We start from the raw sequence: 214,570 nt of genomic DNA, 5'->3' as shown, positions 1-214,570 counted from the left end.
CCTTGCCATTGTTCATTCTCTTAACCCTGCTGTCTCCTTGCCCGGGAGTCAATTCTCTTTTCTTTGCCTTGATTTGTGCTGTGATATGTAGCCCCCTATTCCTGGAAACAGCGTTCAACAATCTGATCCTAGGGTCTGAAGGTACCTAAAAACTGATACAGTAATGTGGTTCCTAAAATTCAAGCCACTCACAGGAGCCTGCTGTTAAAATGAGCAATAAATGGCAGACCTTTTAGAATATTGTACACTAAAAGTTCCCATTTCTAAGATTGGACAGCATATGCATTGTTGAATAAATCAGATATGAAAGGGCTTCTTCCTGGTACTCAGGTGCAGGGTCAGTACCAGCAAACTATTACAGCCCCTCTTCCACCGAGATACTCCAATCTGTTCATAGCGTTTGCTGCCAAGTGGCAAAATTGTTTCAGTTCTCTTTATTTAGAACAGCTGAAAGTGACAGAGGGGGTGACTCTCTGGGATAATCACCTCATGTGGGTTGATACTGAACATCAAAAAATTTATTACTGCGATCCATGCATGGAGACTTTAAATAATATAGATTCCTAGACCCCCCCCCCCCCCCGATAATTCTAATTCAGTAAATCCGGTACGGGTTCCTGGAATCTGAATTCTTATAAGCTCTCCAAGTTCTCTTACGGATATATACACGTATACAGACATGCATATATACATATATCCCTTCGCGGCAGGCGCTGTATAGTGCCTTTAGACCGGGGGCACCAGTGCTGATACCATACAAAAGAGTCATCATGACAAGTCGGGTCTAAAGAAAAAAACGGAGGCGGCTACAAAACAAAACTGCAGCGGGGAACAAGGCCTCCATATCCTTTCAGCTCCCGCTCCCGCGGGCGGGGCGACGGCTCATTCAACCTCCGTCCGCCAGCGCCCGGGGCCCGCAGCCGACCGTTGACACGTTAGCCTCAACGCCACGGGCGGCCGTGCCCTGGGCCCGGGCTCAGATCAGAATCGCCTCGATAATCAGTGGCCCAGGACAAGCCCAGCCTCGTCTATCTGATCAATTCATCACTTCTGAGCGCCGGGCCCCGTAGGACCAGCTCCGGGACTCCGGGACCGCAGCGTTGCCACCGCCCAAGGGGCCTCGCTGCACAGCGCCCCGAAGAAGGGGCTTCGCAGGAGGGGAGCTTTTCATTTCGGGTTGGTCCGGCGGGGCTGGAGTCACAACCCGATCAAATAAGATCAAGGTGTAGGCCGGGGGAGGGGCACGGGGGCGGGCGCACGCACTCGCCTTGCACGCACCACGCGCGCACTCACACATTCACGCGTCCACTCACACACTCAGCCCGCAGGCGCCTTCCACACACCTCGCCACAGTTCTACCCAGCCTCACCCCACGCCGCTCTCCCTCCGGTGAAAGGGCGGAAGTGCGCAAGCTCCTTTAAAGCCCTCCGCCCCGCCTCCGCCCCGGAGGGTTCTGGGAGGAACAACCGAGCACAGGCCCTCGCCGAATGCGCACTTTCCCGCCCCCACGTGGCTCGGAGGGGAACCAAGGGCCCAGGTAAAGGCGGGACAAATTCCCACAATACTGAATCGTGATTGTCCTTGGATCTCTGTGCAGCTACACATTTATATCCATATCTGTAGTTTTTCTTTGATCTTTGATCCAAGTTCTGGATGTAAGATGATTTAATCTCAGGAGACCTCTAGGTGAATGATTTCTTTCCCAGGGAGAAGGCAAATTCTGGTCATTACCAACATCAGCTTCCCTAGGAGCTCCTTCTCCCATGGGAGAAGGCAAACATCATTTTACCAAAGGGAAAGGTGAGAATAGATTACTTAAGTCCAAGGACTAGGTAGTTAGAATATAGTAACTATATATACTACTAATATACTACCTAATATACTCTAGGTAGTAGTATAATAAGTAAAGGTTGGAAGACGTATCCCTGTCCCCACAGAGCCCTCTTGCTACCCAGAACTTGCTGTGGCAGTCATATTGCTGAATCTTCATTTACTTTCATATCTGCTAAAATAAATCTTTCAAGAATGAGTGTAAGAAAAAAAGAAAAAAAGGAACAATTATGTAAGTTAGAATTAGCTCCTTTCACATCACAAAGCACAATTTGAATGTCTCAGTTCCTTCTTTCTCCTTTTTCAAGAAATACATATGTGAGGGGGGAAGACAAATTAGAATTTTGTGAAGTTATCATTTGTACTTGTGCCAGTCCCACCATGTACTTGGAATAAACAAATTGGGGAAAAGTGTCCACTGTATGCACCAGAAGCCCAAGGATTTTCTAGGTATGTGGCTGGGTAACCCGATAACCTCATTTCACTGAAGAAGTTTATGGCTTGTAATGGCAGTTGATACTTTTAATAGCAGTAGTAGGTAAAATTATTGGGGAATGTTATCTACATTGTTTAATACACCTCAAAATGTATTTATATATATGCTTATATATATATATATATAAAATTAGTTCCCTCAAAGGAGAAAGCTATACCCTCATAGATTCTGAACTATATCATACATATATCATACATTCAGTGACCATCACAAGGGGTTAACAGGATTGATGATATTCACTAATGTAAACTAAAAAGGTATACTATGGGCAGAACCCAGGGGAGTATTGAACAAAGTTCAATAATTCAGCATGCATGTGACAAAATGGACAAAAACAGTAGGGAAAGAAACTTTATTTTCAAGGATTTGTGCAGACAATGGTGAATAAAAAGTCTTATTTCAACTATAAAAAGCTGACTTCATTCCACCCTGGCATACAGGGTTTATGGTGATGCCAGTTTGAATCTGAGGCAACACTGCTATCCCCCTTCTTCCACCCCTAAAAGACTCCCTTAGAGGAACAACTTCCTACAATTTTCAGTCAAAAATATATGACACATCAACCAAAGTAATGAATTAAACAAGTTTCTGCTTATCTAAAGTCAAGAAATGAAATAAGCTGTGTATTTGCTTCTTGCTGTAAATTACCTTCACTCTGTGTACTTTTTGGTACATTCTGGTATGAAAACATCTCAAAATATAACAGTTCAAGAGTTTAGGTCAAGATGACCCACCCAGGAGGCTGTAAAAATTGATCTGAACTGTGAAATGGGACTAGTTTAAAGTATGAAGAAGCTCTAAACACCAAGCTTAGAGATATTAGCCCTATTAGGAAACAAAAGTCATTAAAGCTACAAAATAACAAGTGCAAAACATGCTGAACCTGTATTTCCAGAGAGTGACATTCCCGTTGGCCAACAGGTTCCAAACTCACACCCACAAGGTGTAACTCTTCTTTCTGTTCCACTAGCTTTCCTTTCTCTTGTGTGAAAGATCCTCAGAAATGACAATGAAAAATATATGAATCATTGAAATTTACCCTGTGGACCAATTCCTGAAGAGATAACAGCCATAACTCTGAGATGATTAGACATGCAGTGTTTACTTGATGACTTTCTATACTTCTAGGAACCGTCAAAGCACTAAACTGCATGTTTCAGAACCTAAACTTCCTAGCAGCTTTTGTTCTTTTGGAATAAGACAAAAGACAATTTACTGCCACACTGGGGTCAACCACAGCCAACTTGTCCACAGTCAAGTTTTACTTTAGTGAACAATTCCACTGGTAGACCCATGTCTCTGCTTGCTCTTTACGATAATTTAATTTTAGACCAACTCTTTTTTTTTTTTAATAGAGAAGTTCTAGGCTTCATAAATGCAACAGTTGATCCTTTTGCAGATAAAAGGAGGAGGGAATGGAGAAGTCTTCCCTTCAAATGTAGAGTCATCGAAAATGATTTGCTCAGGAGTTCCCATACTCCATGGAAAAGCCCATCAATCCCAATTGCAAACCTCTGCTTTCCTTTACTTTAGAAAACACTCTCATTTTATTCATGGATTCTCTGAGCTGTCCAAACATGCCTATGAATGCCATCAACTTCTCTCATTCAAATTTCCCATGTTCTTATAATTTCCAAGAGACAGCTAAAGAATACTACAATATGAAGAAAATTAAAAGTGGGCCAAGAAACACAAGTAATCGACTGAAAATTGCCATAATAACCCAGAGTTAAACAAAGAATAAGTTTGTATCTTGGTTAATATGACAGAACTTCCATCTAACATCACAATAAATTCTAGATGACTTTACTAGTATATGAATTAATATACTAGATTTATTTATTTCTTCTACCCCAACTGCAAATTATTTCTTCAATAGTTTCTCTTTCCCCTAGTGGTGGCATTTAAAACTGAGTAACAGTATTTAGCACTCAGTAATTTAGAAAATATTTAAAAAGCTTTAGGAAAATAGCAACAGTTTCAATATACCATTTGAGGGGGTGAAGTTTCCTTTTGGGAATACTGGTGAATAGAACATTGTTTCTTGTCTAAGTTACTCCTTTCTGGTCTCATCACAGACAATTTCCAAATCTTACTTAGGCCCAGATTCTCTTGGCAAAACTCTCTGGCTACCAGCACACAGCACAGCTATTTCGTCTGTTCTCTTTTTGCAATGAGGATCATGCCTCTCTCTTATGTGCCCAGACGGGTATATGAAAGATAAATTTCCAAAGCCAAAATATTCCTTGGCATTGTTTAACTATTTCCCACCCAGCCTCCCCACCCCAGCCTCCCAGCCGCCTGCAATTTGCCAAATCCAAATCAAACACTAAAAAAAAAAGTCAAGTCTTGAAAATTATCTCTCCTTCCAAGAAGTCTGAATACAGCTTATATCCTCCCCTAATGAGCCTCAGTGTGAAAAGTTCCTGATGAGGGGCTGAAGAACAAAATAGGTGACAGATTTTTCAGCAGGAGGTATGTAATCGTATCACTGAGGGGTGTAATTTATCTGGACATTATAGGCTCTCTGCTGAGGACTGATTTACACACAGGTCAAAGGAAGCTGGCTTTCTGTAGTCCCCTGAAGCATAAATAAAGTTTGTAACCACGAGGAGTTTTCCCCACATAACGTAGGGGCAGATGCTGTGGTGTCATCCTGGGGACTTTGATGATTTTAGCTGAACTCTCCTACGCTGGGCCCAGGTTCCTGACAGGCTCTTCACCTTCGTCCCCTTGGTTGGCAGTTGATGAAATGGATGCTTTGGAATTCATTTTATAAACAGGACGTAGAAGGCCATTACAACGCAGGCGATTGCTACAGCAGCATGCAGCCTAGTTCCAATCACAGCAGCTAGCAGGAAAAAATAAAACGAGAAAAGAAATCAAACCCTGCCCTTCATATAAGTGCTCACTTTCAAGATTTGAAATCTCTAATCACAGATGAAGAGACCTATGAAGGGTCTCAAGAACCCACCCAGGAATGTATTTAAATACTACCCTTAAGCCCTAGGTTCTAGATGAATATACTGTTAGTTTATATTTTGCCTTATTTTGAAAAAAGATCTAGGTAAGTAGGATTCCAGATGAAGATGCCCAAAATAAAAAGTAAAAAAGCATCTGAGTTAATAAAATCAATACTTAAAAGAGACTCCAATATATTCTTTCCAGAAATTCAGAAAAAAACTTTTCACTGGGAAAATATTCCTTCCAACAACTCTAGTCCAGTCTGAAATTGTTTAATTTATATAGTTTTACTCCATGGAGAATACTAAAATTACCTTGGAGCTAAAATAAACAATTATGTAAAAGTTGAACCACAGACAATCTCAGCCTATCCCACCCCCACCTTGCAGCACCTCACTGTCCAGAGATGGCAATCTCCTCTCCCTGAACAGATATGATCTTACCTTTGTAAAACACACCCCAAACTCCCTTCTTCTCTGAGAGCAGCCAGCTTTTGAGACGAGGTACTTTCTTGAAGTAGGCACAGGTGCAAACAAAGAGCAAACCAAACACCAGAATCCCATCCAAGGAGTACACTGTTACAGAAAGAGAAGAAAACCTTTGGTGCTAATCCAACTTGGGACAGGTGATCCCCCTGGAGAACAGAGTGTGATATAATATCAAGATGATAACCTCAACTGCAGTGCCAGCCCTGACAAGAGGGAGCCAAGGTCCTGGGACTAACAAGGTTACCTTTCTGTTTCCCCAAATCACCTGTAGACAACCCCCTTACAAAGATTTCACTGCCCCCTTCCCTCTCCTTTCAAGAAGTATAAATTCTGAGAAGAGTGCATCACTTTATGTGGAATCAGCCTACCAGGAATGGCCAGTGTTGGCATTAGGTTGAGAGAGGCATAAGAATCCTTCGAGCCTGAGCTGAGAGAATGAAACATGTTCTTCCTATAAATCACTCATGTGATAAAGGAGAGGTAGATATTTGGCCAAGTCTCTCAGATCTGCATCTGTTGGTGAAGAATATGTTAAGGCAAAAGAAAAGCTTAATGGAAATTGCAAGAGTTAGAATCCGTATGACTACAATTTTCCTATGCTTATCTTACACTTCACGCATGATACTCTACTTACAAACCAAATTTCTGCCTGAGTAAACAGATTCTTGAAAACAAACAAGCAAAAAAAGATCTGAGGCTTCGACAAGGTGGAACAATTGTGAGGAAAAAAGCTTTGAACAATTAGTTCTATTTCTTACATTTGTAAACCAAGCTATGTCTTGTAAGCACAAAGAATCACCTAAGTGGAAAAAAAAAATCAGACCTGTGGAAAGGGGAAAGGGTGACTAAAACTTATTTATTAATTACTATGTGTCCAACTGCTCTCTTATTTCTCAGTTCAGAAGATTTCTTCCTCCGGGTGATGTCCGTTCTTGTACTGTGCCTACTAACCTCAGACCTCTGACTGCCCAGGAAGCTCCAAAAGGATATTTTACACAACTGGCATCTGCCAGTTCTGGGCCACTCCATCTCCCTCTCTCCCTCCAGTAAAACTATCTCACAACTAGATGTCACATAGGAAAGGGTCCAGTAAATTAATACATACACAAAGTTTTATGATGAACAATACGTGCTAGTCTTTTCTCCCGTAAGTTTTTGCAAAGCCAAAAGTCACAAGAAGGTGAAATTTGAAACTTTAGTACCAGGCTTATGGAGAAGGTACTTTTGAGAAATGCTTTCCTATGCCCTTCAAATCATACTGCCTAAGAGGTCTTGACATCTTTTTTCCTGTAAGATCGACTCCAAAGACCACAAAGTCATCGTTTCCTGCCCTTCCCTGAAATTCAGAAATCATGTCTATAAAATGTTTGAAGAGGCCTGGAAAATTAGGTCAGATAAACAGGTTGGCAACTGCCACATCATCTTTAGAAGAGGCAGTGTCTAAATTCGACCGCTGCAACACTAGCCACGGTCTCCAGATGGGATCGCCCAGGCAGGACTTTAGAATCAAATACGAGAAAGCTTCCTGACATTTTAACAAAACAAGGAGAACTTTTTTTTTTAGGATCTACATTCACCCCCGCCCCCCAAAAAGTACGGGGCTTAAAATCCTGTGTGATTTATCGGTCATCCCAACGAGCCTACTTTCCAAAAGTCTGAGAACACAGAGGGCTGTGAGGAGGATCCTCTTTTTCCTGCTGCTAAAGCAATAGTTCAACCGGGACTGGGCTCGCGAAGTGGCTTGTAAGGGTCAGAACGAACTTCTAGGAAGGGAGAAGGGCACAGTGTGGGAACCAAGGACTACGGGTGTGGGCACAAGAGGCACTGGGGGTTCTAGATGGGCACGGAACGGGGGAACCCCCGGAGGAGTATAAGGAACAGCAGTTGGGGCACCGAGAGACCAAAGGGGAACTGGGCTGGGAGGGGGCGGGGAGAACGGCCACGTCAGTCCCGGCTCCGCCCGCCAGGTTTCCACTCGTACTGCACTCCCATCCTCGGCTCTGGGTATTAGTTCTCACCGTTCGTCATGGCGGCTGGGCCCGGGCCTGGAGTTGGGGTCCGGGGGGTCAGCGGTGATAGCGGCAAAGGCGGGGGAACCCAGCTCCCGCTTGACACTTCCCGATCCGGGCCGCGACGACGGGCAGGCGCCGTAGTACGCAGGTGCAAGGGCAGAGAGGCGAGCGCCGAACGCAATCAGGCGTGGCTAGCAGATTGCCGAGCTAGGGACCTGCGTGGGTGGAGATCTCGTGAGTAGGTGTGTGTAAGAAGAAAGCTAAGAAAAGTATCCGGGAGGCTTCCTACGTGGCCATGGTAACCAATCTCTTCTGGGTGCCCCTGCAGAGTTAGTGTTGGGGCGTAACCTGACCTGCTCGAGTTGTGTTTGAAAAGGTAAAGGCTTGCAGTTTTTTTTGTTTTTTTGGTTTCTTTTAAAAATAAATTTATTTTATTTATTTATGGCTGGTTGGGTCTTCGTTGCTGTGCACAGGCTTTCTCTAGTTGTGGTGAATGGGGGCTACTCTTCGCTTCAGTGCGTGGGCTTCTCATTGCGGTGGCTTCTCTTGCTGTGGAGCACAGGCTCTAGGCACACGGGCTTCAGTAGTTGTGGCACACAGGCTCAGTAGTTGTGGCGCACGGGCTTAGTTGCTCTGCCCATGTGGGATCTTCCTGGACCAGGGATAGAACCTGTGTCCCCTGCATTGGCAGGCGGATTCTTAATCACTGTGCCACCAGGGAAGTCCAAGGCTTGCAGTTTTGCACTTTGTTTTCCACTATGGCGGCTGCTCTGTTTGTGTGTGTGCGTTTGGTGTGTCTGTAAGGAGCAGCCCACCTGCAACAGAGGCCTCCGTCTCAAGCTTACACGTAAGAGAACCCGGACAATAGGGGTCTAGAGGCCGTCCCTGCGGCCTCCGGAACTGCAGCGAATCTTTCTTACTCCTTATGGAAATCCGGATAGTGAGGCTGTGTCTGAACTTTCAAATGAAATTAGTAACATTGTAACAAAAACAAGTCGCGAATTTCATATGCTAAAGCTGCACGTTGTCGGGAAACGCTTAGGTAATTGCCTATTTGTATGAATTTTTCTTTAAACTATCAGGATAGTCTCGATTGTCTCCTGTATTTAGTTAAAGTGGGGTCACCTTGGCCACTTTAACCAGGAAACAGCGATATCTGGACAGCCCTTCTCACAACACTTTCACAACTTGACGATACCTTCAGTTTAATGGTGGCGCAGGATGGAGGAGACAAAGCCGCAGATCCCATTTTGTACACTGAAATTCTTAATTGCACACAGCTTGACCTGCTTTATTAGAGTCCGGGCGAAAGTGCAACTGAATCGTCCGAGGCTGAAACTGTAAAGTTACTAGTCCGCAGTTGTTGTCAGGTCTTAAAGGGACCCTCTGCCCCTCTTGCTATAGTGCCATCTGCTGGCTGCGGCCTGCTTGGTTACGCAGAAGAAAAGCTACCAAAGCCTCCTAGGAGCTGGAGTAGAAAGGCAAGCCAAAAAAAGTCTGATGCAGGACAGACTCCTTGTGAAAATGTGCTTACATGCAGAAACAAACAAACAAAAAACAGGGAAGACATACAGGACAAAATAAGACAAAGCAAATAAATGTGTGCAAATACATACACGAATCCCTCTGCCCAAAAGAACTGCTAAGGACTACTCAAAAACAAAACAAGACAATAAAAAATCCCTAATTGTCTTGGCTTTTGAACTTTTCATCAATAGTTATCTAAAACAGTATCAGCACTAGTATCATCACTGGCAACTGTTAGTTCCCTGCACCAAAGCTGGATAAAAGCCCCAAGCTACTCTAACCAGGTCCTAAACAAATTAATGTTCCCTAATTTAGACTGAATCATGTAGCTCATCTTCATCTAAAAAAATTCTCCTTTCTTACATACTATGGAACTGTGCTATCCTCCCTGACCCGCACTTCGTTGTTCTCTTTACCCAGGTTCTTTTTCCACGTAAACATAGACGTTCCTAAGATACCCTCACCCTCTTTTTCTCATTATTAACCCTTACTTGGTGACCTATTATGTTCCATGGCTTCAACTACCACCTCTACGAAGAGTTTTGTTTTGGTTTTGTTTTTGGCGAAGTGGCCGAGCCCTCCGCAGTGAAAGGGCGGAGTCCTAACCACTGGACCGGCAGGGAATTCCCCGTGCACAGGTCTTAAGTTGATGTCCTACCCAAGCTCCAGTCCTACATTTCTAGCAGATGTTCTTCTGACATCTGAAATGTTTAAAGCCATACTCACCCCCTTCTGATTTCCCTGTTTCTGTGGTTAATATTCCTTTTCCCCTAATCACTGAATTTAGAATTTGTAAATTATCTTCGAATCGATTAACTCCTTTTTTTCCAAAATGTTGTTCCAATTGCCCCCTTTTCGTTTCCACATCCATCACTTTAGTGATTTTACCATTTCAGTCTTCAAGCATCAATTAAATCCTCACAACAGTGAAAACTTATTTTTTTACACTGAATTATGCCTCAATTTGTTCATTTATTTATTTCTTCTATTTTTTGGCTGCATTGGGTATTCGTTGCTGCGTGGGGGCTTTTCTCTCTAGTTGCCGTTGGGGGGGGTGGCTACTCTTCGTTGCAGTACGCGGCCTTCTCATTGCGGTGGCTTCTCGTTGCAGAGCACGGGCTCTAGAGCGCAGGCTCAGTAGTTGTGGCTCACGGGCTTAGTTGCTCTGCAGCATGTGGTATCTTCCCAGACCAGGGATCGAACGGGTGTCCCCTGCATTGGCAGGTGGATTCTTAACCACTGCGCCACCAGGGAAGTCCAGTGAAAACTTACTTTTGTATAACATTTTTACTTTTTAAAGTGAACACACCTTGTCATAATACCTTATTTAATCCTTACAACTGCCTTATCACCCCTATTTTAGAGATAATCTAAGGTTTAGGGTAAGGACTAACCAGTATCAGACTTGAACAATAATTCTGGTCTTTTGAACTCAGAACTAGAACATTTTGCTTCAGACCACAACTGCTGTTTCCTTTAACAGCAGCGACTGCCTGCTGAACATATGTCTAGCTCCTTACCCTGCTATTCAAGGCCTTCCAGCAGAATTTTTCACTGTTCCCATAGGCAGACTTCAAGCTTCAGCTGTGAAAACACTGTTCAGTGCTCTTCAAATGTACTCTTTGCTTTCACATTTTGCTCATGCCATCCTCTTTTGGAGATAACTTTGTCTCCTCATCTTTTCACTGGATGGAAACCACTCCAATTGTGTCATGCTCTGAAAGATAAGTCTTTCATTCCCTGTCACTCTCGGAGTTTAAGAATAAAGAAATCACAGTTGAAGAACTGGGAAGAGTGATTAGTTGTCAACTTATTATTTCAAAGGGCAGTGATAGTCCACAGTATCTTACTGTTTCTTCTTTTTCCATGTGTCTGTCTTTCTTCTTCCTACTCTTTCTTCCCATTCTTACATTTATTTCCTTCCTTCTTTCTCCTTCCACCATATTTTTTCATTTCCAGGTTTTAAAAAGTATTTTACCAGGAATTCCCTGGCGGTCCAGTGGTTAGGACTCTGCGCTTTCACCGCCAAGGGCGAGGGAAGCCAGGTGCCGTGGCCAAAAATAAAAACTTTTTTTTTTACCTTTTTTATTGAGTAAAGTGAGTCTCACCAGATTTTTATTTCAAAATTAGTTATACCAAGAATTTCATATTTTAAAAAATTATATTCTGCTTTCTTTCTGTAAAATTGGGTCATAATGGTTGCTCCTTTCTAGGGTTGTTGAAGGATTAAATAAATTACTATTTACAACAATATCTGGCGTGAAGTAAGTGCTCCATAAATCTTAGCTATCACTGTTGTTGTTCATTTGTTTCAAAAATATTTACACACTTTGCTAAATTTTGCAGGCGTAGAGGCAAAAAACGAGTCCCTGTCCTCAGGGTACAAACTATATTGGGGAAGATAGATGAATAAACACATTTTAGTAGAGCACAGGCATTGTATGTGTAAAGACGTTATCTTTGATCTTCACAACTGTTTTGCAGAATAGTTTTTTGGTGAGAAATCTGAGGCTCAAAGAAGGCACATGGGTGACATCACAGAGCTAGTCTGTCTGACTTCAAAGCTCCCTTCCCCTTGTTATCACACTGCCTCAAATTAGGATGCTGTCCATTGATATTGATCTTTGACGATTTTGTTCCAAGCATTAGTGTTTCTGTTGTCCTGAAAAGCCCCAAAGCCTCACACCAAAGCCTGGGTCACTGTCTCTCGCAGCCCAAATGCAAGGGATAAATAGAGCCCCACTGCATGGGGACTCAATTCGGACAGTCCTTCCTCAGTTCATTTCAGCCTCCACTGGAGGACGGGCAGTTGTTGCCAAACGCCTGTCAGTCAAGAACAGTTGCCCGTTTGTTAGGGTTGTTGCAGTCCCTGTGGCAAACACTAATCAGTCATGGGGACCATGACTATGGGATTGTGGTTTAACCAAAGAGTAAGTTCAGTCCCAAAGGCACAGCTTGCAACAATAGCTTCATTGAATTACAACATATTTGAAAAGGGATGTCAAACAAGCATTAATTTATGCTACAAATATTTGTTCCGGGAGTCTGAGGAATGTGCTAGCCTTTGGGAGCTCAAAGGTGAATAAGAAACAGACCCTTTTCTTAGTAAGTTTTAAGATTTAGTGTACGAGACAAGCTGTGTGTATAAGTAATCAGAAAATACATTAGAAAGAAGTGTTGAAGGAAAATGAAAAGTAAGTGCTGGTGGGAGTGTAAGAGAGAAAGTGCTTTCAGCTGGAGCACTCAGGGAAGGCTTGATGGAGGAGCAGACATGTTAGCTGGGCCTGAAAGGCATGTAGCATTTCAACAGAAAAGAAAGGTATCCTAGTGGGAAAGGAGTAGTGTAACCATAGGCTTGAAGATGGTATAAGTTTGGGGCACAGCCCACTTTCCCCTTCCTCATTCACTGCCTAACTCCATTCATCTCTCAGTTCTCAGCTCAAATGTTATTTGCACAAGGAAGTCTTCTCTGACCTTCTTGGGTCCCCTTTCCCCATCATAATCTTCCAAAGCATACAATATCTATTTTATTCATGTCTCCCTGCTACCTTGTAAGGTTCATGAACCCTGAACTGTGTATTTATGTTATCATTTTATCAACAGTCCCATAGCAAGTGCTGTTCAGGTGCTTGATAAATATTTGTTGCATGAATAATTGAAAGTGGCCTTGTGGAACTGGATTATAGAGTTCATGAAGGTAATGCTGAAAAGTAATTTATTGTAGTAGGTATTTATTGAGAAAAATCCATATATAAGTGGACCTACACAGTTCAAACCTATGTTGTTCAAGAGTCAGCTGTATATTCTTCCCTTCCTCCTCCCTCACTTCCTCTTCATTTTTCTTCTTTTATCTTTTTCTGCCTCTTGGACCGTTTCTTCTCTCTCTGTCCCGTGATGTACTCTTTCTGAGGATCTGCCCGTTGCCTCCCTTCTCTCACTTTTGTTTCTGTGCAGTGTTTAAACTATTGCCCCCGCGTTGATGTCTCCCATGCCATTTTCTCTAGTCCTGATTTCTCTGGATTTCCAGACCTGCACCTCCATCTGTCTACAGGACACCTCTAGACTCTCACACTCACACTGAACTCATTTCCTTCCCTCCCCAGTTGCTTTTCCATTTTACTTTCCAATTCATATTAATAGCATTCCATCTGGATATAAACCTCTCTCTCCCTAGCTCTCAGATTCATCCAGACACAAAGTCCTGTGATTTCTGCTCCTAAAATTCCTTCGTCTTAATTCATGTTCTAATCAGCTCTCATCCTAGGTGGTCTCCCTGCTGAAGTGATCTTTTTTTTAAAGATGGGTCATGTGACTCTTCTGCTTAAAGACCTCCCAGGCACTCTGCACTTTGAATGAAGTTCAGTCTCTGAAGAGAATATTCAAGGCCTTTCACAAACTCAAACTCCAGTTTCATTCCAACCTCATTTTCTGCATCTCCACCCAACAAACTTGACTCTGGCAACCCACCTGAAACATCCTCTAGAAGCACACCATGACTTTTCACTCTCTGGGCTTTATTTCTGCTCTGCTCACAACACTGCATTTTTTTTTTTTCCCTTTACATTTTGGATCTCAGGCTCAGAATGTTGAATTATTCACACTCCACAGTTCATGCCATACTATTGTAACTGACCCTTCCCAAGTCCTTCACTTGTTATGTATCTTATGCATTCTCTTTATCCCTATTCTTATGTCTCCTACCCTGTAACCTTCCTAATGTATTTTATGTCTATGCTTTTTTTATATGTTCCTGTAAAATATGTATTTTTCGTGTGTATATGTGTTTAATATACATAAATGGTCTTTTGTTATAGATCTCATATTTCTTACTTTTTAAATTTAGCACTATGTTTCTAAGCTCTATCCATGTTGCTAGTCTATTGCTTCTGATTGTTGTATAGTACACCTTGGTATACATCCAGCACATTTTACCTATCCATTCCCCTGATAATGGACACTGTGAATATTTTATACCTGATTCCCTGGACAAGGCCAGTGTTTCATTACTACCTAACATAGCAGTTCTCAACCCTTTCAGACCCAACAAACCTCCTTAAATAACAAATATAATGTCTCCTTTATTATTCTGAAATGAAATTCACAAATAATATAACCTACTATGGTAGGCAGCCTCGCAGATAGCCCCCAATGATGTCTGCCTCCTGGTATTCTCATCCTTGTGTAATCCCCTCTTCTTGAGTGTGGGCTGCATTTATTGATTTCTAGTGAATAGCATAGGGCAAAAATGATGGGATGTCACTTCCAAGGTTAGGTTACAAAAAAAACTGTGTTCTTGGGTGTTCTTCCTGGTTCTTTCCCTCACCTGCTCTGAGAGAAGCCAGCTGCCCTAGGAAGTTGACATGGCAAGGAATGGAGGGAGCCCTCTGACAATAGCCAGTGAAGAACTGAGGCCCTTAATGTAACAACCTGAAGTAGCTGAATCCTGCTGACAACAACGTGAGTGATTTTGGAAGTGGATCCTTCCCCATCAATACTTCAGATCAGACTGAGGCCCAACCAACACCCCGACTGCAACATAAGGGACCCCGAGCCAGAGGCATCCAGCTAAACTGCGCCCAGATTCCTCACAGAAACTGTGTGATAAATGTTCATTGTTTTAAACCACTAAGTTTTGGGATAATTTGTTTCACAGTAATAAATAACTAACCTAACTACCCACGTAACTATAAAATATAATGTCCTAACTATAATGTAAAGTAAAATAAAGACAGTAAATTATAATAATATGTGTTTCAATGTGTAAATGCTCAGGTATGACTACACTAGGGGGTATAATGATTTCAGATGCTTGCTCCTATATGTAGAGTCACCATGAATGCAGGAGCTAAAATGCAGACTGACTCCAGTGAGTTTTGGCTATCCAAACTATTACAAGTGATACAGCCTTTCATGACATTGTTTCCTGAAATGTTTCACGGCTCTTGGTAAGTTGCAAATAAAACAAAGTACTATATCTCTCCAATTTCAGGGTAGTCACTGTTTGGAGGAAAACTCTCAGCTTTTTCCTTCCCATGTATCTTTCTCCTTTACTTTCACACTGAACACTTCACTTATGACACTTCTCATGACCAAATATGTGGGTCCCCCTCCCCCCCTCCACACCAAACAATTCTGTGACACCAGCTGGGTGTCCTGCAATTTAACTCAATACTGATGCTATTTACCTGGAGATAGCGTTAGATTTCACTGATCAAAGGCTCAGTCCCACAAGACTGCTCCCATCTTTAGATGCCAATCGAAAGTAGTAGGTCCCCAGGTTACCCACAACTTCTGTCTGACTTGGCTAAAAATCAGAGGTTTCCATGACCTCCTCCCCCTTGGATTTGGTTATTTCCTAGAACAACTCACAGAATGCAGGGAAACACGTTTACCAGTTTATTAAAGGGTATGGTAAAGGATACAGATGAAGAGACACATAGGGCAAGGTCTGAGAGGATCCTGAGCACACAGCTTCTGCCTCCATGAAGTTGGGGGTGCATCACCCTCCAGGTAAGCGGATGTGCCCCCCAACCTGAACGCTCTCTGAACCTCCTACTATTGGAATTAGTAGGCAATACAAGGCAATTGTTGTGCCTTGTATAGGCATGATTAATTACTAACTTCATTTCTAGTTCCTCTCCCCGCTCTGGAGAGGGCTGAAAATTCCAAGCTTCTAATCATGGCTTGGTTTTTCTGGTGACCAGCCCCCATCCAGGAGCCATCCAGAAGTCCACCTAGAGTTGCCTCATTAGAACAGGAGCTGCTTCTAGTGCTCTTATCACTTAGCAAATTACAAGGGTTTTAGGAGCTCTGTGCCAGGAAGAGGGGTAGGGTGGGTGAGCAGAGACCAATACATGTACTTTCTACTATCTCACAGTTGCATTCCTAGAAAATTCAATGTACCTTAAAAGCATAGGAAAATGCTTTGTGTTTATATGTTAACAAAGTTATGTTCTAGGCCCAGCTAATCATGAACAGATTTTTCACTCACAGGAATGTTTAGCAGGACATTCAGAAATAGTGTATTGTGGAACAATCTTTCCCTGTGTGACATCATCTCTTGCATTGCAGAACACCTTATATCCCTAGCTTTAGCCTTCTAATGTCCCTGGTTTTCCCAAGGACTGTTCTGATTAAAAAAACAACAAACAAACCCACAAAAATTAAATCCTCAGTCTAAGGGGAGATAACATTCCCTTGAGAACTGGTAGCGAAGTACAGTATCCCCAATAACCAATAAGCTTGGCAATAAATCATAGTGGAACTCTTAAGTTGTTGAAATTGTTTAAATACACCCCTGGCTAGCCCCTCAATGATCCAAAGCTTCGCAGTCCCGAATCAGGAAGCGGTGATCTGATAACGCAGAAGCAAGTTCAAGGTGACAGCGAGATACACGGCACCTAGCCAGTGATTTCCTTTTCGTTGCTAATTTTTAATTCCTTCTTGCCAAGACGTCACCCTTCCCTCGTTTAGTACTGTCGTGGTTCCACCGCTGGGCGGGACGCGCACGCCCCACTTCCGCAGGCGGGGTTCCAACTAGGCCCCGCCCTACCTCCTCGCGTCACCGGAAGTGAGGCCGCGGAAGTAGTAAAACCCGCTCTGTGGGAGGCGGGCGCGCCCTGGAGGTGGTGGGCTGCTGGGATGGCAGATGAAGAAGAAGACCCCACCGTGAGTGGCCGCTTCTGTTCCATCCCACTTTTTTATTCACTCCCTCGGGCACAGTAGCGGAGGCCGAGTAGAGAATCGGGTTTGTTTTCCTTAGTGAATTCAGCCGAGAGAATCGGGGACTTCACCCCGTGCTAGGCTTTTTGTTCCGATTAATCTTAGGACGCGGGGCAGGAAGAGTAGGAGGGTGGTCCCCTGCCCTTTGCTTTTGGTCCGTATTTGCCAGACACCCTTTGAAACACCTAGAGAATCATCAGAGGACAAAGCTAGTATTTGTTAGCCCTCATTATGAACCAACAATTCAACTGCTAACAAAACTATATACTTATTGTAAAGTAGTGGAAAAATAATGGACTCAAAGTCAGGGAACATGGGTTTCAAAATCTCTGTTCTCTGTGAGCAAAGTTATTTAACTTTGAGCCTCGCTTTTCATGTCATAAAATAGGCTTAAGTCTTACTTGAGGAAAGTTCTTAGCACTGTGTAAGCAGTGCTTAGTAAATACTAGTTTTGCTTACTTTGATTCAATATCAACTCTTTTAATAGTAAAACTGTCTAGAAATAGGCCAACTTTGTTGGTTAAAAAAAAGAATGTATGGTCGTTGGAACTGTTCCAGGAGAGGCAGTACAGTTGTTGGGGACATTGTAGAAGCCATTCCTGTATGAGTCTGAAGTTGGACAGGATAGTTGTAAGGCCCCTAAAATGCTAAGATTTTCATGGTTTTTTGCTGCTTGCTTTATTTAGGCTTTCTGGCATGATATCAGTGTTGAAGATGGAAAAAAATGTTAATTATTAAAAGTCAAAAGCAGTGCTTGACGTATCTATATATACATTTTAACTTCTAGTTTGAGGAAGAAAATGAAGAAATTGGAGGAGGTGCAGAAGGTGGACAGGGTAAAAGAAAGAGACTTTTTTCTAAAGAATGTAAGTAGTATTTGACAATGATTTTTTATAGATAAAAACTTTTGGGTATGTCGGTTCAAAGATTTATTGTTCTGAATGTGTTTCCTTGTAGGGACAATATTCTCAGACTTGCATATAAATTGTGTTTAACCTGTGAATCATAGATAGTAATAATCCTAACCCCAATTTATGTATTTATATATATGCGTGTATATACACACACACACACACACACACCCATACTTTTTTTTTTTAAGTAAAGAGATGTGATCAGTGTTTCAATTCAGGGCCTAAGAACATACCTCTGTTACTTTCCCTGTCCCTTACCTTTCAGCAGTAGGAACAGGGACTCCTTTGACTGTAAGCCGAAGGTTCTTTTTGGATCCTGGAACAGGTGCTGAGGGTAGGAGTTAAGTTGGGGCTTTGGACTAAGGCAATGGACAAGGCAGGAAGATGGTGAACAATGTGAGGCAGTCCAGTGGCATAGAGATTATAAGGTTTTGGTTGTCTAGTCTGTTCCCTCAGTAGACCTTTTGTGGCAGCAGCAAGGAGAGCTGCTGCTACTACTGATGATCGAGGACAGCCCCTGAAAGGCACCGTGAGAAAGTGCTCTCCATCTCCCAGTCCTGATGAGGCGACACATCACCTGGTTTATTTATGCTGGTTCCGATGTAAGCAGTTCCCAAATGCTCTTGAAACTACAGAGTCAGTATGTCTTTTTTTTTGCCATTCAAATCCCTTTCTATATCTCAATTTCTCACCTTAAGTTGACCACTCCTTATTCCATCTCTGATGTTATTTACTCCAGTTGTACGTGGTTTTACTTAAGTTGGCATAAGAAGGGGATTCCTACACCAGAGCATCCCAGAGTGATGACAAGAATTCGGAATCTTCACAGCCTTTTCCTTGTCTTACCTGAATCTTCCTATGCCTTACTGACCAAGATCTGTTCTCCTAGACCTTCTTTTTTAAAAAAATTTTTTGCTAATATAACACAAAATTTCAAAGCATTCACTTCTGTTTGTTTATGTCTTTACAGACCCTTTAACCAAATGCAGTTTACATACTTCCTGTCTAATATGTTTTTCCTTTTTCAGTGAAGTATATTTCCCTACTGATGAATTCTCCCCATCAGAATGTTAATGACAAGGTATCTTCCTCAAAATATTTAAGGAAAAATATTAAGTTTACAGTGGAGAATCCTGGCAGACATTACTTTAGCCAAGTGATCAAAGTTAAGATCACCAGTAATATATGTTGACATTACATACCCCTGATATGATGCATTAAGAGGTACATCATCACTGTGATTCCCTTTCTAGTAATGCATAACCACAACCTAATCATGAGAAAACATCAGACAAACCCAAATTGAGGGACATTCTACAAGATAACTGACCAGTATTCTTCAGAAGTGTCAAGGTTATAAAAGACAAGGAAGGGCTTCCCTGGTGGCACAGTGGTTAAGAATCCACCTGGTAATGCAGGGGACACGGGTTCGAGCCCTGGTCCAGGAAGATCGCACATGCCGCGGAGCAACTAAGACTGTGCGCCACAACTACTGAGCCTGTGCTCTAGAGCCTGCGAGCCACAACTACTGAAGCCCGCATGCCTAGAGCCCATGCTCCTCAACAAGAGAAGCGACTGCAATGAGAAGCCTGCGCACCGCAACGAACAGTGACCTCCACTCACCACAACTAGAGAAAGCCCGTGCGCAGCAACGAAGACCCGATGCAGCCAAAAATAAATTAAAAAAAAAAAAAAGACAAGGAAAGTCTGAGGAACTGTCACAGAACAGAGGAAACTAGGGAGGCATGACAACTAAATATTGTGGGATCCTGAAACAGAAAAGGTACACTAGTGGAAAAACTGGTACAATCTGAATAAGTTCTGTATTTGTACCAGTGTTAATTTCTTAGTTTTGAGAAATGTCTTTGGTTGTGTAAGATGTTAACATAAGGGGAAACTGGATATAGGGATTCGGGAACATTGTGCTATTTTTGCAACTCTTCTCTAAGTCTGAAATTATCTAAAAAAACAAACCAAAAAAAAAAAAATTTCAGAATCCAAAAAAGAGAGAGGGGAGAAAATATTGGCTCCTGTGTTTGTTTTCTCCCTCCTGTATCTGGACCTAAAGGCTCTTGCCAGAATAAACCCTAGGGGTACTTCTCTATCCTAGGCTGGCTTCCAGGTCACCCCTTTCTTTTCTTCCGCAGGCCTGGTCTACTGTCTTCTTAGTTCTGCCTGCTTTTGCTTCTCCTAAATAGAAATATTCTTAATGTACTCATTCCTACTTTTAGAAGTGTTCTAGGAGTTCTTTCCTTTTTTCTAAATGTAAAACTTACATACAGTAAATTGCACTAGTCTTCATTGAACAGCTTGATGAATTTTACATATATACATACACTTGTAACCACCAGTCAGATCAAGATGCAAAACATTTCTAACATATGACAGAGTTTCTCAGTATTTATATACCCCTTTGAGAATCTGCTGAGAGTTGATTCTTCTTCCCAGAAAAATGCACACACAAATAATGTATAAAATTTTTACATATAATTTCAGTAGGGTTCCAGGACTTCTCAAAGCTTGTCCATGGACTGATTGGGAGTTTATAGGCTATAGCATAAGAATCCATATGGATCCCATCTGCCCTAAATTACCAAGAAGTGTAATACTGTTGTGGGTAGGAGTATAGACTCTGGAGCCAGATCATCTGGGTTCAGATTCAAGTTCCATCTCACTATCTGTGTGACCCTGGGTAAATCACTTAAACTCTATGCCTCAATTTTCTCATCTATGTAGAATGGGGATAATAGTAGTTTCTACTTCAGAGGATTGTCCTGAGGATTAAATGAGCTTACAACAGTGCCTGGCATGTAGTAAAGGCTATATAAGTTTTAGCTATTAGCAGTTATTTTCATTACTCTGTAGACTTTTCTTCTCTTTTGCATTTTCTATGGTTCCTTCAGATGAAGACTGAAAGGGCTTTGCTGGCAGTTGCTTTGATCCAGGGAATAAAATGTCAAGATTCTGTATAGTAAACCCTTTGCTTTCTCCTTTTGATTAACCTGTTCTTCCTATAAGAAGGTAATTGGAGCACTTTCTCTCATGTCCTCTTCCTTATGGTAGTATCAGAAAGGATTTTGCCTTCTTTTTTCCAAGACCTCCCCCTCACCTGAAAACACTCCCAGTAAAGGCTAAACCATTGCTACTCATCCTGTTCCTGCTACGAAGTTTCCTACTTAAAGGTATTCTGGGGTTGTTGGTGAGTAGATAATAGAGATTAGGGAAGGAGTATTGATATCAGGGTTCAGTAGCTGGGAGGGAAGGGGAGTTCCTACCTAGGGAAGGCTAGGTAAGAACAGTTGGTTATGAACTAGTGGTTAATACCCTTTACACCAAAATCCAGACTTGGAGACAAGAACTGCAATGTAAATATACTTTTATACCAATATCTTCTATAGCTTGGTTCAGTTCTAATTTGAAAAAAGTATTGGTCAAGTTTGTTTAAACAAAAATGATTGTTCTTTTTACAGTACGGTGTATGATGTATGGGTTTGGGGATGACCAGAATCCTTATACTGAGTCAGTAGATATTCTTGAAGACCTTGTCATAGAGTTCATCACTGAAATGGTAAGTTTTTTTTTTGTAATTGATCTTAGTTAATTAAGGAATAGATTTGAAATTCTAACTTTTAGATAAGACTAGAACTATGGCATCCTTTTGAAATAAGCTTGAGTGCCATTTGAGTGCCTGTTTCGTGGAAGTTACTGGTTACTATTTATCATTAAGGATAGAGAGAGATGTAAGTGTGGGTGTATACACACACACAAACACCCACACACACACATACACACACAATATATTCTACCCCCTCCTCTGAATTTTATTTATAAGGACATAATTATCAGATCCTTGAATAAAATGTAAAATATTACCCATAATCCCATCATCCAACATAAATTTCCCTCTTCCAGTATTTATGTAAAGATACACAGTGTTTTACATAGTGTTGATCATAGTAAACATTCTTTTTACTCAAAGTTTTTAATATTTCCTATGTTCTAATCACAATTATTTTAGTAGCTGCATAAAATTCATTCAAATTATTTTCTAATATACTTAACCATTTCCCTATTGAAATTATTTACATATTATTTTTAACTGAGTAGATAAGTTTGAATGACCATACTCATGAAATTTCCCCCTTCTTTGGATATGTGTGCAGGGATGGGAATACTGAGTTTGTTTGTGTTCAGTTCTTATAAATTTTTACCCTGTGTTTTGGATTATTTCCTTTGTAAAGAATAATAGAAGTAAAATTATTGGGTCAGAGAGTGCATTTTTTAAAATCTTTTTCTGCTTATAAAAGTAATATTGATTAAATTTAGAAAGTATTAAAGAGTGCAGGGGAAAAAATAAAAATCTGTAATCCTTCTACCTAGAGATAACTAATGCTGAGATTTTGGTGAATATTCTTTTGTCTTTTTACACATATTTTTAAACTTTATAAAATTGAAATCATATAGTATATATAGTCATAGAACCTGCTTTTAAACTTAGGTCAGTCTACAACATTTTCCCTGTGTCATCGCATAATTAATATTTTTGATGGCTTCACAATATTAATTGACTAGATGTGCTCAAATTTGTTCAGTTTATTAAATATTTAGTTTCCCTTTTTCAGTCATTAGAAATAATGCTGTGATGAATTTTTGTTTTTGCAGTATGAATAGTAATGGTAGGGGATGAGATTTGATTTTAAGGAAACCCACCAATATTTATCAGCTACTGAGATGGACACAAAGTTTAAATGAAGTGGGTGGTTACAAAGAAATTATAAAATTATTTTATGCAAATGAAGACAAGCTACATATATCAAAACACACAAAAAGAAACATCAGTGTGAATGGATAAAGAAGATGTGGCACATATATACGATGGAATATTACTCAGCCATAAAAAGAAACGAAATTGAGTTATTTGTAGTGAGGTGGATGGACCTAGATTCTGAAATACAGAGTGAAGTAAATCAGAAAGAGAAAAACAAATACCATATGCTAACAGATATATATGGAATCTGAAAAAAAAAAAGGTTCTGATGAACGTAGGGGCAGGACAGGAATAAAGATGCAGACGTAGAGAATGGATTTGAGGACACGGGAGGGGCAGGGAAGGGTAAGCTGGGACGAAGTGAGAGTAGCATTGACATATATACACTACCAAATGTAAAATAGCTAGCTAGTGGGAAGCAGCTGCATGACACAGGGAGATCAGCTCAGTGCTTTGTGACCACCTAGAGGGGTGGGATAGGGAGAGTGGGAGGGAGATGCAAGAGGGAGGGGATATGGGGATATATGTATACGTATAGCTGATTCACTTTGTTATACAGCAGAAACTAACACAACATTGTAAAGCAATTACACTCCAATAAAGATGTAAAAAAAAATTTTTTTAAATCAATGAATTTGATAGTTTTAATGTCCTTAGTATTAAAATATGTCTATAAAGCATTGAAACATTGCTAATAACGGTAGAAAGTGGACAAAGGACATTAATAGAAAGATAATTCATAAGTGAATAGCTATAATAATTAGAAGAGAAAGTTTCAAACTCACCAGTATTAAATAGACACAAGTTAAAAGAATAAAATGTTAGATTTTTAAAAAATTAATTGGATTTAATATGTTTATTTGTAATAGACTCACAAGGCAATGTCAATTGGAAGACAAGGTCGGGTACAAGTTGAAGATATCGTCTTCTTGATTCGAAAGGACCCAAGAAAGTTTGCTAGGGTTAAAGACTTGCTTACTATGAATGAAGAATTGAAACGAGCTAGAAAAGCATTTGATGAAGCAAACTATGGATCTTGACACCTTTTGTACTTTCTGAAGCTTCATTATTTTCTGGGGAAACCATATTTAATAACTATATTTTCCACAGTAAGGTTCTGATATCTAGCCATGTCAATGAAAGATAGAGAACCACAAAGTTTTCAGTCTTTATTTTCATGTCTTCAATTTTAGAGTGTTATTTGAGCCTTTAATTGCCTGCCATCATATTACCATACTTTGAATTACTTACTGGATTTTAATGACCACATGTACGTCAAAGTACCTTGCAAACCATTCAGTTCCTTCTGATTTTTTGCCATTGTAGGCTGTACTGTGGCTGTTTAATATGTGAAATCTAAATGGTACCTTTGATAGCTAAGACATGTGTTTCATGTTTCTAAAGTTTTTAGATTACAGTAGTCTAAGTTATTAAAAGATAGTGAACTGGTTTGTGTTTCTTTTAAGGAGAAAAAGATAGAAAATACAGCCTTTTTAAAGAGTGTTTATTTGTCTTAAGATAATTTGTTTTAATACTCTTCTTTAGATAATGAGTGATTTTTTTGATTTTAATTTTTTTATTTTTTGAGAAACTAAAAGTTTCCTATGAATGCTTCTGTGTTGGAAGACCTATTTGATTTAAAATCTTTGGGGCTTATACTGTTTGTCAGGTTTTAAGAGAACTCATTTCCCCAGGTCAAATTAAAGCTTCTAAATATAAGTGTTTTCAGTAGCAGGAATGGCATTGCTGAAAAAGCTGATGGTAGGATAAGCATTTGGGGTAGTGTTTTATTAACATATTTGTTAGTACTTGTTCATTGTGGAAACGTGTACTTGACTAAGACCATGTGTGGCTATGGAAACCACTTTTGTAGTTCAGCATATACAGGTTTTGTGTGTATTTAGCTTACTGTATTATTCTTGCACTTAGCGTAAAGTAAGGATTTAAAATTGCATTTAAGGGGATCATTGGATATTACTGTTTGTGAAACTGAATGTTTTGTGTGCCGCTTATAAACATTATCTATGAATCAGTACTTAGGAAAATTTTACTTAACCTATCAATATAAGGAATAAAGTATGAAAAATTAAAAAGATTAATACTTGAATTTGACTGTGTGATTTATCAGATTTGACTATGTGATTTATCAGCTTTTCTCCCCCATGTAATTCTAGCTGCTTAATGTCACTAAAAACTTTTTTTCCATATTATTCTTGTAATGCTTCTGAATTGGTAATGAGATTCAAGATAGCTGGGGTGATCTTTTTATTTGAAAAAGTAAAAACCAGTTAAAAAGCAACTTTAGTCTAAACTGAAATCAAGACTGAGAGTGGAGTAACAAAAAATGAATATCACTGTTTTTGCTAGTCAGGGTCTACTTCACCCTGAAGAAGGACCTGGTAGTAACTGCCATTAGGCGAGTTATACTGGGTGCCTGTATTAGTCAGCTTGGGCTGCCATAACAAAATGTCAGACTGGGTGTCTTAAAAAATGGAAATTTATTTTTTCACAGTTCTGGAGACTGGAGGCCTGGGATAAGGTGCCAATATGGTCAGGTTCTGGTGAGGATTCTTCCTGGATTGCAGATAGCTGCCTTCTCACTGTGTCCTCACATGGCTGAGAGAGACCTCTGTTGTTTCTCCCTCTTATACGGCCACCAGTTCTGTGTGATAAGGGTTCCACCCTTATGACCTCATTTAACCTTAGCACCACCTTAAAAGTCCTTTCTCCAATATAGTCAGATGGGGGTTAGGGGGACACAGTTCAGCTTATAGCAGTGCCATTAGTCTTACTATTTTGCTAATGACCCTGGGATTAAGAAGTTTTTTATGGGACTTTGTATTAAAACTTTCTAAAGTTGGAATTGTTAGAACTTACTCAAAAATAGCATAAGCAAAAAAAAAAAAAAAAGAATTTTTTGGCTTCTCCAACTGAAAGAAGGGAAAGAAAGGATGGAGTTGACTCCACAGTTGACTGGATCTAAGAACTTGAAGAGAATCAAGACTCTGCCCATCTTTATCCTAATTTTGGTTTTACTCTCTTAGGAGTCTCATCATGTGTCAAGGGAACATGATGGCTAGCAGTTCTAGGGTTCCATCCATCCAACTCCTGATCAAGGGAGTTACTTTACTTCCTAATACAGAAGATTCCAAGCAAGGAGTGTGGTTGTCCTGGCTCTGGTCATTATTCTTGGGCCAGGAAGAAGTTGTACTGTAGCCTGGATCCCATGCCCCCCTCTTTGGTGAAGAAGGGCTTGGAGTGGGGCTGGGAGCTGGATACTACTATTAGCAAGAAAGGGAAAGAGAAGCTGGGCAGATAGAAATAACAGGTGTACACTGACTTGATTCATGAGCTTACTTATTAACTGAATTCTAACAGTAAGGCAGCATGGCTCTTTTCCAATATCTAGAGCTGCACTATGTAATATGGTAGCCACTAGCCATGTGGGGCTATTTAAATTTAGCCAATTAAAATGAAATTAAAATTCCTCAGTTACACTAGCTACATTTCAAGTTCTCAATAGCCCTGTGGCTAGTGGCTACTGCACTGAACAGTACCAATACATTTCCATTATAGAAAATTTCAGATAGTGCTGATCTATAGCATTCAGGTGTACTCTACTAAATTAATTTACTTTTTTTTTTTAACTTACTATGAAAAATCTCAAGTATATACAATAGTAAAATAGTATATTGAGCCCCCAGCTTCAACAGTTAACCAGCCTTTCGCTAATTTAGTATTTTACCTGCTGGGAGGGGCAGTATTATTTTAAAGCAAATCCCAGATACCACTGTATCATTTCATCTATAAATACTACAGTATGTATCTCTACAAGGATAAAAAAGCCCAAATACTACTACCATACCCTAGCAAAAATTAACCTTAATTCCTCAATATTCCATCTAATACCTAATCCCTGTTTAAATCTCCTGATTTGTCTCAAAATATCTTTGAGTTTGTGTATTAGTTTTCTACTGCTGCTGTAACAAGTTACTGCAAATATAGTGACAACACAAATTCATTCTTTCCAGCTTTTTAGGTCAGAAGTTTGACACGGTCTTCACTGGGCTAAAATCGAAGTACCAATATAGCTATGTTCCTTTCTGGATGTTTTAGAAGAGAATCTGTTTACTTGCCTTTTCCAGCTTCTAGAGGCTGCATTCCTTGACTCGTGGTCCCCTTCCATCTTCAAAGCTAGTAATGTTGCATCTCTCTGATGCTTATTCCATAGTCATAGCTCCCCCTAACCCCCAGCTGGGAAAGGTTCTCTGATTTTAAGGACCTATGTGATTATATTGGACCCACCTGGAGAGGCCAGGATACTCTCCCCATTTCAAGGTCCTTAACTTAATCACATCAGCAAAGTCTCTTTTACCATGTAAGGTAACATTCACAGGTTCTGAGGATTAGGACGTGGACATCTTTTGGGGGCTGTTATTCTGCCTACCATAGTTTGTAACAGGAACTAAACAAGGTGTCGCCCATTGCATTTGGTGAGTATGTCTAAATTTCTTTTTATCTCTAAGAACTCCCCTCCCCCATTTTGTTTAAAGTGAAGCTCTTTCTTTGAAAAAATTCATACCTTTTATTTTTTTTAGCTAGCATGTTTATTAGTTGCTCAAGCAGAGTGTCTAATAGCTACCTAAGACTCACTTGAAACTGTTTTTACTGTATTTAAGCTGGTTTTCTTAAGTAAAAACTGTAATATTAATTCCAAGTGTAGAAATTTTTAAATGAGGGAAATAGTTCACTTGGCCTCTCATCAGCGGAGAGAGGTGTTGTCTGGAGAGTCATTTGGCTGCTTCCCAAGAGGCCTCAGGAGGTTGAGTTACTTGGGAGAATGTACTGTAGTCCAGAGTTTGATTTGCAGCATTGCAGGCTCAGAAACCGATTTCATCAGCAAATGGAGAGCACATCCATCTCTTGGGGTGACTCAGACTCACAGAAACCAAGTTCGTAAGACCAATGTATGCAAATGGATGCCAATTTACAGATGCAAAGTAAAACTTGCATCGTGTGGCCAGCAAATTCTTCCCTTCTCCAGGCAGACATGTGGGAAACTGAAGCATTAATTATGAGGGTAAATCAGAATTTGGGGAGTTACATGAAGGCTTTACCTAGAGCATCAGGTAAGATAAGATTAGGGCTGTTACAGAAATGGGAAAAATGGCTCCCCAGGGCCTGAAGCAATACAGAGGGGTGTGTTTCCTGGGCATCTTCCTTCAAGACTGCCTTGTTACTGTCTCTAGAAACTTGGCTTGAGTTTTCACTTCCATTGACAATACCCATCCAAGCATTGTCTGTTTGTCAGCTTTAAAGTGACTTTGCGTGTTTCTACTGTAATTCATTTAAATGCTCATCTCAGAGGTAGTTCAAAGAGGGCAATTTTATTTCTAAGTTCTTCAGGGAAGCTTCATAGTTGCTCCTAAGAGCTGACAACACTGAGCATTGGGCCTGAAAATCAAGAACTTTTTAAGAGCGCTCCCTGTGTCCCAAAACATTCCCAGTTCTCTAGGCCTGATTTTCTTAGGGTCTCTATGCTTCCCTTCTTACCCCAAATAGAGACTGAGGGGTGGATGACCAGTGAGCAAGGTGTTAAATGCGTTGTTGAGGCTTCTGCTTTTCCTGAGTCCTGGTAAATGGCTGCATGAGCTAGTCAGACTGTTATGTTATGGGATAGGATCAAGGAAAGGGTTTTGATATATCAGACAAGTATTTATTAAGTACCTATTATGCTTGAGGCATAGCACAGATACTATTTTGCTATATGGTATCTGGATAATTGGGATTCTAAAGTTATAGAAATAAAGTAAGGAGCAGACTTCTTATATGTTACCAGTAGATTGATAAAGAGTTTCAGTTTGAACTTTTGTATAAAATCCCAATTCATATGTTATTTGTAGCTCTGAGACTTCTATGCACATGTTTGCTTCATTATACTTAACACAGAAAGCCTGGTAAACTGTTACGAAATCCTTGGGTGTATTCTTTTAGAACAGGAAGAACAATAGCTAAAACATAAATCGTTTTGTCATTTGCCTTTGCATGGCCACTTTTGATAAATAAATAAAAATTTATTAGGAAAGAACCTACTTAGTTACTGACCACACTCTAAAAGAAATACTAATACTATACTATACTTCTGAAATTGGGTTTTTTAAAGTATTTTGGGGACACATGAACTTATAATAAGACACCTACCTAGATTTTGGTGAATCTCTGTGCTTTTCTACCATTTTTTAAAAAATTTATTTATTTATTTTTGGCTGTGTTGGGCCTTCGTTTCTGTGCAAGGGCTTTCTCCAGTTGCGGAGAGCGGGGGCCACTCTTCATCGCGGGGCGCGGGGCTCTCACTGTCGCGGCCTCTCCCGTTGCGGAGCACAGACTACAGACGCGCAGGCTCAGTAGTTGTGGCTCACGGGCCTAGCCGCTCCGTGGCATGTGGGATCTTCCCGGACCGGGACACGAACCCGTGTCCCCTGCATTGGCAGACGGATTCCTAACCACTGCGCCACCAGGGAAGCCCCTACCATTTTTATAGCAAGTTTTACTAAACATGCTCTCACGCTTATTACTAGAAACTCACTAACTTTATCCTGAAACACCCATCTGAAATTATGCTGCTTAGTGTGCTTTATGTATTTGTAGGGGAGCAAAATTTGCCACCCTAACATGTATCTCTTTGGCATGAGGATTATTTTAGGCTGATTATTTTTAAGAAACAAAAGACTCAGGATGTCTTTCTTTTTAACTCCCCCTTAACTGCCTAGAGGAATTTAGATAAAGGGCCTGGTCCAGGAAGACCACTATCGCCAGAGATGTCTACACAGAATATGGGCTCAGCGTGGTAGCGGGAACTTTGCAGGGCCTGGAGACCCAAGTTCTCTTTGTGTCCCACTGTCTCCGCATGGCCCAGCAAACATTTGTTTACCAAACATTTCCCATCTTCCTATAAATTGTTTTCTTTCCCTTTGAAGTCCCAAACCCCTAACCCCTTCTCCTTTTCTCAGATGGCGTATAAGCCTCAATTGCCTAACTTGGTTTTGGGCCTCCTATTCTTATGGAGCCCCCATATGTAGTAATTACATTTGTTTTTTTTTTCTCCTGTTAATCTATCTTGTGTCAATTTAATTATTAGACCAGCCAAAAGAACTCAAGAAGGGTAGGGGGGAGATTTCCCCCTTCCCAACAGTTGGTGTAGTCAGGATAATCTTCACTGGCTGGAAACTTTCTCCCAAAACTGCTGCAGATGAGATCCTGGGACGTCTGATAAAAACCAGCAGAAGGTAAAATTTCTCACCATGTCAGCCGCCCAGATCTCTGTCTGCAGGGTCCAGTGAAATCAAAAGTGGTGAGAGTCCTTTTCCTCTCTTTCTAAATTTAGATTAGCAGGAGAAAATGTTTGTGGAACAAGTCCCTTGGGCACAACAACTCTGGTAAAAATTTGGTACACGCGTACTCTCAGTTTTTATTGATCCTTTTCCTCCCAGAGATGGTCACTGTTTTTCCTTGTCTCTGTCTGTTGTGTCGTTTGTCTTGTTCTATGTCTTAAGAGCTTAGCTTTATGACCAGTGAGAATATTCTCTCTGGTCTCCACCATCAGGAAGGTGCATGTAACAGCGTGCATTTGGCAATCAGTCAATCAAATAGACTGGGATTCTGAGCAGCTGTAGCCTGTTGGTCAGAAACCCAGGTAACAACCTAGCCTTGCAACTGGCTTCTCTTTTCCAACTGTGCCAGCTCTCAGGGGAATTTATCATAAGGGGTCCCAGTCCATAAGGGGCCTTTGTCTTCCCAACCTTCGTTGTTTTGTTAGTGCTGGAAAAGTCCAATTCCTGTAGTACCTGCCTGGTGTCACAGATTAGTGGGTCTTTGACTGGAGGCATTTCATGTTCTCATGAGAAACTGGAGACACTGCAGTACACCATTCTTACCACCTGTGACAACAAAGTCTTTGCTTTCTTTTTTTAAAAAATATTTATTTATTTATTTGGTTGCACCGGGTCTTAGTTGCAGCCGGTGGGCTCCTTAGTTGCGGCATGTGAACTCAGTTGCGGCATGCATGTGGGATCTAGTTCCCTGACCAGGGATCGAACCTGGGCCCCCTGCATTAGGAGTGTGGAGTCTTTTTTTTTTTTTTTTTCTTTTACCACGCTTTTATTTATTTATTTATTTGTTTGTTTATTTATTTATTTATATTTATTTTTCGCTGTGTTGGGTCTTCGTTTCTGTGCGAGGGCTTTCTCTAGTTGCGGCAAGCGGGGGCCACTCTTCATCGCGGTGCGCTGGCCTCTCACTATTGCGGCCTCTCTTGTCACGGAGCACAGCCTCCAGACGCGCAGGCTCAGTAATTGTGGCTCACGGGCCTAGTTGCTCTGCGGCATGTGGGATCTTCCCAGACAAGGACTCGAACCCGTGTCCTCTGCATTGGCAGGCAGATTCTCAACCACTGCGCCACCAGGGAAGCCCCAGGAGTGTGGAGTCTTATCCACTGTGCCACCAGGGAAGTCCTGGTCTTTGCTTTCTTGATGAATTCTGGGAATGAACTTTCTGGATCTTATGAGGGCTTCATCCTTCGTGCCTCTTGCATTTTTGGTTAAGCCATAAAAAGGCTTATTGATTTGAGTTGCTATTTGAGATTAATATTAGACCCTACTCATCAAAGGCCAGATGATGCATCCTTTGAATTGGCTATATTTAAAAGCGAAAATATAGAGAGCTCTCATCCAAGGACCAAATTTAAATGTGGGTTAAAAAAATATACATATGTAATGGCTAACTTTAGGGACTCTCTTAATAAGAGGGAAGGACAGAAATTAGAACAAAAATCAAAATCCACTCAGACCCCTTCCTATTTGCCTTCAGACATTTGCAGATATTGTAAAACATTAGGACATTGGAAGTTCAATTGTCCTGTACATAAGAAAAAGAAGGAAAAAAAAAAGGAAAAACTATATGGAAATTGGGGGGTGAAATATTAAATGACTATGAACTATAGCCCTGGAAGCTATAAATATCTATAAAAAAATAGCTGGACAAAAATATGGGTTGTACCCTATTTGCAGCTAGATATGGTTGGACAGAAAATGTAGGTTATGGAACTTTCCTGGCGGTCCAGTGGTTAAGATTCTGCGCTTCCAATGCGAGGGGCTCGGGTTCGATCCCTGGTTGGGGAACCAAGATCCCACATGCAGCACGGTGCGGCCAAGGAAATATTAAAAAAAAAAAAAAAAAGAAAGAAAATGTGGGTTACACTCCATTTGTGACTAGGGTCCTACCAAACTGCTGCCAGTTCTCAAGGAAATTACAACCTAGAATGACAATGGCCATTATGAGGAATGTTCCAGTTAGATAAGAGCATTTAAAAAGTGTACTTAAAAGCAAGGGCTGGGACTTCCCTGGTGGCGCAGTGGTTAAGAATCCGCCTGCCAATGCAGGGGACACAGGGTTCGAGCCCTGGTCTGGGAAGATCCCACATGCCGTGAAACAACTAAGCCCATCTCCACAGCTACTGTGCCTGCGCTCTAGAGCCCACGAACCACAACTACTGAGCCCGCGTGCCACAACTACTGAAGCCCATGTGCCTAGAGCCTCTACTCTGCAACAAGAGAAGCCACCTCAGTGAGAAGCCTGTGCACCACAACGAAGAGTAGCCCCCGCTCGCGGCAACTAGAGAAAGCCTGCACGCAGCAACGAAGACCAAATGCAGCCCAAAATTAAAAAAAAAAAAAAAAAAAAAGCAAGGGCTTCCAAATCAAACAAACAGAATTGGATACCTACTGTAATACGTATGCAGGAGCTGCCAAAAGGCCTCGAAATTTCAAAATAGCTTCATTGAAAGATTTGTTGTAAAAGGCAGAAAATAAGATGGGAGGCCACCGGTCTGACTGAACTTGTGACCATAACTCAAATTCAGAGCATAATAGGAAATTTTTTAGGCCTTCTCCCCTAAGCTAAATGTATCCGGATAGAAAGTAAAACATTCCAACATAAGTTGATGGGCATGTCATTCCTATGATAAGCAACTGACTTCACTGATCTATATCAAAAGGTGTGTAAGTATTCCAGCCTTAGGAAATCAACTCCTTCTTGGAAAACTTGCATTCCTTTCCTGTGCCTTTGGGATGTAAATGTTCCAGAAACTTAAGGGAGGTTTTCTGCTTTTTTTTCTTTTTTCTAATTGAAGTGTAGTTGATTTACAATGATGTGTTAGTTTCTGCTGTACAGCAAAGTAATTCAGTTCCATATATATATATACACACACACACATATATATATATATACATATACACATACACACACATATATATTCTTTTCCATTATGGTTTATTATAAGATATTGAATATAATTCCCTTTGCTATACAGTAGGACCTTGTTGTTTATCTATTTTATATATAGTTCTTCGTATCTGCAAATCCCAAACTCCTAATTTATCCCTCTCCCACCCCCTTTCCCCTTTGGTAACCATAGGTTTGTTTTCAACGTCTGTGAGTCTGTTTCTGTTTTGTAAATAAGTTCATTTGTATCATATTTTAGATTCCACATATAAGTGATATCATATAGTATATGTCTTTCTCTGATTTATTTCACTTAGTATGATAATCTCTAGGTCCATGCATGTTACTGCAAATGGCATTATTTCACTCTTTTTTTTTATGGCTGAGTAGTGTAGTATTGCATTGTGTGTGTGTGTGTACCACATCTTTATCCATTCATCTCTGTGTCTTGCCTATTGTAAATAGTACAGCTAAGAACATTGCATGTATCTTTTCGAATTAGAGTTTTCTCTGGATATATGTCCAGAAGTGGGATTGATGGATCATATGGTAACTCAATTTTTTAGTTATTTAAGAAACCTCCACACTGCTTTCTATAGTTGCTGCACCAATTTACATTCCCACCAACAGTGTAGGAGGGTTAAGGGAGGTCATTTTATCAGAAAAATAACAAAAAGAGGAAAAGGTCATTTGAAAATTTAAATGAATGAAAATTCATGTGTCTTCTCCACCAGTATTAGTAAAAAACCTTTAAGTTTACAGATAAACTTAACTTTTTCCAACTGCTGAAACAAAATTTGGATCCAAATGTTCTTCTGTAGACTAGTAAGTTTTGTACCATTGTGCCCATTTAATGACTAAAGTTTTTTTTTAAAATGAAAGCTATAAGATCGTTGTTTGTATCTGTCTATATGTTTGTATATGAGTCTATATATGTATGTTGTAGATGTGTGATATTTTTATACCAGTGGAACCCTATTCAATTGGCTTAAACAAGTGCTTATATAAAATTCTCAAAAATATAATAGAAACTCAACCAAATATTTTTCAGGTTCACATGATCTAGGATTAATCTTTAGAAAATAAAAGCAAGTTTAAGGTTATTGGTTTAACTAAAACAGGCATGTCTTTAGCATTATCAGCATTAAGTATAATAATTAAACCAAATTAAATAGATGCAAATAGGATAAAAAGTTTTTAGGTGAACTTGTTAACAATAATTATGTATCATGGTATGTGTACTTAAAAATACTTTTCAGAATTCTTTTGGTAACTTGAAACCTTAGAGTTTTGCTAAGTTAAATTAAATGATGGAAACTCATTGAATATCTAGGTCATTTCCAAATAAGATAAAGTAATACAATATTAGTTATGGAATATATGTCTATCTACTTTTATCTTCCTCTTGCAGAGAAAGTAAACATAAATTTTTGTCTATTAATAACCACGTCCTGTGCCACATTGAAAGATTGCACTATTTAAGAAGGTACAGGACTTCCCTGGTGGCACAGTGGTTAAGAATCTGCCTGCCAATGCAGGGGACATGGGTTTGATCCCTAGTCTGGGAAGATCCCACATGCTGAGGGGCAACTAAGCCCATACACCACAACTACTGAGCCCATGCGCCACAACTACTGAAGCCTGGGTGCCCTAGAGCCTGCTTGCCGCAACTACTGAGTCCGCACGCCTAGAGCCCGTGCTCTGCAACAGGAGAAGCCACCACAAAGAGAAGCCTGCACACCGCAATGAAGAGTAGCCCTCGCTCACCACAACTAGAGAAAGCCTGCACACAGCAACGAAGACCCAATGCAGCCAAAAAATAAAAATAAAAATAAAAATTAACTACCAAATGTAAAATAGATAGCTAGTGGGAAGCAGCCACATAGCACAGGGAGACCAGTTCGGTGCTTTGTGACCACCTAGAAGGGTGGGATAGGGAAGGTGGGAGGGAGACGGAAGAGGGAGGAGATATAGGGATATATGTATATGTATGGCTGAGTCACTTTGTTATAAAGCAGAAACTAACACACCGTTGTAGAGCCATTATACTCCAATAAAGATGTTAAAAAATAAATACAAGGGTACATGTTTCTATAAATTATAAAAGGTATTTATAAATTCACCAAGCCACAAAATGCTAATACCATTCACAATTGTTTACTTCTTTATTTTCACTAGAAATTAAGGTTTCTAATTAACATGTGTGACTAAGGCTGCTAGAAATAATAAGGAAAACAATTCTGTATGCAAGAAAAATAAGATGTATTTTTGGTTAAGAAAAGGTATGAGATATGGAGATGCATTTTTGTTGAGGGAAATGAAAGTGCCTTTGTCATAAAACTGATTATTTCTAAATGGGAAAGAGAACAATAGGCAAACTAAAATGGACATAGAAAGTTATAGAAGAATTGTGAAAAAATGAATCTTTGGGAAGAAATTTTATGTGTGGTCAGGACTGGTTAAGATTGGAATAAATTTATTTAAGTAAATGAATTTTAATACAAAAGTAAGCCTGTGCAAAATTAGAATTTGGTTTTCTCTCTGATAAAACAACAAAGTTTTATTGGACTATTGGTCTTCTCTTGATAAGAAATTCTAAAAGGCTTTGGAGATATGGGGATATATGTATACGTATAGCTGATTCACTTTGTTATACAGCAGAAACTAACACACCATTGTAAAGCAATTATACTCCAATAAAGGTGTTAAAAAAAAGAAAATAATCTGCCTAAATTAAAAATAATTACATTAAATTAAAAATAATCACATTAAATTAAAAATAATCTGTGTTTTTCCAAAAAATTTCCTGTGTTTTCTGTGTTCATCAGGTCTTGGTTACTTAACTAAACTGAGTTTTCTTGAAACTAAAAGAACTAAGTTTTGTTCAGAACTGTGTAATTTTCTATATCTGCCTGCAAAATCTTTGTCACTATGGTTAAATGGATAACTAAGTATTGTTTCACAGTGACCTGTAATCCTACTTGACCAAATGTTTTAAAACCTTTTGGTATTCTTGACAAACTTCCTGAAATCAAATTCTAAATGAAGTCTTTTTGACCTTAGTCTAACTTTGAAATATTCCAGAGGCACCCTGGACATTTCAAAAGATTTGTCCTCTCTCCTTGTAAAAAGGGAGATGTTAAATTAATTAGTCTCATTTGATATGTTAAATTGCATGGGAAGCATTGTCAAATAAGTAACATTAACCCTTCTTTTTGTTGTGTCTGTACAGTTATATATTATGTGTTCCAGAAATTATGTGATATTCCTAAAAATATGATATGTCCTGGTATAATGTTGTCATCATAATTTTGGTTGTTATCTTAAATGTTGTACATCATAAAAAAACCTACACTGCCTTATCAAATGAACTCTAACAATGGGCATTTTGAAGTCTTTTATCATTTACAGACAGTTATTGTTTTCCTCAGGTGATTTTACAAAACCTTCCTGCAAATGTGTTTCACCTTCAGAGAAATTCATGGGAAGGAATCTAACAAGTATTCTAGAATCAAATTTCTGATAACTTTCAAATCATACCACTGACTGGATAAGAATTTATAGGGCCCTAATGGAGAAAATGATGGCTTCATAAAATGTCTTACAAAAGATCAACAGAACCAGAATTAATTACATGGGACTGAATAAACTTATTATTATAATTTTTATGACTTTTTATTTGAAATATTGCTGGTTCTTTAATCTTTTCTTTTCCAGATACAAAGAAACCTTTCTTCTTAAGCTACCTATGACTTAGAGCAACTTGGTAAGTTATACCTTTGTAAGCAGAATTGAAACATTTAACTTTTTCTCCCTACTTGACCCCTCCAGGATTCAGAAACTCTCAGTGAGTATTCTTATTTTCATGGCGATGTGTCAATAGTTATTTTCATAAGTTCAGTAAGAATCTGTTTTTATTGTAACAGGACACACCTAGACACATAGGTCATATTACCAAGTCTATGATTGGATTGTCATATTTGAGAGAGACATGCATAGACTCAGAAATATGACCAGAACACTTTAAGGAACTAAGGTTGACTTTATGCAGCCAATAAAATCCCTTGGAGAAACAGACTGGTACCTTGCTTACAGGGTTCCCAGCAACCTTACCAGGTGAGTAAGGAAGGTCAATTCCTGACAGGTGCAGGAACCTCAGGATATTTGGGGGACCTTGAGAAGAGAGGAATTCACCCCAATATATAGGTATTACAGACAATTGTGATGGTAAGTCCTTGGCTTGACTTCCTGGCTTCAAGAGGCATTTAAAAGTCCAATCTGAAAAAAAAAAGTCCAGTCTGAAATTCCTTATGAAAGGTTCCAACAAAGCAGATTAGGAGGGCCTACATGGTCAGTTGCAATTCTTGCTGTATTTTAAGTAGATGGGCCAAGTTTATTGAAACTAAACTTATTTTGCAAACAAATTTGTCTTAAGTTGACTACCTTTGGTAAAAAATTAGGGTGATGGGACTTCCCTGGTGGCACAGTGGTTAAGAATCTGCCTGCCAATGCAGGGGACATGGGTTCGAGTCCTGGTCCAGGAAGATCCCACATGTCGCGGAGCAACTAAGCCCATGCGCCACAACTACTGAGCCTGCGCTCTGGAGCCCTCGAGCCACAGCTATTGAGCCCACGTGCCACAACTAGTGAAGCGTGCGTGCCTAGAGCCCATGCTCCATAACAAGAGAAGCCACCGCAATGAGAAGCTCGTGCACCGCAATGAAGAGTAGCCCCCGCTCGCCACAACTAGAGAAAGCCCTCACACAACAACGAAGACCCAACGCAGCCAAAATAAATAAACTTATAAAAACATGATTTTAGGGAGAAAATTTATGTTTCAGTAATACACTGTGGATATTAGCTTCTAATACTGTCCATTGTCTTTGAGGTTTGTTTTCTACATATAAACTGGACTAGATCCTCAATTCTTCTAGTTTCCTCATATCTAGCTACAACTCTCTGAACTAATGTCTGCTTTTTCCCATCCTTTTGATTTGGAATTATTGAGAATTGCCTTTTCTCCTGAGGCCCTGCAAACTAAAACTAGAAAACTTGATACAAACTTCAGAGAAATCACCACAGTTGCTCATGTTTTAGACAATCTTTTTTGTGCCTCTTGCTATGTGGGCCACTCAGAAAGTTTACTGGTATACCTGATGACATCACCAAAGACATTCAAGTGACAAACCAGGAAAATCTGTCAAATTGTCACTGCCTGCCCTATTCCATCTGAATATGCTTTAAGCCGGATGTCTAGAAATCTCCACTGGCTGCCTTCAGATCCCAGGAACTGGGATTATGTGTCTGCTCCAGTCATTAACCATTGTTTTATTTTGTCCCCATAGAAATGCCTCATTAAATGCCTGTTTGCTTGCACCACAGCCCTATTTTGGGGAGCCCACCTGAATCACCTCCTCCTAAAATGAGTCTAACTGAACTAATCTATTGTCAGGACTAAGAGACTGGTTCAGTGAGATAAAACAATCTTCCATCTCAGCTTCCGGACTATGAAATTTCTTGGGGGAAGTTTTAAAGGTGGGACGGAAGGGGAGCAAAATTTGCCTCCCTAAAATGTTTCTGTTTGGCATGAGCATTATTTTATGCTGATTATTTTTAAGAAACAAAAGACTCAGGAAGTCTTTCTTTTTACCTCCCCCTTAACTGCCTAAAAGAATTTAGATAAAGGGCCTGGTCCAGGAAGAGCACCATCGTGGGAGATACCTACACAGAATATGGGCTAAGAGTGGTAGGGGGAACTCTTCAGGGCCTGGAGACAAGTGTCTTCTTTGTGTCCCATTGTCTCTGCATAGCCCAGCAAACATTTGTTTACCAAACATTTCCCCATCTTCCTGTAAAGTGTTTTCCTCCCCTTTGGAGTCCCAAATCCCTAACCCCTTCTCCTTTTCTCAGATGGCATGTAAGCCTCAATTGCCTAACTTGGTTTAGGGCCTCATATTCTTATGGACTCCCACACATAGGTAATTAAATTCATTTTTTTCTCCCGTTAATCTGTCTGGTGTCAATTTAATCATTAGACCAGCCAACAAAAACTCAAGAAGGATAGGGGGGAGATTTCCCCCTTACCAACATATTATTAACATTTCCTAACACATAATTTCTAGTTTTTAAAAATTGTTGAACTATTTCAATGACTTAATTTAAATAGGTTGAGTATTTCTTTCCAAAACAAGTATTTTATTTTATTTTTTTTTAAATGGTTCATCAGCTGATTTTTTTTTTAATTAATTAATTTATTTATTTATGGCTGTGTTGGATCTTCGTTTCTGTGCGAGGGCTTTCTCCAGTTGTGGCAAGCGGGGCCCACTCTTTATCGCGGTGCGCGGGCCCCTCACCGCCGCGGCCTCTCTCGTTGCGGAGCACAGGCTCCAGACGCGCAGGCTCAGTAATTGTGGCTCACGGGCCCATTTGCTCCGCGGCATGTGGGATCCTCACAGACCAGGGCTCGAACCCGTGTCCCCTGCACCGGCAGGCAGACTCTCAACCACTGCGCCACCAGGGAAGCCCCCAAGTATTTTATTTTATTTACTTTTGTTTTCAATATAACATCCAGATATTTACTTAATATAAATAAAAGCATACCTTTTTTATGTTGAAACAAGAAGGTATGTTTCTTTACTAGGTTCAACCATCCGCATAGAATTTAAGCTTTTATTTAGGGGTGTGGAGAAGAGCTCTGGTAGACCCAGTATTCTACCTTCATAATCCTTGAACCTGTTTGAAGGAGAAGCAGCCGTGGTAGTACTTTGTTTTCCCAGAGCCAGAGCACTGCTGGCTCTGAAGCACACAGCTCTTTGGTGTGTATATTTCTGAGTATGCATTCTAATGAGAGTGGAGCTTTTAAAACAAATTCCCTTATACCCATTGATCTTCCCCTGAACAACTTGAGGCAAGATTTCCTTACTTAGGTTTGTACTCAGCTTCCTTCCTACTTTTGGGGAAACACCAAAAACGTTTATTCTCCCTTTTAGAAGTGAGATTTGAGAATCAGATTAAAAGGGGTCCACCTTAGCCTATAGGCTTATTTGAGTCACGAGGCACCATGAATCATTCCGTCAAGTTAGAACCCGCATTTTCAAATGATACCTAGCCTAGTTACTGATCCAGAGGAGGCACTCTAAATATTTGGTGAGTGATTGAGGCAGTACCTCAGGATGTGAGGACAGCCCTTCATCTAAGAAAGCCTTGTCCTTTCTGAACAATTCGCTGCTTTGCAGCAACTAGAGTGAAAGACAAGAAGATCTAATCTTAACCAGTGTGGCTGAGTGTAGAAGGAAAGGTGATATCTTAGGCTAACAGCTATTAAGGTTGTAGTGTAAAACTTGATGTTACATTAGGAAGCAAATACATAGTCAATGCATTTATCAGTGTACAAGTGATAAGATGTACCAGATGTCTTGTATTTCAGTACCTGGTTCTTTTCCTCCTCCCATTCCCCTTTTCTGGAAATATAATGGTTGTGCATCTGCTTCCAATAATTCTGATTACTATTTACTGAAAACTTAGATGCAAATAACACTATGCCCTAGGGCATGAGGGATATAAACATGAATAAGACCTGTTATTCCCTCTGCCTTGTCAGAATAAAGTCCATTTTCTTCAAGCTAAAATTTCCAGTTATTACACAGTGAGGTGGAGTAGATAAAGAAGGTTTTAAGATTCAGAATGGTTAGAATCTTGGCTCTGCTACCTATCAGCTGTTTGACCTTGGGTGATTTATTTCCCTTAATCTCTAAAATGGTAATAATTAACAGGCACTTTAAGGGAGATTGTGAGGCTTAAATGAGAATATAGGCAAAGCATTTTGTTTTGTAGTTAGTGAACACCAAAACCAATCTAGTGCCAGAAGGTCAGGTTCTTCCTTTTTATAGCACCCTGCCCCTATTAGGTGGTCAAATGTTTTTCAGATTGTTCCTGATTAGTAACTGTTTCTAGATTTAGTTTAAGATTTAAGTGATGCTGGTTCTTGTAACTGCTATTACTTGAGAATCAAGATTGAGAAGCGAGTTGTCAGGTAAACTATAGTGGTAAAATAATCAACAGACTATTTATTCCCAAGATATATTTGCCCACTTTTTCATTTCATACGTCCTGTAAAGTTTTTGTTGTTGTTGCTGTTGTTTTGAACCTCAAGACCCTGGGTAACATTAACTTGTGTTTACATTTATTTTTCTGTCACTTATCACTGAGAGCATTCTTAATGAAGACTTTCTTCCAGGAGTTAATCAGGGCTAGGCAATTGAAGTTTTGCAGTTAAGCGTCTGTGCTTAAATTGTTTTCCATCAATTTGTAAATATTTTTCTTAGAACCTTTTCCTCAAGCTATAGCTTCTTTTATCTTGAATTGGGTCAAATTCTTCCTTTCCAGAAATGTTTCTGATGTTTATTACCAGTCCCTTTTGCCACATTTCCCTCACTTTGGGAGGCCCCGCTTACTGTTGGCTTTTAGCCTTTGTGAGGACCGAGTTCTTACAGGTTTGTGTCCTGTATTCTTTCGTTAGCTCTCCATGGTTTTACCCCTGAATGCTTAATTCAGCTCGGTTGAGCATCAGGTATATTTGTGGAATGCTGCTGCACCGATAGGGTGGGAACTAGTGAGGTTTGCTGTCATGGGGCTTACAATCAAAACGGGTGATGGAAAACAGTGAATGTGTTAAGTGTTAAATAACAAAAATACTTCAAGCATCAAGAAGGGGGAATTAACCTGCTGGAGCCTTCAGGAAGTGGGACCTGGAAAAGCAGAGAGAGGAGAAGGCGGCGAGATTTATTTCGTTATCCCTTATTAATAGATCAACTGGGAGGAGTCTTAAGAGTCACTTCTAATGCGCAGACGACTCTCGATTCGGAGGAGACAACCCCCTCCGCCCTATTTCGGGACGCCGGGTCACCAGCCACCAAAGGGTCTGCGTGCCGGCTGCTGGTCTCTCACGCAGTCGCCGCGCCGGCTTTTCCTTCGAGTCCAGCTGGTCCTTGGAGCCCTAGCGGGGAGCCGGTCCACCAGACCAGTCCCCACCGTGCCCCGGGCTGGCGCCCGCCCAGCCGACTCTCCCTTCGACGCAGGCACCTGCCTGGCCGCCCCTCTCGGCGGGGTCCTGAGGCGCCTCGGGGAAGCGCGGCGATTGGCTGCGGCTCGGGGCTGGTGCTCGGCTGCAGCGCCGCTTGACAACCGCAGTGTGTGAGAGGCTGAGCGGACGGTCGCCGGCCCGGGAGGGGGAGACGGGAGGAAGGACAGACTGAAGAGCTGATGGATTGACGCGCGGGCGGCTGGAGGCAGGACTGACGCCGAGCCCAGACCGCCGCCCTCACACTCCCTTTCCAGCCCAGAGCCCGCCGCTTGGGGGCCCCGTCCTCCGGCCTCCGCGCCGCTTTCTCCTCCGCGGTTTCTCCGGGCTCGTCCCGGAGCCCTCAGGTTAGCGACTTCGGGAGGCGGAGGCGGGGTCGGGCCGCGCTGCACACCTCGGGTTGCCATGGTCACCCGTCACCGCCTGTCACCACTTGACAGGGCTGCGACCATGGCGACCCCCAAGGGCGGCGTTCGCAGCCCCGGAGAAGGGTCTTGGGTAGGCTTGGGTGCTGACTGGGTGGCGACTGGGGTCGTGGGTGAGGCCCCGGCGCCGACGGATGGGGGCCAGGCCCCGACGGGAAGCCGCCGCTCCTGAACCACACCTTTCTCTCGCTGCCAACCCGGCTCCGGGGGCCGAGCGACGGCCCTCGCCCTGGCACCGCCCGCCCCTGAGCAGTAAGCCAGCGCAGGGTTGGTGCCCACCTCGCTGCTGCTGCGGGGCGGGAGGGCGGCTGACTGCGCTGATTCTTCCTTCCTCGCCCCTCTGCCGAGCCCGAGCGACAGCCGAGGGACGCGCTCGCGTCCCTTTCTGGGCACGCCTTGGCCGGGAGGAGGGGAGAGTGCTGCGGGGCTGGGGCAGCCCCGCGGGGGCCGGGTTTGGCCTTTCTGACGTCAGTGGTCAGTGGCAGCAGGGCTTTGGGGGTCTGGGCGGGGTCGGGGAGGGGGACAGCGACTAGATTTGGAACTCGGGTTGGACCGGTGTCCCGGGGGCGTCTGCGTAGGAGACACGGGAACGGGAGCTTGTAGAACTCTTAGGGTTAAGCCGCTTTCTTATGTAGGGGAGAAAGAGATTGGGGCTGCAGCTCTGGGGCGAGGCCTTGAGCGAAAGGGGCGGGGGCAGGCAGGGGCGGCCTTTGACCAGCATTTGATTTTTTTCTTTTCTGTACCCAGAGGTGCAGTCAGTAACCACGCATGGTATCTGAGCAGAGCATTTTTGGCAACTTGGTTCCCTCTGCATAATGAAGGGAGAAGTCTTTGTTCCACCCACATTCATAGGTTGTGATCCTAACATTTATTTCCCTCCCTTTGCTGTGGACTTCTTAGAATGCTTCAAGAAGTTAATGGCACAGAGATTAACATGTAGGCTTTAATATGCTATAAACCTTTACTTCATAGTAAATCCAAGTAGAATTTTGTCTCCAGTGTTGGCATGTGTTGCCTTGAAATTTTACTAGAAAGGAGAAACGCCTAAGAGCCCATTTTCCCTTATATGACATATTCTTTGGTCTCGCTTAGGAGGAAAATGTAATGAACAGTTTTATCTTAGGTTTCAGTGGGTAGATTGCTTCCACACAGGAAAGAAAAATTTTAGTGACCAACCAATTAAGCCATAACAGTATATTGTTAGGGGAAAAACACGCACACACAAACACTTGAATTTGATGCCATTATGGATATGTAATTTTTTTGTGAAGGAATTTTAACCTGTTTTCTTCCCACCCTCCTACTTCCTAATTCTTGTCTTTTTCTTTTCTTTTTCTTTTTTAAAGCCAGTACTAGGAATGTATCATAAGAGAGCAGGGGTACTATCTTATGTTCCTAGTTACATAATTGTGTTCAGCCTCTTTTTCTGTTTGTGAAATCGAGTTTATCAGTTAGTTACTTACTAAATAGTGTGTGATATGCTTTGAAATATGCTGCAAAGTAAGTATGAAAAGATGCAGTTTTCCTCAGTAGCTCAGTAAGCTGGAAATCAGATTTCTAGGATTTAAGTTTCCCTTTGCTACTGATTGCAGTCTTGGAAGAGCTACTTACCCTACTATTGACTTAATTTCCAGATGATAGTACTTGCTATTGTATTAGTCTGGGAATGAGCTCTGAAGTAGAACAAAATAAAGTATTTGAAAGCACTTTGGAAAAAAATTTAAGGCATCTGTTGATTACCTTTTAACAGAATGGCGCACTGACATGGCTAATTAAAATTTTCTTTATGATCTATTTAGCATTTCTAGGTCCAGGACCTTATTTCTTACAGTGGCCTTAAAAGGGCTCATGGAAACTATTAAGATGTGTCTTTACTCCTTGGCAGAGGTTCTTTATTACTGTGGTGACATGGAGAAAAGGGTGTTTCCTCCCTATATGTGGGTCAGGATTGCTTTCCTGCTTTCAGTAGGGTGTTCTCATATTTTAGAAAATAAGGCTATGGCCAATAACTCTTACTTGAGTTTCATTTGGTGTTAAATAATCCTCAGTGTGCATCATTGGTTCTTGAATAAACAAGAAATAGCTTACTTTATCCCCCCGGCCTTTGCTTTTGAAATAGGAGTATTAGCGATAAGCTGCAGTGTGCCAAGAGATAAATCTGTTGTCACAGAACATAGCACACACTAATGGAGCTGTCATCAATTTCACTTGAAGAGTTGGATAAAAAATAGTGTTTTTATATTAAACAGAAGATATATGGAGAATGTAATATTCACACTAATTTCTAGGTAAAATTCAAAGACTTCAAAGAAATTGTATGCTTATGGGCTCTGTGGGGATGGGTTCAGTTTCTTCTGTCCTTATGGAGAAAAGTTTAAGAAGCATTGCCTTAGACTTACTCAGCTAATAAATGACAAATCACTACATAGGACAGGAAATAAGTTGAATTCCGTTTTCTAAAACTTTGACATTAGCCTCAAGATTACTTGAATCCTAACTATCTTCTCTTTGTTTTCACCCCTGTATGTGTTAGAATGTTATAGTGGAAAGGTCACAGGATTTTAGACCCGGTCATCCCATTCTTGCTTCTGCACTTTTTGCAGTGTGACCTTAGACAAGTAACTAACGTCTCAGAGTATTAGTGTAATCATCTGTAAAATGAAACTGGAGAGTTGTGAGTGTTATATAGGTGATGGATGGGAGTATTTAGCACAGGATCTGGCATAGTGGATGCACAATAAATGTTAGTACCTTTTCCCTTCCCATCTCTGCATGTTAGGATACTAACAATCCTTCAGACCCATTCATAGCAAGATACCTCAGAACTTCCATGGCATTTTATTTGTAATTTTTTATGATACTCTTTACTTTATATTTTATGTATATTATTTTTATACAGAAGACTTTAATCCAGGTCTTCAGGTTATAAATCCAGTGCTGACCCATGTCTGAGAATACTTTTTTTTTTGCCATTTAATTTTGAGACCATTACATTGAATAGCCAAAGCTTACATATTTCAGCTGATTTTTCTTCCTTTTTATTTTGAGTTTGTTTTTGTTTGTGTGAAAAGATACCTTACAAAACACCACACCCTCCCTTAGAAGCCCTTGTTTTGTGTTTTATCTTCTTGTTCACCATAGTAACTCAACCATTGTATCCCAGGGATGCAGCATCGTACCAGCACATAATAGACACAAGTATTTTTAAATGAATACTTACTTCAAACGTGTTACCACAAGTAGGAGTCTCTCCATGTGGCATCTTTAACATAATTGATCTAATCAGGATTCCCAGTGTTTCAAAATTACACCTAAAATTTTTTTAAAAAACAAAGTAAACTTTTTCCAGAGTAAATTTTTATACTTTACCTGTAGCACAGTAGCTCTTCCATAGCATGTTATTAGCAACCCTAAGGACAATGCCCTTACCTTATGAGTTCTAAAGGGGATAAATTTATATTGCACCAATCACATGCTTGCCACTCTACTAGGAGGTTGATCTCATTTCACAAGTCAACACTATTTTATAGAGAAACAGTACTACATGAAAAAGGACATAAAATTTTTATACTATTTACAGTTGATATATTTGATTTAAATAATGAATTCTGTGAAATGAATGCATTTCTATGATTAAGTGCCATGTTTTGTGACTTTTGTTGATTTATTGAAAAAGAAAATGGAACTTACATAAAATCTGTGAGAAAGCTTTATAGAACTCAGCTAAAATTGGTGCCTTAATGTCCATTTTGGTTTAACATTTTTTCCTGTTTATTTATTTATCTATTTTCTTCCAGTTTTATTGAGATACCATTGACATATAGCACTGGGTAAGTTTAAGGTGTACAGCATAATAATTTGACTTACATGCATTATGAAATAATTATCACAACAAGTTTAGTAAACATCCATCATCTCATATAGATACAAAATTTAAAAAATAGAAAAAATATTTTCCCTTGTGATGAGAACTCTTAGGATTTAATCTCAACAACTTTCCTGTATAATATACAGCAGTGTTAATTATTTTTATCATGTAGTGCATTACATTCCTAGTACTTGTTTATCTTATAACTGGAAGTTTGTACCTTTTGACAGCCTTCATCCAGTTCTCCCTTCCCCTGCTCCTTACCTCTGGTAACCACAAATCTGGTCTCTTTTTTCTATGAGTTTGTTTGTTTGTTTTTGAAGTATAATTGAAGTATAATTATTGAAGACTGTGTTAGTTCCTGTTATATAACATAGTGATTTGACATTTCTATACATTTCAAAATGATCACCACGATAAGTCTAGTTACAATATGTCACCCTACAAAGATACTACATAGTTATTGACTATATTCCCCACACTATACATTTTATACCCATGACTCATTTATTTCAGAACTGGAAATTTACCTCTTAATTTCCCTTACCTATTTCTTTTCTCCCCCAACACCCTTCCCCTCTGGCAACCACCTGTTTGTTCTCTATGTATAACTGTTTCTGTTTTTTAGATTCCACATATAAGTGAAATCATACAGTATTTACCTCTCTCTGTCTGACTTATTTCACTTAGCATAATATCCTGTAGGTCCATCCATGACAAGACTTCATTCTTTTTTTATGGCTGAGTAATATTCCATTGTGCATATATATATGTGTGTGTGTGTGTATATAAAAAAAAAATATACACACACACACACACACCCCCCCCCCCCCCCACATCTTCTTTCTCAGTTCATCTACTGATGGGCACTTAGGTTGCTTCCATATCTTGGCTTTTGTAAATAATGCTGCAGTGAACATAGGGGTGCATATATCTTTTCTAATTAATGTCTTCGTTTTCTTCAGATAAATATCCAGGAGTGGAATTACTGGGTCCTATGGTAGTTCTATTTTTAATTTTTTGAGGACTCTCTGTACTGTTTTCCATAGTGGCTGCACCAATTTACATTCTCACCTACAGTCCGTGAGGGTTCCGTGTTCTCCACATCCTCACCAGTACTTGTTATTTGTTGTCTTTTTCAATAATAGCCATTCTGACATGTGTGAGGTAATATCTCATTGTGGTTTTGATTTGTATTTCCCTGATGATTAGTGATGTTGAACATCTTTTCATGTGCCTGTTGGCCATCTGTATGTCTTTGGAAAAATGTCTGTTCAGATTCTCTGCCCATTTTTTAATCAGGAATCAGGTTGTTTGTTTTTTGATGTTGAGATGTATGAGTTCTTTGCATATTTTGGATATTAACACCTTACTGTATATATTGTTTGCAAATTTTTGTAAATTTTGCTTTTTTGTTGTTTACATTATTTTGAGAGCTTGGAAATAGAATTGGGTTGGTCTTCTTTCCAACTTTAGGAAAAGCTTTTGAAATGAAATTCTGGGAAGTGCAAAAAACAGTATCTCACAACTAGATGATGTAAAGCAACTTTAGGTGTCTAGGTGTGTTCACTGTATAGTACCCACATAATGGGAATTGTTAATTTCACTGTGTACAGTTGTTGACCAGACCATACCTGGAGTATTGTGTTCTATTTCAGATGCTTTAAAGAGAGAGATTAACAAATGTTCAGAGGAGAATGACTAGAATTGTAGCGGATCTGGAAGGTATGTGAAGAATGGTTGAAGGAAGTAGGGAAACAGACCTGATGATTGTCAGATTCAAATGTGTAAAAGTTTTTAACGTAACAGATTTTTATTATGCTGACCCAAAGACATACTTAGATGAAAGTAGATTTTAATTCAATATTGGAAAACAAAACAAAATGCCTTTTTATACTTGAGAAAAAATTAAAGGAATTCTGTATTATCTATTGCTGTGTAACAAATTACCCCAAAACTAAGTGGCTTAAAATAGCAAATATTTATCTCACTGTTTCTGAGGGTCCCAACATCCCAGCTGGGAGCCTCTGATTTTAGGTCTCTCTTGAGGTTGCAGTCAAGTTTTTTACAGGGGCTGTGGTCTCACCTGAAAACTCGACTTGGGGATGATGTCCTTCCAATCTCAGTGACCTGGACCTCTGTTCCTTGTTGGACTGAGGGCTTCCACTCTTCACAGGCTGTTGACTGAAGGCTTCCCTCAGTTCTTTGTTACTTGGACCTTTCCACAAGGTTGCCTCATGACATGACAGCTGGCTTCCCCCAGAGTGAGCAGTCTGAGAGAGGGCACATGCCTGCCCTCAGGATGGATGCTACCATCTCTTTATAAATCTTGGAAATGACATCCCAGGACTTCCACTCTGCACTTGGGTACAAGTGAGTCAGTAAATCCAGTCCACACTCAAGGGCCAGGGACTACAAAATGATGTAAAAACACTAGTAGTCTTATTGGTGACCGCCTTAGAGACTGTCTTCCATAGGTGCCTTGGGGGTTATAGAAATTTTCTGTTATTGGAGGCATTTATGTAGAGGTTGGCAGACCATCTCTCAGAGTTAAGTGTTCAGATATTCTGTACTAAATTAGAGAGTGGACAGAGGTACCTTCCAACTCAATTCTATGATAAGTTTATAAATGCTAAGGAAGTAGAAAAGCTAAGGATGGAAAACTTTAATGGGTAATTATATAGTATGTACTCTGTTGTACTTCCTTCTATAGTTAATACTTGTATAATTTGTGTTATTTTTAGTTCATTTTCAAGTTTTTGTGACTCTTGGTTCAGTACATTTTCTTATGTTTCTGAATGTACCTCTATATAATAAATATAGTCCTATACTTACCAACAAACCATTTTTTATGTAGTTCAGTTTTGAAGCATACTCAAATATCTTAAGTTCTACTTTTCTCGTTGAAAACAAAAAAGCGTGGGAGTAAAAAAAGAACATAAAGGATAATTTTAATCTATTTTACAAAGCACTGTTTTGGTACCTTGGCTTTAGGTGTGACAGAAAACTATACTAGCGATTTCATCATATAATGAAAGGTTAAATTGTGTTCTTAGATAAAGCATACCTTTTACCACAGATAAGGTAAAAACACACAAACAAATAAGCAAATAAATAAAGAATACTATATGAATTTATATGAATATTCACTTTGATCTTAGTTGATGTAGCATTAACTTGTGATTAGAGTCTAAAATTAAAATTTTTGGTACAAATATTAATCTTAAAACAATTCTACATTTCTTATTTACATGTGTTTTTATAGGTTGAAATTTTGCTTAATAAACATTTGAATGTTTACCATAAGCTGCTGTGATAATTTAAGGAATAAACTATTTAAAACTCCTTTGGGACTTACCTGGTGGCACAGTGGTTAAGAATCCACCTGCCAGTGCAGGGGACAAGGGTTCGAGCCCTGGTCAGGGAAGATCCCACATGCCATGGAGCAACTGAGCCTGTGCGCCACAACTACTGAGCCTGCAGTCTAGAGCCCGCGAGCCACAACTCCTGAAGCCCGCATGCCTAGAGCCCGTGCTCCGCAACCAGAGAAGCCACCGCAATGAGAAACCCGCGCACCACAACAAAGAGTAGCCCCCACTTGCCGCAACTAGAGAAAGACCACGCGCAACAACGAAGACCCAATGCAGCCAATAAATAAATAAATAAATAAATAAATAAAAGAGCATCCTTTATCTTAAAAAAAAAAATTAAGTGTGGTTTATCAAGTAGGGTTAGGAAGTATATTTTATTGGACCTGGAGAGATCTTTTAAAATAAAAAATAATCTTTAATTTCATTTTAGTTTCTGACACAGTTGAGCTAATAATTTTGTCTCTCTAGCTAAAACGGTATGTTTAAAAGTCTGGTTAGATTGTTATTAATGTAGACTTCTAGCTTGTTTACCCACCCTATTAACATTGTTTAATAGAAAAATAATTTGAAGAATCATAGAACTATGGACCTCTGTTGGAATAATTTTTATATATTATTTCAGTAAAATGAAGGTTTTTCATTTTAGCATATTTAGATGACTCTATCCATTTTATGTTTTTCCTTGTTTTTGTAAAGTATTGATGCCCTTCCCTTTCTTGGGAATCAGTGTGATACAGTAGGAAGAGCTTTAGAATCTGGTCAACTTATGGTTCCAATCTTGTTCTAGGGTTTTAACCTTTGTCTACTGTATTTTCTTCCTTCCTTCCTTCCTTCTGTCCCTTCCTATTTCTATCTCTCTGTCTCTCTTTGCCTCTCCTCTATGTCTGTTATTTCTTTTACTCTTTCACAGTCAGAAATTCTAATTTTCATTGTTACAAAGCTTAGGATATGAATTGGGGAGGAGGAGGCAATTTCTTGCCTGTCTATCAAGATAAGACAGCCCAGATGTTTAAGGAACTAATGAAAAATTGATCTAAAAGTTAATCTAAATATATATATTTTTTCCTCCTCTTTGCCCCTTTGTTTTGTTACACAATTAAATAGGTTCCCTCAGGTACTTTTAAGAGATTTCCTGGATGGTGTTGACAGGGATGTTGATATCAGGATTTATGTCCTGACACACTTCTGAAAGAAGTATTCAGCTGCTAGTGAGATGTTCAGCCTTAATATAAATACTAGGCTAATTTCTTAACCTTACAAAGCTTAGTATCTTCATCTGTAAAATGGGGATGAAATTGCCAATCTCGTAAGATTGTTATAAAGATCAATTAAACAATATAAGTAAAGATCCTAGAATAGTTTTTGTACCCAATAGTTTTTGCATTGTAAATGTAGCAGTTAATCCTATCTTTGGGATTCTATTCTACCTGGTACCTTGATATAGAAGAGAACTTTTGAGATCTAATTCTATAATTTTTTTTCATTTTCACAGTTTTTTCTGTGTAAAATTAAAAATTCTATTTATATAAGAAATGTATGTATAAATGTACAAGTAATGCATGAATATATATTGGTTGTAAACCATTCAGGTAATACAGATGATAAAGAGTAAAAAAACTGCCTTCAACGCCTTTCCCTTCCTAGTTCCCTGCCCTCTATCCAATCTCATTCCTCTCTTCAGAGGTAACCACTCTGAACAGTTTGATATGTATCCCTCCAGTTCTCTCTTTGTCATTTATTTAGACACAGAGATATTATGCCCTCCCTTTTAAAAAAGATAAATAGGCCTATTTATATTCATCCATTCAGCAAATATTTATTGATAGCTGTATTGTTCTGTGATGTGCCTTTTTATTGCTAAGGTACAGTAGATCTACATCACTGCATTAGTATTCTATAGTATGAATTTACCACAATTTAACAATTCTATTGATGAGAGCTCAGTTTATTTCTAGTTTTTGTCTATTACGAGCAAATCTTAAGGAACATCTTTGTATATGTATCTTTGTATATATTTGCAAGTATTTTTGCAGAATAGGTTCCTAGAAATAGAATTGGAATCGGTGAGTCAAAGAGTATATGCATTTAAAATTTTCATAGATGAAAATTTCATGCTGTCAAATTCTCTTTCAAAAAGTCTGTCCCAGGACTTCGCTGTTGGCACAGTGGTTAAGAATCTGCCTGCCAGTGCAGGGGACATGGGTTTAATCCCTGGTCTGGGGAGATCCCACATGCTGCCAAGCAACTAAGCCCGTGTGCCACAACTACTGAGCCTGTGCTCTAGAGCCTGCGAGCCATAACTGCTGAGCCTGCATGCCCCAACTGCTGAGCCCACGTGCTGCAACTACTGAAGTCTGTGTGCCTAGAGCCTGTGCTCTGCAATAAGAGAAGCCACCGCGATGAGAAGCCTGCGCACCACAATGAAGAGTAGCCCCCGCTCGCTGCATCTAGAGAAAGCCTGTGTGCAGCAACAAAGACCCAACTCAGGCAAAAAAAAAAAAAAAAAAAAGTCTGTCCCAATTTATATTCTTAACACAGCATATGAAGGGGCATTTACACTCTTGCCAACACTATATATTATCAGGTCTTTTTAATTTTTCCATAAATGGCATCTTTAATATTACTAGTGAAGTTGAACATCGTCTCATAAATTCTTTGGTTATTTGTAGTTCTGTGAATTGTCTGGAGTTTTTGCTTATTGTTCAACTGGAATTTTGGGGGAGATACTGATTTGAAGATGCTATTTTTATGTTCTAGATGGTAATCACTTAGCTGTTTATATGTATTGTATTTGGTCCTTGTTTGACCCTTGTCTTTTAACTTTATGGCAACTTCTGTTAAATGGAAGATTTACATTTTACATTTTTAGTGCCAAATTTAGCAATTTTTAAATTTTTCTGTTTTTTAAAAAAATTATTTATTTATTTTTATTTTTGGCTGTTTTGGGTCTTTGTTGCTGCACACGGGCTTTGTCTAGTTGTCGCGAGCGGGGGCTACTCTTCGTTGTGGTGCACAGGCTTCTCATTGTGGTGGCTTCTCTCGTTGTGGAGCGCAGGCTCTAGGCGCACTGGCTCTGTAGTTGTGGCGCATGGGCTTAGTTGCTCCGGGGCATGTGGGATCTTCCCGGACCAGGGCTCGCACCTGTTTGTTTCCCCTGCATTGGCAGGCGGATTCTTAACCACTGCGCCACCAGGGAAGTCCACCTTTTCTGGTTTTTATGTGACTCAATTACACAGCCTGTGTCTGCCTGTCTTGTACATTTTTAGTACTTTAGTAATTAAATATGTTTTTAAAATACTTGTGGGTTCGAATATGCAAATAATTCAAATACTTTAATCTCATAAAGAAAGATTGAAATAATATTTGAATCCGATCTGAGAAGAGGTCTCAGGTTATAAAAGAAATACAAATCACTCTGAAATGTTATTGCTTCATTATATACATAATGAATACATTATATTCATTATATTTCTAGTTCTTTCCAGTTTTTTGCAATTGGAAATTCATTACTTATGTTTCATGTATAGTATTTCAATTTTTTTGAATAGGTAATAATTGTACATGGTACAAAATTGACAAGGTACAAAAGGGTATATAGTGAAAAGTCTTCCATTTCTATTCTTTATTATCCAGTTTTCCCTCTTGGAGACAACCATTTTTATCAATTTCTTGTGTCTTTTTCTAGAGATATTTTATGTATATACACAACATATTGTTTATGTTAATTGATTCTTTTCTTTTTATAGCTATATAAAGCTGCACCTGCTTTAAACAATTTGTTCTTCACACCAAAAATCATTCACAGTTCCAGAAGGTAAATTAAAATAATTGATGAATAGAGAACAGCTGTCAGCAGTAAGAAGGGACACACACTGCATCCATATTAGCCGATTAGCAGACGTGACAGAGCCTTGCAGTTAGAAGGGCTTTTCTTTTGTTTGTTTACTTAAATGATCTAAAACAAATCTCTTTTCTTTCTTCTTATTAAACTGACCTAAGGACAGAGACTTCTGATTATTCCAGACTTGCTATTTCCCCCTAAGAATATATGCTTCCTGTTACTGAAATGTGAGTTAAAACAAATTATAAAAGTTGAAGGGAAATCATAGAAATTAGCTAAACTAACCCTCTTATTTTATGTATGAAGAAATTGAGGCCCATAGAAATTGTGACTTGCAATGTCACATTTATATTCCTGAAGGACCAGACATTTACAATTAAATGATCTGGCAGCAACATAAATTTTTGGAATGCTATTTTATTAAAGAGATAGCAAGTTTTTTCTCACTCTTTTTTTTTCTTTTTTTTAAGGAAAAATTACCATAGTCTTATGTTGCAGTTTGATATTTTATGAAAAAGCTTCATAGTACTTCATTTCTTTATCTGCATTTTTGCCTGTAAACTGGAATGGTAAAGGACTATTGTTCAGCGTTAGGCACTCTGTAATTCTTGGAAGGTTAAAGAAAGTGGTGTTTATTGTTTAGGATGGAGATGGGGATTAATGGAGCCTTTTTATGCACTTTTTTCTTGACTATAAAATATTTAGTGGCTGTGCCTTAATTCTCTTAATCTTATACTTCTGAATCGTTCTCAGCCTTATGCTTCTGAATCATTCTTAGCCTTGTGCATTTTTCTTCCTTTCTAATCTGTATTATAAGTAAGTAGAAGAAGAACCTCATTGCAAAGGAACATTTAAATATCTATTTATATTTGGCTAGAAAGCTACCACTGATATATTTTTCATGAAACTTTTTCCGTATCTATGTATAGAAATATACATAGAAGTCAATATATTTCTATTACCATTCTTTTTTTTCTTATCTATTGTTAACATTTTACCTTTAATCTTAGATTTCTAAAAATAATTTTATTTCTTGCCCTCTAATACATTCTTCTAATCTTGATTCACTAAGATAGTAATCAGCAGGAGTCCATATAGAGACGCCATCTGGAATTTAGTTTCTGTAGGTGTTAATTGTATATTAGTACTAAAATACTAACCACTTTCCAGCTGGTTTCCAGATATATTTATTTTTAAAGAAAACTCTTGTTTTCTTACCTCACTTAGTCCAGATATTGAATATAAGTAAACATTTATTTCTTAAAGGAAAATTCATAGTGTTCATGTTTCTGTGATTTTTTTCCTACAGTAAATCTATCATTTCATATGGAAATACTGAAACACTCTGATTCCTCCTCCCCCATTTTGTTTTCTGTTTTTAGTGGAATACACTTTATTGTTCGTCCTATATAAATTGTGCCTGATGAGTAATTGTTCACATGTACCATGGGCTGGCAGGTCTACCTAAGATGTTATCAAGGCTGATTTTGGCTAAATAGTCAGGTTAAAGGGCCAGAGCTTTATCCTTTTGAATGGCTTTTTTTTTTTTTTTTTGGCTGCATCACGTGGCTTGTGGGATCTTAGTTCCCTGACCAGGGATCGAACCCATGTCTTCATCAGTGAAAGCACAGTGTCCTAACCACTGGACTGCCAGGGAATTCCCTTGAATAGCTTTTAGAACAGTTGCAAACAAAAGCATCTACTCTGTACTTTTTTAGAGACATTTCTTCATTGATTTTTTTGCTTCTTAAGTTAATAAGTGTTAATTTATGAACACTTATTATATACTGTACATCTCATTAAAAAATAATTTTAGTGGTTCCTAAGCTAGTTAAATCTTACTGATTTGTAGTCCCCCTGAGGGGAGGGGAAGAGGCATTTATTATTGAATTCTACTCCTCTGAATTAGCAAAAAATTCTAGCTTTGTAGTGATTAAATAGTTCAAGGAGATTAAAGAATGTTCATGAATCATGCTTTTATGTTATGTTTAAAAATATATACATATCTAATTTCTAAATTACATAGCTAGGATTTGGGGAGCCTCTACAAATGTTTCAGTAACACAGGGTGGGTTAGAAAAGAAGAATTCTAAGATATAGTCATTATGTTATGTGTCTATGTTTTATGTTGTATCCAGCAACAGTAAAGTTGATAAGAGTTAAAATTCTGGGTTGGGTGATTAAAATATCATACTTTTCTACTGGGAATTCTACAGTATAGAATTAAAACTTATCTTTTTAAATGAATTTTTTAAAACCCTGAATAATTCTAGGGTAATTAAGATACATTTTTTGTATCTATTCAAAATCTAGATATAAAGTCAGTGTAAAATATGTATTTGTAAGAATATACTACTCATTTTTCTCTTAGGCTTTATTGATCAGAAATGATGGCGGCATGAAACTTGTGGGACTATTGCCATAGATTCGTAGTAACTCCAGAGTTACTTAGTATTAGACTGAATGTTGAATAATATGAGGCCTATAAAATGTTTAATATCATTGGATGTATTGAACATTAGAAAATTATAGAACATTAGAAAATTATGTATTGAACATTGGATGTATTGAATCATTAGAAAATTAGTCTCAGTTCTGTATTAAGTTGTGTGATTGGTATATGGTGATTTAAGTGAAGTGCCCTCTAAGATTCGAGGGGAGTTTACAATTATTTTTTCTGAGAGTTAAATTAGCAAAAGCCATTCTTTTCTAGTAAGAATTATCTGAAGATTTGGGGAATGCTCAAATTGCTAATCTCAGAGACAGTTCTGAAATATGATCAGAATTTATTGAATGGAAATATCATTAATTTTATTGTACAAAGTCTTTTGGACAAAGTCTATGAACAGAAGGGTGGTCAGCTCAGAAGATAGCAAAGGGAAACCCAAAGCATGAGGAATTGGGTGGCTGGCCTGTTGGGGGAGACAGATTTGTGAGTTTGTTTCCTGAGGTAGGCATGTCCTTATTGTGGAGATGGATGTATGAGATTAGCTTAGTCTGATGTCATTAAATATTTGAATCATAATTATTTTTCCATGCTCTGTCCCTTGTTTACTCTATCACCTCCACCTAAGAGAGAAAATGTGTTCATCTGATGAACATTCTAGTCTGCTAGATGTTTGTACTTCTCATTATGAAGAAATATATTGTCAAAATGGTAGACAAAAAATAAACCCATGTGCATACATGCATATGTTTATGTTTCTGTGAATTTGGTTAAAGATAGGTCCTGTGAGAAGATAATTGATCCTGTGAGAAAGATACGCTTACAATCTGTTTCATCTGATGAGGTTTGTTTGCAGCTAGTCTGCTTAGCTTGGTAGTCATTTGTACTGCTCTGAGCGTGAACATTTGAAAACTGCAACAACTTAGGCCATTTAACTTGTGTGGCCTCATCTTTAAAATGAGAATGTTGATCTAATGATCTTCAGAATTCCTCCTGGTTCTAATTCTTGATGAATTAACCTGTGTGCTCAGTTGTATCACTGCAGACTTACAGGTGAGAGAAGGGATTTGAGAGAGCTGAAATATCACTGATGTTTGGGTTGGTAGTACCAATATGACTTAAAGTTGCACATTTTAACCAACCTTGTTTTGTTTGGTTCCAAAGTATAGGGTACAACATTTTACGTGTTGCTGCTACACTCTATAAGTTTCTTAAGGACAGAGCCAGTGTGTCCTGACTATGGGACAGTGTCTATCACAGAGAAAAGACAGTAACTGCTTATTGAATGAGTGTATAGGGCATAACTAAACATGGTTTGGTTATTAGTGACTTTTTAAAATATTCTTTATTATGGCAAATTTTAAACATATGTAGGAGTAGAGAAAATAATATTGTCTTAGTTCGTTTGGGTTGCTATAACGGAATACCATAGACTAGGTGGTTTATTTATAGCAGAAATTTATTGCTCACAGTTCTGCAATAGATGCTGTAAGTCTGAGATAAGGGTGCTAGCATAGTTCCGTTCTGGTGAGAGCCCTCTTCCCGGTTGCAGACTGCTGACTTCACATTTTATCCTCACAGACAGGGTTGAACTAGCTTTCTGGGGTCTCTTTTATTTTTTATGATTATATTATTTTCTTTCTTTCTTTTTTTTTTTTTTAGTAAGAGCGCAAGGGCCGCGAGCGGCCGGTAACCCCGGCCCACCCCCCGCGCCGAGGGTGGCGAAGGACCCGGCCGCGGACGCGTTGGGCGGCACACGTGTGCCGCCGCCGTTCCAGCCCCCACGGCCACCCGGGAAAGGGGCCCACGGGGCCGCCCTGCGACGTCCGCCGCCTCTCGGTCCGCACCCGCCTCCCCTTTTCCCCGTCCCAGCCCGTGGGCGAGGCCCACGGCGGGGTGGGGAGGAGGCGCGGCGCGCCGAGGCCGGGGGGCGCCACGAGGGGCGTCCCCTTCCCTCTCGCCCCCCTTTTCCTCCGGCGGGGCTGGCGCCTCCCCCGACCGACCGGGACGGGCGGTCCGGGAACATGCGCGCCGAGACCCGCCGCCGCTCCCATCGCGCGGACGGTGGGCAGCCACCGAGGGTGGGCCGAGGACGCCGCCCGCGGGGTGCTGTGTGGGGGAGTCCGGAGAGCGAGAGAGAGAGGAAGGAAGAAACGGACGCCGAGCACCCCCGGGCCCCGCCGCCGCCGCCGCCGCAGTGGCGGCGGCGGGAGCGACAAACCCTTGTGTCGAGGGCTGACTTTCAATAGATCGCAGTGTATGATTATTATTAAAATTTTTTTTTTTTACTTGGCCAAGCTGCGCGGCATGTGAGATCTTAGTTCCCCGACCCAGGGATCAAACCTGTGCCCCCTGCAGTGGAAGCACAGCGTCTTAACCACTGGACTGCTAGGGAAGTCCCTGTGGTCTCTTTTGTACGGGCACTAATCCCAATCATGAGGGCTCTGCCCTCATTACCTAATCACCTCCCAAAGCCCCCACCTCCTAATACCATCACTTTAGGGGTTAGGATTTCAACATAGGAATTTTGGGAGGACACCAACATTTAGACCATAGCAAATATAATGAACCTCCATTTACTCATTATCCTACTTTAATGGTCGTGATTATTGTTTTATCTTTACTTCCTCCCACATGCTGCTTCTTTTGTATTATTTTGAAGCAAATCACAAACTTCATATCAATCTGTAATTCCAGTGTGTATCTCTCAAAGATTAGGACTTAAAATCATAGCCATTCCTATATCAAACCTTGAAGAATGACTTGGTTTTGACAAATATTACATTAGTTTCACTTAGAATAACTGTATTAAATATTTTCAAGAAACTTGTTATGTGTAGTTTCCAGATAGTTAATAATGGTTAGAAATAATAGAACTAATTTTTGTTTTTGTTTTGTTTAATATTTAGGTTATCAACATGACGGCTGAAGAAACAGTGAATGTAAAAGAGGTTGAAGTCATTAAGCTAATTTTAGACTTCTTAAATTCAAAGAAGCTTCACATTAGTATGTTGGCCCTTGAGAAGGAAAGTGGAGTCATAAATGGCCTATTTTCAGATGATATGCTTTTCCTGAGGTATGATTTCATTAGCACTGTGAGGTTTGTAGCTCATTCCAAGAAATGTTAAGTATTAATAATAGGTACAGTATAGATAGACCTTTGTAATCATGAAAAGACAAAGTATAGTTTTTTAAATGTTTATTTTTATAAAGAACGTTTACAAAACAAAGTTTTCTGTAGAATGTTTTCAGGAGTAAGATCCAGAGATTCATTAAAAAGAGTCACAACTCTCTTGTGTTTGTGGCATCATCATAAAAGATATTTGATTAAGAAATCAGAGACTCTGTAAAGTTAAAAAAAATATTTCTGAAATACCTTTTTTTATGCTATAGAAGTAAAACATACTCGTTATATAAACATACTCTTTGTAGAAAATATAGAAAAATAAAGAAGAAAAATCAGCCCACCATCCACACATACTACTGATAATTTTCTGTGCATATTGAAAAAAAACCAATTTCGTCGCATTTAGAATTTTGTATCCTGCTTTATCCATTAACATTATAGGAATTCTCTATGTGATTACAAATTTATGCTTTGAAAATTTTCGATTTACTTAATTTCCTAATGATTCCCCTATTTTTAGACAATTAAATTGTTTGCAATTTTTCTAAATACATGTTCTACTGAGCATCTTTCATACATGTGACTATTTCTGTATCTTGAATTATTTCCTTAAAACAAGATTCTTGGAAGTGGAATTACAGAGCAAAAAGGAGTTAACATGTTTGCCAAAATGGAAGCTAAATATATCCTTCCTTGAATTGGATGGAAAAAGAAAAACCCAAATTTCCATGCAGAAATGTATTCTGTGCTTATGTGATACCAAATGTCCTTGATAAGGAGTACAGATTCTTGGATATGTAGCATTTTGTGACTAGGAAAGCCTTAAGAAATGAAATGTTTCTAACTCATGAAGAAGGAACTTTTTAAAAAGCTTTATTATATTAGGAGAGTTTATTTAAACTCATTGCACTTCCCTGTATTTGATATTATGAATGTCATTCAGCCCCAGGGAGCTTTGTCAACGATATAGTCAGGAACCAGTACTGAGGCAGTATTCTTTGGGCTCTGTCATTGCTACTTCTGGAATTTAGCAGTGGCTCTCAGATATCCCCCTGCAGAAACCTGATGGTTTGTTATGAAGTTTTACTGGTCTTAGGTGAAATTACAGGATAGTAAGTTTCTCATTAAACTAAATGTATTCATCTTAAAGGGCTGCTGGCCTTTGAAATTGTGTCCTTCCTACTTTTGAGATATTAAAATGTCCCTTTAGGGCTTCCCTGGTGGCGCAGTGGTTAAGAATCCGCCTGCCAATGCAGGGGACACGGGTTCCAGCCCTGGTCCGGGAAGATCCCACATGCCGCGGAGCAACTAAGCCCGTGCGCCACAACTACTGAGCCTGCGCTCCAGAGCCCGTGAGCCACAACTCCTGAAGCCTGTGCGCTTAGAGCCCGTGCTCTGCAACAAGAGAAGCCACCGCAATGAGAAGCCTGCGCACCGCAACAAAAGAGTAGGCCCCGCTCACCGTAACTAGAGAAAGCCTGTGCACAGCAACAAAGACACAATGCAGCCAAAAATCAATAAATAAAATAAATAAATTTTTAAAAAACCTTTAAAAAACAAAATAAAATGTCCCTTTATAAAATGATTATGATACATGTTGTGATTGCTTTTTATTAATATTCATTCTTTGTGGAATCAAAAGTTGGCAATCCTATGTAGATCTTCCTGCCTATTTTTAAATTTTCTGTTGTAAAAAAGCATAGATAGGGAAATTACTTTTATAAAAGAAGAACAGTAATCTGAATGCCTTATAACTTTTAGAAGTTCCCATAGACTACTTAAGTAGGATGAAATATGATATTATTCATTACTATTTTCATTCTCAGAATATAAACTCTAGTGTTAAATGCCTCAAAGATGTTGAATTCACAGTTTAGAGCAGGGTTTTCAACCTCAGTACTGTTAACATTTTGGGCCAGATGGTTCTTTGTTGTGAGTGTGGGGGTTTTCCTGTGCATTGTAGGGTGTTTAGCAGCACTTCTGACCTATACCCTGAAGATGCCAGTTGCACCCTAGTTGTGACAACCAAAAATGTCCCCAGACAGTGCCAGATTTCTCCAGGGGGCAAAACTGCACCCAGTTGAGAACCAATGACTTAGTGAGACTGGAACATACCAACACACTGGCCCCTAAATAATACAGAATAACTTTAAACTATAAGATTAGTGGGGAAATAAAGAAACTTTTAGACTTAGTTCAATGTTTTTACATAGGTAAAAAAAACATATTTGAGAATGAGGAGTGGGTGCAGATTCACAAATTCTTCTCAAATAGTATATGTTGTTACAAATAAGTTGTGAAAAAGTTTATTATAGTGGTTGAGAAACCAAGTAAAATGTTATTCTCAATACCTGCTTTGTGAAGTTCTAATGCTATCTTGTCATCTCTTCTGCTTTTAATTAGTGTAACACAAATCTGATAGCATGTGTGGATTTTTCTTTATGTAGGCAGCTAATCCTTGATGGTCAATGGGATGAAGTTCTTCAGTTCATTCAGCCTCTAGAATGTATGGAAAAATTTGACAAAAAAAGGTAAGATTTCATCTGAAATTTTTAGTGTCTTATCATTGGTAGAAGTTGAGCAAAACAAAACAATAAACAAAAATTTAAAAACAAGACTTTTAGCTTTCCTAGCAAATAGTACACTCAATCCCATTGAGTTGGAGCACTTCTCGAGGACAGCTTGCGTGTACTTCAATTAGTTGAACATCTGATATATAAACCCCTTAGTCAACAGTGTGTATATATAAAACATCACAAGGGCCATGTCTGAAGCAGTTGTTTCTTCATGATAGTACAAAGAATTTAAAGATGTCATTCCATTGTTTCCTGGCCTCCATTATTTCTGACAAACAATTATCCTTAATTCTCTTGTATGTAATGTTTCTTTTTTTCTTTTTATTCTTCTTCTACTGGCTGCCTTCAAGATTTTCTCCTTGTCATTGGTTTTCAGCAGTTTGATTTTGATGTGCCTAAGTGATTTATTTGTATTTTTTCCTGCTTGGGGTTTGCTGAGCTTTTTGGATCTATAAGTTTATGTCTTTCATCAAGTTTGGGAAGTTTTTGGCAGTTATATCTTCAAACATTTTTTCTGCCCCTTTTTCTTCTTCTAAGTATACAACATTAGACAGATTGATATTGTTCCACAGTTTTGAGGCTTTGTTCCTTTTTTAAAAAAACATTTTTTCTGTGTATTCTTCAGTCTGGATTATTTCTGTTGATTTAACTTCAATGTTTATTGACACTTTCTTCAGTTATTAGCAATCTGCTCATAAACAATGAATTTTTCATTTCAGATATTGTACTTTTTAGTTGCAGAATTTACTTTTATTTATAATTTTTCTCTGAGATATTCCTATCTGTTTGTTCATTGTGACTGTACTTCCCAATAAGCCCTTGAACATATTTTTAGTAACTGCTTGTTCACTAATAGTCCTTATTTGCTAATTCCAACTTTTAGGTTATATCAGGCTCAGTTTCTATTGATTGAGTTTTCTCTTAACTATGAGTCACTCTTTTTTCACATCTAGTCATTTTTTAATGTATTTTGCACATTGGGATTCATTGTTGAAACTCTGGATTTCTGTTATCTTCCTTTGGAAGGTATTGATTTTTATTCATGCAGGGAGTTTACTTTGTTGTACTTCAGAATGCAAACTCTGTCCCTCACCTATTGGACACCAGATGAAATCTCTGCTCAGTTATTTAGCCTTCAATCTGTTGCTTTCCCTGGGCTCTTTGGAGTCTCCCTTGCATCTTCAGTTTTAGGGATGACCAAGGATTTAGGCACAGTTTATACAGTAGATTTTGGTGTATTTTTCATTGTGGTTTCCTCTTTTTTTGGATCCTCCTACCCTGCCCACCACTTTTCAGCTGTTCTGCCAGCTGAACTTCTCAAAAGCCTGACTTCTCCAAAGCCTGTAAAACTGCAGCTTTCTGCCTGAGTTCTAGCTCACACTGTGTGGACTGGGGATTGCCCTCAGCTGGAAGGCCTTATACCCTTCAGCCTCACCCCCTAAAGTTCCCTTTTTCAAGGATTGACTTCCCTCTAGCTATGCCAGTTTGTTTTTTTTTTTCCTTCAGTGCTTTCAAATATTTTTTATATTTAATCTAGGGTTTAATTGTTATTTGCAGAAAGGTTAGCCAGATACAAGTTACTCCACCATTATCAGAAGTGGAACCTCATATTAGTTTCTGATTCTCCATAAACCATGCTATTTGATACCTATTTGCTTTTATACATTCTTCATTTATCTGGGATACTGTTTCTTACATCATCTCCTGCCTTTACATAGCACATTCTTGATCATCTTCCAAGAGTCAGTTCTTGTAAGACCCTCACTATTTCTGGTAGACCTGGTTTCATACTCCTTTGAAATCTTGCTGAATCCTATACATATTTCATGCAATTTATTAGATGACCCTCTTCTTTTTTTAAAAAAATTGAAGTACAGTTGATTTATAATATTGTGTTAGTTTCAGGTATACAGCATATTGTTTCAGTATTTTTTCAGATTACATTCCATTATAGGTTGTTACAAGATATTGGGTATAATTCTCTGTGCTATACAGTTAATCCTTGTTGCTTACCTATTTTATGTATAGTAGTTTGCCTTTGTTAATCTCATACCCCTAACTTATCCCTCCCCACCCCCCCATTTTGGTAACCACAGTTTGTTTTCTGTGTCTGTGAGTCTGTTTCTGTTTTGTATATATATTCATTTGTATTACTTTTTAGATTCTACATATAAGTGTTATCATGTAGTATTTGTCTTTCTTTGTCTGACTTATTTCAGTAAACACAATATTCTCTAGGTTCATCAATGTTTTTGCAGATGGCAATATTTCATTCTTTTTCTGCTTCCTTGTGTGACTTTTAAAAAAATTTTTATTGAAGTATAGTTGATTTACAATGTTGTGTTAGTTTCAGGTGTACGGCAAAGTGATTCAGTTATACATATATCCACTCTTTTTTAGATTATTTTCCCATATAGGCCATTACAGAGTATTGAGTAGAGTTCCCTGTGCTATACAGTAGGTCTTTATTAGTTATTTATTTTATATAGAGTAGTGTGTATATGTCAATCCCAATCTCCCAATTTATCCCTCCTCCCCTTCCCCCCTGTTAACCATAAGTTTGTTTTCCACATCTGTAACTCTATTTCTATTTTGTAAATAAGTTCATTTGTACCATTTTTTTAGATTCCACATATAAGCGATATCATATGATATTTGTCCTTTTCTGTCTGACTTACTTCACTCAGTATGACAATCTCTAAGTCCATCCATGTTGCTGCAAATGGCATTATTTTGTTCTTTTTTATGGCTGAGTAATAGTTCGTTGTGTGTGTATGTGTGTACACATGCACGCACACACCACAGCTTCTTAATCCGATCATCTGTTGATGGGTACTTGGGTTGCTTCCATTAGATGACCCTCTTCCTGAAGGCAGGGATTTTGTTTTATTGGACACATATTTGCTGTTACAACAGTGGTTGAAAGAATGACTGTGAAGTTCATTATTATTTTCTTTCAGCCCTTAGAAACACTTTTCTTTAAAGTGCTTAAGGCATTCAACATTTTTTGATTCATAGAGAAGTCAGGTAGACACTCCCTTCCCCTCTCTGAAAAATCCCTTTTAAAAAGTTTTAAGTCTACAGTTATCTTATGGTTTTTTAGCAATGTTGTTCATTCCTTCCTATCCTTTCAGCTCTATTTTTATTAGACCTTTCTCATGTTTGAAAAGAAAAGAGGACATATTTTGGGAAATAAAATATTTGGAACATAAAGGATTTTGATTTCATATTAGGTGACATTTGACATCTTGCATAAAAACTTGATTGCTTAGAATTAATATTGCAAATAGAAATCCTTCCTTTGAGTATTAAATTGTGATTACTTGCTACTGAAATTATTTTAATTATGGCTTCAATTTGATCAGCTTTGTAAAATAATTAAAGAATTTTCTGAAAGCAGAGGTACTTACAGTAACTTTATAAGTACATTTGATTTATGAGACATTGGGAAATTAATTTTTTAAAGTCTTTTTTTAAAGAAATAATTAGTCCAATAAGAAAAACTTGGCCTGTTTTGCTTTAGGAACTTGAGTTTCATTTCTAGTCTTCGACATTGCTATAATTCAGATTTTAATCATTTTAATGTTTCATATTTTATTTTTCACAGGTTTCGTTATATTATCCTGAAGCAGAAGTTTTTAGAAGCTTTATGTGTTAACAACGCAATGTCAGCAGAAGATGAGCCCCAGCATGTAAGATTTTTATTCCTAAAGGTTTGCGCCACAGTCTTGTTTCAGTCACAAGTATTCTATTCACTAAAACAAAAGATTAGTATCATGAGTTTTCAAAGTTTTTATGAGCGGCTGTGGGGCAAGATCTGCTCTTTTGCAGATGTAGTACTTTCAGTCTGTAGTGCTTCTGAATTTGTTCTGTGATTTAGGCAAAGATGATAAATGAGTGGCTATCTGGTTGGAGAGTGTGTGCTCCCCTCTTGTTTAAGGTGATATAGATAGCAAAAGATGTTTGACTTGATGACTCTACATCATTGCTTCTTTTCTTATCCCAGAAGTGGATTATGTTTACTTCCTCTTTCTGTCTTTTCAGTACTTTCTTTGATCCAGAGGTGTGTTTTTTAACTTTTTTTTTTTTTTTTGGCTGCACAGTGCAGCTTGTAGAATCTTAGTTCCCTGACCAGGGATTGAACCCGGGCCCTCAGCAGTGAAAGCACAGAGCCCTAACCACTGGACCGCCAGGGAATTCCCCAAAGGTGTTTTTTTAATACAATGTGTATTTTTAATAACAATTTAGATTTAATGATATTAAATTCTTTTTGATTAGAGAGATACTTTTAAAGTTTTAATATTAGTATTGTTGTATCCAAAACCAAAGAAACTTTTATTAAGTGCCAGTAAGTAATCATTGAAAAAATAGAGCAATGTTTGCAGATAATGATGTTTAAAAGTGGAAAGAAGGACTTCCCTGGTAGTCCAGTGGCTAAGACTCCATGCTTCCACTGCAAGGGGCATGGGTTTGATCCCTGGTCGGGGAACTGAGATTCTGCGTGCTGCATGGTGTGGCCAAAAAAAAGAAAAAAGTGGAAAGAACACTGGAATATTAGTCAATAAGAATTTTTATTCTGTCTTCGTCACTAACCAACTGAATTACTTAGGTTAAATCTGCACCCTAACTTTTCCCACAGGGAAGATATAGAAGCTGTGCTATGCAAGCTCTAAGTTTCCTTACATCATCAAAAGCTTATGATCTGGGGCTTCCCTGGTGGCGCAGTGGGTAAGAATCCGCCTGCCAATGCAGGGGACGCGGGTTCGAGCCCTGGTCTGGGAAGATCCCACATGCCGCGGAGCAACTAAGCCCGTGAGCCACAACTACTAAGCCTGCGCTCTAGAGCCTGCAAGCCACAGCTACTGAGCCCACGTGCCACAGCTGCTGAGGCCTGCGCATCTAGAGCCCGTGCTCTGCAACAGAGAAACCACCGCAATGAGAAGCCCACGCACCGCAATGAAGAGTGGCCCCCGCTCGCCGCAACTAGAGAAAGCCCGCATGCAGCAACGAAGACCCAACGCAGCCAAAAATAAATAAATAAATAAATAAATTTATTAAAAAAAATCTTTAAAAAAAAAAAAAGCTTATGATCCTAAGATAATATTCACTATACAAATTATTGTAATTTGTTATTCAGTTAAGCTTCCTTTTGTTCTGTCTCTGCACTGTTTTTGTAGAAGTGAACTGTAGGTGTTCCCTTTCTTGATTTGCTTTCTTTCCCCACACACATTTGTCCTAAGGTAAGTTTGAGAATGGCTCTTTTGCTTTTTGAGTAAGCTGGAGTGATAGCAAGCTATAATAAATAATTGAATTTTGGCATGCTTCAGTTTCATTGCTAGAAAACTTAATTATCCTTACTCTTAAAAAATTATACATTTGAAAATGGTATTAAGTCTGAATTACAACACTTTTTTTATAGGTAAAAGTTTAATGTGCTAATAACCAAATTTTAAAATCTTTATTTTAGGAGTAAAAAACATTTTGGTTCCTGACTTGAAAGTTGTTAAATAGCCCACAATTATATGAGTATTCTGTGACATGAGTTTATCCTTTTGCAATTGAACAGTTTGTGAAAGTTTGTAAAGTGTCTTTATATTTGAATAAAATACTCTCATTGTTTTCATATCTCATAGCATCTCTCTTTATAGCAATCACTTATGTTTTTCTTACAGCTGGAATTTACCATGCAAGAAGCTGTGCAATGTTTACATGCCCTAGAAGAGTACTGTCCTTCTAAAGATGATTACAGCAAGCTCTGTTTGCTTTTGACTTTGCCTCGTCTGACCAATCATGCTGAATTTAAGGACTGGAATCCCAGCACTGCACGAGTTCACTGTTTTGAAGAGGCTTGTGTCATGGTTGCAGAATTCATCCCTGCTGATAGGAAGCTAAGTGAGGCTGGTTTTAAAGCAAGTAACAATCGTTTATTTCAGCTTGTAATGAAGGGCCTACTTTATGAATGCTGTGTAGAATTTTGTCAAAGTAAAGCAACTGGAGAAGAAATTACAGAAAGTGAAGTACTACTTGGCATCGACCTCTTATGTGGTAATGGTTGTGATGATTTGGATCTGAGTTTATTGTCATGGCTTCAGAATCTCCCATCTTCGGTCTTCTCTTGTGCTTTTGAACAGAAAATGCTTAATATTCATGTTGACAAACTTCTGAAACCCACAAAAGCTGCATATGCTGATCTTTTGACTCCTCTTATCAGCAAACTTTCTCCCTATCCATCATCTCCAATGAGAAGGCCTCAATCAGCTGATGCCTATATGACCCGCTCTCTGAATCCTGCTTTAGATGGCCTCACTTGTGGACTAACCAGTCACGATAAGAGAATTTCAGACCTTGGGAACAAAACTTCTCCAATGTCACACTCCTTTGCTAACTTCCATTATCCAGGGGTACAAAACCTCAGTAGAAGTCTCATGCTTGAGAATACAGAATGTCACAGTATTTATGAAGAATCCCCTGAACGGTAAGTATTTGCTCATGAAAATTGGGAGATCTCCCCAAGTGTGAGATAATCTAATTGGTGTGTGTGTGTGTGTGTGTGTGTGTTTTCTAAATGTTCAAGTCCATTTAGTTGAAAGTTAGTCTTTAAAACTTTATTTATAAGGCATTTTAAAAATTTTGATAATTACAATTATCAGGGAAAACCTTTATTTTTATATCCCGTATTATCATTTTGTTGGTTATAAAGGCAGTACATGTGCATTGAAGAAATTTTGGAAAATATGGAAGGGTATCAATAAGAGAATTAAAATCCCATACAATCTTGCACTTAGATGACCAACATTTTTCCTATGAATACATTTTTAAAAATTGAGAAGGTGCTATATATATTTTCATATAATTTGCTTTTTTCACTTGATAAATCATGACTTTTTCCCATATTTTTAAACATTTATTGAGGTCAATGATTAATGGTGTGTGCAGTATTCCATTGTATGACTGGATCATAATTTTACCTAGTTCCTTATTGTAGGAGAGTAGACTGTTTCCTGTAAATATCACTGTATTGAACATATATATATAAAAATCTCTGATTATTTCCACTTATCTTTTTTTAGTAATTCTTTATATACATACATGAGGAAATTAAGTATTAAAACTACCACTCAGTTTTTCCTTCAAACCTGGCTTGAAATAATAATTTCCTGATTAGCAGTTCTTTATTTCAAGGGTTAGGAAACTTCCTGCCTCCATTTTCCAGGAAACCCACTGGGGACACATCTTGGTTTCCTATACTCGGAGTTGATGCTATGAAGTATTACTATCGACTGCAATAAGTTCATTAAAAGCACAAAAACTAAACCTAAACCTTTTACTATGCATATAGGATAGTTGGAGGCATTCTTTATTGAAGAAGCAGCACTGGACTTGTAATTTCTGTTTCTAATTAAAACAGGAGGAGATCTTTAGTTAAGGGTTAAGGCACAAGAATTACAGGATAAATATTTATGGAAGCATTTTCTGTTAAGTTGCTGTGAGATTGTTGGGGTGGGTGGGTGTGATTTTTCTTTAATGTTCTTTAAAGAGAGGAAAGGATTCTGGGATCAGTTAAGTGAGGGACTTCCCAAAGCCTAGGGTGACTTCCTAAGGCATCTTATTGCTCTGTATTTTATATTTGAAAGATAAAGATGATATCTAGTGATACAAATGAATGAATATAATTTAATATAGGAGCATCCTATTATCTAAATCCTAAAGAAGTAGAGAATCTTGAGCATTGGTAGAGACTATCTTAAAGTTTTCTTGGACTTTCTGATCCCCTTAGAGAAAATTCTCATTGTCTGGGATGCTGGGCTTCAATTCTGGGGGAACTGCTGATATTCTTCTGAGTACATGAGATGATAGGATCTTCTTGGTTGATATAATGAATAGCATGTTTTGAATTGTGCACCAGTGGGATTGCCTTTATAAAGAAAAAAGACACACAAAAATCCAGCCAAATTTGACTCTACATGTGGTATTCCCTATGTAAAGAAAGTATTATAAATTGAGGAATGACTGAATAAAGATGGAAAGAAGTGGAATATAAGTTATTAGACCATTATAGAATAAGCAGTGGGGTAAAACATGACATGTCAAGAGGTAAGTAATGTATGTGTTATTAGCTGAGCAGTAGTAATAACCCAGAAAACATCTGTCGTGTCTCTGAAATTGGAAAACTTACGAGACAAAGCAGTGTAGAACAATGAATAGAACATGGTCTTTGGAGTTAGACTTGGGTTTGAACTGTAGCCTTGCCATTTTCTAGCTGTGTGATCTTGGGATGGTTACTTAATCTCTCTGAGCCTCAGTGACCTCCTCTATAAAATAGAGTGTTGACTTGCACAGTGCTAAGCATGTGCTTAGTGCTTAATAAATATAAATTTCCCCTGTTCAGGGTCCATACCCTTGGAAAGTACAATGTGTCAAAAGGGCTACTAATAACATACTATGGGAGAGCTATTGTGCTGTGGATAAAGTATAAAAATTTACTTTGGAAAAAAGTTTACCTGGTTTTAAAGAATATTTTAGGTGTAATTAAAAAATATTGGAAAGCTCAGTTAGATCAATTATGTTAAAATGCAATATAAAGAGACTCCTGCTTATGGTAATTTGAAGTCAGTATTCATTTAAAAATATTTGATTGTCTACTCTGTGCTAGCACTGTGCTGCATCCCCAGGATATGACTGAGTTACTATGGTGAAGAAGAAGATAAAACACAGAAGAAAAGTTTATAAAAGAGTGTGTGGTATTTTGAAGGATATCTTTTCACTCGAACAGAAACCAACTCAGAATAAAAAAGGAATAAAAATCAGCTGAAATACACAAGCTGTGACTATACAATATAATAGTCTCAAAATTAAATGGCAGGAAAAAAGATCTATTCTCAGACATGTGCCAGCATTGAATTTGGAGTCTGAAGACCTGGATTCAAGTCCTAGCTTTATTTACTGTGTATTTTTGGGAAAATGACTTTTTTGAGTCTGTTTCCTCATGTGTGAAATGGGAGTTTTAACCTGTTTTACAGGTTATTTTGCAAGTTAACTGAGATAATGCATGTGGAAGTGCTGTGTAAATTGCAAAATTAAATCAAATGTTACTTTATAAAGGTTGTTTTATTCTATCTCTATACAGTTAATAACTCTTACAAATTCTAATTTATGGACTAAAATGGGGTTTCCTATGGTCATTAGCAGCTTACAGCACAGTCTGGTAGCTGAAAACTCTTCCCAGGTCTTTCTACTTCCTCCTCAGGGTGCATGTGTGTGTATGTATGTTTAGGTACTTAAGACTACTAGGCTCCTAACTAATGGTGCCTTTGTGAAGATGACTGTCTAGCTCTGCTTTCCTAAACCCTAGACCTATATTTTGATATGTCTTACATACTTCTGCCTGGAGAGGCCATTAGGAAGTCATCTCCTAATCAAATTCATTGAAGACAAAAATCACTTTACTTTTGTACTTGTTCCTATGGTGCCTTTTACTGATAGGTAATCTATGTGAATGTGGTATTTGTCATCTTTGGATAATCTTAGTTATTAAAAACTTTGAACAGCATAACTATGAAAAGTAGAAATTGCTAGTATTTTAGAAGACCGTTAGGAACAACCTGACATAAGATATCAAGCTTACTAATTAGTATACATTAAAAGTATTTGGGGACTTCCCCAGTGGTGCAGTGGTTAAGAATCCGCCTGCCAGTGCAGGGGACATGGTTCAAGCCCTGGTTTGGGAAGATCCCACATGCCGTGGAGCAGCTAAGCCAGTGCGCCACAACTACTGAGCCTGCGCTCTAGAGCCTACGAGCCACAACTAGTGAGCCCGTGTGCCACAACTACTGAAGCCTGCACGCCTAGAGCCTGTGCTCCGCAACAAGAGAAGCCACTGCAATGAGAAGGCCACACACTGCAATGAAGAGCAGCCCTTGCTTGCCGCAACTAGAGAAAGCCTGCGCGCAGCAACAAAGACTCAATGCAGCCAAAAATAAAATAAATTTTAAATAAATTTTAAATAAATAAAAATAATTAGTATAAAAATTTTTTTTTAAATTTGAAAGAGGTATGTTTAGCTTTTGCGTTAAGTGCAAAGAAAGCCTTTTAATAAAATCTCAACTATTCTTAAAATTTTATTGAAATATATTAGAGGAAAGAAAATTGATGTTTGGATAACAAAATAACAGATTAAGAGTTCTTTAAGAGAATGTAGGCATTAGGTCATCTAACCTATTAATTTGTAGGTGAAGCTGAGCCACAGAGAATGTAAGTGATTTTCCCAAGGCCACACACATTATTTTAGATGGGAACCCCTACCCTCCTTGCTTAATAATCGTGTGCTCTTCCATTATAAGCATATTCTATTTTTAAAAATCCCTTACATAGTGTACTTAAGAGAAGAAAGTAAAATTTAAAAATCTGTTTTTGTGCATTTGATAAACACTTAGGCTAAATACTCACTTTTTAAATTAAAATTTCTCTAACTACAATATGTTTTTCTTTACCCCTACCTCTTCCTTTTTGTTTTTTGCCCTGAAGTGATACACCTGTTGAGGCACAGCGGCCTATCAGCAGTGAAATCCTGGGCCAGAGTTCAGTTTCAGAAAAAGAGCCTGCAAATGGAGCACAGAATCCAGGACCAGCTAAGCAAGAAAAAAATGAGGTAATATTTACTACACCTCGAGTCTTTTAGAGTTATTCTCTTTGTAAGAAGTGATACTATTTGCTTGGATAGAACTTAAAAATAATTTTCTGATATTTGAGAGTAGGAGAGCGAATATCTAGATTTTCTTATTTATTAGATCATTTTCTCCCCTCTTCCTTAAGAATTTATAGTATTTTTAGTTATCACTATATTTTGGAGCATTTTTAATGGATGGATTTATTAACAATTTAAAATATCACAGTTGACATTGCTCCTACATGTTTGAGCACTCACGTAATTGAACTTGCATTAAATGTGGACAGCTTGTATTTTAAAGATATATGCTCTATATTTTGCTAATTAGATTTAATGAGCAAGAAATTATGACATTTATAATATAGAATAATATTTTATCTAAGCCTTTAGAGTTCCAGATTATTTTTCTGTGGTGCTTTGGGAAGGAAATTGTACTGTGAAATAGGGTGTAAATTTTATCTTATATATATTATCCCACTTATAAGGGGTGAGTAGGTAGGTGTAATAAGTTGAGTAAGTTTTCTTGGTTTTGACTAAATATTTAGAATGAAGTAGAAAAATTATTCTTAAAAGTACATATGGATATGCACAAAACAACAGAATCCCGAAATATATGAGGCAAACATTGGCAGAGCTGAAGGGAGAAATAGACAGTTCTGCAATAATAGTTGGAGACATCAATACCCCACTTGCAGTAATGGATAGAACATTTAACAGAAGATCAGTAAGGATATAGAGGACTTGAACAACACTGTAAACCAATTGGACATAATAGACATCTATAGGACACTCAACAGTAGAATACACATTCTTCTCCAGTGCACGTGCAGTGTTCTTCAGGATAGACCATGTGCTGGGACGCAAAACAAGTCTCAATAACTTTTAAAAGATTTGAAATCATGTAAAGTATCTCCTCTGACCACAGTGGAATGAAGCTAGAAATTGATAACAGAAGGAAAATTTTTAAATCCAAAATTTGTAAAAATTAATCAACACACTCTTAAACAACCACTGGATCCAAGAAGAAATCACAAGGGAAATTAGAAAATACTTAGAGACTAATGAAAATGAGTACAACATACCAAATATACAACAAAATTATGGAATGCAGCAAAAGCAGTGCTCAGGGAAAAATTTATAGCTGCAAATGCTTACATTAAAAAAGAAGAAAGGGCTTCCCTGGTGGCGCAGTGGTTGAGAATCTGCCTGCCAGTGCAGGGGACACGGGTTCGAGCCCTGGTCTGGGAAGATCCCACATGCCGCGGAGCAACTAAGCCCGTGAGCCACAACTACTGAGCCTGCGCATCTGGAGTCTGTGCTCCGCAACAAGAGAGGCTGCCACAGTGAGAGGCCCGCGCACCGCGATGAAGAGTGGCCCCCGCTTGCCGCAACTAGAGAAAGCCCTCGCACAGAAACGAAGACCCAACACAGCCATAAATAAATAAATAAATAAATAAATAAAAATTAAAAAAAAAAAAAAAAAAAAGATCTCAAATCAATAACCTAATTTTATGCCTTGAAGAGCTAGGAAAAGGAAGAGCAAGCTAGACCCAAAGCTAGCAGAAGGAAGGAAATAATAAAGATTAGAAGAGAGAGAAATAAAATAGAGAAAAGGAAAACAACAGAGGGAATCAACAAAACCAAAAGTTGCTTCTTTGAAAAGATCAATAAAATTGACAAGCCCTTAGCTAGACTGACAAAGAAAAAGAAAACACAAATTACTAAAATCAAAAATAAAACTATCAACCTTACAATAATGAAAAAGATTATAAGAGAATACTGTGACCAGTTGTAAGCCAACAAATTAAATAACTTAGATGAAATGGACAAATTCCTTAGAAACACAAATTACTAAACTGACTCAGAAAGAAATAGAAAATCTCAACAGATCTATAATGAGTAAAGAGATTGAATGAGTAATGAAAAAACTTCTCAACAAAGAAAAGACTGGGATAAGATGGCTTTACTGGTGAACTCTACAAACATTTAGGAAGCGTTAGCAATCCTCAAAATTTTCCAAGAAATATAAGAGGAGGAAACACTTCCTAACTCATTCTGTGAGGCCAGCATTACCCTGATAGCAAAACCAACTGAAAATATTACAGGAAAAGAAAACTACAGACCAATACCTCTTATAAACATAGAAGCAAAAATCAACAAAATACTGGTAAACCAAATCCATCAGCATATTAAAAGGATTGTGCATTCTGACCCAGTGGATTGATTGCAGGATGCAAGGTGGTTCAACATAAAAAAACAATCAGTTTAATACACATCACATTAATACAATGAAGGAAAAAAAGAAACAACATGCAATCATCTCAGAAAAGACATTTGACAAAATCAAACACTTTGCTGATCAAGGCTCTCAGAGAACTAAGAATAGAATGGAACTTCCTCAGCATGGTGAAGATCATTTATGTAAAACCAACCTAACATCATACTCAATAGTTAATGACTAAAAGCTTTCTCCCTAAGATCAGGAACAAAGATAAGGATGCCTGCTTTCATTGCTGCTATTCAACATTTATTAGAAGTTCTAGCCAGAGCAGTTAGACCAGAAAAAGAAATAAATTGGAAAGGAAGAAGTAAAGCTATCTCTATTCACAGGTGACACGAATATTATATGTATAATCAATAATTCACAAGACAGCTACTAGAGCTTATAAACAGGTTCAGCAGAGTTGCAGGGTACAAGATCAACACATAAAAATCAGTTGTGTTTCTATACACCAACAATGAACAATCAGAAAAGGAAATTAAGAAAGTGATTTCATTTACAGTGGCATATAAAAGGATAAAATATCTGGGAATAAATTAAGGAGTTGAAAGACTTGTACACTAAAATCTACAAAGCATTGCTGAAAGAAGTTAAAGAAGATCTAAATAATTGAAGACATTCTGTGTTAATGGATCGGAAGATTTAATACTGTTAAGATGTCAGTACTACCCCAGTATTATTTACAGATTCCATGCAATTCCTATAAAAATTCCACCGCCTCTTTTGCAGTAATGGAAAAGCCAATACTCAATTCATATGGAATTGCAAGGGACCTTGAATAGCCAAAACAATTTTGAAAAAAGAAGAACAAAGTTGTAGGACTCACACTTCATAATTTCAAAACTTACTACAAAGCTACAGTAATCCAAACTGTGTGGTACTTGTATAAGGATAGGTATATAGACCAATGGAATAAATTGAGAGACCAGAAATAATTCCGTATATCTATGGCCAACTGATTATTGGCAAGGGTGCCAAGTCCATTCAGTGGGAGAAAAAATAGTCTTTTCAACAGATGATGCTAGATCAACTGGATTTCCACATGCAAAAGAATGAAGTTGGACCTCTACCTCACACCATATATAAAAATTAACTAAAAGTAGATCAACAACTTAAGTATAGGACCTAAAAGTATAAAACTCTTAGAAGAAAACAAAGGGATAAATCTTCACAACCTTAGATTTTGTAATGCGTTCTTATGTATGATACCAAAGCTTAAGCAACAAATGTAAAAATTGATAAATTGGACTTCATCAAAATTAAAAACTTTTGGATTTCCCTGGTGGTCCAGTGGGTAAGACTCCATGCGCCCAATGCAAGGGGCCTGGGTTCGATCCCTGGTTGGGGAACTAGGTCCCACACATGTGCCACAACTAAGAAGTCTGCATGCTGCAACTAAGAGCCCACATGCTGCAATTAAAGATCCCACATGCCACAACTAAGACCCAGGGCAGCCAAAATAAATAAACAAATATTTTAAAAAAAACCTTTTGTGCATCAAAGGACATTATCAAGAAAGTGAAAGGACAGCCTACAGAATGGGAAAAATATTTGCAAATCATTTATCTGGCAAGAGTTTAATATCTAGAATATGTAAAGAACTACTACAACTCAACAACAAAAAAATCCAATGTAAAAAAGGACTTGAATAGACACTTCTGCAAATTGGCTAAATGTCTATAAATGGGCAAAAAGTACATGAAGAAGATGCCTAACATCACTTGTCATTAGGGAAACGTAAATCAAAACCACAATGAAATATAACTTCACAACTACTAAAATGGCTAAAATCAAAGCAATGGAAAGTAACACGTGTTGATGAGGAAATAGAGAAATTTGAGCCCTCATACGTTGCTGGTTGGTATGTAAAATGGTGCTGTCACTGTGGTTTCATAGTACCTCAAAAAGCTAAATATAGAATTACTGTATGACCCAGTCATTGCACTTCTAGGTATATACCCAAAGGCGTTGAAAGCAAGGGTTCAAACATATCTGTACATCCATGTTCATAGCAGCATTATTTATAGTGGCCAAAAGGTAGAAATAACCCATGTCCATCCACAAGTTAATGGATAAACAAAAGTGATATATCCATACAATGGGATATTATTCAGCCATAAAAAGAAATATGCTACAACTTGGATGAACCTTTAAAACATCGTGTTAAGTGAAATAAGCCAGACACAAAAGGACAAATATTGTATGATTCCATTTATATGAAATATCTAGGATAGGCAAATTTATAGAGACAGAAAGTAGAAGTTAGCAGGGGTTAGGGGGAGAGGGAAATGGGGAGTTATTGCTTAAAGGTTATGGAATTTCTGTTTGGGGTGATGAAAATTTTTGGAAATAGATAATAGTGATGGTTGTACAACACTATGAATCTAATGCCACTGAATTGTACACTGAAAAATGGTTAAAATTACAATATTTGTATTTATTTTACCACAAAAAATTTTTTTAAAGGACATACAGATAATTTTGTCTCAGAGTTATTGCTATGTTATGAAATAAAGGGGGACTGTTACTATTTTCTGGAAAAGGGAGACAGTTTTAGCTTTAGTTAGCGGTACAAGACTCTTAGATAAGCTTATTATCAGCGTTGGCCAAGTTTAGAGATGACTGATTTGTTCCAATTCACGTGACCTGTGTAATGTGACCAGACTCCGGCTTGGCAGGAGTCTTTCTTTGCCAATATTTGAATTCACTATGATATCTAAGTCCTTTAAGTTGGCTTCTAGAAGAGTGAGGAAGGAATGTTGAGACTGCTAAGTTTAACACCCATTTATTCTACTTTCTTGTGAAAGGCTGTTTGAATTAAAGTATTGTTTTTGAGGGAAATTTTATAAGCTTCCCTCCAGAGTAACCTATTAAGCCACTTACATGCTTAAATTAAGTGTGTTGGATAAGATTAATATTGTGCTTATTAAATATTAATGTAGTCCCTCAGTAAGTATTTTTTTTTCTAGTAATATAGATAGATTTGTGTTTGTCTTTATCTACATTTGTATTCTCTATGTCTCCCTTGTGACAACTGTAACTTGTATTTTTATTTGGTGTTAGGGATCCAGGATGACCATTCATTTTGGTCAATTTCTTGCTGTGGAATTCAGCAAATTAACTGATCTGATCTACTTGACTGTTAAGACTCATGGATACTATGTTATTTTTCAAAGAGCCTATGTATTAAGTATTTTCTGATTGTTATTTATAGCTATCTGTATGTTTTATTCAGCACTTATAGAAGTTACTGTTGAGTGGTGACATATTCAATTGTAGTCTGCTCAAATATATTATTTTTTCTAATATTTTTAAGCTTCGAGATTCAACAGAACAATTTCAAGAATATTATAGGCAAAGATTACGCTATCAACAGCATTTAGAACAGAAGGAGCAACAGCGACAGATATACCAACAGATGCTGCTTGAAGGAGGTGTGAATCAGGAGGATGGTCCTGATCAGCAGCAGAATCTTACCGAACAATTCCTCAATAGGTTGGTCTTTTTAGTCACTTTTTTAAATATAAGGAATTATTTAAAAGCTATTAAGAGCATGCAGTAACTGCTACTTGCCATGTATAGTTTGAAATTTTAAGGCTTTTTAAGTGTTTCAAGTAGTGTGGAATTACTTAATCTCTTCCAGTCACAGCATTCTGAGGGCTCATCTAGTTTTGTCCTTCTTCCCTTTAAATGGCCTTTCACATCTAAGCAAAGGGAGCAGTGAGAGTGGTGGTTTCAGCACACAGCCTGGAAGTAGACTACTTCTGGATCCAGCCCTGTCCCAGGATAGCTGAGGACCTAGGGGATGTTACTACCTTCTATTTGCTTGTTTCCTCATCTATTTCACAGGGTTGCCATGAAGATTAAACGCGTTAATCCACGTGAAGTGCTTAAAACAGTACCTGGCATAGAGTAAGCACTATATTAAGTGTTACCTGTTATTTTTATTGTTATTTTGAGAGCTTAAACTTTCAGATTCTATTGAATTCAGTATATTAAAATGATTCTTTCTTGTAATTTCTGCCAAGACAGTATGAACTTATATTATTTTTAACTATAGGAGGTAAATATATGGTAACATTTTTTTTTTTTAGAAATCAGTAAACCAGAATATGTTTGTTTATTTATTATTTATTTATAAAAATTAATTTATTTATTTTTGGCCACGTTGGGTCTTCATTGCGGCGAGCCGGGGCTACTCTTCATTGCGGTGCGCGGGCTTCTCATTGTGGTGGATTCTCTTGTTGCGGAGCATGGGCTCTAGAAGCGTTGGCTTCAGTAGTTGTGGCACATGGGCTCAGTAGTTGTGGCTAGCGGGCTCTAGAGCACAGGCTCAGTAGTTGTGGTGCACGGGCTTAGTTGCTCCATGGCATGTGGGATCTTCCTGGACCAGGGCTCGAACCCGTGTCCCCTGCATTGGCAGGCGGATTCCTAACCACTGCACCACCAGGGAAGCCTGAATATGTATATTTAAATGAGCAAGGGTTGTTGGAAGGTTGAATTAACATACATAAAAAATTACTTAGAATAATTTCTAGCATATAGGAGGTATGCCATAAATGTTGGCTATCATCATGATTATAATATGGCAATGCAGTGGCGACTGTCTTTACTTGGTTCAGTAATATTGAAAGTAATCTGCTTGACACTCTGCGTGTTATGCAAGTCAGTGAGCCTGAAACTGATCCTGTCTTCAAACCTTCACACAAGGAACTTGTATAGTGGTAATCTATAGAGTCTAGGTAGGCCTCTGAACATTCAGTTTGAGGGTCGTTTTCTTATCACCTCTGATCAAGTCAGTGGCTTATGAGGATTATCGTAATTTGATGAATTGCTACTTCTAGTTCTTGGATGTCGTCTTCATACCAGTAAAAGTCATGGTTGCAGTTTGACTTCCTGACTGTTTTGCTTTTCAGTGAAAGCAGATACCTAGCATTAAGTCAGAACATGAAGTGGCAAGGTTCTGTGATTCTGGTAGTAGTAAGGATGTCCTTTCTCAGAAAAAAAGTTAAACTATTCAAGATGGTTTATTCTTCCTTTAAAGACAATTATGTATAGAATTCAAATTATTTCTTATAATTTAGGATCAGTTTAGAGCATATTTATTATTTAACAACTCAATTTCTTTAGAGATTAGAATTTCTTTAGAGATTAGAATTTTAAATTGTACTAATTGTACTAAAGGTAAGTATGTTATAAAAATCCATAGGATAACCAGGTCTATTATAAATAAATATGAATGGGTGTTTATCCTAAGTTTTCATAAATTAGTTTCATATAAATTCTCTGTTGCTGTCTTTTTTTTTTTTGGCTGCATTGGGTTTTCATTGCCACGCCCGGGCTTTCTCTAGTTGTGGCGAGCGGGGGCTACTCTTCGTTCCGGTGCACGGGCTTCTCCTTGCGGTGGCTTCTCTTGTTGTGGAGCATGGGCTCTAGGCACGTGAGCTTCAGTAGTTGTGGCAGGACTCAGTAGTTGTGGCTCGCGGGCTCTAGAGCGCAGGCTCAGTAGTTGTGGTGCATGGGCTTAGTTGCTCCACTGCATGTGGGATCTTCCTGGACCAGGGCTTGAACCTGTGTCCCCTGCATTGGCAGGTAGATTCTTAACCACTGTGCCACCAGGGAAGCCCTCTGTTGTTGTCTTAACCTTTTCTTATCTATTCTGTTTTCTAACTCTTTAAAATAATAGTTCAATCCTTTTTTTCTAGACCTTATATATCTGAGCCTGTACCAGGACATTAAAGTACCTGACTAATACCAAGGACAAATTGAATAGAGATAGAATCTAGAAATTAAAATATACTTTTTTCCCCTTAATGTTTTAGTCTTCCAAATCATTCTAGCAGCAGAGCACAGTTTCCAGAATTAAATTTTGTTTCTTCCTTCCCAGAGGCATAGAAAGAGGCAGAGAAATAAGAGCCATGTTCTATAATAGAACTTACTGAAAAAATTCAACTAAAGCATGATAGGATTATTATTAACAGTAGTGTATCACTACTTTATACCTCTTGATATTTTGTTTCTGTTACTAATAATTGGCACTTACTATAGGCATATTCTGCCCCTTCCCCATCCTCCCCACTTTGAGAGAATCAATATGATATTTGCATTTTAGATTCTTTATACTTAGCATTTCCCACATTTATTTGACCTCAGGCTCTTTTTTTATGGGGAGCATTTCACAGGATTAGTGTTTCATAGAAGATTAGAAGTACTGTCTAGTTAAACATTTTAACTGATAAATATTTAGTAATGGCTGCCAACTCCTTTAATAATATTAAACTGCTCTTTTAAAGTCTTTTTTAAGCCCTAAACGTACACATGCACGCATGCACAAGCACACACACGAACACAAATGTTTAATGTAGAAAAATTAGAAAATACGGTGAGCCACAATACCCCTTGGTAGTTACATCCCTTATGTAGTCCTCTCTCATACTAAATCTAGGCTGGAGAAAGTGATTCTGGGCCAGTTCTGGTCTAAATCTTAAGAGAGCCTGGCAGCTTCCTCTGTGCCCTTTGGAGCCCTGAGTCCAGCATAAGGAGTCAGGCTACCCTGACGTAGGGAGACTTGCGGTGAGGGAAAGACCCCAAGGTCACCTTGTTTTGCTCCCTGTTTTATCTCACTAGTGCCTAGATCAGAGCCTGGCAAATAGTTTTTGTAGAATGAATAAATGAATGAATGAGTGAATGTGCGGATAATAGGGATGCCACTTGACTTTGTCCCATCATGACCTGTTCTAGTCATCCATTTCTCAGTTAATATGACATTACTAGACAGATGAAATGAAAATGGCTTGTTTTGTTTTGTTGGTGAGAAATTTGATAGTGGTGATATTTTTATTATTTTGGGAAATTAATTTTCATGTTGAAAATTGAACCAAAGTTATACTGGAGAAGAAACAGATTTTTTTTTCTGTTTTTTATGGTAAAAGGTGCTTTAAAAAAAAATCAATGATACCCATTATGCCTATCTCCTTTACAGTGGTATACTATAGGAAAATTTGGATCTTCTTTCAGTTACTTGGTTATGTCTTAAACTGATGATGGTAATTTTTAGTACTAAACTTGTCATATATTATATGTTATATGTGCATGTATTTACCCTCTCAAATTTTCAGTTTTCTATATGTTAGGAGTATGACTAAGTTTTAATTTTAATATAATTACGTTGTTTTATTTTATAGGTCCATTCAAAAGCTAGGTGAATTAAATATTGGAATGGATAGCCTTGGTAATGAGGTGCCAGCACTCAACCAGCAATGTAATGGGAACAAAGGCAATGGATCTAATAATTCTTCCATCACTAGTTTTTCTACACCATCCCAAGACTCTAGTCAGAGATTAACACATGATGCTCCAGATATTCACACAAGCACTCCTAGTAATCCTGGATCAATAAATCACATACCTTTTCTTGAGGAATCACCTTCTTGTGGAAACCAAATGTAAGTGCTTTACTTTGTTAGACCTGGAAATGTTAACTTCATACTAATAAATAAACTTGGAGAGTTGAACTTCTCTTTGGAGCCTTACAAATGAAAGTTTTTACAGTTTATTACCTACCAAATTGTTTTTTCTGATCTGCCTTCATTTATCTATATTCTCTTCTACTAACTTCTGTGTCTCTTAATAGTCTTTATTCTCCTATTTTTCTTTTTGCTTTCTTACCACCACCAAGGCAATTCTGTTTTTTTTATAAGCCATCTTACTCACAGGTCATACAGTTTTAGGCTTTATTCCTCCCCAGTTTTTTCCCTTGCCATTGGTACCTTTCAACAAATAATCTTTTAATCCACAGACATCCAGGGCACAAGAAGATGTTTTCTGACATGGTGGAATGATTGCAGCAAGACAGTCTTGGCAGCTCTGGTAGTTACAGCAATTGAGACTTCTTGCATATTTATGTTTTCAGTAGTCAGAGAAAAATTTTCATCTTGTTATCAGTAGACAAGTGTTAATTTATGCAATGGGAATAGTTGAGCATTTTCTTCCTCTATTATAACATTAAACACCTTTGGGAGTAGTTCGTTTTAAAATGCATAACTTGCTTTTGGCATTTGGATGTTTACAGGAATTAGCTTTATACATTTAGTATCAAAAACTCTAGTTTTATACTTAAGAATATAAGTTTATCTAATATTTGCTTCTTTATTACAGTTCCTATAACACTTGTTTTGTGTACCCCCCAAACTAGAACTCAAATTTTAAAATTGGTTTTTATTTTTATCAAAGTAATATACATACATGGTTTAAAAGGACAAATAGCACTTCAAGGCTTAAAACAAAACAGAATCCCCTCTCTTACCCATCTTTGTCCATGACTTCTGTTTCCAGTAGGCTGCCATTTTCAACCTAGTTAGCTGTTTCTTTTGCTATGTATCTCCACATTTCTGAATAATCTGCTTCTATTGCTGTTTTTATTATCCCTTGATTCCCTGCCAATTAGATTTAGCTACCATACCTTAGCCACAACACATTAATTTTGTCTACACCTTCTTCTAATATACATCAATTTTTGTTTAAATCGGTATTCCATGTTAACATTACTATGGCCATGTAAATGTTATTTACAACTGAGTCATATAATATGAATATATTTCCTTTCACAAAACTTTTTTGTTTTTCATGGGGGGAGTAATTGCCTCATTTTTGGTGTGCATGTGTATGTGTATACATGCTTAGTTTTCTTGGTACTAAACTATCTGCAGATGCTGTGAGAGAACTGTAAAATCATAAAACTCCTCATTACAGTAAAAAATATTAGGTACTTTCTCTTTCCATTTTTTTTTTCCCCCTGGGAGACACCCCTCCAAGATCACTCCTGGTTCACTTTATATTCATTGCTTCTAAGTCATTTTATTCAGGCCTAGAGAGTCCTGGGACTTTCCTTCACCATTCTCCTGGGAGTTTCCTTTGCCTGTTCCCTGTATTGGATCCCCTGTTTTAGGATCTCATGTAGTTTTCTGAAAACGGGTACATCAGAGTAGAAGTTTCTGAGATCTTGCGTGTCTAAATATTTCACATTTGACTTGTTAGTATAGCTGAGTATAGAATTCTAGAATGGAAATCATTCCTCAGAGTTTCGGAGTCATTGCTACATGCTCACGTACATATTGAAAAGTCTGATGCCATTGTGATATGATCCTTTGTATGAGGACTGCTGCTTTTTCCACTCTGGGATTTTTTAGGACTTTGTCTTCCCTGATGTTCTAACACTTCATGATGATACACATCAGAGTAGGTCTATTTTACTTCATTTTGCTGGATACTTCGTGGGCTCTTTTAAGCTGGAAACTTAAGTGCTAGAATATTGAAAACATTTATGTAGCAATTTTCTTACCTCCATTTTCTATTGATTAATTTTTTCTGGTATCATTTTTATTTTCTAAGCTCTTTCTTATTCTCTAATTTTCCTTATATTTTTTAATAGATATTTTTCTTGTTTCCTGGATTCATTATTTCCCCTTATATTTCTTAGGATTTTAATTATATTTTTGTAGCTTTTGTTTCCTTAATTGTCTTCCTTCTTCCAAATACCTTTAGTCTCCGTTTTTTTTGTTTTGTTTTGTTTTGTTTTTGGCTGCGTTTCACGGTTTGCAGGATCGTAGTTCCCCGACCAGGGGTGGAACCTGTGCCCCCGCAGTGGAAGCATGGAGTCCTAACCACTGCACCACCAGGGAATACCCTAGTCTCTGGTTTTTATTTAGGAGGCTTTCTTCAAGCATTTGACTATTGGGAGTGAGGCGTTTTTTAAAAAAGCTGATTGGAAGGAAGGGCCACATGTATGGATGCATGTGTTTACCTGTTGGCCTCACCAAAAAGTGATTAGATGGAAACATTGTTTTATTGTGGGACCCTGAACTGTCCGGTTTCTGTTAGTCTTTTCTCATGGGCCAGATAATTTTTCTAAAGAGCAATCCAGGTTCCTGCCTGGGTTAGGATTTAAGCATAGCAACCAGGATTCTGGAACTAAGCAAGGAAAAGGTAGTTGGCATCTGACTATAAAATTTGTGAACTTTGACTTAATCTCTTCTAGAATGGCTTCTCATTCCTTCCTTACAACTAACTATGCTTTGTGTTATGGAGTCCAGAGCCTCTTAACAAATGGCTCCAGAGAGTAACTATGACTGGAGTCAGTGGGTGTCATTTGCCAAAAAAATAAATATTAGAGATTGAAAGGATAAATTAGTTTCTGTTTTGATATTCAGAGTAAACTGTACTTGAATTTCTATTCACACAGCTCATCAGAACATTCGGTCATTAAGCCACCTCTTGGAGATTCTGCAGGGAATCTGTCAAGATCAAGAGGGGAAGAGGTAATACTTAGGGGAAGGAAGGTTCATTATTTTTATATTTACTTGCAAATTTTGTCAAGGAATTCTCAATTTAAAGAAAGAACAATAGTTCTTTGTTCATTATTATAGTGATAATATAATGACTATGACTAGGAATAGTCATTATTGTTAATGCTGGTAGTTACCTCAGGGTAGTTGAGCTTTCACTGAGTGAAGTGAAGGGGTTGCCTGGCAAATCACATTTTGAGAGTATTCATATTAATTGTCCAGTGGTGATCTTGGCGCATGAGTTAGGGCTGTGTCACTACTCTCTGAACCCTGTGGTTAATTAGTTAAGGTATTATTATATCTTTACTCCTTTGGACTTCTCATCAATGCATTTGTTTTTTGCTTTGGAACCAGATATCCTTCCCTAACCAGTGTACACCTTCACTCTATCTTATTTTCTCTAGTTCAAATTTTTACCCCATAAACAATAATTATTTCAGATGCTTATGGGGCCAAACAGGTAACATAAGTGAATAAAGTTGACTTTTTTTGTGATAAGTACATAGGAATATTTGTCCCTTGCACAAAGAAATATGCTGGCCTAGTGTTTCTAGTTCTTTTGATTTTCAAGAAAAGCTAGAAAGTTAGATTTTTATGTGAAATCTATTTTTTCAATGGCAACAAATTAAAAAAAAATTTAAATACACTGGAGAAGAGCAGGTAAAGTTAATTTTGGCTCTGCCACTTCTGCTGTAAAGCAACCCTTAGTAATTATTATTAATGTGCTATCGGCCATTTAATCAATTAGTCATTCCCCTCCATTTTTCTCTTATCTACCCATGCTATTCATTTGGTAAATAGTCACCTTTCTTGTATATGGATTAATGGAAAATGTAGTATTTCTAGTCAAATTGATATGAATAATACAAGCATTCAATTCAGTTACGTAAGACAAACAGAGTGTAATATATTAGGTTTAACTCCTACTCCCCCATGAGGATGTATTGCTGAATACATTAAAGTTTGGGTAGGGAGATGCATAGTCTCTTCATTGATATAATCACTATGGATTCTAGAGCTCTCAGCATACAACCAGAGCTGAAGTGATTTGCCTTTGGAACATATGAATGTCAGGTGCATACGCAAAGACAGAATTTGGTTGGGTCTGTGCACCACACCCAGCCTGGAGGGCTCTGTTCCAGGTCCAGGGTCCAGTCCTGGTCAGGGTAGCAGGGTGGTTTCAAATGATACCAATAATAGCAGTCACCAAAGCTTTGATACAGAGCTGTTTCAACTTGCCTTCCTCAGAAGACGGCTGTGGACAGACAGGTTGACAGTTTAAAATAGAAATGAGGCTGAAATTAAATGTTCTGATTAAAATCATTTTTACAGTTTTAAAAGGGTATTTTACAATTTGAGTTTGAAATATTAAAGTATTCATTGCTGGAGATAATGGCAAACTTTTTTTTTTTAACCCTAAAATGATTAAATAATAGTATTTTATATTTCCTACCTTTAGCAACATGAACAGTTTTCTGTTTTTGTAAGAACTATGCATGTGGACTATTTTTTTCCTTGACAGTTAAAGAGAACTTAATATGGGAATGCATATTCTTATATTTTGTCATAGTAAGCGAAGAAAAACTTGAATATCTGTGATCTGTGTGAGCTTAGATTAGCAATGAGTAGCAAAAATAGAAAAATTGGGCTTAATTTGGATTTGCCATTCAAAAGAATGTATGATTGTAGATAATGAACATTAAAGTGATGAAGTGAATAATACAGTTCAGATGAATTTAAAATGAGATAAAGACAAATTCTTTCAAATTCATGTTTTTATAGAATGACTTTCATATTCATTCTTTCCATAGGATGACAAATCAAAAAAGCAGTTTGTTTGTATTAATACCCTAGAAGACACACAAGCTGTTAGAGCAGTGGCTTTTCATCCAGGTGGTGGTCTGTATGCTGTCGGTTCAAATTCAAAAACTCTGAGAGTATGTGCCTATCCAGAAGTAATTGATCCAAGGTAAGGATAGATGATTATTGGCACATTATTGTGCCATTCTTACTTTAGTTTTTAATTTAGCTATATGGTCCCTTTTTTAAGAATTGCCATTCAGTAGTGTTTAATTTTTATTTCTTTTCCTTTTATTAAGCTTTTACATTTTTGTTTTCAATACTTAGGAAATATACATAAGAATCATCCATTAACTTTTTTTTTTTTAATTAATTAATTAATTTATTTTTAGCTGTGTTGGGTCTTTGTTTCTGTGCGAGGGCTTTCTCTATTTGCGGCGAGTGGGGCCACTCTTCATTGCGATGCGCGGGCCTCTCACTATCACGGCCTCTCTTGTTGCGGAGCACAGGCTCCAGACGCGCAGGCTCAGTAGTTGTGGCTCACGGGCCTAGTTGCTCCGCGGCATGTGGGATCTTCCCAGACCAGGGCTCGAACCCGTGTCCCTTGCATTAGCAGGCAGACTCTCAACCACTGCGCCACCAGGGAAGTCCCCCATCCATTAACTTTATAAGTTGTTTTTCATAAAATGTTTTTCATTAGGCCATTGTTCACTCAGTAGTCTAGTTTTCTTTATTTTCATGGTTTTTGTTAATTTTTAAAAAAATCTGCAAGATCCTTCTATTCTAGCTTAATTACATAAAGACAAAGTATTGCTGGTTGTAGACTTGGAGAAAATTTAAAATGTCTTACACTACAAAGAAGTATTAGGTTGAACTATATGAAATCGCTGATATTTGACCATTTTGACCTAGAAAGATTCAATTTTCATTCAGTCAACCTAATTATGATTTTAGTCTCTTGTTTTAACAGATTATGGGATTTGAAAATAAGAGAGATGTCTCTAAAGGCGTATGTCGCAAAAAACCAGGCACATGACCTTATGTATTAGGTGTACAACTAATTCTTTAAAGTTACTGAGAAAGCATATACCTTAGATATAATCTCACAGAAAACCAAATTTGAACTCTTTTTGTCAATTTATTTGTCAAGGCTTTTACTATCAAAATAAATAGGCATTATAAAGGTCAAGAACTATTTGGTAGATTTTGTGGTTAGAGAAATGGCCACAAATGGAATAGTTTTCATACCAGTAGACAAAAACACTCAAACAAAACAAGCTACACATCTTTAAAAATTTAAAAATAAAAAGCAGTACATGTCATAATATGTTTTGGAAACTTTTTACAACCCTTAGGCTTTTTTATTATAACCCCAGAGAACAGAGGGGTGAGATTATTTATTTATTTGCATTTTTTGGTATATCTCTGTATCTGAAACTAGAAATTTAGGCTTTTGGACTGCAGTAGCATTTAAAGGTTGGGAAGGGGAATAGGGATCATGTTAGATGATAGTAATATAATTTATTGGTGCTCATTGTGTTAGTTAAGTAGGATTATATGAGAGAGAATAGGCAGAATTCCGGATCAGGGTGTGGAAAAGAGCAACAGTTATGTAGGCAGAGCCAAAGACTTTGTATATTTAAGGTTAATCTGATCTTAAATTGACTTTCCTCTTTTGTATTTCTCATGCTGGCACAGATGTTTCATAGACTCCCTTGAAGAAACTGATTTTTATGAAAATAAATTCATCTATTTAACAAATATATTTTGAGCTCCTTCTATGTGCTAGGCTTTGGGGATAGTTGTGAGTAAAACAAACATGTTCATTGACCTATGGAACTTCTGTTTCAGTGGAGAAGATGGATATTATGGAGATAGGCACACTAATAAATGTAATTATACATTGTGGTAGGTGCTATGAAGAGAAAGTACAAGGTGCCGTAACATAGTAAAACGGGAGATGAGGAAACTGGGGAGTCAGGGTAGGACCTCTTTGAAGGAGAGGTGTTAAAGCTGAGATCTGAGGGTGAGTAGAACCTAGCCATGTGAAGAGAAGGGAGAAGATAGTAATTAGAGGGAACATGAAGTGAGAAAGAGCTTGGCTTTTTAAGGAACCAAAACAAGTTCGGATCGGCTGGAGTATTGTGAGCTGTAGTGTGATGAGGCTACAGAGATAGATGTGAACTATATTATGCAGTTTTGTATACATTTTGGATTTTATGGTGAGTGCAGTGGGAAGCTGCTGAAAGTTTTCAGCAGAACAGTATTGTGATGTAAACTCTGGGTCAGATGGCAATAAGATTGGATGCTAGGAGAAAGGTAGGAGGCTGTTGTCAATGGCTGGTGTGATGGCAGTGGAAAATGGATGGAGGTAAAATCCATTTAAAGAAAGAATATGGCTGGTGTGATGGCAGTGGAAAATGGATGGAGGTAAAATCCATTTAAAGAAAGAATTGGTTGGCCCTGGCAATGAACTGGATGTCCAGCTGAAAAGAGAATCTTGATCTGATTTATTTTCTCTATCACTATTAAGTACCTTGTAAGTGTTGAAGATTTATCAATATTCTTATTTTTTAAAAATTTCTTAATTATGAAAATTTTAAGCATACACAGAAGTAGAGATTAGTACACTGAAACGCATTTGTCAAGATTTTTGTCATATTTCTTCATCCTTTTTGTTTACTAAAGTATTTTAAGGTAAATCCTAGATATGTCATTTCACCCTTTAGGATGAATTTCCAAAAACATGTACATTTTCTTACATAGACTTGATGTTATCATTATACCTATAGTATCTTAATATTAGTCTATGTTTTAAAGTACAGATAAGATGCTACTACTCCACTAAACCAATGTTATACTCCCATTAAAGGCCAAGCTATCGAGGAGCATGGCATTTAGGACCTTCCCCAGCTGTGCTTGCTGCTCCTCACCCATCATGTCTGTCCCACTCAGTCTCTGGAATGCCCCAGGCTTCTCCCCGCCAGTCCCACAGACTTCTTCCCATGCTGCATGCTGGGCTGGTCTCCCCACTATATATTTTTTTTTTTTTTCCCCACTATATTTTATCTTCACTGAAGCAGTTTTCCTGCCTTCATCTTTTTCTGTAATAATTCTCCCTGTCCTTTAAGACCTAGTACCTTGTATTGGACTATAATATTTATACTTGCTTTACTGTATGTGGGTAGTCATGAAACATCTCCCCCTGCCAGATATTAAACTCAGGACAGAGCTCTTGCCGCTTTTATTTTTTCTCTGTCCTTTTCTCTATCCTTTGCCTTCCCCTAGCCCCAGGCAATTGCTCATATTATATGTTTAATAAATGTTTATTGAACTTTTTGAATTAGAAGCATCATTAGCTCTTTTTAAAATTCTTTTGGGAATTGAAAGATATATGAAAATATGTGAAATGAAGACTTAGAAAATATCCTCTTCCCTATGTGGTCTGAAATAAGACTTAAGATTAGTATAATAATGGTTAATAATTTTACTTTTGGATTTTAAATATGCTTTAAATTTATTTCATCTAAGAGTTTGAAAATTGTTAACATATTGTCTGATAGTTTTTTTGCTCCCTCCCTCAAGAACAACCATAATGCAGAACTTCACATTCACTTCACATTCACTAACCTTAGTAAGCAAGAAATTGAAATATCTTTTTGCGATTTTTCTTTCTAGTGCACATGACATCCCTAAGCAGCCAGTGGTACGTTTTAAAAGGAATAAACATCACAAAGGATCCATTTACTGTGTGGCCTGGAGTCCTTGTGGACAGTTATTAGCGACAGGATCAAATGACAAATACGTCAAAGTGCTGCCCTTCAATGCAGAGACTTGTAATGCAACAGGTAGGGGCCGAGTATGTAAGCAGTAGCTTGCCAGTGTGTTCTTTATGTTTCCCCATGTGTGTCTCTGATATAGCTCTGTATTATTTTTAGTAAAATCTAAGAATATACCATTAAGAATTTTTTTACATTCTAATTGCTTGCGTTCATGAGGCATTATCCTTTTTTAACCAGTTCTTACAAGGTGGCCAGGTGGTGTCTAATCCTCAGAAAATTTTTGTCATCAGAAAAATAACTTTTAAATAACTTCCAGAATTGTATTAGTGAATATTTTCCAGAGAGTATCTGTTTTTTCTTTCATTTTCTTTGGGATAAAAGCCAAGAAGGTAACTCTACATATAGCTCTGTTTTAGTGATGATGATAACCTAGTCGGTATTTTGATTTCTTGAAGTTTTTTACTCAGTAAAATGAAATTGATTATTATATCAATTCCAAAATGAAAATATAAACCATACCATTCTACCGTTCTACTACTCTTGGTCAGTTTGGAGGCAGTTTAGCAATCTCAAATTATCACAGTAAGTTGAGCAGCGTCTTTTTTTAAAATTCTTATTGCTGTTTCAGGACCAGATCTGGAATTTAGTATGCATGATGGGACAATCAGAGACTTGGCATTTATGGAAGGCCCAGAAAGTGGTGGAGCTATTTTGATAAGTGCTGGAGCAGGGGATTGTAACATTTATACAACCGATTGTCAAAGAGGACAGGGCCTCCATGCTCTGAGTGGGCATACCGGTACGTGATATCAGTCTCAGATGCTACTCTTCTTTTTGTTCATCCCATGCTTTTTCCCCCTACGCATTTTCATTAATGGGGGTATATTGCATCAAAAGGGATTTCTTCAGGACAGGAAATTTTTATTTCAAAAATCTAAATTGTGAACTTTGGATAACAACACAGTAATGATAGCTCACATTTTCCTTTACTTAGACACATAATTCCTTAATTTAATCCTCACAACAATCTTATAAGGCCAGAAGTTCTATCTCCATCTTATACGTGGAAAAGGCAAAACTTGAAAAAGGCAAAATGACTTGCTCATTATCTTACTGCCAAACATGGCAGAACAGGTCTGTCCCTTCCAAAGCTGGTGATCTAATCCCACAATCCTGTGCTTCCTCTTTGGAAAATTTGCCCTAATTTCAAATGATAATATTTTTTCAGTACTAATTATGATGTCCTGAAATATTTGACTCACCAAAAAAGGTTAAGTTTATAAAGCATGGTTTTGATGTGCCTTTTACTGAATTTAATTTTTTGAAAATTGCCAATATATTTGATATATTATATATGGAAAATCCCTGCCACACAGTATATTTGATTAACTAGATTAGACGTGCTCAACAGTTAAGGAGTACTTAGCTTTGAATGTGTTATAGAAAAATACTGTTCCACAGTACTCACTGATTATATGATCTTTTATAGGGCATATTTTAGCGCTTTACACTTGGAGTGGCTGGATGATTGCGTCTGGTTCCCAAGATAAGACTGTTAGGTTCTGGGATCTCCGTGTACCAAGCTGTGTTCGCGTTGTTGGCACAACATTCCATGGAACTGGTAGGTTTTTTGGAATTTAAATAAATTTATACGAGAAAGAAACTTTATAGATTGCACTTACTTCTTCTCCCCTGCAAAACATGTTAAAAAAAAAATAGGAACAATAGAAACTAACTACTTGGCATTTTATTGATTACCTTAAATTCTTACAAACTGCTTTCATCTGTTACTTTATTTGTAAAAATAATATTCAGCTAAGGAAACCAAGGCCTGAGGAGATTAAGTATCATGCCCTAATTATTCTGTTAGCAGGGTCGTTTTAGAACTCAGACCTTTTTAAAAAAACATTTTTTAATTGCATACACGTGGCAAAAATTGAGCAAAAGGGTGTAAAACATTTTCTTCCCACTCCTGTTTCTTGGTGTCTTTCCCTAAGGGACCAGTTTCTTATTTATTCTTCTAGGAATATTCTGTAAGTATATAAGCAAGTAACTCCAGTCAAACTAAGCTACCTATCCTTAAACATTTTTATTCCTTTCCTTTAAACGTTTTCTCATGTAATTCCTCCTGATAGCCTCTTCTTTTCTCTATCAAAAATTCAAGCAAAGATTATTTCTAATTACATATATGTGTAATACATGTAAACACATTCTCTCTTATTTATACTGTTTACTATTCTTCAAGCTCTAACTTATGTCCCTTTTTTCTGTTAAGTCTTCGCAGGCCACTTTGGTCTAGAGTAGTGCTCTTCAATCTTATTTTCATTATCGCTTCCCCTAAGGAGAAAAACAAAATTAAATTTTTTCCTAACAAAAGAAATTAAATACTAAGGAATGAGATTTTGGTTTGGTAGGGCTGAACTTCGAAGGGCTACAAACCATTGTTAATATTTAGGATTTTTTTGTCCTCTGAGAGCCATTTTGCACCCCCATGGAGGCATTATTCCGTGGCCTAGAGTCAAGGGTCCAACCTGTAGACTCAGAGCTCATTTTTGGTTCAGTTCCTGTTGGCAGTTAATCATGTGTTGCTTAGAGATATTTCCCACACTGTGTCCTAAAACATATTTTGTTATGTAATCTTTTGTTCCCCCAACTAGACTCTGAGCTGGGTATGGGAGAATTTCTGGACGCTTACCCAGCAGTGAAAACGCTGCATTAGGAAAAGTGGCTCGTCTATTGCACTATAGGTAATGCTGCTTCAGGGGGTTCTCCCAAAGGACAAAAAAAAGGAGCTTTCTCACTTCTCACAGAATCTTGCTTCATATATCCTCTAAAAAAAGGATGCAAGTATTTATTGGTTGACAGTTTGGATTCTTCCATAAGTGAGCAGTATTGATAAGCTACATTAAATCTTTAGTGTATGGTTCAGTGAACATAAGTAGCTGTTGCAGTTTAGCTCTATTGATTTTTGCATATCGAACCTTCCATTCCTCCTGCTATACAGGCAGTGCAGTGGCATCTGTAGCGGTAGATCCCAGTGGCCGTCTCTTAGCCACAGGACAAGAAGATTCCAGCTGCATGTTATATGACATAAGAGGAGGAAGAATGGTACAAAGTTACCACCCTCATTCCAGTGATGTTCGCTCTGTTCGATTCTCTCCTGGAGCTCACTACTTGCTAACAGGATCCTATGATATGAAAATAAAGGTGACAGACCTACAAGGTGATGGAAATTGACCTCTTTCCTTTTTTTTAGTCTTTCCTATTCTATTTGGAATCTTTCTTTTATGTTAATCTAGTGTGATTGGCTATACAACATTTTCTTTCAACTTTTAGTTTTATAGCTTTTACTGAGCAAATTACTTGGTAAATGTATTGAGAAGAATTGTAACAAATTATTAAATTGAGCGAATAGTCTTATTTTTATTGTTAAATAGTTTTTAAAATATTTAAAAGAAGCAACATTTTTCATACTGAATCATTTTGAGTTCAGTGATGGTAGATGTTAAAATATACATTTATGTATCAATACTCCTGCTGCTACTTTAAAATAATGTAGCGTATAATCGCTATAATTATATCTTCAGTATCTAGTTTTGTTTTTAAACATACATTAAGCAAATATTTACTGTGTACCAACTATGGACAGACAGAGAGATGAATAAGACAGGTAACTTTCTTCCTGATGGAGCTTACATTTTAGAGGTCAGTAAAAAGCAAACCAGTAAACTGTAACTTTAGGTATTGGCAAGTGCTGCTAAACGATTAGCAAGGCAGGAGAGAGTGACAGGGTGGCTAGGGGAAGACTGTGCTGGGCAGGCTAGAGTAGGTCTCACCAGGGAGGTGCCATTTGCACAGAGACCTGGTGAGAAGAACAAGCTGTGCCAGGACCTTAGGAACAGACCATAGCACGGTCAAGGTGCTGAGAGGCAGGAATGGATTTGGCTTGCTCATGACACTGCAAGAAACCAGTGTGGCTGGAACTTAGTGAACCGAGGGAGAGAGAGGCAGGAGAATAAATCAGAGGCAGGGTTTTGTAGGCATTTTAAAAAGCATAATAGGAATCCTTCGGAAGATTTAAAATAGGGAGTGATATGGTCTGAAAATTTTAAAAATAATTTTGAATTATAGGGAGAGTGTGTAAGTATAAATATCTGTGAGGAGGCAATTGGACCAATTCAGGTGGAAGATGATGGTGGCTTGGACTAGGGTTGTAAAGGTGGAGGTAGTAAGAAGTGACTGAATTACGGATGTATTTTAGTTTGTTTCTGTTAAGTTTGCGGAGTGAGGGAAAAAGGAATCAGTGCTGATTCCTAGGTTTTGGGCATGAGCAAGCAGGTGATACCATTGAGATGAGGAAGACAGGTAGGGAGAGGAACAGGTTTAGGCAAGAAAATCAAGAGTTTGTTTTAAACAAGTTACACTTAAGGTGACTGTCAAGGCAGTCAAGTGAGATGTCAAATAGCTGTTTGTCTACTAGTCGAGCTCAGGTGAGAAGTCAAGGTTGGAGATGAAATGTGCATGAATCTTAAGTATATAAATGGCTGTGGTAGTATGGTACTAGGTGAAATTTCATAGGAGATGAGGTATACAGGGAACAAGAAATTTGAAGGCTGACTGTTGGGATTCACCAAACTTTAACTCAGGAAGAAGAGGACAAACATCAAAGGAGGCTGAGGTGTAGTGGCACTGAAGTCAGGGAGATATCAAGGGGAGAGAGTTTCAAGGAGAGAGTGGCAGCCGTGTCATGTTGCTGTGTATATGTTACCAAATACTGCTCACATAATTAGGTCTTCAGTAATTTAAACTGTTTAAACTTTTCAATGTACTATATTAATGTATTAGGCTTTTATATACTGTAATGTCTTAAAGTAATAGGAAGTCTATGAAATCTGTATATATTTTGTACTGTAAGTCAAATCTCTTTTCTTTAATTTAGGAGACCTCACTAAACAGCTTCCTATCATGGTGGTGGGGGAACACAAGGACAAAGTCATTCAGTGCAGGTGGCACACCCAGGATCTTTCCTTCCTGTCGTCCTCTGCAGACAGAACTGTAACCCTCTGGACGTACAGTGGATAGAGTACAGCCAATGTCAGTCTATGCAGTGAGGGCACAGACTTAAGACTACTGAGTTGTGAACATTACAGATTTGAAGAACACAGACTGACCTGGAAGGTGGCTTAGCACGAGGAGGCCCCTTATTACCACGTATCCCTGTGATAGGAGCTGTTGGGTGGTGTTATTCTGCAGTGCTTTCAGTCTTCCACGTGAGCTCGTGCTGCTGTGACCTGCTATATGTAGTCTTGTTGCCAAAGTCTGCGGAAGAGCTCTTATGTTGTCAGTGTGCACTCTTAAGTCAAGGTGGCTGATGTGTTTACAGTTTAGTATTAAATGCATTCCTTGGTCTTCGCCTAAATGACAGTTTTATATACACATTGAAACTGAACTATACTTTAAGCATATTATTACATGTAATGCAACCAAGTTCTACACAGATTAAACATAGATATTCAGAAATTACTTTTGCTTTTCTCACAATCCCATGATATTGTATCACTTGTCAGCTAGAGATCAGAATTTTATATGTCTCCCCAGAGTTAACATTGTTGTTTTAACTAAGGATCACTATGGAGTTTAAAAGTGGGTGGAAAACTGCTTCTTAGTTCATTATGTGGTATAGGCCTTTTCTTTTTCCTTAAACCCAGGGATAGAATTACTCTTTTGTCACATTATTTTGGGCTTAAAAGGTAAATGTGTTTGCTTCAGAAACTTGTTAATTTCAATTTTTTGGATGCAACAAGATACCTCCCTTCTAAACTGTACTGTAGGCAGAGCAGCAGCGTTATGTGATGCAACACTTGATGGTACAGTCAGTTTACCGGCTAGCATTTTTCCTCTTCAAAATTAAAAACTTTGCCATAGACTATAGCATGGCTTGAAATGCTATGCCTGCATGATAATTTAAAATGGAAAATTTAAACTTTGCACTCCAAAAGCTTATTCGGATTCTTTTCTTGCACTGTTTTGTGTAATGCAGAATAATTATTTTATTTCTGTGGCATTGTAGATCCTAACATTTATGTATCTTTATTTTCATAATGTACAGTAATTTTACTTTAAATTATTAAATAGCCTATTTTATTTATTTCAAATGAAGTTGAGTTGGTTCTAATTATTGAACTGTCTGTGCACTGTATGTAGCAAGCATTTTTCATCTATTGTATACAAGTGGAAAGGGTATTAGAAGTGTAACTGTGCTATTATTTCAATAAAGACCTCTTGACACCTTAAACTATTCCTGTTCCTCAGTGTCGGTGGTTTTCAGTTTAGAGTGTTGTTTTTTCCAGTGTACTTGGAAGTAGTGTGGTCCAGTGGATGAACCCCACAATCACCTTCTTAAGTTTCTTTTTAAATTTCTCATAGTAACTTACTTTTAAATCCTTCACAACTGTATTACTTTTGTGTGTCTTCTCTTTTATTCACTATATAGAGAACTTTATATACTGAATGTATTGTAAAAGTTAATAGAAGCTGGGCAAAATATATAAATTCTAACTTTGACTACAAATACGTTGAATTGAGTACTTTAGAAATAAAATATGATTAGCTTGTGGATATTCAGTAGTACAGTTTTCCTACCTCTCAGGCATGCAGAAGGGAATTCTGCTAAAAACAGGCCACAGGCTCCTTTAGTTTACTTTTTCATACTTAGTTTTACACATTTTAGATACTATAGCAGGCCATTAGTGTTAATTTAAAACTAGAAAAAAAGGGCAATTTCTTGATGTAGACCAGATCAACTTCATGGTAAAAAGTGTTCATAAAATTATGTATTCTACCTCCATCACTGTCAAGGAGAAAACTTTAAGATCCTCCCATATGTTGGGTATTTTTACTTTGCAGTGCATTAGATATAAGCACTAGAAATTATCTTACTTATTTCAGTAACTGTCTGGTTACATATGTCCTTTTTCCTGTGCCTCCACACTGTCTTCTGCATGGAGGTGAATAGATAGATTCTTGGAGGTTCATGTGAAAGAGAAAATATGAGAACTGAGGTATCTCTAGTCTCTGAATCCTCTGTTGGGGGTTCAGGGAAGGAGAGTGGGGATGGGAGGGTGGTGTAGAAGTTCTTGACTTCTCCCTGGCAGAAGCTTCAGAGGTCTGATTCAAATTTCACTTTTTAAAAAAATGTTATTTTTAGTTTTATTTTTAATTTTTTTGGCCATGCTGCACAGCTTTCAGGATCTTAGTTCCCTGACCAAGGATTGAACCCGGGCCACGGCAGTGGAAATGCCAAGTCCTAACCACTGGACAGCCGGGGAATTCCCCAAATTTCATTTTTTTAATGTTTAATTATTTTTTTAAAAATTGTGATAAGCCAAAGGACATAACAGTGAAAGGGCAACCCATGAAATCAGAGAAAATACTTGCAAATCATGTCTGATAAAGGATTAATATCCAGAATATATAAAGAACTTCTACAGCTCAACAACAACCAAAAAAAAAAAAAAAGTCTGATTAAAAAATGGGCAAAGGTCTGGAGCCTGTGCTCCGCAACAAGAGAGGCCACGGTAGTGAGAGGCCCGCGCACCGCGATGAAGAGTGGCCCCCGCTTGCCGCAACTAGAGAAAGCCCTAGCACAGAAACGAAGACCCAACATAGCAATCAATCAATCAATCAATCAATCAATAAATCTTTAAAAAAAAATGGGCAAAGGACTTGAATAGACATTTCTCCAAAGAAGATAGACAAATGGCCAATAAGCACATGAAAAGATACTCAATATCATTAATCATTAGGGAAATGCAATTGAAAACCACTGCACACCCAATAGGATGGCCGCTATCAAAAGAACTAAGTGTTGGCATGCATGTGGAGAAATTGGAACTCTTGTGCATCGTTGGTGGGAATAAAAAATGGTGCAGCTGCTGTGGAAAACAGTATGGTGGTCCCTCAAACTAAAAATAGAATTACCGTTTGATCCAGTAATCCCACTTCTAGGTATATATGCTCAAAATAATTGAAATCAGTGTCGCAAAAAGATATTGTACACTGATGTTCATAGCAGCATTACTCACAAGAGCCAAAACGTGCAAGAAACTGGAGTCCAACAGATAAATGGATAAACTGTGGTATACAATACAATGGAATATTATTCAGCCTTTAAAAAGGAAGGAAATTTTGATATATGTTGCAACATGGATGATCCTTGAGGATATTACGTTAAGTGAAATAAGCCAGTCACAAAAAGACAAATATTGTATGATTCCACTTGTATGAGGTACCTAGAGCAGTCAGAGCTATAGAGATACAAAGTATCTTTGGTGTGCAGGTGGCTGGGGGCAGGGAGGAAATGATGAATTGTTTAAGGTGTACAGTGTTTCACTTTTGCAGGATGAAAAGATTCATGGAGATGGATGGTGGTGATGGTTGCACAACTATGAATGTACTTAATGACACATCTGTACACTTAAAAATGGTTAAGATGGTAAATTTTATGTCAGGTGTATTTTTTAAAAAGTATTTATTTATTTTGGTTGCTCTGGGTCTTAGTTGTGGCATGCGGGATCTTTTAGCTATGGCCTGCGGACTTTCTTAGTTGCAGCATGCTGACTCTCAGTTGCAGCACGCATGCCGGATCTAGTTCCCCGACCAGAGATCCAATCTGGCCCCCCTGCATTGGGAGCACGGAGTCTTACCCACTGGACCACCAGGGAAGTCCCTGTCCGGTGTATTTTAATTTAAAAAAAACTGTGATAAGCAACACGCACACTCAAGTGTACTACATGATATACCAAATTTTAACTCACTTTTAAACTTGCTGCCAATCACTTTTGCGTACACCTTCCATTTCTTCCAAGTGTGTAAAACTCATTATTTCCTCTTTGGAGAATTTTTCTGAGCTTGCAAGGCCAGTAAGGGATAAAATCAAAAGAAAACTTACTATTTCCAACTACCACATAGCGTGCACTCCCCCACCCCTCCCCAGTACCCAATACTTTAGAACTACTGTTTGTCATTCATTATGCCCCATTTAAAAAATTATACTCAAAACAGATTCCCGGGTTTTACTGCAAATGTTACACATTCGAGAACTTATAAAATAAATCGATACTAAGAAAATACGCTTCGTATCCGTTTTATATATTCGGCTTCCACGTAAGCCTTCACTTGCAGACTTCGGCTGATGAGGGTAAAAAAAAAACTCTGGCCTAAAAACAAGCCGACGGGGGCCGGCCCCGCCCCCTCGGCGGGCCAATCAGCCGCGCAGCCGGGAAGGACGTACAGCTGCCGGCCGAGCGAGTCGATAAGGACGGGCGAGAGGCAGGTTCCTGCTGAAGCGCTCGGAGGTTCGGGGGGCGGCTGGCCATCTTCTCCAGCCGCTCGGGTAGGTGTTTGCCTTCCCGGAGAGGTAGGCTGGCGACCAGAGACGTGAGTCCGCTCGGTCGTGTGTGTTTTGTGCGGCGGGCGAGGCTGCGGTTCGGCCTGGGCGGGTCCCGCGGGCGGCGACGCAGGGGAGGCCAGGGCCTCTGTCCGGGCGGGGGCCGAGTTCGCCGGGGCCTGCGGGGGACTTCGGAGCGCGGCGCCGACCGGGATGAGCGAGAAACCTGCCCCCTTATCTCCCCGGCCAGTTGGCTGTCTTAACTCTGGGTGCCACGCGGTTGTCTTACTTTACGCGGTTCAGAGAGCGGCCTAGGGAAAAGGGGCAAGAAGGGCAGAGCGAGACGCGAGCGAACGCTGACTTTTGTTGGCTTCAGTTATCTCTGAAAACTTTAGGTACAATCTGAACAAATACCATTAGCAGAATGGCTCGGATTTGGTTGCAGTTGTTTTCAAAAACTCCAAATTAATTTGAATGTTAAAAGTTAGAGATGCATATTTATGAGTGGGTGGTGAAGAACAATGACGATTTTCACTATGCTGGTGGTTATGAAGGTGTGGTCCCCAGACTAGCTTAATCACCATTACTGGCATCATCATCGTAGTCATCGAGGAATCGTTAGAAATGCATATTCTTAAGTTTGAGAACCACGGTTCCGGGAAACTACACAAACGCACACGAACTAAATTGCAAGACCCTGACTTTTATGCCAGGTTACTTCTAGGTTAATACAGAAGTTGACTCTAATACCCAAGTTAGCTTTGTCTTACTCATTTCACGTGTAAATTCATTGAAATCAGATGTGTCGCCTTTGTGCCGATTTCCACTCAGTGGCTGGCATCTCCTTGGAGATCTCTGCCTTTGTTGGTAGCTGTCCAGTCTAGTAGCTCCTGTTAAAGCCCACTCTTCGTATTTCCTGCTTTGTGGAGGTGGGGATCCCGCAGTTCCTCCTCTCCATCTTCTCAGAATAGCCCCACAGGGCCACTAGCATCTTGCCCTGGAGAGGCAGTTTTAGGTAGAGCCAGTCTGGGTTTGACCACCTAATAGCTGAGTGGCCTTGGGCAAGTTACTTGTTTTTCTAATCTATAAAATGAAGATAATAATAGTACTACTTCTAAGAGTTCTTGTGAGGATTAAATGAATGAATGCACGTAACAGGGTTTCGCACATAGTAATCAAATACTAGTTACTATTATTATATAATAATTTTGACATTATTAGTGTCAAAGACACACAGATGAAAAAATTATTAAAAAATAGAACTAAGGGAGAGAGACTATTACTGACAAATGGTAAAATAACAGGTGCCACCACTGAATTACACCAACATAGGATGGTTACTTTTCCTTAACATTTTGCTACTCAGAGTGTGGTCTGTGGGCCAGTGTTTCTGCCATCACTAGGAGCTTGTTAGAAATGCAGAATCTCAGGCCCACCTCAGATTTACTCAATCAGAATCTGTTTCTTAACAAAATCTCCACCAGGTTTAGATGTGGCTTTGTTTGGAGGAAGTGTGAGATTATCTGAAGGATTTCTCAAGGAGAAATCAGTGACCACAGGGATTTGGCAGGAGGCCTTGACTTTGCAGCTGATTTCACTATTCTGCATCACCTCCTGGTCTTCCATCATTTCTGCATTGCTAAACCCTACCCCTGGATCTGCTGATCATTATTGGAGAAAATAGCGTAGTTGCCAATAGCATGACTTTGTGGGGGTCATAGTCAAAACTCAGCTGCTTGACAGGCTTTTGATTCATCTCCCTTTGTGGAATGCTTCCTTTAGTGCTGTTTTTCCACATCTCCATTCTCCATCCCAGCCTCTGCATGCACAGGGACACTCTGTGCTTTCCAATGGACTTTTTCAGTATCCTCTTGATATCAAACAGTAATGTGAACTTTGAGCTTCTCTTCTTTTTGCTTTAGAACCTTTATTTCCATCCTTCCTCATTCATTTCTATTGATGAAGTCATGTAAAACCTTGTTGCCTATGAAAAGCCTTAACTGTAGCCTTGATTTTAGACACTGCCATCTTTTCCTAGTCTCTGCTCAGTTCAGGCACTCCCCTTGTCACCTATTTAGTTCTTTTTTTTTTTGGCCACGCCATGTGGCTTACAGGATCTTAGTTCCTGACCGGGGATTGAACCCGGGCCCACACAGTGAAAGAGTGCAGAGTCCTAACCACTGGACAGCCAGGGAATTCCTTAGTTCTTTTTTTTTTTTCATTGGAGTATAGTTGATTTACAATGTTGTGTTGATTTCTGCTGTACAGCAGAGTGATTCAGTTATACATATATATACATTCTTTTTTTATATTCTTTACCGTCATGGTTTATCATAGGATACTTAATACAGTTCTCTGTGCTATAGAGTAGGACCTTGGTGTTTATCCATTCCATGTATAATAGCTTACATCTGCTAACCCCACCATCCCACTCCATCCCTCCCCCAAGCCCCTCCCCCTTGGCAACCACAAGTCTGTTCTCTATTCACCTTCTTAGTTCTTAACTGCTTAGAATTAGGCTTCTCCCTGTCATTCTGTGAAAGTCAATTCACAGATGACCAACTAATTAACCAATCCAGTGGCTTTTTTCAAACTTTATTTTTCTCAGTTTCTCTGAAGTATTTAATATAGTTGACTAATACCTCCTTCTTCAAATTAAGCCCCTCTTGCATAAAACACTTTGCATGTTTTCAGCTTGCCTTCTATTACTCTCATTAGTCTTTACTCTCTTCTTTTGTATTTGGGTCTTCTCAAGGCTTTATTCCTTAGCTTAACTCTTTTTTTTTCCCCGGTAAGGTATACAGTTATCCAGTATTTCTAAGCATCTCTGGAGCATGACAGGGATTTTAGGATGCCTTTCCCATCATTATTGTTATCTAGTATTTTGGCTTTACATTTTTAAACATAGAAAGTTAGGTTTTTAAAAAAAAACTATCAGTTGTTTACTAAATTTATCAATATGCTTGATCAATTCCCATGCTCGTTGTTGTTTCTTTTATTTACACCTTTCCTCATTGAGGTTAAACTTCTTAAACATATCAAGAGTCTATGGGTTGTAGACTTTATTAGTTTTTTTTATGTCTAAAGAAATTTGTATCAGTTTGCTAGGGCTACCTTGACAAAGTACCACAGACTGGGCAGCTTAGACAACAGAAATTAATTTTCTCACAGTTCTGGAGGCTGGAAGTCCAAGATCAAGGTGTCAACAGGGTGGGTTTCTTCTGTGACCTCTCTCTGTGGCTTGCAGGTGGCCGTCTTCTCCCTGTGTCTTCACATCATCTTCCCTCTGACCTGTGTCCAAATTTCTGCTTATAAGGACATAAGTCATATTGGATTAGGGCTCATGACCTCATTTTTAACTTAATTATCTGTTTAGAGATCCTGCCTTTAAATACAGTATTCTGAAGAACTGGGGGTTAGGACTTCAACATATGAGTTTGGTGGAGGGATGCAGTTTAGACTGTAAAAATACTTTTTTAAAATTAATTTTCATTGGAGTATAGTTGCTTTACAATGTTGTGTTAGTTTCTGCTGTACAGCAAAGCGTATCAGTTATACGTATACATATATCCCCTCTCTTTTCGATTTCCTTCCCGTTTAGGTCACCACAGAGCACTGAGTAGAGTTCCCTGTGCTATACGGTAGGTTCTTGTTAGTTATCTGTTTTATACATAGTAGCGTATATATGTCCCAATCTCCCAATTCATCCTACCCCTGTTTCCCCCCCCTTGGTATCCATAAGTTCTCTACATCTGTGTCTCTATTTCTGCCTTGCAAATAAGCATAACTATATCTTAATTAGTCTTTCCCATGGGGGGAAAAAAACCTTTTGTAAAATGTGAAATATACATACAGAAAAGTGTGTAAAATACAAATGTTCACCTTAGCAAATTATTAAAGAGCAAGCACCTATGTAACTACCATCCAGGTTAAGGAGTAGAACATTGCCATCGTCCCAGAAGCCCTCCAGCACCTTCTCCCTTGTCTCATGCTTGATCTCAGAGGGAAGGGTTTCAATATTTACCACCAAGTGTGATGCTTGCTGTAGTACTCTGACAAAGTTTTCTTTTATTCCTGGTTAGCTAAGTGTTTTGTTTTAATCATGAATGAATTTATCCTGTTTCATTCTTTTTTTTTTTTTTTTTAAATTTTTATTATTTATTTATTTATTTGGCTGTGTTGGGTCTTCATTTCTGTGCGAGGGCTTTCTCCAGCTGCAGCGAGCGGGGGCCACTCTTCATCGCGGTGCGCGGGCCTCTCACTGTCACGGCCTCTCTTGTTGGGGAGCACAGGCTCCAGGTGCGCAGGCTCAGTAGTTGTGGCTCACGGGCCCAGTTGCTCCGCGGCATGTGGGATCCCCCCAGACCAGGGCTCGAACCCGTGTCCCCTGCATTGGCAGGCAGATTCTCAACCACTGCGCCACCAGGGAAGCCTTGTTTCATTCTTGATATTGGTTTTGGGGGCCTTTTCTTTTTCTTCATTAATCTTACTATAGGTTTATCAATTTTATTCATCATTTCAAAGAACCAAGTTTTGGTTTTGTTATCTTCTCTATTACATGTTTTCTAATTTATTAATTTTTACTCTTTGTTTTTGAACTGAATCTTTTCCATGTGCTTTCTCAGGCCTCAGGTACTTTCCTCCTATGTGTGCACTGATCAGTGTGGTGCTGAATATTCAAGGGAGTCTGTTCTCATACCAATTCCTCTGATACAGACTGTGTCCTCCAATTCAGTTCAGTTCTGACCCTAACTATCCAGTTACTGCACACCCCACAAGTTAAGGGCAAAGTCCTTTACAAGACTTTCTGCACATCAGACGCATGTCTTGGGGGCCACCGGTACTTCTGACCAACTGGCTGTAGATTGGGGGGTTCCCATGACCCCATCAGATTGGGTAATTCACTAGAACCACTCACTGAAAGTTCTACAGTTAATGGTTTTATTATAAAGGCCATAGATGAAGATCAGCCAAATGAAGAGACACATAGGGCAAAGTCTGTGGGGGAGAACGCAGAGCTTTTGTGTCCTCATGGAATCCAGGTGTGTCACCATCTCAGCACATCACTGTGTCACCAGCCAGGAAGCTCCTCTGAGCCTCAGTGTCCAGAGTTTTTATCAGGGTTTCAGTCCATAGGCATGATTGATTCATTGGCCACATGATTGAATTCAATCTCCAGCTGCCCTCTCATCCCCAGAGGTTGGATGGCTGAAAGTTCCAACCCTCTAATCATGTGCTTGGTCTTTTGGATGACCGTTTCCCAACCTGAAGCTATCTAGGAGCCCACCATGAGGCACCTCGTTAGCATAACAGACAGTCCTATCACTCAGGAAATTTCAAGGGTTTTTGAAGGAGCTGGGGCCAAGATGGAGTAATAGGGACCCTCTGCAGACCTCTGCAGGTCTGTCTCTATGCAAATTTCCCTTCTGAACTCCAGCTGCCTTGATTTCTGCAGACTCAACTCCATCTCCTCAAGGATCCCAGCTCCTGGGCTCTCCCTGAATTTCCCCTCTGGGTGCCCATGGTTACTTAAGACAGTAGCCTGGGGCAGTGGAAGGGCTGTCCATGTTTGTTTCCCGTCTTTCAAGGACCACCATTCTTTCTTGCCTGGTGTCCAGTTTCTTGAAAACCATCTCATATATTTTATGCAGGGTTCTTTCTTGGTTGTTCAGGCAGGAAGGTAAATCTGGTCCCTGTTACTCCATCTTGGCCAGAAGTAGGAGTCTGGGGAGTGCTTTGGAGCTTGGAGTTACTATGTCATCTTAACCCCAAACCTTTACCTGAATTCTTCCTTTATTCCTGTCAGGCTCTTGTCCCTAACACTTTGTTAAAAACTGCTGTACCAAATCCAGTGGTCAGTTTGCTGCCCTCTGATCACCTGATCTTTCAGCAGCATTTGATATAGTTATCTGTTCCCTTCTTTCTTCACGTGGCTTCTGGAATACCAGCCTCTCCTGGTTTTCTTCCTGCCTTACTAGTACTCACTGACAGTGTCTCGTCAGTTCCCCCTCTTCTTTCTGACCTCCAAGTGTTGGCATGCCCTAGGACTCAGTCTTTTATCTTCATAAAGGATCTTCTGGTGATCTTATCCAGTCTGTGGCTTTAAACCTCATCTACATCCTGATGGCTCCCAACTGTGTTTCTGTAGCCCCACTCCTCTCCTTAGCTCCGTACTGTGTATTAGACATCTCCACTTTGATATTAGTAGGCATCTGAAATATACTGTGTCTAAAACAGAACTCTTGATATGTCAGAACTTGCTATCTGCTCACCTGAGTGTCCCTCAGTCTTTCCCATTCTCCCAGTTGCCCTGGTCACAAACCTTGATGTCATCCTGAATCTTTTCTTGTCCTTACTTCTTACATCCAATTTACCAGCAATTTCTGCAGTGTATTTCTGTATTAGTTAGGGTAGCACAAGATGGTGTTAAAAAAACAAACTCCCAAATCTCAGGGCTTACCATAAAAGAAATGTATTTTTGTTCACATGAAAGTCAAAAAACATGTTCCCACTTAGTAGGTGGCCTTGCATGTGGTCAGTTAGGGTCCCAGCTCCTTTAGTTTGGCTGCCCTCCTCTAGGGCTCAGTGTCCTCCCCATTCCCTGACGGTCGAGGGGGCCAGCTGGTGGAGGGTCGCGCGTGGGAGGCTTTCATGGATGTGGTGCATATCCCTTCCACTGCTGTTGCGCTGGCCAGGACTTAATTGTCACATACTTAACTGGAGGACAGGCTGGGATGTGTAGTTACCATGTGTCCAGAAGGAAGAAGAAGGAATGTGCTTGGTGACCTGTTAGCTAGTCTTTGCCACATGTGGTAATATCTACCTTAAGTTTTAAAAATCTTATCATTTATCATCGCTTTTGTTGCTGTCTTAGTTCATGCCACCTTCATCTCTCAACTGGACTACTGCAAATCCTCCTTTCTAGTCTCTTGCTTTTGCTCTTCTCTTCCAGCCTCCACATAGCAGCCCCAGTGATTTTAGAATGTAACCCAGATCCTATCACGTCTGTGCTCAAACTCTCTAGTGGAGACACAGATGTAGAGACCAAACGTATGGACACCAAGGGGGGAAAGCGACGGGAGGTGGGTGGGGTGGTGTGATGAATTATGAGATTGGGATTGACATGTATACACTAATATGTATAAAATGGATAACTAATAAGAACCTGCTGTATAAAAAAATAAATAAAATAAAATTCAAAAATTCAAAAAAAAAAAAAACTCTATAGTGGGTGGCTTCTTATTACACTTAGAGTAAAAACCACACTCATTACTGTGGCCAATTCCCCTTCTCCCCTCCAACTCATTCCCAGGACCCAGTTGTTCTGGCCTTCTTGCCAGTTCTTTGAATGCTTCAAACATAATCCCTACTTGGGCCTTTATGCTTGCTATGCCCTCTCTCTGGGTTTTCTTTTCCTAAATCTTCCTAAGGTTAGCTTATCATTTTTCTGTTTAAATGTTGTGGTTATCTACCACTGTGTAACAAACCACCCCAAAGTTTAGGGGCTTTCAACAACCATTTTATCATCTCTCATGATTCCGTGGCTTGTGGGGCTTTGACTGAGCTCAGCTGGGTAGTTATTTTTTTCCACATGATGTTGGCAGGATCACCAAGTCAGTTACCAAGGGATTGGACTGGAATCACCTAGAAGGCTCACCCACATGGCTGGTCATTGATGTTGGCTGCCAACTGGGAGCTCAGTGTGCCCCTGCACGTGGTCTCTCCAGGTGACTTGGCATTCTCAAAGCGTGGTGGCTGAGTTCCAAGAGGGTGTCCCAAAAGCAGGTGTTCCAGAGTGATAAAGCAGAAGCAGCTGATCTTGGTATAGGTTAGGCCAGGCCCAGAACCAACACAGCATTACTTCTACCCCAGTATTTTGGCTGGTTACATGGCCAGCCCAGATTTAGGAGGAAAGGAAATAAACTCCATCTCTCAGTGCGGGAAATGATAAAGAATTTGAGGCCATGTTTCATCTCCTCAGAGGCCTTCTCTAAAATACCCAGCATTACCTAATGCATCTACACCACTGTCTTGTTTTATTTTCCTTATATGACTTATCACTATCTGAAATTTTTTTTTTTGCCAATTCATTGTCATCCCCCACTAGAGTGTAAGTTTCTTGAAGAAGACCTGGCTGGCCTAGTTTCCTGGTAGCCCTGTCACTTACGACAGTGCCCAGTATCCAGCAGGTATTTTGTAAACGTTGAACACAAGAGCGCTGAACGTTCTCCCAAAACCTTATTCTCGTTCTGAATTTCCTTTTTAAGTTAATGATAGCACCATTTTTGTTGTTGGTAGGCCTTAAAATCTTGGAGTCATGTCTGCCATCGTTCTCTTTCTTTCCTTCTACGTGCATTCAGTTGCTGAGGTCTATAGAATTAATCTTTAAAACATGTCCGATGGGTTCTCTCTGTTCTCATCGACGTCACTGTTTCAGACCAACATCCTTTTTCTTCTCAAGCCTCCTTGTTGAACTCTCTGAGTGTATATTTAATGCTAGTTTCATCTTCCCAAAATGTAGTTCCCATCACCCTTGAAAGCTATTGTCAGCCCGTGAAGTTAGTCATAAGCCCTTTTTACCTTTGCAGAGTCATCACAGCCACCTCTCCGCCTCTGTGTTCCACCACGTCCATCCTCGTGTTTCCAGTTTCTGAGGAGTACATTTTGCTCTCTGTCTCTGCCTCCCTCATCTCGTACTCTTAGAATGTTGCCCATACTTCAAAGTCCGTTTCCCATGCCCATTCCGCCATGAAATCTTCCCAGTTTCTCCCAGTCAGATGTGCTTCTTCATCCTGTGAGCCCCTAAAACCCTTTGAATCCCTGCTGAGGCTTTGATCATTTGCATTTGCGGCTTAACAAACATTTGCTGAATGTCTTTCACTTGCTGGCCACTGGGCTGAGTGTTGGGCTTGGAGAGGTGGAGGGGGCAAGATGGAGAGGGCATTGGGAAGGTGAATTTAGACTTGAGTAAGATGTTACCTTCCCTGGAAAAGTTCACGTTGCAGTGCAGTGATTTTCTACCTTCATTGTGTGATGGAACCAGGTGGGGAGCTTTAAAAATCCCAATGCCTGGGTCCCTCGCCTAGAGATTCTGATTCAGTTGGCTTGGGATATGGCCAGAAGATAGGAGGATTAAGAAGCTTCCCAGGTGATTCTAATGCACGGCCAAGACTGAGAGCCACGGTGCTAAGGGATGAGACTGACCAGTAAGTGGTTAATTTCAGCGTGTGATACTCTAGAAGAAGAAACAGAACACACCAGGAATACAAAAGAGTGTTTAGTTTAGCCTGGAGTTACTTTTATTCCTGCAGCTAGAGTGTAAGCCATTTATGGGCAGGGCCCAGGGCATTCTCATCTTGGAAATCCCTTACCTGATCCTTATTCAGAGTAGGTATAAGAGAGGCTGTCTGACAGAACATTGTGCAGTGATGGAAGTGTTCTGTATCTGCGCTGTCCAGTTTGGTAGCCACTAGCCATATGTGACAACTGAGCACTTGAAATGCAGCTAGTGAGAATGAGGAACTGATTTTCAATGTAACTTAATTTTAATTAATTTAAATTTCAGTAGCCACATGTGGCTAATGACTACTGTGTTGGACACTGTTGAATAGAGGAGATACTGTGTTGAAACGATTTGACGGTGTTTATGCAGAGGCCTAGATGAAGCAAGCTGTTTTCTCTGACTGTTAGAGAGTTCAGTCACATCATTTGAATCTTAATTTTGCACCTTTTAAATTTCCCATTTGTTAAAAAAAAATGGGGGATGAGTAGGGTTTGGTTCAAATACCTGTTTTCTTTAAAACAGTTTTACTGAGAAATGATTCACATACTGTACAATTCACCCATTTATATTGTACAATTCAGCAGTTTTTAGTATATTCACAGATATGTACAACCATTACCACAGTTAATTTTAGATCGTTTTTCATCACGATCTAAAACTTTTCATCAGAGTTTTTCATCAAAAACTCTGTACCGGGGACTTCCCTGGTGGCAGAGTGGTTAAGAATCTGCCTGCCAATGCACGGGATGTGGGTTCGAGCCCTGGTCTGAGAAGATCCCACATGCTGTGGATCAGCTAAGCCTGTGCGCCACAACTACTGAGCCTGCGCTCTAGAGCCCGTGAGCCACAACTGCTGAGCCTGCGTGCCACAGCTACTAAAGCCCGCACGCCTAGAGCCCGTGCTCCACAACAAGAGAAGCCACCACAATGAGAAGGCCGCACACCGCAATGAAGAGTAGCCCCCGCTCGCCGCAACTGGAGAAAGCCCGCGCGCAGCAACGAAGACCCAATGTAGCCAAAAGTAAAATAAATAAATTAAATAAATAAAATTGAAAAAAAACCCCAAAAAAGTCTGTACCGACTCACAGACATAGAGAACAGACTTGTGGTTGCCAAGGGGTGGGGCAGGGATGGATTGGGAGTTTGGGGTTAGCAGACACAAACTATTATATATAGAACGGATAAATAACAAGGTCCTACTGTATAGCACAGGGAACTATATTCAATATCCTGTGATAAACCATAATGGAAAAGAATATAAAAAGGAATGTATACATATGTATAACTGAATCACTTTGCTGTACAGCAGAAACTAACACAACATTGTAAATCAACTATACTTCAATCAAAAAAAAAGAAACCCTGTACCATTTAACTACCACCCCTCTGTCCCTTATTATATCCTCAGACTTATACACCTACCAATCTCCATAGATTTGCCTATTCTGGACATTTTGTATCAATGGAATCATATAATATATGGTTTTTGGTGACTGTTTTTTTTCACATGGTATGATGTTTTCAAGATTCATCCATGTCGTAGCATGTATCAATACTTCATTCCTTTTTATGGCCTAATAATATTCCACTGTATGGTACTCATTCATCAGTTTAGGGACATTTGGGTTGTTTCTCCTTTTTGGCTATTGTGAATAATGCAACTATAAATGTTTATGTACAAGTTTTTGTGTTGACGTATATTTTCATTTCTCTTGGATATATACCTAGAAGTGGAATTGCTGAAACACTTAGAAAATCTTATGTATACTTTTTGTCTCAGTGAGAATATGTGTGCATGTGTGTATGTGTTTTTATGCGAATACCACTTTACAGAGTATTTTTATTTCAGTTATTATTAAGAAAGCATTATCTTAACACTAGAAGGAAGTAGATTGTTTTTATTAAAACAGGTTCCTCCAAAAGTAATCATACTTCACTGTATCTATTAATTTTTGTAGCCTTCATGCAGGATGCTGTGTTCTGTGCTCTTTTGTGAATGTCTGTGGCTGATAACTGCTTATGCTCATGATGATGACTGGATTGACCCCACAGACATGCTTAACTATGATGCTGCTTCAGGAACAATGAGAAAATCTCAGGTATTTAAAAAATGCATGTGTGTATAACACCTTATCAGTCCTGTGATGGAAATAGTCTACTTTTGTTATTGTTTTTCACAGAGCTATGAGAGTCCTATATCAATGATTAGCAGTCATGCAGAATGTCTTCTTGCCTCCTAGTCTAAGATGATTTCAACCCCACCTGTTTATTTCTGTTTCAAATTTGAATGTAAAGTCCGTCGAGAAGCAAACTAATTTGATTTTAGTTCTTAGCTAGGATATAAATTTGAGGCTCTTACTTTTTTGGTGGTTTAATACAGTTGAGGAATATAACGAGCAAAGCCATAAAATGATGAAGTAAAAATTTTAGTCTCATTAACTGTAGGTTATTTTTACAACTGAACTATAAAGAAAGAAAATCTCTCTCTCCTTTGCTTTAGGTGAAGTATGGTATATCAGAGAAAGAAGAGGTCAGTCCTGACTCATCACATGCTGATGAATTGTCAGAATGTTACAGCAGACTTGATTCTTTAACTTATAAGGTTAGGTTTTTTTATTCATGATTTTTGTATTATTTATAGTATGTTAAATTGCTCTCTGTTTTCCTGTCTTTGCTAACATTATTTGTGTTTCTATCTAAACTACAATTTACATATATATGGTTTTTTTTCTTTAGTTACTCTGGCCTTTGATTTTCGAAATAGTACTTTTATTTTGCTGTAATAACATCTCACTATGCTGTCATTATTTCTTTACCAGACTGAAAACTTCTTGGGACAAGGAATGGGACGAGGTGATGCTCTATCACCTGTTGCAATGCTGGGCCGTAGTAACTCACAGCAAATGCAGCAAATGAAGAAATGGCTCTACTGCTAGTTTCTAAGCATAAGAGCTGCTCTTACAAATATAAGGGATTATTATAATTTAGTGTGTGGTAGCTATTCATTTATTCAGTCCTTTTATTTATGTGGCTGAAGTAGAGTTTATGAGAAAGGAAGCAAGTCAAGATTGCTGGGGAGTTTGAACACAGGTTATGCTGCGGGAACCCACCTCAGTTGGTTGTGAGGCAGGGTGCTGGTGGCATTGTGGAGGGGGCTGGGATGGGGGGGATGGCAGAGGTCCAGCGACACTGGAGGCTCACACTGAGGCAGTGATGGGGTGAAGAGAAGAGGAAAGCGTGCAACTTTTCCGTGGTAGAATAAGCAAGTTGTGATGGTTGAGGGAGGAGGGGAAAAGGATAGGGAAGGCTAGCGTGAATGAGGGAGGTTTCCAGCTTGAGAGACTGGGAGGGCTTTTTTTTTTTTTTTTTTTTTTTTTTGAGTTTTTTTTTAAATTTTATGGCTGTGTTGGGTCTTCATTTCTGCGCGAGGGCTTTCTCTAGTTGTGGCAAGTGGGGGCCACTCTTCATCGCGGTGCGCGGGCCTCTCACTATCACGGCCTCTCTTGTTGCGGAGCACAGGCTCCAGACGCGCAGGCTCAGTAATTGTGGCTCACGGGCCCAGCTGTTCCGCGGCATGTGGGATCTTCCCAGACCAGGGCTCGAACCCGTGTCCCCTGCATTGGCAGGCAGATTCTCAACCACTGCGCCACCAGGGAAGCCCCTGGGAGGGCTTTTTAATTGAGATCCAGATATATCCCAATTTGAGATCTATAAGCAGCTGCTTGTGTTTCTTATCAAATGTGAATGTTTTCTCACCTGAGTGCTAGCAAAGAAATGCTTGGATAAAATTTGCTTCAGTCTTAACTGCATTTTGTGGTGTAGTGAATTAATTTGGCTGGATGTTAGGAAATGGAGAAACGCCTTTTTACTGACATTTTTCATTCCATTGTTTGTGCCTTTGGTTCAAACGTTGTAACAACATGATTGGTAAAATGGAGTCTTTAGTCTTTGTTTTTAAAAAATTGTTTCTCTTAAAAAGAAACTAAAAATTTTTAGGGTTTGTAAACCTTGCCTGAAAGCAGAGGAGACTGCCCTGTGACTTCTTGAGTGTCTTTCTGTCCTGAGTCTGTGTGTGCTGCTCAGTTATTGTATGTTTATCATCTGAAGCCCACTTCAGTGCTCCATGCAACTTGTGGTCCACACTCAAGTAAAAAGTACTTTTCACAGGTTCTGAATGTCTGTAAGATGTGCACTACCCTCCCTCAGAGACTAGGCCACTGTGGTGTTTGTAGAGCTAATTTCAGAGGAAGTCTGTTCTAATGAAGGACTCTGTGCAGAGGGGGTGCCATGTGTAGGACACTCGGGAGAAGCCATGGTTCCTGACATATGGTAGGGGGTGATCGATAGTTGGCAGGAAAAATTAATAAAAGGCCAAAAGTAATACGCACATTCAGGAAAATCTTTGCTCTGTCCTTCATTTTCCGGCTTCATGCTATCCCTGTTTCTCTTTGTCCTCTCTTTCTGGGTTTCTTTTTCCCCCCTTTTTCCTTTCATTCCTTTCTTTGTTAAACCATTACTTTGGAATTAGGAAGAGGCAGATTGGTCCAGATGTTCTGCTTATCCACATCTCTGCTTCCTTGTTTCATGATCTTCAGTTTTAAAATTGCCGAAAGTCAGCAAGAAAACTGCCAGTCAGGGCGCAGTGTGGGACATGTGTTCCTTATTTGTTGCCTACTTGCCCTTTGCAAAGAGAACCCATAGGAAGCAGGAGAGATCTACATTTTAATGCAAGCTTGATAAAAAATAACGAGCTCCTTACTTTGATCTCGATGGGGCCACTAGGCTAGAAACTTGACCCTTATTACATTAAACTTTGACGCTAACGTTGTATTTATTTTGTGGTTACAGATTGATGAGTGTGAAAAGCAGAAGAGAAAAGACTATGAAAGTCAAAGCAATCCTGTTTTTAGGAGATACTTAAATAAGATTTTAATTGAAACCAGAAAGCTTGGCCTTGTGAGTATTTGGTGGTGTGATACTAATCAGTGTAGTGGATATTTTCGTTATTTATTAATTTCACATTATATCAAGCAGTGGCAAAGCATCATTATGCTTCAACAGAGGATACCTGACTCACCCTTTTACCAAAACCTATTCATGCAGGATTGAAGGTAGCTGCCTGCTTTACAGTGGTTTGGTGGAAGGCAAGTGAGCAGTGCAGATCCCTCCTCTTTTTCCTGTAGTTCATGGGGATTTACTTACTCTGTGCACTGCCCTACCACTTAATTGGGTTGGAGGGAGAGGGAGATTTTTTTTTTTTTTTTTTAAATTTTGGCTGCACTGCACGACATGTGGAATCTTAGTTCCTCAACCAGGGATTGAACGCACGCCTCCCTGTATTGGAAGGTGAAGGGGAAGTCCAGAGGGAGATTGTTTTAAATTTGCTATTTGAACTTTCCTGAACAGTTAGAAACTTAATGAACTCATGACTTGGTAAGGAAATTCTATCCCAGTCCTTACTTCTTGTTTTCTACCACTTCCACACTTTCTTATTCAGATGGTGTAATATCATTACATATTGAGAAAAAGAAAAGTGTGTTTTAAGTAGTTTTTTCCCCCTAGCTGTTTACTGTGGCAAGGCTGCTTTATAGAAATTACATATCAGGCACATATTGTTCATGATTAATGTTAAGATTCCATCTTTTAGAGTCATTGTTTTCACTTTGAGGAGTCGAAACATCAAGAAAACTTAAAAACAGGGGGTGTTAGATGAATAGTAATCCCACCTTATTTTGGAGATGTAAAAGCAGATGTACTCACATGTACACCCTTCAGTTTGAGTCTTATAACTGAGTGCAAGGTGGAAAAGAGTCTATTTTATAGATGAGGAAACAGGTAGAGTCAGAAAATACTCAAGATGGAGAAGCTTGGAATATTTCGTTCCTGGTTTTTTAGAAGTATTAATCAATGGCCGCTTTTTTACACTTACTGATGATTTGTGATATTACATGACACTTTGGTTTTTCTCATTTTATATTTACTTTTTAATATAAATATCAGTATTTACTATTAGAAAAGATAATGTTTATAATGATTTTGCTAACCTGAACTCTCAGTAATATAGTTGTGACTGTCATGCATATTTATGGAAACCCAGATTTTGCTGCTTTTTGAGATCCTTTTTGTTTTTCTTATTTGTACTACTGCAAATTTTAGGCTATTTGAAAACTGTGTCAGCAAATGGAAAGTCATAAATGGAATCATAAAATAATGATAGTTTATCCTCATTATTTGTGGATTCCATATTTTTAAATATTTCAAACATTAAACTTTATTTGTAACCTCAGAATCAGTACTCCTGCTTTTGTGGTCACTTTCAGACATGCGCGGAGTGACAAAACGTTTGAGTTGCTCAGTGAGCCCATTCTCAGCTGAGGTGAAACAAGGCCATTTTTTGCCTTCTTGTTTTCAGCTCTCATGTTATAAACAAGTACTTTTCTGTGGTCTGTTTATGTTTTTGGGCTTTCATTTTTTAATTTTAAAAATTTTGCTGTTTAAAAATCTCCCAAATGTTATGCTCTCTAGTGTTCCTAAGCACAAGAAGGCTGAGATGTGCCTTAAAGAAAATTCCCTTGTTAGTTAAGCTTAGTTCAGTCATGAGTCATAGTGCTGTTGGCTATGAGCTCAGTGTTAATGGATCCACAGTATATATATTAAGGTGTCTATTTATTTTTAAAATTTCTTTCTTTCCTTTTTTTCCTTCAATATTTATTTATTTATTTATTTTGGCTGCGCTGGGTCTTAGTTGTGGCATGCGGGATTTTTTTTTTTTTTTTAGTTGCAGCACACGGGCTTCTTAGTTGCGGCATGCATGTGGGATCTAGTTCCCAGACCAGGGATTGAACCCGGGCCCCCTGCATTGGGAGCGCGGAGTCTTACCCACTGGATCAGCAGGGAAGTCCCTATATTAAGGTGTCTTTAAACAGTAACATAAAAAGGTTATGAAGTGATTGGTTGATGAAAATGTGCTTGCAGGAACCTAACCCTGTATTTCCTGTAGGAGCCATGGTTCAGTATTTGCTAACTAGTGTTCAGGGTGACTTTATAGAATGTAAGTACTGCAGATAGCAGGAATCGACTGTAATTTAGTAAAATGTACTGTATGTTACTTGCATAGAGTTTTATAATTTTTGAAGTGTTTTTCACGTGTATTATCTTTGGTTTTCATGTTGGCCTGTGAGACAGACAGGTAGATATTATTACTCTTATTTTATACCTGTGAAATATTTGTGAACTAATTATATATTTAGTTCCAAATTAGCTTTTGTCGTAAAATATTTCATTGAGTAATATAATGATAAAATTCTCCTTTTCTGTTTTATTTTTTTTTGGCAAATTTAATTCAGCCTGATGAAAACAAAGTTGATATGCATTATGATGCCGAGATTATCCTTAAAAGACAAACCTTGTTAGAAATACAAAAGTTTCTCAGTGGAGAGGATTGGAAGCCAGGAGCCTTGGATGATGCACTAAGTGATATTTTAATTAATTTTAAGTTTCATAATTTTGAAACATGGAAGTGGCAATTTGAAGATTCCTTTGGAGTGGATCCATATAATATATTGATGGTAAGATGGGATGAGGGGGACATGATTAACATGTTTTTATTTTTAACATGTTTTTATTTTTTAAAACACTTTAAAAACCCCACCATAATTATGTTGAGAACTCATACTAAGTCACTGATACTGGGTTGACGAACATGCAGCAAAATGGTACAAATGATTTTGCGTATTCAAGTCCAGTTCTTTTGTTTTTGCTGACCATCAGTGTTTTTTGTTGGGAAGGATAGCTTGGCGGTGACTCTTCTTTCTGTTCTGTTTCTGTTTTTGAGATGCTTCTGTGTCTGCTCTGCATCGTGATGTTAGTAGCTACTGAGCTGTGGACGTATGTTCGTTGGTACACCCAGTTGAGACGTGTTTTATTCATCAGTTTTCTCATCAGCTTGGGATGGAATTGGATGTATTTATATAAGGTATTGTATAGATAGAAGGTTTTTAAGTTTTCAAATGTTATTTCATAATGAAAGACTGTAATCCATTTAGAGCTAGTATATAATCTTGTCTCAGATGAGGGCAGGAGGCGGTGATCGGAGATTGTGATGATGAGGAAATTGGCAGCTGCTCAGGTGTCCCTGGTGTTTTGGGTCCTTGACCAGTTAGTGGGGAAAAATATGCAGTCCTGATTTTCATAACCCAATTCCTGATGACGGGTGGCATCTGGACAGCTAAATCAGACTAGAATTATGTAGACACACTTGAAAAATTCTCATGTAGGTAATTTGGGGTATGTCTTTTTATTTGCTAGAAGTGATACCAAAATACTGTTTTTTAAAGTTAGGTTATTTTCTGAATATAAAAGTGGTATATTTATGGTAGAGAAGATAGGAAAGATAGAAAGATACAGAGAAATTTAATTCTTAAAAATTGTCTAGGGAATTTCCTGGCAGTCCAGTGGTTAGAACTCGGTGCTTTCACTGCCGGGGGCCCGGGTTCGATCCCTGGTCGGGGAACTAAGATCCCGCAAGCTGCGTGCAATGGCCAAAAAATAAAATAAAACTGTCTATAATCTTACCACCTAGAGATAATCACTGTTGATATTTTGAGGTATTTCTTTATAAACTTTTTCCAAATTTTTAATTCTTTAAAAATCAGGACCACGTTATATATAGAAATTTGAAGAAGCATTATTGTTCCTGTCAAAATAACATAATCATTTAAGGAAAATTTTAGACCTTTTTAGCAGGGTGAGTCAAGTAGCCAACTATTTTCAGTGAATTCATCTGATTAAATCATTGTGATATTTCCTTAGCTCTAAGTTCTATAGCTTCTAGAACTAAGTATTTACAAATTGGAGGAAAGAAGGTAGTTTGGTTGAAAATTGTTCTCTCAATGATTTCCCCCAGGGCTTTTATTTATAAAAGACATATTGGTCATTTGTGCTAAAAATCATCCAAAGCCAAACACCATTTTGTCATGAATTGTATAAGAGAATGAGTAGTCGTTTAATATGTATAGCTATATTTGGGGGTATGATATCAGCTATATTTGAACTAATTTTTAAAACAATCTTTTTAGTAAAAAGGTTTTCCTTCCTCCTCATAATTACAAAGAAGGCAATTGTAGTCAGTTCTTTACCTGTTGCATTAAGACTGTTTTGCCATGAGCTGAAAAGAGCCGCTTTTTAAAAATAATATGTATTTTTTTCTGTGAAAAATGTTTAAATAATCTGGTTTGGGTGAGTGGTGAAGACACACTTAGAACTAAGGTTTTTAGGATGTGTAGGCGTAACCTTCATTGTTAGCAGCCTTTCATGGTTCCCTTTGGTGTTGGTCAGCTAGCCTTTGCCCAGCATCAGGCTGAAGTTGCCAAGATGGAGCCATTAAACAATGTGTGTGCTGAGAACATGGATTGGACTGGAAGTCTCTTGGGTAAGGTGTTGGTTCCCTTGGCCTTATTTTGAGTAGAATTTCTGAGAATGAAAAAGCATATTAATAATTACAAAGAAATGATAACATGCCAGAAGGAGGCTTTCCATGACTGAATCTTTAGTATCAGAACAGGCAAGAAGAGTCTTAGGTTTCAGACCAGTGACTTCTGTGTTCATGTAATGTGACAGGAAAGGGGTAGAAAGTGTGTATATTGCTGGCTCTGATATTATCTGTCTCCCTGCATTAGACTCACTTTTGTTCATCTAGTCCTTAGCACAGTGTCTAGCACATTCTGGGTCCTCAGCAGAAGTTTATTAGAGAAGTGAATCAATGTATATATGAATTCATTTCCATCTTCGATTTAATCTCCTTATATTGACTTGTGAAATCTTATTGTAGCTTTACTATACTGTTTTTTTTTATTAGGAATTATTTTACTTTTTCTTACAAATTTTATGAACATTCTCACTAGTGTTGACTGCCTTTAGTTATAGGTATCTAACAGTGGGAATGGTTTTAATGATCAAAGTCTCTCTATAAATGCAAGTCCGTAATGACTGACCCAGAATAGAATCTCAGCAACAAATCAAGGTGTCCAAAAAATTACTTTTCTTGAAAAGATATGGGAGCCAAACCAACCCAGCCTTGCTTCCTGGCTTCAGGGAACAACAACTAAATGCCTCCTGTAGCTCATGCTAGTACATAATGTACGTGAGTCTGATTTAGAAAAAGTTAAGAGAACTAATGTTCTACTTTATTTTGTAAAATAAGTAAAGAACTGACTTTTTTAATTGAAATTTTTTGGACATAGTTGTAGATTCACAGGTAGCTGTAAGAATACAGAGAGATCCTGTGTACCCTTTACCCACTTCCCCCACTGGTAACATCTTGCATACTTGCAATAGTGCAGTATCACAACCAGGATATCGACTTTGATACAAGCCACCAATCCTACTCAGATTTCCCCAGTTTTACTTGGATTCCTTTGTGTGTGTAAAGAACTGTTTTTAATTGTTTACCTTTTAGAAATCTTAATAAAATATATTTTACCTGTATAAGACTTGTATAATTTGAGTGGATTTTTAAAATAAACATTTCGGACATAAGATGAAATTTTAAAAAATCACTGTTACTGGGAGTCTGTTTGCAAAACAATTTAAAATTGATTGGGGGTTGTGGGGAGAGGGACAGTTAAAACTAAAATACTGTCTTATTTGGGAATGAAATGCGGCTTTTTAAAACAATGACTCTGTTTTTGTCTGTTTCTCTAAATAGAATGGCTTAGAAGTTCATGGACCTATAAGGATGACTCATGCCAAAAATACTATGAGCTCTTATTAGTCAACCCTATTTGGTTGGTCCCACCAACAAAGGTTAGAATATATTTTGTGAAAATTACTTACATAAAGCAAGTAAAAAGTCTCTGTATTTATTAAAAATTGTTAGTGTTTTTTACCATCATTTTGCTAAAAATAAACCTTTGTTCTAGAAAAAAATACTTCCATTACACAGTGATTTTCACATGAAAAGTATATGATAACATTTAAATGTATGGAATTTCATAATTTCAGCCTCAGTACAGTTGATTTTGGCTTGTTCTATATGCCTCAATCCTTCGAGGAAAAAAATTAAGTTGTTTTTATCTTTTGTTGTAGGCACTAGCAGTTACATTCACCAACTTTGTCACGGAGCCATTGAAGCATATTGGAAAAGGAGTTGGTGAATTTATTAAAGCACTCATGAAGGAGATCCCAGTGTTACTACACATTCCAGTGCTGATAATTATGGCATTAGCTGTCCTGGTTAGTATATAGCACTGTTAACAATGAACAGGATTTACAGAAAAAAGGCAATTCTGAAATTATTAGGTTTCTTTTATGTTGTAAATCAGGTTAAGTCATGCTTAATGGTATGAAAAGATGATTTTTAAGTGATAAATGTTTGTTTATACTTACTTGCACATTCCTCTAAGCAAGAAAACGGTTCTCAAGTTTGATTGTAGATGTCAAAGCGGTAGGATAATACCCTCTTTTAACATTTGTTCTTTAAACTTCATGAATTAATACACATGATATCAGTTATGTCCTCTTTGAGAAAGGGGACCTTATTTCAGTCTGAATTTTTGCCACACTGAGAACAGAAGAACATTGGGTTTAACATAGAATCAGAAAGGGATGTAGAAAGAGGTGGGTGTACTAAGAAACAACTTGGGGGATCCAGGAGCAGACATTTATTAAGGAATATTACAATATTACTTGTCAGTCATCCATCAGATGACTGAAGAGTCATCTCTTCAGCACTTTTTTTGGTTGATTTTCAGCCCTTACCCTAATAAAGCAGTTGCCTCATAAAACAAAATGCAAAGAACTCAGATGTGCCAGGGGAAATTATTAAAGAATTGTCTTCCCTTAAGGATACAAAATTCACTATGATCTATTTACTTAAAAATTATTCTTGTTTTGTTTTTTGGCTTGTGATTAGGATTCATTGGTTTAGGGATATGGTTTTGTTAGGTGACATTAGTTGTATAGTAGTAGTTTAGTCTCTAAGACTGAAATTATAAGCAAAACCCCTTCATCGCTTGTTGCTTCATCTGCCGCCTAAGAAAAGGCCTTTTGCTGCTCTGTCTTCAAAGAGTAGTATCTCTAGTACAGTGGTTTTCAAACTTTTTGTTCTCAGGACCCTTCTGTATTCTTCAGAATTGAACACCACAAAGAGCACTTGTTTGTGGGAGGTTTATTTATTGATATTTACCAGAAATTTTAAAAATACAAGTATACACAAGCACACAGTGCATGAGCCATCAGAGTGAGGCAGTCACTCTAGCCCCACAAGACTCTGCTGTACAAGAGGAGAGTGAAGAAGACTGATGTCTTTGTATTATGAAAACTTTTGACCTCACAGATTCCTGAGAGTCTCAGAGATCCCCTGAGGGGTCCCTGGGCCACACTTCGAGAACTGCTGCCTAGTTTTTTCCCTTGGAGTGTGACTCAAAACCTGTTGAATTTTAGCTGTAGCTAAAGCGAGTTTGTAAAAAATAAATAAACCTACAGGAGAATATTTACATAATGGTGTACAACTTTAATTTTCAGCATTTACCTTATGTGATGCGTGTGAATGTAGACAACACATGAGCAATGATCAGACAATTAATACCTTTTAAATTTCTAGGCTTTAGCCTAACTGCTGTTATAATTCAATAAAAATGTGTCCAGCTGATTGAAATGTCTACTTAATACTTGGCGATTTCTCAAATTTTATTGGCTACTCTGGCCCTGTGTTAATCTAGAGAAAACCCAGTGAAATTAAGATGTTTATGTCTATAAATGCCATAAGTTATGAAATTTTGTTGGCACCGTGGAAAGCACCTCAAAATTTCGTTGTAAGTCAGCCATTAAGTACTCAGGAATATGTATTTCTTTTCCTTCTAGAGTTTCTGCTATGGTGCTGGAAAATCAGTTAATATGCTGAGACATGTGGGTGGTCCTGAAAGAGAACCACCCCAGGCACTTCAGCCAGGTGAAAGAAGATGGCAGCAGGAAATTGATTATAGACCCCATGGTGGAGCAGGTGATGCAGATTTCTATTATAGGGGCCAAATTGGCCCCATTGAGCACGGCCCTAATGACAAAACATGTGAGGGTAGAAGAGAGGTTTTGAGAGAGAGAGATGTTGACTTGAGATTTCAGACTGGCAACAAGAGCCTTGAAGTGCTTCCGGCATTTGATTTACCAGACGCAGAGGCGAGAGAGCATCCCAAGGTGGTACCCAGCGTAAGTCAGCAACTGTTTATTTCGCTGTCCCTAAATACTAGGTGTAAGTGCTTCCTATAGTGCTTTTGGTTAAGTGTTTTTACTCTTACTTTTCGTGGTTAATTATATCACCAGTGATAATAATTATTCACTCTCTCCCCCCCTTTCTGGTCGAAAGTTAGTCCAGCCTCCTCAGAAGAAATGAGATTTAATTTTTATGTTAAATAGTATTTAACAGTAATTTTGTTGGAACAGATGGTAATTCATAATGACATTTCATAGGAAACCAACAAGTGAGCATGACTGAAATTTCTACCTTCGAAGAGATCAGAGAGAAGTCCTCACTGAAGGCCTGGAGCCTTAGGGAGCCAACCTGCAGGAGAGCCCTGAAGCCTTAGTTAGATGGAAGAGTGAGCTGGGAAAGGACCAAAAACCTCGCTTTCGCAAATCTTTTATATCGTTGGCTGGCTAGACTATACTTTTTACCTGTGGAATGGTGAGGCCTCTTTTCCACCATTATTGGCCATTTAAAGGGACATTTCCATTTCTGTTTGAGAGAGGACTTTGTATTGTCATTTGCAAAGTTTAGTTTGCAGACGCAAACCTTTGAGAAATAGTAACAAGCGCAGTAGAATCTAGGAAATTGTAGAATCCCTTCCCGTGGAGTTCCTTAGAAGAAACATATCTGCCTGCGTCTAGAAAATTAAGATGTTCCTTTCAGCTTTAATAGTTAATGGTTATCTGTCACTCACCTCAAAAATCCTCCAGTGAGTTCCGGGCTCTCTTGAAGGGAAAGCCGAAGATATCAAGATGGCCTAGGGCTTCCCACCTCTGTTACCACACTGATCTCTCCTCCTGCGCCCCCTCCACCCTCATTCTCCTTCAGCCACAAGGGCCTCCTGCCTATTCCTTGAACTCAAGCCTTTGTACTTGCTGTTCACTATCTAGAATGCTGTTCCCCATATATTCATAAGGTTCATTTCTTCAAGCCTTTGCTCATGTCATCTTTTCAGACCGCCCTAATTTAAAGAGCTATCCAACCCTCCCACCCACAGCATGATACTTTGATAATTTATTGCCTGATTCTCTCCCCAACTTAAATGTAAATTCCAGGGAGGGCAGGGGTTTTTGTCTGTTTGTTGTCTTGTATCCCCAGCACCTAGAACTTAATGTATGCTCAGTACATATTTGTTGAATGAATTATTCTCACTAGCAAGAGGAGTTAGCAGTACTTGGTCACCAGTCTTCCTGACCCTTCCTTAAGCTGCATCACTGGACCACCTAGCATATCCTGAGTTTCCCACTCCTCCATGTACAGTTCTGTGAGGCTTAATAACATTTATATAATTACAATCCAGCACTGGAACCAGGACCTGAAAGAGTTCAGCGTTTGCTGTAACAGATTTGTGTGGGAACTTGTTGAACATGTTTATTACAAACCTTCACATTATGTTAACTAAACAATTAAAACACTGTAATTCTCTACGTTGTAGCATAAATCACCTGTTTTGGATACAAAGCCCAAAGAAGTTGGTGGAATCTCAGGAGAAAGCACACTGACTGAAAGCAGCCAGTCTGCTAAGCCGGTCTCTGGCCAAAAGATACCAGAGAGTGTGGAAGGTTCCCCTGCAGTGGAAAAGGCCCAGCTCAGGACTGACGCCACGGGCGGCCCGGAGGAAGGCAGCACGTCCAGCCCAGCAAGCACTGCAGTGAGGGTGTGTGGAAGGGATCCAGACTGCAGCCCATGTGGCTAGAGGGACACAGACATGGACCACAGCTCTGAGGTCATCTTTGAGTTTTGTAAAGTATACTCTTCCCAGCTATTTCTTCTTCTCTACAAATATTCTGTTATTTACTACACAGATGCCAACTTAAACATCAGTATTTTTACTGACAATCAGGATTAACAAGCACGCATGTATCTCTATTTAATTTCATCTTTCTTTGATACTAAGATGCATCCTATAAAGTTTTGAAGTGTTAATTCTGGACCAGGATCTCATAGATGACATATGGCAAGCATTAATGATTTTGAATAATCAAAGAGGCCAGTTTGAATTAGGGGACATTGAAAAAGAAGTTCTGTTGTTTACAGGCATATATAGGAACCAACTCACCAAAGTGTGTGTTGCCTCGTGGAAGTCCTGTGATACCTACTTTAGTTAACAGAATTATTTGTTGTGCACTGGACTCAGAATATTTCAAGTCGTAGGTACTCAAAAACAACATTTAAGGAAAGTCACTGTAGTCATGCTTCCCCTCTTCATTCACTTCAGCATTTTAGTGCAGCCACGGAGTCTGCGTCACCAGTGTCAGTCTGCCTCGTGTAGGCTGCCTGCAGATCAGCCTTCGTCTCTAAACTCTTACCGCTATTACTCGGCCTGCTTCCTTATCACCCCTTTTACTTTATCCTTAGCTGAGACAGAACTGAAGATTGTCAGGGGAATTTAGATTACATAGCTTGTTAAATCAGTAATCTCAGTTTTACATACTTTGAGAATGGCTTTATTTCCCCAGCAAATGAAGTACACAGGCTTTATAAGACCTGTTTTCCTTGCTACTCAGAATCCCAGCAGCTGCGATTGTCTAATTTATATTACAGTAAACCATATTGTCCAAGCCATATGAAGTCCTAATTTTTAGAGATCTATACAAAGAGAGGAATAAATACCACAGTAAGGAAAACAGAGTAGGGTGGTTTTTTTTAACCCTAGACAGGTGATACAATCAACATTTCAAATTAGTTATTCTGATTTTTAAACTATTCTTCATTTTAAACTTTCTAAAAAAGGGATTTATAAATTTTGCACGAGATCTAACTAGGAAGCACATATATTACACATATTTGGTTATCCTTTATTTTAACCTTCACACTACAATTTATATTCAGCTGCTTATTAAAAATGATAACCAGTCAGGAATAGTCCTAACATTTTCATGCAGGCATTTCTTTCAGAAAAAAAAGATGTATTTAAAGCATTTGCTTTTTGATATGTTTTTTATGTGAAATGCAGAAATACCCCTTTTTGGCTCCCAGAAGCATCACTTAGATGCCTGTAACAATTTAATTTTATGTGTTAATATTATTTTCTAGCTTAGTACTGCAAACATTAGTATTTCATCAGAAAGGTAATTTTTTCCAAGAAATGCAAAAGGATTTTATATAAAACTTTATAACATAGTAGGCATGTAGGGATGCCGGCAGTTTGGGATAGATTTGTGAACATTGATGAATATAAAGTAGTCCTCTGGGGGCTAGGCCTGTTCGCACTGATTGTATGCTCCGAAGGTGCTAATTATCCTCTGAGCTGTGAAATGAATGCCTCAGTTGATAGACTGTAACTGTGAGAGTACAGTTAATGTTGTTTTGCACTTCTGACTGCTTTTTATCAATCCAAAAATGAATCTTTAAAAGAAAATTTAAGAAAAATTTCATCTTTGTATTCTTTCATTACAGATAACCATTTGGGGATGAAATCTACTTTGACAGCAAGGCAGCAAGGTACTGCTGTTGAAAGGTGACAGCAATTCAGGGAAGACTTATTAAAGCAAATTGAACATATCAAGGCCAGTTTATAACTAGAAGAAACAGGCTTGTTTATTGTCTAGCCAATATTTTATCATTAAAACCAAGGATTATAGTAACGAGCTTTTAGGAAAATCAGAGTGGGGCAGATAGCTTTTCAAAAGCAGTTTTTAAGTGGAATGGATAACGCTGAATGTTTACAGGGTCTGAGAACTACCATATACACAAAATAAACACTTACTTTTACATTATTGTGGTCTGGCATGCTGCCTTTGCCCAGTAAATATGCTTGTAAGAAAAAGCCCAATGGAATTTAAGTGCAGGTTTTAAAAGGATGCTAATCGAGGACATTATACCCTATATATAATACATAAAACATAATATAATCCAGGTGTTAGTACTTTTGACAAAATTTGTGTCTGATCTCAGAACCAAGAGTAATCTTTTTTTTTTTCCTCTGAGCCCTTAATGTGAGTCCAGATTGTGTAACTATCTTTCTTCTCATTTTTTAAAACATTGGCTATTTGTAGAAGTGCTTTTCACTGCCCATAAAAATCGCCTGGAGGATTTTTAGAAAGAACAAAGAAAGGCCCAGATCCCTAGATCCCATCCCAGCTGTGTAGAATCAGAAGCAACCAGAGGTGAATGAGTTGCCAACTTGTTCCAGGCATGGGCATTTGTATTATGCAATTCAGCCTTAGTCCAGGCCCAGCTCTGTCCCATCCTTGTTGACTTGCTTTTGCTAAACTTAATTTATGTCGTATTATGTCCCCTTGTAAACCACCTTCAGTTTCTGGGAAGAGGAGGGAAGGGGCTTAATGACAACTGAGGGCTTAACCTACGTCTTTCGTACTTAATTTTTGTGACCCAGGTTCTTGACAGAGTCACATGAGGGTTTTGGATTTTCTGACATTAGGTCCTAAAAAGTTTTACAACAGTATTTTGCAACAGAACATGCAATTTTAAACCATTTTATATAGATATATATACACACACACACACACACAAAATGTACATATATACATATCTGTACTTACATATGTATATATATAAAAATCATTTAAAATTACACAGAGGCCAAAACACGCTAAAGAAGTTTATTTTTAAGAGTTTCTTTTATAATGGTTTTGGCCTAAAATTATATTGAAAATAGAAATTTTTCTGAGTGGAAAAAAATCTAGATTTTTTAATAGACTATAATTTTTTACACATTGGTCAAGTATATTATTTTTATGAAATAATAGCATAATTTCTCACTACATTGGTATAAAAAGGAGCCATTGTCAATTAAGAGTAAAAAAAAAAAAAATCTACCTCAGCAAGAGGATTAAATCCTAGGCTAGATTCGTTTAACTTCCTACTTTACAAATACTAGGTAAAGGAATCTAACAAGTTGCTGAAGAACATAATCCCAAGCAGTAATCACAAAAGTTGATGATGCAGCACCTTTTAAGACACTTCTACCCTGAAACGAGTGTGCAGAGGAATGTTAATTAATACTACGCTATCAAAGGTTAAATATTTACATCATGCCAAAAACATTTTAAGCTTCAGTACAGTGCTATAATTTCTCCTTTGAAGGAAAAAAGTAATAGACTGAATTTTCCTGCAGTGTTCTGAAAGGAAATAAGGTCGCTTTAAAAAAGATATTCATAGTATACTAGTGGTTTGCTTATTTTTTTCCTGAATTTTCAAGTTCCAACAGAGCATTACTCTGCAAAAGGTCCTTCGGCCCAAATTCAGTGTCTCTGTTTTGATCTCTCTGTAAAAGAACTCTCTGTTCATCCATTCTTTTTGCTTGAGACCGTAAAATAAGGCTAAAAAAGTCCTCATCTGGTACTGTTGGTCCCTTTGTGGCAGCAGGGGGTGGAGCACATCTTTGATCATCTAATCTGGATCCCTAAAAATTTACAAGAGAGAGATTAAAATACAAATACTGCAGGGAAGGAGAACACCAAGGTATGTTATGTCTGACATTCACAACAAGAAAATGTAGCTTTAAACATTTACTGCCTCTTAGAAATTTACTCAATCTTTAGACCTGAAACCTAGTAAGATCTTTTCTTTGAAATGACTTATATAATCAGAGCATAACAAGTATTGTGTATAACAAGTATTATGAAGCCATAGCTTCATGGCTTTGGTAAGATTAGTTAAGATGCAAGGTCACCTATGTCCAAGATAACAGTTCAAGATTATAATCTTACTGTGATAGGCATCGCCAAATACAACGTACCAAATCCTTGGGAATATCATGTGAGGTACAGAAACCCTACATCACTACCTTATAAATACTGTCTTCGGCCAAGGGTCAGCAAACTATAACCCACTGCCCACTGTTTTTGTAAACAGTACTTTCATTTCAATACCACGCTTGTTTGTTTATGAACTGTGTATGGCTGTTTGCCTGCTACAAGGGCAGAGTTGAGCAGTTGCAACAAAGGCCATAGGGCCCCGAAAAGCCTAAAATATTTTCTCGCTGGCCCTTCACAGAAAAAGTTTGCCTACCCTCGTCTTAGGCAATAAAATCTGTTAGGGGAATAAATAACCCAGAGTGAATTTTTCCTTCAAGTTCTGACTTACAATTCTTATATTAGAAGTACGTTAGAAATGTTTTTGATCAAATGAAAGCACTTAAAAGTCTACAGGACAGTGTCTGGTATTGTAACTCAAGAATACGAGTAGGAATGTGATGGCTGACATCGGAGTGCCCCGTGTTGCTAGGCGCTGTGCACTAACACGCCCGAGCGTTTAACCCCGCCGCCCCGTGAGGGTGCCGGGGCTGCCCGGATTCCTAGTCAGCGCCATCCCACCCTCCACACACACCTGGTTCACTCTTCATCATCTCTCCCGTCACGATTCGTGGTCATTTCACTGTCCCCTAAGTTTATCCAACGCTCAGGCGCTTCAGTTCCTAGACCTCCCCTCCTCTGGTGTTTCATCCTTGCCCTCTGCCTTATCCATTAGCTCCCATGGTCAGAGGCCAGACACAGTCATTCTCAATAACTGCACAGTCTTTGAAATCATGATTTTAAAATATCTCATGTTGACCATGGACTCCTGTTTTTCCAGATCAGGCTCCCCAGTACTACCCCCAGTAAATCATTTTTTTAAAAGACTGAGGTAAAATAAATATAAAATTTACCATTTTAACCATTTTTAAGTGTACAGTTCAGTATCAGGTACATTCATATTGTTGTGCAATCATTACCACCATCCATCTCCAGAACTTTTTTCATCTTGCAAGACAAACTCTAAACCTATTAAACAACAACTCCCCACTCTCCCCTCTCTCCAGCCTCTGCAACCACCGTTCTACCTTGTCACTGTTAATTGGACCGCTCTAACTAGCTCACATGAGTGGCATCAGAGTATTTGTCCTCTTGTGACTGCATATTTCTCAGCATCCATGTTGCATTAAGGCTGAAAATATTCTACTGTGTATGTACACCATATTTTGTTTATGCATTCATCTGCTGATGGACACTTGGGTTGCTTCCACCTTTTGGCTGTTGTGAATAATGCTGCTATGAATATGGGTGTACAAATATCTGTTCACGTCCCTGCTTTCAATCATACCCAGAAGTGGGACTGCGTATGATAATTCTGTTTTTAACTTTTTGAGGAACTGCCATACTGTTTTCCATAGCAGCTGCACCATTTTATATTCCCACCTGCAGTGCACAAGGGTTCCAATTTCTCCATATCCACACCAGCATTTGCTATTTTCTGCATTTTTTGGTTTGTTTTGATAGCCATCTTAATGGGCGTGAGGTGGTGTCTCACTGTGGGTTTTTTTTTTTTTTTTTTTTAATTCGGTTGCACCAGGTCTTAGTCGTGGCATGTGAACTCTTAGTTGCGGCATGCATGGGGGATCTAGTTCCCTGACCAGGGATCGAACCGGGCCCCCTGCATTGGGAGCATGGAGTCTTATCCGCTGCGCCACCAGGGAAGTCCTTCATTGTGGTTTTGATCTGCATTTCTCTAATGATTTGTGACGTCAAGCGTCATTTCCTATAATTATTGGCCATTTGTATATCTTCTTTGGAGGAATATCTATTTGGGTTCTTTGCCCACTTCTGAATCAGGTTTTTTTGTTGTTGAGCTTTTGGAGTTCTCTATATTCTAGATTAATCTTTATGTTACATGATTTGCACATATTTTCTGTGGGTTGCCTTTTTGCTTTGTTGATGGTGTCCTTTGATCCATAAAAGTTTTAAGTTTTCATGAAGTCCAATTTGTCTTTTTTTTCTTTTGTTGCCTGTGCCTTTGGTGTCGTAACCCAGAAACCATAGCCAAATCCAAAGTCATGAAGCTTTCCCCTTACGTTTTCTTCTAAGAGCTTTATAGTTTTTTAGCACTTATATTTAGGTCTTTGATCCACTTTGAGTTAATTTTTGTATATGGTATTAGGTAAAGGTCCAACTTAATTCTTTTGTATGTGGATATCCTGTTTTCCCAGCATCAACTGTTGATAAGACTTCCACATTGAATGGTCTTGTCACCCTTGTTGAAAATTGTTTGACAGTATCTGAGAGTGTTTATTTCTGGGCTGTCTATTCAATTCCATTGGGTCTCATTATGCTGGTATCACACTTTTGATTACTGTAGCTTTGTGATAAATTTTGAAATCAGGAAGTGTGACTCCTCCAACTTTGTTCTTCTTGTTCAAGATTGTTTTGGCTATTTGGGTTTCCTTGAGATTCCATATGAATTTTAGGATGGATTTTTAACTTTTTGTAAAAAAGCATCACTGAAATTTTTGATAGGGATTGCATTAAATATGTAGATCACACTCTGGGTGGTACTGACTTTTAAAAAAAAATTTTCATTTTATTAAATAACTGTCAGACCAGTATACTGGTCTGACCATTCCTTCACACTATCCCACAAATGAGGAGTGATGGGATTATGTCAGGTGTCAAAACAGTATTGACTTTTTAACAATCTTAAGTCTTCCAGTGGGAGGGACTTATGTCATATTTAATTTCTTTCAGAAATATTTTGTAGTTTTCACTGTACAAGTCTTTCACCTTCTTGGTTAATTCCTAAGTATTTTATTCTCTTTGATGCTATTGTAAGTGGAACTGTTTTCTTAATTTCCTTTATGGACTGTTCATTATTAGTGTATAGAAATGCAACTGATTTTGGATGTTGATCTTGTAACTTTCCTTCTTAGTTCTAATAGATTTGTGGTGAAATCTTTAGGATTTTCTACATATAAGACCCTGTCATCTCCAAACAGATCATTTTACTTCTTTTCCAATTTGGCTGCCTTCTGTTTCTTTTCCTTGCCAAACTGGCTAGAACTTCCAGTACTATGTTGACTATAAGTGGCAAAGTGGGCATCCATGTCTTGTTCCTGATCTTAAAAGCTTTCAGTCTTTTACCACTGAGTATGATGATAGCTGTGTATGTGGTTCATAAATGATTTTTATTATGTCATGGTAGTTTCCTACTATTCCTGGTTTGCTTTTTATCATGAAGATGTGTTGAATTTTGTCAAGTGACTTTTCTGCATCAACTGAGATGATTGTGCTTTTTTCCTTCATTCTATTAATGTGGTACATTACATTGATTGATTTCCACATGTTGAACCATCTTTGCATTCCAGGAATAAATCCCATCAGGTTATGGCATATAATCCTTTTAATATGCCACTGGCTTCTGGTTGCTAGTATTTTGTTGCTAATTTTTGCATCTATATTCAAAAAGGATATTGGTCTGTAGTTTTCTTATAAAGTCTTAACTGGCTTTGGTATCAGGGCAATATTTGCCTCATAGAATGACTGAGGAATAGGAAATGTTCCCTTTTTTTCAATTTTTGGAATTGGTGTTCTTTAAATATTTGGTAGAATTCACCCGTGAAGCCATCAAGTCCAGGGCTTTTCTTTTGTCAGGAGGTTTTTAATTACTGATACAATCTCCTTATGAATTATGGGTCTATCTTCTATTTCTTCATGGTTCATTCTTGGTTTTATGTTTCTAGTTATTTGCCCATTTCATCTAGATTATCCAGCTTGTTGGCATACAGTCATTCATAGCATTCTCCTATAATTCTTTTTATTTCTGTAGAATCAGTAGTAATGTCCCTGCTTTCATTTCTAATTTTAGTAATTTGAACCTTCTCTTTTTCTTAGTATAGCTAAAAGTTTGTCAATTTTGTTAATCTTTTCAAAGAACCACCTTTTGATTTTGTTGATTTTCTCTGTTTTTTCCTGTTCTCTGTTGTATCTGTCTCTGCTCTAATCTTTATTATTCCTTCCTTCTGCTAGTTTTAAGCTTAGTTTGTTGTTCTTTTTCTAGTTCCTTAAGTTGTAAAGTTAGGCTGTTGATCTGAGATCTTTCTTTTTTAATGTAAGCATTTACAGCTATAAATTTTCCTGGGCACCACCTTCACTGCATCCCGTAAGTTTTGGTAAATTGTGTTTTCATTTTCATTAGTCTCTAGGTTTTTTGTTTTTGTTTTTTTTAATATTTATTTATTTAGGCTGCACTGCGTCTTAGTTGCGGCACACAGGATCTTCCTCGTGGCATGCGGGATCTTTAGTTGTATCATGTGGACACTTGGTTGTGTGCTGGTGGGCTCTTAGTTGTGGCATGCGGACTTCTTAGTTGCATCACGTGGACACTTAGTTGCAGCATGCATGGGGGGATCTAGTTCCCTGATCAGAGATCGAACCCAGGCCCCCTGCATTGCGAGTGTGGAGTTTTACCCACTGGATCACTAGGGAAGTCCCTAGGTATTTTCTAATTTCCCTTTTAATTTCTTCTTTGACCCACTGGTTGTTTAACTTCTACAAATTTGTGAATTTTCCAATTTTTCCTTCTGTTGCTTCTAACTTCATCCTATTTTGGTTGGAGAAGATACTTTGTATGATATCTTAAGATATCTGTTGAGACTTAATTTGTGGCCTAACGTATGGTCTGTCCTGGAGAGTGTCTCATATACATGTAAGAATGTGTATTCTGTTCTGTTGTGTATTATTCCAATCTGTTAGATGTAGTTGGTTTATCGTGTTGTTGTCCTCTGTTTTCTTTCTTATCTTCTGCTTGGTTGTCCTACCCAATAATGAGAGTGGGGATTGAAGTCTTCAACTATTATTGTAAAAACTCCATTTCTCCCTTCAGTTCTGTCAATTTTTGCTTTATATATGTTGATGGTGTGTTATTAGGTTAAGTAACTTCAGCATTTCTTGAATCCACTGAGACCATTGCCACTTTTCACTTTCACACCTTCCCTTACGTCCCTTCTTAGACACAGTCCAGGTTCCAAAATCTGTTACTAAAAGCACTTCCTGACATTGCTCTCCCCCTCTATCCTATTCTCCTGGCAATACAAAGCTTGATTAAATCTCTCTCTCTGCCTCCTTAAGCAGCTGGTTATGACTGGAGAAAATATACAACTGCACTGACCAGCCTTAGTTCCATGACTGTGAACCTCAGCACAGCTCAGCAACCCTATTTTCCCTGGTCAGCATGCTTTTAGTTTCTCCAAGTCAACTATACGCCACTTCCTTTTTTTTTTTTCATAATTACTGTGCTCCAACCTCAATCTCTGCTAAATGGCTCTATTTTTCATTCATTCACTCATTCATTCATTCATTTATTCATTTATTTATTCTTTTGGCTGCGTCAGGTCTTAGTTGCAGCACACAGGATCTTTTGTTGCAGTGTGCAGGCTTCTCTCTAGTTGTGGCAGCGTGTGGGCACTGTAGTTGCACATGGGCTCTCTAGTTCTGGCATGTGGGCTTAGTTGCCCCTTGGCATGTGGGATCTTTGTTCCCTGACCAGGGATCGAACCCGCATCCCCTGCATTGGAAGGCAGATTCTTAACCACTGGACCACCAAGGAAGTCCCTCTATTTCTTTTTTTTTTTTTTTTTTTTAAATTAAGTATACTTGATTTACAATGTTGTGTTAGTTTCTGGTGTACAGCAAAGTGATTCAGTTATACATATTTTCTTTTTCATATTTTTTTCCATTATGGTTTATTACAATATACTGAATACAGTTCACTGCTATACAGTAGAACCTTGTTGGTTATCTATTTTATATATAGTAGTGTGTATATGTTAATTCCAAATTCCTAATTTATCCCTCCCCCTGTCCCCTTTCCTCCCCTTGGTAACCATAAGTTTGTTTTCTATGTCTGTGAGTCTGTTTCTGTTTCATAGATAAGTTCATTTGTATCACGTTTTAGATTCCACATATAAGTGATATCATATGGTATTTGTCTTTCTCTGACTTACTTCACTTAGTATGATAATCTCCAGGTCCATCCATGTTGCTTCAAATGGCATTATTCCATTCTTTTTTATGGCTGAGTAGTATTCCATTGTATTTATGTACCACATCTTCTTTATCCATTCATCTGTCAGTCAATGGACATTTAGGTTGTTTCCATGTCTTGGCTGTTGTAAATGGTGCTGCTATGAACGTAGGGGTGCATGTATCTTTTCAAATTAGAGTTTTCTCCAGATATATGCCCAGGAGTGGAATTGCAGGATAATAGGGTAACTCTATTTTTAGTTTTTAGTTTTTTGTTTGTTTTAATTGAAGTATAGTTGGTTTACAGTGTTGTGCCTCTTTGCCCATTTTTGAATTGAATTGTCTTTTTTTTTTTTTTTTTTGGCTGTGTCAGGTCTTCGTTGCTGCATCGGGCTTTCTCTAGTTGTGGCGAGTGGGGGCTAACGCTTCGTTGTGGTGCGTGGGCTTCTCATTGTGGTGGCTTCTCTTATTGAGGACCATGGGTTCTAGGTGCGCAGGCTTCAGTAGTCGCAGCACGTGGGCTCTAGTAGCTGTGCTACTAGTTGCAGCACGCAGGCTTCATTAGCTGTGGCGTGTGGGCTCAGTAGTTGTGGCTCATGGGCTCTAGAGCGCAGGCTCAGTAGTTGTGGCACACGGGCTTAGTTGCTCTGCGGCATGTGGGATCTTCATGGACCAGGGATCGAACCCGTGTCCCCTGCATTGACAGGCGGATTCTTAACCACTGTGCCACCAGGGAAGTCCTATTTTCAGTTTTTTAAGGAAACTCCATACTGTTCTCCATAGTGGCTTTACCAATTTACATTCCTACTAACAGCGTAGGAGGGTTCCCTTTTCTCCACACCCTCTCTAGTATTTATTATTTGTAGACTCTTTCTTTGATGATGGGATTCTGACCTGTGTGAGGCAATACCTCACTGTAGTTTTGATTTGCATTTCTCTAATAATTAGCCATGTTGAGTATCTTTTCTTGTGCCTCTTGGCCTCTGTATGTCTTCTTTGGAGAAATGTCTGTTTAGGTCTTCTGCCTTAAATAGCTCTACTTCTTACTTTGCTAAGAAAATAAAAGCAACCAGAGATAATTCCTACTTGCTTCTACCTCCAAATCTGTACACATATACTCTGTTTTCCTTCTCACCTATGCAAAAACTGTTCTTTATCCTATACTCTTCTGCATCACTGGTTCCCCTCTCTATGTGATCATTCCATCAGCAAACATGCTGTATATTAACTCTCAAAATAAGAAAAAAACCCACCTATATCCTATAACCCCCTCCAACTAATGATTCATTTCTTTGCCTTCCTTTTTTTCTGTGTACTATCTATCTCCCCTTTTACATTTCCAATTTTCTCAACCCACTCAGTCCTTTGCCCCGTCATGCCACTAAAACAGTATCTTTCACAATTATAAATGTTGCTGTATCTAGTAGGCTCAGCCATCATCTTACTTAGCTTCTTAACAGCATCTGACACAGACGAACATTCCTTAAACACTTTCTTCACCTGGCTTCTACCACACTCTCCAAGTTTTCTTCCAAATCTCTGGCTGATTTCCTGCTTCAGTGGTTCATCTTCCTTTATCCAATTAGTGGTTTTCCAGTGCCCAGGGCTTAGTCTTCCTATTTCCTTATCTATTCTTTAGGTAATCTCTTTCCCAGGGCTTTAATACCAGCTATATGCTGATGACTCCTAAAGTTACTTCCCTCTGGGGCTCCAGGTTTTTTTTTTAATAGTGCCTATTCCACTTGAATGTCTAATTAGGTTTCCCACATTTACATATCTAAAGTAAAACTCTTGCTTTCCTCCCCAAACCTGTCTCTCCTCTGGTCTTCTCCATTTCAGTAAATGGTACCATCCATTTACTCAGTTATTCAAGCCAAGAAGGTAGGAATCATCCTTGATTCTCTTTCTCATACCCTCCATCCAGTTTATTAACAGGTCTTGCCAACCAACCATAATTTCAAGTTATATCCCTATTCTGACCACTTATCATCACTGCTCTCACCATGCTAGTCCAAGTCACCAATAGTTTTTGCCTTATTTACCACATTAGTTTCCTAGCTGGTTTTCCTACTAACAAACACCCTTTGCCACTACATTCTTTCAACGATGGTCAGGATGATCTCCCAGAACCCTCCAATGCCTTCCTATCACATCTGGAACACAAGACCTCATCATGGCCTACAAGAGCCTATATGATCTAGGCACTGATCACTTCTCCATCCTCATCCTGTAGCACTTTCCTCTACCCTTTACTCACTCTACACCAGTCACACTACACTGGCCACCTTGCCATTCCTTGAACCTGCTAAGCTTCTATATCCAAGAGGGGACTTGCTGTCTCTGCGTGGAACGCTCTTCCAGTAAATATGCACATGGCTGACTGCTTTACCTCATTCAGGTCTGTGTTCAAGTGTCAACCCAGAAAGGTCTTGCCTAACCACCACGTCTAAAACAGACACTCCATCAACCACCACCACCACCACCACCCCTGGTTACCCATTACCTCTTTATCTATCTATCTTGCTTTAATTTTCTTTATAGCAAGTATCAGTACCTGACATATACTACCTATCTATGTATCTATACACACACACACACTCTTATTCAATGTCTCTCACGCTAAAATGTAGGATACTTTAAAAAGCAGTGTATCCCCAATATCTAGAATAGTGCCCAGAACATAAAAGGTGTCTGGTAATATTTTGATTGAACGAATGAGAGATCATCATCTCATCTTTTTATGAATGAGAAAACTGAGACATAGAACACAGAACTAGGGTTAGGCACAGGAAATGTCTCTTTTTAGTGAAAATAAGCATTATTTTTCTCATGGTCCTGTCCAAGCCATTTGAGATATTTCTTAACCACTTTGGTTAATAATTATTAAAACAGCTAAAATATGAAAGCTATCTCAATATATACATTTCTCCCAAATGGTAAACTGTCTAGAAAGGGCCCCAGCTAGACTCTCTCCATGTTAATACTGGTTGCTCCTGATGCTATTCCTAAAATTCAGAAGAGGGGCTCTTCCTGTAGTCTCTACTACAGCTCAGAGGGAGTCATCAGCAACATCCCACCTCACCAGCCAAAAGGAACACAAAATAAGAAGCAATCATAAGGGAGCTACAATGTCTGATGGATCCCTGAATAATCAACTTATTGCCTTTCTAATAACAAAATGAGCTTTTCCCAATTTAGAATCGTAATACTGCCAAAGCTCTCAACAACATCTGAGCTATATATACGGAATGACAAAAATATGCAGACATACTTGACATTTTACAAGGATGTCAAAGAAGTCTTCATCAGCCTCTTTGTTGTCATTAGTCATCAGGTGGCCAAGTACTGACTGATTGTTGTTTTGTGTCAGACGAAGCCCAGGCAAATTACTGAAACTGGCTCTCTGATCATCCAAACGGCGGCTCTGTGAGCTGGCAAGAAGGTCTAAAAACTCATCTGTGTTGGGGGATACCATGGAAACAGATGGTGCTATGAATAGAGGAAAAAAAATCCAAAAATAATAAAGTTATTTAAGCATATTTATTATATACATACAATTTCTTTCTGCCTTATTCACTCCCAACACCCTTTCTGCCCTCCTGCTTTAGCTCTGTCACTGAGTCACTGATAGGCTGGGGCCAGACTAGATGGGTGGGGAGGGAAGAATGAATCCCAGAGTACTTCAGATGGTCCACTTGGAGGTAATTCGGACTTGACTATATTTCCCTTTATCTAGTGCCACCCAATATGTAACTTTATAAGATACGGGGCTAGATTTCAGAAGGTAACTAAATTGTTTTTCTCACATACTTTCTTAGACCAGGATGAATGGACAGTATTTTTATCCCATGCCCTGGATAGGACATTCAGCTAACTAAACTTAGAGTTAAGTGCTGCTGGCAAGTCTTGGTCTATGGGGGAGGAAGTCTTTTGGTAGCTGAAATAGAAAATTTTAAGTAACCTATTTTAGATCTTTCGAAGGCTCAGGCAAGCCTTAGCTTCAGCCATAGCCATAGGTTCCTCTTCAGTCTGTCTTGGCTTTTCTTTTTTAATCCACATATGAAGTATCTGCATTTTACATGTAATCATAAGGTATGTGTAACTATAATTTTTTCCTCATTATTTTTATTTTTTTTAAGTTAGATTTTTTTTCCCCAGCCCCTAGGAAACTTGGGAGGCAGTATGATATAGTTTGTAGAAAGTGCACTGGGCTAGAAATACAGATAAACTTAGGGGAACTGAAACAAAACCTTGTTTGAAACTGTACAAACACCAGCATTTCAGATATACCTTGATTCAGGCTCCTTTACTGTACCTCCTGAATTCTCAGAAATAAATCACAAGAATATCAAAGGGAACTATTCAAATCTCAGGAGAAGCACAGATAGCTTACTTTCTAGCATCATTCTGGGGGGAGTGGCAGAAGCTGCTGTTGAAGCTGATCCGGAGTTCTGTTCTTTTAAGCAGCACCTCTGATCGTCCATCCGATTGCTTTGAAATCGGCTCAATAGGTCAAAGAACCCTTCATCTCCAATAGTATCTGCACTGATTTTCTAAAATATTGAGAGAAAACCTAAATATTTCAGCATTATCCTTAGATCATCAGTGAAACACTATCATATATACCTCAAATGTGAATGGTAAACGATGAAGATTAAATATAAAAAATTGACATTTTCTTTATACAAGATGCCAACCACTTGGTAATAAAGAGTTATTTCAATCCAACTAACAAAAAGCATTTCTAGTTATTTTTTAATCCTTGTATTCCTAAAGCTAAATAAATGTACCTCAGACTTAGGGGAACTGCTACAGATACTGAATGAATTATGCAAATATCAGTGATACAGGCATGTACCCCAGGTTCAAAGTTCAGTTCTAAGATTCTACAACAGAACGTAAGTAAACTAATCTTTCTAAGAACTGATAAACTAAGTAAGAAGGCATGTATATTTTCCTGGCATAGTGATTTCTAAGGTCTTTTATTGTATTTAAAGATTTGAAGATTCTGAAAAAATATAAACTTCAAATAAATGAATATTTGAGACAGAGGGGTACCAGTTATACTTTATTTGGAAAGCTTCAAAACTAAAATAACTAATGTTTAATAAAAGTAATTATTTTACTTTTCATAATGATAGTATTATAATAGAAGTACATATATACAAACTGTTACGAGCCTTGGGAGAAGGGTGTAACTAATTCTTAAGTGAAACAGCAGAAACTTATGTGATATTTGAGTTGGTTCCTGGAGAGTGAATAAGCATTTGCAGGGTAGAGATGTTTCACACTGATTAATACGCAATTCCAAAGCTTTGTAGTGTTTAGGGGATAATGAACTGAAGGGTATGCAGGGGTGGTGAAAAGGGGAGGGGAAGAAGAGGCCAACACAAGGACCTCTGTATGACATGCTAACAAGTTAAGACTTATCCTATGTGATGATGTAAGAGAAACACTGGTAATAGCCAATTTTAAGCGGTTTTGTACAGAAACAGAACTGGCCGTTCCAACTGATTGCAAGGGTTAATAATGCAAGGAAAGGGGTCAGTTCAGGTGCCTATTCCAGAAATCTGGGTAAGAGATAAAGCAGTACATTAAGAACTAAGACATAGTAGCAGAGATTTTTTTTAAAGGTGGGGGGAGGGTGGTCAGGGCAGATCTGAGTGATACAGGGATTAACTGGATATGGTCAGTGAAGGAGAGGGAGTCTAGAATGACACCCGCATTCCTAGCTTGGGTGACAGTGTAGTATACATGGCAGACCTTTAACTGAAGTAAGGAAAACAGGAGGGCTTGAGACAGCACAATTTTTAACATGTCAAGCTTGAGGTTTGGGAATAAGTACGTACATAAGCTATAGTCAACTGCCTTAATCACTAACAAAAAGACTTTTTCCTAGGGGCAAAAAGCCTCTAATTAAAAATTCTGAATATCAAAAGACAGGCTCCAAAAATACATTTTTGGTTGGGCTAAGTGGGCTTAGTTAAGACCTCAAACCTTGAACAAAGATATGCCTTCCAGATCTACAAAAATATTCCTGGACCATTTTTATATACCCCATAATGTTTCCTTTTGTTAGTCATACATGTGTAAGAAACATGTAAAAAACTGATAAAAACCAAGGCAAAGGACACTACAAGGGTGCAGATACAAAAAAAAAAAAAAAAATGCTGACAACAGGACCAATAGAAATTTCTGTTAAAAAATAAAAGGCTAACAATTTTTTCAGAGGTTCTCAACTGCTTGAAAAATGAACTTGATAATTTGAAGTATCTTCTTTGTAATTTATTTTGATCTTTTTATCAGAGTGTAGGGTAGCCAGAGATACCCCTGATACTTACCGGTAAACCCATGGTATTTTTCAACTTCTAAATATTTTTTTATATTTAATAATCTGATTTCTATGCTCACTTTTCAACAAAATCGTTTTTAACTCTATAATTTTAATAATAGAAATAAATAGAAATTGATGCATGCAGACACTCTTCATTTCAAATTAGTATTTAAAACTCCTTGAACATCTGAATTTAATTTGTTCTGACTTCTAGGCTGAGTGGAGGACATTTTCACTGGGAGACACTCTGGTGAAATGAAGGTGGTATTTTTGCAAACAACAGTGACTTAAAACACAAAGAAATAATTACTGCCCAAAGTAGTGGAGCAACTTATCTATGAATGGAGTAATTATAGTTTCTAGCTTTGAAGAACACAGAAAAGATAGGAAAATACAGAAGACTTCTTTGAATGACAAAGATATTTTATACTGAATATCTAAAAATATATTACAAAAATCCAGTATGAATATAAAAAACTCAAAACACGATACTCAAAAACTTATTTTAAACATACCCTTTGAGAATCTGAAATTCGGTGATCAATGGAATTACTGGCATCTTGAAGAACTTTAGTGGAGGAATTAGTTTTGTATTTTTTCCCCTTCAATCTGTTGACAAAGAGGAGCTTTGCAGAAGGTTTGGCAATAAGAGGTTTTTGTTTAGCAAGAATTTCACTGTTCCAGTTTTGTACCTACAAAATTATAAATGGAAAGCAGGACATGAAAAAAAGAACACCAAAGCTATATATAACCTGCCATTTAGTAATTAGGGGTGGGGAGGGGGGTGAGTGGCTTAGATCTCTTAATAAATTCCTTTTTGCCAGTATATCTCACTGTTTTCTTTTTTAATTAATTAATTAATTAATTATCTTTGGCTGCAAAGATAATTTGGGTCTTCATTGCTATGTGCGGGTCTAGTTGTGGCGAGCGGGGGCTATTCTTCGTTGTGGTGCGCGGGCTTCTCATTGCGGTGGCTTCTCTTGTTGCAGAGCATGGGCTCTAGGTACATGCTTCAGTAGTTGTGGCACGCGGGCTCAGCAGTTGTGGCTCACGGGCTTAGTTGCTCTGTGGCATGTGGGATCTTCCCAGACCAGGGCTCGAACCCGTGTCCCCTGCATTGGCAGGCGGATTCTTAACCACTGCACCACCAGGAAAGTCCCTAACTCACTGTTTTCAACAGCTTGTACCGAATGTGTGTGTGATGGATTTCTCATTATCAAAATATTAAAATGGAGGTTGTTAAAAACCTAAGAAAAGGGCTTCCCTGGTGGCGCAGTGGTTGAGAATCTGCCTGCCAATGCAGGGGACACGGGTTCGAGCCCTGGTCTGGGAAGATCCCACATGCCACGGAGCAACTGGGCCCGTGAACCACAACTACTGAGCCTGTGCGTCTGGAGCCTATGCTCCGCAACAAGAGAGGCCGCGATAGTGAGAGGCCCGTGCACCGCGATGAAGAATGGCCCCCACTCGCCGCAACTAGAGAAAGCCCTCGCACAGAAACGAAGACCCAACACAGCCAAAAATAAATTAAAAAAAAAAAAAAAAAAAAAAACCTAAGAAAACAAAGTTTGCGAAAAGTCCATAAAAATAAAATTTAAATGGTCAGAGAAGAAGCCAAAGTTTTATTCTTGATATGAGTTACTTAGAAATCTGTTACAACTGGAAATTTTGGATGTATGTAGAATTTATAACCCTAAAAAATAACATCTAAAACTTACACAGCAGTAGTAATCTTTTGTTGATAAAATTGTACTGAACTCTTTGACTTTATTATGACTTCCAAACAGGAAGTTAGGGACTTCCCTGTTGGTCCAGTGGTTAAGAATCCATCTTCCAATGCAGGGGACATGGGTTTGATCCCTGGTCAGGGAACTAAGATCCCACATGCCGCAGGGCAACTAAGCCCGCACGCTGCAACTACTGAGCACACAGGCCACAACTAGAGAGCCCATGCGCCACAACGAGGAGCCCATATGCCTCACCTAAGACCCAAGGCAGCCAAAAATAAAACAAATAAATATTTATTAAGAGGTAAAAAAAAAAAATCACAAAGAACTAATTCCACTTAAACATATTTTAAATTAGACATAAAGCTTTATCATCATTAGGCTCTTGGAAAATTACAGGGTTGAATCTGGTCAGCTTCTCATGGAATTTACTGTTGGTACCACTACAGATGCACCAAATTAATTTTGCTGCTTATTACTAGTTTCCTACCTACTAGAAAAACGAAGGAGATCTAAATTGACTTAAGTTTTTTGTGTTCCGTTTTTTTTTTTTTTAAATAATCTATAGATTTAAGGATTTGAGAACCACTCACCAATATAAGAGGTAAATATATGGGGGGGAATCATAAAGCCCTTCAGAAGTTAACCAGAAGTTTTTTTAAAACTCTGTAACTATTCAATGAATTTTTTATATTAATTTTAGGATATCCACAGTTGCACAGCTGTCCTAATAATCTAACTTTAGTCCATTTTCATCATTCAAAAAAGAAACCCTGTACCATTAATTTAAAAAAAACCCTGTACCGTCATCCCAGACACCCCAGCCTTAGGCAACCATTAACATATTTGTCTCCAAAATTTGCCTAACATTGTTTCATATACAACAGGTGGTCTATTGTGACTGACTTCTTTTACTGGGGATAATGCTTTTGACTTTCATCTATGTTATAGCATAGATCAGCACTTCGTTACATTTTACATTTTACTGACAAATAATATTCCACTATCTACATAAGTCAGATTTTATTATCTGTTAATAAATAGATTTGTCCATTCATCAGTTAGTGGACATTTGGGCCGTCTCCACATTTTGGCTATTATGAAAAATACTGCTATATAAACATTCATGTACAAGTTTTTGTGTGGATGTATGTTTTTATTTCTCTTGGCTGGGAGGAATTGCTGGATCATATGGCAACTCTATGTTTAACCATTTGAGGAATCACCAGACTCTTTTCTATACCTACCAGCAGTATATGACTTTTCCAGTTTCTGTACATCCTCACCAAACACTTGTTTTTATCTGTCTTTTTTATCATAGCCAATCTAGTAGGTATGAAGTGGTATCTTACGGTTTTGATTTGCTTATCTCTGATGGCTAATGGTGATTGCACATATTTCCATGGCTTATTAGCTATTTGTATGTGATCTGTGGAGAAATGCCTATTCAAATTCCTTGCCTATTTTTAATTGCATTTTTTATTGTTGACTTGTAAGAGTTCTTTATATATTCTGAATGCAAGTCCCTCATCAGACATGTGATTTACAGATATTTTCTCCCATCCTGTGGGTTGTATTCTTACTTTCTCAATGGTATCCCTTAAAGAACAAAAGTTTTTAATTTTTATAAAGATCAATTTATCTGCAAAAAAAAAAAAAAAGACAAAAAAAAAAACCAACTCTGTAACTGGAATAAAAAAATATTGGGGCTTCCCTGGTGGTGCAGTGGTTAAGAATCCGCCTGCCAATGCAGGGGACACGGGTTCGAGTGCTGGTTCGGGAAGATCCCACATGCCACAGAACAACAAAGTCTGTGCGCTACAACTACTGAGCCTGCGCTCTAGAGCCGGCACTCCGCAACAAGGGAGGCCACCGCAATGAGAAGCCAGTGCACCGCAGCAAAGAGTGGCCCCCACTCGCCTCAACTAGAGAAAAGCCAGGGTGCAGCAACAGAGACCCAGTACAGCCAAAAATAAATAAATAAAAAAACAAAACAGGGGCTTCCCTGGTGGCGCAGTGGTTGAGAGTCTGCCTGCCAGTGCAGGGGACACGGGTTCGAGCCCTGGTCTGGGAAGATCCCACATGCCGCGGAGCAACTAGGCCCGTGAGCCACAATTACTGAGCCTGCGCGTCTGGAGCCTGTGCTCCGTAACAAGAGAGGCCACGATAATGAGAGGCCTGCGCACCGCGATGAAGAGTGGACCCCACTTGCCACAACTAGAGAAAGCCCTCACACAGAAACGAAGACCCAACACAGCCAAAAATAAATAAATTAATTAATTTAAAAAAAAACAAAAAAAAAACAAAACAAAACCAGAGCCTTTAAAAAAAAAAAAAAAAATTGGATATTAGTTCAAATCAGATGTTGGTGTCATGAAGACTACTTACACAAAAAATGTCAATATTAAAAAATAATATGCCTATTATAATAGGGCAGAAGAATACTTCATTACATGGAAAGATGTTGATATATTACTGTGTATTATAAAATAGTATCTATAATATGATATTCATATGAAAATGCAAGACGAATAAATACAAAAACATTAATTTTGGTTACTACTGGGAGGTGGGATTACTGATAATTTTAATTTCCTTGTTGGAAGTTTCCAAAGTTACTACAATAAACACATTTTGTAAAAAGTGTTTCAAGAAATACACCATAAAGGAGTAAGAGCATACCTTAACAATGTAAAATTAAGATAAATGGAGGTGGAAGAAAGCAGCCTAGATTTGTTCTTCAATAACCTTTTTTCCAATTATAAAGTCCCTTCTCTGTTACTTAAAAAAAAAAAAACCTAGAGAAGATGCATCTTGAACAGAGTTGTTTCTTTGTTAGTTAAAAAAACTGCTTTTCAAAAATGCAGCTAAAAAAACTAACTTGATCATACGTGTCATTAATCTTGCCAATAATGTTGCTGTTATTTAGTTGAAAAAAGCTTCCTAATCCTTTTCTGATTTTCCTGTTCTTCTTTTAATTAAAAAAACAAAGTAATGCATGTACATGGTAAAATAGTAAAATATTCAAACAGTTCAAAATAGTATATAGTGTTTCTCTTAACCCAGACAGCAATTCTTTTCCCAGAGGTAATTGCTACTAGCAAGTTTCTTATATATTCTTACAGAAATGTCTTATGCATCTACAAAGGATATATATGCATAAAACTTTTCTTAAACAGATGGCAGCATACTGTACACATTCTTTTTGCATTGTACTCGATTCTTTTCAAAGGAAAATGTTAAAGTGATACCCATATATGACAAGACTTATTTAAATTATTTAAATTAAAAGTTGCTAAAATATTTTGTTATAACAGTTCAAGAAATAAAAACTGCCAACCTTTTCTGGTGTTAACTTCATAAGTTCCATGTTTTCCATACTGTGTCGGCGTCCAAACTTGGGGCGTGCACCTTTGTAAAAAAAAGTTAATTTAAGTAAGCCAGGGAGCCCTTAAGACTGAAAATTCAGCATCACTGTGTTATTCAAATTTAAAGTCTGCTACAAAAACCCACATGGAAGGAGGAAACATGTATTCTTTCAAGAATAATAATTTTCCACACCAACTAAATTAAAATATACACTCCCTCTAAAACGTTTTGATGTAAGGAAGTTAACGTTTTGGTTGGAAACTAACTTTGGTTACTAACTACCCCTTAATTTAGAAGAGGCATTTTTATAATAACTGGTTTTATGTGATACACACAGTCTCCTAAAAACAACCCAAACAAACTGTAGAGAGGTTTAAGTAAGTAGAAACATAAGGAAAACCTAAGGCCTTCAAATTTGAGGTAAGAACCGAAATAACATCCCCAATACTATATTATTATTCTTCTGAGTAACCCGTTTCCATTTTAAGATCTCATTAGATGACAAATTTACTGCTAGTCAGGAAAAAAGTTAAATAAAAAGATCTTCAAAATATTTTTTCAAAAAGTTATCATTAAATATGAAGAATTTTCATATCCATTCAGTCTTTAATATTTTAAAAGGCATAATATAAGAAATACATGATACCTGATAGCCAGCTTAAGAAATAAACCACAGTGGGGTGGTGAGGGGTGCATTCAAGATGGCGGAGGAGTAAGACGTGGAGATCACCTTCCTCCCCACAAATACATCGAAACTACATCTACATGTGGAACAACTACAGAACACCTACTGAACGTTGGCAGAAGACCTAAGACTTCCCAAAAGGCAAGAAACTCCCCATGTACTTGGGTAGGGCAAAAGAAAAAAGGAAAAACAGAGACAAAAGAATAGGGATGGGACCTGCACCAATGGGAGGGAGCTGTGAAGGAGGAAAGGTTTCCACACAGTAAGAAGCCCCTTCGCGGGCAGAGACTGCGGGTGGCAGAGGGGGGAAGCTTCAAGCTTCTCCACGGAGGAGAGCGCAGCAACGGGTGCAGAGGGCAAAGCAGAGAGATTCCCGCACAGAGGGTCAGTGCCAACCAGCACTCACCAGCCCGAGAGGCTTGTCTGCTCACCCGCCGGGGTGGGCGGGGGCTGGGGCTTCGGAGGTTGGATCCCAGGGAGAGGACTGGGGTTGGCTGCGTGAACACAGCCTGAAGGGGGCTAGTGCGCCACAGCTAGCCGGGAGAGAGTCCGGGAAAAAGTCTGGACCTGCCTAAGAGGCAAGAGACCATTGTTTTGGGGTGTGCGAGGAGAGGGGATTCAGAGCACCACCTAAACGAGCTCCAGAGACGGGTGCCAGCCGCGGCTATCACCATGGACAGCAGAGATGGGCATGAGATGCTAAGGCTGCTGCTGCAGCCACCAAGAGGCCTGTGTGCAAGCACAGGTCACTATCCACACCTCCCCTCCCGAGAACCTGTGCAGCCCGCCACTGCCAGGGTCCCGGGATCGAGAGACAACTTCCCCAGGAGAACACACGGCGCGCCTTAGGCTGCTGCAACGTCATGCTGGCCTCTGCCGCCGCAGGCTCGCCCCGCATCCGTACCCCTCCCTCCCGCCCTGGCCTGAGTGAGCCAGAGCCCCCGAATCAGCTGCTCCTTTAACCCTGTCCTGTCTGAGCAAAGAACAGATGCCCTCAAGTGACCTACAGGCAGAGGCGGGGCCAAATCCAAACTGAACCCCAGGAGCTGTGCGCACAAAGAAGAGAAAGGGAATTTTCTCTGTGCAGCCTCAGGAGCAGCGGATTAAATCTCCAGAGTCAACATGATGTACCCTGCATCTGTGGAATACCTGAATACGCAACAAATCATCCCAAAATTGAGGAGGTGGACTTTGGGAGCAACTGTAGACTTGGGGTTCGCTTTCTGTATCTAATTTGTTTCTGGTTTTATGTTTATCTTAGTTTACTATTTAGAGCTTATTATCATTGGCAATTTATTGATTTGGTTGCTCTCTTCCTTTTTTTATTTTATATATATATATATATTTTTTTTTTTTTTTTTTCCTTTTTCCTTTTTCTCTTTTTCTGAGTGTGTATGTGTATGCTTCTTTGTGTGATTTTGTCTGTATAGCTTTGCTTTTCCCATTTGTCCTAGGGTTCTGATTGTGTGTTTTGTTTCGGGTTTTTTTTAGTATAGTTTTTAGAGCTTGTTATCATTGTTGGATTTGTTTTTTGGTTTGGTTGCTCTCTTCATTTTTTTTTAAATTACTTTTTTATTTTTAATAAATTTTTTCTATTTTAATAACTTTATTTTCTTTCTTTATTTTTTCTTTCTTTCTTTTTCTCCCTTTTCTTCTGAGCCATGTGGCTGACAGAGTCTTGGTGCTCTGGCCGGGTGTCAGGCCTGAGCCTCTGAGGTGGGAGAGCCGAGTTCAGGACATTGGTCCACCAGAGACCTCCCGGCCCCACGTAATATCAAATGGTGAAAGCTCTCCCACAGATCTCCATCTCAACACTAAGACCCAGCTCCACTCAACGACCAGCAAGCTACAGTGCTGGACACACTATGCCAAACAACTAGCAAGACAGGAACACAACCCCACCCATTAGCAGAGAGACTGCCTAAAATCATAATAAGGTCACAGACACCCCAAAACACACCACCGGACACGGTCCTGCCCACGAGAAACACAAGATCCAGTCTCACTGACAAGAACACAGGCACCAGTCCCCTCCACCAGGAAGCCTACACAACCCACTGAACAAACCCTACCCACTGGGAGCAGACACCAAAAACAATGGGAACTACGAACCTGCAGCCTGCGAAATGGAGACCCCAAACACAGTAAGTTAAGCAAAATGAGAAGACAAAAAAACACACAGCAGGTGAAGGAGCAAGGCAAAAACCCACCAGACCAAACAAATGAAGAGGAAATAGGCAGTCTACCTGAAAAAGAATTCAGAGTAATGATAGTAAAGATGATCCAAAATCTTGGAAATAGAATGGAGAAAATACAAGAAATGTTTAACAAGGACATAGAAGAACTAAAGAGCAAATAAACAATGATGAACAACACAATAAATGAAATTAAAAATTCTCTAGAAGGAATCAATAGCAGAATAACTGAGGAAGAAGAACAGATAAGTGACCTGGAAGATAAAATAGTGGAAATAACTACCGCAGAGCAGAGTAAAGAAAAAAGAATGAAAATAATTGAGGACAGTCTCAGAGACCTCTGGGACAACATTAAACGCACCAACATTCGAATTATAGGGGTCCCAGAAGAAGAAGAGAAAAAAAAGAGACTGAGAAAATATTTCAAGAGATTATAGTTGAAAATTTCCCTAACATGACAAAGGAAATAATCAAGTCCAGGAAGCACAGAGAGTCCCACACAGGATAAATCCAAGGAGAAACACGCCAAGACACATATTAATCAAACTATCAAAAATTAAAAACGAAGAAAAACTATTAAAAGCAGCAAGGGAAAAGCAACAATTAACATACAAGGGAATCCCCATAAGGTTAACAGCTGATCTTTCAGCAGAAACTCTGAAAGCCAGAAGGGAATGGCAGGACATATTTAAAGTGATGAAAGGGAAAAACCTACAACCAAGATTACTCTATCCAGTAAGGATCTCATTCAGATTTGATGGAGAAATTAAAACCTTTACAGACAAGCAAAAGCTAAGAGAATTCAGCACAACCAAACCAGCTCTACAACAAATGCTAAAGGAACTTCTCTAGGCAGGAAACACAACACAAGGAAAAGACTTACAATTAAAAACCCAAAACAATTAAGAAAATGGTAATAGGAACATACATATCGATAACTATCTTAAATATAAATGGATTAAATTCTCCAACCAAAAGACATAGACTGGCTGAATGGATACAAAAACAAGACCTGTACATATGTTGTCTACAAGAGACCCACTTCAGACCTAGGGACACATACAGACTGAAAGTGAGGGGATGGAAAAAGATATTCCATGCAAATGGAAATCAAAAGAAAGCTGGAGTAGCAATTCTCACGTCAGACAAAATACACTTTAAAATGAAGACTATTACAAGAGACAAAGAAGGACACAACATAATGATCAAGGAATCAATCCAAGAAGAAGATATAACAGTTGTAAATATTTATGCACCCAACACAGGAGCCCCTCAATACATAAGGTAAATGCTAACAGCCATTAAAGGGGAAATTGACAGTAACACAATCATAGTAGGGGACTTTAACACTTCACTTTCACCAATGGACAGATCGTCCAAAATGAAAATAAATAAGGAAACACAAGCTTTAAAAGATACATTAAACAAGATGGACTTAATTGATATTTATAGGACATTCAATCCAAAAACAGATTACACTTTCTTCTCAAGTGCTCATGGAACATTCTCCAGGATAGATCATATCTTGGGTCACAAATCAAGCCTTGGTAAATTTAAGAAAATTGAAATCATATCAAGTATCTTTTCTGACCACAACTCTATGAGACTAGATATCAATTAGAGGAAAAAATCTGTAAAAAATACAAACACATGAAGGCTAAACAATACATTACTAAATAACCAAGAGATCACTGAAGCAATCAAAGAGGAAATCAAAAAATACCTAGAAACAAATGACAATGAAAACACGATGACCCAAAACATATGGGATGCAGCCAAAGCAGTTCTAACAGGGAAGTTTATAGCAATACAATCCTACTCAAGAAACAATAAACATCTCAAATAAACAACCTAACCTTACAGCTAAAGCAATTAGAGACAGAACAAAAAAACCCCGAAGTTAGCAGAAGGAAAGAATCATAAAGATCAGATCAGAAATAAATGAAAAAGAAATGAAGCAAACAATAGCAAAGATCAACAAAACTAAAAGCTGGTTCTTTGAGAAGATAAACAAAACTGATAAGCCATTAGCCAGACTCATCAAGAAAAAAAGGGAGAAAACTCAAATCAATAGAATTAGAAATGAAAAAGAAGTAGCAACTGACACCACAGAAATACAAAGGATCATGAGAGATTACTACAAGCAACTCTATGCCAATAAAATGGACAACCTGGAAGAAATGGACAAATTCTTAGAAAAGCACAACTTCCCGAGACTGAACCAGGAAGAAACAGAAAATATAAACAGACCAATCACAAGCACTGAAATTGAAACTGTGATTAAAAATCTTCCAACAAAAAAAAGCCCAGGACCAGATGGCTTCTATCAAACATTTAGAGAAGAGCTAACACCTATCCTTCTCAAACTCTTCCAAAATATAGCAGAGGGAGGAACACTCCCAAACTCATTCTATGAGGCCACCATCACCCTGATACCAAAACCAGACAAAGATACCATAAAAAAACTACAGGCCAATATCACTGATGAACACAGATGCAAAAATCCTCAACAAAATACTAGCAAACAGAATCCAACAGCACATTAAAAGGATCATACACCATGATCAAGTGGGGTGTATCCCAGGAATGCAAGGATTCTTCAATATACGCAAATCAATCAATGGGGTAAACCATATTAACAATTTGAAGGAGAAAAACCATATGATCATCTCAATAGATGCAGAAAAAGCTTTTGACAAAATTCAACACCCATATATGATAAAAACCCTCCAGAAAGTAGGCATAAAGAGAACTTACCTCAACATAATAAAGGCCATATATGACAAACCCACAGCCAACATCGTTCTCAATGGTGAAAAACTGAAACCATTTCCACGAAGATCAGGAACAAGACAAGGCTGCCCACTCTCACCACTATTATTCAACATAGTTTTGGAAGTTTTAGCCACAGCAATCAGAGAAGAAAGAGAAATAAAAGGAATCCAAATCGGAAAAGAAGGAGTAAAACTGTCACTGTTTGCAGATGACATGATACTATACATAGAGAATCCTACAGATGCTACCAGAAAATTACTAGAGCTAATCGATGAATTTGGTAAAGTAGCAGGATACAAAATGAATGCACAGAAATCTCTTCCATTCCTATACACTAAAGATGAAAAATCTGAAAGAGAAATTAAGGAAACACTCCCATTTACTATTGCAACAAAAAGAATAAAATACCTAGGAATAAACCTACCTAAGGAGACAAAAGACCTGTATGCAGAAAACTATAAGACACTGATGAAAGAAATTAAAGATGATACAAACAGATGGAGAGATATATACCATGTCCTTGGATTGGAAGAATCAACATTGTGAAAATGACTATACTACCCAAAGCAATCTACAGATTCAACGCAATCTCTATCAAACTACCAATGGCATTTTTCACAGAACTAGAACAAAAAATTTCACAATTTGTATGGAAACACAAAAGACCCCGAACAGCCAAAGTAATCTTGAGAAAGAAAAATGGAGCTGGAGGAATCAGGCTCTCTGATTTCAGACTATACTACAAAGCTACAGTAATCAAGACAGTATGGTACTGGCACAAAACAGAAATATAGATCAATGGAACAGGATAGAAAGCCCACAGATAAACCCACGCACATATGGTCACCTTATATTTGATAAAGGAGGCAAGAATATACAGTGGAGAAAAGACAGCCTCTTCAATAAGTGGTGCTGGGAAAACTGGACAGCTACATGTAAAAGAATGAAATTAGAACACTCCCTAACACCATACACAAAAATAAACTCAAAATGGATTAAAGACCTAAATGTAAGGCCAGACACTATAAAACTCTTAGAGGAAAACATAGGCAGAATACTCCATGACATAAATCACAGCAAGATCCTTTTTGACCCACCTCCTGGAGAAATGGAAAAACAAAAACAAACAAATGGGACCTAATGAAACTTAAAATCTTTTGCACAGCAAAGGAAACCATAAGCAAGACGAAAAGACAACCCTCAAAATGGGAGAAAATATTTGCAAATGAAGCAACTGACAAAGGATTAATCTCCAAAATATAGAAGTAGCTTATGCAGCTCAATATCAAAAAAACAAACAACCCAATCCAAAAATGGGCAGAAGAACCGAAATAGACATTTCTCCAAAGAAGATATACAGATTGCCAACAAACACATGAAAGGATGCTCAACTTCGCTAATCATTAGAGAAATGCAAATCAAAACTACAATGAGATATCACCTCACACTGGTCAGAATGGCCATCATCAAAAAATCTACAGGGCTTCCCTGGTGGCGCAGTGGTTGAGAATCTGCCTGCCAATGCAGGGGACACGGGTTCGAGCCCTGGTCTGGGAAGATCCCACATGCCGTGGAGCGACTAGGCCCGTGAGCCACAACTGCTGAGCCTGCACGTCTGGAGCCTGTGCTCCACAACAAGAGAGGCCGTGATAGTGAGCGGCCTGCGCACCGCGATGAAGAGTGGCCCCCACTTGCTGCAACTAGAGAAAGCCCTCGCACAGAAACGAAGACCCAACACAGCCATAAATAAATAAATAAATAAATTAATAAATTAATTAATTAAAAAAAAAGAAAATACAGCTGCCAAGCAGATGTGATAGGCAAAAAAAACAAACAAAAAAAAAACTACAAACAATAAATGCTGGAGAGGGTGTGGAGAAAAGGGAACCTTCTTGCACTGTTGGTGGGAATGTAAATTGATACAGCCACTATGGAGAACAGTATGGAGGTTCCTTAAAAAACTAAAAATAGAACTACCATATGACCCAGCAATCCCACTACTGGGCATATACCCTGAGAAAACCATAATTCAAAAAGAGTCATATACCACAATGTTCAGTGCAGCTCTATTTACAAGAGCCAGGACATGGAAGCATCCTAAGTGTCCATCGACAGATGAATGGATAAAGAAGATGTGGCACATACATACAATGGAATATTACTCAGCCATAAAAAGAAACATAATTGAGTTATTTGTAGTGAGATGGATGGACCTAGAGTCTGTCATACAGAGTGAAGTAAGTCAGAAAGAGAAAAACAAATACCGTATGCTAACACATATATATGGAATCTAAAAAAAAAAAAAAAGGTTCTGAAAAACCTAGGGGCAGGACAGGAATAAAGACGCAGACATAGAGAATGGACTTGAGGATAAGGGGAGGGGGAAGGGTAAGCTGGGACAAAGTGAGACAGTGGCATGGACATATATACACTACCAAATGTAAAACAGCTAGCTAGTGGGAAGCAGCCGCATAGCACAGGGAGATCAGTTCGGTGCTTCATGTCCACCTAGAGGGGTGGGACAGGGAGGGTGGGAGGGAGACGCAAGAGGGAGGAGATACGGGGATGTATGTATATGTATAGCTAATTCACTCTGTTATATAGCAGAAACTAACACACCAATGTAAAGCAATTATACTCCAATAAAGATAAAAAAAAAGATTGTTGCTCTACTTTATAAGCTCCATTTTATTTTTATTTATTTTTTAAAATTTATTTATTTATTTATTTTTGGCTGTGTTGGGTCTTCGTTTCTGTGCGAGGGCTTTCTCTAGTTGTGGCGAGCGGGGGCCACTCTTCATCGCGGTGCGCAGGCCTCTCACTGTCGCGGCCTCTCTTGTTGCGGAGCACAGGCTCCAGACGCGCAGGCTCAGTAGTTGTGGCTCACGGGCCCAGTTGCTCTGCGGCATGTGGGATCTTCCCAGACCAGGGCTCGAACCCGTGTCCCCTGCATTGGCAGGCAGATTCTCAACCACTGCGCCACCAGGGAAACCCTATAAGCTCCATTTTAAATGTGAAGTACTCTAACGATCTTCTTTGAGGCATGGTGATAGGAGGAACTGGCTCCCCACACCTTATTCTATTCAGACAGTTTTATTCTGGCAATAGTTTTGCAGGAAATAGATTAAAAATATTAAATTACTTTTGAATACATACCATCAGAAAACAAATACTCACATAATGTGGTTTTTACTGTTTATGATGTCAAGAATTTTCTTCCCTGATAAGAAACTCTTGAAGATAAAGAATGAAATAAATACATCTTCTAAAACAATAAGCTCACAAAATAATGAGGCTGGTTGTAGTGCTCTGAGTTTAACTGGAAAACACAGTCACTGAGAAGGTAATTTGAACTATGACTATAAATTTTTGTGAAGAATCATCATCTGTAACAAGCCTTTTACTTCATTTATTCTTAGCTATTTCACATAAAGAGAAAAAATTTTTCTTAAAGAAATTGGATGCACTAGAAAGTAATGAAATCTAAAGTCATTCTTTTTATACAAAGTGAATCTGTAAACCTCTCCAGTTGCTACCCTTTCAGTCCTTTTATTTGAGATTTTTACTTGACGGGGGCGGGGTAAGGGAACGTAGTTTCTCAACAAATTGTCTTCTTTCCATAAGTAGTTCCTGCCCTGGGTTTTCTTGTCACAAAAATCTGTAACTTTTCCAACTCTGAAAATTATTTCAGTCAAATTGTGTATCATGTGCTTACTTTGTAAAACAGAAGAACTTTGAGAAGCAAAAAGAAAAAAAAAAGAAAAAAAAAGAAACCATGACCAACAAATTAACTCCCCCTTTTGTAATTCCCCCCATAACTTCCCTCTTCCTAATTTTTTAATATTTTCATTACATATGTATGTATCTCTAAGCAATGGAGCTTATTACATAACATTACATAAGTGGTCTCATACTGTGTATGTTCTCTAACTTGCTTTCTTTGAGCAACCTCATGTTTGTGAGATTCATCCAAGTTGGTATGAGTAGTTTAATCTTCATTGCGATTTTAGGACTAGGAAAGCATATACCCTTTCTCTTGGTGACAGCTATTTAGGTTGCTTCCAATCATTTGTCATTATAAGCAATATTACTACAGAAATTCTTGGAAATATCTCCTTGTGTACATGAGCAAGCCTTTGTTCCAGTCTGGATGTCAGATGCATGTAACTGGGAGTGGAACTGCTAGATCATACGGTTGGTACATCTTCAACTCTACCAGAATATTGCCAGACTACTCTTTTGAATACACCAATTTCTACTCCCATCAACACTGCATAAAAGTTTCTATTACCTGTATTGTTTCAATACTGGTGTTATCAGGCCTTTTAATTTTCATCCATCTCATCCACCAATATTACCTCACTATGGTTTTCCCTGATTCTTTTCACATATTTATGGGCTATTTGTGTTTCTTCTGTTCATCACTTTTGCCTATCTTTTACTTAGGTTATTTGTCTTGTTTTTAATTCATAGGAGTTCTTATACATTGAGGATACAAATCCTTTTTTAATCATCTGTGTGGCAAATGTCCTCTCAGTTTGTGTTTTATCTCCTTACGGTTTCTTTTAATGAAATGAAGTTCTTAATTTCAGTGTCAATCTTTCCTGTAATGGCTTTGTTTTTGTGTTTTGAGAAATCCTTCCCCTCTCTGATATCATGAAGATATTCTCCTTTATTTTCAGAGGTAGTACAGCATACTGATTGAACAGACTAATCACTCATTGTGATATGACCTTGGGCAACTACCTCTCTGTGATTTTCTCATTTGTAAAGGACAACAATACCTACCTCATAGATCACTGTGTGATGATAAATGCACCATCATCTGTAAAGCAGTCAGTATAATGCCTGGTAAGTAGTAAGCATTCAGCAAGTGTTAGCTGGCTGATCATAATTATTGCTCTAAATCTGTCTTTCATATTTAAATCCTTGATCCATCAAGAATTTATTTTTGTGTGATATTAATTTCCATATATGCAAGGATTATAAATATAGACTCTATATTCCATTCCACTGGTCTATTTGTCTCTATGCCAGTAACACACTGTCTTCATTACTGTAGCTTTATAATCTTTATATCTGTAGAGAAAGCACTTCTCATCTCTTGTTTTTCATCAGGAATGTTTTGGCTTTGAGTTCTTAGCCCTTTTTTCTTTCATATACATTCATGAACGACCTGGTCAAGTTCCACAAAAAAACTCATTATTTGCTTGGCAGCACACTGAATTTATATCAATTTGGGAAGAACTGACATCTTTAAAATATTTAGTTTTCTGATAGGTGCAATTCGTGAGAGAAATGTGTTTAAATTTCCCCTCATGGTTCTGGATTTTCCCATTTCTCCTTTTAGTTTAGTCAGTTTTGCTTTATGAACACTGAAGCTTTGTTATTAGGCTTGCTAGATACATACAAATTTAAGGCTTTCATCTTCCTGGTGAATTGAATTCTTAACCATTGTGAAGTGACTGTCTTCATTTCTAACAAAGTCTTTTGCCTTAAAGTACATTCTATCTGATATTAATACAGTTGTACCAGCTTTCTCTTGATCAGTTTTTCCATGGTATGTTTTTTCAATCCTTTTACTTTCAGGCTTAGTTGGATTTTATTCTTTTACCAATCTGATACTCTTGGTCCTTTAAACGGAACGTTTACATTGAATAGAATTACTGATATATTTGGATATTTGAGCTATTTTCTCCTTTACTATGTTTACTGGTATATTACATTAATTGATTTCCTGATATTCAGTCCACTTGAATTCCTGTTTATTTGTTTTAAATACATTGTGGGTTTGGTTTCCAAATATTTTGCTTAAAATTTTTGCATCTATGTTCATGAGTAAAGATTTGCCTGTAATTTTCCTTTCTTGTACATACTGTTCTTGTGTAGTTTGGATATCAAGGTTATACTATTCTCAGAAAGACTGATAAAGTGTTCCCACTCTTCTAGTTACCTATAAAATTTTATGGAAGGTTGGAATCAATTTTCTTAAATGTTTGGTAGATCACACGTGTAAAATCACCTTGGCCAGGTATTTTCTCAGTGGAAAGATTTTAAATGACTCATCAAATTTCCCTATGGCTTTAGGCATTAGAGATGCCATCCATTCACATTACATTCTACCATTAGATTTTTCTAGATTCAATTTTGGTAAGCTGCTTTTCTAGAAATTGTCCATTTATCCTAGGTTTTCAAATAAAATTATTCAGGATAATCTCTTCTCTTTTTAATGTCTGCTGCATCTACATTATAACCCCTTCTCTCTCTCTTTTTTTTTCCTCAAATAATCTTGCTGTAGATTTGTTAGTCTTTTTAAAGAACCGAATTTGGGTTTTTAAAAATTCTCTCTATTGAATCTTTGTTTTAAATTCATTAATTTCTGCTATTATTTCTTGCCTTCTACTTTGAGTTTTTTGTTTTTTGGTTTGTTTTTAACTTTTTAAAAGCTGGATACTTAGGTCACTGAGTCTTTTTCCTTTTAAAATATGATACAATATAATTTTTGCTCTAAGAACTAATATAAGTTGTATCACATAAATTATAATTCAGTCCTAAGTTATTTTCTAATCTTATTTATGATTTCTTCTTAAATCATACCATAAGTTACTTAGAAGTGTGTATTTTCAAATGAATATGTTTTATACATTACCTTCTTGTTAATTTCTAACTGAACTGCACTGTGCTCAGGGCATGAAACCTATGTGATACAGATTCTTTCAAATTTGTTGGTTTGGCATGTGGTCAAATTTTTGGACCTGTTTCATGAATGTTTTAAAAGAATGTGAATTGATTAGTTGCTTGACACAGCATTCTGTATGTCCATTAAATCAGTGTGACCCATATTTTTAACTGTGACCCATATTAAGAAATACGTTTGGAATCTAAAAAAATAAAACGAATAAATGTAAGAAAACAGAAACAGACTCACAGATACAGGCAAGAAACTAATGGTTATCAGTGGGGAGAGAGAAAAGGAGAGGGGCAAGCTAGGAGTAGGGTATTAAGAGGTACAAACTACAATGTATAAAACAAATAAGATGCAAGGATATAATGTACAACACAGGGAATATAGCCAATGTTTTATAATAACTTTAAATGGAATATAATCTATAAAAATTTTGAATCACTATGTTGTACACCTGAAACTAACATAATAATGTAGATCAACTATAACTTTAAAAAATACATTTGCATTGCAACCCTAAATACACTTACACAAATGTAGAACAAAATCTCCACAAAACAGTACTTGCCCTTATTATGTATGATAACCCCATTATATGTATGTATATGTGTGTGTGTGTATTTAATGTTAGTTCCAACACCTGAGATTGATTTTATAACTCATTAAATGGGTCAAACACACAATTTGAAAAACATATCAAGCCCATTAATTGTGCTGGTCAAATCCTCTATATTATTACTGATCTCTGACTCCTGATTTTTACCTATCAATTACTGAGAGGTATGTTAAAATCACATTAAGCTAGAAGTATCAGCCAAGACAGACTCTGAAGCCAGACTGACTAGGTTGAACTCCCATCTCTACCACTTACAAAGGCAACCCCAGGAAATTTACTTAACCTCTCCTCCCTCCTAGAGTTGTTAGGATTAAATGAGTTAAAACAGGCAAAGCACTGCCTGGGCACATAGTAAGCACTCACTAATTGTTAGCTATTATTATTTTTTTCAGATCTGCATGATCATTTTTGCTATTCCTTTGTTTCAATTCTGTTATTCCTGTAAACATTTAATCATAGTCATTTTATATTCTGAAGATCTTGGTGACCTGATTTTGCTTTTGTTTTCTTACTCATTTTGGCTTGTTTCTTTAGGTGTTTGGTAATTTTGTTGTTGTTGTTGTGAGCCTTTATAGGCCTGGATAAAGGATGGCTTGCTTACCTCCAGAAAATATTTGATCTTACTTCTGCTAAGTCCCTAGGAGCATTTCTAACCCAAAAGCACTTTAATGGATTGGGCTTTCTTATACTGTGCAGGTAGAATAAATCAAATTCCAAACCAGTGTGTAGACAGGCTTATGAATTCAGATTCTTATGGGAGACTCCTTTTCTCCACCCTGAGCCAACACCAGAAATATACAAGTTTTCTTGTTTCTTTTGGCTGCACCATATGGCATGTGGGATTTTCATTCCCCGACTAGGGATTGAACCCGTGCCCCCTGCAGTGGAAGCACGGAGTCTTAACCACTGGACTGCCAGAGAAGTCCCTATACAAGTTTTCTTGCAGTTCCTTTAGCCAGCAGGCTTTTCCAGGCACTAGGGATACAGCAATGAACCTAAGAGACCAAAAAATACCTGTCTTCATGGAGCCAAAGTGAGCAGGGGGTGTGGGAGGAAATGATAAAGCAGTCTGGGCCCAGATTACAGGAACTTTTAGCCACAGTGAGGACTGAATATTTGGTTCTAGGTACGATGGGAAGTCACTGGAGGGTTCTGAGCAGAGAAATGACATGACTTGATTCACATTTTATAAAAGCACTCTGGCTGCCCTGTGGAAGTCAGTGTGAGGGATCAACAGCAGAAAACAAAAGAAACAGTTGCAAGGCTAATGCTCTACTGGGAGATGTTGGCAGCCTGTACTAAGATTGTTGTAGTGTACATTGTAAGAGAGATTAGGGATATATTTTGAAGGTAGGGTTTCTGATAGGTTGGATGTAGGAGTGGGTGGGAGATAGGGAACAAGGATGGCCCTTAGGTTTTTGGCCTGAACACTGGTGTGAATCATGGTACCATTTCCTGAGACAGGGCAGACTGAAGGAAGAACATGTTTGGGGAGAAAAAAACAATTGATCCATTCTGGATGTGTTAAGTTTTAGATGCCAATTAGATGTTCAAGTGGAAATGTTAAATATATGAAACTCCAACTCAAGAGAGAAATTATGACTGGAAATATCAATCTGAAAATCATCAGCATATAGATGATATAAAAGCCAACCGACTGAACGAAATCATCTAGAGTTGTGCTGTCTGATATAGTAGCCACTAGCCACATGTGACTTTTAAAACTTTAACTAATTAAAGTTAAATAATATTTTAAAATTCACTTCTTTTTGCACTAGCCACATTTCAAGTGCTCAACAGTCAGATACGGCTAGAGGCTACTATATTGGACAGCACAGATACAGAATATTTCCATCTTCACAGAAAGTTCTATTAGAAGCACTGATCTAGAGTGTAGGATAAGCGGAAAAAGGATAAAATCAGAAAGGAAGGAAGGATATGGATGGACAGAAAATAGAGAAGGAGAGAGGGAAGAGGGAAGGGAGAAGAGGTCCAGCAACCGAACCCCAGGTACTACAAATGTCAAGGATTGGAAAGATGAGGAAGAGAGGGGAGTTATGAAGACGGAGTGGCCAGTGAGGTGGAGGCAAGCCAGAAAAAGAGGGTAACCCTGGAGGCCAAACGAACAAAGTACTATGAGGAGGGGATGATCAGCTATAGGAAATATTGCTGAGAAATCAAATATGCTGACATCTAAAACTGATCAACGTATTTGGTAAAATGGAGTTCTCTGGTAACCTTGAAAAGGTTTTAGTATCATGATGGGGCAAAAGCCAGAGTCCAGTGGTTTGAAGAGAGAATGGGAGGTGAGGAAGTAAAGACAAGGAACAGTGATGTTATTTTCAAGTTTTGTTGTAAAGGGGAACAAAGGAATAGGTCTATAGCTAGAGCGGTCCATGAGGACAAGTGATAATTTGTTAAAATATGAGAGCTATTACAACTTAACCAACTTGAAAATTAAACACAGGAAAACCTTTTAGCCCATTATTCAATTACGAAGTACATGGTCCAGTTTACTATACTGTTCATACTTCAGTATCATTTTTCAATTAAATGTTCTTTCAAAGTCTTAGATGACTAACCACTAATTTCTTTTTCTTCTTCCTTTTCTTTATATGGATTAAAGGAGGAAATTGGGAAGATAAAAGCTAGATTTTTCACTGACTTTCAAGTTCAAAATATCTGTCTGTGTCAGTAATTTTTTTTTCAGACTGAGAATGTTTTAAGCCTCGGCTGGATCTTTAAAATGGATCTCACATAGAGTTACATAAAGATGGCATCCAAAAATGTGGTTCTACTCTTGTTCCTTTTTATTTTTTTAATCAAAAGTAGGTGTTTTTTTTTTCCACTTAGAAACAGACATTATAGCATATTCTTTTCTTATAGCAATGTCAAAACCAAATCAGCACCTAAAGAAAATTTCTGGGTTTTCTGAATTAAAAAAAAAAAAATCCGAAGAGATTCCCCCTTAGAAACGGGGGGAATAAAAGCTAAACAAAAATCAAATACGTAAAGACATTTGAAACAAAGAGGTTAAACAATAAAATGTTTTAATTTTCACACCTTCACATTTATAAATTTTTGAGTGAACCTAGAGATACAGAATTTAAATGTATTTAAAAATTTTTTAAACAAAATAGTTATACCTTTACCATTTCTAAGTTCATGATAAAAGCTATAAAATACTGTATTCCATACTGATAAATTAATGGGACAGTGGTAAAGCAAAAAAGTATAAAAGTTGAGCTTCCTATGTTACGTATCTCTCTGGATACGTAATTTAAATGTAAATCTTGAGGATAAAGAAATTGGGTTTTGAAGACCTAATACTTACCATGCAAACTGTTATCAACTTCAATGTTTTCAGACATCATTGAATTGTTTGTGCTGTAGCTCAGACCAAGAACCATTTGAAGATCTGAGAGATTGAGTTGTGCTGTTAGTTCACCACTTCTATCCCCAACCTACAACCACAAGCATTTATACGTTAGAGTAGTATTTAAAGTAAAGAATGGTGAAGATTAGTTGAAAATGTTGTCAACCTAAAACTGGAAGAAACTATAGAGAGATGATTACATTACATGAAATTTCTAAAAATCTTATATGTTCTGGTATAATGTTATAAGTCATAATCCTAGTTATCACTTTAAAATGTATATCTCAGAAATAACTAATTTTCTTGTCAACTGCATTATTATGAACTTTCATCAAATCTTTAACCGTGGTCATTTTTAAGTCTTTTGTCATTTACAGACAGTTATGGGTGTACTCTGATGTTTTTGCAAATATGTTCCTATAAAAGGGTTTCACCTTCAAGAAATTCATGGAAAAGACTCTGACAAGTACAGGTTTCTGGTAACTGACTGTACTGCTGAACTGAATGAATAAGCATTTTCAGAACTCTAATGAAAAACTGATGAACTCATAAAAGTGCTAAAAGAAGATCAAGATGAAAAAAAAAATTAATTACATGGGACTGAGTGAACTGATGAGGATGAGTATAATTTTTGTGACTTTCTGTTTGAATTAAAAAAAAAAAAAATCCCACAAGGACTCAGAGGCAAAGAATATACAAATCAATTTTCACTGCAAAGTAAAGGAGCTGTTACAGTGGAGGATTACTGGACTGAATGTCAATATTATGACATAGTATGAGTGTTTCATGTTTGGTAATTGCAATCATTGTTGCTTTTGTTGTGGTCATCCATGTACAATGCTTGGTGTCAGTCTATTTATCTCTTGTAAAAATAAAATACAGTGTGTGTGTGTTAAAAAAAATAAAAAAGAGAGATGAAAATAGTTATTTTAAAATTATAATACTATGAACGAAATGGGTTTTTTCATTAATAGTATTTTAAAGAAGAAAGAGAAGGAAAGTTACTAAAATATGACAAGAGGACAGATAATTACATTCTACCAATTCTTTACTTCTCTAAATATTAGATTGCTCTTAATCTCTATGACCACCTTAAATAATAAAGTAGGTTACTCTGTGACACGTTAACTTGGCATCACATGAATACAATTTCCTTAGAATACTGTATTTCCATCCTATAGTAACAGTATTTATTAAGCTAGCACTAGACATTATACTAGGTACTTTTATATACTTTATCTCTAATCTGTATAACAATTTGCAAAGCAGATATTATTATTATTCCCATTTTACAGATGAGAGAAATGATGCTCAGAAAAGTTTCCAAGCTCAAATAGCCAGCAAATGGCAGAAATGTAACAGGAACCAGTCCTTGATTCTAAAAGCCATGTTCTTCCTTTCATACCATGCTACTTTTCCACGCAGAGATGGGGGGACAGTGGAGGCACATGTTAGTAATTCTCCCATTCCTCCATGCTCAGCCTTTCCTTCCTGTCTTCCTACATCAAGGCCAGTGCAAACATACTGCTGATCTGTATCTCAAAATGCTCTGTGCAGTTCGTATGCCAAGAGAACAATTTATAATTAAATTTATTACTAAGCCATATAGGAGCATTCTAGAGAAATAACAGGGGTGCAGATCTGTGAATCACAATAGCACAGATAACAATTTTTTAGTTTCATACCTCTCTTGAAATTTCCAAGTGCTTTTCAGCAAAATGCATTGCTTGATCATGATTTCCTAGAGCCGTGTACGCATTTCCTAAGCTCCAACATGCTCTTCCTTCACCAATTCTATAAAATAATTCAAAGCTAACATGCAGTTATCTGAAAGGAGGTCTGTGTGAAGAATAAAATCTATCTAGTAGTAATTAAAGGCATAAACAATGCTTTGGATTTATTTGGTCTTTCTTATAAAGAACAAACTATCATAATACTAGAGACATACAGTTGGCCTGCTTCAGGTTCCACATCCGTGGATTCAACCGTGATCTGAGAAACCCCCCGGATACAGCCAACTGTACTACACCATTTTACATAAGAGACTTGAGCTTCCATGGCTTTTGGTATCCACAGGGATCCTAGAACCAAACCCCTGCAGATATCAAGGGACGACTGTATTAGAATAACCAGATAATAATGAACTCAGAGTCAAGCTTTAAAATGGAAAACATCCTTTTTAAACATGCAGTATATTATAAGTAAAGTCTCAGGGATAGGTCTTGCAGTTCAACTACCCCATTTTCTTTCCATGGCATCCTTACCAGGATTCAGTCTGTAATCATTCAGTCTGTATTTGAACACCATGAGGAAGAGAGAACTCACCTCTTGAGGTAGCATACTTCATTTTGAATAACTGTACAGAGTTCTTCATACTGAGATAAAAATCTATCCTACTAAAGCAAACATCACAGACTATAGTCCTGCACAGATATTCTGTTTTTTCATACAGTTTAAAAAAAAAAGAATAATTAACCATCAACATTTAAAAATCAGACGATTTTATATGAAACTCAGGACTTCCAGCTTCTCTTGAAAAAAGAGGCGGCTCTGGATCCTCATTCCTGCCAGGCAACACTTAGCTGGAATTGAATAGCAGCTGTCCCCTTAATGCTGTTGGGCCTATTAATTTCACTACAATTTCCACTCTGATCTAGTCAGGAGGACCTTTGCAGGCAATTGAGTTTGTGACCTATTTACTGATCTTGGTTCAAGGTTATATGGAACCATTCTAATCTACTCTAGCCCTTCAAACAGTAACATACAGAGGATGTTACTGAAACAGAGGAAATTCCTTAAAAAGGAATTAAAAAGAAAACAAAGGAAACAAAAAAAGAAATTTAAAGGAAATATTCTAGGGATTCAACAATGTATCTATATTTTATCATAACTATAGTAAAAAGGTATATATAACTTACCTATCATTTAGCTCTTGAGCAATTGCTAAGTGCTTTAGATGATAATCAATGGCCTTTTCATAGTCCTGAAGTAAAGTATATGTGTTTCCAAGACTGTAGCAAGACTGTGCTTCTACAGCTCTGTCTTTAAGCTGTCGAGCCAACAGTAGTGTCTTTCTGAAAAAAGAAATTAATTCTTACATAATGGCTATTATAACTATATTGGCTATAATAACCATAAAATAAAACTCTTTTCCTCCTGCCTTTAAAGTAAATCTGTTTTAGATCCTAATATCCCATATTTTCTCCATTACTTCTAGATAAAATGAAAAGATGTCCTTGAAACACAAAAAGCAAATCCAGACTTTTAGAATAAATGTAGGAGTCCTATTAATTCCCCAGAGAAAAGGAGAACAGATGCATGAGATCAAGTGCCTCTAAAGATTAACACAGTATTTTTAACATTAAAAAAAAACTTTCGCTGTTGCAGTGCAATAACGTAAAGTAAGTTTGTCCACATACCCTCTCTTTTCAATCATGCTGTTGCCTTTACATTTTGTCAAAATTGAAAATACTTAGTTAAAATTGTTATGTATAGGCCATTAGTCACTGATTCATGAAAAATATTAAATGCTACATTTAAATATTAACCAAATTCTACCTTGTAGAATCAACGAGAAGCTAGTGTAGCAATTAAGAGCATGGACCCTAGAGCTAGGCTGACTGGGTTCAAATCCCAACTTTGTCAGTTAGTAGCTCTGTGACTGGGGCAGGTCACTCACCCTCTCTATGCACTAATTTCCTTTTACATAAAATGGGGAAAACACCTCACAGGGGTTTGTGAGGATTAAATGAATTAGTATATATAACGTGCTTAGAATAGCATCTTGCTCACAATAGATGCTAATAAATGTTAATATGTTTTGTTATTATTATCATCAGTGCTTAAATCTACAGATGCTTTTTGGATCCAGTAATTTAAATGACTCTTTCCTATGATTTCTGCCAAACAGTAATAAATACTTCATATCATTTATAACTATATGATAATGTGATAGTTTTTTTTAAGCAAACAAACCTGAAATTATATGTTTAATGATGATACCTTTAAAGCTGTTACCTTGGGAGGCTACACGCTTGTTCTAACATTGCCCGCCCTCTCAAACACTTTTGGAAGACTTTTGGAATTGCTTCTGGCCCTGTGGCACAACCCTTTCTGGCACGCTGTTATTCTTTGAGAGTACAGCTAATTTGTAAATGGTTGGAAGTCTTTCTGAAACCAAACTCAATTACTAAAGTAGGTTTACCAAACTACTGCTTTCTGTCCTTTCTATTATGGATCTATAATGTTAAGAGAGTTTTCTTGTGTGGCCCTGAAAACAATTCCAAAGAAGAGTTCCAAAATATTTTTAATCAATATTTTTGGAATATGTGTAAAGTTCTGAGTTCTACCTGTTTGTGGGTGTGTGGGGCAGGGGTAAATTTCATTACTTTATACTCATGCTTCTTTAGTCAGACAGCCACCATCCACTTTATTACAGAACTTTTCAGTATTTAATACAAGTACATCATTTATTAAGACTTTTCTATGTGTTTTGGATTTAAAATATAAGAAACTTTTGTATTTAAAATTAAAACATATGCTCCTTGTATAGTGATGTACTTTATTTGGAAGGATATTTCACATCTAACTAGTCATAGCTAGTCAACCAACAAATATCAACCATTAGTTGAAGTTTAAAGGAGGATGGGATGACATTCTAGTTTTTTAGATGGACCTAAAGCAATTTTACCTTTTTTTTTAGATGATAAACTTTCCAGAACACTCTCACGGATTTTTCAACAATAAAATATAAATCAATCAAGACTGTGTCTTTGGTTCTGTCAAACTGGCTTCTGCCTAAGGTCTGTACGGGCCTTCAGTTCCCACTAATTAGAGAAAACTCTGAACAATCTAGAAAGCACAGGGCAGGCAATATGAAGCAGTTTAAACTTTGCTATCATGTATGCTTCAAGTCTACAGATAGATTAAAGAGACCCTGCCACAGAAGAAGCTGGGAGTACTAACTCCTCGAGTAAGTGAACGGGGCCTCAGCTTACAGTGAGGATCAAAGCTGGGCAGAGAGGGTGGGAGGATAACTGCTCGATAAGATGGTAGGATGACGGCGGGAAATTCAGTGATCACTGGAGGAAACTAGGGCATCTATTTGTTACCAAGCTTTCTTGTGGCCTCTCTGCAAACCCGTAACTGGTGGTGGTGGTGTGGGAGCATATAACTATACACACCATACATGCTGAACAGGTTTAAAGGATTTTAAATGTTTAGAATCTCATTAAAAATAATGTTTTAAAGATAAAAGCTAAAAAAAATATAAAGGGGCCATACTGCTGCTATTAAATATTAGGTACAATAATATGTATTGAGCGCCGTGTGCCAGGTACTGTGCTAAATAAGTGCTTAATATATTCTTTCATTCAATCCTCATAACAATTCCAAAAGCCAAGTATTGATATCTTCCATTACAGATGAGAAGACTGAGACTTAGAAAGCCCAAGGTTCTGCTGCTTGTATGCAGCAAAAAAGTTTTAAACCCAAAGCCTATGATTCTTTGGATTGCATAACTACCCATTTTACATTTATCTACAGAAATATTAGACTAACCTATAGTATTCAGAGGCAGTTTCAAATTCACCAAGAAATATATACGCATTTCCAAGGTTGCTATATGCTCTTCTTTCAGCTGCTTTATCTCCAAATTCTTTTGCAATAAGGAGACGCTGAAACAGAAAATTTTAATTAGATGTAACTATAATAAAACTAAAGAATAATCTAATCACTGTTCAAAACACTGATGGAGAAAACGACCTGGCTCCAAAGCCTGGCATCATACCTGCTCATGAGCTATAACTGCATCCCTGAAGTTGCCAAGGAGGTAATGCGTGTTTCCAAGATTGCCAAAGGCACGTCCTTGGGCTGCTCGGTCGCCCAAAGCAGTCACTAGTGATAGGTTTTCCCTAAGTGATAATAAAAAGTTGTGAAAAAATGAGTTTGAGAAAAACATTTATTGACTTTATTTACAAATCTAAACTCTTTATCAGGAAAAAAATATTTAAATAAGCTTACAACCATAATGTGCCACATTTAAAAGACATAGCTATGCTGGAGGGTGATTATAGGAAATAACTGGGAACATTTTACTCAACCATTCACATAGGTTTCTGCCCAGAGTCCAGGACAGAGTTAATCTTAGAACCCCTATAGCTAAAAAGTTCTATGAAATTCTATTGATAAAAGACTAAGTTTACTCCTAATAACTTAGACTAACTATTGATGCTTCTTGTTTGTGCCACTAAGTGGCACTGGTCTGCAGTTTAAATGAAAGTTTTCCTGGGGAGGGAGGGGATTACTTCTAATACAACACTATAACATTTTCGCAATGATCTGATGGTTTATTTTACTTACTAGTCTATGATTTTAAAACCTTTGCCAAACTTAAAAACTTAACTACTGGCTTGGGTGGGCCACATGACTGCTGATGCTACTCACTCATAATAATCCACGGCCGCCTGCAGAGCGTTTCTTACTTCTTCTGGAAATTCTCCTACGTCCTGAGGACCAGGGCACCCAAAACTTTTCCCTTTGGCGTGATACACATTTCCAAGGTTGTAAAGTGCTCTTGCTTCTCCCACCTAGATGAAGATAACAGCAGTTTACAACTGGAAATCAGAGGCCAGGTATTATAATGCTATCACATATATTTATTCATAATATCTTTGATATTACGGTCAAGAGAAAGAAATGTTTACATTAGCCATCCGTACAGAACCAAACACATGACTACTTATGAAAGAAGGACCTCTCGTTATTTCTTTTTTCTCATCTATTAAAAATTTTTCATTATGTCTCTCTTTTTCTTCCACTTTTCTACAAATACTTTTTTTTTTGTATTAACTTTTAGATAAACTACAGTATAATTAAGTAGGATTAAAACACAAAGCAATTTCAATGAAAACATTTGGCCTACCATCTAATGTTTCCTTATTACCTTGTCGTTAAGCTCTCTGGAAATATCTAGGTGTCGCTGACAACAAACTATAGCTTCATCAAAATTCCCAAGAACCTTTAAGGTGTTTCCCAGATTACCACTAGCTTTAGCTTCCCCCAGTTGGTCTCCAATAGTCCTGGGGTGAAAAAAAAAAGAAAAAAAGCAAATGGTGTGTTAAAATATAAAGCAGCCAGAATACAGTTTTCCCTAGAGAACAGTTGACATGCTTAAGGTAAGAAAGACCCATTAGCCTTGAAACCTACTTTAAATAAAAATCTTAAACTTACATTTCTGTATTTAAATTTAATTAATTTTCATTCATTTAATTAAACTCTAGCATCATTTCACTACTATTCACTTAATTAAATTGTGTTCAGCCTAAAGATTAGTTTTAAAATTCAATGCTAATAAATTAGGACTCACTAAATGTACTGTATTGTTAGTTTTTTAATTGAATGAAAATGTGTTTTAAAGTGACAGTTAATTTAGGGAGAATTCAGCTTAAATTAATTACCTTGCAAGAGTTAAATCATGATGATGGTATTCTAATGCTTTGGCATAATCATGCAAATAGAAATAAGCATTGCCCAGCTGGCTGTAAATAGCGCTAAGTGTTTTTAGGTCTTCAGTTCCAACTTGAACTGCAGCTTCAAAGAAGGACACACCAGCACGGCAGTCTCCTGATTTACACAGACGCTCCCCTTCCAACGCCAGTTCTAGGCAAGAAGCTTCCATTCTATAAAATTATATAGGACAGACATTTACAAGATTACATTACAAATGCACCACAGTGTTTTAACTTCCAGTAATATAATTTAAATGCGGACTGTGGCTACTCTTGCTTACAACAGCAGCCTCTATAATTGAAGTATATATACATTATTGATAAAAGAGTAAACTATTATTTATAGCAAAAGCTTATTTGCCTATTCAAACGTCTCTCAGCTACAGGTCTTTTTTATATGATAGCTAAAGACCTCTATATGGAGCTGATGAAATAAAATTCGTGTTTTATGGCAAGATAAGAAAAATTTAAACATAAAATTTTTCTTTGACCATTTGGCCTCCTTCCTCCCCCTTTATTGTGTATTGCACATCTGCATTAACCAGACATCTTTAGGAGACCACGTTCCTTCTTAATCTCATCAAGGGTCACAACTCCTTAGGAGATAACCTTCCTTCTTAATCTTTAAGGGGCCACGATGACTCCATGACCCACTACTTGCTTCGTTGACCCATTACTTGCTTTGTACGTGTAAATCTGGATTGTGTAAAATGTCAATAATACGTCATCTAACGTACAGCCCTCTGTCTCAAAAACTTACATAACTCAAACAGGTAGAACAATTCTCGGAGTTTTCTGAGAGGTGTTCCCGGGTTATAATCTTCAATTTGGCTTGAATAAAATTTTCCATTTCTTTCTTAGATCCACTGATTAATTTTTTCATCGACAGAGCTCATTTTACTTGGCTCACCCAGAGCAACCTACTTTACCAATGAGAGAACCTAGTAGTTTTTCCTAAACTGTTCCAAACTGTGGCAGACTTACAGACTTTCTGAGAGTTTGGGGAGAACAGGGGTGCCTGTGGGAGGTGAAGTCCTATAACTAATACTCTTCTCTATCCAGGTATGCAGGTGAGCTACTCAACCTGTCCATCAACCCCTCCTACCACACATCCCTATCTCATACTCGTGTCCATGCACGTGCACGAGCACACACACACCCGCCCCCTTCCCCATCTTATCACCCCAGGATCACCTATACCTTAGAAAAATAGAGGAGCAAAATATCTTGATGCACAAGGTACACTTCTATGAAAGAACTAAGTGTTAAGAAACTTCACGTTAGGAAGCAATGATTTAAAGATTTGCAGAAATTCTAATTCTCAAAGTCTGTCATTGAATTTTAAAAGCCAGAAAAATTAAGTTACTATAAATATATCTAGGAGAAAAAGCACCATTACTTCCGATTCTAATCCTAACCTTTAGTAGGTGCCCTCCACCAAAGTCGCCATTGTGTTTCTTCACCATTTTCATGATTTCTGCCATGTCTATGTACTACATAATCATTCACTTAAATGTGTTTCTAAAATTTGGCAAATTCCTTTAAATTGGCACATGCTGTTAAAAAAAAAAATCTCGTTTCACCCAAAGCAGTATCTACGAAACTGTGAATTTGATGTGATACTTACGTTCATTTTCTAATGCACCTCAAAACAAATATGGAAGTATTAAAATAAAAAAGCGAGTAAAATTACCTTATGTTCCACCAGTGGTATAACACCATCCTTTGGAAGACTCTGATTTAGCTCATCAGGCATTTTAATTTTTGGAGCAGCACTAAATTATTCCTTACTACAATTAGCTTTGAGCAACTCTACCATAATGGTGGTTCTTGATCCTGGCTGCACAACAGCAGAGCTCACGTGGAGCATTTTTAAAAACTCAACGCTGGGTCCCGCTCCCTTGGCCGTGAGGTCTGTCCCCAGTATTGTTTAAAAGCCCCCAAGTAATTCCAATGTACAAGGCAGGATTGAGTATCACTGCTTTAACAGGAAATATGAATTAAACCACCACTCACCCTAAACTCATTCAAATATGATTACACTTTGTAGTTTTAGTAGCAGGTCAATTAATATGTTTCTTCAGGTGCTGTCTTTTAGTCTATAAAACTTCAAGTTTCCTTAGAATCATAAGTTAAAATGGAATTGTAAAAGTGGAAAATGAACCAGGTGAAGCTAAATGAGAAGTCTGGACTAAGATTAACAGAGCCAATTAACAAAGGTTCAAAGCAGACTTCTGGCTCAGAATAAGCAGATGAAAGTAGTCATCTCTGACAGGTAATTTTTAAGTTTTACATCCAGGTATCTTTTTTTAATAATTCAGGTAATTTAGCCAAAGGCTACTGTTTGTTCACAGTTAGACTAGTGACTTTACCCTCACTTTATGGCTCAAGGTAAAATAATGCAAGTTAACCTCTTTTTAACATTTTGCTTCAACATTAGACTAGGGGGTGGGGGTGGGGGGAGAGCTAAAGCATGTGGAAATATAAATCAGTTTACTGGAAACCTTAAATTGCTGTATTTATTTTTCTTTATAGGTCATTTCAAATTAAAAAAGCCTATTTTTGTCTTTCACAAGCGAGAACTGCCCTTTGGAACTGTATTTTTGAAGATGAAAGAGTTAAAAAAAAAGATGTTTTTTGTTTAAGGTTTTATGAGGTTCCTGGTGTATTGCATGTGTGAAGAGAAATGAGTCAGCAAAAGATTAATATGTAAAAATGTGGTTTTATTTTTGCTAGATGAAGTACCTGAACTACTTGTCTTTATTTGTCTACTAAAACCACTGAACTTCTAAGAATTATCATAGGGAAAAAAATTGGAAAAGATATTTTTACATATAAAATACATTGTTTTTTTCCTATTAACAAATTTTAATTTAAGCATGATACCAATTATGGAAAAAAATTATATATTGAGCAATTTCACTGCTAGGAATTTATCTTAAAGCTACACATACACAAATTCAAAAGGATATATGTAAAAGGATGGTCACAGCAGCAAAAAACTACCAACAATTTAAATGCCCATCACTAGAGTATTGTTTAAAAAAAATTACATGCCACCATACAATGGAATACTAATGATGGCACATGATTTCACCGAGGGAGAGGTAGAGAAATAGTCACACCAGAACCATCAGTTCAGGACGATTAGGTTGCTGGCCAGGAAATTAGAGATAAGGCTATTGATGAAACAAAATTATTTTTAAGGCAGGACAAAAAAAATTAACATAAAATTTTCTTTGCCATTTGAGCCACTACCCTCTCCCCTTTAGTGTGCATTGTGCACCTGCATTATACATTAACTAGATCCCCTTAGAAGACACAGGAATGCCTACTTGCCAAAAAGTAAAATAAAAAAAAGCAATTCCTCCTGGAGCCAGCAGGTAACTCAGTAAAGACACAACATTCCTTTCTCAATCCTGTAAGGGTCACAATAATCCACTACTCACCTTGCTGGACTATGTAAACTGTCAACATGTTACTTTGATGTAAAACCCTTTGTCTCAAAGACTTTTATGACTGTGCACTGACCTCTCAAAGACAGAACAGTCCTTAAAGCTTTCTGAAAGACTTTCTCCCAGGTTATAATCCTCAGTCAGGTTGGCACAAATAAAATTTTCCCTTTCTTTCTAAGATTGACTATTGATTAATTTTTTGTCAGCACTATTCATATGTAAAAACTGGAAGTTAATAACAGTATATCCATATAAAACAGAGAAGCATTTTCTTCAAATAAATATCTTCACCACAAATATTTGACCTTCTGGACTTAAACTTATACAACATTACAGTGGAACCATCAATCCAAATGCTGTTGAATCTAACAAAAGTTAGCTATAAGGCTGAATGGTATCATAAGAGCTACAAATTTTTAAAAAGGTATTTTACATAATTCTCACTGGAAACAGCGATAGCCACCTGGAACCCTGCTGGCTACACAGCTGTCCTTAAAGTGCATGAGGTGAGACTGCGCTACAGGAGCACCTACCTTAGAAAAGTCATTTCAGTAACGAATGCCCAAAATAAAGCTCAAAACTCTCTAGCTTATTAGAGTTTATTTTGACATATATTATGGCTCTGGTATATTTTATTGGAAAATAAGTCAACATTCTGGCAAAATCTCCAACACCTCAAATATACCTAATTGCAAAACAGCCAACGCAGGTTGGTTTATAAATTTTTTAGAAGATCGTGAAATAGTAACAGACAATGTAATTTCATATCCTCTCTGTCTCTATGATAGAATAGAATTACTTCATTTGTTTACCAGTTGGGTTGAAAACAAAGAACATACCCAGAGTAGAAGACAAGCCAGGAAAATAGCTCTCCATTAAAATACATCCCACATACAAAGTTTCTTTTAGTCTTCCTAATGGCCTATTTAATTACATAATCAAAAAAGTACATTTCTAATAACTATAAAGACAGTATTACTATCCTTGACTGAAATGTTTTCATTTTTGTTAACAGATTGAACATTATAGCTTTAATTCCTCATCTTCTGCACAAACATATCATTTCAATTTATTTTAATTTTTGTATTTTATTATTTTTTACTTTTCTTCTACAACTCGTTTTTTTTTTACCGCCTTATTTTTGGTTTCTTGTGTTTATAGTATATCAATTAAAGCAAAAGAGGATTAAAATCTTGACGCTACAACATTTTAAAAAATTTAATAACCAATTTTGTCCAAATCTGACTCTCCCTTCTAAGGGCTTACATACTAATTAAGAATAAATGATGGGATTCAGGACTTAAGATCAAAGCAAGAGTGCCCTGCACCTTCTCCATTGTGCTGTCTTCTGTGGCAGTCCACTCTCTCATTACAGCCCTTAGCTCCACCTTCTCTGTGTTCTACTTGGGCGTGGATCTTTTCCATTACCAGTCCTAGCCCCCATAAACAATTTTCATCCATCCAATTTACCACATATATCTAATTATTCCAGTTTACTTTTTAAAGGGAAAGTGCAAAACCATCTTGATTTAAATTTAAATTTTGATGGGTAACTTAGTTTTAAAGTGATTCTACTATGTATTATATCAAATTTAATTATCAAAATGATGCTCTGAGATGGGTATTATTACAGAAGCAGAAACTGATGCTCAGTGACCTGCTTAAGATCATACGATGACAAATCTGAGAAGTGAAATCCTGTCTTTGCCTCCAAATCCAGTGTTCTTTCCACCACTCCACATTACCTCAAACTATTCTTCAGAAAGAATATTAACAACTATATTTATCTGTCAAAATTTAAGAATTCAACACCAAAACTGTATTCCTTTACAACTTATGTGCGATAACCTAATTTTTACATTAAAGTACTGAAATGTTTGTTATTCACAGTAACAAGTATGAACAAGGACATTTCTCAAAGAAATATAAAACCAGACAAACTAGTATGATGAACCTGATACATCCATCCTTCTACATCAACAATTACCAACATATGATACATTATCAATATATATTTCATCTTTACTTCCACCCTCACTCTACAACTTCAGATTCTTTTGAAGTATATTCCAGAATGCATATAATTTCATTAGTAAATATTTTAGTATGTAACTCTAAAAGATAAGGAGCCATTTTCAAAAAATATAATCAGGACTTCCCTGGTGGCACAGTGGTTAAGAATCCGCTTGCCAATGCAGGGGACATGGGTCCGATCTCTGGTCTGGGAAGATTCCACATGCTACGGAGAAACTAAGCCCATGTGCCACAACTACTGAGCCTGCGCTCTAGAGCCCGCGAGCCAAAACTACTGAGCCCGCGTCCCACAACTACTGAAGCCCGTGCGTCTAGAGCCCGTGCTCCAGCAACAAGAAGCCACTGCAATGAGAAGCCTGCGCACCGCAACGAAGAGTAGCTCCCGCTCGCCACAACTACAGAAAGCCTGCGCACAGCAACGAGGACCCAACGCAGCCAAAAAATAAATAATAAATAAATTTTAAAAAATATATAATCACAGTACTATTATCATTCCTAAAAAATTTAACGATAGTTATTTAAAATCAATTGCACGCTTTTTAAAAGTTCAGAAACAAATCCCATTTTACTATCAGTTTCCATTTCTCTCTGCCTCCACAAGTAAGTTGTAAACTATTTCATAAAGCATTCTGATATCTCTCAGGAGGTTTCTTAGTGTCTGAAGAATTATTCCACTTCAAAATTACAAACTTATTGTGCCACAGAAGCTCCTCCAGAGATAGATGAGGACCTCCTCAATGAAAGAACCAGATGGATAAAACTTTACATGCTAAGTGTTTTCCAGAGTAAAAAAATAACCTATATTGGGCCGTAACTCCTAACACAAGGGATACAAACTATTACCTGCAGTTATACAATAATCCAGTCAGTGTATAGAATGCTGATCTTACAGCACTGATGAAACCAGAGATTTGTTTGGTATAGTCTTACTACAAACAGTTGAGTTTTAAATTTCTTTTGGTGAAGTCCTATATCAATGTATAACCACGTTTGACCTATGCTATACCATGAAAAAAGGATGAATCTAAGACCTTCTTATAGGCAGAGGTACAATCCGCTCCTGCTTATCTATTATTGTTACAGTAGTAAGAAGAAAACCACTCTTGAAAACGTTTAGCAAGACAGATAAACACCTTACCAGGTTCATCTGATGGTTATGTCCAGTGAAGTTCAATGGACAATTCCATCAAATGTGGACTACAAGCCAGACCACAGGCTAGGCATCATGGCTGCCCCAAGGGAGCTAAATGGTCAAAGAAGGGAGTGGCGGGGACTTCCCTGGTGGTCCAGTGATTAAAACTCTGCACTTCCACTGCAGGGGGGGTGGGTTCTATCCATGGTCAGGGGAACTGAGATCTCACATGGCACACGGTGCAGCCAAAAAATAAAAATTAAAAAAAAAAAAAAGAAAAGAAGGGAGTGGCAGGGAGGAGGAGACAAACATATAAACAGATACACTGAATTTTAATACAGTTGGTGCTAAGAAAGAGATATGCATACGATATGTGAGCACAGAGAGGGCATATAGCCAAACTATGGAGTTGAGAAATGGTTTCCAAGAGGAGAATATTTCTGAACTGAATCTTAGATATTGAGTAGAATTAGCTAAACCAAGAAAGTGGGAAGGGCATTCAAGTCATAGGGTGTAGCATGAGCAAAGGCACTGAGTCATGCACAGGGAGCCAGAGCTCAAAGTGCAAGGTGAGGACTGGAAGGAAGTGAGGGTGAAGGAATAGGTAGAGGCCCGGCACTGGAAGCTCTTGTGTGCTATATTAAGTGTGGCTCTGCCCTACAGGTGACTAGCAGCCACCAAAGGGATTAAAGCACAGGTTGCATGGTTAACTCTGTGTTTTTAGACAGAGCCCTCTAGAGGCAAATTTAAAAGACAGATTCCAAGTGGAGAGAATGGAGAATGCAGGGGAGTCTGGAGGGAAGACGATTTAGTTCACTGCTACACTGAACTGTAGCAGTGGTGGGGAGGATCTAGATGGATGGATAAATCTGAGCAACATTTAGGAGGTAAAACTGGCAAGACTTCACACTGGATACAGAGGTTCCTGGAACTATGCCCCAGAGGGTAGAGCGAGAGCATTTCTATTAAAAGCTCATTTTAATTATGGTGAATGTCTTCCATTTTCTTTTATTTGAAACTTTTAAATTTTTAATAGAAATGCTCTCAGCTTAGCTATATAAACTTCCTTGGCACCATGCCCTAACATGGACCATCTGCTCCAAAGCAAAGGACAGTAAATCTCCTCACTATTTCCTATGCATGTGTTAAGACATCCAAAATTTGGTATCAAACATCTTCACTCATTAGGGATTTGAATACAATTCAAAGCCATAAGTTCTGATGTTTTAAAAATATTATCCAATAACTTATAACAGTTTTGATAAGGAATCTATTAATATCTAATCACCTTACTAATAACTGTCTTCCATTCTAATATTTGTTTGTCTTTATTTTAGTTTAGTACAATGACCAGAACTTCCAAAATAAATGTTAAATAATGATGATGCAGATATTTTTGCTTTCTTCCTAAATGTATCAGAAATGTCATTAATATTTTACCACTAAATTTTTTTTTTTTGGCCGTGTTGGGTCTTCGTTGTTGCTCACGGGCTTTCTCTAGTTGCGGCGAGCGGGGGCTACTCTTCGTTGCAGTGCATGGGCTTCTCACTGCGGTGGCTTCTCTTGTTGTGGAGCACGGGCTCTAGGTATGCAGGCTTCAGTGGTTGTGGTGCACAGGCTCAGTGGGTGTGGTGCACGGGTTTAGTTGCTCCGCGGCAGGTGGGATCTTCCCGGACCAGGGCTTGAATCCATGTCCCCTGCATTGGCAGGTGGATTCTTAACCACTGCGCCACCAGGGAAGCCCCCAGTTTTACCACTAAATATTAAACTATTAGTTTATCATGTTTAGAAAGTACCCACCCATTCCAACATTAATACCCATTTTTTAAAAGCTCATTTATAGAAGATCACTAAAAATTTTAACAGAAAAATTAGGTCATTCAGCCAACCACACTACAAAATCCATCCTCTGCCCTCAGAGATTCAGAAATATCTTTCATTTTTATATTTGCATTATATAAAGAGTAACGAAATTTAAAGTAACTATTCATAAACTCTTCCACAGAACATTAATAAACAAACTATAGTAAATAATTGGTCTCTACTACCATTTTCCTATAGAAAGAATATAAAAACTTGTAACAACCACAACAAAAAGAAAACACTGCTTAAAGTAGATTCTAACTATGGCTAGTATATTTTTAGTACTTTCAAATTTAAATCTGAAATGATCAGAGTTAAATACACGTTTAAATAAGTATTAAAAATTACCCACTAAGAAAGCAGTAGTCTTACCTGTAACGAACATGAAAAGAATGGTCTTCCCTCATGCTTATCAGATTTTCCTCCATCGAGTCATATTATAAGCTGGGTATAATAAGAAATTATTTTATTTTGTGCCAATCCAGTTCTACAATGTAGAGTTGTTGCAGAACATTGTCCGGTTAGTATATTAATGAGTTGGTGTTAATACATCCTAAGCTCCTGCTTCTTCTTTATTAATAATGAAAGGAGGTCAATGTCAGACAGCTTAAAGGTTCAAAATGTGTCCCAAATCCTTGCGTCTCTGGCCCTTTCAGCAGCACTTCAGCAACATTTCTGCAAAAGGAATACAAGATGTTTTGCTTGAAGTCTTATTTTCAAAGAATAAGCTAAAGTACTTCCAAGCTGTATATAATCACACAGGTAACTTCACAGACTGCTGTCATGTCAATTACGGGAGAAAAACAGCAGAGGGCTTAATTGTCAGAGGGCTTATAAATAAGGATGTGAGTATATGATACTTATTTGAGACCTGTACTTTAATTTTTTAAATTGGTTTGAAATAAATAATTTTATGTAATATTTTCTATTACAAACATAGAAGAATATGTATATTAGTATCTTAAAATTATGATATTTTAAGATTTAAAAAACTGCTATTAAGTAAAATGAAATTTCAATAATTCATTTGAACAAGTCAATCCTAAACTCTGTAAACATATTTCTTCAAAGAAGATGTTTGTGCTGATAATTATATTACACTTATATTCATTTGTTCTCAATGCACATCCTATTTAAAATCTTTAAGGATTTTTAAATGTTTTCACTGAGCAAGTACAAAAGAAATTTAGGAAATATGTGTATGGTAGAATGACACAATAGCACCCACTTTAAGATAAAGAACATTAGCACTGCCTTTGAAGTCCCCCAGGTGCTGCAACCTAACCCATCTAAGGTGATCTCTAAACTGAATTGTGTTCATTATTTCCTTGCTTCTCTTTATAACTTTGCCACAACTGTCTGTATAGGTTTAAATTATATATTGTTTAGTTTTGTATGGTTTTGTTCAACATTATGTTTCTGAGATTCACCTCACTTGTTGTCGTACATAGCTACAATCTGCATGTTTTATTGCTGTATCACATTCCATTGTATACCAAATGTATTTTTCATTCTGCTGTTGATGGGCATTTGGCTTGTAGTTTTTCAGATTTTTTTTTGCTACTATTAAAAGTTTTGCTATGTACATTGAAACTAATAACTCAAATTACTGGTTAAACAGGACAGCAGATAAACTAAAGACAGAATGAGTGAACTGGAAGAATATCTGAAGAGTTTACCCAGACATACACAAATAGATAGAGATGAAAGATACTAAAGAGCATTTCAGAGAAAAGGAAGACAAAAACGAAAGGCTCTAACAGAGGTCTAATTAGAGCACCAAAAAGAAAAACAGAAAAAGGCAGAATCTTCAGTGATAAACACTGAGAATTTTTCAGAATCAAAGACAGACATTAATTAGCAGATTGAAGAAGCATACTAAGTCCTAAGCCAGACAAATAAAAATGAATCAATATCCAGATATACCACAGAGAAACAACAGACCATCATATATAAACTATAATCTCTACAGGAGTGGTCACGGGACCCCCCCCCCCTGCTGCCCTCCTGGACACAGGAGTGGTCGGGGGTCCCCACCTCTACCCTCCCGGACCCCAGGAGTGGTCACAGGTCCCCACAACCACCTGCCCGAAATCCAAGAGTGGTTGCAAGCCGCCTCCGCTGCCATCGCGTGCTCCAGGGGCGTGCCTGAGCCGCCACCACCACCACCAAGGACCCCAGGACGGGGCACCTGCCACCGCATGGGCACACCCTCTATCAACGGGATGACAACCAGCACATGCTGAGGAAAGAGGCGACAGACATCCATACTAAAACAGCCCGCACACCAAATATATTAAACCCACACAAGCAACACAGAGACACCCCCATATATAAACAGCCCTCCAAGACCGCAGTAGGTAACTGTTTCTCCTAAACTCACAGAGTAAGAGAAATATAAGCAAAATGAAGAAGCAGAGGAACCACTCCCAGTTAAAAGACCAAGAGCATTCCCCTGGAAAAAAATGAAGCAGACCTCTTCAGTCTAATAGACACCGATTTCAAAACGGAGCTAATGAAAATACTGAAGGAATTAAGAAAGGCTATCAACAGAAATGCAGAGTATTGTAAAATGGAACTAGAAACTATAAAGAGGAACCAAGAAAAATTAGAAAACTCATTTGCAGAGACGAAAGCTAAGCTAAAGGCAATGAAGAGCAGATTGAATAATGCAGAAGAATGAATAAGTGACCTGGAAGATAGAATAATGGAAATCACCCAATCAGGATAGCAGACAGAAAGTCAAATGAAAAAAAAATGAAAGCAATATAAGAGACCTATGGGATAATATAAAGCATGCCAACCTACGCATAATAGGGATGCCAGAAGAGGAAGAAAGAGAAAAGAAGATTGAAAATGTATTTGAAGAAACTACGGTTGAAAACTTTCCAAACCTAAAGAAGGAAACAGATATCCAGGTACAGGGAGCACAGAGGGTCCCATGCAAGATAAACCCAAACAGACCTACACCAAGACATATTATAATAAAAATTGCAAAAGTTAAGAATAAAGAGAGGATTCTAAAGGCAGCAGAGATAAACAAAGAGTTAATTACAAAGGAACCCCCATAAGGCTATCAGCTAATTTCTCTACAGAAGCACTGCAGGCCAGAAGGGAGTGGCAAGATATAGTCAAAGTCCTAAAAGGGAAAAATCTGCAATCTAGGATACTCTACCCAGCAAGATTATCATTTAGAATAGAAGGAGAGATAAAGAACTTCTCAGACAAGCAAAAATAAAAGAATACAGCAATACTAAACCTAAACTAAAGGCAATATTAAACGGTCTTCTCTAAATAGAAAAGAAGTAAGAATCTATAGGAAAGAGAAAATCACAACTGGAAAATAAATCACTTAAATAAGCCAGTACACAGATTAAAAAAAAAATCAAAAAATTTTCTGTGAAAGTGATGATAACCACAATGAGCAGCAAAAGGATGAACATGAAGATGTGAAAGAGGACATCAAAGTCATAAAATGTGGGCTTCCCTGGTGCGCAGTGGTTGAGAGTCTGCCTGCCGGTGCAGGGGACACGGGTTCGAGCCCTGGTCTGGGAGGGTCCCATATGCCACAGAGCGGCTGGGCCCGTGGGCCACAATTACTGAGCCTGCACGTCTGGAGCCTGTGCTCTGCAACGGGAGAGACCGCGATGGTGAGAGGCCCATGCACCGTGATGAAGAGTGGCCCCCGCTTGCCGCAACTGGAGAAAGCCCTCGCACAGAAACGAGGACCCAACACAGCCAAAAATAAAATTAATTAATTAATTAATTAAATATTAAAAAAAAATCATAAAATGTGGGGGCGGAGAGTAAGAAAATGTAGATTTTTTTTCTCCTAGAATGTGTTTGAGCCTATATGACTACCAGTCTAAGGCAAGTAGATATAGGAAGGGGTTAACATACTTGAAAAACAGGGTAACCACAAATCAAAAACATACAACAGATTCACAAAAACCAAAAAGAAGAGAACATAAGTATAATACAAAAGAAAATCACCAAAACACAAAAGGAAAAAGAAAAAGGGACAAAGAAGAAATATAAAATCAACGGGAAAACAAGGTTTAAAATGGCAATAAATACATATCTATCAATAATTACCTTAAATGTCAATGGACTAAATGCTCCAGTCAAAAGACACAGAGTGGCAGACTGGATTAAAAAAACAAGAGTGTACAATGTGCTGCCTACAAGAGACCCACTTTAGGGCAAAGGACACTTATAGATTGAAAGTGAGGGAATGGAAAAGATATTTCATGCAAATGGAAATGACAAGAAAGTGGGGGTCACAATACTTATATCAGACAAAATAGACTTTAAAACAAAGCCATAAAGAAAGATAAAGAAGGACACTATATAATCATAAAAGATCAATACAAGAAGAGGATTTTACACTTGTCAACATATATGCACCTAATATAGGAGCACCCAAATACATAAAGCAAATACTAACAGACATAAAGGGAGAAATCGATAGGAATACAATAATAGTAGGAGACTTTAACACCCCACTCACATCAACAGACAGATCTTCCAGACACAGAATCAATAAGGCAACAGAGATACTCAATGATACAACAGAACAGTTAGACTTAACTGATAGTTTCAGGATATTACATCCAAAAAAACTTGAATACACATTCTTTTCAAGTGCACATGGAACATACTCTAGGAGTGACCACATACTAGGGCACAAAAAAAAATCCTCAACAAATTTAAGAGTATAGAAATTATCTCAAGCATCTTTTCTGACCACAATGGCATGAAATTAGAAATCAACCACAGAAAAGGAAATGAGAAAAAAATGATTACATGGAGACTAAACACATGCTACTAAAAAAACCAATGGGTCAACAATGGAATCAAAGAGGAAAGTAAACTATAACCTTTAAGGTAACAGTTGAGAGACAAATAAGGTAAAATTAAGATATATGTGCTTATATAAATAAAATTTATTTATTTATTTATTCATTCATTCATTCATTCATTCATTCCTGGAATCCAGCATTATAAACAACCCCATAGGTCAGTTAGTCCAACATACTACTACAACACTCCCAGAAAGGTTACAAGGCAGCTAATCTTAATTTTGAATAGTCCTTTTAGACAGTTGTTCCACACTTTGAGCAATCTTTCCATTTCTACCCATTTCTCCCTTCTGCTGCCATCCAATAGAGCCTAATTCCTCTTCCACATCCTTTTAAGTATTTCAGCTATAACATAAATTAGACTCTAAATAATACACTCCTGCTGCTTTGTTAATTAAGTATAGTTAGAGAGAGGTTAGTACGGAACAGAGCAGGCGGAGGAAGGTGGAAAGGATTAGCCTTGGGAACACTGACAAGCTTCCTAGAGGGAATGAGGTTCTCATATTAATACCAGTTTGGCACATAAGAAATACAAAATATTATTCCTCTTATCCTCTCTCTTGGCCAACAGAGGAAGCAGTGTCTTAAGAAAAGATGAAAAGGTAGGTAGCAGTTATTAATCCAACAAATCTTCTCTTTTCCTTTTGTTCAGAATTCCACTGTACTTTTTTTCCTTAATAAAAAACATTAAGGGAATTAGTGTAGATATTCATAGCAATAGCTCCAAAGTGCATCTAAATTACACAACACCTACACTGTCAATTAAACTGTCTTCCACTACCACTTTGAGGTTTAGGTTGTTATTTATACTACGGGCCAGAAGGTGAGGTATTAGAATTAACTTAACTTAGCATTAAGTTAAATTTTAATTTAATTGAAATATTTTTCCAGCCATGAGATCATAATGAAATCCCCAAATTCACCAACCGTTAAAAAAATGTTAACTTCATACCTATTAAAATGTAATCAATTAATTAACAAATGTACATAAATGGAGCTGCAAAATACCTTACTTGATTAGGACTGCATACAGAACCACTAAAAAAACTTTTTAAATAAGCACGAAAACAGAGAACACAATTCACCATTTTACCAAAGACAAGTTATAATATGGCTTTACTATCTTCAAAGGAAGAGTATCCCCCCCCCACCACAAAAGTCACTCTTAAATTTCAATCTCTATAACAATTAGGTAGCATTTTTAAAAAAAATAAATTTATTCTTTTATTTTTGGCTGTGTTGGGTCTTCGTCATTGAGTCTTTGTTGCTGCGTGTGGGCTTTCTCTAGTTGTGGAGAGTGGGGGCTACTCTTCGTTGTGTTGCACGGGCTTCTCATTTCAGGGGCTTCTCTTGCTTCAGAGCACAGGCTCTAGGCATGTGTGGTTCAGTAGTTGTGGCACTCGGGCTCAGTAGTTGTGGCACTCAGGCTCAGTAGTTGTGGCTCGTGGGCTCTAGAGCACAGGCTCAGTAGCTGTGGCACACGGGCTTAGTTGCTCTGCCCATGTGGGATCTTCCTGGACCAGGGATAGAACCTGTGTCCCCTGCATTGGCAGGCAGATTCTTAACCACCGTGCCACCAGGGAAGTCCCTAAGTAGCATTTCTTACCTTACAATTATTCACTGAACAAACAAGCAATTCTTTTTTTTTTTTTACTTTTTTTTTTTTAAATTTTAATTTCATTTTTGGCTGTGTTGGGTCTTCGTTGCCGTACATGGGCTTTTCTCTAGTTGTGGCGAGCGGGGGCTACTATACATTGCAGTGCATGGGCTTCTCACTGTGGTGGCTTCCCTTGTTGCAGAGCACGGGCTCTAGGCACGCGGGCTTCAGTAGTTGCAGCACGTGGGCTCAGCAGTTGTGGCTTGTGGGCTTTAGAGGGCAGACTCAGTGGTGCATGGGCTTAGTTGCTCTGTGGCATGTGGGATCTTCCCGGACCAGGAATCGAACCTGTGTCCCCTGCATTGGCAGGCAGATTCTTAACCACTGTGTCACCAGGGAAGTCCCAAACAAGCAATTCTTGATTCAATGGTTCATGTTGCAAAAACTCTCTAACCAATTTACTAACGTGTTCATTCATGCTCCACATGGAGTTAACAAACCCACTTCATATTTAACATATAGTTTACATATTACTAGATAGCACTAATAAAATTTACAACAAATATTAAATTATTTTTAATATTTAAAAATAATTAAGATAATAAAATTTAATGACAGGACCAGGAAATGGAAATTATAGGTTTGAAAGAATATTAAGAAGTTAACAAGTTTAACCTCCAACCTCCATTAAGACTTACAACTAATAATTTGCAAGAAACACATATGCCCTTAATAGCATCTCCCAGGGTTTAACAAACAATGCTCCAAAAACCTCACTGCTAACAAAATTGTTAGCTCACAGCATCTTTTGGTCTGACCATAGATAAAGAGAAAGCAATAATTATTTTCCATATCCCAGAAACTGACAGAAGCATATAGAAAGATCAACTAGCAGAGAACTCTGATCGCCTCATGTCTAATTACCTGATTAGGAGGTCAAAACAGGCAGACTCCCGTTATATACCTAGGTGGACTTCTAGATACTGTCCAAGGTATGCAATCAGAGGAAACAATAAATCCCAGCCCTGCTTTACTCGATTAGCAGTAAAGTATCTTCAAACTAGGTGACTGTGAAAAATAACGGATAGACAGTTACAATTACAGTTGACCCTTGAATGGGTTTGAACTCCAAAGGTCCACTTAAACGGGGAATTTTTTCAATAAATAGATACTACAGTACTACACAATCCACATGGCTGAAACTGCAGATGCGGAACCACGGATACGGGGGAACAACTGTAAAATTATTCACGGATTTCCCACTGCCCAGGGGGTCAGCACCCCTAACCTCCACATTGTTCAAGAGTCAGCTGTGTATCTTTTGTCCTTCTTTCAATTAATCTAAACTATCTACTCCTGACTGCAACTTAAATGCCAATAACTTTTGGCCTGATTTTTTCATTTAAGTGTCTCTATTAAGTGGTAACACCCATCAGATAATAAATATAACTTACTTTTCTTGCCTCCAGGTTTGATAATCTAAATTCTTTAAACTCCTCTTATCCTAATAATTCCCTCTAAGGTACAATGCTCAAATTCTCCAAATCCCTTCAGCTGTAATGTTTCAAATCAGATACAGGAGCTCTTTATAAATTGGAACTGGGATAAATACTGAGGAAGAATGAAGAACACATTTAAAATAAAGTTCTTTCACATTAGAAATCAGGGTACAGGTTAGAGTAACAAATACACATCATAGTACTAATGGGGGTAGCAAAGTAGGATGCCAAAACATCCACTTATAAACTCAGGTAACTACCCTAGGTAAACTGGTTATTTTCTGTCAAATTATGTATCAGTAAGCAGACACTAATTTATTTGTAGATGGTCTAAATATGGCTTGTCACCTAATCCAAACATGTATTTCTAATTACATTTTATCTGGAAGCTACAGTGCAAACAAGGTGGCAGGTATAAGGAACGATACATGTAAAATCAGGAGTAGGAAGGTAAAAGCAGGAAGTTTACATAGAAGAATATGAAGAGTGTAAGAAAAAGCAAAGGGTGTAGTAAGCAAAGTCCAACATAGAGTTCAGAGCTTGATTTTAGTGTAGCAGGTGTTGAGGAGCCAAAGGCAAGAAAAATTATTTTGACATTAGAATATACGACTGATGTGGGAAATTAGTGCCTAAAGCAAGGGAAGTCAGGATCAAGAACGACTGGGTACTTGATTAAGTAACCTAGCTAAGAGTACCTACAAAAAATGAAAACAATGCCCACTGGCTAGGTGAGAGGCAAAGGTCAAGCAGTGACAGAGAGCTTACAAGATTTCCAATTTTGAGGACAGATGGAACAGCAGCAATATGCACAGTAACTGACAAATTGGATTTCAAGAGTGATACTTCGAGAGGAAAAAAAAAAAGGACTATTTGTATCAAACTCGTACTTGGTAAAGTGCTATGTTCACAAATAATAGCTGAAAGAAACAAAAAGATAACTTGAGAAAATTTGATATCAGATAAAATTTGATAAATGGGGAAGGACAGGGAGGGGAAGTAGAATGAGTGACTAATTCTTAATTTTGCACATCTTTAAAACTAAAAAATTTTAAAGTACCAATGAGATTCCAATGTTAAAAACTGTGGGGGTTCCCTGGTGGCGCAGTGGTTGAGAATCTGCCTGCCAATGCAGGGGACACGGGTTCGAGCCCTGGTCTGGGAAGATCCCACATGCCGCGGAGCAACTAGGCCCGTGAGCCACAACTACTGAGCCTGCGCGTCTGGAGCCTGTGCTCCGCAACAAGAGAGGCCACAACAGTGAGAGGCCCGTGCACCGCGATGAAGAGTGGCCCCTGCTCGCCGCAACTAGAGAAAGCCCTTGCACGGAAACGAAGACCCAACACAGCCAAAAATAAATAAAAAAACAAACAAACAAACAAAAAACTGTGATGAGTCAGTGGCAAAATTAAGGAGAAATTGCAATGGGAGAAAAAAAAAATAAAGCAATGCATAAAAGGTCTGATTCTTTACTCAACATACTAAATTTCTAAACCAATAATATAATCAAACTGTCACATAATACTGTGAACTCAAGATTATACGCATGTGTGTATCTATCTATATCTATCTATAGTGTTGGACATAGTTTTCGTGTTAACTGATAATTATATATATCAAATGTAAATTACTTTACACAATCTGAAATTAATAAAATAAACAATCATAGTACATAGTAAAGCAGAGGATTCTATTCTCTATCATTCTGGACAAATGAGAATTTGCCACAGAGTATGCTATAAAAACTGTATCAGTAAAGTTTTCCTTTAGCAAATATATAATCCTAAAGTATGTGCTCCAATTAAGGTTACATCTCAATTTATTGGTAACCTTTAAGTCTGCAACAATAAATATAAGTCTGTAAGATATTAGGCCAAGTTAGGTTAAAAAACAAGTGTAACTAACAGTGTAACTGTTAAATAAATACATATTTCATTATAAAAACTTTCTAATAAACTGTGACTACTGATCAGCTAAATAAATAGAATAAATTCAATGAATAGATTAGAATAATGGTTCTAGATTCCAAGTAAATCTATATCTTAAAGGCACATCACCAGTCAGAAGGGTTCCCATGTATATTTGAAATTAAACCTCATGGGTCATTCTGAAAAACAGCAAATACATGCAAAGTAAAAGCACTATTGATTTTAAACTCTCATATTTACTCTTGGCAGATTAGAAAACAAGAAATTCAGGTCTAGAGCTGTGGACATTAAAAAGGTAAAACAATGAATGCAACTATTTCAAAGTTTGTATAATCCAAAAACAATTTCAGTAATATAAAATAAGAACTCCTTTTCTTTTTTTCCAAGGTTTACACCTAAAAGCTCACCATTCTAAACCACTATATATAAACTTCCTTTTTTGGTGAAGAGCATTTATATTTTTATCCATCACATAAAGCTAAAAGGACTTCAAAGAATATGTTCTCTGGATAAACAAAACACTAATAAACACCATATATGAAATTTCAAATTAGATAAATACTAAAACAAAATGTAACCTAGAAGAAAGGGATTTGAATATTTCAAGCCTTCATCTTAGCACTGATGTTTAACGGTGAGAAAGGACCAAGTGTATGAGTCTACTTATGAGATAGGCTGAAAGTCTGTAGTTCAACAGTAGTTTCCAACCGTCTCTACATGAAGCACTACAGATATAATCATTACTGCACAGGCAGCCTCTTAGTGTCTTAAGGTTTGGCAGCCCGTGATAAATCAGAAAGAAGTTGAATACTGAATATTTTCCTGGGGGAAGGGGGTGATAAACTAGAAAGGGGATCTATTTTTAGATTAACATGGAGCCAACCTGAATTATGCCAGTGACTATGCTAATCATTAAAACTGCTGTTCTGAAATTACAGTCCTTAGTGATTACAATAATTTAATAGATGATGAAACAGTTGCTTAAAAATTTCAAGAACAAAAGGAAGATTCTTTTATGCAACAGCTCTAATCTTGGTTACCTTTTTTCCCTGCAAAGCAGTTAATGAATCAAAAATCCTATTTCAACAAGATTACTTATTTATATTTAAGAATATAAGTATGTCCAACTAAAGGAGAAAAGTCTTATATATGTTCATTATAAAGAATTAGTATTTTTCTCCCTATTACTTGGTTTTATTTTTCCTCAAACTGAAGCCCAGAGTCTACAAATAATGTTAATTTTCCCTCCTATAAAACAATTTAAAATATATTGTACTTTTAATCCATTAGTAAAATTAATAACCTTTTGGAAGAGTTTCAACTAGACACATAAATGATTTTTAGTTAATTACTGTAAACACATAAAATTGGACACATAGCAGTATTTTAATATCAAGGTTATAGAAGACACAATGATAATTTTTTTAAAAAATTCAATCAACCCCAATTATATTTTCAGTACATTCCAAATGACTACTCAGGTTATAAGGCCAGGTGATCACAAGAAAATGTCTGCAATCCCAAAACACTGATGATTCACACTAAGCCCAATTTCTTAAAAAAAAAAAAGACAAAAACCAAACCTAAATATATACATTAATCTTTGCCCTTTCCAATCTGTAATCTTTTGTTAATAAATAAACAAATTATTGGACAAACATGATGCAATTAATAGGAGCTCAAAGAAGTAAATGCAAAATAAACATCATCTTACGAGGACATTACTATGTCAGAAAAAAAAAAAAGATAAATACTTATTAGTAAACAATGGGGAGAACACTACTTTGAGCAAAACTCGTCACCAAGTCACCAGAAAATATGACCAAAAGCCCTTTATTACTACCAATGATGGTCAGCCATCACCTTAAATCAATTAATATATGTATGAAGAACTAAATAGTGAAGGAGAAAAGAAGTGGTCCCTTTTCCTGAGCATTGTTCTTGAGTCAGTAAATGACAATAAATCAGTTCTCTTAACAGAAGAACTATGAAATGGCAAAATTGGTTTCAAACACATTTTTAAGGAGAAATAAATCCCAAATGCAAAATGATTATAAATGCCTAAAAAGAATCCCTAGAGAGTTTGAATTCAGAATTCTTCATAGGAAAATATAACTGTTTTCTCCTTCTGAAAGTTATCACAATTAAGTGCAAAAATGTTTCTGTTCAATTCAGTGACATTATGAGATGATATGGGAAGAATAATTCTAAGTAAAAAGGACTAGGGAAAGCTTTTTGGAAGCAAGGAAATCTGTATTGCACCTTGAAGGATGGGTAAACCTTATTAGGCAAATCCAGAAAAGGCGTTCCAGTCATGGGGAATGCTCAAGCAAAAGTAAGGAGGTGGGATCGCAGATAAAGTGTGCCAGGATGAGCACGCTGGGTTAGCAGTAGTAAAAGAGAAGTCTAAGAAGGTGCTAAATTGTGAGGGACACTGAATATGTACGTGGCTGAAGGAGTATTTGGCCTCGTATTTATATGATGAGAAACCTTGTAATTTTTTCAACAAAGGAAAAACAAAGCTGGATCTGTGTTAGGAAGATAAACTGGCAGCAACAGATAGAGCAGGACAGAAGGAAGTTACTGCAAAAACTCCAGAAACTATTATTGAAAAGGAAGCTTTCTCTCCGCTATCTCACAACACCAAGCAAATTGCTTTGCACATAATCGATGTCCAACAAATTTTTTTGATTTCTTGCCTGGGAAGAAGATAAGAACTATGAAGCAGCAAAGAATCCTATGGTAGTGAGAAAACCAGACTTTAATACATTTCTGCTCCAAAGTAAAGAGTATATTCATAGTCACGTAAATAACTTAGGAAAGTCTTAATCTTATATTGTTACTGTTTTTATAAAGATGATTAAAAGGACACTGAAAATGTTATGTGACTTATAAAGCATTGAAAGGAAAATAGCTGTCCTAAAAGAAGGGTTGAAATATTTCTGCACAGTTCACAGCAGAACAGAGCACATACAGGCATCTTAAAAGTAGGATTATGTCTCTACAAATGGAATCCAGAGACCTGGAGGAGATTTAAACAAACACAGAAGCAATACAGCATGTGCTTTGGGACCAGGCCATGGTTTGAATCTCAGCACAGTGACGTATTAGTTATACGATCTTGAGCTAGTTAAACTCTCAGTGTTGGTTTGGTGTAATGATACTTATCCAACATGTGTCATGATGATTAGAGATATGATTTATAAAAAGCACCTCAGTGCCTGGCTCTGGTACTTAAAAGTACTCAATAGAGTAGTAATACTGATAATTGCCATTGTTATTATAAAAAATAACATCTATTAGACTAGATTTAGAACACTAGTCTAAATCTATGTCAGGTTTTCAGTTTTAAAATTCCAGAGAAGTAATTACAGAATTTTTATCTTTTAGGTAAATCTTATTAACATTTTATGCTTAAGAACAAGGCCATTTAAAAAACTACTATAACCTATCTTTGTTTTAATTAGCCTAATACCAAGTCTGAGATTTATATTAAAATATAATATTTGTAACACTGCATGTCTGATTTAATAACGTAAGGAAATACAACTAAACAGCTTATCTAGCCAAAGAGGATTTGGAGGGAATGCCTCTAAAACAATAACACACAACTTTTTACTCTGTATCTGCTCCACTCCTCATATTATAAATAATGGCCTGAGAAAGAGCTTGCCAGAAGGAATCCATGGTAGGGTGTAAAGAAGAGTAGGTATGAGACTTCCTCCTCCCCTGAGTCCCCACCTACACACACTCACACACACACAGGTCAACCAACAGCGATCTGTCCCTTTTTAATGCTGCTTACTGACTTCTAAACGATCAACCAAAGCTGCTTCTTGAATAATGACAAGCCGAGCAAAAGTGGTATTTATCAGAGGTGATCACACTGGTGATTATCAAGCCAGAAATCTTCCGTGCACTCTTCTAAAGTGGCAGCTTGAAAATTCAACTTCCCACACACGCCACCAGCGACTCCAATACAAGCCGACTGAAAGGAAAGCCAAGAATCTACTTCGTTCAACTCCACGGGAGGGTTAAATTATGCATTAAGGCAAATAGAATTTCCATCCTTACTCGTTTTCTTTAAGAGTTCAAATGATACCAGGTAAAATGAGCTAACTGGTTACCATCAATACAAGGAAATTATAGGTTTTCCACTTTTTAGTATTCGAAGATATTCTATAGATTTTCAGGAAAGCGCTTTCTTGACATTCTATGCTTACTAAAACTTTTTGCAGCAACTATCAATTCCTACGGTAAGTCGACAGGTTGGTTTCCCCAAAGTCCATGAATGTCAATGTGGTAAACACAGGTGTCTGAAAAAAGACTGCCCGCCTTAGACACCAAACTCACGACTACAAGTGAACGCGACCCGCCCCGGATTTAATTCCACAGGGTTTCGGGTTTTTAATGTTTGTTACACTCCGAATACGTAAGAAGTCGTTGTATCCTACTGTACTTTTTATTTTTAAAAAAACTAGGGAATGAAGCTCTTAGAATGTACTCTTCTTTTTAAATCTCCAACCTGAAAGCACCCGACTGCTCGACCTGGAGCGGGCTGCTGCTCACCCCGAGCTTCAGGTTTCTCGACGCCCGCCCCCGCGACCACCCCGCGCACCTCCCGCCGCGAACAAAGAAGCCCGCCCCCCACTCACACACACGCCCCCTCCCTGTCACCTCCCTCCGCGGGGCGCCCACAAACTCCCCTGCGAACTCACCTCGCGGGGGCCGGCGAGTCTGGGGAGCGCGGCGCGCGCGGCGAAGCTGCAGCAGGGGCCACCCGGGCTACGCGCGGGTGGCCGCGGCCCTTCCCCCGGCGGGTCCCCAGGCAGAGGCACCGCGGGAGGCCGGCGCGCAACCCCCCTCTTCGCCCCCACAGGTCACGTGGGTCAGAAGTCGGGGCGCTCCTCGTCTCCCGGCCACTCGGCCGCCACGCAGGGGTCCCGCAGCGCCGCCCGCCCGCTGCCGCGCCCCTCCTCTGCGCCTGCGCCCCACAGCTCCAGGCGCTCCCATTCAAACCGACAACGCCCCGCGTCTTTCGGACACGCCAATGGCCAGCGCGGGAGGCGAGGCGGGGCGGGGTCATCGGCGTGCTGCCTCCGCCGTCTGGGGTGGGCTGGGGACTGCGTGTCGGCCTGAGGGGGACCTTGGGACTCTTAGTCCCTCCGCGGCCTCGGCGTCTGTCCTCAACCACCAAGTTGAAGTTGCTTTCCTGCCCTCCTGTTTCTTCTTCAGACGCTGAAGGGTGGGCGATAAATATCGTCCAGAAAGCGTCCTTCAGACGGCGTCTGGCGCAGAGCATTTTAAAAGATGGGAAGCCCAAGCAAGTGCCGCCGGTCCTGAAGGCTTGGTTCCGCCCCGTAGAATGAGTCCCCCAGCGGCATTTGCGGGATGTTTAAGAAAAAGAGGGCTCTATGAAAGGAACAGAGGGACCCGTGTGAAAGTCTGAACAAGGCAGCCTCAGTTCTTGAGGCTGTGTCACAATTCTGGCGTTCCCAGCTGTTAAAAAAGCAAACTTGTGTTGACTGCAGAATCGCTGGTTCCCGGGAAAGTTGGGTGGCAGCTCTGCTCAGTTTCAAGCAACTACATTCCAAAGACACTAGGAAGGCTAAGTTTTATTTCCATTCCCGTCCTCTTCGCGTCAAGTTAACTGAAAAATAGGTCTGTTTGTGCTTTACAAAAATACTAAGACTATAATCTCTCTCGGCTAACTAATCTGATGTATTTAATCCGATTATTTCTCAAATAAGTATTTCTCCACTGAAATGAAATTTAAAGGTTTTTACAGGCTTAAGGCTGTGTTAAGAAAACTCCACTTTCAGTATCTCTTACTGAGAACGTGTTAATGGCAAAGGGGTTAAAATAACAGCTTTGGCATCAAACTAGACCCGGATTTGAGTTCCATCTCTGCCACTTACTGGTTGATTGACCTTGAACGAGTTATCCTTATCTTCTTTAGCCTCAGTTTCCTCAGCTGTAAAACACATATAGTAAATCCTCTTTTAATAAAGGTGGTTGTGATGCTTAAGTGAGGTAAGTTTTGTTAAGCGGTTAACATCGTGCCTGACTGCTCAATAAATGGTACCTGTTATCATTATTATCAACAACTACCCTTACTATCAGGTGCTTAGAAGCAACAACTGAATTAGCTGGCTGTACTATTTCAGAGATAGGTATTATAATCTCTTCTTACTCATAAATTCTTTTTGGGGTGTTGATATGAAAGCCACAAAGGAAGTACAATATGTCAAATTCATCATGTCGGAAATGAATCATTATTTCCCCCTTGCAAATCTTCTCTTACACATATGACTTTCTATCACTCATATTAGTTATCTCCATATTACTCAAGTTGAATTATCTTTTAAATTATCTTTTAAAAGGTATAAATCAGATGGCCTACTCCTACTCCTACTTGAAAACCTTTAGTGACTTCTCATTTGATTTAAAATAAAATCTAAATTCCCTGCCATGACCCGCAAAACCCTAAACCATCTTTCCCTGCCCACCTCTCCACTCTCCTGCATTTCTCCCTCCTGCTAGCTCACTTCCCTCCAAGGACACAGGACATTCCTCAGACACTAGAATAGACTAAGCCTCAGGGTTCTCTCAGGGCCTTCTCCCTGGCAGTTCCCTCTGCAAGTTTTTTACCCCAGCCTCTTTAAATGCCTGGCTTCTTTTCAGTCCTCAGCTTTCAGCTTATTCATCACAGTATTCAGCAAGTATTTATTCCGTTTTGCTATGTGTCAGGAACTGTTCTAGGTGCCCGAATGTAGTAACGAGCAAGAAAGAACACAGCCCTGCCCTCCTGGAATTCAATTAAAATAAATAACAAGAAAGATATCAGGCTGTGATAGGGACCATGCAGAGAATTCAAAGTTGGGGGGTGTGAGAGTGACTGAAGGACTGCTTTACATTGAGGGTCAAGGTAAGAGAGGCCACTCTGAGAGGACAGTATTCAAACTGAAATTTTAATTATCAGAAGGAGCCAACTTTCCAGCCAAGCTCAGGGAAGAGCACATTAGGCAAAGGGAACAGCTAACGCAAGGACTAAAGCTAATGCCTGTGAGGACAAGCTTCGTGGGTTTGAGAAACTGGAAAGAGGCCACTGTGGCTTAAGTGCAGTGAGGGAGAGGAGAGCATACAGCTCGTGCAGGCCTTTGTAAACCAGGGGACTGCGTTTGGGCTTTATTGTTACAGAAGCCAGTGGGAGATTTTAAACATGGAAATAAGTTTATGTGTTTATATTTTTTTAAAAAGCACTGTGAAATAAATCCAGAATTTGAGACATTCTATTAGCCAGCTAGCCCAGACTCTTCATAAACATCATTGTCAGAAAAAACAAACCAAAAAAAGGTACGTGAATCTTGATGGAGTTCTAAATCAGAGAGAGACAGGGGAAAGAGAAGAGAGAGAGAGAGAGAGAGAGAGAGAGAGAAGAAGGAAGAGACATTTAAGAAACAATTGGGGAAATTTGAATATAGACTGTGTATTAGATGATATTATGGAATTACTGTTATTTTTCTAAGATATGGAATTATGGCTCTATAGGAGAATTTAATTTTTAGAAGATGCAAGCTGAAATATTTAAGGGTAAAGAGCCATGACTTCTGCAACTTATATTCAAATGGCTCAGCAAAAGACAGAGAGAAATACAAACGAAATATTAACAATTGGATCTCGGTGAGGATGTATGGGGATATACATATATATATATATACTATTCTACTATTCTTGTACTCTACTATTCATGTATTATTATTTTACCTTTTCTAGAAATTTGGAATTTTTCAGAATAAAAAGTAGGGAAGAAAATCACTCTGTAGACTTCCATTTCTGACAGTAATGAAATAGATACCTTGTCCAACTCAGACTGAAAGCAACTTAAAATGCTTTTAAATATTAAAAAAAAATAGAAAATTTATCAATGAGCTAGCATGAAAGTAAGGATTGATTACTCAGAAGCTAAGAACTAGTAAAAGAGATAAGTAGAACCGTGAAGTCAAGCTTTGTCTTGGCTAAATCAGATGAATTTGAGTTTTAGCTGTCATGGTCTCATGAGGCATGGAAAGAAGAGACAAAGGCCAGTTTCCTGCCAAGATGAGGAATCTCATAAGACACTCCACACATAAAGCCAGGATCTCCCAAAAGGCTTCTTTAGCCTCTTTCCAGAAGACTACAAAAGGAAATTGCCTACAATCAGCCTTAACATAGGATGGAGGGGGAAATATCTCCTCTGAGATTTTTTTTTAACCAAAGGCAATTATCTTCTCTACCTGAGTTGTCTGAAAAACTCAAGCACATAGTTTACCTTAAAGTGGTTTCAGGTTGGTGGTGCCCCCAGGCAGCTGGCAAAGGTTTAGAGAAATCCAAATGCTATAGGCTGAATGTTTGTGTCCTCCCCCACACACAAATTCATATGTTTAAACCTAATCCCCAGTGTGATGGTATCTGGAGATAAGGGCTTTGGGTGGTGATTAGGTCATAAGAGTGGAGCCCTCATGAATGAGATTAGTGCCTTTATAAAGGAGACCCCAGAGAGCAACTTCACCCCTTCCACCATGTGAGAACACAGTGAGATGATAGCCCTCTATGAACCAGAAAAGGCACCCTCACCAGACACTGAATCTGCCAGCACCTTGATCTTGGGTTTCCAGGCTTCAGAACTGTGAGGAATAGATGTTTTAAGCAATGGTATTTTACTTTACAGTATTTTGTCAACCCAAGTTGACTATGACACCAACTTAAGCCAGACCCCAAACATTTCCACAGAAAAACTTCCAAGAAATGTGAACTCTCAGTCAAATCAGAAATCATACAAAGAGACAAGGCATCTTGTACAAGAATTAGCAGGAAACCCCCCCCCCCAATACAAACAAACAAAAAACCAGATAACAGAATCAAACACATAAAGACTTTAAAACTGGAATAGATCACAGTCATAGATTATAAATAGTCATAGACTATAAATAAGTATGTTTAATATAAAAGAAATAAAAGATTGAAAATATAAATAACGAAGTTCTGCAAAAAATGAATGGGCAGGTTTAAAAACAATCTAGACTTTTTAAAAAATCCATAATAAATAGAATTTAAAATTCAATGGGCAGGTTTACCAGTAGATTAGACATTCTGAAGAGAGAATGAGCAAATTGGAAGATAGAACTGAACTAATTTTTTTATATAAAAGAGAATCACAGAGGATAGACTGAGAAGATCTAACACGTGTCTGATTGAAATTCTAAGATGAGAAGAGAAATAGACAACACTTTCAGCAGGATTTTTTAAAAAAAGAAAAGAAAAAAATTTACACCTAGACATGAGATAATGAAAATGCAGAGCACTGAAAACAAAGTAACCTTAAAACCAGCGAGAGAGGGCTCCCCTGGTGGTGCAGTGGTTAAGAATCCGCCTGCCAATGCAGGGCACACGGGTTCCAGCCCTGGGTTGGGAAGATCCCACATACCGCGGAGCAACTAAGCCTGTGCGCCACAACTACTGAAGCCCGTACTTCGCCACAGAGAAGCCACCGCGGTGAGAAGCCCGCGCACCGCAACGGAGAGTAGCTGCCGCTCGCCGCAACCAGGGAAAGCCGAACGCAGCCAAAAAAAAAAAACAAACAAAAAAAACCACCAATGGAACAATTAGGCAGACATGTGACTTTGCAACTGAAAAAAAATAAACCAGAAGCAGAATATCTTTGATATTACGGTCAGAGAAAATGACTGTCAACCTAGAATTATTTAACCAGTGGAAATATCTTTCAAAAATGAGGATGAAATAAAGGCATTTTCAGGTAAACAAAAACTGATTTTGCCATCACAGACCCTCACTGACTGAAGCTATATGGGTTCTCCTTCGAGAAGGAAAATGATCTTGGTTGGTTAAAGATGCAGGAAGGAAATGGTGACCATATTAAGTGGCAAATAAATAGATACATATAAACAACTATTAACTGATGTCATTGCTCTATCTTGCCTTGTAAATTCATTCAGTCATCCATTCAATAACACATATGTTGAAATGCCTATTGTGTGCCAAACACTACGCTGGGTACTAGGGAAACAGCAGTGGGGTTCTTACTGCACCATTTCCACATTACTAGATGAATGCCCTGGTGTTGACACAGGCTTACTTGACCATTTTCCAGTGCCTTGAAGAAGGGAGAGAGCAATGAGTGTGCATAACCTTAAACCTGCTGGGTTGTTAGGATAGATCAAGCTTAGCTTCTTTTTTTAAAAGCTCAAGCTGGGTAGCTGGACTTTTCTCTGAGTTATAAATGACACCATTGAGTCAAGACAAATTTGAATAACCCGGTGGATGATGCTTGTTGCTTCCTTTTCCAACAATTCTATCAGAGAATAACAGTGCTCCCTTGACTGAAAGAAAGTCAGAATGTTGGGTGTGATAAAAAGGAACGAAACTGAGTTATTTGTAGTGAGGTGGATGGACCTAGAGACTGTCATACAGAGTGAAGTAAGTCAGAAAGAGAAAAACAAATACCGTATGCTAACACATATATATGGAATCTAAAACAAAAAAGAAAAAAAATGGTCAGAAGAACCTAGGGGCAAGACAGGAATAAAGATGCAGACCTACTAGAGAATGGACTTGAGGATACGGGGAGGGGGAAGGGTAAGCTGGGACAAAGTGAGAGAGTGGCATGGACATATATACACTAAGAAACGTAAAATAGATAGCTAGTGGGAAGCAACCGCATAGCACAGGGAGATCAGCTCTGTGCTTTGTGACCACCTAGAGGGGTGGGATAGGGAGGGTGGGAGGGAGGGAGATGCAAGAGGGAAGAGATATGGGGACATATGTATATGTATAACTGATTCACTTTGTTATAAAGCAGAAACTAACATACCATTGTAAAGCAATTATACTCCAATAAAGATGTTAAAAAAAAAAAGAATGTTGGGTGTGGAGGTTCCTCAGCAAGAATATAGACTTGGCAGCTCTACCTTTTGTAATAAAAGAGAAAAAAATGAAGGGGAAGGAGCTTTCCAAAGGAATACCTAAGAAAAGGGGCATGGGAAGGAGACCTCAAAATACAGGGGAAACAACCTATTAACAGGCTTAATCTTTGATTTGAAATGGAGAGTGAATCAATCAGTAATAATAGATAAGATTAATTGATGCTAAATATGTACCAGGCACGGTTCTAAGCACTTTACTTGTTTAAGGATTATACCTGGACCCTGACTGATATAAGGACTAAATGAATTAATACATGTAAATTGCTTAGGACAATGCCTAGTGCATAATAAATACTAGATAATTTTTGCTATTACTATTATTTTAATATTTCATCTTCACAGCAACCTTATGAAGTAGGTACTAATATTATCCCCATTTTACAGACTCTTAGATTGGCTTCCCTAGAAGCAGATCCTGAGACGGACATTTAGATCCACATGATTTATTGAGGGAGAGCTCTACAGGAGGCACCTGTAAGGAAAGGAGTGAAACAGAATAGAGAACAGAAAAGAGCTGAGCAAGAATAACTCCAAGGAAATCTTAGCCTTGGTCTGATTCATAGAGAGAGGGCTCTAGAGTCTAGAGCATAAACCTCTCTGTAGAATTTTTAGAGCATAAACCTCACGCACTTTAAAGAAGGGTGCTGGCTTTTAGTTCCCCTGTATCGGGATGGGCTAAAATGTAACTTCCCCAGGTATGGCAGCTCCCTCTAGGGCAAACTCTACAGAGAGGAGGGCAGCTGTAATCCTTAGTAGCCAACCTCACAGCAGCTGGGAGATGTGTATTCAGTAAAGGGCCTCTGAACAGGGCATCTAAACAGCATCCACCACAGCTGGTAAATAGCAGAGCCAGTGCGTCTCTGCCTATACTGCCTCTTGTGAAGTCAAAAGGAAAATGATAAATGGAGACAGATGTGACTGACAAAGGGTTAGTACTAAATACTTAGTATTTAAAGAGCTCTTATAATGAAACAACCCAACAGAAAAAAAGGCAACAACCTGATAGACAGGCAAAGGGCAGGGACCAACACTTTACAATGGAAATTCAAGGAACCACAATGAGCCCACATGTGAACTTCAGCTTCACTAGTGTTTAATTAAATGCAAATTAAAACAATGGGACACCATTTTTGCCTATCATATTGCAGACTTTAAAGACCGATAATACTGTTGGTGAGGGTATGTGAAATTAGTCCTTTCACGTGCTGCTTTTGGGGCTGGAAATTGGTATTACCATTGTGGAAGATTTTGTAATACATGTCAAAAACTTCAGTACCTCTTGACCAAATAATTCCATTTTTTAGGACTTTACCTACATAAATGATCAGACAAGTACACAAAATAAATGAACCAGATGTTCATCACATTCATCACAGTCATGTTTAATATGGAAATATTAGACATAACTTACATGTCCAGAGGATTGGTGAAAACAGTTCTTGTTAATCCATACAATGGAATATTATGCAGCCATTAAAAGTGATGGCTTAGGGACTTCCCTGGTGGTCCAATGGTTAAGGCTCCACACTCCCAATGCAGGAGGCCTGGGTTTGATCCCTGGTCAGGGAACTAGATCCCACACGCATGCCGCAACTAAGAGTTCTCATGCCACAACTAAAAGATCTCGCATGCTACAATGAAGACCCCACGTGCCACAACTAAGATCCGGTGCAGCCAAATAAAAGTAAATAAATAAATAAATATTGTTTAAAAAAGTTGTTTGTTTAAAAAAAATGATGGCTTAGATATACACTGGTTGACACAGAAAGATATTCTCAATGTACTGGATTGAGTTAAAGAGCAAGTTATAAAACACTATAAATATTAATACGTTCTAACCCATTTTACGTGTTCATTACTTTTTAGTTACTTTTGTAATAAAATAACTAGTCGTATTGTGGATAATAGATAAATGAGCAAAGTACTGAGATAATTCACAAATGAAGAAATAAAAATGACCAATAGGGATTTCCCTGGTGGCACAGTGGTTAAGAATCCACCAGCCAATTCAGGGGACACGGGTTTGAGCCCTGGTCTGGGAAGATCCCACATGCCGCGGAGCAACTAAGCCTGTGTGTCACAACTACTGAGCCTGAGCTCTAGAGCCAGCAAGCCACAACTAGTGAGCCCACGCACCACAACTACTGAAGCCCGTGCGCCTAGAGCCAGTGCTCTGAATCAAAGAGAAGCCACTGCAATGAGAGCCCGCGCACTGCAACAAAGAGTAGCCCCCGATCGCAGCAACTAGAGAAAGCCCGCACGCAGCAACAAAGACCCAGCGCAGCCAAAAATAAATTTTAAAAAAAGGCCAGTAAACATATGAAAAATGTCTAAACACACCAAGTTATCAAAGTACTTCAAATTAAAACAACACTGAAATTATTATTATTATTTAAATTTTTGGCTGCACTGCGCAGCTTGCGGGATCTTAGGTCTCCGACCAGGGATCTAACCCGTGCCCTCAGCAGTGAAAGAATGGAGTCCTAACCACTGGACTGCCAAGGAATTCCCTGAAATTATTTTTTAATTGACAAAGATTTTAAAAATGTTACTGTTTAGTGTTACAGAGTATATATCAGTATATCACTCTCAGGTTGCTAATGAGAATATATGCCTTTTGAAACTAATTTGGTATACATGTTAAAAGCATTAAAATATTTACACTCTGTCCTAATACTTTCCCACATAAGACTCTACCCAGAGGAAATAATTTAAAATACAAGCAAGAATGTTTACTGTTATGTTATTTTAAAACATTGATAAATTGGATACAACGTAAATGTCTGTCATTAGGGAAATGATTAATTACAGTGTACCTATAGGGTGGATATAACTATTTTAAAAAGGTATTTATTTCAAAGTTTTTAATAACATGGGGAAATCGATGTTAAGTGAAAAAAGCATGTTGCAAAATTGTGTATTATGATCCCAAGTATGTAAAAATGTTTAATAAACACTAGAAAGAATTATTCTGAAGCATTCTCTTTACACTTTTCTCTACTTTTCACATTTTCTGTAATAAGCAGAAAAACATAAAGGAATTTTTTAAGGTTTAAAAATTACCGTGGATTTGCATATCCCCATCCCCCCATAAGTGTGCTTCTCTGCCATTTCCTTCTGGTGGCTTTGTATAAAAAATACTTAGATATGAAACGGGATTAAGTGCTTAGGAGTAAGGGGATAACAGAGAGGTTAGGAATTTGGTGGGGTGAGGGAATCCATTCTATGTTGGGGTGACTAACCATTCCTGGATTGAGGGGGGTCTCAGGATGCAGAACTTTCTATCTTAAATCCAGGACAGGAGTTGGTAAAGGCAGGTGAGCACGGCAACCTTTAGGGCTTGTGGAACAAAGATGGTAGGTGTACAAAGCCTGAGAAAGAGAAGCAAGTAGTTCAGGGCTTTAACCAGGAAACAGCTGTGTTCTTTTACAGGGTTAACTTTTGGGGTTATCTAAAGTTGAGATGGTCAGTATCACAGTTTAACAGCAGATCTGGATGCTGCCTGTTAGCAAAGCAATCAAGTGCTCTTAATTCACATGGTGTCACATGTGAAAGAAGTTGCCCAATGAAACTTATTTACTACCCTATTATTCCAAAGATCACTTAGGAGGGTGGATTGCTTAGAAAGGAAGCGAGACTCTCTTTCGACTCCCCCAGCAATCTTCCATGTGTCTGACTTCTAAGAGTCTGTCTGCCTCTAGGATAGTATGCATACTCAGATGTTCTCCTCTGAAGATAGTAACCACTGTTTTATGACGTTATTATCAGTTTTAATTATGGGATTGCAAATGTACCCAGAGGTTCCCTTTGAGGACGGAATCATGCAAATCTAAAATATATCTGCTTAGAACTCTTTCTACCTTAGTAGCTAGACTCTACCTCAGATAGGTGTCACTGACCCTTCCCAAAGCATTGTTTTGTTTTCTATCAGTAGGACCTCGATAGGACCCAGAACTCACAGTCACAAGGGACTAAGTTACTTTTGAGAGGTGCCCTACTTCCCAGTTAGCTCAAATTCCCCCCAAGAAGTCAGGTGTGGTCATCCTACAGATACTTGCCAGCTTGCTTGCTGGAGGGATTGTGCAGAAAAGAGCAGATCTTTTAAGAATATTGAGCAACACCACCATGTCAGCGTCTATGAATTCTCTTCATTGCTTTTACTGACAATCAGTCACAATCGCCCACCCACTGACCACAGGCTTTCTTTAAGATGTTCATGAGTTCTCAGAGCCCCTCAAACCCATGTAGATGGCTTATTCATGTCTCCTCTCTATCCAGCTAGGTATAAAGGCTAATTTTTAAGTCCAGCTTTCTTAATTAAATTTCTATACTTGTATATCCTTCCACGAGGGAAGAGGAGGAAGAGGGAAGAAAGACTGGACAATCATTGAGTACCCCCCATGTGTCAGACACTGAGCAAGGCACTCTATATACTTATCTCATTTAATCCTCACAAATACCCTTTATCCCCATATTGTGGATGAGGAAACTGAGGTTCAAATCACTTTGAAAAGTTAATCAAGGTCCACAATTAACAAGGAGCAGAGCTAAGAGTCTTTTTTTAAACACGTGTGCTCTTTCCACTCTCGTCAAGCAGCCAAATGGGTCTTTCTCCCTCTCTCCCCTCTCCCTTCCTTTCCTCCCCTCTCCCTTCCTTTCTTCCCCTGGTCCCCTTCTCTCCCCCCCTTCCTTCCACTAATATTTTATAATTGTGATAAATGCCAATAAAGATACACAGAGTGCTCTGAGGGCTTATATCACGAGAACCAGAACTAGTATAGGAGATGAGGGAAGGTTCTGGAGGAAGAGATACGCTAGCAGATGGGTAAGAAATAAGCAGGTAGAAAGCAGGAAGGTGGGGCAGACACTTTAGACAGAGTGAACAGCATGAAGGGAAGGCCCCAAGGTGGGAAGGAGACAGGGTATTCGAGGAACAAAAGAAATGAAGCGCAGAGAGTAGGAGGGCAGAGGAAACTTGGTGGTCGGCGAGGCAGATGGGGCCAAGGGGAGTGAATGCTTGTAGCTGGGGGAGAGGACACTGGTCCTTCACTGAATGCACCTCACACTCACCTGAAGCACTAAGGAAGAGGAGTATTTTCAGTCTTTGTTGAGAAAGCACTTTCTATCTTTAGAGTAGTGTTTCTTAATGAAAGCCCTATCGGCACTGGATGTGATTAATCTTCTACGTACAGGACTGGTTGTACTTTGCTTCCAGGCTGGTCTCCTGGAAGAGAGAAGTAATAAATGCCAGCAGCAACTTCCTCCCCCTTAGTCCAGGCACTGTGATGACCCCAAACACCCCACAGATTTCTGAAATCCTCTGGAGTGGTCCTGCCTCCTACTGAGAACCATTGCTCTAGTTTGGGCTGCAAGAGTCACTGCCACCAACTTCATGACCATGCTTTATCCCTTCGTCTATCAACATCCAAACTTCTCTTTTGCTGGATGTCCTTCCTACAGACACCCTAAGGCTCTGATGTTTGTCTCCATGACATACGGGGAGCATTTTAATTCCGTGCAGTAACTGTTGAGTCTGTTATATGCCAAAGTTGGGAGTACAGACAGGCCTGTGACAGAGACAGACGGAAACAATTATTTACCATACGGTGGGGAAAGTGCAACTAAGGAAGGTTGTACAAGGGACGGGGTTGGCAGAGGAGGAAGTGATGACCTCTCCTGGCCCAAGAGGCCAGGGAGGAAGGGCATTCTACAGGTGGAGAGGGCAGCAGCACATTTTATGGAGACATAGAACACCCGGTGAGCTTGGCAGCTATAAAGAGCTTGGCATTGTTGAAGCATGAATTTCAAGTCAAGGTGTGGCAGGAAGACAGGTTGAAGAGGGAGGAAGCCACAGTTCACCAGGGGCCTCATGTGCCATGCTAAGGAGCTCAGATAACATGCAAAAGAAACTCCCCAATGTGTTATACTTGCAAATCTTCAGTCTTCCTGAAATGATAACATCTGAATGAGGTGTTTGAGAATTTTCTAAAGAGCTATATAGATAAGGTTACAGCAGTGTGATGCAGTTTCTCTCTGGCTCTATAACCTCATTTATGAAGTTCTTGCGTGCCTTGGTATATTTTAAAGTTTCTTTTCATGGATTTTTAAAAAACAGCTTTATTGAGCTATAACTGGCAAATAATAAACAGCACATACTTGAAGTGCATAATTTAAGTTTGTTGTTTAAATGGCATACGTACACATCTGCGAAACTATCACCTCAATCATCATATCCATCCACAAAAATTTCCTCATGCTCCTTGGAAACCCCTCCCCTAACCTCCATCTCAACTCCAGGCAACCACTGATCTGTTTTTTGTCACTATATATTAGTTTTCTTTTTTTAGAATTTTATATAAATATGTGCTCCTTTTTTTTTTTGGTCTGGCTTCTTTCAAAGAGCATAATTATTTTCAGATTCATCTACATAGTTGCGTGTATCAGTAGTTATCATTTTTCATTTTTAAAAAACTTTCCACTTTTGAGGTATGCCCTCCTACAGTATTTACTGTATCTCAAAAAATTTGCTCCATGGAATAACAAAGCTCCACATTAGGAGGGGCTTTGGGGATAATAATCCCCCCTGGAGGTACAAGAGATACTGCTTGGGGAAGAAATGATGAGGCATAGATTGTAGTTTTCTAAGAATTCTCCAAAATGTAAGAGTACTGTGATAAGCAAAATAATGGTACCCATAGATGTCCACATCCTTGTCCCTGGAACCTGTGAATATACTACTTTACATGTCAAAAGGGACTTTATAAATGTGATTAAGTTAGGGATCTTGAGATGAGGAGACTATCTTGGATTATCTGACTGGAACCACTTTTGTAATCACAGGGGTCCTTGTAAGTGAAGAGGGAGGCAGGAGAGTCAGAGTCAAAATGAGATTTGAAGATGCTGTCATGTTGGCTTTGAAGATGGAAGAAGGGGTCACAGGCCAAGGAATGCAGATAGTCTTTAGAAGTTGGGGAAGGCAAGGGAATGGATTCCCCCCTAGAGCCTCTAGAAGGAATGCAGCCTGCTGACACCTTGATTTTAGCTCGGTGAAACCCATTTTTGGACTTCTGATCTCCAGAACTGAAAGATAAGAAGTTCGTGCTGTTTTAAGCCACAAGTTTGTGAAAATTTGTTAAAGCAGCAGTAGGAAACTGATACAATCACCAATACTGTTAAAAAAAAAAATGGTGAGTCTGACCACTTCTACTTCCTCTTCCATTTTGTGACATGTGGTCTGATAGGAGAGGAAGCAAGTTGGATTTGGAGTCAGACTGACCTATCCTAGCTGCTCCTCTGAGCTCATTTCCTCATCCTAAAGGAGGGATGATACAGTATTTATCTTTGAGGGGGGGGCCTGGAGAGAATTGATGAGAGGATATACACAAAGGGCCCAGCACATAGTATGCCCTCAATAAACATTCACTTTCTTTACTTCCCACCTAGTACTTGAATCCAAAGAACTAAATTCTCACTGCTAGTGACCTGCTGCATAATTTTGGCTAAACTGCTTCCTCTCCTTCAACCTATTCCATGAGGTTAAAGAGAGATACTTATTAAGTCTCTGAGGGTGTTTTTATTAAGTCTCAGAGTGTTTATTAAGTCTCTTAGAGTTTGTAATGTGGCTAGATACTCTTGGTTAAAAAGCATTATTTAGATGCAAAGTGCTGTTATCTTTTGATCAGGTAATTATTTCCTGTCCTAAATTGTTTAGCACTGTACTGAGGTTCCATCTGAGATGATGATATTGCTTGAGAGGGTGAAGAGATACCTCACCTGAGTGTTGTGAGTCTTAATTAATGATTGTTTATTAAGCCTACACAAGCCTATCATAAAAGGCTAAGTGTTGAGTATTATTTACTTTTTATGTGTTTGTCGCTTCCAGTATTTTAATATAGCAGCTAAAACTGTCCAATAAAAGTTGGCATTTTGGTGTTGAATTAGGTAATATTTACTTTACTTGGGGGGAGTCTAATTGATTACTATTTAAAGAGTTTTGTGCTTTTTATAAGAAAGGGGTTAGGGAAATAGTGCTGTTATTTTTTTTTTTTTTCTTTTTTAAAAAAAATTTTTGGCTGCGTTGGGTCTTCGTTGCCGTGCGCGGGCTTTCTCTAGTTGCGGAGAGTGTGCGCTACTCTTCGTGCGGTGCGCGGGCTTCTCATTGCGGTGGCTTCTCTTGTTGCGGAGCACAGGCTCTAGGTGCGTAGGCTTCAGTAGTTGTGGCACACGGGCTCAGTAGTTGTGGCGCACGGGCCTAGTTGCTCTGCAGCATGTGGATCTTCCTGGACCAGGGATCGAACCCGTGTCCCCTACATTGGCAGGTGGATTCTTAATCAGTGCGCCACCAGGGAAGTCCAGCTATTTTTTTCTACAAGGGTTTAATTTTTAACAGATTTATATTTTAAATCCTTATCTTTTAGATAAAACTACAGATTGGTTTAAAAAGCTAAAATTTTGAAGTACTGAAAGAGATAGTTTATGTAATAGTTAACAATTTTTTTTAAAGGTGGTATTTATCAGACATTATGTGCCGCACACTGTTCTGAACTCTATGCATGCATTAAAGCTAAAATAAGCATAATCCAGCCCCAACATGCTACAGTGATTTAGAGAACATTACTATCTTCATGGATATCCAGATACATAACTGGTTCATCAGGATGAGGGTGAGTGTGGAGGACGATTTATACAGCATAAGGACTTCGGTTCCATAGTAATGGTTACCATTTATTGGACATACTACATGACAGACACTGGACTAAGTAAAAGCATTGTCTTATTTTATTCATACGTTAAGCCTTTGAGGTAGAGTTGTCATCACCATTTTACAAAGTAGGAAAATAAGTCAATTGCCCAAAACTGTGAGTCTAGAAAGTGGCAGAACCAGGATTCAAAATCATGTCCTGCTGTCCCCAGAGCATGAAGTGTCTGTATGAGGTATAGAGAACTATTGTTAAGTACTCAGTAAATGTTATTTGACTACAAGTATGTTTAAACCATAGAAAAAGGGCGATCATTTTTCTACATGTTTAGATAATCATCTTTTCATAGTTTTCAATGCCATGTATATTTCCTTTTCTGTTAATTCATGTCCTTTGCTCTTTGGGGTCATTTCCTTATTGATTCAAATGATCTGTATTATAAAATACTTGGAAATACAAGAAAGCATGACCAAAGAGTCATGATTAATTCCTCCCTTATCCTCACCTACCTTCACAAGCACAGTTCCAGGTTCTGTTGATTTTTCCTCCAACATATGCCTTATGTCTTGAAGACATCCATTTCTTTCATCTTCACTTCCATCACCCATGCTAGCTCCTTTTAGCTTCACCAATACACAGAGTTTTTTTTCATCTTCCAGTCTTTGCATACATTTTACCTGTGCCCAGAACACTCTGCCCCAACTCTTTGCATGGCTGGTTTTGCAACCTTCGGGCTCCGTCTTGAAAAGTATGTCCTCAGAAAGCTCTTTCCTGCCTATCCTATCTCAGGAAAGTTTTCCTTCCTTTCTCACATTCTTTTCCTATCTTTCATAGTAATTATCACCATTTATAACACACAATATTCTAAATCCTTTGCATGCAATTAATGAATTAATATTTGTAAAGTGCTTAGAACAGTGTAAGGCACATAGTAAGTACTATATAAGTGATGATTTTAGAAAACAACTCCTATGATCCTCACAACCCTATCTGTGCTATTAATGTCACCTTTTTACAGATGGACAAACTGAAGAACAGAGAAGTTAAGCAACTTGTCCAAAGTTGCACAGCTAATAATTAACAGAGTCTAGCTACAAACTCAGTCTGGCACCAAAATCTACACGCCTAACCATTTTCTATATTTCCTTTTCAGTCCACGACCTAGCATAGTGTTTTGCACCTACTAGGTATTTTCAATAAATATCTGTTTAATAAATGAAGGGACAGCTCTAATAATAAAATAAAATTTACCTGTAATCCTACCACATAGAGATTTGGGGATTCATCCCTTAGATTTTTTTTCTAATGCAAGGTTAGACTTTTTGTCAAAATCATAACTTTCAGAAATCATTTTGAGGAGCATAGATCAGGCATTGGTGTACAATATATTTGACATTTTATTCTTTACAACATTTATTGATAATTTCAAGTCAATGTTCTTCCCTTAGACAGGGGGTAGAATGTGAGGAAAAGAAGGGCAAGTCTTTAAACAAAGAGAAAGAACTTTCCTAAAATATTCTGGCCCCTCTTATCTCTAGGCAGAGGTTGCCAAACTCAAGCTAGAAAGTTTAGGGAAAGGATGAGGTATTTTTAAAAATATTATACTTCTTTAAATCAAGCGTGTTTTGAAATTGGTGGTAAGAATTATTTTTAGAAAATCAACTGGTAAGAGTTTTCTAAATGTTCCCAACGCACAGCAAAGGTCCATTGTTTACAATACAAATCCAACAATCTATGATGATTACCTGGCTATGTCAATGGGAAAATTGGATAAAAGGACAGCACTGACCACCAAAGGGCAAGAAAAATAAGCAAAGGCTGCTGGTAAAACACCAAGAGGAATCTTCTTCATACACTAGTTTGCTCAGTTTCAAAAAAATTTTTTGTTCTTTTAAAACAGTTTCAGGATAAATAACTTGTAGCAGCTGGTTATCAAATTTGCGTACACTCACGGAAAGCCTACATTGCTAAGCCTACCTTGCTAAGCCTACATTGCTGACTATGAATAATACATCTATTGGCTCTCGAGGGAGGATTGGATTGGTTTGTTGCTCCTTCACAGTGTCTTCCTACCGCCACTCAACAATAGCTGGATGAAGCCAGACCATCGCCCTGAATGGTGTGCGGTTACAGTCACAGACACTGCATTTGTGGGCACCCTACATTTCTGAGATAGAGTTAGCTGATAGAATTACCAGAGCATAATCAAATGCAGTCATTGCAGAGGGAGCCTTCTATCACATTACCTCGGAACATATTTTAATCTAGAAACACCATCCACTGGATACAAAATCCGTGACTACCTGACCTCTGGGCGTGGCCTAGGATATACTACTCAGAGCCATCTCCTATTTGCTTTCATGGGTAAATAGAAATCTTGAGCTAGGAACAGAGGGAGAGAATTTGAAAATTAAAACAGAGTCAAACTCAGTATTTTTGAATGCTCTTAAAAGAACAACAACAGCAACAAAAAAAGACAAGTTTAGATCACATCAGAGGTTCCCTATGTAGTCTTCAAAGCTGATTTCTTACAGTCGAAGGTACCCAGAAGAAGCAAGCACAGCATGATCAGGTTTTGCTCTATTACTCAATTGCAGCCAACTTCCAACTTTAAAAAAAAAAAAAAAAAGAGAGATGATTTAGAATGACAGGATTGCCCATCTGTATTTCAAGGTCCTTCAACCAGTTTACTCCTTGATGTCCAGAGACCCCAAGATGGAGGTGAGTTTCTATTGCTACTGCTGTCGTTTTATCTCTTCGTGTTGACTGCAGCATGTGTTGGTTGAAGACTTAGAGCATATTGATTTATGGGCACAAAATATCATTGGATCATGTACTTAAATCTCCTAACTGTAATCTAGTCACATTCTTAATGACACACATATAAAGGAGTAAGAAGATTTTGGATTGCTGAATCATTGTTTCCAACAGTCAACTCCTATTATCATTACAGAAAGTAGGGTTGATCTTAGAAGAGTGGGGTTCAGGACCTGAGTGTTAAGTTCTTTAGTGGAAGGAGGCAGGGAAGCGTTGGTGGCAACAACGCCTGTTTTCTCCTCTGTCTCGGGGCCAGGTGCACCCTGTTGGAGGCTAGCAGAGGTCTAAACACAGAACAGAGCGTATTGGGGATGAGGCTAAGAGACTGTCACAGGCACACAGCCCCACAGTTTTCCTTCGAAGATGGAAACAGTCCTCTGATACATAACATCATATATAACATCTGTATTACCACTAAATGGGCCTGGTAGATAGAACAAACATCACCTACCAGCCAGAAACAATGATTCGCTGACCATCTTTGGTCTCCAACAACCAAGGAGTTTTGGTTTATCCATCTACAGACATTCTTAGTTGAATCCATCAGATTTGCAGTCATCCCAGCCATGGTTATTTTCTTCTCTTAAACCAGGCATATTAGTGAGGTTAGGCCAGCACCTCAGCACCAAATTCGGACTTCATAATAAAGTAAACCACACAGGGAATAGAGGTCAGCATGGTGAGCACTTTGCTGTTCATCCCTATTCGGGGCCCAGACTGAACTGTTTCCACAGGGCCAGGTCGCTGTGATGTGCTGGCCTCTTTTGCTCAAAGTATTCACTCTCAGCGTGATTTGTGAGCTACTGCTGAGCACATAATGGTCAGGACAGCTGCAAAAGCAGTCATGGCCCCAAATATGTTCACCTGAACTCAGTAAGTCAAATTGGGTTCTATAGAAAAGTTCTGTTGGGTTCTGACTGGAACCTCTTAGGATTCACCTTAGGATTCTAAGACGGAGCCGAATATTGATGTGGGAAGATGGTCTAGTTGCTTCCAGCTACCTGTAAGGTGCCCATTATGATTCTAAGGATGTAGCTTGTCCTTTAGCAGAAAAAATCCTTTAAATAGCTTGCAATCACACACAAAAATAACTATAATAATAACAGAAGCTGTTTTCCTGTGTGTAATGAGAGAGTTCCTCAAGCTTCTAGCTTGTCTTGGTGGTTGCTCTTTTTTCTTTTTCTGAAGAGTCATGGCAAAAATTAAACTTTATCAGTTTAAACAGAATGATATTTTAGAAATTAGGATCTGGCTAACAAAGGGTCTTTTCTTCCATAGCAAGAAGGGCTTCCATAGCAAGAAATGCTCAGCAATGAGTACCTCAAGATACAAGGAAGGCATGAGGATGAGTTTCAGCCTATAGCTTGGGTCATTAAAAGTCCTGCAAAACTAGAATTCATCTTTCTTTTCTCTGTAGGCATTTAAAGATGCTTTTTCCCCTCAAAAATTAGACAACTTTAAAAAATTAAAATATATTTGACATATAACAAGGTGTAATTTTAAGGTATACAACATGTTAATTTGATCCATTTACATATTGTAATATGATTACCATCTTAGTGATAATTAGACCTCTATCATGTTACATAATTATCATTTTTTTTAGTGGTTGGGATACTTAAGTTCTAGTCTCTTAGAAAGTTTGATGATTATAATACAATATTGTTGTCTATACTCATTATGCTGTGCTTTAGATCTCTAGGGTTTATTCACTGCTCGTTGCAGGTCTGTACCCTTAAACAACATCTGTCTTATCCCCCCACCCTCCATCCCCTGGTAACCACCATTCTACTCTCTGTTTTTATGCGTTTAGCTTTTTTTAGATTCCACATATAAGTTATACCATACAGTACTTGTCTTCCTCTGACTTATTTCACTTAGCACAATGTGCTCAAGGTCCATTAATGTTATGGTAAATGGCAGGATGTCCTTCTTTCTCATAATATACATATGACATCTTCCATACATGCACCCCAATGTTCATTGCAGCACTATTTACAATAGCCATGACATGGAAACAACCTAAATGTCCGTTGACAGATGAATGGATAAAGAAGATGTGGTACACATATACAGTGGAATACTACTCAGCCATAAAAAAGAATGAAACAATGCCATTTGCAGCGACATGGATGGCCCTAGTGATTATCATACTAAGTGAAGTAAGTCAGAAAGAGTAAGACAAATAGCATATGATACCACTTATATGTGGAATCTAAAATATGACACCAATGAATTTATCTATGAAACAGAAACAGGCGCACAGACATGGAGAACAGACTTGTGCTGCCAAGGGGGAGGTGGGGGAGGGATGAACTGGGAGTTTGGGATTAGGATATGCAAACTATTACATGTGGAATGGATAAACAACAAGGTCCTACTGTATAGCACAGGGAACTATATTCAATATACTGTGATAAACCATAATGGAAAAGAATATGAATAAGAATGTATATATATGACATCTTCTTTATCCATTCATCCATTGATGGCACTTAGGTTGTTTCCATGTCTTGGCTATTGCAAACAATGATGCAATAAACATGGGAGTGCAGGTATCTTATTGATATCCTGTTTTCATTTCATTTGGGTATATATCCAGAAGTGGAATTGCTGGATCATATGGTAAATCTATTTTTTATTTTCTGAAGAACTTTCATATTGTTTTCCATAGTGGCTGCACCAACAGTATACAAGGGTTCCCTTTTCTCCACATCCTCGCCAACATTTGTTATCTCTTTTCTTCTTGATGATGGCCATTCTAACAGGTGTGAGGTGATAGCTCATTATAGTTTCAATCTGCATTTCCCTGATGATTAGCAATGTTGAGTATCTTTTCATGTACCTGTTGGCCATTTGGATGACTTAAACAATGTTTTATCTAAAATTATTTGGTGATAGTTTTCACCATCAAACAATAAATTCATTTCCAGGTAGATTTTTAAAGTCATTTTAAGGCTCCTATAGAGATCATGTCTCATATATGCCATGTATTCCTTTATCCTGTAAATATCCCACAGATAAAGAGTACCTAGCCTTCTATACCTGGGCGTTCTTCAGCACTCCAACACTGAGACTGGTTTTTTCATTTTTAAGCTACCATAATTGTTTGCTCACTCTGTGCCGAGCACTATGCCAAGAGCTTTAGATAGCTTATCTCATGTTCATCTAGCAATCCTGTGAGCTAGGTATTATTATTCCTATTTTTCAGAAGAGGAAACTAAGACTGCGAAAAGTTAAGGAACTTGCCTGATGGCACAGAGCTAAAGAGTGGAAAAGCCGGAATTCAAATTCAGGTCTCCCAATGCCTGCTTCCCCTCTGTGCTTTTGACTTTCCTGGGAAGCATTTCCCTTGTTCTTCAAGTTCAGTTGAGTAGCCGGCAATTTTGTTCATGACCTTCACTTTACAGTAAATATTAGACTGGTAAAGTAATCCTGCAGTGATGATGATGACGATAATTCTTCCTTTTCTTCTCTCTTTCTCCCTCTCACTTTAAACAAAATATTTTTATTTGAGTTCTCTAACATTGGCATATATCTATAAATTCAAATTTTTGTACAATGTTTTATAGATATCTTTACCACATTTAGTGTTTACTCTTTTTTTGCTTGGAGAATTAATCTTACTTTCTTTGTCAAACATATTGCTTTAGCTTTTTAGGTTATATAATAAAGCAGAAGTCCACAGACTCATAAAAATTTAGATGGGGAAGAGGCCCTCAGAGATCTGTTCATCCAACCCCATCATTATATGGGCAAGGGAGGCCAGCCAGTGGTTGTGGGTCCCTTGGTTGAGTCAGAGCCTCAGTTACTCCCTTAAAACTGGAGGTAATTATACTACTTCTAAAAAGTTGTCCCAAAAATTTACAAATCAAGAAGTGATATCTAAATGGATGCTTTAAATTTTATTTAAAAGAATAAAAGACTCATACCAAATGGCAGCTGGTTTTGCTCTGAACATTTTCAGGAGTATCCCTGAGACACGCTGCTACCACCAGACTGTGGCAGCTTGACAGGACTGCTCAGAGCAAGGCAGCCTCTTGAACTGGGTTCTGCCTGGGTTCTAATCAGAAGAGGGAGGCTTCATGGCAGATTGGCCTCTGGGTGTCCAAAAGACCTTTTGGTTCCTTGCTCATATTTCTGTCAGTCCTTCTCTGCCTTTCTCCAATATGCAAGGGAAAA

General features: G+C 38.3%; 5 protein-coding genes and 1 non-coding gene across 11 annotated transcripts; 3 read left to right on the top strand and 3 right to left on the bottom strand.

Moving 5' to 3' along the window:
* Positions 1-976: 976 nt before the first annotated feature.
* Positions 977-1,395, bottom strand: LOC137763233 (small Cajal body-specific RNA 2). Its single transcript, XR_011073784.1, has one exon. It is a non-coding gene; the product is annotated as a small Cajal body-specific RNA 2 (non-coding RNA).
* Positions 1,396-2,663: 1,268 nt separating this feature from the next.
* Positions 2,664-7,953, bottom strand: TMEM167B (transmembrane protein 167B). Its single transcript, XM_068540432.1, has 3 exons — positions 7,797-7,953; positions 5,734-5,865; positions 2,664-5,177 (listed from the first exon to the last, which is right to left on the bottom strand). Exons 1-3 carry the CDS (start codon positions 7,804-7,806, stop codon positions 5,095-5,097), a joined length of 225 nt encoding a protein of 74 aa, XP_068396533.1. The 5' UTR covers positions 7,807-7,953; the 3' UTR covers positions 2,664-5,094.
* Positions 7,954-16,892: 8,939 nt separating this feature from the next.
* TAF13 (TATA-box binding protein associated factor 13) lies at positions 16,893-24,814 on the top strand. Its single transcript, XM_068540430.1, has 4 exons — positions 16,893-16,985; positions 17,827-17,905; positions 21,424-21,521; positions 23,591-24,814. The coding sequence occupies exons 1-4, from the start codon at positions 16,959-16,961 to the stop codon at positions 23,759-23,761; spliced, it is 375 nt and encodes a 124-aa protein (XP_068396531.1). The 5' UTR covers positions 16,893-16,958; the 3' UTR covers positions 23,762-24,814.
* A 17,340-nt stretch (positions 24,815-42,154) lies between these two features.
* WDR47 (WD repeat domain 47) lies at positions 42,155-96,753 on the top strand. 2 transcript variants are annotated; one of them, XM_068540422.1, is made up of 15 exons: positions 42,155-42,425; positions 58,939-59,105; positions 61,604-61,687; positions 65,340-65,424; positions 67,405-68,207; positions 72,257-72,380; positions 77,996-78,174; positions 81,864-82,124; positions 84,920-84,995; positions 86,834-86,991; positions 90,501-90,670; positions 91,233-91,403; positions 92,094-92,225; positions 93,609-93,827; positions 95,544-96,753. In XM_068540422.1, the coding sequence occupies exons 2-15, from the start codon at positions 58,948-58,950 to the stop codon at positions 95,684-95,686; spliced, it is 2,763 nt and encodes a 920-aa protein (XP_068396523.1). In that variant the 5' UTR covers positions 42,155-42,425; positions 58,939-58,947; the 3' UTR covers positions 95,687-96,753. The 2 variants fall into 2 exon arrangements, with proteins under 2 accessions (XP_068396523.1, XP_068396524.1); XM_068540423.1 differs by lacking the exon at positions 42,155-42,425 and adding an exon at positions 58,213-58,286.
* Positions 96,754-99,909: 3,156 nt separating this feature from the next.
* On the top strand, positions 99,910-126,234 carry CLCC1 (chloride channel CLIC like 1). Of its 5 annotated transcripts, none has more exons than XM_068540429.1 (13): positions 99,910-99,998; positions 103,594-103,633; positions 111,234-111,374; positions 111,776-111,877; positions 114,124-114,231; positions 116,622-116,843; positions 117,110-117,250; positions 118,612-118,705; positions 119,981-120,078; positions 120,361-120,507; positions 122,137-122,478; positions 123,951-124,241; positions 125,915-126,234. In XM_068540429.1, exons 3-12 carry the CDS (start codon positions 111,246-111,248, stop codon positions 124,209-124,211), a joined length of 1,644 nt encoding a protein of 547 aa, XP_068396530.1. In that variant the 5' UTR covers positions 99,910-99,998; positions 103,594-103,633; positions 111,234-111,245; the 3' UTR covers positions 124,212-124,241; positions 125,915-126,234. The 5 variants fall into 5 exon arrangements, with proteins under 5 accessions (XP_068396530.1, XP_068396529.1, XP_068396526.1 ...); XM_068540428.1 differs by having other exon boundaries at positions 99,910-100,042; XM_068540425.1 differs by lacking the exon at positions 103,594-103,633.
* An 832-nt stretch (positions 126,235-127,066) lies between these two features.
* On the bottom strand, positions 127,067-192,874 carry GPSM2 (G protein signaling modulator 2). The gene is made up of 15 exons (XM_068540421.1): positions 192,609-192,874; positions 178,380-178,682; positions 169,473-169,694; positions 168,959-169,094; positions 168,460-168,602; positions 167,804-167,927; positions 167,575-167,690; positions 164,934-165,089; positions 163,701-163,809; positions 161,974-162,103; positions 145,655-145,725; positions 141,103-141,279; positions 138,647-138,806; positions 137,525-137,742; positions 127,067-127,883 (listed from the first exon to the last, which is right to left on the bottom strand). Exons 2-15 carry the CDS (start codon positions 178,433-178,435, stop codon positions 127,656-127,658), a joined length of 2,046 nt encoding a protein of 681 aa, XP_068396522.1. The 5' UTR covers positions 178,436-178,682; positions 192,609-192,874; the 3' UTR covers positions 127,067-127,655.
* Between the last annotated feature and the right edge of the window lie 21,696 nt (positions 192,875-214,570).

The sequence above is a fragment of the Eschrichtius robustus genome, chromosome 3 (assembly GCF_028021215.1).
Source record: "Eschrichtius robustus isolate mEscRob2 chromosome 3, mEscRob2.pri, whole genome shotgun sequence".
NCBI classification, from domain to species: domain Eukaryota; kingdom Metazoa; phylum Chordata; class Mammalia; order Artiodactyla; family Eschrichtiidae; genus Eschrichtius; species Eschrichtius robustus.
Note: the sequence above shows the minus strand (reverse complement) of the source record. Positions and strands in the feature narration are given on the sequence as shown.

What these genes read in the sequence shown, in the direction of transcription:
- TMEM167B (XM_068540432.1), bottom strand. An exon ending in TTGGGGTGTGTTTTACAAAG is followed by an intron (nt 5,178 to 5,733) that starts GTAAGATCATAT and finishes TTTTCCTGCTAG; the next exon opens with CTGCTGTGATTGGAACTAGG.
- GPSM2 (XM_068540421.1), bottom strand. Translation starts at nt 178,435, where the DNA reads ATGGAGGAAAATCTGATAAGCATGAGGGAAGACCATTCTTTTCATGTT. An exon ending in CAGTTATAGCTCATGAGCAG is followed by an intron (nt 167,691 to 167,803) that starts GTATGATGCCAG and finishes TTTCTGTTTCAG; the next exon opens with CGTCTCCTTATTGCAAAAGA. An exon ending in GCTCAAGAGCTAAATGATAG is followed by an intron (nt 163,810 to 164,933) that starts GTAAGTTATATA and finishes ATTATTTTATAG; the next exon opens with AATTGGTGAAGGAAGAGCAT.
- WDR47 (XM_068540422.1), top strand. Translation starts at nt 58,948, where the DNA reads ATGACGGCTGAAGAAACAGTGAATGTAAAAGAGGTTGAAGTCATTAAG. An exon ending in ACCGAACAATTCCTCAATAG is followed by an intron (nt 78,175 to 81,863) that starts GTTGGTCTTTTT and finishes TTTATTTTATAG; the next exon opens with GTCCATTCAAAAGCTAGGTG. An exon ending in CACAACATTCCATGGAACTG is followed by an intron (nt 92,226 to 93,608) that starts GTAGGTTTTTTG and finishes CCTGCTATACAG; the next exon opens with GCAGTGCAGTGGCATCTGTA.
- TAF13 (XM_068540430.1), top strand. Translation starts at nt 16,959, where the DNA reads ATGGCAGATGAAGAAGAAGACCCCACC. An exon ending in ATGAAGAAGAAGACCCCACC is followed by an intron (nt 16,986 to 17,826) that starts GTGAGTGGCCGC and finishes TTTAACTTCTAG; the next exon opens with TTTGAGGAAGAAAATGAAGA. An exon ending in TAGAGTTCATCACTGAAATG is followed by an intron (nt 21,522 to 23,590) that starts GTAAGTTTTTTT and finishes TATTTGTAATAG; the next exon opens with ACTCACAAGGCAATGTCAAT.
- CLCC1 (XM_068540425.1), top strand. Translation starts at nt 111,246, where the DNA reads ATGCTGTGTTCTGTGCTCTTTTGTGAATGTCTGTGGCTGATAACTGCT. An exon ending in ATTGGATGTATTTATATAAG is followed by an intron (nt 117,251 to 118,611) that starts GTATTGTATAGA and finishes GGTGTTGGTCAG; the next exon opens with CTAGCCTTTGCCCAGCATCA. An exon ending in GGTTGGTCCCACCAACAAAG is followed by an intron (nt 120,079 to 120,360) that starts GTTAGAATATAT and finishes CTTTTGTTGTAG; the next exon opens with GCACTAGCAGTTACATTCAC.